General features: G+C 40.2%; 1 protein-coding gene and 1 long non-coding RNA gene across 3 annotated transcripts; both read right to left on the bottom strand.

Annotated features, from left to right (window-relative positions):
• Window positions 1-4111: 4111 nt before the first annotated feature.
• On the bottom strand, window positions 4112-6901 carry LOC112950174. 2 transcript variants are annotated; one of them, XR_003249971.1, is made up of 3 exons: window positions 6833-6901; window positions 4976-5242; window positions 4112-4179 (listed from the first exon to the last, which is right to left on the bottom strand). It is a non-coding gene; the product is annotated as an uncharacterized LOC112950174 (long non-coding RNA). The 2 variants fall into 2 exon arrangements; XR_003249972.1 differs by lacking the exon at window positions 6833-6901 and adding an exon at window positions 6584-6641.
• Window positions 6902-43573: 36672 nt separating this feature from the next.
• On the bottom strand, window positions 43574-204197 carry INPP4B (inositol polyphosphate-4-phosphatase type II B). Its single transcript, XM_026042591.1, has 25 exons — window positions 204133-204197; window positions 195522-195746; window positions 193772-193816; window positions 178045-178163; window positions 175808-175924; window positions 144100-144150; window positions 141008-141087; window positions 134358-134469; window positions 133930-134040; window positions 132142-132214; window positions 126943-127090; window positions 116607-116737; window positions 110040-110144; window positions 106170-106278; window positions 100524-100701; window positions 96428-96640; window positions 90588-90729; window positions 81894-82066; window positions 80780-80903; window positions 79747-79864; window positions 75225-75365; window positions 73174-73271; window positions 69265-69377; window positions 65273-65427; window positions 43574-44057 (listed from the first exon to the last, which is right to left on the bottom strand). Exons 2-25 carry the CDS (start codon window positions 195610-195612, stop codon window positions 43883-43885), a joined length of 2922 nt encoding a protein of 973 aa, XP_025898376.1. The 5' UTR covers window positions 195613-195746; window positions 204133-204197; the 3' UTR covers window positions 43574-43882.
• Between the last annotated feature and the right edge of the window lie 5283 nt (window positions 204198-209480).

Genomic DNA, 209480 nt, shown 5'->3' with positions numbered 1-209480 from the left:
GCCCGGATTAATATTTAGTTAGAGGAATGTCATATTTTACATGTAAGAATAGATAGATTATTTAYTTAATAGCCTAGTGCACATTTTGGATTCAGTCAAAATCCCTTGACTCTTGCTGGTAGTTAACAATAATACAGGCAATTAAAACTGAACAGCACAGAGAAAAAAGTGGACTGTACATTAAAACACAGAGTAAAAATCAGCAACTGAGCTGATTCTGAGCTATGATTTCATGCTGATTCTCAGCTGAGACTGAGCTATGATTTCATGCTTCCAATCAGCCATTAATACTTCTTCATACCTGACAAGGGAACATTTCCCCTTGACATATATTTATCTAGCTAGGCACCAGGAAGTATTTTGGACATCACACCTAAAACCTCTATTTATTTATTTATTTTTAAAACTTTCCCTTTGATCAAGGCTAGCTTGAAAATTTCAGAGCATATTTCTTCTAAGTATTACTTTTCACTTATACCCCAGTAAACAATTATCTATTGTTTAGCATTAGAACTTATCTTTTAGCAGAGAAGAATTTGGAAGAGCATTTCAAGTACAGTGCATATTAAAAATATGATGCTTTGACAAAGCTTTTTGCCACTTAAACTACTGGATTACCTTATTGCAGAGGAGACTCAAAGCTACTTAGCCATGTAAGCAAAATTAAGTGTTACTAAAGGAGAGCTTTCTTCCCTTACTTACCTTCACGCCTCCTAGCCCTCGCATAACTTTCAATAACCCCTACTTCTCTGATCTTTCTAAATACTTTTCTGTTTCAAAACTTAATGTTTGAAAATATTTTAAAATAAAGTTTCAAAATATTTTATGATTGGCTGCTGAAGCACATCCGGGGACATGGATCCTAAATTCCTTTTAGGGTAACATCAGATTTCTTTAATCATGTTATTAAGATGAATATTACTGCAGCATAGTTAGATGACTAGGAAAAGTCAGCTCCAGGATAATGTGTGGGTTTAACATTTTAGTTTCTAATCCTCTTAGATCTTGTCTCTCACCTGCTCAGATATGACTTGTGCTCTCCTGTCACCTGAACAGTTCTACCCCACACCATGACATTCTCCAGTATATTCACATACAGCTTAAGGAGAGATAGAAAAAGATCTCATCAATTGTGAAGCAGGAATTAATTGTGCATCCACCTGGGAAGTCCTGCAAATTTTCCATGTTCAGCACTGAACATAATACTTCACTGAGGGAGAAAAAGGACACTGAGGAATAAGAAATCTTTCTTTTTGTGTAGGAATGAAAGAGACATAATTAACAATAATGCCTATACAGTGATTTGAGTATTTAAAATATTATATCCTTTATGTATTTATAAGACTGATTTAAAAAAAAAAAGATTATATGTATAAGGTCAAATATTGGGAATGTGGTTTGAAGTCAAATCTTAGAACACCAAAGTCTGAATGTCTTTAAAAACATGGTACGAGTCTTATCAACTTACCAGCCACATTTCATCTCAGATTCCTACAAGTTTCCTCACCAGAAGGCCATCAAAAGTACTTAAATAGTTRAATGTTCTCATATTTAATAATGATTAGGGATCACTAATTATTATTGCTGCACTTTCCACTCTTATCACACAAACACATTCAAGAGTTTAGCATTCACAGTTCATAGTCATCATATACCTATTTTTCTTAGAAGGCTTATTTCAAGTATATCTGCATTCAACACCACCTTCTAAGCTTTAGTATCAGTAGAACTCATGGTTCCTTGTCTGGTCTGTTTAATGCCTACAGCTCACTTTACTCCCCTAAGTCACACAAATGTTAGACATTTTTCTTCTCTACTGTAAGACTGCACTGCCTATCACAGAGTCACATCAAGTATAAACGGTAAATGGCCTTTCAAAGGTCTTAAATTTSAATTTTATCAAGGAACTTCCTAACAGAAGTAAGGATGGTGGTCTCACAGCTGCCAGTTCTCATACTATGGCTAAAATTGTGATGATTCTGGCTACTGGTGATGTTAATTTTTAATTGCGGCAAAAATGACTGAAAGATGAAGGAAACAGAATGAAACCATAATTATGTCAATTATTTTATATAGGTATAGCACTGTGAAGAAGGAAATCCAATAACAGAGGTACATTACGCTGTTTTTTTTTCTTTTTCTCTCTCCTGTTATCTTTAGTATTATAAGCAGCATTTCCAGTACAAAATTATTCTTTGAAGTGTAAATGCAGAAGGATCAGCTGTTTTGTATATTAGGTTTTGTCCCTTGTGGGAGAAAAAAACAACAAGAACTTTAGCTGTAGTCAAACTGCAATCTAACTAGAAAACTGCAATCTAACTAGAGAGACTTCAAGATCACAGTTATTCCCATTGAAATCYTTTTGTCTATTTCAATTTGAAGTGTTTTCCTCATAAGCAGAAAAGAGACAGTGATGTGAGCAGCTGGGATTGAGCTTATGCCTTTAAGGCTATGCCATTGCCATGGACATTACAGAATATGGCAACCATCTTACAAATTTGAAACACTGATTTCCCTCAGTTTCTCATTCAGCATCTGTAACAACATCATTACAAACTTATTCTCTGATGGGTTTTCTCTTGATGAAGATATCCTCCCATCCTGTTATGCTTCTTCACACTTAAACCAAATAGAGATCACATCAATTCAAGTTACTTTAAAACCCAAAGAAAGTAGTAACTTTCAGACAGAGCTTTAAAAATAGAATTTCATGACCTTCTATTAAATCTATTTCTTTTACAGATGTCTCAGATACTTTTCTGCAGATATCTCTGACCATCTGGGCTAAATGCCAGTCATCCTGAGTCTTCCTTGAGGATTAAAGTTCTTTCTAACTTGGAACTAATGCAGCTTTTTTTCAGCTGCACACAGCTTGGTCATCATTTAAGGGTAACAGTTACAAATACCCACCTCAAYGTATGGGAATATACATTTAGTCAAGGGTTATATAAACAACAAAATTTTGCAATTTGTGTGATTCTCTCTCAGCCTCAATTGCCTTTTCCATTTTATAATATCTTTAACTTATGATGACATGAAGATAGGAAATTCCAAACAGTAATGAAACTGTGACTAGGCTGCATTGCTTTACTGTTCATGTAGCCTCAACTGAATTCTTGATAAGATCGCAACTGCACAGTCAGGCTTAGCCTCTGCTGTCACGTCAAACACAGCTGYGGCAAATCAAAATCAAAATATAATCTTATTCTTTTTGCAAGAGCAATGTATGGGAAAAGGAGATGATTCAAGTTAAAATTTATCAGCAAGAATGGCAGGAAGAAAGTCAAATAGTCAAAATCAAAAAATCAAATTAGCTAAACATGCTCTAAACATGCTCTATGTAGCAAGTGACTGAGCCATTATGGAATCCCCTTAAAAAAAAAAAAAAAAAAAAAAAGAGAGAGAGAGAAAAAAAGATCCCACACAACCCTTTCCTCCCGGCAGTCATGTTTTAAAGGGGAAAAAAAAAAATCTAAATTTACATGCAGGGAAAAAACCCATAACTTGCTCTTCCCTAAATGTTTAATGTATTAAAGGATATAAAACATTCTAATGAAAAAATATTGCAAAGAATATTTATTATAATACATTCGTGCACCATTTATTCCTACATAGGCAGGGAGCAATTTTTGGTGTTACCTGTTTGCTTTAGCAGAAATGTTACTTTTTCTTTCAGTAACAACTGCAATCACTCCATAAAAGTGCTTTTTCCCATACACTTGAAAGATTATAGTCCTTAAATGAGCACTCTTTCATAACCCAGCAAAAACAGATATCATTATAAAGAAATTAATTTTCATCTAATGTTACAGCTAGGGTTTTTGTTAGTAGTCTATAAAGGATGTCTATAATCTATGTTAATAAGATGTGTATGTCTGAGTGTGTATATAAAAGGTTTATRTAATAGTATTTATGTATACATAACACACATATATGCACAGARAAAAACAGCAATACTTCTTAGTCAGCGCAATATTTTCAATCACTGGACATTAAGCCTGAAAAAATCCCTTCTAAAAGTATGAAAACACAGAGCATAGTTTAAAATATGTGAAAACATCTGTACATGGGCACCACATCAAGAAGACATTAAAAAAAAAACAGAGAAATTAAGACTCCATTTACTCCGAGTCCTGTATTTCTCTAATCTCTCAAAGTCCTGAGGACATGAGGACATATCTGAGGAAAAAAAAATAGAATTACRAAGTTAATAAACTGCTCTAGTAAGGAATAGTTAGCTATTCAGTACTGTTGCTAGAAAGCTTATTTCAAAGCTGAATCAATATCAAAGACCTATACTTAGATCTCCTAAACCTGCTCAATCTCAACAAAATATTTCAAGCAAACAAAAAGATTTCTAATAATTGATGTACATTCAGAACCTTTAAAATTAACTCTGCCTAGAGGGTCTTATCAGACCAGGACTTTCACAAGTGTACCACAGCAACTCCAGCTTTTGGAGTTGATTCCAAAAAATCAAGAATAAACTTCCTGTTTATTCTTCTGGACTTTCTCTACTTCCAGTTACTGCTTACCACTAACTTCCAGCATCCATCATCCCTAAAATCACCCTCCTGCATAAACTTCTTTGGAACCCACAGTCAAAAGTAACTACAGAGCCTACATCCATGTTAAGTCTGAATTTAGCTTGGTAGCTTCTTTTAAACAACAAACTTGGCTTGTCTTGGTCCTACCCCAAAAGGAGAACTGCAAACAGAAGCAAAGAGAACTGATGCAGAAAGGACCTAACTCTGAAAGTGAGAAAATTTATTTTGGAGGTCTATGGATATTTTTACTCAGTAGGATAGTTCACGGCCCTTTAATGCTGTGCCCTGTGCTCTAAGTTTTTTAAGAGAAGAACATTCCTTTGAATAAAGTTGAAGAATCAGCATGGTGCCCTTTTAGACATTTTGCTATCAAATGTTATGGAGGAACTAAAAAAAAAAAAAAAAAAAGATAAAGACAAAGAAGTTACCTTTGGCCAATCAAAATCTAGAGCCACATAAGTAGACATTAGGCATAAGCATAGCCCTTTAAATAACTCCAACTTCCACTGAGACAGCAGCTAAAGAATCCAGCTGTAGCAGAAGGCATATATTGAGAAGATGGGTTTAGGCCAGTCCTCCAAATGCTTAGGATCTCACAGTGCTGGGACGAGGCACACAAAGCCTCTGCATCCAGCTGTGCATGCATCACAGCTGTTTCCTTTTCTCTTCTGTGCTGGGATTCAGAGCAGAAGCTACTGCAAGTATTCGTAAGAGAAACAGGAAATAGATCATGTAAGTCAATTATGGTTTACAGCATTAAAACCATGCAATGTAGTCAGCACAGACAAATAAGAGTGTGTAAAGGCATATCTGCATTCCTTGGTCTCTCTTAGTATTTTTGATATAAAGAGCAAGAACAAACTGAAGGTTCAACAGACAAGTTTCAACTCGAAAATGTTCTAAGGCTGCTATTTTTAAAGCTTTAGAACTGGTTCAGCCAAAGCAGTAAAACAAAACTATTATTTTATTTGAAAATACATATAATGATGATATTTTGTGGGAATTACTTTTTAAAAAACATTTTCAATTTATTACATTACGCAAGTGGACTTCATAAAATGTAAAYGCATTTGAAATCATTTAATTGAAAACTTTAAAATATAAATATGCCAGGACTATATATCACTGGAATTTACCAAATTAACTGTTTTGAGTATTTTTCATCAAATTCCATTTTAAAACCAATTTTGGTTTCTCAAATCTTTAATGTGACCAGGTCTGCTCCAAAGAACACTMAGATCAGTTACTCTAATTCAATCTATTTCAGTAAGGCTTTTAAAACATCTCATATACTGTACAATTATTAGAATAGTTCAGTTGTTCATATAAAAACACTGGAAATTTCTTGCTTTGAAACGGGAGGAAGGAATTATTTTCCAGGCAGCTGAAAGGAGAGCTTTATTTCAGTCTTCCCTGGCTGAACAGAAGTCCTTACTTTGTTCCCTATACATTGTACACTTTGTAAGTAGAGTCTTTGAAGGTATTATTATAAATTCCTTGGCTCATTCTGATATTTATTTAATCATAACTGAGCTTTTAGCATTGCATTTGTATGCTATGGAGGCAACTCCACATTTTTATACCAACGACTGGCACTTATTCAGCAGTTTCATGGTCTTCTAATTCCCTGCCCTCCTACTTCTAGAATAAATTTGACTCACACTGATGCCCTGTGAAGAAAGATATCAATACATGAACAGAAAGAAGCTAAATTACCTGAACTGATAGCTTCTCTTATGGGAATGATATTCACCTGCCTGAAAACGCTATCAAAGTATATATAGTCTGCAAATCTGCAAAAACTAAGTTAATTCTACCTTTTTTAATTGAAATGAAACAAGTAGTAAGAAGAAGCATCTTGTTCCTAAGAATCTGACATAGATTATTACACGCATAGGCAAATAAGTAGATTTGCTATAGATAATTTAGTATTTATTATACCGCAAAAGCGTCTCTGAACTTTTGTCAAATGCCACTGGAAACAGAGCAGATATATGGTATTTGCCAAGGTCTCAGCATACTAGGGGTCTATATACCTGCAAGACAGAGATCTTGATCTTAAATTCACTCACAGGATGCCTGCTAAGATGGAAGCGTCACATCTACACTGGCAACGTCAGGGACTGGTAAGCCCGGCCCTACTTAGAGTGAGGTAGCAAGTCTGAGTAGCAAGACAGGAACTCACAGCTGAAGGTTAAACTACCCTCCCACTATTACAGACAATAACGTCTTMGCTCCTTTCAAGAAAAAATTACACAGGTCAGCTGGAGATTAATGACACTAACCTTTTGTACTTTCCTCTGACATGAAGGCCTTCTGACAACAGATCTCTTTCAGGAAGCAATGCCTAGTTGTGGATAAGTAGGACAGTTTCCTAAACGTCTGCCAGCTGTAACTACCCAGCCAGGTGCATCACATGCACAGTGAAACTGCAGGCGGGGTGGGGAGGTATCAGGAGAGGCAGGGAGGGCAGGGAATAACAAGTCTCTGCAAGCAACCACACGTAGGCCCTCATTATCTTGCAGTTGAGCACTGGCAAGTTCTTGCTAGATAGGTCAGATCACATTCAGTACTGTACTGATGCAAGAGAGTTTCAGGCTCAGATATACAGGTAAATGTCACCTTGTGAACTACAGTACTGCTCTCTCTTCCCCTTCTCCATAGATGTATGTTGCCTTAGGTGTTTTTTTCAGGAGTGAYGCCGTTTCATAAGTGTACTCTAAGGAAGCATATGCTGTTGAGTTTGTATTCAGAGAAAGTGGTTTATAAGGACTACATTAAATCACCTCCACATAGGTAATCCTTTAAATCTTGGTGACAGGTATGTAAATCACACTTTTTTCCAATTCTCTAACAGAGAGGAGCAAGAAAGCTTCCAACAAGTTAATTCCTTACTTATCCCCACAGCAAGAGCACTGTCTTCAGGCAAGTAGTTAATATTCATTTAAACATCCTACTCCTATAATATCCACAGGAATGTCTGGTCTCCCCAAGTGAAAAGAAAGCAGAATGCCTGGTCTAATGGACTGTTTCATTTTTCTTCTCTCCAATTTGCTCCCAGAAGCTGTTTGCTTTAACACTCCCCCTGGATGATGCACTACTGCATTCCAAGTTAATGTTCTCAGATCAACAGTGAATCCTTTGACATTTCTTCATCCATAAGCAGTAGAGCATATCACATCAGAGAGGATATTGTACAACAAACTAGCAAACTAGGTCATAAAATAACCTTCTAAATATATTCCCTGTTTTTACTGATGGCTATGCTGATCCCACCTTTCAAGGGTATTGTCATTGCAGAATAGATTTATTTGGAGGTCTTTGAAGGAAATGACACAGAAGTCCCCACAGACCACAGAGGCCTTAAAATCATCAAAGTGATCTGAATTATATGAAGGTCAAACTTACTTCTCTGCAACTACCAGGAGAGAGCAGGAGCGAGACCTTATGGAGTCTCAAACACTCTATCCCACCTGCACTGATCTTTCATGCATMTAAGAATCTGAATCCCTCTTTCAACTGTATCTAAAAAAAAAAAATTGGTATTATCTCATAAAGAAAAAAGTAGTTACACTTATTTATATTCTCTAATGATGTAGTCCAATGTCTGCCTAAAAAGTTCATTTTTCTGTTGCCTAGCTGAGAAACAGTCTAAATTACCTATAATTCTTTGTTATTTTCCTACAAAGACATACTGTTTATGGATTTTTTTTTTCTTCCTTGTTCAACAGAGTTCTTGCTAATAGCAAAGAAGCTGTTCCCTCTGGTGAGAGCTTCAGAGAAATACTGACAGTAGCAGAGACAAGGTCATAAGTTCATGCATTGATTTTATTTTTAAGGAGTGTTTCTCATAGAGTAGTCTAAAAATTAATATATCTCACATATAATAGCTGAGTGAAATAAAGTATATTTGCTGAATAATACCAATTTCTCTTCATTTCTGTTTTACACATAGATGTAAGGCTCTCTGACATGGTTTACTGAACACAAAACCATCGCTTCGAGCTGAATTTTCCTAATACATTTTAGAAAAATGTCATTTAATGTTGAACGTCGAAGTTGCCTTATTTAAAAAAAAAAAAAAAAAAGGCTATTGCTATTGTCATGAGAGCATAGAGGGTCTTTCGAAAGGAAGGCTGACAAAGGCACTGTGTTATAATCTTTATTTTTACCATTTTAGTGAAGGTCTTGAAATTCTTAAACTTCCCTCTCCAGTTCCTCCTCCCAGAATTACTCCTTCCTGTGAGTTTCAGAATCCTACTGTGTTTTATCTTCTGATTTATCCAATTATCCACAAAAATCTGTGTCACAGCATTTTGCTTCAAAAAGATACGCATATTTTCAGAGTTTAATTAGTAACAGAATCAGGATAACAAGTGAACAGATCTCAGCAAGATAGATATTGTACTAGAACTGCCTTTCAGAAATCWGATCTAATGCTTTCAAAGTTATCTTTTTCTTTACTTTTTTGAGAAGTAAAAATCATTATACCCTGAGGACAWGAAAACTCTGACTGTAGAGTTTCACTAGTTCAGCCTTGCTCAAAGTTATTCTTTAAGAGAGCTCAGATCTTACCTAGACTGATCAGATCATTTCCTAGCATCACCAAACAGGTATTTTAAGTGTTAACCAGGGATTTTTTTTTTTAATTTAACAATAAATTCAAAAATCTCCAATGTGAAATCATAACAAAAGGAATAATTATTGTTTTGTTCATATTGTTTTTCTCTTCTCTCCCTAGAGAGATATACTTCTTGGCAGGAGTTCTACGTGCTTTAACATTCCCTTCCAAGTGCAATAATGGCTTCATTACTGTGAGCTGTGGCTATTAGAGGAAACTGAAAGGTCTTGCACTAGCCAGGTTTTTGGCCTAGCCACTCAGCTGCTTAGAGCCCTCTCAATAATGTGATGAACACAGGCAACTAGCATCAGATACTTTGTCTCCAAAAACTCCCTTGGGCAGCTGGGAATACAAAGGATATTTCAAAATCACTTATCCCCAGCTAGTTTTCTTCCGCCCAGAGTTACTTCATACCTCTCCACATGTACCCCAACCCAGTTCGCATTAAATGTAATTGGTGCCCCATAACTAAATATTGAAACAATCTGCTTTCTGCTGCCAGCGACCCCCAAACCTAATGAAGCTTCTAAAAACAGATGTGCACTCTTGAAGAGCTTTGAAGCAAAAACGGCTGCCTAAATTCCTCGCAAGGGGAAGTCACTGAGAACACATCTGCTAGGTCATCCTAGAGGAAAGTATTTCCATGTTTCCCTTGAAAATGCAGAAGGTAAGCAGAAGCCTATCCAAAAACTGTTACCTGCCCCTTTCTTGTCAAGTGGATCTTGAATTGTGGGTCAGAATTCGTCAAAGGAATTGTGGGGCCATCAGTGGAGAGTGAAATAAGGAGGAACCTGTGGCATGGTATCTGAAGCAAATTCTTCAAGATGCAGGATCTAGAGAAGTAATCTACCAGCAACTTAAAACTGCCAAGTGAAGGCACTATCAGGTAAAAGGCAAACCCCCAACCCCAGGTCTTACTATGGCCCATAATTCAAGTTATCCTGGAGGCCCCACAGGGAGTACTGCAGGATTGCTTTCTTACCAGATGGCTATGGTTTCTAATAAAGAAGTTAATAAGCTTTTAGATATTGGTAGTCTTAATCATATGAAAGGGATATTGGCTCTGTGACATTTTCTTATTACAAAAAAATCTCAGTAGGAATGACCTACAGAGATTTATATCGGAACTGGCAGTGTTAGACTTTCACAAAACACCAGGCTTTATTCTGTTACTCTCTTTATTTACAAATTAAGCAGTCAGTAATAGGGGTTGCTACATGTAATCTGACAAATCTACTCCCATTATRCAAACCTGGTGGCAGCTGATTCTAAGAAAACTGCATGTCCAGGACACGGCTAGAAACCTACAACCAGGTTTATGTCATTTGTGGAAAGTCTCTTCTCCTTAGGATGGTCTCAACTTTTATTTCAATACTCTCTCATTTAAAATTCTAAGTGAACTAGTCATTGTCACCTTTCTGACATAAATGGTCCATGGAGCCAGTAAAACATTACATGGTGACCTACATAGCAAACCTACAGAGCCAGCAGAAGGGCACAGCTGAATGCTTTGAGATGCCTCTGTCAGTTTCTGTAAAGGACTTCTTGGTATTATTACTTCACATGGAATTAGTATTTTGTAGAGGCAAAGGTGCACACATCATGCAGATTTGTGAACCACCTTTATGGTAATATATTATTTAGCTTTGCTTACCATAGCTGAAAATGCTTAGTTGGTGACATGATGGCACCTACACAGGGGGAAAGAAAAAAAAAAAAAAAACAAAAAAAAAACCACACCCACAGAGTAAGACCTCCTTCAGACATCCCTTTTCAGAATCAGGTTCACTTGATCATTGGAAAGAGCAAGCCTTTTTTGACAGTTACAAAAAAGCTAAAACAAATCTTCAGTGAACCTTTTCTTACCACTTTTTTGACAAGGACACAACTTGAAAAGAATGCCAGTACAAGCTATTCTCTTCCAATGAAATTGTGTGTGTGACACTCCTTTTCCGGTTGTCAGCTTTTCATGTGTCAGAGGCAGTACTATATATAGGAAAAAAAGAGCTGCACATTTGCAGAGAATGTGGGCAGCCTTCTTCGCTTCAGTGCTCCTAAAGATGGATAACCCTTTTCAGAAGCTTCATCAGATTTGGGGAAAAWCCCAAAATACATAGCAGGCCTTTAACAAGACTTTGGTACTGAAATATTCCTTTTTGCTGAACTTCCAATGTACGAAAGTCTGGCCCGAAACTGAAAAAAAAAAACCTGAAAACACACACTGCACTGAATGCTGCAACCCATACTAGACTGGAAAAGGAAAATGTTTTCGTTCCTTTTCTTCTATGAACTGTCAAACTTCTCTATTAAACCTGCTTAGTCAATTCTCRTTTTACTCTGAGGAGCTGTCAACAGAACTTTTTGTACACTGGTCTGTCATATATACTCATGGAAATCTTTGATGAAATCAAGCAGTGAGTTTACTTTCATGTACTACCCTAGGTAAATGCAGATAGATTTTTTTTTATCACCTGCATGGAATCCTTTCTAAAATCAGTAGGATGGCGGAGAAACACACAGAGGTAGTTACAGACATTCAACAGCAAAATGGACTCCCACAGTTACATAGCAAAGAAAAGATGAAAATACATTTTTTCCCATGAAAATTCTTCCACCTTGAATCTTTATAATAATCAGTAACGCAAAATACATATTTTAATGATATTTTTCATTTCAATTCATAATCAGAAATTATATCTGCAATGATGTGATCATTAAAATTTTGACCTTGTCAAAAAAGTAGTAAGAAAAAAGGGATTTTTTTCCTCTTACAATAATAGTTTTTGTAGCCCATAGGGTACATTGATTGTTTTTCTGAGAACATACACCCTTGTTTAGTAAAATATTTCATTGCACTGATGCTGAAGACAATGTTCAAATGAATGGACAGTATTTTTTTTGCCAGTGAACCAAGGCTGAACTACATATTACTCCTACAAGGATCCAGAGAGAAGAACTGGAGTAACAAGTCAGGTGACCATTTTCTAGGACACGTTCACTGACATTTTTTCATCCATATTCTTTTGTAAAGGTACATTTACCTATTTTCTAAAGAGTGTTCTGTATCTACTCAGCTTACTTGGTGAAAACAGACCTTTTTGTCATGCCTTTTGTCAGACTATTAATCCATGACAAACGAATGAATTAATTTCATCCAAGCAAATACACAGGAAAATTCACGCAGAAATACTATAGATTTTTACTGTAGAATTTAATGGAAATTGCCACTACAGTCAGGGAAAAAAATAAATWAAAAAAAAAAGAATAAAATTAATGTTTTTGGTTTTAAATAAAATAGGCATAGGGAAAAATTGGACTGAAACATTAGTGAAACACAATCAGTGAATGGAACAAAGACTTTATATGAATCTTCTCTTGTACATTAAAGACTTAACTTCTCAACTGATTAGTTCACATTTTAAGACCAAAAGCAGCATCGAGTACAGCTACCATATTTCTTTTGTCTCCTCAGCTGCAGTCATGGTACTAAATTATGCTTTTAGCTACTACTAGGTGATCTGCCGTGATAAATCCAAACATCCAAACCTCCCTAGAATATAGCATATGCTTTTACTAAGTGCTCTAAACTTTGAAATATGATGAATTGCTATATTAAAAAGAAATTCCAGTAAATCCGGGCCTCCATTTTCATTTGGAAAACCTTATTTCACTTGTTTATTGTTCTTTATGATCATAAATTGGACACTGCTTTTACAATAGGCTTTGTTAACTACCTGAGAAAATTCCATTGTATGGCCAATGCTAAAGTGACAGAGTTAACATCCTAAGAGAACTTGTCTCAAAACAATAAAAGCCAGATGATATGGAATACCACATCATGCAAATTCACCTTCATATCCAAGTGAATTACACAGTTTAGACATGACCTGCACGAAAGTATAATATTTCAGTTACAGCACAGGTGTCAGTCCTTAAAAAAGGAGAGGGCTCTGTTGTGGGTAAGGGACAGGAAAGACAAGGTTGTGCCACTGTCTAGCAGAAGTAGGAATCTGACTGAGACAAAGCAGGTAATCCCAAAAAAGTTACAACATAAAAAGCCAAAAAGCAAATGAGCGAGTCCATGGTCCTTAAGTTTTCCATGTTTGAGTATCTCTTGGTTGGATGCTTTGGTGTCTGTTGGAATGTGTTGTCATAGTTAAATGTTTCAGTGGTGAACTCAACTTTTGTCACTGCCTTCCCTCAAACTTGCAGAAATGCAGTATCTTTCACATTGGTACTCATGTTGTTTCAATAAAAATAGCCAACAGCTTCTGAGCTTACTGCAGACCATGCATCCTGCAAACCAGACATGACTACACAAACTTTGTTTTCTTAGTAAAATAAGTTAAAACGTTTCCATAGGTTCCTAGCATTTTGACCTGTGAAAAAAACCTTAGCTCAGGCAATCAAGATCACTATGCTCATATGAGCAAGGCGCTTTGAGTTGCCTTCTGTACAATCTCACAGTTTGCTTACCAGACTCTGTCTTCTTTCTTCAACTCTGGGTCATCTCTGATGTTTCAGAAAGAAAGTAAGAACAGAAAACAAACATGACAGAAGCCAAATGAAGCATGTGAGGAAAAATGATTGCTTCATKGACCTGAGCAAAGCCCACCGACCATTACCATTAACTGTAATCATTATTTCAATGAGGAGTCACAAGAGTTTCAGCCATATTCAGAACATGGAAGAGAATGAGTACAGCTGCTCAGATCCTCCACAGATGCCAAAGTGAGAATCACCATCTTACTATCTTACCTTTCCAAAATCAGTAACAAACTTGTTTAAAGGATTGTAATAGCTGGGATTTCATTACTCCCAACCCTTGGATACTGTTAAGACTCCCGTTGAGATCAAAAAGCCAATCCTTGTGACTTTCCTTGCCTTACTGAAATGTATCTCCAATTTTAAGCATCTCCACATSTGATAAAAGCTTATTCAGCCTTATTGACAAATCTTTTAATAAAGTACATTGAATTCTATGAGGTTCAGATTGATTTCTGCCTAACCTATATAGTCACTTGCTTAAGGTCTCCTATTCTTTTCAATCAYTTATTATATGAACACCAGAACAAAACATCGTATTTTAATGGCCAAGTGTTTGCTGAACATCCAGGCAATGTTCTTCCTCTGCTTCTGCTTAACAGTTTTTTACGCATTCATTCCATGATCACAAAAAGAAATCTCACTGATCTGGCTTCATACAAATACATCTTGTAAAACCAAAATTAAATTATCCAACTTCAGATCAAACTAAGGGTTTCTGCACAGCTTTTTGCGTAGTTTAATAATGACGGCTTATAAGCTGATTCAAGTCACTCATTTAACATGTTTTTGTCCAGACAAGTCAATCCCAAGTCTAGGCCTTCAGAACAATACAGGCCACAACAAGCAAAGAAATAACAAACCGAAGAAAGATTCAAACCTGTGTGAAATATGCCTTCCAGCCTCAATCTACTCCTTATCGYCAGCTGCCAAACCAACAAACCTGGCTTTAACTTATGGAACGTCATCATCTTTATTGTATTTAGCAGAGTCCAAGTCCCACTGCACTGTTGAATAGGAACTTTATTATGTTATCTGTGATACTGAAATAGGTCTGTTTCCAGSATGTGTGCACCAAGACATGGTATTAAACTGAAATGAAATGAATGGAAAAGATGTTAGATATTTGGGCAGGCATTTTGTGGTAGAACAGGGAAAAAATAACTATAGATTATTCTTTATAAAASCTATGTTGATAAAAATTTTCTAGCTTGCATTCCTTTTGTTTGGAATCTAGACTACTTACACACCATTCATCACGTTAGTATCTGAAAGACTCACCAGCTCAAAAGCTTTAATCTGAAAAACCACCCCCTGAATAACAGTGGCATCATGCTAAAGGGAACCCTGGCACAGCAGGGCTGCCTGACTTGCATGAGCTTACTGAGAAGAATTTGAACCTGAATCTCCTCAAGGGCTAACAAAACAAGGTGAGCCGTGATGACAGGACACAGTAGCAGAAGGACAGAAGAAAGTCATGGCACACTCTGCAGAACAGCGCTCCACTTGCATAAGCTGAGAATTTGTACACCCAAGCTAATACAGCCCTGCTGCAAACCTTTTAAAGCTTCGGAAGAAGGATGTGGAAATAAGTCTTCTAAGTCTTCCCTTCCAATTTAGTAAGAAAAAACACTAAATAGCTTAATTGTCTGTGCTGAGAAACCTTTTATCATAACTTTTCACAAATTACTTACCTTCCGAAAATGCATTGCTCATTTCGTTATTTATCATATGCAATTGAAGCAAATTCAGTTTTATGCCCAAATATTTGTTGTAAATATTTTGTGACATTTGAAGTTGACAGTATATTAATAAATGACAAATGCTATGGTGTAAAAATGAATAGTTATGATGACGGGTATTCAGAACTTTCATAAAAACTTTCTTAACTGACGCCTTATAATTCAGAGGACATAAAATATCTTTTGCTTCAATTTCCTCCTTGCAAACAAACGTTTGAGCCAGGTTAATAGTCAGCATAACTGCCATGGTTTGTCAAACAGATGCTAATGGCTTCAAGGGCACAGGAATATCTTTTTCTCAGTCGCTTCTGTAAGTGAGTCTGTTGGTCTCCCTAATAAGCTTTAATATTTTTTTTGTCTTAAAAGTATCTCTGCCGAAACAAGAAAAGTTTCACTCAAAAGAAGTGTCTTTTCAGGGCATCATGGGCATGTTCCTTTATAGGARAAGGGTACAGCAGAAGTCTTCCAAATGGTGGCTATTCTTTGGCTGACCTGCCTTATTTCTATGACTATGCTTTTGTCTCCTGTTTGCTCATTGCTTTCCTGTTCCTAATCTCTCTGTAGCTATTTCTGCACCATGATTTTGGATTTTATTCATTTTCTAATACCCATATTTGATATCAAATTGTTCCACTTGTCATCTTTTGAAGAATTCTCACCTCTGCCTACAGTCCTCCATCTGTTTCATTTTATGCACCTCCTTCCAGGCCAGAGAGTAATACTATCAGTGCACTAGTGCTAGAGTTTCACTTGGATATTAAATACAACTTTTAATCATACAGTAATTGTGTCAGTTTGAGGTGCATGTCTTTTTAATCTCAGCCTTGGCTGAACCATCRACACTTATCAAGGCTCCTGAATGCACCCATGAATATTACTTGTTCTATTACTTCATGGCTGCTGCATTTCAATATTCTATGTATGTATTTTCTTTTTTTCCGAGGTGCAACCACTTCATCTTCTTAGAAGAAGTAATGGTATGTACAATAATCCAACTACATGGATTTACATCGAAATTGAATCCAATTTTCTAAGAAGTATCACAATCGATTAAATGTGCCTTCCAGTTACACTCTGGGATTCTCCAACTTTGATAACCGTTAAGAGGAAGCTAGAAGAAAATGAGAATAAGCTGGGTTCCTAACTCATAGGCTTCACGCACTGGGAAGGTGAAGATGTGGTACAGTTTAGAGCTAGGTCCTTTGTTTTAGGAAGTGAGACTGTCTGTATGTCTGATAACTGGAAGAAACAATAGTTTTGCTGTTGGCCCTGAAAATATTATCTATGCAATCTGAGTTGCTTTGGGGAGAGGCAGAGAGAGAGAAATTTGCAACTCCTGGAGAATAACTTGTCATAAAACTCAAAGTTTCTGTGTAACTTGCAAAGATTCTGTGTAACTACTTGTGTAATTATCCTCAGCAGTAACACTTTCCACACAGTTGGTATAAATGTTACCTTTAACTGGCCATCCTGTACTCTCTCTTGAACTCTACCTTTCTTTTATTGCCCTTTATGCTCTTTTTTCCAAAGGTGTTATAAGTCACTATATTCCAATATTAATGTCCCACACTTGCACTGAAAGACTTGTCAGGTCAGATATAGATCATTTGACTCTGATTTCCTCACAGTAGTAGTGAGTTTTGAGAACCAGAATTTAAAACAAATGAGTGGGCTGGAATGTAAAGCTTTGATAACRTTTATCTAAATTGATTTTAACAATTCTTTTAACAATCATGTTCTTATCTTGTTTATAACTTGTCCTCTGCCTCATTTTTTTTTCTGATATTGGAGCAGTATTAAGAGCTGTTTTGTGCACAGGATACTCTCATCTAGTTGGAGTTATTTCCTTTAGCATTACAGACAAATTTTGCTCTGTCAAAATAGAAATGACTTTTTACTACTAAAAGAGCTGCTATTAATCAATTATATTGCTATATAGACATGCTTGTATACACACTAACTTTTTTGCATATTTTCATGTCTTCAGTTCTTTGCCATCTCCTCTAGTTTGTKGAGCATCATCTTCCAAAACATTTGTTGCTCCATCTCCCTCATTTCTGCTCAGCTTTATTCACTGTTTGTAATTTGTGTTGGAGTTTTGAGTTGAGTTTTGAGCACTGAGTTTCTCTAGAGTATTCTTTGTCCACTACTTCTGTGCTTTCTTCCCATTTATGCCTTCCAATGGCTTCCTCCGCTATGTTTTGTGTTGGACTATTTTAATAACGATTTATGTATTGAGGGCTGTTGAGTTAGGCTTTTACTAGCTAGTCCTCCAAACAGCTCTCCGATGCTGGCAGCTGAACRGATTTATCCTCTTTGCTGCACTGGGTGAAGGAGAGAGGGAGCTCCCTTTAGCGCACGTGTTGCACTAAAGCTGGAAGGGGATGAGAGCAAACCACCTGAACTGCTGAAAGTAGAACCAGAAGGAGAACCTAGATTCTCCTGGCTACCAGGCAAGTACTTGCTCTGCCAAGCCACACTGCCGTGCCAGCTTTGCTGGATTACATTGCTCAGGCTGAACGGTCCTGGTAGGTTGTGTACATAGAAGCAACCAGGGACCCATTACCTCATCTTCCAGCACAGTGCTCCCTACCAGCTCGAGTGCACATTAGCCAGTTCCCAGGAGGAACATAGAGAGGGGTCTCCTAAAATGCTATCCTCCAAAACTGGAAGAAGACCAGAAGACCAATGAAAGAAGAAACCTCAAAAATTTATCTGAACAGATTGATAGAGGAATGTTCTTAGTCATTTTGAATTCTAGCCTGGGAGATATAAATGAAATGCATGCTGTCAGTACAATCATTTTTAATCAGAATCATGGAATGTATTTTATACCATATTCTTTAATTCAATTCCACAGCCTATGCTTTGTTTCTTGATAAAGTGAAATGAAAAATTAAGTTGTCCTTTTTTAAAAAAATCAAAATATTAAAATCTTTGTTTAATTAAAAAATAAACATATTAAAAAAAAATGACAGCAAAGAATCAGTCTCCGGTTGTTCACTGCTTCCAGATAAAGCCGCTTCCCCCCCCAAAAAAAAGAGAAAAAAAAGCCTGAACATCAGTTTCAATCAACCAGATTCAACCAAACAGATCTTTTACTCATGGCTGCCTGTGTTTTTGCTGCAGAATGGTAAAACAGCTCATTTCTGAGCCTGGCCATCTTGAGTAACTTCAGCAGTCATCTTTGTGCCAGGTTACATTCTAGGGCAGACTTCCGAGGTCAAGAACTACAGTCAATTTATAAAATGCAGCTACTAATGGACAGTTCAAACACTGAGAAAGATAATCCCATGTTAAACAACTTGATAAGTTATTTGGGAAAAATGGCAACAAAACATAAGATYGGGAAGAAAAAAAAGCTCTTTCAACAGAGCAAGCCCTGTACAGGGAATTTAGAGATTCCCTTCACAACATCCTATCACACCAGTCGCAGTAGATGAGGGTGTGATAAATAAAATAAAATAAAGGCATAAAGTTAAAAAAAAATGCTGCAAGCCCGAGGACTCCTCCCTGCAATGAAAAAGGCTGTCTTTTCTTTCAGCAATCAATTGATCTGGTAGATGAGCCCTGGAAATAATCCGTTAATCTGCCAAATTTGAGRACACATTAATTCAAAATGCAGTTTCAGACTTTATGCAATTTCTGGTAAGCACATTMATGCTTTTGATAGCTCCCTGGAAGAAAGACTCTGTCTAGCATACATAGAGCTCATCCTCAGCGGGACAGTAAGGGAGCCACATTCTAAAAATCACAGATTAGAAAATGTTAATATTGGATTTCAGACTACTAAAAAGATATTCTTACAAAATACTAGCATTTTTGAAGATGATTCAGTTTGCAGTATCAGGATGGAATTTCCTGTTTTGCATTTTACCCACAGAAGTATATTCCATTCCAATCAACAAACAGTATAATTGTTGAGGATTTGCTATGCAGAAAATCTACTACAGGCACAAATGCTACACGTTTGTCAAGAAGTATCTCCAGGGATTAATCTGCTCTGAATTCTGTGGGAAATTCTACAGTAATGGTAATGTGAAAGATTCCTCTTCTTTCCGCAGGTGTTATTGGAACAAACCACACTCAGGCGTACAGGAAAAGGCAAACCATTCACCTAAAGAGCATTGCATCCTTTCTCAYCTTTCTCACCATAAATCCACGACAGAGTTATTTTATACCTACTTCAAAACCTGTGTACCCAGGGGTAGTTCCAGTGTGTCTGAAAGGCAAGCACGCCTGACAGAAAGGAGTTTCAGGACAAGGAGCCAGCTGCACCCTGACATACGTCAGAACCCTTATAAAGCTCTTGGGTATGCCAGATCCATGCATTAATAACCTGCAGTGGACAAGCTCTCACACCTGCTTCTCAGAGTTTCATCCTACTTCCCTCTCACTCCCTCCACAGAATGAGAGGGAGAACACAGATAGAGATGACAGAACTTTCATCAAGTCAAGAGAAGGAAAATACAAATAATAGTGCTTACTGTAATGTTGCTTCTCATCCTAATGGCACAACAAAGCTTTTCTACAAACAAAGTAGCAATCATAAAACAGACAAGGTGCTCAGCAGAGGCTGTCAACAAAACCAGTTTGCCTCAGGGAATGGTAATCCCAGAAAGTCAAAAAGGGTAGAATATGGCCATACTTAACCAAAACCAGAATGTCTCCAGATACTTCTTTCAGAGAAAACACTTGTTTGTAAGACCAGTCCTGGCTTAAGGTATATTTTACAAAGAAAAAAAAAAAAATCCTGTTTTCTATCCTTGCATCTTAAAGCTCTGTTTTCAGTTAGGGTACCATGAGTAGAGATCATGCTGGCTGTTTCACAGATGGGCTTTCAAGATGGGCATGTAGAGCTTCAGGAAGAGTGACCCTCAACTGAGGCTTGTAACAAGGCAGACCAGTTCTGTTTCAAACAGAGCATTCTAGCACTGAAATTTCTGAGGTGCACAGCAGGTTTTCAGAAGTATGCTTCCCATTTAACTCACAAGAAAGATATTTTCAAGTCCTGACAAGAAGACAGAATACACAGAATATTGCTCTTACAAACCCAAAGTTTGGTAAAGAAAGCCACTGTTTACAGCAGTCTGCTGCTGGTCCCAATCTGTCCAAGCAGATGGAACAAATCATCCCTGGAATCTCCATTTGCTCAAGAAGCTTTTCAGAAAGTATTTTAAAATATTATGATAGCAAGATGGGGAAAAAGAGTAAAATGTTTTGCATCATGGAGCAGCTTCCAYGAAAGCTTCAGAAATAAGGAAAAAATGCCAATCATCTCAATGGAAGTTTGGGCCGATCCAATGCATATCTGAAAGCACCTGATTGACCTTTTGCAGCATTAAAAGCCTTGCTCTCTTCCCTTGTCTTCTCTTAGAAAATGTTTTGTCCATSAAGGCAGAATTGTATTCAAGGGTCTCAGTATTTCCCAATATCAGACCTCAAGGAAACAGCTGCCAATTTACACTGGTTAAGGATAAGTGGTCTATGTATTCACTCACTGCTCTGTCTCTCACACAGTATGACTTACAACTGATTCTTTGGAAAAGTCACTTATTCCAGTTATTTCCTCAACATGAAGGAAAATAAGGAAAATGTAAGGAAAATCTTCATCTCTATTTTCAAGTGTTATGACATTATTCACACTGAGAAAAAGCAATCCTGACTTTATATTCTCCATGGAAGGGCAGTGTTGCTCAAGTGTAGGCCAGCTCTCACACCACTTACAGGGTTGAAATTTGCTGACACTCTCAAACCTGCAAGCCCTTTTACGTGCTCTTAAAAGAGACCTCAAACTGCACTCAGGCACCAGAGCGTTACTGCCCAGCACTGCAATCTGACTAAGCATAYTATTTCAAGAAAATTAATGTAGTATTAATGTTAACATTGTCCTTATTCCTTAGATAATCTTTCTTTTCCATATGCTCCGTTTCTGTTTTTTGATTAGTCCAATTCTTTACTATTCTTACAGATAGCTCTATTACTTATATTAAGTATTTATCTTGAAGGTGTAGAGACCATCAGGATGACCAGATAAGTGAATAACAGCACTCCATCTACTACTGGGACAAATATGAAAATTTATTTTATTTTAGAACATAAGCCAGGCTGATACTAGCTCTTGTTGTCTTTTCTAGACTGTGCAACATACATAAACACCAGAAAAACTATTWAACACAGGGTTAAATTCCTAACTAGAATTCTCTCAAAACCTGGGAGTGAGTGCAAGTTACATGTGACATGACAACCATGGATTTATTGGCAGAGGAGTCTTTTTCACCACCTCGCATTGCTAGGTAAAGTACAAGCCAGGTTATATGACATGACCAAGTAGCCTGAGATGATGAAGTAGTTAAGGGTATAACTCAGGTTCAGAAGACATTGACTGATCCATTTCATGAGATTTACAGTCCACTCTTCTCTTCTTGTTAAAATTCAGGACTTGTCGCGGGGGGAAAAAAACTCCCTAACCATAAAATTCAAAGGAAAAGAAAACAAGCAAACAAAACAACAGCAAAAAAGAAACCCCACACTTGCATTCACATACTGAAAAGATGACCAAAAGTTTGCAGATTGAGCACAGAGCATATTTGTTAATAAACAATCCATGTATGAACTGTAAATCCCTATACAGGCTCTGGACAGTGCTACAAGACAAAYTGTAGAAGCCTCCTGCTATGTGAGATTTCTACTTTCAATATCCTTAACTTTTAAACAAATACACCAATCTTGGTCCAGGAGTGAACACAAACATTTTTTCATGAATGCTGAGAATTTAGGGAATCAGAATTTGACACAGAACTACTAAATAGAATAAAAATCATGCAAAATTGCACAAAATCATTATGCCTGATCTTAAAAAAAAAGAACAAAAAAACGCTGCCTTAAATTTAGGACGAAAGTCATGTTAGCAGAAACAAGCTTAACTGTCCACAAACTGAACCTGTTCTATGCTCTTTGATGAAAACAATTTCGAACCATTGGCTCCAAATTGGTTCACTTCAAGGTCAGAAAAGTCATCACAGCACTTGGATGAAAGGAAGACTGAATTCTGTTTTATCAGTACTTGTGTCACATCACTTCTAAAAGAAATGTTCACTTCAGCCTACTCTGACACTTAATTTTGAAAAAAGAAGAAAACAAGGTAAGCAATCTTGCTTTTATACCAAGTCCCTCCAGTTCTGTTGCTTCTGGAAGTTATTACATCTGGKCAAGCTCTTGAATCCATTCTGCAAACATTTAAAAGAGAAGTGGAGAAGCCTGTAATATCAAAAAAATTCCTATTAGACTATTGCCATTTCTTCAGCAATTTTCATTTCTGTAACTAAACTGAACTAAACTGAAAATATGTAGACAGGGCGATGGGTCTTTATATGACTCAGCATCAAGTGCCTACTTATGAAAACTAACGCCTTCAAAACTTGGATCTAAGGAAGTATCTTTTAGTCAAACTAAGTATTTTAGAAACAAACACAGTTCCCTTAAGAATTACACTATTTCTTTCTATGGCTAAACAACAACATATACTGGATAGCACAAAAACTTATCCCAAGATGGGATACTTGGACCAGTAGGTCCAAGTATACACACACACACGTACATGGCCTTGCAATTCAGCTCGCTTTACTGTAATACTTAAAAGCTTCCTGGTACAAAGGATCTCTCTTCATTATACACGTTTAAATCACCAAGCAAAAAACCAATCTTCATTTCTGAACAGAGTCACAGAGAGTTATCACTATACAAATAAAAGCAGTAGCAAAATCCTTGGGGGAGAATGGTGACATTCTGGTGTTCATTTGATGATTTAGTTATATTTGCATACCATTGGCACATACAAAGATCAGAACGCAAAAGAAAGTTCAACTGGAAACTGATACAACATGGCCACAAATTGAAGGATTTTCTTTAAAAAAATCATTTTATAGTCACCTTATCTGGATTTAACAGAAACTTACATCAGTAGCTGACTGTCACCTAGCCAGTGTAACATCCACACAGTCCTACAGATTTTATGCACAGCGCATGTAAGCAGAACTTCTACACCCACAGGCTTACATTTTTGACTGTGACTGAATGACTACATCATATTGCAAATCAAAACTTTAGGCTAGAGAAAATAAAAGATCAAATTCCATATGAGATATTAAGAGCCAGGTTTTATAAATAAGAAAAGACTTATAAAAAATGCTGCCCAAGAGGAAAACAGCAGCTAAAGAGACTCTAAGAAACGAAGTGCAGTTAAAGGACTCAAAGATTTAACTGCTGRCATTACAAAATGTCGAAACTCAGCAGCTTCACTGCATAAAGACAGTAGCTTCTAAAGGGAGTAACTATCTCCACTGACAGGTGACTTCCCAAGGAAAACATTAACATCTCAGAAGGACAGCTCCTTATTCCAGTCCCCTTCCTTTCCGTCCACCTCCTTGCTCTCAGCTAAGGAATTAGAATGCGGCTAAATCATCAGTGGGAAGTTGGGGGACCAAAAAGGTCAAGTGCATGCTAACAGCAAACTCTAAGCTTGCTTTTTTGACCTTGGAGAATATTTGTATAAAATATTTGGGAAAGGAAGTTMCAATTGATTGTTACAATAATGCTAGCACTGCAATAGAAGTATACAACGTAATACACTCTCTATCTAAAAGGTTGTTTGGTTACAGTTCTCCACCAATTCTTTTCTAATGACATCCATCTCATATAGACCATGAAAATTCCTGACTGTCAAAGACAGCCACATCAGATATCTTTCAAGTTACTGTTTGTTTTTCACTAAAATTAATGTTTATAACAGCTTGTTCTACAGTTCTGCTTCTAATGGTCAAATCTCTACATCCTTACCTATAAGGTAACTCATTACAAACAATGATATACATTCAAGAGAATCCACACAACCTTTTACAAAGCCATAATGACAGCTCATGTTGAACAGTGCAATCTGTGCACTTCTGGGAAGCCTTGTTCAGGAAATTYACTGTTTGAAAATGAAGGCAATACTTGAAGGAAAAGAAAAGTATTGGTTATACGATTTTATCTAAATCAAGAATCTTTTTTGTTCCACCCACRAGCACCTCACACTGACCGTAACAACTGAAGCACTGGGCTTAGTTCCATTCATAACTCACTTCTCCTCTAACCACCCGGGAGGCCCCTCTTCTGCCCTTTCCATCCAACTTAGTTTTTCCTCCAATCTGTTCAGGTCCCAGAAATGGTTTGCTGCTTTGCGTCATGCTAGGAGGTTTGTGCATWAACTCCTTATTGTAGGCTAGCTAGCAGTGCTACTTTTTTCCCCTCCTAGAACCTCAGCAGTCCTCTGTGCTCAGAACAAATTAAACATCACTCAGGAAAGAAGCAGGGAATAGATGGGCTCTATAAGATGCATTTCTCTATGATTCCATGTGCTGTCTTCTAATGATCAAAAAAGGAAATTTATTCAAGGACAATTTACAACTACTTTGGAGAAATTAAAATAGGTCCAAACTGTAAAACTCAAATCCATCATTTACCTACTGTAAGAGCTAAAGTGGACAAAGATTCAGAAATCTGAACTCACTCAGCTATCCTTAATATAGTACTGTCATAGAGTATGAAGTTGTACAAATGTTCATATCAGCTCAATGGAAGTCTCGAAACTTGCAGGTAATAAATATATTCTTATGGCTTAGAACCAAGCAGACAGAAAATCAAACAGCCTCCTGTGGCCAAAGATCTAAACAACGAATTAACTGTACTAATTAGCTTTAACTTACAAGTGCAAATCAGGTTATTAAAAATAAACTTTACTACATCACATCTCTCAACATATGCCTTTCTTAATTCAAATATAGATGAATGGATACAGCAAACTTCATCTATATCCATTCACTGGGTTAATTAAAACTTAGGCATTCATCTGCAGTACCAGAAGAATTTCTTTCTACAAAAGCTGCTGCCAATACAGACCTAAAAAAAAAAAAAAAAAAAAAAATTCACCTTCAGGTTAAAAGATTCTTTACACTAGGATTTCCAAAACAGAAGCAAATGAGTGAAAGACTGCCATACCCTCTGTACCATCTTCCTTTATGTGAAAATTACTGTCCTTAGGCTCTTAACAGTTTACTTTCAGGACGTTGAAATAGTATGATTTTTACCCTGAAAACYATTTTACCTTGAATCTGCTCAGCTATACACTGCAGAGATTCAGTTGCTTCACACCCCATTAGGATAGCCCTGTCGCAGAGAGCCTCGTACACMGGGTGGACAGCAGGAGGCAGCGTCCCCATCACAGCCCCTCCACGTTTACTGACAACTGTCTTTCCTAGCAACATCATCAGAAAACACAACCACCACCACCAAAAAACACAACAACCACCACCACTTAGCCTTTTGGARGATATAAATCATTATCTTGCCAGGATGTTGCAGCTTGTCCTTGCAGAGACTCCAGTGCTTTGTTCCTATTTCTGCACCACGGGCTTTTGCCTGCAGAAATTCTTGCGCTAGTTTATCATCAGCCTCTTGTTTGGAAAAGTCAGCAGCAGCTGGTGCAAAACGCACAACTAAATTTGCATCTAATTTTTAAGAAAATTTTGTTGGCAAAGGCTTTAAATATACCTTCAGTTATGTTGTTTTATCTCTCATTGGTCCAGGAATATTTTTAAGAGACTACAAATTATTAATTCCRTAATGTGTTGCATAATCTCTCCCTAGGAGGTCTGACTGTCAGTAAAAATACTACGCAGACCTCCTTTACTTGAAAATCCATAAATTAAAATATTCAGTAAAAAAAAAAAAAAGTACAATTATCTTCCCTAACTTTCACAGAGGCTCTCTGGTAAAACCTGATCCAAAAGAAATAGGAATTATAATACTGCTGCTTATTTCCCTAAGCACATAAAATAATCTTTTGGATGCATGAAAATACAATCTACATTCTGATTTTTTTTTCAATAATGCTTTCTCCATAGCAATTTGGACAAACATAATGTTATGCACTCACGTCAGGGAGATCCAAGGCAGTGCCAAAAAAAACACTTGACGCTTCTGGAAAGAGAGGCATAACACTGAAGACGAACCAAAATCTCCAGAAAACGTYTGCTAATATGTTGGGGTTCTCAGCTGCCTCCAGTCTGAGCAGCCTAACAGACAATATAGCAAAGCTCACATCTACAACTGGACTAGAGGCCTGATCTGTCCTTGCTGTTTTTCTGCCATCACAATGCAAAGAAGTGTTCAAAATGCATATGAAGACTGAAAATTTCTATAAGGTGCACCCAGCATGACAGTAAAAAGCTGGTATCTATGAGCTGAAGTTTCCCAACCTTAGTTATTCCACTGGACTACAAAACAGAGTCAAGAATAAGGAGATCTCTGTTCTGAGAGATCTACAAAGTGAATACTGGTTTATTCATAAAGCTGAGATTATTAAGCAATAATTCATTTTATACTGCAGTCACTACTTTGCCTATAAAACCAGTTGATAAATTTTACATACCCATGAATTTAGAAAAAGAGTGCAAAATATGCTTCTTTCCAATCTTATCCTTCAAAGTAAAGTTATTGTGGGGGRAAGGGGGGGGAAGCACCATCACTAAGTACAAATGAAGAATATACTTTAACTATCTCACTGTTCTAGATTTCTAAAGATGTATTAGCTGTCAGTGCAATAGCCAGGTCTAAATCTTACAAGGCTGATACTTTGACTACAGAATGTAAATGTTTTACTCATTTTGGATATTCCATACTAGTTTGAGACCTGACTGTAAGTAGTAAGAAAGACAAAAAAAGAGGAGGNAAGATGTTCTAGCTTCCTTTGAATTTTTAGCACCCATTTTAAACCTTAAACTCAACTTTCAGGCATTTTTGGATGTTCAAATACAGCCAAGTGCTCAGCAGATCTTTCTCAAGGTCAGTAACCCCCAAAATTTCAGTATCATTAAGTATTTTGTTATCGATAAGATATGGAGCTCAAGGGTTCAGTATCATTTCAGACATTTGGTCAGGAAAACAGGACTTAACAGAGAAAAACTGAAAAAACACTGAAGCATACAAAACAAGATAGAAATACCTTAAAAAAAAACCCCTTACATTTCCACTATTTTTTTTCAAAATATAAAAATCTGAGCTACAATAGAAATCAARCACAATATTAATCTGTCATTAATAATTGTTCCCACTGTGTGACACAGCACTAGGAAACAGCTTCTGTTTTTAAATAACACCACATATTTTTTCCTAGACTTGAGAGCTCAAATACCCTTTAAAACACACATACATTTCTCAAAACATTTGCTTGCCAGACAAACTCTCCTGAACTTTAATGAGAACCTCAGATGCAGTTTTACTGCCTTTATGAACACTTTAAGCAGAGGAGAAATGCCAGGAGAGGTAAAAGTAATTAGGTCCTTCGCGTGAAATTAGCTGCTAGACCGAAGGCCTAGAACAATGGGGAAAATAAAAGTTTTAGAGAAAATGCATTGTTTCTCACAACCACTGATCTAGGCTATAAACTCCGCAGCATCAGATGATAAAAAACTTCTGCCTAATAGGAAAAAACCCTACAATGATGATACCTGTTAATGGCACATACATCCTTGTATGCAGCAAAAATAATAGCTCACTCTGCAGAGGAACARTCAATATCAAACTGCACTGTATGTCAATTATCTGTTTTACCTGTTTTTAGAARTTGAAACACTCTTTTTTGCTGGTTGTTTTCCTCAGAAAAGAGTTAATATCTAGGAAAAAYATGTTGAGAGCTTAGGCAGGCCTGSGTTTTATGCAATGTAGTAGCTACATTTCACAGCTCAGGCATCTGCTTTCTAATTTTTCTCACTCCACTATGGCCAACAGAAAATGCCTAATTGTCTATAACTCATCTCTGCACTGCTAAGCAAAACAYTTATCAATCCATTATTAAACAAGAATCAATTTTACTTTGTTTTTAAGGGCAGAACTGAGACCTCTTCTGAGAAAAACAGAAAGGATTTTTAAAGGATGCTAGAAAAGCAGAGATAAGGATAAGCTTGCTAGGACACGCTGCAACTCAGTTACACAGCTATTGTCCAGGAAATAATGTTRTACTACTAGACAAAATAGGATGCTGCACAACTGCATGAATTTATAGCTGCGTAGTTTTAAGCACAGGTGGTGAGCAAAAGCAAGGTTGTACATGTGCCGTGTATCTTGYAGAAGTACCATTATAGAGTCCTCTTGCACAATTCAGTGGATAGACTGCTAGTATCTACTTCCTCTCCCCTGAGGAATCTACATTTTCCACTTGAAAATACCTCTAGCTCTGGTTTCTGTGTTTGATTTGGATTCCTAGACCTCTGCAACTRAGGTAGCTCTATCCTTGATCCAAGATCCTGTAGAGCACTGCTGATGCTATACTTGGCATATATTTATTTTGCTAATATTTAGCATTAAAYGGCTGGTGGCATAATGGGACTAATGGACAGTGACTGTACTAAACAGCGTCTCCAGGCCCAAACCATTGGAACAATCCTGTCATTCTCAGCTTCACCCTAGTGACACAGTGTCACTAGTGACACAGACAAGTGCCCCTATAGCCCAGATGACTACGTAGCCATCTCAGAATCTTGGGCTGCAAGTTGTGTCACATACCACTTGATCGCAGCTAACTAGAAAAGATTATCAAATGCTTATATTTTTTTCCTGCATCATCAAATTACTCAGCTAGTACCACCAAGGAGGACTAAAAGTCCTAAGTATAAAACATGTACACTAGAGATAGACATCTTTGTCTACATATAGACAAGACTGCTTTAGGTTCAGCCAAAGTTTACAACTATTTCGAGACACAACAATAGGGTGAAGTTGTTCTGGCAAATACACTGCTGCACTGGAAGTCCCTTTTTATCAGATAGCCTGATAATTATCTGAAACACAAAAATCTCATATTGTGTTGAGACTATACCAGACTTGTACAGCAGAAGTTGCCTAACTGCAGCCAATCCTTTGCTCTTGAGCAATCATGACTCACACCTGTAAACAGCAAGAACCAAGAGCCAGCGTAAACTACTTTCAATGCCTTGATTTATCCCATATCAGAAACCAGCCTCAGGCTATGTTCAAGTTTCAATTCACTTTAAGATGACAAAAATTAAGTCTTTGTGTATTTGTTTTAGACTCCACATATGCCAAACTGTTAGAACTTCACACAATGACTTTGCAGACAGTGTACGCGGAAGGCACTGCTACACAAAAGCAAGCAAATACAAAAACAGCAGTGACCARACAAGCACTTCATTTAGGTTTTACATTTGATACACCACATGCGTATTCACTCAAGATGTGTGTCTGGAAAACATTAAGAAACAGTACAACAGCACTCAAAAGTCAGGTATTTTGCCAGGCCCTGGTAACACTGTAACTGAGCTCGGGTAAAACAGAGAACTGAGGGCACTGTCACCTGAAATTTGGTTCCTGATGAAGCAGGTCAGGCAAGTGACAGTAAGGTAATGCTATCCCCAACTTCTCTCACTGGACTGCAAGGCACACTGCTCTACTGCAGAACTTTAAAGAGTTATAAACAACAGCAAAAGCACAACAGTTTGATCCAGRAAGCTGTGTGTAATGGGACTGGGTTTGCCTAGATGTATAAAAACTAAGATTTAAAAAACAGAAAAAAAAAACCCAAACTTTTTACTCCGGCAAAACACTCTCACAAACTCCAGAAATATCAGAAACTTGAACAACTGAGAAGCATGCAGTTAAATAATTTTTAACTCTTCAAAATAACATCCTTTACATCCTTTGACATTTTACAAACAACCTTATTACTATACTGCATTATTAAATATTTACCAAGACAAATATTTAAACCCTTACAAGGCGCACCATATCCAAGGGAACAAGTTTTCCATATCTCCTTCCTGATGTGGCCCTTTAGGGTAAGCAAGAGCTCCTTGTCCTTAGCAGAAGGAGCCACCTTGATGAAGCCTAGCAAACAACCTGCACATACTTAACAAAAACACACACACACACAAACACAAACAAACAAAAAAACCCCACCAAGTTTCTCAGTTTTAGTTTTTTCCATRCAGTGTTGCTATCACTATGCTGCAAGAGCAGCTTTTGCAAGCCCCCCTGACTTCCCACACGCTTGAAACACCTCAACTTTCACGGGCAATACCTGCCATTCTCCCACCTTCCAGAAAGTTCTATGCTCTCTCCACAGCCCCGCCCCCTTCTCCCCACCTCCGCCGGACCCCGCCTTCCAGAAGGTTCTGCCCACCCCAACATGTGTTGGCTCTGCTTCCTGGGAGCTTCTGGAAAGTTCTGTGCCCGCTCCTAGGTGCCATGCTCTTCCCAAATGGGAGCCAGGAAGCAAAGGGAACAGGTATGTTCTCCTGCTACCCATTCTTGAAAAAAACACTGTCTCCAGCTGTAAGTTTTTTCCTTTTACCTCTCTGGCATCCCAAAATCACCAGTTTGATTACTAATGCACCACAGAGGGACAGCAGTTCACCAAATGTCAGCGCCCTTGGCTTTGCCTAGGCACTCATCCCAGCAAGATGTCAGCCACTTGGTGCTGCAGCTTTGGCAGGCGAGAGATCTTTCCCTCGCTTTCCCTCTGCTTTCCCTTTCCCTCTGCAGCCTCAATGCAATTCCRGTGCTGAATTTGATGTCCTCAGTACTGCTTAGTACGGCGGGGATTAAACTGCTTTCATTACAGTGATTAAATTTGAAATATATCTGGAAGGGTGAAGAARCCAGAAAGCCTTTCAGCATTTAATCCTGAGGTGTTTAATATTCCCATGAGGTGTCAGTTTTGTTTGGGATGACTCAGAAAAAAAAAAAAAAAGTTTAAATAGCTGTTCTAATTCTGAGCAGTTAAATGTTTGAAAGATAGAGGTCATTAAAGGCAGGTTTTTCTGAAGTGCTGAATATTCACAGGCTCACTGAGAGGTAGCAACCTCCAAAGAGCAAGTTGTTCCTGGTTTAAAGCTAAAGGGAGCCCTGCTGAAAAGAGTACAGGCCAGAGGAGAAACGGCGGCCGTATATTTTGATTGCCATTGGTTTTCATGGCAGTGCAGATGTGAAAAATGTCAACAAATCTCGTCAGCACTGCTGTAAATACTCCATAATTTCAGTGCGAGTCTAGACAACTTCTGAAACTGCCTCAAGACTTTGAGTAGGTCCTTGAGAAATGCTGTATATGCTATCCTCACTGCTGCTTTATTTGAGAGTTTCACAGACTGGATATTTAAGTTAATTTGGCAGTTGGTTGGCTGTCTTGAAATGGCACACTCGCATTGCTGATCACTGCAGGTCAGAGGTGTGGGACTCCTAGGTGTCTGTCATACATCTTCTGTTGCCCATGCACCTACCAGAGGCAAGGGTTTTTTTTAAGTCTTTAGGTTGCATTACAGCTTGGCACATACTTCACTGTTGGTTTAGCACCCTGAGAAAGAGTAACAATTCCTCCATCAAACTGAAAAGTGCATTATGGTATTTACATTTTGAAACTTCCTTTGACCAAGTAATAAGTAAGCAGATAAGCAATTTGACCAACAGCCAGCTTTCAATATTGCTCTCTTGTTTGCAAGTAGATTAAAGACTTAAGTCATAAATTATGTACTTCTTTAAGGTCACACCAGAGTGAATGTTGCTGCTGGTTAAACACAAGATGTTTTCCTGATTATTAAGAAGGATTTTTGATTCTTAATTTTTGCAGACTGGTAAGATAATGTTGAAGTAAGAACTTTTTATCCAGCCAACATTTTTTTTTTCTTTATTTTCTTAAAATAATGTTTTGTCATGCTTTTCTCTATTCTAACAATTTGTGGAAATACCTGTCCTAACCACTTTGAGGTTTCTGCTTGCACTAAAATGAGCGGGTTTTTTTTCACAGCAAAACAACACTGTTAGTGCTAATTAAATAGTGAATGAGTTTTTACAGGTGTGTACAATAAAACATGGAAGAAGAAAAAAGAGAAGATTCATCTTAAATCAGGTCATTTTTAAATTCAGTAGTCTTAACACAGTACCTAACTAATAAGACATATAAATATATGGTTTTCTTTTGGGAAACATTGATGTGTGGAATTCATAACAATTCATTTACTTGATGAAAGGAAATAATGTATACTACATCACAGTCTCAGGACCATGATGGTAATGGATTAGCTCTTGTGTCATGTGCTAAATCTCAGTTAGCAACTCAGTAAACTGTCATCTGTAGCAACTCCACTGCTGAAGTAGGCATCTCAGTCTCAGCATGTATCATTGCAATGATGGCAGTTGTTTTAAAGGAGGGCTCAGTGAGAAAAATGCGTGATATTTCTGTATTCCCACTGGTGCACAATATACATTATACTTGCATATTATACATATATATACATAGTTGCAAAGAGAAATATATATTACTATTATCTACATCGATCAGCTTTTTCTTTTGCCCTTTTATATCCTTTTTGAGATAGTGATAGCGAATGAAAATTAAAAGCCAATAAAAATTGTATCAAAGTGCTAGAAGACTTTAACATACCACCCTGCATTCCTAGGTGGATCACTTCAGCAAAACAAAATCATGTAAATATGAACCTCCAGCTACTTAAGAGCAGATGTTAGAGACAGCTGTCTACCTTGTGTGCTGAAATAGCATTTAAATTGACTTAACTGCTATTCATCTTCATTTTGGTGTTTCAATAAAACATTGCATTAATAGCAGATATTGTGACACATTTTTCTGTCATATGAAGTCTTGTACTGAGTAGTGCTCTGAAGTAATATGATTGAGAAAATTGTTGAAGTTTTGATTCTCTGAAAAGAATGCATATGATAGTTGTCTTCTCTACAAAATATTGTGAAATCTCATTTTAAAAACAACATCTTTTACACCTAAGAGAAGCAGATGTTCTATTTAAGATAGCCTTTATCTGAAAAGGCTAATCTGTCATATTGTCCCTACTGCACAATAAAGGCAGATGTTCATTGGTATCACTGATGAACCTGGTTCACACAGCCTACATTTTTTCTCAAATTCTTTATCCTTAGAATTTCCTATTTATGAAAAAGCTGACAGTGCAGGATATCCTGCAGATGACTTTGATCCTATCTTTGTAAACATCATCTAGTAGCATGACTTGTACATAATATTGTCCATGATATTTAGTAAATCCCAAATTTATTATATTTTTAAACAGTAGTCTGGTGAGCACGTCTGTGCTGCTCAACTGCGAAACCTGTGCAATGCTTCTTCCAGCTCAGTTTCCCATTCAGGGATCCATATTGGTGCACAAACAAGAAACAAAACCAGAAAGACAGATTAGCGGAGTTTCTAATGGAGGAGAACCGGGTATAAAATCTTAGGGATGTAAACGTTGCTGATGGGGCCCTGGTTTTGAAGGCTGCCTAATTCAGATTCACAGGCTCACTGGAGTATCTATTCAAAGGTAGCATTTCTGTGTCTAATCMCATTTTGTAATGCCGTGTTTGAAATTGTGAACTCTTATCTGCTTGATATATCATTAATAAGTTTTCATTCACCAATTGACTTGGTCTACAAAGGCAATAATTTCTCTCTCAAATAGAGAAATCTAAACTATTACAAACAGGTCAAATAACTTAGTAAGACTTAARTTTGTTTTTTTCTTGAATTTCTGCCCTAAGTATGAAATCTTCATCCAGATGTCCTTAAATTATTACCAGAAGCTGGGAGAGCCCTGTTAGAAGGCTCACTAGGTAAAGAAGCCCTGCTCTTAAACTGTTCCCTACATACTCTTTGTCACTGTTGGAGCAAGGATTAGGGAAAAGGAATCTTTGGTCTATTTTTTTTTTTCCATTTACTCTGTTTTTATGTATTGCATAAGAGGCCGTAAGTGAAGATCTAGGATAGCCAAGAGGACCTAGGACAAAACAAAAGGCCAACATATTTAGCAGGTCCTAGGTTTCTGACAGGAAGATAATATATAATCCTTGGAGCATTTACCATAACTGAAAATACTTTACCTGCAATTACTGGATGCAGGCACAGCAAGAATGCACTCTTTCTCCCAGCCTTACCTCTCTGAACAAGTCATGCAGAGCCATTAGGGTGTTTTGAGCAAAAAGTCTTCAGTGMAATTGCTGAGCCTCTTTGACAGCAGTAGCTCCACAGTTCTACGCAATCCATCTGCCTTTGGGAGCATCCAGATTTCTAATGACCATATGTGCYAATTTCAGCATCTTAAATGTGGGTTTCATTAATGCAGCGGGTATCCTGGAGTGTGTATATGGCAACATAGATCTCTTCATGGGTCCTACACATAAACCTAGTAGTCTTCTAACTAAAAGTAATCAACTAAAACATAATCACAGCATGATCATTAATTGAAAAAAAAAATTTGTCTCACATTACACAAATTTAAACGACATAGAAACTCTAGCCCTAGAGGTGTGTGTTATTTATAGAAGATGCTCTATAGCAACTCTAGACTAGTAGTCAGCTGGAAAAAGAATCTTGAATTGGGAAATAACATGCTTCAGGGCACTAATCATAATAAACCATACTTTTGAATTAGCATCATTGTAATTCTAAGACAAATCCATTGACTTGGGAGCAGAGGCTTCCCTTCAGAACTTGTCATTTCATAGCAGTCTCCCTCTCTGCAAAAGCTTAACAGCCATGGTAACAGTTGCACTTAGAGCATGGCAGTTGGTGAGTTAAGCTCACTGTTGCCTTTGCAAATGTCAGTGTCAGGTATATATTTTGCTTCATGGTTTTGAACGGAGTAATGTGACATTTTTGTTAACTCTACAGTTTCCCTTTCTGCAATCAGCTGTTTGTGTGTGTGCATATCCAGACAATTACTAGCTTGACAGACAGTTCAGTGCTTTATTACTGCTTGCAACTGTAGTATTTTCTTTTTAATGATGTYCAAATAAATTAACTGTTAAAAATAAACTGCATGGAAGCACAGTGGGAAGTGGAATTTAGCAGGCTGAGGATCAAAAGGAATTAAGTGCCAGAGCTCTGGCCTGTGTGCTTGTAAAAATTGATTTGACTTAATAGGTTTAATGCAGAAGGGAATTGCATTGTGCGCACTACTTTCTTGTTGATTTTTAAAAAGTGCGGAGCACGTCTTCCCTGCTGCTGTCCATTAACTATGTCCATGAATACATAAATATAAATTGGGTGCTTCACTTTTTTTTTTTTTAACCAGCCCTTACCAACCTTAACAAACTAGTTGGATTCACACACACAAGAAACACTGCTAAGAGCTGCTACTTTCTACTTCTCTGAAATTATGAGTTTTTCCTTTACTGAGATGAAAAAAATAAAAGCCTTGAGATTTATTTCTTTATTTTCACAACCACCCTTTGTTTCAGCAAAGTGGGGAGATGGTATATCGTAAACCAATCAGGTTAGCCATTGAAAAGACTGCTTAGTATTACATGTGTTTTACAATGTATCTTTTCATTTTTTTCCACCCCATGTGATGACAACTTGATTTGCATCAAATGTTTCTTTAAAAGAGTTTAAAATATTTAATCTATTTAAAGAACTGCTCTATGTTTATATTAGGTCTCGCAGTCACCCTCTAAAAGTTCTGTTAGTCATTTCATGTGAAATCAGARATACAATGCTTACAAGCAACTGAAAAAAGACTGCCACGATCTATTCTGTGCTTACTTCTTAGCTTCTCAATTAAGCAGAGTCTTGGTCACTTGCCTTTGTGAGATGGTACGAAGTGGTATAATCATCTCTGTGCAAAACCATTGTTTTTTTCCTGAGAGCATAAGTGCATGATGCCTGCTTAGCTACTCTTTAAACTCAAGTTCTGGTGCCACTTTGTTTGGAACTTTATTTAGAACCCTACTGCTTTATTAGAAGCAACAGTATTTATTATTATTATTTATCGTTAACATAATGAGTTAGGACAATACTTGGCTTGCATAGAAATGTATATGGTGTGTGTATTTTAGTAAAGCAAGCAGAGCATAGTCATTGGTAATTAGTCCCTAGAACTTCATTATTCTTATTCCTATCACCAGTGTTGCCATAGGCCTGCTGAAGACAGAGATACACGCAAGACTCGGCAGGCCACCTGTGGCAGTATGCAATAGAGCTCCCACACCTGTGAATAGTGTCATACAAGACAGTCGTACAAGACATTTACCTTTTGTGTATGTAATTTCTCAGTACCAACAACAAATGCCCCATTGCAGACCAATGCGGATGATATTTCAGAAACATCAGATTGTCCTTCTGCCTTAAAATACTCCAAAATGACTTTGGACAGAGAAGTGGTGAAGGCGGATAAATTCTGTGGTACCATTTCTTTACTGTTGCAATTTTTACMTTTTCTAGCCTTTAAAATTCTCTCATTAGAAAAGTATTTCCTAATCTACATACAAGATAAAATCTGTAAACATACAAGATGAGACAAAGTATATTGAAAGATTGTCACTTTTGTTAGTAAGAGAACACCTAGACTGAATGCTAGCAGATGTTTTATAACTTATTACCATAACAACTATAAAGTTCCCAGTGCTTTGTAAAGGTAATCAAGAACCACACAGGTAATTAACATCTCACTGAATTTATCAGTGTAAAGCAACCAAAAGTGTAAGCACATGAAGTAAATCATGCAACAAGCTTCTAATCACAGTATTAACAATACAGAAGGTGAGCCACATTTTATTGTGTTATGTAGCCAGAACAAGCTTTCATCTACTTTTCAACTTCTACTTTTTTCATCTACTTTTCTACTTTCTACTTTTTTCCGTAGCCGCAGAGAACTCACCTTTTATGGTGAAGATGCATAATATAATAAATCTGTGTATCTTCAAAAAAATACCCAAAAGAACACACCCAACTGAAGCCACCTGTGTTTATTTTCCAGGGTCTGGATTCCAGGAAGAAACATTGATAAAATGATGATAAAACRGTAATAAAATACCAGCTAAAACATGCCACTTTACATTTTTAAGAGGCTTAATTCTGAAAGATGTTGATCCCACTTCTGTTACACTGGAGTAATTTTCTATAGGTCAGTAAATTATGTGAAAGGATTTCCTTATGAGTACGTGAATATTTTCATTTTAGGTAGTGTACAATCTGTCTGATTCTGAGATAAAAACTGTAGTAATACTAGAAACAATAGAAACGTTTAATCTCTAGTCATTGCACACCTTTTACTTTTTTTAAACACTTTTGCATCAGAGTCTTTCTTAAATGTTTACTCTCTGAATTGCAATCATAAAAGCTTTCACTGACTCGTTTAGGAGTGAATACATTCTTAGTATTGTGCAGAATCTGCCCACTGAACGTAGGCACTGTCATGAGAATGAAAAATGAGCAACACACACAAAACATCAGAAACATAAAAAATAAACATCATGTTTATTTAAATAAAAATATACACACAGTGTACAATGGACATGGCTTAGAAAGCAATGAAACAAAATAATAAATCCTGCAATACAAAGAAAGTTGAGTTGCTTACTTGTGCTTCAGTTCTCTGAATTAAACACACTGTGGACTGAAGTACTGTTCATTTTAGTAGTACAGATAGCCCCCATGTACTCTAGAGAGCAAGACAGGACCTTTACAGTGGAACAGCTATACCAAATGAAAACAAATACCAAAGTAACCTAGGGTTTTAGAAATTTTGAAGTCAGACTCTTCATAAACAAAACAGAAGAGTCAACAACTTTTGAAATAATTTGCATGCCAGATAGACTATTACCAGCAGTTAGATGCTCAAGTTTGAGCAGCATAGTCCAAAGCCCATAGATTCAGAGCACTCTATTATACCTTTCTACCATAATTCATTCTCCCCATCAGCACACAAATGCTCATGCCTTGTATTTTTAAGCCCTTGGGCATATGGATATGTTGGTTCACTAGTATCTTGTTTTATTCATTACATAGTATTCAATCTTATGTGTATTTGTGCAATTTTTAATTCTTGGATCATCAGAAATAAGCTAATTTGCTTCTTTATTACTTAGTAGATGATATATAGAGAAAAGGAAAATAGAGGTTTGAGTGCTGCAGAGAATAAGCTTAACCCTCTTGCATCACAACAGAATCATTGTTATGTGTTACGTGATTGAAGTAAAAGCTATTTGTATTTTAGAGACTGAAATCTTTTTTTTTTTTGTTAGAACAAAACAGATAATACTTTTTCTGAAAAATGCCTTCTACAAGGCAGATGTCTGTTTCAAAGTACAATTCATGACTTCAGAGCTCTTAGAATGTAAACATCTGCTTTTAAGTTGCAAATAATCAATAAATGCTAAMAACTCACGTTGCGGTATTGCCTGTACAGTACACTTCCTCTTTACAATAAGAGACCATAAATACAGAGATTGAATGATTTCAAGTCTACAATATGGCCAGCTGACACAATGTAYAAGATTGTTAACTAGTTACATCCATGAACTCCCACAAATAATTTTGCTGCATAGATTTTAATACAGTTTATGACAGCTGATGATACTTTGTGTGTTTGCTGTTTTTGTTTTGATCAGCTGACTATAGAATTTCCTGTAATATCTTTTAAAACTAGAAATACAATTTAGTATTTTCTGAAAATCAAAACAGGAGGTTTTGTACACTAGGCTTCAAAATAATATGTTGTAGTTCTTTGCACTTAAATTTCTAATGATGATTTAGAACGCGGTTACATTTCCATTCACTTAAAATAACAATTTTCATAAAAATCAATTGTTTCAGACACAGAAGTTCCCTTTTTTTTTAATACTTCCTTACTTAACTTACGTAGTACTTAAAGTTTGGACAGCGCAAAAATTAACAGTGCAAAGGATTCATTAAGGTTTACTTATTATTTTGTTGGCTTCAGCTATATTTCAGTATCACTTAATCTTTATAGCACATACATTGCTAGGATTTCATCAAAATGCACAGCTTTGCATTGACAAAATCAGATAACATAATTAAAAGTTTGTTTCCTAATTGCTCCATTAAAAAAATTGTAAACATTAATAAGAATTGCCCTCAAAAAAAAGATTTCAGAAGAGCTATTTGCTTACTAATGCAAGACCTATGCTATGCATTATAACACTATTGCAGTAATTTTTGAGAAGACATTGCATTTACTTTTCTCCCTTTTCTAAATATGCAAAGCCCATTTTCTGTTTAGATGCTTACCTCTAGTCTGTTAAAAAAAAAAAAAAAAAGCTCATACAATGCACTGTATAAATACTCAAATCTAGAAGCCCTTCAATTATTCTCAAAGCAGATCTAGATTGCCTTATTTATATAAAAATATTTGTTGAGTAAGGATGACAGGATGTAGTTTTAAATGCCAGATACACATATTTAAAGTTAAATCTCTAGTCCTTGAATATTGTCCTTTCTTTAGGATAGAATATTTCATAGCTTTCCAAAGAAACTTAGGAAAGCAGATGAGTATTTTCCATGAATCTGCCACTAAATTGTTTCCTGTGATATTTCCTGTAACCCTTTGCAAACAAGCAGTATAGCCTGCTCGTAAAAATATGAATCCTCTRATATTCACAGTGTACTACGATGCGCAACATCTCAAGGATAATTTACCTCCTCTGTTAAATATTCAGGCAATACAGAGGGCTTAAATGTGACTTCAAGGCAGTAYATGATGTTCAGAGCAAAAATTTGACATCAGAATTCAGCCTTGTTTTAAACATAACCCAGCCTATTCTTGTGTAATGGCCCAAGCCAAAAAAAAGTCTCACTACAGCACACTGATGTGGTATTTTTCTTATTAGTAACAGATTTATTTCTCAAGGACACACTGGGAGTGGGTGTTAAGAATAAAAAATTAATATTTTTTTTTTTTTTTGCACTGAAGTGCAAAATGCTTGGCTATTGAATACTTCTTAAATATAAAGGTAACATGATTGTCTCAACAGGGGTATAGATCCCATGTGTGATTTAAATATCTAGAAAATATCTTGAAAGGGAGGTTTCCTGATAAGYCTATAGACTGCTTTAAACTTGACAAAATGCCCATGGGGTCTGAGGTGAGGTACTTACCAGAGAATACTATCCCAGAAATTTTGGAAATAGTTTTAAATTTCTGTAGAAAGGCTGTCATTCTCTGTGATGCACCTATAAGGTTATTTCAGAGTTGCACAAGGAATTTACCACTAGTTGTTAGGTTTGGTGTTTTTTTTTTTCCTCTCTTTCTCACATAATGAACTTGTCAGAGTAGCAAGGGCCAAAGCAGCAATCAGATTAACAGAATTTAACATTACTTTTTTAGGAAGACATATGCTTTAGAAACCCACAGATAAGGTTCTGTACAAGTCAGTTGCTTAATGGTTAAATAGTCAAATACAAACACAAATCCATGAATATATTCACTCATCCTCCCACTAAGTAGTGCCTGCTTCTACTGGTATATGACAGGAAAAATCAAGGCATTATATTCTCATCTGCCTGATCCTGTCTACAACACAAGAGGCACTGACTCTTCTGACATCGACTGCGAAGTAATACATTATAGAAGGAGGAAAAAGTCAGGCATTAAACAACTTTCTAGTGGAGGCATATAACACAAACAAACAATAAATGCACCAAAATGCTATTCAAGTAATAAATTTTACTTTGAATTCACTATGTCCATATATCAGATAGGTGAATTACAGGCTTCACTGAGGTCAATGAATGTTGGAATGAGGATTTCTTCCAGGTATTTTACTAGTTGGTCAAAAGCCTGATCTTGCAAATATGCAAGGTGATTTTTATTGTTTGCATTCCAGATCATTTTCATGTAGTCACCCAAACATAATTTGCAGGATTAGGCTCTTAAATATTTTATTGGTTTATCAACAGATTTATATGTAGTATGTTAATCAAAAAGAACATATTAATTCATCATGAAAGATTTCTGTGGCTTCTATAAGAGCTTGTCATTCTTGGCAAATACTTGTTCCTACAGATGCTTAGATTTCCAGTGCAGTTTCATTTGGGTAGAATTCTCATTCTTCTGTATATTTTTTTTCCCCCTCAAAATGAAAGCATTTATTACATAAAGGTCAAATGAATACTTTTTTATTTACTTATAATTTGAGGGAAGTTGAGGCAGTAGAATGAAATTATTAGATACAAATGAAAAACACAAATGGTCTCTGAAAGATAAATTCAGGACTAACATAAACTGGCAGAAGCCAGTTAATTAATCTAAAAGTAAACTGAAGTTGATGGCTGTCTTTTGTCCTGGAGTATCTATATGCAATTTGTCATAAATCAGCTGCAGTAGCTAATTAGACTGAATATAGCATGCTACCCTAATTACAATGCTCAGGTTTTATAAAAATACATTCTTATAGCTTAAATGTATATATTAAGTCCCGTATATAGCAACGTGGTTTTACTGACTGCTTGTAAAAAGTTAGTTTTCAGAGTTAACACTAAACATGATCATAAGAGGTCAGATTTGTGTCACTTTACCTGAACAATTCACTTCCCTGATTTCAGTATGATTTATGTGCAAGTGAAGGAGGATGTTACTTGGATATGGTTCAGAAAACAAGAATGATACATCCAAATGAACTGCAAGGAATCAGTATGAAATTACATGCTGCAGTTATTAAAAATATATCGTGTAGATACTGTGCTTACCTAAAGCAGCAAAATATAATTATCAAATTTATATTTAACCCAGGGATTAAGATTAGCTCTTTTATAAACAGTTCTACAGAGCATTTGACCATCAGTGAACAAAACCCAGGCTTTACATGTTGATTCCTGAAAACATCATTTGCAGTAAAAAGAGAACCTTTAAATATCCAGTTTTGGTTCAGAGTCAAAATGCTGCCTAAACTGCTAACATAATTCCTACAGCAGTCCACATTTCCCTTTTTGATCTGCTATCAGACTACTTAAAAAGTATTTTCAGCTGGCTAACACATCACACTGAGTTTCAGCCTTGTACAGAAAAGCTGAAACTATTTTGAGAACACTCAGTCCACTACTTTTTCATGATGTTTTATTTCATAATGACTAKCTGCACTTATTCTAAAATGATAAAACCTGATAAGGATAACATCTTGACTGTTACACATTGCCAATTTATAATTGATAAACAAAACATTTTTTAAAATATTGACTAATTAGCATAGAATGTATGCTCCTGATAACATTTTTGTTAAACTTAGGTGTCAGCTTTTCCATATGTCCCTTCTGGAGGTCTGTAGTACTTTGGGAAAGCCATCAGCTGTATCATGTTGAATGCATACTTTCTGCATTTGACATTCTTCAGAACATTCTCTATGCGGCATCCTTCTCTAGTGAAAGGGGGAAAAAGTACAACTTCATGAAACACAGAATAAATAAATATGTTTTATTTGTTCATTGCAGAGTTTCAGCAACAGTTGAAGTAAAAATAACAAAGATTCAACTCTACATTTTTTGTTTTCCACAAGTGATGATACATCTTACAAAATTAAATCCAAGGCCAGGCCCAATACAGTTATTGCCCTCAGAAACAGATGATACGATTTTTTTCATAATATATTTGCCCTTAAGCTTTAAAGTTTAGTAAAAAAATTATTGATACATTTCATTTTGATTCCAGAAATATATTTGCCTTCTAAATATTCTCATATTTTTCAAATTACTTTACTATATATATGAGAGTATCTGTTGCCCTAAAAATGAGATTTTTAGGAATAAGGCATTTTATTAAGTCTGGCCCTATAGATTTGTGAAGGAAAGTTTCATCTCTGTTTCATTTCCTGTATGTTCAGCTTTGCAATGAAAAAAGAGAAATGGCTTTTCAAATAGCCCAATCCAACACTCTGCTTTTATAAAGGAAAGATGCTTGTTCACATACAGTACAAAAGTCACAAGTGCCAAAGTGGTGCATCAAGACAAACAGGACTTCATTAAAAAGAATATAAAAGTGTCTTGAAAGCAAAAGCAACTAAAGCAACAACTACAAACAGGTTAATTTAATTACAAAACAGAACTTATTCTATTCCATTTAGTTACTTGACAGAAAAGGGTTAGTTGTAACAAAGTAATAACCTATTTGTCAAATCAAAAAAAAAAAAAAATCCCATCAGCTAATAGTAACAATGAAAATAACACAAAGAAAGTAAGTCTCACAAACCACCGCCCTATAATATTTGGCTGGGGGATAGTTTGTACTGTGCAAATTCATTTTTATTTTAGATTGTTACTCTCGGGGGGAAAAAAAGGGTTCAAGCATTCAGGATTCTACATCATCTTGTATACAGTGACAGCATTTTAAGTGGGCTTTCTTTGAGCTAATTACAGTGGGAAAGCTTTACCAGGAACAGAAAGAGCAAATCAATTTCAGTCAATGCATAGTAATAGAGTTCAGAAAAATGATGAAAGCATTGTACATTTCAGACATTTCTATCTTAAAGGTGAATCCTTGGGGTCTGAAAATGTAGAAATATTACAGCATAATTCCTTTTTCTAGAGTTTGTTGCTGTTTGTAGAAAAGGAACACAAGTGCAGTTTATTGATATTTGGCTAATAGCAAAGCAAGACTTAAAATAAGCCACACAACCAGCAAGTGTGAGCTGACAAGCAGCAAGGCGACAGGATAGAAGTGACGAGAAGTTGGCTTGTTATCAGTTAGACAGCCTGTTTCGGGATCATCCGATTCATTCAGTGCTCCCTGGGTTTGTCTGCTGTTAAACATGGGAAGTTAGGAACAAACAGAACAGCATTTAAACAGCAAAGAAAGCCAACATGTAGGTATTCTGACAACAAAGCAAGCAAATATAGCCATTCTGGTACCAAGGACTTAGCCTAAGTAGCTTCATATGTTTAATCTCTATTACAGTTTACATGGGAAGAACTAGAGATTAATGCTTTTAAAATCCTGCTAAGTATCTTGAAGTGTAACAACTTTACATGACAAAGTACAAGTTATGAGATGAGCTATACTGCCACTGAAGCAAACATGCACACCAACCAGAAATGAAATAAGGACATAAACTAATAGTTAAGGAAACAAAAAGGATCACAAATATGGCACAATATGAAACTGGCAAAAACTGTGTCTCCATGGTTAGTGTTCACGGGTTTTTCAGTCCTGCTTCCCTATTTGTTAAGAAATAGATAGGCAAAAGTAGAAAGGGCATATGCTCTTTGGAGAAGAATTGCAACTATTTTACAATAATTTTAAAATGTTGGCAAGTTGACCTAAAAATTACTTATTTGAAACTTTATTAGTGCTGGTGACTCAACTTTGAAGTCAGTAGTAATTCTTCCTATTTAAAGGCTCACATCTTCATTACCAAAAGAAAATGACCTTGCACCTTGCTCAGTTGACTCAGGAGCTAATCTGCTTACAGAGGAGTTCCACTGCATCACTAAGTTGTGCTGCCAGTGTACCACAGCAGCCCGAATAGCTTCAAATCCCTTTCTGTCATAGCCCTAAAAGCTTCTATACAACGAGGATTATGCATAATTCAGCTCTACCTTTTTCTATCCCTATAGAGTTATTTATATGTATTTGCTCAGGATTCCTGTTTATAGAGCTCCTTTGGGCAGCAACAACTTAATTTTATGCTTTTATATTAGCTACAAATACTCTGGGATTCAAAGCTAACTTCATTTTGTGGTGTGGATTTAAGAATATTCAGATATATCAGATTACAACGTGGTGCTGTATCAGATASAGCCATCTTGAGTATATAGTCTGTCAAGAAAGAAAATACTGGAAGATCAGAAAGAGTGCAAGATGGTAAAGGTAACATTGCACAGCCCTAGGTAAAATGAGAACAGTACAGCTGTAGTATCACCCTGTTGAAGACAGCTGCAGTCAACTTGATCTTACAGACAGTCTGCCTTTGTCTTGAATGTTTAAAAGGCAATATTGAGTCTCTTGAGCTGGAATATCAAGAGAGGTGGAATCCTGTGAAAAGAGTTGATGAAAACCATTCCTCACACAATTTTCCGTCTTAAAAACAAAAAAGCCTTTCAAATTAGATTCATCAGTTCTTGTTTGCTTTGAACAATCAATAAAAAAYAAAGATGATCCTCCATGCTATTTTCAATACTGCAACAAAAATGAAAAAYCCTAATAATTGAGTGGCATCTAATCCACTGCAATTAATGGTTTCAGTGTGCCTGCTGCTCTTGGTCTGTGCTTTTCCATTGTACACAGAACTCAAACACATAGGTCAAAATCCTCTCAGAAACAGTTGAGAAACAGAATTGACTCTTGCTATGCTAATTTTATCAACATTGTGACTTATACTGAAATACATAACTGTTACATATCAGACCACTAGTTAACACCCATGTCTACTCAGAAGCTTCTTGCTTTTCTGCTCACAACACTGTCATTTGTGATCAGTTGTGAAGATTCATTCCCTTTCTATTAATTTCATTATATATTTCCACGTACTTTTGAAAGTATGCAGCTTACAGTTCTTTTACAGTTCAGGAAGTTTGCACAGCTTTTGGAGACGCAATATTGCACCATACATACTGTACATATACAGTACAGCTTACTTCATTATGAAAAGCTTTTATGCAGTCTGTAACATGTTTTCATGCAATTCATTCTAAGCAGGCCGAGTTACATGCTTGCATGTTATCCCTACAGGAACATAACCCTTCTGCTTCTGTAGGCTGCCCTGCTYGGTATGTTTTGCTCCATATCTCATCATCTGTTATTTTTATCAGCTATGTTTCTACAAGTCCCATTAGCATCACTGCAATTTATGCATTTAGATGCATATTACATTTAGGTGTAGTGATGGGAATACAGATAAAAGCCATTTGTTCTGTTACTCTTACCTAGAAAAGCCTACAGTACATTTGTTATTTGATATACTGAAAAGAATGATCAACGTCTTTTGACATAAAAAGAACTGTCTTCTGCCAGGATAACCACTGTCAGCAACTGATGCATGGAGGTTTCTGTCGCACAGATCAGCTGCATCATTCTGCACATGATTCAATGAGACATCTCTAAAATGGAGCCAGAGAATCCAACTTCATTATTTAACTACTTCAAAACAAGATTGAGTGGAATACTGGAATGTGCTTTTAATTTAAGAATAATATTTCATCATGGTCAGATGCTTAGCTTAAGCTTGCAAGCAAATACATTCCACTGCACTGCAGTAACAGAGCCTTCTAACAAACTTCATATTCTCATAGTATAGCTAATTGAAGTGAAGACCTAAATTGAGCTGTCTGTAACATGGCAGTTTGGAAGATAATTCCCCTTTGCTCATATCAAACCTGGTGGAAGTTTAACTGCATCAAACAGCACGCATCCAGTTGGTGATATGTCAACTGGATTTCTTTGGCTTCCAATCTGGTACTCCACACAGTCAGAACTAAGTGGTATCTGATCCTGTTATGGTGTGAAGGTACAGAGCTTTTGATGTTAACTCAGTCACAAGCCATCTCTCTCAGAGCAAAGAGGGAAAGAGGAAGGCTCTCCAAAATCCAGTACACATGTTTTTAAGAGAAAAAGGTGAAAGCTTGTAGATCTGTAACATTTGGGTTCATTAATACYTCTCTAACATGTATTATTATTTTTTATTAATTTTGTTTGAGGCTTAYAGCATAGCACAGACATCATGTCAGCCAAGGGTGCTGTAAGTTTAACGATTATATCATCATTCTAGTCTGCCGCCTTCTAACTCATTCAGTGTTTTATCATCTTGAAGTCCTACTGGGAAAATACTGCATGCCTATCAAATGAGACAAAGCAAAACAGCAGGTATTTTCTGTTGTCTTGTAATTCGGATGATGAATTGTTTAAAACTCCATCTCAAGAGTGTAATGAAGTCAATCATACGTGTGAGGGCATGCACTGGCTTTTGATTGCCAGTCACACTGCTCAACCCTCCTGCGCCCAGATTTTGAAAGACACATTTTAATGCCTCAGTATTGCAAGTAGAACGGATAGGCAATTTTTAATCAATACAAGAATTTCAAGGGCTAACAGTGGCTTCACTGTGAATTCATGTCCTGGAGATTTCTGGAGATAGTCTCCCACCTCCCCTCTCTATGCTGCACCATAGTGGTTGGAATAATAGAACTGGATTGTTGTACTTGACAGTTTCAGCTGACAGAGGGAAACTCAATTTGTTTCAATGTTGCCCTATATTAAAGACAAACACCAAGGTTTTGTCTGTTTATTTTTTGAGTTAAATCTAAAATTTTTAGATAAACCAGATCTTTTTCCATTTTTCAGGTCTATCTGAATCTGCCCCTAAACTGTTGGCACACCCAAGAACAAATTATCCATGTAACCTTTAATATACCATAAGGTAAGTGAAACAGCTCTTTCATCTCTTAAATATTATATACAATACATGCAAAGCATACTATTTTATAATATAAAACTCCATCTGTAAATCCTAGTGCTACAGAAATCATTGCTGACTTCAGAAGAATATGTCTGTGCCCAATACATTTTCCTTTCATAAGGTTGTGTTGCTGATGTTACTGCTTAGTGAGTCACACCTCTTCCAATATATTTCTCTCATGCCGAGTTTTACCAAGGGTGTAATTACACATTTAATTGTATAGCACACAAACCACCAATATAGTCCCTCACTTTCATATGTCTAATTGAATCTTAAACACTTTTGGTTGACCATGAGAAGCCTTCACAAACCATCTCCATGCTACTAACAAATTTTTCAGCACAAAAGGAGTGGCAAAGCTGATCTAATTGGTGAAAAAGGCATCCTGTACAACTTAAGAGCCAAACATGAAAAAAATTCTTAAAATCTGACATGAATTTTAAATGTTCAAATCTCAGACCATGGAAAGGATGACAGAATTAAGGAGAGAACTGCTACTGTAAACAAAGGATCATTCAGAAACAGCTGCATTTATAGTTAGGGTCCTTTCAAGTGAGGAGGGTTTTAAAAAGCAATAAATACAAATCTTAATGTTTTAACTTACAGTGCATACCTGCGTCTGCAATTCAAGCTGTCCAAAAGGCAAATTCTGACTGCTTTTGATTAAGGTCTCTAAACCGCATAAACTCTTCATATGATTAACCAAATRAGTGAGTTCTCATTTAAATCATAGCAAAGATCTGAAAACTACTTTTCCACTTAAATAAATCCAATTCATTAATTGCTTTCCACTAACATACTGATACCTTCTCTCTGTATATATAGGCTCAYGAACAGTTTGAAAACTGATCTGTTCTGATGAGCCTTCCTGTTAGCACTAGTACTAGGCACAGCATGTGGGAGTACTTATAGAAAAGAAGTTGCTGCACATGTAGCTTTCTCAATCAGAAAAATGCAACCTGACAAGGTCAGTCACAGGTAAGTCACAGGTATTTTTTAAAAATTTTATAACCAGTGAGGTCTAAGATGTATATTCCTGGTGGTGTTTGTTCCTCTAGTAGTGTTTGTGTACTGGGTTATCATGATAGCTGAAGAACATCATGTTCTAACATGGATGAGTTTCCTTTAATCACTTTTGAGAAAGGCAGTAAAACTTCTTTCTATGTATATCGTATTTGGCTTGAATAATTGTGAGCCAGAGTCCAGGTGGTTAAATAATAACAGTTCAGGTGGTCAAAAATCTGAAGYCCAGCCAAATAGCACACAGGTTGCTAATTAGAAACACTTCATCTCCACAGCGCCTGTTACAGTGACAGGCCTTGAGGAATTCTGCTTCCTTTTTAATTTTTAATAAATGCTAATGACTTTCAATTATTATGTAACATATCTCACATTAACCTTACTRGGAAGGATACTGCCCTTTGGGGTCCTGTAAGATGTACGAGCACTCACAGTCATTTATGGCACCCATTCACAGAGAACTGTGCAAAATCACAGCCACATACAGCCACTCTAACCTAAGCAGGTAGCTGCTCTCCTTTTATTTTGGTTAATACTGTACTTCTCTGGCTGTCACGCAGCATTTGCAGACTTCAAGCAGCTAAACAATTTCCCTCTTTAACATGAATGTATTGCACTGGTCAGAACCCAGCAAAGACCAAGGCTTTTAAACTGTGGAGATTATCCTCTGTCAGGAGCAAAGCTGTGTGCAGACAGGTGTGCAATGCCCCCCACCCTCCTTTAGGAAAAAAAGGAAAAAAAAGCCACTCTCACCATTTTACTCTCAATTAGCCTTCACTAAAAGCTAAGCCAGAGGTCTGTAGCATCTAAGCAGAGCCCAGCGAACAGATGCAGAGGATGCTGGAATCATGCTTGTCTCATTTTATTAGTATTTAATCCTGAGGTAGTTAAAAATAAACTCCATAATGTACTATTAATGTGCTGCTACTGACAGCTTAAATACAATCAATAAAACACCAAAGCCGCAATTAAATAGCTAAAGTAATGTTTAAAAAAGATCACTGCCTAGCTACAGGCTTCCCTTGTTATCTCATTAATAATATACAGGGCTTGGAGTTGCCTTGTGCACTGCTTTGTACAACTCAATAATATCATTCACAGTCTCATACAACATAGTTAATGCAAACAATTAGCAGAACTGGCCTAAATTGTTTTTGTTTACTTTTGTTATTTGCATGCATGTTTAGAGATAGCAGATAGGCGACTCAAAGCTGAAGGCATGTGAGTGCAGGGCCGCAATTGTGCTTGTCCAGCAGGCACATTTATCGATGCAGACAAACTATTCTGGTGCATGAAATAGTGACACTTTCCCACAGTACAGCACAGTAATGAAAAGCCTGCAGAATGCTGTAAAAATATTTTTAAAGTGCTAATCCATCCTAAGGTGGAATTACAGCCAATATAAATTTCAGGGGAGAAGTGGAAGGGGGGAAAAAAAAGTTGGCCAGTAATGTTGTTCTGTAATCATACTGAGCTCAAAACAAAGAAAGAAGTGACAGGCAATCTGAGAACAAGGAGAAAATTCCATTTATCAAACAATTTTAGAAACTTTCCAATTCCATTCACACTTAGTCCATTCACTCAAATGATTAGCTGCATATTTCTACAGTACCTGGCTGCTTACTAATACTAGCTACAAATGAATTTTCAGAACTAAACGCATCAAATCACAGAAGTAGAAAAATCAGAATATCATTTATTACACATGTACGTATTCATTATCTACACTTAGAATGGCTAAGTATCTGCAGAATTCACAGCGTTCCCAAAGTTACTTAGGCTAGAGTAACAGTCTCTGAAAGAACTGTCAAATGTTAAAGCAACCAGTACGTATRAAGAGCATTTTAAGATAATGGGACTTTAAATACACTGATGACTACTGCTCTCTCTACACAAAGAAGCAGATTAACAAAATCAGACTGCTACCTCAAGATACCAAAACATCTACTTAGGCACTTTATCACAGCTAAGTAGAGAAACATGCCAGAATACTTGAGTAGCTGTAGATTAAATTGCAATTTAATAATGCACTTTCTACTAGTTGTCCTTACTCTTCAGAGTTTCTCTAGCTCTGCAACGAGAAATATATTGCTGCCYGGTGCTATATTTATATTTAGAACACAGCATTTTTGTGTGCTGATGACAGCAAAATCTCCCTCACTCCAAACTTTGCCATCCTTTTACTCAATTTTGGGACTCAATTTTGAAAGTTCTTTSCAACCACTATAACTTCTATGATTCTATAATCTTACAATTAGTTTACCATTAGTTGTTCAGTAGGACAACTTAAAAAAGACAAAAAACAAAAAAAAACTTCCAAAATCTGCTCCAAATCCTTCAAAAATTGACACATGATTTATTCCCCAACCCAACCAAGCATTAAAGATCTTTAGGTGCTAAATTTAGCAGCATCAGCTTCCCAGTTGTCTGCAGAATGTCTACAGAGGGATTCAGAGTTTCTARATTAGGCAACTGCCACCCTCTAATACGCCCATGGGGAGCATAAACATTTAACTTAGATATTCAAATGATAAATGCTTAAGTTCTGTGATGGATGCAGCTTGATTATAAGTGTTTTCACTGAGCTCAAGCAGAGGCTTTGGGATAAGATTTTTCCAGTGGTTAATTGTTTTTTCACCTAATACAGTGGTTAATAATCTCCATCCCAAAGCACAGTGCTGCCACAGTGTCACCTGCTAAATGCATAACATGGCCAGTCCTCTCAGCTTACCTGTTACTGTCTCTGTACACACATACACACACAGACTTCCTCCTTCGCAGAGTACAAAAAAGAGCACAAAGATACCAGCTCTGTGCAGACTGCTGGAAGCCATCCAACAGTGATAGCTATAAACCCTTAGAGGGTTTTGATATAACCTGTAGTTCCCCTTCAGTAACACTCATGCATTCAAAACCACATAAATCACCCAAATCATTCTAATAGAAAACTTTGTGAGGGATGTAAACCAAATACATTCTAAATCAGGAAAGTTAGTTAAGATTTTAATCATTAAATTTAAACTTCACACCCTTCTCCTGTAAGGTAAGGTAGGATCACCTCTTGCAACAACATGGACTGTACTGACTTCATTTGCTAAGGTAGGAAACCTATAGTAAAAAATGAAATAAAACTAAACGTTTTATTGCTGCTCTGGGCTATAAGGCCAGAGCAGGCCAAATCTTTAGCCAAAAAAGTGCAGATACAGTGACATACTGATGAGAAAGTACCTTTCTGTTTTCAAGCATCCTTAACTCCCCAGACTTTAGCAGTTCAAAGCTCYTGAAGTAACAGTGCAGTTCACAAGTTGTGTTGCACCAAATTCCATATACATGAGATCACTGTTTGTATTAAATACCTTTAACAAATATAAAAWCATATATTTCAATTGATCCTCTTGGGCTTACTACATCAGTTGAGCTCTGTGATCTACCAGCCTGAACCACACTTGTCTCCTGTCTTTTCCAGCACCATAAATACTGTTGAACAGGGCATTCAGACTCACATGACCAAAGACTGTTTCAAAAAAAAAAAAAAAAAAAAAATTAGAATTAAAGAAAAAGAAGAGATGTATGAGCAAGCAGTTGTCCTTTTCGGGCTGTGTTACAATATGGCACAGAACATTAAGCTTTGCAGCAAGATTAAACGTGTTTTATTAGGCTTTTGGCAGCCCATACATAATGGACTGTGTAGCAATTTTTAAGTTTTTACTTTTGCCATAAAAGGTCATTTGACTTTCTCTTCTTTGTAATATGTATTTTATTTAATAAACTCTACTAAAAAAATACTAAAAACACCACTCCATTCAAGGATTACTATTCAGAGAAGGTTCATTGGGTTCTGTTAGTTTTAGCATCAGCTTTAAATTGCAGACAGCTTCAAAAGTAGCTATGGAGGTAATATACTGCTTCATTTACAAAGGAAATTGGATGCTTAATGCAGTTGGTAATGCCATAGCAGCAAAGTAGTAGTAGTATTCGCATAAAACAATCCACCATAATAGCAAGTGCCAATCCCTTCTGAAAAAAAGATCCTGTGACTTCTGCCAGCTCTGTGTGGGCTCATTACTCCATCTGGATATATATTACCCTGGAGCTCAGCAAAGTCCATGTTACAGAAAGCCACAGTAGGGAAGGTTAGTTAGCTCATCTGTGCCTACAAAGCCAAATGCATGGAAAGAAAACATTTCAACAGTCCAAAGCACGGACTGTTTTTGGAGAACAGACTGGCCAGAAAGGATTGATCATGTCCTCAGAGACCTGTGTTCCCTTCTGCATTTGCTACAGCTGCTGGGAAGAGACAACAGAACACGACCCTCTGAAAACCAGTACTTATCAGCGGTTACTTCAACTTCTCTTTGGAGGAGAGAGGGGCTGTTAACCCCACTGTACTGATTGGATTGTGCTACTGGTACAGTAAAGCACAATTGTGAAAGTTTGGCTTGTCAAGTGGATTTTAAATGGTTTGATCACTCTGTTTTGTTGTATAGGATCAGTGTCTTGGACTTCGTTTTCTAAAGTTACCACAGTTTGTTAGTCACGCAGATGATAATTTTCTTGTGGATGCATATTTTTGTAGGTCTGATTCAGTTTAAAATACAAAACTGAATTCTCAGCAATCTTCCCATATTCACTTCAACAACATGCAAAGCAGAAAGTTTCAGTTTTTAATCTGCTCAAGATGGGACCACTCGAAACAGCACCATGCCTGGAAAATACCCATACTGTATCTGAGCACATTAGATAAGCATGCAGGAAATAATCAAAAATGAGTTCAGGTTCATTACAGCCTCATTTCAAGTTTCCTCTGGGAATTAAGCCTAAACTGAGACTGAAATTAGTTTTGTTATCCCTATTATGCCGCACAGAGGAAAATTCTTTCTGACATAAGGGAGAATGATTGCCTTTGGGACAGAAAATGGAATTTGAGATGCCTCTGTCACAAAATAACCTCAAAAAAGCAGCTAAGACTAAGATGACATTCCAGACCACTGTGCTGCGCATTTGTTCCATATCTTCTTACCCATGAAAACCTTCTATCTAAAAGTGAGAAAAACCCTCTTGATTTGGAAAGTGTTAGAACTCTGAAGTTCCAGTATCCTCCCTGAAACACCAAGACCTGCATCACAACATTCAGAGAGTGTCTGCATTTTCCAGCACTTCTGCCTTAGTAGAATCTTGATCTACAAGTATTTTTACCTGAAGATTGTAAAGCTACAGGGAAACACAGACATGAAGGTCAAATTTTTAATGAGGCATTAATTGCTGARCATGCAAAGCAGTCAAATTGCAGCAATACAAATACATGCCTTGTTGAAATGCTTTTATGTAAATTGTTTTTGAAAATTCATTAGGTCACATATTAAATCAACAAGTGACAAAAAATATTGTATTTTCATACTTTTTTGCATTATGCATGAGTATGTTATTCAGTGGTCCCATCATATAGACCACCATACTTAGGAAGCTAAAGTTTGTTTTACAGAATATTGCCTCATTAATACACTAGCAAAAAGGTGATTTCACCTTTCACTAACCAGAAAAATAAGCTTCCAAGTTTTAGTCTACCAGAGGTAGAAATTACAGCCAGACAGGTAATAGTCTTGCTCATGAAAAAAATACTATTTCTACAGAGCAACATAAGCATGAACCCTAACTAAGAATGCTTCATGAAGCAATATATTTTTTCCTTCATAAAGAGCAAAAAAGGCAACATGCTGCAATGAATATTCAAGAGACAGTATCCTATGCAATGAAGCAAGGGCATAACTGGAGAAAAAATAGTCTAACAAAAATAAATATTCAYCTATTAGCACCTCTTGGGCTACTTCTGTTGCACAGTGAGGAGGAAAATTACAGTAGCAGTCTTACACATACTGGCTCACTTTCAGGGATGAATTCAAATAGCATCTTCATGTTGCAAACTATGTTAGCTTGTGCAACAGAAACGTCAAATTACATTTAAAGCAACTGCCTAACAATTTGCCAAGAATGCCAGTGTAGGAAAAAAAAGATCTTACAGAGAAAGAGGGCACAGGGAGCAACTTCTCCCCTGGGCAGCAACACAGTAGTAATGCAAGATCAGATTTTCTGCTGAGGGAGGACTATGGGAGCGCTCGTCTAGTGCACACACCAGTGCCCGGGAGGTGAGAGAGGCCAGCACCCAGCTCTCCCTAGATTAGCACGAGCTAAAGTACCATAAAGGGAGTGGTGAAAACAGTAAGCAATGTATAGAGTAGCAAAGGTCAGTAAGGGAACAAACCTCAAACGTTTCTACTGCATATCTGAGGACAGCGACATGACTTCACAGCTCTGTGACTGTGAGCCAGCTGACAAGAGGAGGCTTCAATTTAAGAAGTATAATTAGAGCTCTGAGTGGTCATAAGATGTCTTGATATCTTATCAMCTTTCTTCAGGTGAAATGTAAGAAATCACTGCATTTTCTCTATCTCAGTCTTCGCCTGTCAGATATAAAATATGGAGTCGCAAGTGTCTTTTGTGTGTCGCAAACACACAAAAGGGTGTTTGTATATCTGTTCAATTCTTAGCTGTTGGCCAGGGCATCCTACTTCTTCTGTATTTGACTGTGAAAGATGTTTAGCACATACACAGCTCAGCCTGTTAGGATTTGCCACATGAATGGGAAAGTGGAGAATAGGATACAAGTTAATTTTTTTAATTTCTTTTGGGAGGCAAACTCGAATTTATAGAACATTTAAGAGAAAAAGGAGATCTCTGAATCTAGCTGAAAAAAAGCAGCTATATACAAACCAGATTGCGAGAGCATAGTTTAAGTGCCTACTGATGACAACAGAAAAGTGGAAACAGTAACTACAGTGAGCATGTCATAAAGACATTCAGGAAACTCCRTAATATTCTAAACTGTGATAAACAATATTACCAAAAGAGGCTCTTAATTCCAAAATCAGTTAACGTGTCCTTTGGAACAAGATGTTATCTTAATTGTTTGTCCTTTCAGGTTGTGATGCTATTCTCTCATCATTTCAAAATTAACTAATAATGTTTTTGACAGGATCCCAGTTAGCCTTTTTTTTTTCTTCTTCAAGCTTTCCCTAGGCATTCAGTGTAACTGTTTCATTTAATGAAATAGACCTAGGAAAATAAACATGACTGTTGTTCAGCAAAACTGAACTAAAACAGTACTAACAGGGTTGATTGTTATTTCCTGGCTGTAGAACTAATAAAAGCTCACAGCAACCTGCTTGGACCATCCCATCTTCTCTCACTACACAAGGAAATTTGCTGGAACTTCATCAGCAAACCACTCAGTTGTCAATTTCTTTGCATTCTGTTCATACTTCACCATCAAGAGTCATGAAGGAGTTGCAGAGATTTCAATTTAAAACACTTCAGAGCATTTTTTTTTTTGCTCCAAAAAATGAAACAAAACTCTGTTTTGACAGGAATGATACATTTTCATCAAACATGCTGGTTCTGACAAGAAATAAATCAGACTAAAGGATCTATCTTATAAATAAATGCATGACCAGATTGCTCCTTAGTCCATTTTTAAAGGATCAAAACAAGTTCCTCTTATCTGACAATGCTKAGTGTTGCCTGAGGAGAATCTGTGGCCGAATTTTTTTTCCTTGCAAGGTTTAGCTCACCGACCTGCTAATAACAGCAGTCAGGCAAGGCCTTGTGCTCATGCTTGGTGTGAGGGGAGGAATGGCATATCTGTATCCCAGTGATCTTTGGGCACATTGACCAAGGTCAGCTATATCCGAGTGAGGAATAAGATTATCGGAGATTATTGTGTTCTCACAGGTTTTAGCAAACAGGCAGCCAAGTTGACGAAAGACGCTGTAAAAGGAGAAGCCTGCAGGCTGAGCTTGAAGTTATATATCAAAAAACCTACATGATGAATGAGCAGGGCAGGAACAGATGGTGCCTCCTCTATTAAACTCAGAGGCAGGCTCCTATACCCAAAATACTTTCTCTCAACAGACACTACAGGGAGTAGCAGTTTCCTTCTCAGTTTCTGGTCTCCCTGCCCAGTGGGACTCCAAGCCCAACAGTTCTCATCTGCCTGGGATCCAAGGACCCCACAGAGGTAGGAAACTATCCTGGCACCTTATAGGGCATTGGAGGTGCCTCCACCTACAGATCAAAACTGCTGTAAGATGAAAACAAGTGGCAACATCCTGGCTGGGGAAAAAGGATGAAATTGCAGAAACTTGGCCCAGCACAAAGCACAGACTTAGGCGCTGCAGCTGCACACCCACATCCAGTGATTTGGGCATCAGGTATATTGAGAGTCCTAATTCTGCTGCACATTCACTAAATCCCAGGACTGCAGAAACCATTTCAGCTATTACACAGTAGGAGTCAACCGCAGAGCAATTYGGCTGCGAGTTTTGGGAAGACATCATGTTTCCTTTGCATTTAACTTCCGTAGAAACACATACTTCCTACTCCGCAGATTATAATCAATGCTCAGCATATTAAGAAYGCAAGTTCCTAGAACAAGTTTGCCAAACAATCTGCCGAGTTCATCTCYGAGTGCCCCAGAGCACAGCACAGGAATACAACAGTGCTGGCTCTCTCTGCCTATAGTTCCAGCCACCTGGAGACRACATCATGGAAGCAGAACTCTACAATAACGAAATGTCCAAATAGGAACTCCCACTTTTACCCATCTGTGAAGCATGGTAAAATCATACAGTAAAAGTCTTYATGAGGAGGACAAATTTAAGAAACCGCTGCTAAAACTCTCCATGAATACACTGGGCAATGCTGCTGCTAAGGGAGTTTTCAGAAAACATCATATCAGGGTGATACTGCAAAATATAGGAACAGGGGAACAGCAGGTGTGAAGAGGAAACATAGCTGCAGACTAAAGGAAAATTAAATAAATGCAGGAAGGCTGAAGATGGAAAAAAATGAAACAAGGATTCTGAATGAAGTGACTAAAGGAGCCTAAAAACAAAAAGGGCAAGAGCAAGAGCAAAAAAGGACCTAAACATTTCCCTAGGAACTTTTTTGACCACTCACTAGAGCAACAGCCTGAGACTACCTCATYTTCTGGAAATATACAGCATCATTTGTTACAAATCAGCCTTTCCRGAATAATGACTAGTCTTTACTCTTTTCTGTATTGCTTTTCTGTGTTACGTACTTCTCCACAGCTTATACGTGGCTGGGACTGCAGGGAGGAAGTTACTAGCTATACCTCCCCATGTTACATTATTCTGAGAATATTACAGTTTTGGAGACAGGTAAGTGCATGCAGAGATTGAAACCATGATCATTTTAGCCAGATACTGTATGCTATCACTACCTACTTCTCATTTTGGGCTCCTTTCTTATCTGAATTTTATGCTTGGCAGTGCTGCTTTCCACAGGAGCTTTAACTGTACATGGCCAAAGCCAAGGTAATTCAGCTGTGGCTCACAAAGTTTTAACAGATAATACATATTCATGCAGGACTTTTCCTACACACTTTCTCAGAGAAATCTTAATAGAAGTGAAATAGAATAGAAAGAATCTAGTATCACTCATTCTAGCAAGTAAAATGAATCTAATTGTGTATTGCATGCAAGCCTGAGTCTTTTGTGGAAGTTCTGCATACAGAGTTAAAGTACAATATATGAAAAAGTCAATTAATGAAGTTAATTAACTACAGATAATGAGTAGGATCTTAAAAATAAACATGAAAGTATTTCAAACTAATATGACTGGTCATATTTGCTAATCACAGCAGATCAAGTTCAGAAAAACTATTGTCTATTTTTTTTAAATGAAAATAGCAATAGAAACATCTTGTATAAAAGAGCTTTTTTAGAAGTGCAAATAATGTCAGTGCTTTCCTTTTCCAGTCAATCAAGATGCAATATTTAAATGCACTGTTGTACTAACAAATGATGCACCTTGTAAGATCCAAACACAGATTGTAGTAATAAATGAGAGCAAATTCCTTGGGTAAGTTATTGGGATTTTTTGTTTGTTTTTACACTCAAAGTGAATGATCAGTGTTCACCTGGTATTATCTACCTTTTCCACAGTCCATACTGAATAATTAAAACATTTGGGAAGAAAGAAGACATAGTTCCATTCCGCACATCCTCATTTGGGTCACAAATGGCAGTTTCACAGTCTAGCAGCAAGAACAGATAATAAATGGGCGAGGTAGCACATCATTTACCATGTCAATACATCAATAGCTCAATGAGAGAGGAGGAAAAATAAAAATCACAGCCGAACAACCAGGCTTGAGATGATAGGGTGTTTTATTTTTCCTCCTCCTTGCGACAGACCATCCATTATGGCCCAACATTTTTCAAAGGAAAAGGAACATTTTTTTCTCTCTAACATAATGTGAATCTTTTACAGGTCAGTAGTTAAAAGTCTACCTTCAGTTTGCCAGTCTTTCTGAAGTACAGCCACACAATCCCTCCACAGTCAAAGGAGCGGGAGTATTTCAGAACTCTGCTGTCAAAATTCAAAGATGAAATGCACCATGCATGGTACTGCCTTCCTTTCATGGCCTGACAGGGAATTTTAACACTCATTTTAGGAATACCAGTGGACTACATGCTGAATAGCCAAGTGCTTCAGTGAGATGGCCTACATCACATCTTCACATATTCCTTGTATAGAGGAGCAAAGGTTTGTGATGCCCTCCCTGCCCYYYTTTTTTTTTTTTTTTYCCTCCCTCTCCAACGCTCCCCCCTACCACTGTTGAACCCAAGAGTACTGCTGGAGGCAGCACGTGAAGGACGGGGCAGCACTTTCCWTTTAGCATCTATAGCTGTATATTCTGAGCGATTAAAACACAAACCTAYAACATCATTTAAATCAAAAATAATGCGTAACTACCACCCCAAAACAAGACAGCAGTTCCTAGCACCATAGTAGCACCTCACCATTGAAGAGCAGAATTTTATATTATTCACCAAGCCAGTAAATGTATGGGAGAGAACTATTGCCAAAGGCTGCTCCCAAAAGAATCTCAAAGCAATTCTTCCTACCGAAGACTTGGGAAAATTCAGCACTTGGCTGGACTCAGTCTAAGAGAAACAGGCTGCAGGTCCAGAGGCCAGGCAGGACTTCTCCCTGCTACTGCTGTCCTTGCCAGATGACAACAGCTGCAGTGCCGAGCAGAAATGAGGCCAGGAAGCCGTCCCAGTGCCATTACCGAAGCCCAGGCGCGGGCTCGACAGGAGGAAAAAGAGGGGCGAAAGCAGCCGCACGCAGCACAGAGCAGCGAGCGGCAGCCACAGGGAACAGGGCAGTAGCTGGGGAAAACAAAGAAGCCCCGTGAGCAGGCTCCCAAGCTTAGCCTTGGGACAGGGAATAAAGCCTGAAATGAGGGCTGCAAAGAAGTTACATGGAAGAAATGGAACTTCTGTAACAGAACAATTTCCTGCAAAATTTCCTGCAAAATCTGACCCTTACCTATGAAGCAGACAAAACGCAGGACACTGCTAGTTTCACTTCCTCAATCTGCCCATGCAGAAGTCTGAACCCCACACATGGGTCTGAACCCCTGAGTGTTACAAGTGTTTGGGTTTGAGGGTTTTCTGAAGTCTTTAAAGAAAACTGCTTTAAAAACATAAAGATTGAATTTGTGAAATTCAGCACTTGCATTATAAAACATTAGAATTAACATAGTCCGTTTGGGATACCATTTTGTCTGTAATGGCTGTCTGCAGCTCTCTTCCTGGTTCTAGAAGGATGCTCAGAAATAATTCTTTATTCTAAAAGAAGTCCAACAAGGAGTTGAATGCACTGATTCTTATTATGCTTCATTACCATCACCCCTAATTTTCTCTTCTTCTGTCAGATGTGTGTGTACTTGCTGTTAAAATTAACAGCAGTATGGTTTTGAAAACAAAATTAATGGTGGTCTGATTACACCAAAYTGGACCTTGCTGTTACTTCCAATAAAGCTCCTTTCAATAAGTTAGGAAACATAGACCTATTTGCCTGAAATTTGTGCCTCAAAATAAAAATGTTACATTTCTAAAGAAACATACAAGTGGGGAAATATGTCCCTTTCAGGTGGTGTTTACCCTGAGCTCAGGCCCTGGTGGAATAAAAGACAGGGTGTATGTCAGCTTTGAGGAGCACATGGGTGCGACTCCTGCGTGATGGGCTGTGCAGGCAGCATCTGTGCGCGCAGGGTGAGACCTGGCAGGGGACACGAAGGAAACGACAGATCTGCACGTGGAGCTCTGCCTCTCTTCCTGTCACTTCRCTCCCGCTTCCTCGTCCATGTAGCCATTGTGACAGTAGGTTGTTTGCTACAGGACCCCTCATCAACMCAATCCAGGGTCTCCCTACACCAGGACCTATGAATTCTGTCCAAATCACCTGGAAGGCCATGATTAAGAAGAGCTTTTAATAGCTGTCCTGCCTTCTGAATGCAAACATTTTTGAATGAATTTATTGTGCTGGTAGATCCTTAAGAAACTATGCCCTCAAACGGCTCTTGAAAAACAAGCCATTTGCTTCATAATCAGGCATCAAAAGCCTGCACCACCTTGTTGCACTTGTTTAGCACTTGTACTTCAGTCATCTTTTGGAAATATCCTTTACCAGTGCTTCAGATGAAAACATCATGTTTGCACTGAATCCAACTTAATACTCACTGCCTGAAACACGCCTGACAGGTACTGCGTCCTGCTAAGAGTGACCACTGGGCAGAAAGCCCAGAGGMGTCACTGTATTCACTGGATTTCCTTTATTTGTTCTTTTACTCTTCTACTTTCTGTTTACTTTTACTTTACTTTTACTTACTGTTTCTTTTACTTTGCATCACAAACAAATGATTCTCAGGTCTCTCTAAGGCCCCCAAAATGGGTCTTAACTTTGAAAAGCAGTTAGTGAAAAACTAAAGTTTAAACAAGGCCCAATCCTCCTTAGGCAGGGGCCAAATCTAAGGAAACTACATAGAATTAGAGAGAGAGAGAGAGAGAGAGATACTGCAGTAAATTCAGATAAAACACTTGTGTCTTAGCTGTCTCCCAGCAAAGACGCAATACAGCATATACTGGATGACAAGAAATAGTCACCCCTTCGCGAAAGAGGAGAACAAGAAGGTTGCATCATTTGAACACAGCAGCAACATTAGAAATACAATTTTAGTGATGCAAATTGCAAGCACGTTACAGAAGGAACAAAATTGACCCCCCTCATTCTGCATGACCCAAGCCACTAAGATCAATGGAAGTCACAGACAAGAAATATGTAGAATTATTTATGGAATGAACACTCCAGGTTGTACATGCATATCCAACTCTGTTAAGGCACTATAACATCTAGTATCATACCCAGACTGTATTTTACATACTAGTAAGCAATAAAGCTTGAATTCCTGTCTTTTATCATATTTTTCATAAGAAATGCAAAAAATGGAAGGACCTCTTGCAAAGCCAATTTTCAGTTGCTATTGTTTTCAGTATGAAGGGTGGAGACTTCTGAAGACACAATAAACATCACAGTTTAATCAGTACCAGGAATTGACTACCAGGGAGCTCTGCTTGTGAACTAATCCATTATATAAAAGCTACTAGGAGCATTGCCCAAAACAACACCCTGCAATGCACACACGAGCCAAACAAAAACTGAAACATGTGAAAGGGCCGCTGGCACGCTCGCGATTTCAAGGCCTTTGGGGACACGGGCAAAGTTGGCCAGCAGCAGCACACGACAGTCCAGCATCGGCACSAAGCCTCTGCTGGCGGCAAGAAAGCCCAGAGCCATTAGTGTGAGCCTCCCTCGTACAGCGGCTGCCCAGGCTGTGTCTGGGCACTGGCACGGGAAAAGAAAGGAGCTTTAAGGCTGCACAGGCACCCTTTAGTTTGCACTTCTGAAAACCATGGCATTTCTAATAAGGCKGCTTTTGAACCTCCATTTACTTTTCCAGCTCATTTTGTTTCACAGCACTTTCCATCTCCTACTGGTAACTCTTGAAAGAAGCCTTTCTGAGATCAATTTGGCCTGTTAGAATTCTGTATGCTAAAACAGAATTTCTTGTCTGCTCTTTCTGTTGAAAGGCTTGAAAGTGATTTGTGGCAATCATCATAAAGGCATTTCATTGACAGTTTAACAAAGCGATCTAGAGAAGATTCATCGGGGAAAATGTTCCAGCTGTAAATTGAAAGGTGATCAGAGTTTTTCCTCTCCTTGCTCTTGAAACAAAATATTTTTTTAAGAGGCAAAAACCATTCCAAAAGCTTCTAGCAGTAGTGAAAAGCTTAGAAATGCACAGCCTAACATTTTAAATAACACTCTTCAACAGTAATCAAACACGAGAAAAGGATAAGTGGGCAAGCACCAAGACCAGAAACAAACAACTCTATTGCCCTTTTCCAGACAAACCTCAAAAACATAGCTGCCAAACCCTCCTCAATTGGAAGAGATTATTTAAAAGGTCACTATTATCACTTCATGTGAAAAATGAGAATTTTTTTTTCCTCTTTTCTCTCTGCTTTATATCCCTGGCTCTTCTCAGTTTGCTCTTTCAAATTGCTTTTCCCTGCAATTCACCTTCATCTGCTCCCAAGAAGACACCCAGGTTAGAGTATCTCTGCTGTGTCAGTCAGCGAGGTCAATGTTGACCAAGCCTGACAACACCTCTTAAAAACATTCTTCTGCAAGTTCAAGTCAATTAAACTCACTAACCAATTGTCACTATCTGTACTACAGTTAAGCACTACATATCCCCATTTGATATATTTATTCTTAAGTTGAGAATTCATCACGGCATGAGAAGTAAGTTGGCGGCCATCCTTTAAGCCTCCAGAGTTGTGTACACTGCAACACAGGCATTAACATCAACAAAAGATTTATTACCCTGATGATGCATTTTGGATGTTAGAGCCACCGCATGCAGGGTCCTTGCTTTAAATCYCAGGAAGTTTTAAACACTTAAATCAAAATAATATGCTTTCACTTAAGATTGCAGCTACTTCAGTTGAAATCTACTTCAAATATATTTACAGGATAAAGGTTTTCTCTATTCTCAACCTGAGCAAAACCATAAAGTTGATACTTTTGCAATGCTGCTTCAACCTTAGATGCCTGTCTGCTCATTTATTTYGTGTTTTCCAGATTTGCTGGTCTTCTCTCTTCTTTTGTGACTCCAATTTAGTGTTACCCACAAATATGACTGTTAATTGTTTCAGCTTTCAGATCAATTATGTTATAAAATAGTACTGAAAGTCCCTTACATTTTAGTTCTCAGTTTTTTTTTTAAATCATGTTTGTGAAACTTCAAATTTGGTGTTATATATGTTAAAGACATTACTATCTAGAAGTTGCAGCTGGTAACTACTGCAAGTTGCAAGCTSTCATTTATTGGAGACATAAAAGAAAAAAACACTTGAAATGCCAACAGAAATGGGAATTAACACAGAAAATTCAGACATCTCTTGTTAATGATAAAACATGTAGATATGAAGGACTGCACACAAGTCACTCGCTCACTGCAGAGACTAAGGGATTTATGTGAGCTAATGATATATACAAAACGATACCATCTCAGTTTAACACATCACACTGTGCTATCAAGTTTCAAAGCAACTAATGCTTCTAGCCCATCACACTCCTCTGTTCGATTTTCTTCGTAATTTTTTTCTTTACAAAGGAAACAGACTCTACACGTGTGGTATCTACCGAGACATTAAACACGTAATCCGAGAATATTAAAATGTTAAAAGTCAAGAAGAAAGATTATACTTATTGACTTAAAGACTGACTGCCCCCCTTTTTTTGGTCAGTCTTTCTGTGACTTGTTACAYATTATTTAAATGATTCAGAAACATTTTTTAAAATACCAAACATACAGTGCAGTACTCATGAAAGCCAATAACAATCTGTTTAGAGAAGACTGTACCTGGTTTCATTTTATGAACAAAAATTGTTTGCTCAGTTTTTTTTTCATTCACSAAAGATTCAGCTAATGAAAAATCCTTACATCTTTTGTTTACACATTCCTTATTATGTCAGTCTCAGTTTCCAGAGTCGTAATTTAGAATGAAATGTAAGTGAAGTTTTCAAAGTGAAGATTTTATCCAATATTAGCGCAATCATCATCGCTCCAAACCTGCTTGGGTTTTTCTTTATGTTATTTTTAATAGGATGAGCTAATGAGAATTGTCAACTATAACAAATGGCTATACTGCTTTTGCAATATTTATTTATAAAAATATTTTCATGAGCAGCTAGTCCATTCAGCTTTTTCTAGCATTTTTTTTTTTTAACATAACACAGGAATGTGCAAACTTTAGGAAGACCTAGAAAAACGTTAGAATAACTGCTGTTTACTATGATCAAATTCTACAGTGATATTTTTTATGCAGTTTCACATATAAATTTCAGCAGCTATGATGCATTAATATGCATTAATGATAAAATGTGCAGCTCTAGTGCCCTTGCACACAGTTGCACATCACTAGCTGACACGCTGCTGTGGCCAGTTCTCTGCTTAGTCAAGACCATTGCACATTTGCAACCTGCTACAGGCCCTGTGCCTGTGTTCAAAAGGCCAGGCAGGAAGCATCACCTCCAAGGGCACGTACCTTCTCATGCAATCCAGCGCCCGAATGAAGAAGTCCTTGTGAAGCTGATGCTCGTCCCTCAGGATGGAGCACTGCTCGAGCGTTACCGACATGGACGTCCTGTCTTTGGCACTTTTACAGCACGTGAAACGGATCCCATTCAGCTTGCGGCAAATCTGTAACACAGGCAGAGGTCAGGAGATGGCTCTGTTCATGTCAGATCTTCTCTGTGCCCTGGTAGACTCAGAGTCCCACAGTTTTACAATTAACAGAGGAAGTATACAGAAATGTCTATGTTTCTGAAGGAAATGCTATTAAAACACAAGAAATGAGACTGGAATGATTAAGCTGCCAACATGCGAGTCTGCAGTTAAATCAGTTACCATCCCTGCCRTGCAGGTTTTGTATTTTAAGGATTAGACCCATGCCAGCCTGAAATTAATAGCAGAAGATCTATATTCTCTTTCATCCAATTTGCACATCTTAAAAGCAGAACTTAAGAGTTTTTATTAGCAAGACCAATCTGATGTGCACATGTTTTATACTTGGACTTCAGATGAACAGGTTTTGTACAAGGTTGAGGGACCACGTGGAACAGGCAGGACGCAGAAGAGGTTTGCCACCGACAGCCCCATTCTGTGCACCACAGAAGGGACCACGTGATTTTTTCCTGTTAGAACAAGAAATGGACAGGGGACCAAATTCGAGTAAATGTGCTATTCTTCGTCCTAAGCACGTTACGCAAGTCATTGGAACGTMTGCTCTTCCTATTGCTTACCAGTCTCCTAAACATGAAAAAGTTATTTGTGCTTGCCTGGAATTTAAAGTGAAAAGTTCAGTATTTTTTCCCTCACTTTGAGGAACATCTTTTCCAATGAAATCTTAACTGTCTGAACACCTAGTAAGTGTCCAAAAATTAAGGAAGATGTTGAGAAGTCTTAACTCCACAGAGATGCAGTTCCCTCCTGAGATGTGGATTCAGGCATATCTATGTATTCGCTTAACATGCATTCCTTACTTTCAACACCAAAACCATTGCATGAGCCAACAAAAATGGTGCTTAACGTGAATAGATGCCAGGGAATTGCTACTTTTCGCTGAACATTTTGACAAAATTATGGGGGAATCAGTAATTTTCTTGGATGGTTTGCGGCCTCAGTTTGGGTAGGGAGTGACGGAATCCCGGACCTCGGCTGGGGACGCAGCACTGCAGTGCTGGCTGGTAAGAATCAGCTTGGAACTGCACAGCACGCCGGGCACAAGCAGCAAATGGCCATGTCCACATGCTGGCGAGCTTGTTTTGCATTAAATTCAGAACAAATGGCTCAATCATTTCTAAGTGGATTAAATGGACTACAATCTGCTAAATTAAATAAACACGTTAAAAATCCTTAGCTTCTGATGTAAGGAGAAATCTAGGTCAGCGTAGTAAGACTGGCTCAGATAAATCAGTCAATAAGCTGCAGCAGTTAAAGTAAATAATTAAAAYGGGCAAACACAATGATCAGGTGGTCAAGAAATCTAATAAGGGACAATGCCAAATCTGTGGTGATATCAGAACACACAGCTGATGATAATTCTCCAGATTGAATTTTATCCTCAATTTGCTCACTTCATCCCCCAAATGCACTGAAGATATAGGGRGAAAAGAGGACAAGAACTATAACCAGAAGCTTAGAAAGTGTCTTATAGGAGAAGAGATTTAAATGACTAGGATCGTGGTTAACTTCACAGAGGGATGACAGACACATAAGACAACAAAGAATAAAACAGGGACAAAAATCAGTACTCTGATCATTTTTCTTCATATGAAACATTACATCAAGGGACCAGCTTAGCAAAGAAAATACGTGAAGCTCATGAAATTAAATATTTTTTCTATACTACATAGTATAGAGATCCACAGATATCACATATGTAGCACTCTAAAAAAAYAATTCAGGATTTTAGTAGGAATCTAAAAGGAATCACTGTTATTGATAATGAGGGTATCTAACTGCCTTAGATAACAGAAGAGAGATGCTCYGTTGGGCTTTTCAGCCTATTATCTCAGTCCTGTTATATTTAGACTAAGAAGTGTTTATGATACTACCTTGCAACAGATGACTTATAAATGCAGATGTACTGTGCATTCTCACAGTCCCACTCATCATGGGTTCACACAGGTGTGCACAGTGCCTGCACATGCACATCCATCATATGATATGTGCAGCCATACACGCATACTGCAGTAACCCAGTGATATCCTGGGAATTGTGCCTTTCCAATATCTAAAAGTAACATGGCAGTATGCATCTCAAAGGGTCCAGAAATACTCCTTTCAGAATTTCAGCTTGAAGAAAAGAGAAATAAGGAAAACCCAATACAGTAAAGGAAATGCTTGAAATAGTTACATGTCAAGAGAACAGTTTTTACCCATGAAGTTATTTTCAGAAAAGCTGAATGGATGGYAAATAGCAACTCGCTATGCCCAAAGATTAAGTAAGTTCTGTCATATTCTTTACGGTTTATTTTACAATATCCTACATTGATTTATCTTTTCTTTGAAAAAGAATGTTTCATAGTAATTGTAGAACTGSTACTGCGGAAGAAAGCTTTTATTTTTACCCACAACAGATGTATATTACAATAGTATGTGATAAAACTTTTTTAAGTGCAAACTGGTATTAATAATATATAACATGTAATTGTTACACTGTTATTAATGCAAAGACTTTTCTTTGTCATGTGGCAATTATTTTCCTGTCCTCAGCGCCAATGGTAAGCTATACAAACCTTTACTAATTCTGTGTCCATTATTTATTCCCCTGGAAGATGAATATTCTCCAGAACAAAAGGTCTTCCATTTCAATTTCTTTAGCTACCCAGGGCCCAAACGTCTGCTTATCTAAATAGGCTTACTTCCCAAGAGGCAACAAAGGCAGTTTTCTAAAACTAACGCAATTACCTTGCTGAATTTCACATTCCTGAAAAGCTAGAACTCTTTTTAACATCTGTATATTTTATATATTTGTGCAGTGACACAGAACTGGGAAATAAAAAGGAATCATGTGAATAGAGCCAAGTAAATGCTACACATTAATAAAGTTTTTCTATTTATGCCTCTCTGGGTCTGACTTTCTGCCAATTTCATATCTGGCTGATTGTGTTGCACCAACTGCCTTCRGAGTGGCTGTCACAGTGACACTGGCTAGAGAAGAGTGTAATGGGCAGTGTGCTAAGCGATCATGATTTACTGATGATTTTAGACACTTRCATACAAAGATAAGTGCTTTAAGTGCAAAGATAAGTGCTACATAGAATTATAAGTGTCAGATGTGACAACATTAAACAAAATCCCAAACAAGCGATCATTTCTTACATCATACCGTGGGGCTTTACAGACCCTAAATAAAAGAGGGAAGTWGTTCCGAGTAGCTCAGGTTTGTATCAGCACAGAGGGGGTTTCGAGTCAAAGGGGCGCGCAGCGGCTGCGCCGCACGGGGCCCGGGCACAGGGGGAGCGCAGGCGCGCAGCGCGGCCCTGCCACCCGCAGCCCTGCGGCCCGCCTGCCTTGCTGGCTGCTCACAACTGTGGCAACGCCGGGGCAGCTGCCGGGGGGACCAGACGCCTGCCAACAGCCCCTTCCTACGCAAATGCTTCCTGGTAATTCTGCGCGTCCCAAAGCACTTCACCAGACTTTGCCTCAAATAATAATTCTTTCAGGTTGGTGAGGTGCTGCGTGCTGAACTCAGGTGAATAAAGGTGAGAAAAAAAAAAAATCTCTTAACGCCATTCAGCTCTGACSAGTTATGAAAAAAACTACTATTTATAATTTAAAGGTAGGAGGAGGAAACTATTCCTGAGTAGGATAAACAGGTCATCAGAATGGCAGGGTTAGAAGGCTGTTTCAGATATCTATGTACTTCTGGCATCAAGCTTTGCAAGTACAACCTTAAAAATATATTGTTCTTACAAAATTGAAAGGCATGTGAAAATTAACTGATCATGTGGTAGTAGTTAAGGGAACTTACCATCGCAGCCAGCCACATGATTTCTACATTCTTTCTCTTTTTGGCCTGGATATTTTGATGGAGGTTTTCTAGTAATCCCTTTAAGTCATTTTGTTCTTGAAAATGTGGTAGGCCTGAAAGGAAGAAAACACTTGATAAGGTTGCAAAGGCTAAAACATTTCCTTGTTAACAAGYTCCTTTATCATTTAGGAATGATAGAATAGAAAGTACTGGCTTTTAAGGATTAAGCACATTTTCTGTCCGACCATAGGACCGCTTCCCCCCAAAGGCTCCCCAAGGAAAATACTAGGTGTCATTTAAATGGTAAGCAAAAATCAAATTTTTGTTCCAACTCTGTTCATCAACACTTAAAATTATGAGTAGAGAAATACCTGATTGTATAGAGAGTTATTTTGAGGGGATGATATTTTATTTTGAAGTCAAAATATTTTGCTTTGTTTTCAAAAGCAAAATTTGAGAGGCTATTGCTCAGTCTGAAATGAATTGGGGCCTTAATTTCAAATTATAAAATAATTTCAGGTTTACTCAAAAGATGTAGCGTAACCTACTTGGCTCTGAGTTTGGCAGATAAGCTGAAGCTTTCATATATATGTATATATATACATACAAGGACAATTCAGGCAATTTAACTGTTTCTTCTGTTTTGTGTATACAGAGGGTTCTGTTTTAGTATTATCTCTATTGTCATTAATACTGAAAATCAGTAAAAACAGCCAAAATCAAAAATTTCTCAGAGTGCCCGATTTTTTTCCTCAGTGAGAAAAATACATTGTCAAAACCACATTTTATCAAAAAAAGTTTTAAAAGTATATGATCCAAGAGTTGTGTTCAGCTAAGAGCAAAGACTAAACTATTGCAATGTCAGTAAAAACATTCTCTTAAACTAATCATGGCTAGAATGATACTTTATATAGAGAGATAAACTGTCATTTGTGTATTTAATAARTGCTCTAATTTTCCCTAACCATAATTCATAGTGAGAAGTAATTCAAAAATACACRAAAAGAACTGTACTAAAAATGTCTAAGTTGCTTCAGCCATATGGTTATACAGCCCACAAACTACAAAAAAGTTACTTAAAAAATAGCTGTGTAAAAACTTTAATGAAGATTTTTATTTCCATAGTATAATTCCTGATTATGTAACACACAAAAACATAGTGTAACCTATAAGGCTATTATACTCAATCCTGTCTCTGTTTCTTGAGAGCACAGTGCAAAATAAGTACACTAAAAAGCTGCTTCCAAATTATGAGAACATGTCACCAGGCAAATATTTTACTGCTTCAAAGTAGCTTTTCTTATGTTCTCAGGAGAACAAAAATCAATCATTCTGGAGAAAGATCATTTCAGCTCAGGTAAAGCAAGGTTCTCTTAATATGCAAGAGAAAAACACATGCCAAAAAAGCTGCATCTTGACTAGCTGTGACTGCTTAAATTGCTTATATCACAAAGCAGTATTAAATTGTCAGATCACTCTCCACAGATTATTTTAAAAGGAAGACGCCTGGCAGCACAGACCAGACTCGCAGGCTGACTCACTGACTGCTCCAGAGCACCGAAGCTGTACCTGTTCACAGGCTTTGGAAACGCATCTCAAGTGCCACATCACTTTCCAACACAGACACTGCTGCTGTCGTTTGGCAAGGCCAAAATCATCTGCATTAATCTGCTGCTAATCACTTAAGCCACGTTCCAAGCAATTCTTTATAGTTACATATATATCACTAAAGTCCTATGTTCTTGTATTTGGTGCCTAACAGAACTACATTTTGTCAGAATTTTGGTAGGACTTTCTCAAAACACRTTATTTGTTGTTTTCAGAGTCAACAGAGAGCTAAAGAGACTGGGAAGAAAGTGACTGAAAGAATTCTATATTCATCTAAACTCAGGTGGAAAGCCAATGTCTGCCATACGCAGGTATGTGCAATTAAAGAGGTTTAATAACTAGAGGAACACAAAGGAGGCTACAGCATAACAGAGGCTGGAGATRAGAGGCCAGGGAGAGGCTGCTGTTAGTGTTGTGCTGTCTCTGGGSGAGCGGGAGCCTGGGTTTTTGCATCACCAACGGAAGCAGAGGCGAGCGAGGCAGCCCACRGCAGGCACGGGCAGCCACTCAGCCAGCGGGGCTGAGAGTCCTCACAAACCCTACCTGGCTTTACAAGCACAACTGCTGACCAAACACTTCAAACTGGGTCAGTCACTTGGTAGCAGAGATTTGGCACACAGGAGACTGTGGGGGAGAAGTGCAATAAAGCCATGAGGGAGCCATCGACACCGGGCAGCTCGTGCTTGGCTGGCTCAAAGCACAGGGCTKCTGCCAGCTTGGCAGCACGGGGGGACACGGAGGTGTCCCTTCCAAAGGATTTCTGCAAGGAGCAGGGCAAGGAGTCCAAGTTCTCCCCTTGCCAAACACCGTGGAAGATTTTCACTTTACTCCAACTTCATATGTGAAACTCACTGCGGGAAGGCTAGGAGGGCGCTGGTTTAAAATGCCACGAAAGTGACTATAACAGCATGGAGCAATCAGGCWGTATAAGAGAGGCAGAAGGTGCTTTGGGTTCTGTAAAAATTGACACCAAAACCAGGAGCTTCATTCTCCGAGCATGAAAAAAATGCAAGGCAGCATTCATAACCAAGGAGAGACTGTGCAGCTCCCTCAGCAGCCTTCTGGGGAAGGCAGTAAAAGGTGAGTTTGTGTTAATGGAAAGGAACAAATACTATCTGCATGAGTATTTTTTATTTTACAAAATGTGCCTATGAGATAGCAGATCTACCTTAGACCTAATCCCAGATGAGGTTACTTTTCCAGGATGAATCCTTGGCAGGATTCCCCTAAATTAATTAACAACTTATGGTAAGTGTTTTTCTGTAGAAATATCTAAGGATATGTATTAAGGATGTGGGTAGATGGATGGGCACACTGCCCACCCTTTAGAAATAGGGCACTCACTCCTGTTCATGCCATTAACAAATAAAATTCATCATGATAGAAATGCAAAGCATATACAAATAATGCAGCAATACGTTAGATAGTGATGAGTGCACGCAAGGAATAATTTTTGCCYATAGCAAGCATTTTAATGGGTAAGAAAGAAGTTTTAATGCTTAAARTGCAGTTGACAGAACACCTTAGAAAGATCTGCTTTATATCAGATCTTAACGAAGAGTTTTCACCATGAGGTGTYATACATGCGCCTAAGTCCTGCAGCATGAGCCAACTTTTACATTGAGAGAGTTACTCAAAAGGAAGGGRTAGAGACTGAAGCCCAAGCTATTTAAAACTAAGCTGTACACTTGGGAATATAATTCAGACCATAAAATTGCTTTAACAGGATTAGATGAAGCAAAGGGTGTTTTTAGTGTTTGCTTTAAAGCACAAAAGAAATCATGAACAGTATGTTTATGATACCAAACTTCTCTAAAACTTGCATATAGGGACTCGTCTCCTGAAAGTGTGCTATTAATAATAGTGACATGATGCTAGAGCTCACTGCTGGTATCTGTATCTACAGATTTCTCAGCAGTTTACCATACCTTAATGCATGCTAAAAAATAAGAGTGGAGGGAATGTCTGAAGCTTCTGCAAAATCCTATGGAKTATTTCTGTACAAACACCGGGAGCAGGGACTGTCTTCTAGTAGAGACTTGAATTATTAAAATGCATACTGCATTAATAATTTAAAAGAGCTATTTGGTTGCTCATTAGTGCATTTCCTTCTCACTGGCCCTTCTGCTATGGCCATGGGACTGCAACCCCTACCCACTTCATGCAGACACAAACTGCTTGTTTTTTAGACTTAGGCCTCCATCCCATGAAAGACACGCATCAGTAGCATGCTGATATTAATTTATTAACGACCTTTTGTCTACTGAACATTTCAAAAAGCACTACTTATTTCATACTCACAATCAGGAGGCATTTTTTCTGTAAACAGCTTGTAATATTCTTTCAGAAGTTCGAAGTTTTCCTGGTTAATGTTTTCCTGCAAAGTGGTATCTCCAAACCTAAAAAGGAACAGAAAAGTGAGAAAAAAACAAAACTAAAACACCAAGTCAAATAACGCCTCAGAATACTTTCTTTGCACAAATAAAGTACTGTTTTGAATCTAAGAGATTTTATCAGAATGYAGTTACAAATCTCATGTGCACTTTGGAGCTAATATTTGGGAATAAAATAATCACCCATAGATATTTCTTCCAAAAAACATATGGACAAAGTCATATCTTTGCAGACAACCATTCAGTAAAGCACAAATCCTTGTTTAGCACTTGTAAAGGGAAAACTTGCCAGCCAACTATTGTGTGCTGCAGGAGTGCTCTGGTCCGAGAACATGTGCTGCAAATAGTCRCACTGATTACTTCCCCAGGCCCTTTTGACCAGGTACTGCTCCTGAACTGTTAAATTTTCCTCACTTGCCTGTATCTGAAACTGACAAGAAAACTGATGAGAAACTGATGAGAAAACCCGCCTGGATGCCACCCTGTGCCACATGCTCTGGGTGTCCCTGCTTGAGCTGGAAGGTTGGACTAGATGATCTCTAGAGGTCCCTTCCAGCCTTGATGATTCTGTGATTCTSTAATTGTTTTCTCTGGTATTGAACAGAGAATGAAGGAGCACAGAAAGAGACATGGACAGGTAAGAAATTCAAGTAGACCAAGAGGGAGACAAATCCAACGATACTAAATGTGCTGCTACAGCACATAGAAGGGGATCAAGTTCTAAGATTGCCCAGAAAGTGAAGAAGACTTGGCTACTCTATTGCTGCCCTGCTACATGAAGGTATTTATTTTAAATCACCTTTTAGCCACAGTTTCCTGAAAACAGAGATGTTTGGATCTTAAAGGAATATTCTAGCAATTTATCACAAGATGATGTTTTATTGCCACATTCATTCTCCAAGAAAAGATACCTTTTTGATGAAATTATATGCAGTGTTTCCAATGTCGAAAACAAGTGCAAAGCCTTAACCTTCAGATGCCAAATGGCAACTGTGAAAAGTCTCCCATGAACATCTACAAAGCTACGAGATGGCATCTGTTAGAACTTCTTAAAAGCTGTCTTACCCAGCAAGTCAAGCCCCTCTTGTGCTTACGTTACTGCCTACCACTCAGACTGAAGTTTTTTTCAGTGTCTCCCTGTATTGCTCGCCTACATTTTGATTCATTTTGGCTTTGAAAATGTACAGAATGCAATCTGAAGTTATGCACTGTGCCTCTGAGGGGCTCGTGCTAGAACCAGTAACCAATAGCTGCCTTTTTGCAGATGTCAGCCTTGCAATCTTAGCATTGCACAAACTAGAATTAACACAACCCACTAACACCATCCCTTTGGGAGAGAAAATTAAAAGCCTAATGAATCTCTGGCTGAAATTTGGTTAATTACCTCAAGTAATCTTTCCAGAGGAGTTCTATTTACACCTTGGAATTTTAACACCATCCTTCAAGTTTCTAGGAATACATTACATACGTATTCCATATAATTAACTATCCCTCCTCAATCCTATAAGATTAAACAAAGAAAAATGTTCTCTTTACAGTTTGAGACTTTTCTAGCAACTTCAGATGTGCCTCTGGCAGATAATAAATAATAAATTTTGAATTTTAAAACTTGTGTTTCAAAGGGTCAAAATTCTGCACAGTAATAAACTTCTACATCTGTGAACTAGAGATCCATTTCATAGCTGCATCCAAGGAAAAGTTGGTCTGAACTGTTAAAATGAAGATGTGATATATGAGGGACTTTATTTGATTTCTGTTACTTTTCATTATTTCATTACTTCATAGCTTGTGCATCCTTTAATTCATTTTAAATACGTATCAAGTGAACCCGAGATAATAGTGAATCGAGTGAACCTGAATAATAATAAAAGGCTTGCTTTGTAATCTRGTGAGAAATATTCTGTGCTAGCCCAGCATCCTCAACTAGAAATTGGCGTTTTTCTGAAGGTGTCATCTTACCTCTCTGCAAGTGTTTGCTGCTCGTTGATTCCAACATTGAAGAGCACTGGATACATGCGAAGCAGCTTCCCCTCTTTGATCTCTTGTGGCAGCAACTCAAACATCTTTGCTGGAAGCTGGACCTCTATAACATAATGTTCACTAGGATAGGGAAAAAAAGTGGGAATATTGATTCCTTTGCTTAAAATTGTAACTTCCCTGGGCCACAGCAAATGTTTAGGCTTATAAATCAATTCCCCTGCTCCCTTCTATTGTGCTAAATTGTAAAATGTGAAGATTCAGCTTGTTTATTTAAGAGCATAACAAATTTATATGGAAATAGGCAGGTATATATAATTATACTCTCTAGCTTGCTACCAACTTCTGTGCAAAAGTGAAAATAGAAATAAAAGTTAAAAGTCTTCTGCTTCTTTACCACTCTCTACCAAAATGTCAGAGAACACCTCACAGCTCTTAACATGCATTTTCTTTGAGCTATAAAAGCTGCTTCCTTTCAAGAAGCCACAAAGTGATCCTTCATAATGGCCCATACTCAGCAAAACCTCTGCTTCAAATCCGGAACAAAATTCTAATTTTCTTCAATGTCTGGATTTTCTCTGCACAATTAAAAAGCATCACCAATGCCAAAATGGATTCCAGAAAGATAATAATTAAAGGCGCTGGTTCATTATACAGACTCGAGCTCTATTTTGAAAGAGATTTGATACAACCGTTYGGGTTTTGTGTTCGTGGTCAGACGTTATGAAACACGCTTCACTTGGGCTGTCAGTCCAAATTTTGTTTATSACCTTTGCTGTGAAACCCTCCGGTTTCACCTGCCTTTGAGGAGCAATGCCTGACCCTACGCGACAGAAACAACAGCATGCTATTAACTTTGTCCTTCCATTATTAGAGTCTAATAGAGGAAGAGATTAAGCGCCGACCTGTTTGCCCTCAGGATCCAGCATTTTGATCATTTGAAGAGGGCTCCATGCTAAAGGAGACTGACGCCTGCAGAGCCCGCTTACGGATGACCAACAAGAGCAGCACCTATTACAGCAGCACGGGGAGAAGGACCCGTCTCCCCCACACAGACACCAAGCCTGGGTTTTCACACAAGCTGTCAACATGCGTTAAGATWGAAAGGAAGATGTGAAGTCAAAACAGCAAAACGTAGTTATCTCTGTTTAAAGAATACAGTTTGCATCAATTGAAAAGATCTCTCACTGTTCCTCCAACGCTTACTTGTTCACCAAAGAATTAAAATACAAGCTGCAGTACCGACATGCAGACTGTAGGGGACAAAAGGCAGAAATCCTTGCAGAAGGACTGCCCTGGCTTCGACACCCAGGACCAGCTGGGTTGTCCTGCATCCCTGCCTGGGAGCAGCTGTTTGGAGAAACAGCTTGAATTTAGGAGAGCTACTGGCAGCATCTGGACCTCTGTCCTGCCCACAGATCCGAGAACCCAAAAGCTGGTCCAGCACCATCCATGTGGGTTGGAAGTGCAATTACAGTCATCTAGCGCAATGGCTTATTTCTTGGTGGGGTTTAAACCAGCAAGTAATCTTATAGCAAGTACAAGACACTCCCTGCTGAGGTATGTGCCTTAATTATGAAGGAARGGGAAGGCAGTGCATCTCAGAAAAGGGATTATAAAAAATGGGAAAAAAAAAAAAAAAAGGACAAAGCTCCGCTCCCTGCATAAGTCTCTCAGGTGAGCATTTTAATTCATCCATGTGAAGGAAAGAGCAATGACAATAGTAAAAGCATCCTTAAAAGTGAACCTGGCTTAGTGACATCCCTTCTCAGCCCACACGTCACTCTCCTGGCTGCTGTCATGTGCTGCCCGAGTGCATGTGACAGAGAGCTTCCAGGGGTTCAGAAGAAGCCTTGGCTTTGTCCARTTTAAAGACCGTGTGCCACTGAACCAAAAATGTGACTAAACCAAGACATTGCTACATTTCAGCCCCCAAATCACTACAAATCTTTTCAACATGTGGAAAAGCACTGAGAAATGCTGACCTTCGGGCATAAGTGAACTGCAGTACCATTTTAAGAGCTTCCCTTTGCACATTCCACATWTTGCACATGGATTTTCAAGTCTCAGGGATACTCTGTTGAGAGCTACCATCCCTCCATCATCCTAACTTTAAAAATGTATGACCAAATGCACAATGAAAACATCGCATTTCCAAACAYTTGGGGGAAGAAAAAAACACTATTGTGAGGGAGAACTACTGAGAGCGCTGAGTGGTAATAGTGAAGTCAGGCAAAAAAATCCAAATACCAAGACCTGTAGAAATAATTAAACACTAGTTCACCCAAGCTTTAGAAGTCCTARAATTCTACGTAATTCTTGTCACATACAGTTGCTACATGCTACATGTGCAACTTATGGCATAACCATGCCAGGTGGTTTTGGCATGACACAGGTGATAAGGCTGCTACCTTTTCCAGTGAGAAGATGACTTGGCATAAAATCATCAGCTTCTTTTTAGCTTTTAACAATAGCTGAAGAAGAGAAAATAGTGAAAACCCTGATGTACTCAAGAGGGTAATAATAAAWCCCTGTTTATTTCAGGACTCATTAAATTCAGGTATTGCATATTTAAACACATCACTAACCATGACTGCTTAAGCACACTGCTGGCTCTGACTTCCCTTATGCTCTAGTGTTTGCTCCCTCCAGGCAGGAGAAGCCCAGAGGGTCCCTCACCGCTGCGTCGGGACGCGGCACCTCACAGCGGCTGCAAGCGCTCACGTCRCCGTGGCCAGCACAGCACCAGGCCTCGAGGGAAGCTCCGTGCCTCACCYGTGAGCTGCTTGTCCTGCCTTGGTTCTTCTTAGTGACTCCTTTCTGAATCCCTTCAGTGTGACTCTACACGGCTTGCCCGAGCACACTCTTGGTTCCAAACATATTAAAGCTGTGCAGTGCCTCAAAGTTCAAGTACGCAAACGTGTTAGCAGCTTTCAYGTGTCAAGGCAACTTGAACGCTGGAGCTAACCTGCATTCTGCCTGCGTGCCAGAGGCCAGGCAGCCCAGCACGCTACTGCTCCCCACTAGACCCTTCTCATACACTTCTTTAGACAGTAAGGACTTGGGCTTGAGCACTTCCCTGGAAAGCAAGTTACAAGTGAATGCTCTGACTCTGCAAAATAGCAACTGGCAGATTAATTTTCTGTCTTGACCTTCTGCAATATTTCTCACTTTGCTCTATAAAAATCACTTCCCAAAACAACAAATAAAATGATCTGAAAACTGATTTTTTTCAAAACTCAAAATTCACAAATAGCCAGCTGCTCCACTACCTTCTCCTTTTATGATTCATTTCCAAAGCTCTCTGACAGGAGCCGTCTCGTCGCAGCCGTAGCAGTAATGAGCCTCCACAAGAGCCTTACAGATTTCTTTTGCCGCTGCTACCATTTCAGTGCTCAGTGAAGACCTGTCGTACGTCCAGTACAGCAGTCACAGGCAGCAACTCTCCTCCCTGAAGACTGACTGCTCCATCAATCTGTAATGCCTGAGGCAGCTTAAAGCTCGAGTCTCTCTGAAAAGCAGGACCTCCCGGTGTGACAGTTCAGCTCCCACCACCGTGGCGGCGAGCCAGCAACTGTGGCTGCAGGATGTTTCAAGGATTTTGACCAGTGTGATTTACAAAGGATGCATTTCTGCCTTTTTTTTCTTCCCCTCTATACACTGTAATTATTCCTAATTATTCCCCAATGTGTTACCTATCATCTGCTAGCCTCCCTGCTATTCATTGCAATCTCTTCTCAGAAGGCACATAGGATGAAAGTGAATCATCCAGAATCATTAAATAAATTAGTGGTGAATGCTCCCTTCAGAGAAAACATATATTTTCTAAAAGTTGCTGCTTTTAGTCAAATTCAGTTTATAGTCATTTTAAGAATAATGATACTATTAGGGATGTGATCTCTGCAACACTAAGAACATTCAGAAGTTCAGACTAGAACAATAACAAAGTCAAACAACGCAGTCGCCATATACGAGTCTTACAACCACAGCTAATGAAGTATTTCAGTTATGTCCTGATCTTCACCATTGCTCATGTGAAATGCACAATATCAGTCACTCTGTGCCAAGATTTCAAGTACTACATTTCCTACGTGCCCCTCAGCAGATGAGTTGGCTTCATTGCCATAATTTTTGGCATCCTAATTTTTTCAGTTCCCATCTTTAGACAATAAAGGCCCTACTCTTGCAAATGCTCTGCCATTTGTCACACTGAAATATTAGTCCTGGACACCTCAAAACCAAAGTACCTTTAGTTGGAGGACACTTGTATAAACTCAGCCTTGCTTCTTTGTGATTCAGTGTCTGGATATGCAGGACGCAACGAAACTCAGCACACAAATAGGAAACTTCTACAATTAGTTTGTATTAACAACTGCAATCTTTAGATCCCTCACATCAGGAAGGTAGCAGGGAGTCCATGGGACTATTACGAGTTCCCTCAGTCTTAACTTACATTCCCTAGATCTCCATGTACTCCAAGCTCTAGGAAACAGAAAATTCTTACCGTCTTCCCGTGATAATAGGCAAAAAATCTTCTGATTTAGCTTCAATGATTTTAAACATTACTTTCTGCAAATCTGAAATTCCCACAGCCATGTCTTCCAGCATACCTGCCTCTTCACCTGCACAGAAAGATCAGAGGTTAACGGTGACTGATCAGTCACCAAACAGGTTACAGTATGGCAATACAGGGATTATATTTGCCAATCTATGCATCTAAAATCACATCCCTAAATCCACCCTGAAGGAGCCTACATGAAAACAGAATGATTTTCAGAACTGTTGACAGTTCTCTGTGGCCCAAGTGATAGCTATGAGAGCTAAGCACTCCTGAAAATGAGCCTGCTACATATAGGCATAAAGAGAACTTTTCAGAAAAAAATATTGTCCATTCCAAAAGTGTTTTTAAAAGACTGTCCTGTTAGAGAACAGAGGTTTTCAGAACAACAGCAACCTCAAAATCTGACAGCTGCCTCAGAGCAAGCATGTGCTAAATCCTGCTCCTTTGGTCAAATTCTCCATCTGGGGAAAGGATTTCAGCACACCTAGTTGAAAGTCTTTYGAAGTATACTGCAATTGCTGTCTCCCAATGTCCTTTCAAATAGCTATCAGACGATGGCATCTGTAACAAGTTGGGAATTAAATAGTTTTCAGGCTGGCTTCACATCACCAACACTGACAGGTGGTTTCCAGAAGTGATGGGACTAAGGTTTACAGTCAGTAACTCTTTAAACCTGCTATTTGCATTACCTTTATAAACCTGATGTGCTTAATGACCACACAAGCATAGGCTTTTTAAATTAAGAATAAAAGCTCCCCTAGCTGTACTGATGAAACTAGTGCTGTGTATGGAAGGCAGAGCAGTTCAGTACACTCTGGAACAGTCAGCATTCTGAAAGAAGTCAAAAAAAATCAAACACGAATAATTTTGGATGCAGAATTCACATGCAGCACAATACCAACTGAAGTGGAATACAAGTTAAAAGAACCTACCTAGTTTGCATGTATAAGGATCTTTGTTCAAGAGCAATACTTACTATATGTACTGAGGAGTCCTTCATACTGCACAAGCAATCCAACGGTATGAAGCTGCTGCAAAAAGCCTTGATCATGTAAACCTGTGTGCAGCTTGATTATAAAGCCACAGACCAATCCAGCAAGCTTTAATGACAGTGAGAAAAAAAGTGTGAAATTAACAGATGAGCTAAAATTGAAATGAGGCTTCCCATCAATGTGCAAACATAAGAACATTCAGGTATTTGAGAAAACAAGAGATATTCAATGAYTATATCCTTCACCTCCTATTAAAATGTTACTGATTCATTTTGTGGTATAAAAGCCAGCCAAATATTTCCCTATTTTGTATCAGAGAAATTTCATTTGTTTCTTAGGGTTATATGTGATTTGCACGGGCATAAGTGAGATCAGATTCTCTCCAGGCAAGCCAGTAAGCAGCACGGCTGTGACTTCTGAGGGATTTAAAAGCAGTTAAGGCACCTAATGCAACTGGAACTGCTTGGTAGCTCTACCTTAAGTTATGTGGGAAAACCAGTGAAGCTTATAGGAGAAATGAGAGCAATCATTTAGAAACTATCTATCTGGAAAACACAATCTACAGAGAAAGATGGAAAGAACTTAAGTTATTTACCAAGTGAAGACAAGTCTGAGATGAGACGTGATAACAGACTTCAAAGACAAAATATTGCTGCAAACTAAAAGGGAATAATCTTTTCTTCACTTCCAAGGCAAGCAGGAGAAAAACAAAGTATCTGGCTCAAACGACAGCTAGAAATACTCTTGTTGGACTTCAGAGAAAAAGCATCCTGAGGAGGAGGAGAGTTGGAATATACTGGAATAGAGGACCTGGGAAGACTAAAAATAGCTGTTCAGGCCCTTCTTTATGCAGAGGGAAAGGATTAGGTAACCTCTTCTGGTCCCTTCCAGACTTTCTATGACTCACTGATTCACTTAGAATTTTCATCTACTATTCATTTCTCTTTCCCAGGATAAAATATTTATGTGGATACATGACAAAGTTGTTTAAAATTGATCCCCCAGCCCCACAAATACTGTCACAAACTCCATTTTAGCAACACCAGTAATGTTGAAGCACCCCCACAGTGGGGAACTAAGCGGCACGAGACAACCTACCGCTTGGCTAAAGACGATGTCTCTCCTTAGGGTCAGCATCAGACACTGGGGCAGACCGCACGCCAGTTCCTGGAGCAGGACGAACGTCATGGACTGCTTCGCCCTGGTCACCACCTCTGCCATGCAGTCCTTGAGCGTAAGCACAAGGGGGTAGAGTTGTTCATACCAGTCACCTGGAACGAGACGCAGCAGGGGCTGCAGGGCTGCACGGAAACCCTCGCCAGGCCGGCGAGGGGCTGCAGGCCCACGCGGAGCCRCCAGCGCCGCGACCCCGCGGCACCACCCAGGGCTTGCTCGCAGGAAGGGTTAGAGCTTTGCACCAAGACTGGGCATAAACCCTTGGCCTAAACCCCAAAATATGCCAAACCGGTGACTTCCTAAGGCCAGCCTAGTAACTCTGTGCAACTCACACCCAAGTATGGTTCACAAAGCACAGAGGGAGACACGCGAAAAACAAATTAGCACAAGATGAACGCAGTGGAGAGGGGGATCTCCTGTTCTTTCCAGGACCAACATCCTTACTACCCAAACAAATAAAGAGCGGGCAGGAGCAGGGCAAGAGCCCATATTGAAGAGCAACTGGGTGCTGGAAGGCAAARCAAAAGATCGAGCAGCCATCTGGGAAGAATATTATCTGCTTAATGTACAGGCTGGACAGATAGGAACCTTCAGGTCACACTTCCATTCTTTTTTAGCTTCTCACTATCTTCTCTTTAAATATTTAGAGATATTGAACTCATTTTTTTGAGTTATTCTGAGCAGACAGACATAATTTTGTAATATGTTTTGCTCTGCTGTTAATGTGGATGTTAAGTAATATCAAAAATGGATTAGTGCAATACTTGAAACATGAGATTCCTTAAGATATTAAAAATTAAATGAAAAGATAACTAGAAATGAACAAAAGCTTCTTTCAGCATTTAATAAACAGACCTTCATTCACACTGCAGATGGTTTTGCCCATCCCTGTAAGTAAAACAATAAAAAAAGCTCCCAAATAAAGTCATAATTTACAATTATAGTTTAGCATATTTTTATAGTTTAAAATAAACACGATCAGAAGAATCTTAATTCAATGTAAGGAGTAAAACCGATTTAATACTGTCCATTACTAATGCAGGTTTCTTTGGCTATACTATGGAAAATGCAGAAAYGAATAAATTGCACCCACCCAAGCAGACTAGAGACACCTTTTAAAGCTAGGAGAAGCTGTAACAAATAAGGCAAATAAAGGAGGACATAGGGGCAAGGTCAGAGCAGTCAGAGCAATTTGAGTTGCTTTGCATACACTTGGTGGTCAGACACAATGTTTTTTAACATAGTAAAACATATTGAAGAAATGCCAGCYGGAGAAATGCTCCCTGGAAAACTGCAAGTATGAAAAAATATAGGGTTATCAGGAATAAAACAGACAAGCTGTCCCCAGTTCCATTCTAAAGCAAAGTGAGGTAATTTTATATATGACACTATTCAAAAAAAGGGAGGGTGTGCAGAAGAAAACTACCAAGATTTACAATTTGATCTTGTTAAACTTATCAAAAAGACTGAACAGCAGCTTGTTTTCTCTTCTTCATGAGGAACAAGTAGCAAGTATTGAGGTGATCTTTATTTCTAGCAAACAGAAACGCATCAAGAACCAAAGGCTGTAAAAGGTGATACCAGACATGAACATTCAGAAATAAGGCAGATACTTCTGGTGATGAGAAATTGAAGTACTGAGGGAAGTGGCAGATTCTCCATCTCTTAATATCTTTGAAACAGAGCACTGTTTTGGAAGATGCTCTAGAGCAAAATGCAAACAAAACTTGTTCACCTGGAATTTTGCCATGTATGACGGATAAATTAAGCCCCCATTTCCAGTCTTAAATTATACTAATTTAAGAAGTCAATCAATAAGTGCCAAGGAAAGTAACTACATCAGAATGAGATTAAAAGATATCATGTATACTAAACCAGCAGAGATGGCTTATGTGGCTGAAATGGAGTTTGCTGTCCATATTCTCTTTTTGAACTTGAGAAAGCCTTCAAAATGACCATAATCAGTCACTTCAAAGCAGACATGAAAGTTCAGCCAACAGACATTTGTTCCATTTTCATGACAAAGCAGATTTGGACACAGACACAACTGTGGATCTTGCAAGGAAGCAATGAGGGCAAGAGAGAAAAACATGAATTTCCATAACTAGCTGCCCCTCTGACCCCACATTTACTGCTTCAGGGCTAGAGACTGTTACAGACTACCATTTTTCATAAAAAAAGCAGGTCACAGGCCAGCCACAATTCACAGCACACACATTTTTCTTCTACTGAATTGCTGCTTAGCCAGTCACTCCTCATCTTGTATTTCTTCTGCTTTGAACACCCCTCTTTGCCCTTACTCAGTGTCGCCCTGCGATGCCACTGTATCAAGATCAGTGCTCATCCTGCTCTCACAGGGCCTAAAGCTTCCCCCAGCTTTGGAGCGTTGGCAGATTTTTATAAGGCTCGTCTGTACCTTGTCATCCAAGACATTAATGAAAATATTCAATAATGCCAGACTCAGAACAACATAAGTGGATTTGATTTCATACAGATTCCAGATTGACAGTAAATCACTGATAACTACTTTCCATTATAGTTTTCCCCAATTATTTTGCATACACATTGTGCTAGTTTCAAAACGATTTTCTTGTAAAAATTTTGTCTAAAMCTGTATTTGGAATATCTTATTGTACCAAAGTAAAAATGGAGCATATTTGATAATATTACTAACATTAGTAATTTTTGTCAGTGATAGCTGGGCATAAAGGATTAAATTTTTTTTTTTGAAATTCTCAAGGCTTTTTTCCCATTAACAGACAGTCATGATAAATTTATGAAGGTAAATGAATATTTAATAACYCAAAGAATACAATGCCACGACATTACTCTGTAGAAATCTTTACTTACATAGATATTTTGCTTTATAGAAAGACCATTATAATTCTAGTTATTTAGGCTTAGAATACCAGTTTTCCAAAAATACACTTTCTAATACACTTTACCTTAATGACTAAAACTTAATTTTTTTTTGTATGCTATTATAGAATGGCATTGTACTTGCTAACAGGAAGCAAGATAAAAATATACCCAAATGTAATTAAATTATCCATAACAGCCATCTGACTCTTTCTGCATGATGAAAATTCTTGCTCACAGCTCACAAGGAAGCTCAATTCCCAGAAGGTGGAGCTAGTTAGCAAGTCTAAAGGACAGACTACTCTGTTTTCACTCTTCCCCATTATAAAATTAGAATAGGCTGTACTGCTTTGAAAACAGAGCATCTATGAATGGAATAGTATATGGAAAGTGTAAGTCTATCCTGGTAGGCCTCGATAAGCTTGGAATATAAACAAAATTTGTAAAGAGATGATTTTAAAAAGTATTTTAAAAACCTGGTCCAAATTAATGTTCAGATTTTTTCTGCTACATCTTGTCACAAATCTGCTGGCAGGTGAAGATGCTGCTTGGCTGTGGAGAGGTGCAGGGTGTCCCACAGTTCCCACAGTTGCTCCTTCACGAGGAAACGGGCAGTTGGCTGAGACCCGGCTGTCGCTACAAGGCTAGTCAGGCACGCAGGGGTCTGCGACTTGCACCGCCTTACTGAGCGGCGAGAACTTGGTAGAGCGACTGACGCAAGGCAAAGGTACAAACTATAAATTTTGCATCTTGCACGCTCAAGAGCTCACATAAATGCTGGCCCTTTGGATYTCAAAATTTCTTTTGACTTAACTGCAAGTTACACATCTCTAAGTGAAGTACAGAAACAACTGAAGAGCTAACTGAATGAGTAACTGTTTCAGAGGGCACTAGGAGCAAGGAGATAAGCTACACGGAGACTACAGGTTGCTTGAGAGATAAGGGCAGGCTGTCCTGTTTGGAATACTTGGCTTCCAAAAATACCTAATACCTAATGATRAAGCAGGACAAGTCAGAAATCATGCAAGGCAGCCTTCAAAAAGGAAACTAAAACAAAAAYAGCCAAGCCAGACATTAAAATTGAGGATGGAGGGGAAAAAATTCAGAAGAAATGCTACCACTACGCAAGTAGCAAAGGATTAAAAGGAAAGAACATGTTCAGCACAAGCACAGGACAGATCCTGCTCCCAATTTTAACAATAACCTGTGAAAATTATGGTAGGATTTGCTCTCCGAGTGCTGGAAAATATTCTGTTAACCCACATGCCTGTACAAGCAAATGATCTGCTTAGCATCCAGTTAGCAATTTCTGAATGATAATATCCAAGCTGCAGTAAGCCAAACGGCAAGTTAAATTTGAAGTTTGGCACAAAAACAAGCTCCTGTGCTTTTCAAAATCAGGTGCATTGAGCTGTTTATTAAAACATGCTGGTAAACAAGCAGAAAATCTTAAGGTTTTGCAGTAGCACTCCTCTCCTTTTATCCTGTCAAGAAAGAAGAGGAGGAGCTAATTCTAYCACTGCTTCCTATCTAAAAATCACTACAAGTCTTTAAGGTAAAAGCAAGACTGTAAGATACCTCGAAGTGTAACTGATATGAAGACAAAAGCTAAAAGCAGCGTTAGAGGCAGAAGCAGGCACAGCCTCTTGCACTCCCAGCTGCAGAGGCCTCTGCAGGTGCACGCAGCTAAAACARCAGCAGCTACCGCGGACTTCAAGAACAACCCATTTCCTGCAGCAAATGCCCACCTCCCTAGCACAGGAACATGCAAGTAACCCAGGAGAGGCCTGAGGCCAAGCACACCGGGAAGCTGATGGCCCCTCATCAGAAGCAGCGTTAGGCAAACACCGATGTGCTAAAGGAGTAGGCAGGCTGAGAGACCAAGCGATCCCGGCAAGCAGAGCAGCTCCCGCGTGGCCGGCCCGAGCAACAGGAGGCCGCTGCCCCGCGCGCCCCGAGCTGCACGGCATCGCCCATCTGCAAGAACCCTCGCTTCAAGACACATCTCTAAGCTCAAATGTGGCTTGACCTCGCACCACAGAGCGGTCAGCTTCCTTTTCCCTCATTTTCCCAGCTAGGTCTCAGTTTCAGTCTGGGGTGAGAGCTAAGCTCTTCCTGAAGGGATGAGATTTAATCCTAACCGAAGAGAGCCACCAACCTGAACAGGCCTTCCTGGCATTTCTGCAGGTAATACAATAACGATTTACCTCAATTGCACAGCTTTGGTGTCCTGGGGAATGATCTTTAAGATCTACTATTCGATATTGATCACCTTAGACTACAAATGTGATCACACCAGTCAAGGGTGAAAACTGAAACCACTGCATAACATGTACACACAAGTGTCTCAGCAACTTGGATTACAATGGAAACAGAAGGTGATGGCAACAGCAGACATGAAGGTAAGGCCCTTATGTCTAAGGCGTAAATTCCATATATTCAAAACAAAGGAGTAGYGGAAAACCTTACTGTAAAAGTGCTGTGAAACTAGATCTGCTGGTAACTGAATATTTCAAGAAAAATCTGGTGATTAAGTGCTCTTMCCTTTCCGTTCACACTGGCTGTCTTTAAGGTGCCATCAATAGCTGAATCACTTTGAAAAAGACAGAGGTGCCAAGTCTTGTATTCTGGGCTACCTATAGCCCATTAAAATGACCCTACCAGAATGGAAGGGATGGGGGTTGAACAGCTCTCCTTTAAAATCCATTTACTCTTCCTGATTTATCCTGCAGAGGAATCATAATCCTGCAGCTGATGAAACATAACACGTTACCTTGGTGACTGATAACTCAAATTGAGCCCTAAGCATACACTCAAAGGTCAGACTGCATGAAAAGTTAGGCTAAGGAGGATATAATTCACATTGAAAGGGAAGTACAATAGAAAATGTGTTGCAGATATTTCAGATTTCAAAGTGAGCGTGCTGGAAAGGATGGGGATGGGGGGAAGAMGGGAAAAAATAATCACAAAATGTCAATCCTAAGACTGCAAAATATAAACCTATCCTAGCAAGTTCAGACCATGTATTAAAAGAACATCTCCATTTGTAGGAATATGCTATTATTCAAAAAATAATTGCCTTTTTCTATTATCTGAATGTGTGATGCATTTTTTATCATCTATTCTGTTATATGCTGCASAGTAATTACATCAATCAAGTTCACTAACTTGAGCTAACACTATTTTTCCCCTAGTTTAAAGCCTGCCCTTCAGTGATTTGCTCACATCCCTGGGTATATCCCATTTCTCTTTCAAACGGCAGCACAGTTTTTCTTGGGACCAACTCCAGGGCTGAGGCAGTTCCAGATCCAGTGCTCTCTCTGCAGCCGTACGCTTTCAGTATTACTCCCCTAGGTTGCATATTAACCATGGTGTGAGTGCAAGCACAACACACAGCAAGCTTTTCCTTCCCACGATGGTTGTGAACTGTGTGTACCTGACCTGTGAATTTGCATGCACAAAACACTATCATCGTAGCTCAAATCTATGGGTGTGACCATGTTGTTATCCTCTGGGCTGCCATGGGCAACTCCCAAGYCGCGTGCAGTCACCCTAAGGACACACTGGCTTCCACAGAAAGCAGAGGAGGAGAAGGGGAAGGAGCTCCGCGAAGCCGCTCGGTTCCCACCTGCAAGCCGAGTGCGCGGCACAGCTCCGCACAAGCGCCCGCGCTGCTCCCCCGAAGGGCACTTCTGCTCCTTCTAAAGGATTAGGGGAAGATCCTGCAATTATGGGCACATTTAGGAGAAAAATTTATCCCCGTGCCATAACACCTAGATGTGTTYTGTGTCCCTGGCCTGTCAACTCCAGAAAATAAACTTGCAGCTGAACAAAACAGGTCTCCTGCAATTTCTCACCATTACAATCACCATCATCACTTAGTGAGTGTTATTTTTCAGTCTATTTGATGGCCACTTACTGCAGTTCTTAAAAGGAAGTAACTTGAAGTGCCTTTCATTTTGTGCGCCTGAAGTTCTGATCAATATTTCAGCGGCCTGYGTAAAGTGTGAGCCTGAACCAAACCTAAGAGCACCCTTCTCTCTTTTTTACAACCGCAAGAACAATGTACAACACAAACGGACCACTGCTGGTTAAATATATCTCATGGCTTATACCGAAACACACAGTAAATGTACAGGGGCTTGAAGAGACTTAAGGAAAATCAGGAATCTCTATGCTTGAGGCTTTCGTGCTGTTCATCTTTTCCATCTCTTGCTTTTATGGACAGAGAGCACTCAAAGTGAAGCAAAGTACAACCCTAAATCACAGCTTCTTTCCTGTCCCAAGCTGGATAAACAATATTCAGTGTCCAGTCTTGTTCTGCAACTAAAAGGATGCTCAGCACCTGGGATACAGGCTATACATGTGGACACACGCTGTGGTAACACAGAGAAGAGGTTCAGGTGCAAGCGTAGCACCYTCCCTGCAAAACACTCTCCATCCTCATCGTCATCTGTCATCTGATAACAGAGCAGCATCTAGGGGGAGAGAGGAGAGTTGGGCACAAGAATAAAAGCAGCCTCATTCTTGCAATCAGAGCTGGAATGCTTGCGCTCACTTTTTAAGGACTGCTGCCAAGTTAACAAGTATTTTTACCTYACTGTTGAGAATTCTGTACCTTATCTAAGGAAGGTAGAAAGCAGAGAACCCTTGTAGAAAGCCCAACCGTGCTCATGCTTGGAACCTGCCAGCCATCACCAGGAAATACAGATGAGAATCTCCCTAGCAAAAGGGACACTTTCCTGGTACATGGAAACTTGCAGAAGCAAACAGAAAAACAATATGCTGTCTCTAGACTATTTGTTAAAAAAAATTTAAAACCCTCCAACACATCCAGATGGGAAAACAGGAATTCCAGGATCTCAACACAAACCTCTCATATTGCTCACTAACTACATTAAAAAAAAAAAAAGAAGTTTGCACCCAAAGTCTGGTCTGATGCATTTGCCACTACTGCACAAATAAGATTTCTATATATTTGGAATAAAAGTTAATAACTACAAATAGGTTGTAACAGCTTAAAAGCCTTAGAGTRAAATCAAGTCATAAAAATGTGGGGAAAGAAAAAACTGCAAAGAAAAAAAATAACAGAAATCAGAAAAAAATGGATTGTATTTTCATTGTTGGCTGAAGAGTAACACAGGGTTTGGCTCTGCTGTTCTCTCATGTGGAGTAGAACACAGGATGCCAAGGTGCTGTCTCATTTGTTGCAATGCACACAAGCAAGTTTTCCCYTCAGATGGAAGAGGCAGATCTTGACTCATCTGTACTGGGTGAGGACCACAAGGAACATCCTCCTAGGGAGGGTCACAGGACTGACATATCAACTTCTGCATTCACAGAACCACCACTTTAAGCAGGTTGGAAAACAAAGTTCAGGAAGCCTTTTCAAAAARCAAGAGCATTTACAGGACACTCAAATGGAACACCTACCTTTCCTTAAAGTTCCAAAGGGTTAACATTCCAAATCCCCCCCCGCCCTGAAAAAAAGAGTATATTCAAGTATAACCTAAAATAGACTCCCTCAGCCTTCAAAAGAAAGCACCTTACTTCCACAGAGTTTTCATGTAGCACAGAAGATTCAGCACTGCAAACAGTTCAAGTGCACAATGGCAATGCAATCCGATAAACAGCCTTCCAGCACGCAAGGCTGGGACTGTGCAGAGCCTCGCTACCAGCGCTCCTATCAAAGAGACCGGTGATTTTGCCCAATGGATTTTTCCCATTTACTCTAGGCAGTGAAAAGTGGGTGCTTACCGCCTTCGTGCGGCATCTGGCGATCTGCTGGCGAAGGGGCATTTTCACCTGCTTTGCTGCTGCTGCTGTCTTTTTCAAGCAGTCTGTCCACCATGGCAATGACGCAGTTTAAACTCTTGCCCACGTTGGCCCACACCCTGTCCTGAAAAGAGCATGAGTATCACTACACATTACTGAAGCAGCGTGGAAAAAACATCAACTTCTTCAAACACTTAACTTGGTGAAAAAGAAGTACAGATTACAGAAATACTAGCAASCAGCATCTTACCATTTTCCTCATTAGAGGGTGTACCAGCAGTTTAAGACTTTATCAGAGGCGCTTTTTTTCCCTACAGTGTTAAATGATAGAACTGTTTTTTGTTCCTTTGCTTTGGTTGGCTTTGCTTGCTTGTTTTTAAAGACACTGGAGGGTGCATATGCCTCAGTCTGTACACGAAGACACATGCAAAACTTTTTAGATCCAACCGCCAAGAACTAAAGAGTTAGACTATGTGAAAAAACACAGCTAGAGTAAAGGCTTTCAAAGCCTTGCTAAATCAAACCCTGTGTGCAATTGGTTTGCCATTGTGCTTAGCAGCCTTTTTTTTTTTTGACAATTTAATATACCCTCTATTTTTGCCACGTGACTTCTGTTCTACAGCTCTCATAGGAGCCACAGGCAGGACACTTCACTGGGTGTGTTACTAATATGGCAATTACAGAAACAGAGAAGCCAAGTTGAACAAGCAGAGAATAAACGAGAATGTGCGGGTGAGAGAAGCCAGGATGGAATCGAGAGGCAGGAAGGCTCTTTCAGATGCCATATGCTGCAGAAAGGAAACCTCCTACACTTACTCATGTGGGTGTATGTGTGTTGGGGGGGGGGAAATCAAGTAGCACAAAAAAGACACATCCAGTTTTAAGTCTGATAAAGCCTGGGAAAAGCACATGTGCTTTGCAACTGAATCACTCGAAAACAAGTGGAGATCAACCCAAGTTTGCTTGCAGGAGGAAGAGTGGCAAAAAGAATAGGATGTCACTGCTTTGCTTTCTACTTTCTGGCCCAGCAGCTAGAAGCATTGTGTACGTGTCGGGCTCCTCCAAGTGCACAAATGGAGTTTCAAGAGACAACACGAGAGAGGTCAAGGAGAAGAACCCAAAGCCTCAAGTCAGGCCACGCTGCCATACGAACGGTGACACCCGGGAGCCGCTCGACGGCAAAGGGAGAGCCACGATGGAGGCAGCTCCTGTGCCAAGGGAGCCACCGGCACGGGGCGCGCACAGTGAGCAGGGCGCCCCAACCAGCCCCACGCCGGGCTTCTCCTCGTCCATTCCCATAGGGGGGCCTGAAGAACAYGTGGACACTTTGGAGAGTGGGAGAATGTAAGAACTGGGGCCAGACGCCACCCGAGGCCCTCCCTAGGGCACTCCTGTGCTTTGAGCACACCGGTTTCAGAAATTGCTCCGGCTTTTCCCCTGCAGATGAGCATTTATCTTCACGACTTGTTAAGCAAGCTACACTGCCCACGAGAGAGCAAGGTACCCACTTCGCACCCCTTGTACAACAGCAGCAACTACCAAGCAAAGCTACATATATTTCACAATTATTTTTTTCTAAGACAGTCTCTATAGCATTAGATGCCCAATGCAAGAAGCGAAAATATCTACACCCATACACACAACCAGCCTACTGGATACCTGACTAGCTGGGATTCACATCCACAGACAAAACTTCAAACAAAGGTAGAGAAACTTCAGGATTTTAACCCCTTAGGTACCTCAAGCTTTTCTGAAAGACACAAGATCAACTAAATGATTTCAGGCATCCACAAGCACTAGTTTTAAAGAAGGATTCTATGGAGAGCAAGGGAAAAAAATGGCACCAAATAGTTACAAGATTTACCAAAGCAGCAGGGAACATGAGCCTTCCCAGCCACTGGAGCTGCTGAGGGCTATGTATAGCAAGGTGCTGGATGTATTTGCAGCAACAAAACTTCCCCTTCCTCTCTCCGCGTTGGGATTGTGCCGTCCCAGCCAACACCATCAGGTTCCTAATGAGCACCTGGTGCCACCACATAGACGATGCAAATGCTCCCTGTTTACATAGGTGAGCTCGCCCATCTCCCCTAAAACCAGCTGTTAGCTGAGCAGCAAGGTGATGCCTGCAGATTCACCTAACCCTTCCCCAAGGGCTTTGGGGTAAGATGCATGCACGTCTGTAGGGAGGAGAGCTCCCTGTCCCTAACACACACCTGGCTGTTTCACACACAGCCAAGTGGCACACAGGGAGCACAGGTCTGTCCTTGGGCTCTCCMCCGCTCCATGCGGGAGGATCTAGGATTAGATGCTGTTACAAGTGGTCACAAAACATAAATGTGTCTAGCATTCATGCTGACCTTAGCCTGCCCAGACTGGAGGTATCCATGCTTTTAAAAAGGACCCACAGAGTACTGCAGTTTGGAAACCAACTAAAACACAGTTTTCAAATGAATTAAAATGAAGTGGCTCCATATTCTCCAAGAGAAGAAATCCATCTATTTTGTATCCTTTCTCCTTAGTATTCCCTAATGTTTTCCTCTAGCCTAGCACATCTTCCACCCACATTTCACCCTCTCAAGCAATCTATTTTCAATTCTCCTAAGAGCTACTTCACAAGTGAGCATTGCACAGCATGCATCAGGGTAAAAGCAGAAAGTATTCCCAGTGTCTCTCAAGTAAACTTTCTTATGAGCCCTCTGTGCGAAGAACACAAGTTTTGTTTCTTGATGGACTGAAGTTTGGAGTCCCTAGATTCCTAAGCAAGATGTTTCTCCTGGGTGCTGGTTTTCCCCACCAGTTGCTGTGGGGCTAATGGGAAGGAAGCTACAGCTGTAGCCTGAGTAAACAAGAGGAACAAGGTCTCTAACTGCCTCTCCTTCCTGTTTCTTCAAGCTCAAAAGCCAAATGCATGACAGCAAGAGAGGAACCCTGCAACCCAGGGCTTGTCCCCCACTCTGGGACAGGTCAACAGCAGGTTGGCCTCTTCCAGGTTTCAAAAGCCACTCCGGACTGTGGGGTCTCCTGACACGTATGGCAACAGATCTGCATCCCCCTGTCCCCCATGGTGACAGTTACAAATGCTGGAGACAAACTTCTCCTGATGCTTCTGCTGCAGCACTGCCAAGTGCACGCCCATACTCAGGGCAGCTTTCATGGAAACTTGGGCTTTGGCATCACAGAAAGCCAGGCACTTCCCTAAAGGCATCGACCTGGAAAATAGTTCCCTCTCATCCAGCCAGTCAAGGAATGCAATTCGTGCCCATCTGCTCTGGAAACACCTTTAAAAGGCCATTTCACAGGGAGCGGGCAGGAGAGGAAGCAAGTCYCCTGTCATCACAGCCTCCCAACGCACAGGCCCAGCAGAGCCCAGGCCCCCATATCCTGCATTTCCAGGACAGGCATCTCCCACCTTGACACAGGGCAGCACCGTCGCCTGCGCTACTCGTGCAACCTGTTCGTTGGTCGGGGTTTCTGTGTGTTGCAACTGTGTTACAACTGGTCACAACAGCTRAATTCCATTGGATACAAAAGCAGCAAATAGGAAACAACTTTTTTTTCCTTCCATCACAGGTGTTCAACAACATGCACTCAAGAAAATTCAACATATTGTTTTGCAAACATTTGTACTTAACTCACTGGAAATGCAGTTCTATCATAACTCTTTTAATGCTTTCATTCAACTCCAGCCCCATTAAGCAGTGAGTCAGCAACATGGAGCAGACCTGGGTCCGAGGTGCCCCCTTCCCTTGCATCGTGCACGCCAAGGCTCCACTCCCCYCCTGCGGGGAGGCTCCAGGACAGCAGAGGCAGCCGGCAGGAGCAGAGAGCATCTATSCAGAGGCCATCTGTAACTCTCAGGTTAAATATTTCTCCTGAAACAGTAATGCTTTAGTACTGCCTACATACAGTGCTCCCAACTACACAATATCAAGAGCTCAATTCCTGCTGCTGTAAGCTATGCAGGGATGGAAAATTCTACTTGGTACCAAAGTGGGGAGGTGCAGCAGGGCAGCATTGCTGAGCACAGTAAGGGGCCAAACGCAGACCACGGGCCCCTCAACGGAAGAGCAGCTCTTTCCTCGTGGTCCTAAGGCAGCGCAGGTACTGGATACAGCTGGGGCCTCCTTGAGCTTTGTTGGACATCGCTGGTTTAGCTTTCAAGCAAMACTGAAACTGAAATCCCAGTTACAAAGTGCATCTCTAGTCCTTGAGAAGAGTGGGAAAAAAAGCACAGCCAGCTTCCCAAGGCAAGAAATGGGGAGAATGCCCGTACACTGCATACACAACACTGCAAAGCTCCCTTTTAGGGCAAAATTTCAAAAAAATATTTCAAAATTTAGAAAAGAGGAGATGCTGCATTTTTTTTCAACTTGACTAGCACTTTCTCAGTCTTCCTGTTATGCTAATGAAAATTCCTTCATTAAAACTAAGGTTGTGTTTTATTTCCACTGATAAACAGGAAAATAATGGAAGCTTAGTATTTAAAATTAGGGGGAAAAGATCAACTAAGATGTACAGATCTATACTGTCCGAAGTGTGACAGTGACTAGCTCTGCTTTTAAAGGCAGAAAATCCTAGTTGGGCTTTAGTTTAAGCAGACAGGTAAGCCTACTAAGTGGACAAAAAGAACCTCAGATACACTTCAGTCGTGTTTACGTGCTTTAGTAGAGAAGGGGGCAAACATCTACCACACCTTCAGAGTCCAGCTTATAAATAGTCCATAATGAAACACAGCAAAGGCAGCTTCTTTGCAAAGGCAAGAAGAGTAAATTAAAGCTTGCCCAGAAATACTCATTTTTTCTAGAGCTGTAAGGTTTCATCCCTATATTAAATCTTTTCTTGTATTTATTTCACTAAAGGTTTCTACAGCTGGAAACAAATTAACATTTTGGCCTTGATTTCAAGTAAAGAACTACTATTCTAGCCCCTGAGGATGTAGGGAAAACATGAAAAAGTGAATTCAAGACTACAGCCAGAAGGCAAATAAAATTACTTATTGCTTAAATCTCATGACTTCTTAATGCGCAGGATCGGAGATAATTGTCTTTTCTCTATATGAAATAGATTCCTCTTCCCTTATTTGGGGTATAGATAAAAATTACAGTTCAGGTGTAATATATAGTAGCTCAAAGTGATTAATTATTTATAACAGATGAATATGCTGGCATCCTTTACATTTATGAGAACACATGATGAACTGGGTGTCTGAACCTGAGCTGAATAAAAATACCTCAAGAGTTCAGGATGTATGCAACAAGGAAGCAGATCTATCACAAGCATCCACTAAAATAATTAAGTCACAAAACTCTCAGCCACATAACTAATAAAAATCTTGGACAGATATGCTAAGAACATAAAATCTGAAAAAGATGAGGTTTCTTGCACAGTTTCAGATATAGTRCTGCTTAAGAACAGAGTGTAATGGAAAACAGCTTTACTGGAGACAATTCATATTTATGATCAATCTTCTCCAAGAAACAGAAGAATTGTTTTGTCATTTCATCCCATGTCTCTCCAATCTCCTTTAAAATAACTATTGAAACAAACTCAAGAAAAAAAGGAAAAAAGGTTATTTTCCTGTCTGGACATGATGTTCATCATCCTCATCACTATATGCACAACCATGTGGTCACACTTGAGAAAATTTTCAGCTTTGTTTTAAAAGATATTTATTTTTGAAATGTCAGTAGTTTCAATTTGATGGAGGTATCTGAAAATGTCATTTCAAGTTTTCACCTTCTTTCCCCTCCTAACAAAACGTGGCCAGACACTAGAGCCCGTAGCCGTTCTCGCGAGGCTGTCGGCGGTGCCGGGCGACTTACCCACTCCTCCTCGTCGTACTCGGAGTGGTGGGGTATGGAGTCCTGTCGCCGCAGCGGGGCCGGGCGCTCCTGCCGCTGCGAGTCCCCCCGCTCCTCGGCGCCGTCAGGGGCTGCCAGGGGCTTCTTGAGGACGCAGCCGGGCCGCGCCGTGTAGAGGGCTAGCAGGGCGCTCCGCACCAGCTGGTCCTTGAAGGCGTGCACGAATAGCTCTGTCTGGAAGGGCGAAACAGCGGGAGGCRTCAGCCGGAGAGAGACGCTGGGCAAGACAGAAACGAGAGCCCCCAGTGGTACCTGGAGCAGCCCGGATGAGCCTTCCGGGGCAGGCTGCGCAACGGACAGCAAAGCAAACCACTCTACAGCAAGGCTTTGGGGGATACCATCACATCCCACAGTCCCCTTACCCTAAGGATTGGGATCAAAGCACTGAACTGTTACAAACATCACCTCTTTACACCTCTCTTATTCCTTCTTTACGAAAATAGTCCTCTATAAGGACCAGGTTTAAGAGCACCTAGCTCAAGGAATTTAACAGGAATTTAACTCAAGGAATTTAACAGGTATCAGATGAAGCGTGCTTAATTATAAGTTTTTTTTTTTTAAATACTGAATACATGATATTTGGTATTAAGTTGCACTCAGCACAGTTGAGTACAAAGTGTTTGCAAGAGCAGCATTTTCAGGGACGAAGGATAGTAACTGTAGGTATCCACCTAGGTAACAAAGACAGGTGACAACATCTGACTTCCAGCTTGCTTTCTTTAAAGAATCATTTCAAGTAGTTTTTCCAGGCTTTCTGAAGACCTTATTTAATCAGCAGTCGATCATTTTCTGAGTTTTTCTTGCTGGCTGTGACAGCTGGAGGTTCGCTTTTCTCGGTATTGAAAAACCTCCAGACKATTCCCATTGCCTCACCCTCCCCAGATAAAAAAAAAACAGTGAACCCCCGTGCTTTCTGCATCTGTTTTTTCACACCTCCAGACAGTATCTCCAGATCACAGCGTAAACTGTTCCACTATTAATTTTCAAAGTCATTATCAGGCCACAATCAAGTTTTAATATCAAATGCAATATCTTGTAAGCAGATAACCCTGATAAAGAACAGCATAACACTAGTCCCACGGAATCTCCTTCAAAAGGCTTCTGCAACCTCCAAAATAAGCAGGCATTAACTATTAGTAGAGAAGACCACAGTCCCCCTTTTCAATAGTGTATTGTATAGCACAAAATYGTTTTCTCTGGTGCTTGGAATTTGGGCAGACTCCTGCTTCCCTCAAGATGGGCCCTTTCCCAAAGCACCACTGCCCCACATGGGCCTGCCGTGGGTTGCCCCTCACTGGCAGCACCGGGTGCCACACGACTCCGGGGCTGTGGAATGGCCTTGCCGGTCYCTGCCCGCCTTGGGACTCCGACTAAGCTGCCTAGGGGCTCTTCATCTTTATTAGGCACCCACGCAGCAAAGCGTGTGGATAAGGCCAGAGCCCCCAGCCTGAACAGGCGCGCAAACCCAACCAGCAAATGCTGGAGAGGAAGGCTGCCCAGACCCACTTCCTTCACACCTTCCAGGTTTCACATGCAAAACCACTAGCAGAGCAGCAGAAAAATCAGCTTCTACCTGCCTGCAAAGCTTGCTGCCAGCCTCTGCGCTCCTTCCTTCTGTTCCTGTCCCAGCCTTTTTGCTAGGACTCTGCTCAYAGACCTCTCACCTCCTCCTGCACTTGCTTTCTGTCCTGCCTCCACCCCAAACCAGTTACTGWCCATACTGACCTAAATATTCCATGGCTTCCTCAGAGCTTCCCTGTCTGGGCCCTTCAGCACCGAGCCCAGGCAGTCCCAAGCAGCCCAAGAGGACGACTTCAGGTTCCTGCACTCAGTGCACATACTTTACAGAGAAAAACCTACCTCTTTTTTCATACTTAGATGAAAGTGTTTCTGTAATTAAATTGTATGTGAGGATTCTGTTGGTTTAACAAACTACATCAAGTACATTCTATTGCTGCTAAATACAGCTAAATTTGCAGAGCATCACCATTTAAAAAACTGTATTGACATCAGAAAAAAATATACAAAGAAATGCCAACTTTGCAAATTCTTTCAGATACTTGACTACGGAATATTTCTGCAAATAAAGATAGGCCTAGCTTGGAAATGAATTTACCAAGACTTCTGCAAGCTGCAAACACTGATACACTTGTCAACAGCTAAAGGCTTCTTTAATCAATTAACAGAAACCAATGAGAAAAGTCTTAAGAAAACACTACAGCAAATTGCACATCATACATGGAGAAGCAAAACCATGCTGAACATGATAAAATAAGCAGCAGAATTATTCCATTTAATTTCCATTTTCAATGCAGCCTGTCCTTCCATTTCTAACAAAGTATTTGTCTTAACTGTAATTGACATCTTGTACAGCTCAGATAGGGTTACTAATACCTAACATTTTTAATAAGAACTGCTCTACACAACAGGCTCAACCTCACCTTAAAATAAAAAGTCTAGACCTTATGCTTTTGTGACCAGCTAGAGAAATCTCATCACCAGGGACATCATTATATCCTAATTCTTCAAATAGCCATTTGCTTTTTAAATGCACATCAAGTGAAACTGATTAGATTTCTCTTTTCCTCAAAGTSTGGGAGAGCAGAGGCATCTGAAGCACACCAGGAATGCAGGTGGCATCACGCAGCTTTACCCYGAGGACATTCCAACTGCCTAAACCCGGCCCAGATCTCCTGCGCTGATGTGCCACCCGGGCTGCAGGCAGAGCTGGCCGGGGGATTCTTGAAGCCCCACGGAGCCCTGCAGAGAGCAGGGCGCACGCGCTCGCGGGGCCTCCTGCGCAGCCGCCGGGCACCGCACGTGCCAGGGGCTCCATGGGGGCAGCCGTGGCCCCTGCCCGGGGCTCCACAGGGCTCCGCAGGCAGCAGCTCCGCTCCCGGGCGGAGCGGCTGACACCACCGGCTCCTCTGCTAGAGGCCCCGAGCAGCCGCCACGCGTGGCTCTTGCTTCTCCTGTGCACGATTCTTCTTTGCCCAAACACTTTTGACAGAGCAGCTTTGCTTTCTACATGGCTGGCTAAAAGGGGCTTTCTCCAGCACTGCAAGGAAAAAAAATGAACTATAGTTTCCCCCAAATCAACCACAACTCCTTCCTTTTGTTTCCGAATAACTTTTTCTCCCCCACGCAGCGCTGACRGGCCCAGCGGCCCCACTGCTCCGGGCGCTCCTACGGGTGTCGCRCCCTGGCCGTGTGCGTCCCTGCTGGCCCCCAGCACGGCTGACGGGCAGCGCAGCGGGTGGCCGCTTCCCCACAGCCGGGGAGGCGCTGAGGTGATGGCTCACAGYGCTACCGACTCAGCCCGACTGAGACCTCACTGCAGAAAATACCGCGTGGGAAGTGCTGGGAAGGCCTTTGCAAGCTCTCGGGTCACAGCTATAAGTGCTTAATATTTTCTTAGGATAACGTACTCTTCAGTGTCCTGCATCAGCTTTAATCCTCAATATWATTCTCTCAGACAGGTGGRAAATTATATATTCCTTAATTTAGARCTAAGAAAACTAAGACAAGAAGTCCCTACAGCTACAGAAGAAAATAATATATGAAGGATTAAAATTTGAGATTTCCCAGCTCCAACTTTCTAGTTCTCCCCTACAGATTAGGTTGCCATTTCTCATCATTCTACTATTCTAAACCTCACACACAAGTCAGGCTTGAGTCATCTAAGCAGTAGCATGAATTATCACAGAAAGTAAAATAGCAGCTTGTCACCCTACAGATTTTATAATAAACTAATTCTAGTAAAYCTCACTATACAGTTATTAGAGGATAACATATGCACATGAAAGAAAATTTTTCTTTCAAATAAAAACAAACCCTGGACTTATAAACTTCATTACCTTTCATATGGAAAGCCTCAAGAAAAGCCTAAAGAAATAATTGCCTTTTTTTTTTTTGTTTCTAATGGCAACATTTGGAAGCTTATTTTCAACAGCATACTTAGTGCTTCCTGATGCTACAAAGTCAATTTATGCAGAAAGAGAGAGCGGTTAGGGATTTGGCTGTTCCATTTTCCRTTGCAGGAAGATCTGCATCTTACTTTTTCTGAAAGCATCTTTAAGGAGCTCTTCAAGCTGTCTGGAGAACGCTGGCTTGCAGAATTAAGCAGCAGGTCTGCATGGCTTGATATGAGAGGCTGTAGATGATTGATGTTGCTGAGAACTTCTTTTGCCTTGGCAGTGTTTTCAGGTGAATAATAAATACACTGGTACCCGGTACTGTAATAACAGAGAAATGGTTGTATAGTGTCAACATGGTTTCTGCTATTAATAACAATGCTTACATATAAAAATTATGCCACTGATACTGCCAGATGACAGGATACACAAACTTCACTGATGTAACTTCTTCCTCTTCGGTKGAAGACAAGTCCTTGCTTGAACATCAGACAACAGCTGCCTGCCCTGCAAAATTGTATTTGTGTGACTGCCTCTCCTTTTGAAAACTCATCCCTTATTTCTGTTCCAACACTTAYTAGTTAAGCAACACCTTTTATTTCCTTCCTGAGAAATCCCCCTTTCAAGCAGAGGGCCTGCTTCCTGATCCTTGGCTGCAACCTGCATCTTCCCACACGTCTCTCTCGCACACTGCCCTTCCCTCGGCCCTGCCTCACGCCCTCAGGGAAACTCACCCCARTCTTTTGCAGTTCTAGACCGTGAACTCTAACGCTAACACAGAGGAAAGAAACTGGATGACATCCTCAACTTAGGKGCTAGCCATTCTACAGCTTTGCACTCAGTCTGGCTTGGCAGCACAGAGACTGTATGTGATTTCAACTCGGCTTCACTTTACTGATCGATCACTCAATGGAAAGCTCAAGGAACAGGGGAAAAAGAAACTAATAAACTTCTGGTTTAAAAAAGGCCAGATGTCAGGCAATTCCAACAGGGTGTACATAAAACGCTGAGCCAGCTGCACCTTGCAATTACTTGTATTTTTTAATTATGTAAGCAACCCACTCCTGGAACAGGACCAGCGACACAGCGGCCTCTAAACTCCCTAGTTGCTTCTGTAGCTCCTGTAGATGGGGCAGGGACAACATCTGAGCAATGCCCTCTATTAACTGTAGAAGGAAAGACTCTAAACAGTCTGGATGCTGCATGGCCCCAAGCGATCGCTCCTAATCCTCCTGTGCCCCGAGCTCCAGGCATCCCTGCTGGAGCAGGGGGGTTGGACTAGATGATCTCTAGAGATCCCTTCCGACCTTAATGATTCTGTAATTCCTCTTGCAGACTTCTCTCTCCCTCCATCAAGCAGCTTTTGCAGGCCAGGCAAGCGCTCTGCTCTGCCAAGCTTGCCGTGCGTGCAGCCCTCCCGGGATTCCCCTCAGCTCTCAACTCCCACGTCCTGTCACCTATCGCACAGCTCCAAGCTCACATAAATACTGCAGCAGGAAAGCTACAGACAGTGCTATAAAAGAGATGGAGAGAGATGCTAACCCTGTGGGGAACACTACTCTTAATTCTATTGTAGCTTTTAAATACAGAATATTAGGAAGATAGAATGAATCTTTTTTCCAGAATGTGCTTTTAAAAAAACAAAAACAAACAGTTGTCCTAATATAAGCTTCAAAAAGGGAATTACAGTTTAGAGCCACCTCTTATGCTAGGGTAAAGGCAATGTGGGAAGGTCCCACGTGTGAAATCAGCAGCACTCTGAAATCTACCCTTGATATGTAAAATCTGGCATTAGGAGTTACGTCTCTTTTGATAGAGTCTCTAATGACATCTGCATTACAGGGTCAAGTCTCACATGTTTCTCTGAGCGTTACCATCTCGGCACCGGACCATCCTTGCCTACGTACCCGCTGCTTTCAGCGGCCATTCCACTTCCTGTGATATTCAGCTTTAGTGGTGGACATGCAATTTGAAAAAAGATTATATTGATTACAGCTGCAATTTAAACTCCAAATTAACCAAGTTTTTGTATGAGAACAAGTACTGCAATATGCTCAGTATCTAATTTTTAATGACACTCAGTAACTCCACTCCTGCAGTTCATTAAGTCATTTGTGCAACTGAGTTAAATTGTCACCATCTGGGACTGGGTTAAAAATCTCTCAACAGTGAACATTTGACCACAGCAGTAACTGGGGAGGTTAAAACGCAGAATGCAGCTGAGGTGCCCACAGCAAGAACAGCTCCCCACCAACAACCCTGTCCTCATGTGAATTACTGAAGCTACCAGTCRAGGGAGGTGTAATTTAAGCATCACATATAGAACGACTGAAGTGAAGAGTTATGATAAAAACTGATTACAACAAACACAGACAATTCACTGCATCAGGAAATAAAGCTGAACTCTGCGACCAGTGCTGACACTGTAAAAATAGGCCCAAGGGAGCTAGACGGAAAAAAAMCACCGGATTTTTATATCCCCTTGAAATGTGAATAACTGACTTTTAAGGAAAGGAATAATACTATCAGTCCTATCTGGTCTATCTCCGTTCATGAAGTTGGGGCCTCCCTGAACCCCACTCGAGAGGCTTCTTGCTCTGCAAGGGACAGTCCCATCTGGGGGCTCCCCCAGACCCCTTCCTTGTCCRGCCTCAGCCCTTCTCCTTCACCCCTGCCCAAGGAAACACAACAGACGAGTCTGTCCAGAGGGTCCCAGGCCCCCAAAAAACACCACGAGATTTTTGTACATCAAATGAATAGTAAGAAAATCGCTCCAGTTTCTCTGTATAACTTCTAACAACCTTAATACAATGATTTTAGCATTAGTGCAAAGACATTCATCTGTGATGTCTCATCTCCCACATACACACACACTTACCTGTGCACACAACAAAAGCAAGGAAAGGGACTCAAAAACAAGGTCTTCCTGAAAAAGAAGACCTTGCCTGAAAAAGGCCTACACACAACTGGCTGCTATTTCCTTTTAAGAACACACACTACTATTAAACATAAATCACTACTATTTCAATATTTTTGGACTTTTCAATGAAACAGTACCTTTTCCAGTTTTAGAGAATGGAAATGGATCCAAGTTGACAAAAGATGGTAACAGAAACCCCAAAGATCTCAGCTTTAATATGAAATCTCTAGCAATGAGCACATTAGTAAAGGAGCACCTCTTGTCTTAAAGAAAGAAAAGGTCTTTTTAGACAATTCAACCCCTGAACAAATAATTACAAAAATTACAATAAAAAAATCTATTGACCACTTTTTCAGCTTTCAGTTTGTGCTAATTTAAAGTAGGAGTATTTCTAAAGAGTCTGTTCAAAAGCAATGCACAAAACCACAGTGATTCACAGAACCTAATGCAGTTCCTAGCATGCCTCCATTTTTCCTGACGTTCACACAAGGACATTAAACATCCTGTCCTCCAAAGCTTGTATGTTTTGGCTAAAGGTCAAATCATCAAATTAGTTTTTAGATGCGAGAAAGAGTCCTTGGTGTATCTTGAAAGGGATTTCTGAACATTTATAGTAGTGAGGCATGAGTACAACTCGCAGGATGTCTGACAGCAATGCTCCCACACAGCTGAGCTCCAAAAACAGTAATTGGTTGGGCTAGACTGACGAAAACATAAGTTCTTCCAGCTGCTGAAAGGAGACGTAATCCATACAAGCGAGCAGAAGATCTAACCTGAATAACTGATTTACTTTGTCATTGAATGTATTTTGTCTTTGCTTGTGAATGGGTTATAAAACAATGGGCTTGTCTTAAGTCCTCTATTTAACTAAAATCCTTACTCAAGATGCTATTTCAAAAATGTTTGTCATAAATTAAATATATATATGGCTTGCTTGGTGGTAACAAATGAAAAGAGCTGCAAAAGTGTTGCATTTTTATTCTATTACTGCACCTTCTTTCCTCTGCACAAAAATATATTCTATGCAACTGCAAACGTTTGACTTGTCTTCAAGCTGATACATGTATCTTATGCATGCTTCTGTTTGATAAACTTTCCTCAAAAYAGACATTTCACTGGGTTTGGTAACAGCACACAATTCTATTCTTGAAAATGGGGCATCACCAGCTTAACCTTTCCTCCTACATGCTAATTCCTCAAGTAGAGGTTTGAGCACAGTAAGGACATCCATTTGAAGCCAGGTGTATTTGCTGATACACTAACACTGTGAATATTTCAATAAATTGTTTTAATACTGAGCCTGAGGCTCAAAGGCACACAAGACATTCTGTCACATGCACTGATAATGATGCCTTGCAAGCTAACAGGRCCTTCCCAGATTGGCTTGAAAAATGATCTTTTTCTACATCTTTAGGGTTTMAGATCAGTTGCCTAGAGAAAACAGATGCAAAATCTGCATTTTTTTTCCCTCCCCCTGTTCACTTTRTATTCTGACTGATACCTCAAGGTGTCACTTCTTCCTTCATCCCAAGCCTCAGAAAAGCTGCTCCCATTGTAAAACAGAAAATTTAAATTGTAAAAGCTGCCACTGGAAWCACTAAGTGGCCTCAGAGCATCCTTATGCAGTTAAACAAACAGCTGCACACAAAATGAAGTTGTCATTGCCACAGCRAAAAAAATTCTCTGTGGTAAGAATGAAAACGGTCCTTTCCATTACTTATTTAAAGTGCTCCTGAATATTCAAGCGAGWGAGTTGCTCTTCAGAGGCTGCTTTATGCCTTCCATGGGCAGGACCCGCATGGGCCCAAAGASGACCAAGCTGCACGCTGGGTCTCCTCCACGCTGACCCCTAGGGCAGATGGGAAGAGGAGCCTTGGGGGTTCCTTCCTCTTTACTTTGGGACAATTCGGAGACTTAATGATCATTTTTTCTGGAATTATAAACTACTGTGATTTCCTTTTGTTTCCATAGCTAAGTAGTATGAGCAAATAATGCCTTTCCACTGACAGTTTGCATTTTCTTAAATCATTAACGCCATTGAGAGGTTAATGCCAACTTCTGCTCAACTTTTAAATGAACACTAGATTTTTAATAACGTCCCATTTKATTAACATATTCTGCCTGTGAAGCTTTAAGCATTTAACCTAACAGAACTAATTTTCTTCTGGCAGACATAAGGAACTCATACACAGGGCACGTGTACGCTCCAAAAGCTTTGCCACCGACTGCACGAGTGTGCACAACTCGTCCAAGTGCTGCACAGTCACAGCTCCCAGAGAGGTCAGTGACAGCTTTGGCTGCTGAAGACTTCTGAACAGCCAAAGCAATACATGCATACAGACCTCAAATGCTTAGCTAACAAAAWATACAAATAATACTGCAGGATAAGCTTAGCAGTTAACATAGAGTACTTAAATACAGTGCTGAACTGAAACCTTAGTGAAGACCTTGATCTTAGGCTTCTTATTTTGACTTTCTGAAGAATAAGAAAAATATTATTTTCTTTCTGCTTCACAATGCTGTCAGAAATGAAGATGCTACCTCAAGCTATTGTTTATTGAAAAATTGTCTGCAGATACTTCCTACTTAGCACAAATATTGCAGAAAAGGTGTCATTTTGAACAGCATCTTTTCAAGCACAGGTATTCCTCAGGCTCTCTAGAATATAGGAGGAAGGCGTATCACAATTTTGTTTGCACTCAAACTAACACTTGCCATTAAACAGCATAATACAAATTTGCATTCTAGCAAAAGATAAACTATTTTATGAATTAATTCTTATCTGATCGTGCTAGATATTTTAGTCTAATGCACAGAAGCGAGTCTGCAGTTTCCTTATRTATCCTTAGCTCCTTCCGCAGATACGTACTTTCGCCTTTCTGCCTCAAATTTGGTGAGCAGCTTCCGGAGGCCGCCGTTCTTAAATCCCTGGCAGTGCGCGGCCGGCGCTCCCACGGTGACGACGTCGTACACGGCATCTGCAAGGGGAACACACAGACCCGGCATCTGCAAGGGGGAACACACAGGTGCTGAGATGCGTGGCCACTGACGCACAGCCCTGCACGGCAAACAGGGCAGCAAGGGCATCTTTCACAGCAATAACTGAGCAGCTGCCTCTGGAGGGGGCAAGGAGCCGATCCATCTCACRCGCAGAGCCGCCTGGGCACCTTACACCTGCCTGATTTATTGCTGCCTGCAAATCACACGCCGCTGTGCAGAACAAGCTTCTAGCTCTGTGGTTTACCAAGTTGCCAAGTAAATTGGCCCTTTGTGTATTTCACTTTATTACCTCCTCTTCTATTATTTAATATGCAGTCACACTGCAGAGCACAGGCATGCATTTTAGGGTCAAAACGGACCATTATGATGGCGTGATCTGGCTGGGGGAATAGTACAGACTGCCGGCTTGCAGCCTGGGATTCCTGCAGCTAGTGCATGACTTCTGCCTGAGCAAAGGCATCTCTGTCTCCCTTTCTGAGAAGCAGGACAGAGYGCAAAGACAGGCACAAAGGACCACATATGAGTGCGTAGGCAAAATCTAACCTTGGTTTAAAGGCTTCAGACAACAGTGAATTCACTGCAGCCCCACAGAAGCTGCTCTGAAGATAAAATCAGCCTACTAGTAAAGGTCTACATGTCATTCCTAGTTTAAATTTTAGTTCTCACTTTCAGATCTAAATATCCTTTTAGTGCTAAATTGAAGGCTGCTATTCGCTGAGATTCATTTACCTGGGCTGTCTGCACAGAAAGCGGATTCACAGCGCTCGGATTCAGCCGAAACGTTAACACAACGGGAAGCCAACTGGGCACAGCCCTCAGCTGCTGGGACCACAGGGCTGCTGTTACTCTGCGTGTGACATTTGTGACATGACTGATGAACTTCCCCACAGATATAAGCTTACAGAGCTGGAGATGAAACACCTTTTCAGAAGGAGCCTTTCATTTGGGGCTTGTGATTGATTTTCAGTGCAGAGGCAAAGACTTAATTACACCCAAACCTCAATCGTTATTCCCTCAAAATCTTGGTATTCACATTTGTACTAAGCAGCACCTGTGTTACATCCAGGCTCACTGGAAGCACAAAAACAGGGGTCAAATTGAGGCATTTTTAAAATGCGTTTCTAAAGGAAACCATTAGAGAAGCCTTTTTTGTGCACTACTTTACTCATCAAGGAAGCTTTCCATGCAAATTAAAATCTAATCTTCTCCTAAAATAGAACTTTTCTTGCATTCTGATGATAAATATCCCTAGAAGCAAGAGCACTGTACAAATGATTCAGTTAATGAACTGTGCTTTACTTCTGGGGCTGAATTTCAGACAATATTTGCTCAAATTGACTTGAACTCTAATGCATTTGTGGCTCTTCTATTCCTGCCGAAGAGAAGCRACACACGTGGCTTAGCCTCAGGTGAGCTTCAGGGGTCCTAAATTGCCCCTTCTACTGGCTCTTTAGGGACATTTACCCCCTAATCCACAGTCTCAGGCAATTAGAGCTCCACCATTACCTGATAACAAGCTTTTAGCAGCAATGGCTTGAAACCAAAGTAAGAGGAAACCATCAGGCCAACCAGGTGAATTCTGGATTCCACCCAAGCTTTTCCCTTAACAGAAGGTTTTAAAATGACCAGCCTTAAATAATTAATCCAGAATTTGTAGACAGAATATACACAGATCAGAACCTAAGGAAATTAGGCTTCAAATAAATCATCATTTCATAATTATTGTGGCTTGGAAAAAACACACCCATCTCCTGGTGATACGTGTGGAGCATTAACAGCGGCTACCTACTCGGCACCAAGTTACCCCGGGCTCCTAACTGCTGCCAGCCCCGGCTCATCCCTCCTGCCACAGAGCTCTGCAACACGGTGGCACCACAGGGGCACAAGTTCAATAAACCTTGTCTTCATCCAACCAATTTCAAGAGTTGAGGGATCCCCGTCTCAAGCAGGGCTCTATCTTGGCTTCAAACCAACAAACTTTGGCATTTAAAATAGTGTTATCAGCCTCCTGCTGACGCGCAGCAGCAAAGACACTCGCTGCCTTGCAGGGCAACAGGAGCCAGCAGTGAGTCTCCAGGTAACTCATTTTATTTCTAACACGCACTCATTTCAAACTATGTTCTCTTTCCCCATTTCTTTGCCAAGAATAGCCTTAAAAGGTAATATCTAAGCAAGGATATAACAAAACTATGGCAACAGTTAAATCTCAGTTCTGTAGTATGATGAACAGCGGAGGGGATGTGATATCTACCAAATGGATCGAGCTGCAACTCTCACACAGCCAATCAATACTTCTCTCAAAGCAGTGTCTGCTACAAGTTTAAGCACACRGGCACTTTCTATTCCATTTTCAGGACCCAATACCAACCTGACTCAAAGTTCCACACAAATAAACCTCTTACTCAACACATTGAACAAAAAAGCATATATCCAGGGGAGCACATCCTGAGGAATTAACACCTCGCTCACGTCCCAGGGCTCACCGTGCCCAACAGCACACGGGGCAAGGGCGGCTCTAGGGCTCGGCAGCTCCGCTCACCACAAGCTGAGTGCCGGGGTGCCTCCAGCCCAGCGCCCCCACGTCCCTGCTGCCTCCTCCCAAAGTAGATACATGTAGGCAGGAATTCCATGATTTCAATATAAATTCTTTGTTATTGCTTTGCAATCTTGAGTGTAACTAAAACAGTTATCTACTTGTCATGTCAGTGGAGCAAAGGAACATTATCTAAAGAAAAATGGCAGTTTTAAAATCTAAAACAAAGTTCTAAATTTAGAAGATAATTCCGACAATTATTGGTATTTCATTTGAATTAGTCATATCTCACAAAGAAACAGTCTTTGGAAAAGAAATTTCATTAAGAATAAAATGTGGGTAGTGTAAAAGTTGTTCTGGATGTTGGAATTGGTGCCATGTTTCCTTCTTTTTCATTTACCATAATAAACATGTAATGTACCACACTGCCAGAGCTGCTTTCAGGAGAAGGCAAAAAGTTAAGGTTGGGACCACTTGTAGACATTATAGACCTAAAAGGACTTTCTCCAAACTGAAGGAAAATGGGCAAATGCCAAATTGATACCCAAAGCAAAGACAAGAAATAGTTAAATAGAGACTTCCTAGGGACTTCAAACAAAATGAGAAATAGAACACACTGAGCCAGTAGGGTAGCATAAGGTTTTAAATAATTAAAATGCTTGATTTTTTTAGAATAAAATACACAAAAATATAGCGATACAGGAAGTCTCCTATATCAAGTCATACCACATGAATGCTACACAAGCTAACAAGCTACACATTTGGCCAAATGAATCTCAGAATTATCCTTATGCGTAAGTGCATTTCTTACCAAAAAACACTTGCCCGCTCAATGTTCTTTCCAAGAACTTGGAAGTTCTTGGTCCTACTTGCACACAGATTTATCAAAAYAGCAGTTGACCACCACTACTACTACTTTCACTGCTTTTGCCTGAACCATCTTCACAGTCCCTCTAAACAGTTAAATTTGCTAACAGCTTTCTGTTATGTGTAAACTGACCAACATCTGCCCYTCTGCCAACATGCATTTTTGGTTCTACTTTGGTTATCTGAAAGCATGTCCGTCTAACCTCCATTCTTGAAAACAGATATACAGATGAAGATACAACTTAAAAGGGGCCAAAAAGGAACCCAGTCTTCAAATTCCAAGTTCCATGGCATTTCAGCTGGCACTCTGACACACTTAGGAAACAGAAGATACCCTACCTTTCAAGCGAGGACTATGCACGTGCATTCGTTGCAGGTGAAGATTTATTGGAATAAATTCTAATGTTTTTTCTCCTTTGCTACAGCTTGATTTGAAAGAAGAACCTGAAAAAAAGAGAAGTTTAAAGAGTCATCTTAAGCATGCAGCAGATATTTTGTCTTTGTTTTTATACCAGGACAATATTTGCATATTAGCAGCCTTTAATTTATTTTTAATGGGTAACTGTATATTAGAAAAAGAATGGTTCACTAACCGAGTCSCAGCATGCACCCATATTGCAAGCAACAAAACAGCTTTTAATTCATAGAACAACCTAATATTTTAGGTGATAGATATTTTTCCTGATGTCTGAAATTGATCTGCAATATAATGGAAATGATGCTACAGTTAATATATTATATTTATGCTGTGCTAAAAACACAAGGCACAGAGCTATGACAGTACCTTTTCTTGTCACCAAATAACATGTCTTGTTCTTTGAAGTCAAAATATTACATTGACTAGGCTTTGTATTCTTCCCAGAAAGCTTAAAGAATCATGAGAATCATGAACTAAAAAGTCAGTATCAGAAACAGCACAGAGCTCTAGGTTGCATTTTTCAAATTTATCACCAAAAAGCAAAAACTGAGATTAGGAGTAGGGATTGCTACTGGGATATACAGGAAGGTAACATAAGCCTGGCAGTACAAACCCATAGTTTACCTGAAGATATTTAATAGGACACATACAGGAAATCAAAAGGCTTACATTTGGAAAGAAAGGTTTCCTCATTAAGAAAGCCCAACATCTACTAATACTAGTTTTTCAGCACTTGATTATTTCACTGAATGCTAAACGTCTGGCCTAAAATTTCTCTGATTCAGCTAGGACTTTTCTCCTCCACAAAAAAAAAACAAAAAAAAAAACTTTGAACGGATTAAATCCAAGGAAAGTAAGCGTTTCCTACATTAAAAAAACAATTCTAGCGACCATTGCTTTGGTCTCCAGATTCAGCACCACCACGGTCCGGAGCCCGGTGCTTGTGCTGCGACTCCCCAGGAAACGTGGCTGTTCAGCGGCTGTAGATACTCAACTCGTTCAGGGAAGATCTGCTCGAAGCCCCTCACTGCAGCGGCCGCAACCCCAGCAGGACGCGCTTGGGCCTCCCACGGCAGAGCACCTTGCCAGGGAGCACCGAGGGGCCCCCAGTCCWGGGCTACACAAGCACCAGGAAACGTCTGCTCAAAAGGCACAGAAAGAGGTGCCTTACTTTAAGTGGTGGGCCTAAGGAGAATGCTTATTTTAGTAGCTTGGAGTCATAATAATTTTAACCAAGACTAAGTGTTAAAGTTGCATAAAAATAATTGGTAGTATCAATTCAGATTCAGATTTGACRAGAAATCTGGGGGTGGAGACTGAAACTGGGCATCACCTGTGACAAAGAGCAGCAGCRAGAAGCACAAGAGGAGCTAAAGACAAAAATGGGAGCAGGCAACAGGCCTAAAACTACATCAGCAAGGAACCAGAAACAGCACAGGTGAGGAGACTGCATCTTTGAGGAGGAGAACAAGAGGAGGCAAATCATTTTGGGGAACTTATCTGATCAAAGATCAAAGCTTGAGAAGCAATTACCAGGTCTGGAGCAAAGAAAAACTGCCAGAGAGTAGGATGAGAACAGATCGAAAGGGATGGGCCAAAATCAAGAGGACAAGAGCAGAGCCTGTGCTCACTAGAGTGAGTGCCTGCCCCAGAGCCAGAGCAGCCCCAGCGCAGCATCTCCAAGCTGCCTGACCCCTCTGCTCAGGGCAGCCCCATGCAGTGAGAGGCCCTCCCTCCAGCACCACGTGGGATGAGCGCCACTGCTGCTCTTGGYCACTCAACTCAGGTATGAGATCCGCACAGCATGAGAGATTTCAATAGTCAGTTTGCCAATATTAGCTTGCTTTTTAAAAAAAAAACACAATTAAGTTGTGTTAAGACCAAGTAAAAAAAAAAACCTGTTACGACAGTTATTGTTGTTGCAAGACTAGACTCTTTGAAGTTAGGAAACATCAGAATGTCAACAAGCTTATGTAACCTTAACTTGGCCTTCACTGGAGTAGGAGCCACAAAAAAGACTTTAACGCCACAGCACATGCCAGCTTCTTCCACCTCCTTCCACATGCAGGATCTGTGGCGCTCACTTGGGAAGCAGCAGTTCAATACCAAGTTTCTAATTTTTACTTTGATACTTAGACTCAGCTGTATTGGTTAGACCTTCTAAAACAACAGGAWTAGTCATTTCCTCAAGCCTGTCTGTCGTACTCATCACTATAGTCTCCAAGGGTTTTACAAATACTTACAAAATAATTTTAACTCTGAAAAAAAATGCTATAATTTCACCCATTTTAATAGCAGGAAATAACTAAAGGTTGGAGCACTTGAACACATGAATACAAGATGTGGGGGATCTGATTCTGCAGATTCTGCCTTAATAGAAGGTGCTTTGTATTTTGGAAGCAGAGCTCCCCTGGACTTGAGTTACATCCATCCCTTTACTGCAGAAGCCTGTCACACTTTGCAGGCTTCCAAAAAAGAAAAATCCACAATGACSCCAAAATCCACTCCTCAGAAATCTGACCTGCCTCATGTCACACAGGGACTTTGGGGCAGAGACATGAATAGCAACAATATTGAATTGTCTTAGCCTTGCCTGTCATCTCCTTCTGGAGCTGCAGAAATAATAGAATTTTGGGTACAATGACCGAACTGGAAAACAAAAGAAAAAACTCAACACACCACAAATCAGGAAAAGACCATTTCAGGTCAGACTGAAAGAAAAAAGTTCTATAATTCTACTCCCTCCCAAACTCACCAAGTATTATAGATTAACTTGAAATGATTTGCTTTGTTCTTCTCTAACCCTTTCAGAATTTTGTTATATTGCTTTTTTGAAACAAAAATATTTAATATTTTAAAAATTGCTTTCTATTTTAGGAGATAGACGTGTTCACCAAAACAACATGAACATAAATTGGTCCTAACTTCTCTAACCGTCCATGTTTAGCGACTACACTGCCAAACCAAAACCGCTGCCTAATGCAGTCTCCTGACCCGCTCACTGCAGGCTTTCTGTTTTCAGAATACAGAGGGCCACGCTAGCAGCAGCCGCCTCCATTCAATTCCACTCCCTGTCCACTTGAGGGTGAGGTTGGCACTCCTAAAAATGACAATTCATGATCCTAAGAGGGGAATGGGGGAATACTTTGGCAAATCCTTTTCACATATGGTATCTGAAATTGCCTGTCAGGGGAAAAAAGTCTTCCCTGGTGCTAAGGAAAGGTGTGATATTTGTATCTAAAGGACTCGCATGGATCCAGTCTCTCAGGACAGTATTGCGGGTGCTGAGCTACCAGTGGAAAAGCCACTTTTTCCAAGACAAGCTGATGTTCAGCTACAGGCAAGGCGATCACACTAGTGTTATTCCTGCTCTTAAGGTACCAAGGAGGGAGAAGAGCAGCCGCCAATGTGTCAGTGCTTCTCCCTGCCCTTGGCTGGACAGCAGCGAGAAGAGCCAAGCCAGGGCCAGAGGTGAGCGCTCCATGGCTTTCCATAGGGAATGCAGCCAGCTSGCTCTGCCTCACAGCTGAGCCTCCRCAGGACAGCAAAGCTACTTTGGAAACCTGCACCTGGGACCAGCCACAGAAGCCTGATCCTGCTGAGGACAGCCACCTTGCCAGGTGCTTGCCCGAGTGCTGCCCAGCACAGGCCAGCCCTGCCAGGGCAGCTTCCCCAGCAGGAGCCAGCCCAGGGGCCGGGGCAGTCGTGCTCCTGGGCACAGCACTTCCCAGCTCCACTGCAGGAGGCTGGGAACAGCCTCATCCAAAGCTCAGGCAAGATGCTGACTAAGGTAGCTCCAGAAGGCTGCAACAGAGGCCCACGTCAAGCAAAACTTCTCGTGTGAATTTGTGACTTCAGGAAAGTAAAGCCTGCGTGGAAATGGAAACACCTGGAAAGACTGGATCGAAGTTGTATCCACACGTCCAGTTTTATCATTTGCTGTGTTGTATCTGAATTTGCATTCTCACATGTTYTCTCAATACTGCTTTTGTGCAAATACAGTAATGTCTATGTTGGCCTTGCTTTCATTACTAAATTTAATTAAGTTATAGGTATATCTTTTAGAGATATACCATTCCCCTTTTCTCATCTGATTAACTTTTGCTAAGACAATATTGTAATACATTTTAGAATATGAAGTGCACTTGATCTGTGGGGAAAAAGGATTTCAGCAAAATGAGATTTTCAGCCTTACAGACAGTAGAAGCAATGCTCTGGACAATAATGAAGGTTTTTTTTTTTTTTAAACTCTAAAATCTCTTTGCATCTGGATCAGACACCTGTAACTCTCTCCTGCTCTTTACCATTCCCTCTCTCCTACTCCTCTTTTGCYACCTTCCCCCCTTTTTAGCTAAATACTAAATATCTCCATTTCTAGCTTTTGCAGTCCTCTATGCAGTCCCTTCAAAAAGGAGTAGTGACAAATCTCTGAATATCATACACACAGAAAATAGTTTTCCAGCAGCATATTGTCTGTACCTGAGTGTAGGCCTCTTAGTTCACTTGTTACACTTTTTTTTTTTATCTTTAGTATCGTTATTATGTTGGTGGTCGGGAAGGGGCTCGTGGTTTTGAAGACACAGGGGAAGATTGCTCTTCTACCATGTGCTGCTTCTGTTCTCCTTCAGTGACTAGAGTCACCTCAAAGCACATTTAAGTCAGTTAAAAATCACCAACTCTCTTCAGATTCACTRGGCACATTACAGACTTTTCAGGATTTAAATTTACTTTTTTTTTTTAAAGTCTCAAAAGGTCATTTCAATAGTTTCCTGCAGAYGGCAACTACTGCACTGATTCCTTCATAACCTTTTTATTGCTTTGAACATAGTGCTTTATGGAAAGCTTACAAAAGGTAATTAGTAAAGTATTAAAAACTCCATAAATTAGTTAAAACACAGAAATACAGATGCATATTGTTGAAGAGAAGGATTTGCCTCAAATACCAAATTCAGCAAAAACACTGAAATAAAAAACAAGACACCCCATTCTGTAATAAATATATATATATTCTGCTGTGCATTTCAGTTGCATATTAAGCTAAAAACTCATTGCTCCATTTCTCACAATGTATCCAAGTCTTTTTTATAGACTTGTATGTAGAAAGCTAGAAACAGTTACGAAAATATGTTTCCCCTAGATACATGAACAGAATTGCAAAACTGATGTCTTACTATAAGTTCTACTTYCAATTTTGCAATTTTTCCTACCTTTAAGATATGCCTTTTTCAGAAACACTCCAGGCTACAAACTTAGGAATATGTAACAAAACTCAAAGCTTGTTTTACCTCTCACAGGCACAAAATTGTAGGAGCAAGGCCCTAGTGGAAACATCAAATGGTAAGGAAGCAAATATGAAATGAAAGAGTGTAAGCACTAATGTGAAAACACATGCTGGGGTGGGAAGTGTGAAGATCAGCAGCAGAAATCCAACACTAGCAACAAGCAGCAGCAAGGGCTTCTCTGCTGTGAGGGTGACAGAGCCCCGGAACAGGCTGCCCAGGGAGGCTGTGGAGTCTTCTTCTCTGGAGATCTTCCAAACCCACCTGGATGGTGCCCTGTGTCCTGGTGTCCCTGCTGGAGCAGGGGGGTTGGACTAGATGGTCTCTAAAGGTCCCTTCCCACCTCAGCCATTCTGTGATTCTGTAACAAGGCTCTGTAGTCAGAACAACTGTGCCCGTTTCTTCCATGCATGAAACCATGTTATAAACAAAAAGACTTGTTGTCAGTTCCCTGGGTGATGTGTGCGCCATCAAAAGAGAAGAAATTCAAAGGAACAAATGCTTTGTTCTGAAGGGGTCTCTTGCCTTTTTTTTTTTTTTTTTAAATGAGTGGGAGTTCCTACCAGAGGAAGTGACCAGATGCCTTTTCTGCACATTTGTCACCACTGCTGTCATCTTTAACTGGCATGCGGACATGATGATGCATTTCAGCCCCTGACCACCAGCCCTGTCACATCTTCACACAGGAAGCACCTGGGACACCTTGGGCACAGGCTCTGGGCAGGACAAGCCCGTGGGGCACAGAGACCTGCTCCTGCATCACAGCAGACAGCCTGACCCATGGGGACACTTGGCTTTTGTGGCCCGCTGGGAACAGCAATGACTACGCTAAGAATATGCGAATCCTAGCTGCATGTTGCTGCTATACAATATGCTGCTACGTGCAGCTTGAATTAATTTCAAGGAAAGTTGGCAGAAACTAATTGGTTTCAGTTGGCAGCCAGCATCCAGCACTTGCAGAGTGCTCTAGTTGAGAGAAGGTGCAAACAGAACAGGCACATCCRCTTGCCCAGTTTTTTTGCCTGCTGTATAAGCACTAACTGCAAAAACCTGCTGAGAAGCATGAAAAAAATTAAAGAAAACCTGCAAATATCAACCAAAATAYTTTTTTCCCCCCRTGTTTTACTTCTGCTGAATATTCAAGTATCAAGTGGCAATAAACCTAGTTAATTCTTAACCTGTGCAGGAGAGAGGCAGCTACTTTCATACCTGTATGCTTTCCGAGCTCTGCAAGAGTATCCTGGTACAAGCTCATCATCTGATCACAGTGAGCAATAACATTTTTACGCATATTGTCCCAGTGAGGAGCAAGCTCTCCCAGCTCCTTAAGTTCCTGATTCCTGTATCAAAAGGCAAAAAGAGATGGCAATAATCCAAAAACTTTAACAAGTATAAAAACCATTTATTTACTGAAATAAATAACTTGGGTCTGCTTTCATGGCTCCTGGGCAATTCCCTGATTTCCGCTGTTTTCAGCCACACAATGAAGAATAAGGCAGGACACACAGTACTTTTGTGCTCAGAACTTGTACAAACGCAACAGGCTGCAAACTTAAATAGCGTTTTTTCCCTGAAGGTGGGCTGGGCTCCTCCAAAGCTCCAGAGTTGTTTTAGCAGCAAGAAAGGTTTCTTCTTTGGCGAAGAAACATTAAATGCTACTGTAAATGATAAAAGTTCACCTTTTTTTGTGATTTTGGTACTCTTCGCATGAATTCATTGCATAGAAACCAATTATAGCTCCATTTCTACAAATGTCCATCTAGCCAACATACAAGCAACCCTCTTTCTTTACCSCAGAAAGCATTCCTTAATGCCCACTCTCCAGCCTTGCAGCTGCGTTCATCAGGTCAAACCAGCAATGTTATGGAAACCAAACAGGACACTGAAAGCCCGAAAGGAAATCCTTTAGTAAATCACCCGTTTTCCTGTACGTTCTTTTGAGAGGTGACCTGAATGAAATTGGGATCACTTTAATTTCCTACACAAACAAGCCCAGTTGCAGTGTGCGGGGCAGCCCGCTTGCTTTCCCCACTTCCCACTTAAGTTCATCCCACGGCTGTTGTTTTATCCTGAGGGSTTCTGCTTTAATGAAAATGAAAGACCTCAAGTCTTGAACTGTTTGGAGTTGGGCAGAAGAAATCTTGTGCTACATGATCCCATTCAATCCCAAAGTATCAAGAAAATTAGTTAAAAAAAGGAAAAGAAAAATCCATCCAAGAACACAAGACAGAAATACAGCAAAACCTACAGAAGCAGTTCTGAGCACTAGTCACCAATTCTTAAAATTATTTCTTAAACACAGTCCCACACGGATGCTTTTCCCATCACTACTGGCTTTGTGTTAAGGAGCATTACAGCAAGTCACACAGGCGCAAAGCTGCCACAGCCACCATCTGACGTCACTCGCAGCAGGACTCAAGCTTTTTGTTTTATGTTTTAAAAAGTATCAAAATGGGAAGAAAGGTACCCATGCAAGACCTCACCGAGGATTTCGTAACAATGTGTGATTGTTTTTTCCCTGTTTTACTCACATGAAAGATGAGTAGATCAATTCCATTCTCCTCCATCCATACGAAGTCAGACAAACTCAGGCAACCAAACTCAACATCCTTCCTGCTACTTTCAAAAATGTGTCATCCCACTGCACCAAAATCTCYGAGTTTCTCCCTAAGAAAAGCTCAAAACATTTGACCTGGTATTTATTTGAAGTGAAGGTATCTTAGCTCTTAATATGCATTGAGTAGCTTAGTTTAATACTTTTGGGGATCAGTGCTCAGACTTGACTGAGCACCATAATGTTCCTCCTCCTTGATAGCAACCTATTGTTCTGCCGAGAAAAGAAATCACACAGGGAGGGCTGGATACCAACACAACGCAGGGAATGTTCCATCCCCTGGGAGATCCCTTCCCTTGCCTTTACTCCGAGGGCCCAGGTGACCATTTCCACCCCAAACACCCATTTCAGCCCCATCCCCTCCTGCAGTTCTCAGCTGGGGCCTTCAACTCTGTCCCCACCACTGCTGGGGCTGCCGGGCCTGCGCTCAAGGCGAGCGACAACAGGAGGGGCACAACCTCAGCCCGCACCCGAGCCCGGGACCCGGCTCGCGCTCTGCCGGGCGCTCAACTCCACAACGACACCGATGGGAAGGGCAAGTTCAAACTGCTCTGGATCCATTCTAACATGTTCTCCAAGAATGTCAAATCCTGCTCTCATCATTGTGAATGAGGCCTGTATTGACTGCATCTCAGAAACGCATCACTCAAGTGAAAAATACAGCCTCAGGTGTCTTATAATACCTCACTCCTAATCTGTAAGGTTTTATTAAAGTCATCTTGCAGCTTTACAGCAGTCTGGAACATGAGTAGCATGGRCATTTTAAGTATTTGTTTTGTACATTTATTTTCAATGAAAAAGAAAAGGTATACTCACAAGTATGAAACACAAGCATTATATGAATTAGATATTTCTCAAAAACAGCATTTTTCTTCAAATGCAATAATTCATTGAAGACACAGTTTTAATACTTCTGTGTCATGTGAATTCTTTTTGTCAGTGCTGCTGCTCAATCACTACAGYTTTTCCGAGTTACTGCTCAAAAGACGACTATCATTCTTACAACTAAGCCCCATCAACAATAGTACTACGCATCACCACCACCACTGGTCTGCACACCCTCAGAGCAAACAGACTGAAGAAACATCATATTTTTCCATATTAGAAGTCTACAGCTAATAGTAATATCCCGAATACCACCACAATCAATCTTAAAATTGCCCTTTGTTTCAATAATACCCTAAGTACTTTGCACTGGAGCTTAGTTCATCGCACAACTTTTGCGATGAAAGCGCACRGCAAATAGTGACCACAAGCAACAACGGTGTCACAAGCCACACGACACAAAGTATTAAAATGAGGAAATTAACATTCATTACATGCATTGGTTCCCCACAAGGGCAGTTTTTGGGGAAGACTGACCTTTTCAGTGCAGCTAGGAAATTCTGCACAACTTGTCAACACCGCGGCCAGCTCAGTGCAGAGCAAGCTCAGGGCTGCTCTAACAGAGCTATTTATCTTGCTCTTCCCCCACTGCAAATCCCCTCTCAGAGCCTTGTCTGGGTAATTGGACACATCAGGATGACAGATCTTCTGCTCTGCATCAACTTCCACCCCTCCTACGGTATCAACTCCGAGCTTTATCTAAATCTTKCTATTTAGCTCCACAAACCACCTTCGAGGTGGTCTTTTTGGAAAAGATGCTATGGAAACTCTCAAGCAACCTTCCCTCATCTCCTACCTCCATCAATACATCAGTATTTTCCTCTGTGGCCTTGACGTCCGTAATCTTGAGCCACTTCCACCTAATCAGAAAGCTGATGTAAGCAGCCTGTCTCAGTCCTCCTTTGCATTGAACACAAACCAATTACTTCTATTTACATTTTTCTCTGGCACTTTTACCCTTCCACATCAGTTTTTAGCTGAATTAGGATTCCAGCTTTATCTGGAGCTTATGATTTTCTATTAYGGCTGAAAGAAGCTTCTTGTTAAACATGTACTAAAGACCTACTTTTTTTCTGCCTTTCTTCCAAGCCTCCCTTCTGCTATCCTGGTAGAAACAGTCAGTGCTGGCCGCCACCGTGCTGAAAGCCCTACACGTATCGCTGATGGAAAGCGGAGCCCAAGGACTGCAGGACTGGGCACATCTCTAGGACCGCAAAAAAAATGAAGTTGTCTCTAGTACAGCAGTCAGAGAGCTAACAAAGCTACAGGCATTTCTGGTTACAAGCAAGYTTCCAGTGAGTTTGGGCACTCAAGGCCCAAATTAAGATTCTGCCTTTTGATTTATTCACTCATGGGATTTTTTTGTTTGTTTTTCACAGTGCTGGCCTATGGTTATAATAAATGAGTTAGGGTACCAGAGGCACACAGAATTTCCTTTATTATTCATGTTAACAGTCTCTACAGAAACTATATATTAGGCACACTAATGACCACAGCAATAAGGGGGAAAAAAGTCTCCTTCTGAACTATTGTTACATCTTCATGCCCTRTGGGATGAGAGGTCTAAAGCAAAGACATTCAGTGCTGACAAACCCCAAATAATGATTTCTGGAAACAATAYTTTGACTAGTCATATGCAACCTGTTCTAAATGAACTGAAGAAAACAGCCTAAGGCCAAAATCAGGGGCTCACGGAATTGCTGAGCAATCCCTGCCCTCGGTCTTCTGCAGCCCAGGTGCCCCTGTGGAGAATGCAGYGAAGACCACGGTCAGTGACAAAGGGAAAATAAAGCAGAAAGCAGCAGCGAGATACTGCAACGAACAAGATCAGGAGGAGACGGTGTTCCCTTGGAGAAGGGTTTTGGCTCTCCTGCCTCCGAAAAAAGGAGCAATAGGAATAGCAGATTGCTTTGCTAAGGACACAGCACAAATCTTCACAAGTTGACAGATGTAGCTGAAAAGACCAGAGTAATTTTTAATAAGAAATAAGAGGAAATACGATAAAAGCACATAAAACAAAAATGCTATGTGCAGATAAAATAGTAACTTTGACATTCTCAGTTTCAAAATTCAGGGATGGGATTTCTAAGGAAGCAAATATGACTAATTCGAGGCTAAAAAAGGTTTTTTCCCTTCACCACCAAGCATAATGAGCTTGGGAAATGCACTTTCCAAATGCATCAGAAGCAAAGTGCTTAGCAGGATTCAAGACAAGATCAGACATTTGTGCAGATTATATTTTCAAATGTTTTATAATATAAAAGCCAAAAAGTTGTAAATATTTAACAAACAAAAGCTTTGGAGGAAATAAAAAACATAAGCTTTGGGGTATGAGCCAATCACTCACACACAGGAAGCTCAGAGCTGTAACTGCGCTTTATATATTTTAGAAATAAGTAGCCTAGGAATTATTTCTGTCAACAAATTCTGCTTTAAAGGGTACACATTTATTGATAAACATTTGTTTCGAGTCTGGAGAAAATATCAAAATTACCATCATTTTCCTTTACAGACAGAAAGTCCTGGTCCTACAATTTAAAGGCAAGAAGCATCAAAACAATATATAACATTCTCTCCCGAAGTAACAAGCCGAGCCTTTTTACTATGGTCTTTCTGAAACAGACAAGTAATTGCAGATGGGTTTAATCCCTTCTGGGGGAACTAACACAGAAACAAATAAAAGGACATTTGTCTTTCATTCCTAATGATTTTCATGTAGAACCTCTTGAAGAGGGAAACTACTTTTCTCCTCTTACAAAAATCTCAATAAAGGTTTCAGGTTCTGATAAACTCTACTTGCCAGGTAATCAAGAAATAAAAAGTAGGTCATGTCCAACAATTGTATTCCTTATCTATCTGCTAATCCAAGAGGAAAAAACCCCAACCCTCCTCTCATTCATATAAAAGAAAAAAGCATATAAAAAAGAAAAAAGAACATGAAGAATATTTTAAAACCTGTTTTCTCCACATGTTTATGGAGAGCACGCTGAGATTTGCAGAGCCTTAAGAAATTTTTTATATTCTTCCTCAGAACTGGAGTACCTTTTTGCATTTCTACCATGTGCTCTATTACCCCAAAATGCCAACAATGAACTAATTCAAACACACTGCTTCCTTCCTGCCTTAAACCTCTTTCTTCCTCTGATATTTTATTACCTGTTTATCTTAGTAAGGCTCTGATCTTCAGACAGCATAATTTAATGTTAAGTCTGTGATTCTCATTTAACAGATAATCCTCCTGAATTGCATAATATCAAAAAGGCTCAAAATTCAGTAATACTAAGAACGGCTTCTGTGGAAGTTAGATTTTAGTCCTGAAATATTTTTGAGTAGGGAATTGTTTTAGATTTATGGTTTGTGTTTTCCTGTTTCATTAAAAATTACTGGAGTCAGCTTGGGTCATATTAAGGAAATGCTTTTGCTTATATTATATGCTAGAGCTGAACTAATATTTTATTCTCGTGATTTATATTAATGACTCCATTTCTCTCTATGTTTGGATTCATACCCGTGGCAAGATTAACCATATTATTAAACGCATGATTACTCAAGCATCTACAGTTTTGTGGGCTTTCTTTTCATTTCTTTTCCCTCAATTTATTAATCACAATTCAAAATGAGCAAGGATAATCTTTATGAAGCAATTAAATTGTATAAAGATTTCTTTTTTTAAATTGCAACCCTTCAATACCTCAAATTATCATCTCTATAATCTCACTGACATGAGACAACAAAATCATATGCAATTTGGCACCATCAGAACCACAGGTAAGTACAGGTAAAGCTAATTAACTACGTAAAAATTCAAAAGTCTCTAGTGAGGAAGGAATTTGTCRTGTTAATTAAGTAGTTAACAAGGCTACTTCCTGCTTTGGTTTTGTGCTGTTATTCAGTCACCTGAGAGGCTCTTCCAGAGCCACCAGGCAGGTAATTCACCCACGAGGGACATCTCACAGACCTTGGCATGCTGCACACGAGGAGAACTTTGGAAACAGCAGCAGCCAGCCTGACAAGCACTGCTGATCAACAGACAATAGTTTCTTAAAAGCTGAGTGGATTTTACAGAAAATAGCAAAAAAAAAAAGCTAAGACCCATGTCAAATATTAAAAAATATACTCTCAAAGGTTTTAGTTGGGGTTTTAGTACCTAAATCTCTTCCAAGAATTAAGTGATGGGAAATTATCTTTGCTATCCTTGGAAAGTCACCCCAATCCAAGCCAAGAATTTATGTCTTGAAGCACCTACCAAATAAGTTTTCAACTTTCAGCACACAGCAAACAGGTAAACGTGAGTTCAGCACACAAACAGGAGACAAACTCGAGAGCTGGGATGCACAGAAGGAGGCAAGGCAGAGTCTGCACCAGGGGCTTCAGGCACAGCTCTGAGAGGAACAGCTCTGACTGCGTGTGGAAAGCCCCTGTCCTCTACGGACAAAGTAACACACATCTGATTCTCTTCTGTAAGAGAGCTGTACACATACACACACACGGCCAGAAGGCAGATATTCCCTGTTACTTGCTCTACACTAATTAATTCAAAAGAAACCTGTGTTAAGCAATTTACTCTTGATACCAAATTATATGCATACACATACATACAGAATATATACAAATGGAAAACTTTTCATTATTCTTTTCCCATGTGTGGTGTGCATGTATATATATGCACCCGCACACACACATATATATATTTAAACATATAACCTGTTCAGTACCCTCATCCTTCCAGAGGAAAATACCATTCATGTTCCATTACTGCTGTACTTAACTAGATGGAATTTAGAATTCCTTCTCCTAAGAAGCATTTTTCACCGATTATGGATTTAAGAGACCTTAAAAAGCTCTTCTCTTTACCTGAGCTATTTACTCGCTCAGTCTAAGGGCAGTCAGTAGCTAGTTAATATTTTACAGCTCTCAACACTGCTGAACAACAAAGGTAATGCCATCTAGAGCTAACTGTTACTCCACTTTAATGTACTACAACTTTAAACAAACAATAGCAAAATTATGCACAGCAAATTTTGCCTCTATGTCAGAGAGAAAGAGCCCTTAGGCTTTCACAGAGATCACATTTTGCAAAAATTAACAATGAAATAAAGAATACTGAGAATTATATAGTGCTCCTATACTTCCCTTTAATATTTAAAATTACTAGTTTTCATACTCTTCATTTTTGAAGGAATGTTAAATGTGGAGAAATAAACAGGAGAGTCTAAAATTGGCCTAAAAAAGTACGTTCAAACAGCTTAAACCATTCTGATGCATTCCTTCAGCATTCCCCTTTCACTCTACCACTCCCATGGCTTCRGCACAACCCGTTTGCAAGGCAGTTGCTCAAAATATAAATCATTTAAAACATATTATGCCAAGTTCAAGAAAATCAATGCCTATTCCCAGCACATAGCATTTCTGCCGGGGTCTCCATTTCTCTGTGACAGCTGTGTATTAAAACATTACAGAAAAACCCACACCTCTTAAACAGTCTCAATTTATTCCCATTCTGAGTTGCTACAAGAAAGAATTATGAAGAGACACGGGCTCTGCCATCCTGACTGCACTGACCACGGCCTTTGCRTGAGAAAAGGAGACCGGAGTTGGGACTGGACAGCCAGGCCTGACACAGGAGGAGAACTGCACTCTGGAAACAGGCTTCWATGGAAGTTGAGCATTTATTTTTGWTATTTACGGATTGTGACCACAAATGCCATGGGCCTAATTTGGCCATCAGCAGGTGGAACTTCCCTTTAGCCAAAGCTGAGCTTGATCYCAAGGGATCACATAGCATTTTAGCAATACCTTGAGACAGATCCCTACAGCAGCTTCCCCTAAAGCATCCAATTCCCTTGCACAACTCACCCAGGGCAATACAAGTTGCATCTACAACTACAAAGTTAGATTATATGGTCTCACAAAATGTCTGAACAATTTCTTGCAAATAACTTGCCTTTATTTTTATAAACATCAGGTTTGAAAAACTACTTGCCTAGTCTTGCACTGTGGAGAAAAAAGATTCCAGACAAATTCTGACTTCAGATATACCAGAAACAGGGGGAAAGGGGTCCTGTGGAAAACTTTGAGAGAAAAATTGAAATAATTTCTTAGTAAAACAGCAGCAAAGCAGACTACAGCCCTTCCCAGAACATTAGGACAACAGTACAGCTCCAATGAAAATGTTTTCCGTGCAGGTTTGAAGGACCAAGTTATATAGATCTTCATATTAAGGTATAGCTTGAAAGATATTCCATATTGAAAAACACAAAGTTAAATATCCTCTGAGGTTGCATATTTCAGAGGATCAAGATAGAAAACACAAGTATTTGGTTAACGATGAATGCTGTTTCGTCAACAGGTAACCAATCTTTAGAGCTATGAGAAAAATGATTTAATACACCATTTAAAGCACAATATTCAAGTAACTAGTAACTAGTGTTACATATGGATATTTTTTATAGTTAATTGCTTCAGAAGTAACTATACTGAAGCCACAACAGGAAAAGAATTGAACATGATGAGGATGATAAAGAATGGCCTCAGAGATAAAAATAATCATGCTTTTATACTAATAGAGGGGAAAAAACTCAACAGAATCACATTTCAAGAAACAACAGCATCCAAATGGCATTAGATAAGTTTTTCTAAGAGTGTAAAACATAATAGGCCAACATTCTTCAAGTGTCATTTTACTATTTCAGAACTGCAAGGAGTCTGCAAGAGCACACCTCTGCACAGTTGTTTTACAGAATAAGGTGTTGAACACTGAAGACAARACCTACAGGCCCCATTATAGTTTTGGAGATAGTAATGCACAAGAAATAACGGTGGTTAGAGCAATTTCCTAATATTTCAAAGAGCACCTGCCCAGGGGACGAATAAAAATTAAGGAAGTGGATGAACTGTGCAGCCAACAATCTATTTTTATTGCTTACTGAAAACTTACACATTAGTGTTCTAAAACAAGTTAAGGCCATAAAAGCCTAAATGCCATATTAAATGAAAAAAGCATTATACCAGTTCACATATGATTTTTATAACCCATCATCACCACACGTAAGTACATATCAGTCCACTGACTTTATTAAAAAGCAAGATTCTGGTCCCCTAACATGCTGTTCTATTGGCATAAAAAGATCATATAGAAGTGGTAGATGGGATGAATAAAAAAGGGCCCTATTGAGAACCAGCAGCCACAGGCAACTCCTCTGAGGGGCTGCTCAAGAGGGCAAGGGCACAGGATGACTTTGGGATGCAGCATTAGCTCACAGTGCTCCTGAGGAGACCAGATGCCTGCCCATGTGAGGCAAGGCTCATGGCACCCCACGCTTTTAAGGCAGCCCTTCAAGGGCTGCTGCAATTTTTGCCTTTTGTGCCCTAGTTGCACCAGAAGTCACAGGCTTCATTGAAGGGCAGGCTCCCAATTTACTTCCCTCATCAGGAATGTGGAAAGCCAAAAGGTTTAACCCCACTACTGCTTCCTACCCTCCCTTTCCCCAGCTCTGTACTGTGATGTCCTCAGATGTCCTACCTGACTGCAAGGACATGAGCAAAACATTGGAAAACRCATTATTGGGGTATCCTTTTCTTAGATCAACTAATCCGAGTGAACAAAAGCAAAGTGACTTATATTCTTGCTGCACTTTTACAACCTACAACCATGTAATTCCTTACTGCTTGCACAATGTTTACCTGTGCTAGCAGCACTGTGAGGCGCAACATCAAACACAAYACAGTGTAGACCCTTGTCACGTGTTGTTTGTTTATAAAATGTTARCTTTTCACAATATTTATATTATTAATCAAATGTTGATTCTTACATAATTAAAGTAATAACTTGATTTKGAAAAATTCTTTCCTGAGAATTCATGAGGTCGCTGATGTCTCAAATTCTGAGCAATCAATTCTGCTGTTGAATTAYAGCTGTGAATACTCATTAACCAAAATGACCACTGTGAGGGTTTTTGTATTTTATAGTAAAAACTTAACATTTTTAATTCACTACATACAGGATTCCAATTAAGAACAGCATTTACCATTGGTCCTTTTGCTTACCTTCTCATGTCCTCCTTTATGTGCAGACTGATGAGTTCTCTGGGGACATGGAAAGACAGCGCTGACTCTGCCATTTGCTCTCGGATCTGCATCCACTTGTTGTCCGAAGTAGGGAATCTGTATAACTTGCAGATTGGGTTTTTTAACACTGCAGAGAAGAAAAACGACATCATTGCTTAAGTGGTTATACACCTCTGAAAAATGTAAGACATTTTTATCCAAATGCCTCTTTCTCCCATTTCCAAGATTAATTTTAAAAATATTTGAGTTCTATAGAAACACTAAATTCTATTCAGTTCAAATTTTATTTATGAGAACATATTGAGGGCTAAATATTGCTAATGCAGTAGGTAACTCGCGTTTAACCAGCACAGTAGGCATCATGTGAACTCAGCAGCCCAGTGCAGTGAGAATGAAAACTTAAACTTCAGATAAAGTTAGGAAGAAATAAATACACACAACAAACAGTGAACTTGCACACAGTCAACATCACATTTTACCATGTACTAGAATCTCTCACACACTACTGAAAAACGTCAGGAACCAAGTGAAGCTTGTCATGTAGCCCACGTAGCTTAGATCTATCCAACATCCCCACGACCAGGGCACATAGCATAAATAGATTAAAGAAACTGGTACCACTGTCACGGTCAAGAGATTGCTGCTTCAGAGAAACAAATGCAAGAGCCTCGTAAGCGTGTTACATACTCAATTGCCAGATCACTATTTTAGTTTGACCTACAAAAAACAAGAGGCTAAATGTCTTGGAATATTATGCTGAAACACACAATGTTTTTCACCCCAAAGCTCTCACGTGTTGGCTTTTCATGAAATGTTTGTAAGGATGCTCTCTAACGAAGCTGGGGTTCCCATTCTCTCCTTTTCCTCAGAGCCTTCCTGCTCTGCTCTTCCCTGTTTTCCTGGAAGACACCCACGATGGAGCAAGCTTCCAAGGCCAAGCAAGGCAGTCCCCAGCTACCCAAGACCCACCCCCGGCCTTGCCCACCTAACCCAGTGGGTTTGGGGATACGAGACAAGAGCACCGAGTCACAAATAGATGTAATAAAACAGCTGCTAGCAATACATGAAGAAATGAATGCTGTAAATATTGGTGTTTAAGTAATCACTGATGCCTTTTTTAAATTCCCTTATTTTTACTGAGGCCTATTTAATCATTCATTTTTATGAACAACCTGAAGTCTTCCCAGAGTCACCTTGCTTGATTTTGGTAATTTTCGTTGCAAAGAAAACTGACTCGCTTATGAGGTATATCTAACACATGATTATTAACTGTCACATAATAAACAGAAATTGCTGCTATTCGTATTAGCACCTCGAATATCAATGTTCAAGCATCACTRCATGCATTTTACAGCTTGAAAGCCTTCACACCACAGCCTTGACTAGCATTCACTAAAAATCAAAAGGGCATTCAACCAGTTGCACTCAAAAACTCACATTACTCTGAGAACTGAATGGAAGCCAGTGAGCTGCCTGGCATAGCTGGATACTAGAGCTACACGATCTCTTCTTCCTGTTTCCCCTTCCATTACAACCATCAATAAAAATACCACCCAAATGCAAAAGTAGTGCGACATGAGAGCAAGGAATGACTAGGACTCGCTCTGAAAATTTGGATAGACATCTGTGGCTTTTAATATTATTAATACTATTAGCTACTCTTTCGTTTGTGGAAGGTACTACCTCGATCCAGAGATTTCACACTGGGACTATCTTCAATGAGTGATTTTATGAACAAATGTCCAAAAGGCCAGTTCTGTGAGTTCACAAAGGAAATTTAACTTACAAACTAAGAGAGAAGGAGGAAAAAAGGCCTGGTATTATATTTCCAGAAGGAACCCAAGTAATTCCTGTTAGCAACATTACTGAAGTTTAATATTGTTATTGAGAACTTCACAGTATTTCAGATTTTTCTTACACACACAACTACTGAAATCACGATCTCAAAAGTCTCAAATGTATTTTTCTTCCTAATTACAACAAGAACTTGAAGTTGTTTAAAAAAGACAGAGACCCAGGAGGTATGTAAAACCAACCAAGTGGTAAGAATGGCAAGATTTAGCTTTTATAAAAGGCAATTATTAAAAATGAGTGAAAGTTTCAGAAAAGTAACCCTTCCTGTATTTGGACAGTGAAACCATGAGAGGTGTTGAAGAAAAGCAATTCCAGGTCAACTGCTGTCGCTAAAATGCAAAAGATTTATTTTAAAAGTCTTTCTCTATATAGTGAATCCCTGAAGCTAATACTATATATTAAATTACCCACATTTTGGGGCATCCTTGTTTTTAAATTTTAAGACCCTTGTGCTTTTATTCCATGCAATATTCTTCACACTGCTTCTCCTGCAAGCAGGATAAAAAAAGATTGAATACTCTGTTTTCATTTTTATTCCCTATCCAGCCAAGATCAAAGCATACTGCTGTCATATACTAATTTACTAATAGCATTTCTAACTTCCTTTGTCACATGCAAATATTATGCATATCATCTTAGAAAGGATAACTTCAAATTTCTTCATTCTTGCTTAGTTGCAGTTAGTCTTGCCCTCTTTTTCACTGTAGGGGCAATAACTTTTCCTGAAAAGGGGCAAATTTTCCAGTACTATAAAGAACTGCATTTTGAGACACAAATTCAAATCTCTTGAGGTATAAATGGAATAGTGATAAGCCCTTATGAAATATGATACTCATTGCCACACAATAAGTGCCTCACAACTCACTTGAGGGCTGCAAATTCCTTATATTAAAATTCAAATTTTAAAGGAATGCCAATGTGCCTTGATGCCTACAGGCTTTAAGATCCACATGGGGGATTTTTCAGTCTCCTGGTTTTGAAGATCTGATAAACYAGATGAGATAGAGTGAACCAAAAAATCTTTTACTGCAGTATACACACATACTATGCACGTATGTATATACTGCCCTCTAGATTGCTCTGCACCCAACAGGGAAAGTAAGTGCAAACAAGGTATATTAAGGTAAAATGGTAATACCAACTTTTACTGCATTATTTATATTGTCCTTCCTTTCCCTTAAGTTCTTGTTTTTGATGGCTTCTAATTTTGCCACACTGATACATGGCTGGATCAGAATAAGGATATTTGCAAAGTTTCAGTCAAACAGCCCAACCTCTCTGAGAACAAGGCTAGAAATTTGATACTGGAATTAAGAATACAAGTTTGCAATAGAAGTTCCAGGCTTTATAAATTTGATTTCTGTCAATAAACCTTGTAGAGATCCGTATTTGTCATGCCCATGACAATCTAACCACATCCAACAGTGACATAAGGCTTGAAAAAAAAGTCTCAGTATGTAAATATTCGACAKAGATTGGCTTGAATTTACCTTGTAATTCAAAGGCTTCCCCCCCCCGAAAATGCATTACTCCTGCTATTCCCAATTTCTGCCACTGGCTGGACTATGTATGGGCCTCTCCTAGGAAGTGGCTGAACACATTCCTGAAAAGCAGTGTTGAACAAGGGCGCTGGCACCTGTATTAGAGCCAGTCTCCAGGCAACATGGAGATGCTTAATCCAAAGGAAGACCAGTCAAGATATGCTGGGKAAAAGCTTCACTGGGTAAGGAGGCTGGGAGCATAGGAGGAGAGCTAAAAACCTGTGAGGAAAAGGGACTGTGAATTCAGGGCAATCAGGGCAAAGAGTAGGACTGAAAATCTGATGCCTGGAAGTAGAGCCAGGTTTCAGGAGGGAAATGGAAACAAAGCAGGTGAGAGGAAGTCACAAGCACAGGAAGCAGATCCAAGAATAAATACTTATTAGAACAAACTTCCTTGAAGTGTCTGGGACCAAAAAGAATCTTTCCAATATCCTGTGTGCTGTCCTTTTCTCACATACATCTGCAATTCTGCCCACCAGTGGGTTTTTTGTTTTTTCCTTTTTTCCTCTAAAACTTTCCCATGTGTGATTTCTTAAATCACAGCAATGCTGGTCAGACTAGGGTTCTTTATCTTCGGTATTTGTATATGAGAAAAATAAACACAGATCTGTCGAGTACAGTCTACATATATTATTGAATCACAAGATGAATCATTCAAGCACTCTGGACAAAGTAACCTCAACTTTATTATGCTGCCATTCTACTTCAGAAGTTCCAACAGACTAGGTTATCTTAAAACTAAGTTTCAAAACATTTCTCCAACCATATAAGAAACAAAGGCCCAGTGGAAGTAAAAATTCTCTGAATAGAAATGTTGTTAAGACCTACTTCTCTTGATTCCATAAAGAAACAGACTTAAAGAACAGCTGCACTCAGACCAAAGCATTCAACTAGCTCCTTCTCTTGTCTCTAACCACGGCCATAAATAGGTACCTAGAAAAGATAACAACAGGACAAACCTCCAAGACACTCTCTTGCCTCCAGCTATTTTCAGTTCAGGGATTTCCTGAGTGACAGGCAGTTCCTGTGCATTTAGTACTTCTCCATGAATATTTTTTTCCACAAACATATCTAGTCTCCCACTGAATCAATGGAAAAAAATGGTAGCTTTACACAAGAAAGTGTTTCCTGCTTCCCACCCCGTCTCTTTCAGAAGTTACTTCGACTTTAGTAGCTTTTCTCCTGCAGTGTATGCAGCACATGCACGGAATTCCTCACAGCACTGCGGYTTCAGATGACCCATATAACTTATTTGTGACTGCAGAGTAATGGAGATTCATAAACTTAGCCTAATAAAACTTTTATGATGCAGTATACCAGCATGTAATTTTCCTCAGTAAAAAGAAATAGATCTAGTTCAAAACTGTACACTCAAGCCCACACTTTTAGGATTGACCTAGAATTGTGAACGCCTTGCCAACTGTTTCCTACATTCTAAGGCACAGAGCTTTCAGATCAAATTCCCACAGCACCAACTTGGAAAGAGATGAATTCTCTAGTATCGAACGGCAAATAATGCACAATTACACTGAGAGAAGGCCATATAGTAACACAAATTTAGGAGGTTAATTCCATGTCCACTAAAGTCACKGTCCATCTTTGAAGCCATTAAATAGGTAAGATCTAGGAGGGGAAGAACTGAGCTGCACTTCAGAAACCACAATTCAAAAACATTTCTGAAAATAAAGAAAGCATACAAAGCGCAATAAAATATTAAACTTAAAAGGCTCTTTAAGGGCTGCACAATTTTTTGAGTGTTACAGCTGTCCAACAGAACACCTACCTGCATTTAGCAAAGGCAAGTTGTCTTTACCACTCATGCCTTCAGGGGCTGTACATTCACGAACCAATGCACACTACAAAAGAAATGCAAAAAAACTTTCACACGTTCATGTATTAAAAAAAGTTCAAAGCTGCTTATATATGACAGGCCGAAAAACATAACTGATAATTAAACATAGGATTGGAAAGTTATCATTTATATTTTTCTGTTTAGATTTCTGTTGCAATATACTGTAACAATCAGAATTACTGGGGGGAGGAGACAAAGCATGACCATCTATTCCATAACATATGACATGCTCTGTGCTTTCAGAGGGATTTCTTTGAACAAGGCAGGCTTTAGAGACAATGTCAGAAAACAGTCTTTTAGTTTTTAAACAGCATCAAGGTAGAGACCACAAAAATTCTTTAAAATTGATTTGTAGTTTGTGATTAAGATGATTTGTTATACAAATGAATCTGAAGATTTCTGTGATGAGATTAGTGTTTTTTCCATCATRAGCTGTATGAAAATGTTATAGGAAAAATGTCATCTGGTTTACATCAAYGCATTAAGACAGACACTCTTTTAAAAATCCTTCCAGAGGAAACAAAAACTCTAAGAGCAACAACAAAATCCCAAGACTCCCACAACAGACAGTGTCTCTCAGTGATGGGAACCACGTTCCTGGGGCTCCCGCAATTTCTTGACATTCAGCTGCAGAGTGTGAAGCAACAAGAGATGTGACATTCTCTCTAGCAAACATCTCAGATTAAGTTTAACCATCAGCTTACTCCTCTGAGTAATTGCCTGTGCGTGGTTTGTTTAAAGATGTAGCAAACCTAATTCAGAACTTACTTCTTTGGAGTAATTCAATAGCACCACATTCTCACAATTGCTTCTTGGGACTGTAGCCAGAAATTACATCCTTGCTACCAATGTACAAATTAAGACTCTTAAAAGACCACGATGCAAGTTATTCATAAAAACTGAGAACTCCTATAAAGACCACAGAAGATACAGCTATCACACAGATGCCGTATTTGTTGTTTTTAACTCCTTTTTGACAATTATTAGTATCCCCAAGATGTCATTAACAACATGACTCAACTGCGCTGGAGACAGTTCATCAATTACACCTTAGATAACTGTGCAAGAGATGCAACTGTCGCATCTTAAACCACAGTTGGTCTCACTCACATAGTAAGTGGAAGAAAAGTAGAATATAAAACAAGTCTAGATTAACAGTTCACATTCTACATCCTGTGGTATTTTTACAGTATAAAACGAGGAGGAATTCAGCCTTCATGAAATGCTTTGGAAATGGCCCATTTCTGTCTGTAAGAACATGGCAAGAGATGGAAACATCAGGAGGAGACAAYTCCTGATCTACAGGTAGATCGATCTCCATTACATCAGGGATCCAGATCAAGAGCTTTTTGATTAACTGTAAACCATTAGCCCTCGATTACTGATTTGAGGCTGTCACTTGTAATCCCTGTCCCAGTCCATCTGTTCCACCCATCCTTCAATCTCCCTCATCCCTCCCAAATCGCTTCTGCCCCATGCCACTGCCCACTCCAGTCTCTACCGCTTCTGCCTGCAGTGGCTTCCCAAGCATCTTGCTCCTTCCAACCCCTTCCTTGCCCCTCACCCCACACCAGAAGCACCCAGCTCCACATCTCTGCACAACTCCGCAGCTCAGAGCTGCCCTACTCTCACACTCTGCTGCCACCCCCAGTTATTCCCCCTGCCGCTGTGTGTCCCCATGAAATGCTGCTGAACCTGCCCTTTTGCAAGGGGATTCACCTCTTCTTTGGCTCGCCTGTCTGTCTCTCTGTCCAGGTTTTCAGTATTGTGGGCACAGGTTGCACTTAAAAATCCACGTGGACGGGRCTTCAAGGGCAGAAAACAGAAGAACTGTCCAAGGGAAAAAAGAAATCAGATTTATGGTGTCTCTGTGGACAGTATGTTGATCAGGAGTGATTAAGGAGGATCAGTTGAAGTTAAAATGAGCTCTTTTGTTCTAAGAAAGAGAAGGGAGTAGGAACTGAGAATAGAGTATTGCTTTGTACATTTTCATGCAAGTGTATTTTTAGAGAGAAGAGTGCACATGGTGTTTTATTCCAGAAATGTTTGAATAATAAGCACTTAAACCCCAGAGTGGTATTAGTAACACATCCGACACAGACGATCATTATAATTTGCTTTGTGCAACGAACTGACTGAAGTCCTACCTTTTGATCCTGTGCATCTGTTGTGACATGGTCTGCTTCCCCATCYTCTATCTCCCCCATCTTCACAAGATTGACTTCAATGGTACCAACTGTCTTTCCACCATCAGAAGTCCTGAGGGGGAGTATAGGGAGAGGGGGTAGAAAAGAGACCAGGGAAAAAATTTCACTCATCATCAGTATCTCATTGCTTCAATAAAAACATTCTCAGTAAATATTCATTCCTCTATTCATTCCATACAGCTGCAGTCAGGTGCATTAAGCTCATTACTTACCACCATAAARCAAATGCTAACAGTATAGAACATAGTATTTTCTCCAAATTGCTTATGACAGGGAAAGTGTTCATCATAAACCTGAGGATGGACAGGTGCTATATGCAGCGAAAGGCTCCATGATTACAGCCAAGGTTTCCTCCCAAACGTTCCCCTGCGTGTGGGGAGCCCAAGCTGCCAGGCTGGGGCCAAGCGCCCCCGTTGCGCCCGGCAGCCTCGCCGCGCTCAACGTCCGGATGCGGCCGCGCTCCGCGCATTCACAGAYGGCTGCTACGCCAGCACCTCTGCCCAACAGCCAGCACCTGTCCCACTTCTGGTATCTGGGAGAGGAGAGGGAATCCAAGTGACTTGCTTCAACTTCTCTACCAACAGCCTGCTTCAACTGGGCAAAAACCAAATTCTTCYGACTTCCATCTCCCAGCAAAGGCTACCACCCTTCGGCACACTGCCCTTTTGCAGAAACAAGGTTTTAAAGTCCCCAGAAGATACTGAAGGCTTCTTCAGCTTTCACTGGTAACAGAACACTATTCAAAACACGGAGGTTAGAAGTATGGTGCATCTCCTGGTTTAGAAAAAGTTGATAAGACCACTTGATAGTTACAAGTATAAAAGGAGTCACAGACCTGAAGTCAGCAAAAGKATGTGAATTAAGCTTAACAGAACTACAAAAGCACAAAAGAAAGGGAAAATAAAACAGAACTTTGGGGGAAATTAGATAAAACTTCAGACGCAAGAAGGAAAATGTGACGTTAACCAATAAAATCCTCCCTTCCCTAGCAGCTACATTTTCCTAAGGCCAGAGAGACCTGCAAGCCTAAGGACAACCCACACAAAACAGACCTGATTAAACTTTCAAATTACATCATGGCAAATTAGAAGTCTAAACGAAGGYTGAGAAAAATCAAACTCAATTTGCAAATGAACTGATAAAACCTAGTGAAGAACGTTGCTTGAGTAACAAAATAAAAATGGAAATGCTGGTTCATGCTTGCAGGGCCCTCTTCTCCCTCCCTTTTGGGGCCTCCATCAAGCTGAACACCAGGGCTGTTGCACTGGGTTACCCACCCTCTTCCATTTCTCTTTCATCTTCCCACACGRAAATGCTAAAGCACAGTAAAAAAAGCAAAAACAAAGCTCCTTTTTGAATGGTACAAGGCCACAAATCAACAAAGAACRCTATAAATGCCCAGGGAGACACCATCATTAGCTGTTACAGACACTGTGAATTTAAAGTACCACTGGTGCGCAATGAGTCTTCCAACAGCAAACACTCCACACGTTAATAACTTTCAAACACTGTGAGGAGATTCAAATTTTGCCTGAAAGAAAATTAAGGCCAGGAAAGACAGAAACACTGCAATGGAAGGAATAAATGCATCTATACAGGATGGGAATTTGTATGTTTTTCCTTCACACTAACACAAATGACTCACAGACTCAAAGGCATCTCATGCTGTTTGCCTGCACAGATAGCAGGACCACCTCACATAGGTGAGCCTTTCACACAGAAGATGAGGAAAGCAGCTCACTGGCTTTAGGATATTTCATAACGTGGAAGGTCACCACTAGTTTGCTTGCTGCACTTCAGTAGAGCTGAAAAGTGCATTCTGTGCAGGCAAGCTGCAGCCAAGACTGTCCCTGCCCCAAATTACTCATAGGCAGGAGACAAGCTGCTCTATGCAGACCACGGGTGCTCAGTCTTGCACAAACAAGGATGACACCTTGAAAAACCTGCAAGGGAAATTTTCTGACACAGGCAGGAAGGAAGAGAACACAACAGTAAGAATAAACAAGAAAAGAATGCGTCAGTGTGAAGAAGCCTACACACAGCTCGGAAGCCCTAGTCAGCTTTTGGAGTGGGAAAAACGCTGAGCTTTCTTTTYTTTCCCCCCCTTTTCTCTAAAAAGTATTTGACTGCAGCATTTGTGCCTCTTCACCTACCAGCAGTTTTACTGCACACCTGCCAAAGGAAAGAGTCAGCAATTAAATTTTAACCGTGGTCAAGAGAGGTCAAAGCAGAGGGACAAGGAGCACAGGTTCCTCCCCAGCTGGCCCTGGATGACCCGTGCTGGGACACGAGCAGCAGGAAGGAGATGTGGCACCGGGACAGCGATGCCCCCAAGAGCTTTAGCCCCCATGGCCCCGAGGCGGCACCGGCTCCGCTCGCTTCACCTGCCTCCCCACATGGYCCTGGGGCCACCCCGGTCCCGCTCCTGCGGTGACTCTCCTGATGGAAAGGGTGCACACCTGGGGTTTAAACCAACACTTGTGTCCATGGCAGCAGCAGCAGCACGTCATGCGACTCCGAGCCAAACCCAGAGACAGCTTTAATATTACGCATGCAGGTTTGCTTACCACCCAAGGCTAGGCCTCGAAGGCCAGCAGGTTAGTGACATCCCTCACACCCTCCCCAGCTGCAGGAATACACATCTGCCTGGGAAAAGGAGGAGCAGGAGCTTCCTTGGACAGTGAACAAAGACACAGGTGAGCAGATTGAGAAGCACAGCCTATTGCCTTTGCCAYGCTTCTCACCAGGTCCACTGCTGCACACTGGTGAACACCTACATTCAGGCCTGTTGCCACGGCCATACCTTTCATCCAAAAAGAGCTCAAGAACACAGAAAGCCCATAGCTATGTTAGGTACAGAAGAAAGCGAATGACTGCCCAAAAAGCAAAATGKCTTTTCTGCAGTTTCAGGCTAGCAAGTAGTCCCTTTCTCCCGCACATAATACACAAGTGCAATTAGCACACACTAGCACATATTTATCATCATTGAATCATTTCATCCACAAATTCAATATTCTGAAAAACCTCAGCGCATTTTATTCTAACTAAATTACTATACTTGTACARCAATGTCGTCTTTGGTTTATTCTGTGAAATTACAGCACAGCCTCTCTCTAATGGCACTGCCTCCAAACAAATCCACCCGTAAATAACAGTTAGTTAGATTCCAAGGTAAACAGAGCTTTACAGTATTCAACTCATTCACATTCTCATGGCTTCAATATCATGTTTTGCAYGGTGTCAAGACAAGCTTCTCCACAGCTCTCCTGCAGATCTTCCTGCCTGATAAAGCCAAGCTGTTCAAGCGCTTCCTGGGCGCAATGACACAGCATCAAGTGGCAAAGGAACAAGTTCAGGATGCAAAACAGATAAAGCGAGTCACATGCCGACTCCAATGAATTTTAATATTCAATATTTTCTTGCAATTGTTTGTTAAGGAAACGGGCAGAAGAGAGGCTTCAGGCAGAAGAGAGTTCCAAACTGACGCAGCCTACTAAACTCTCGCACAATCTACTCGGGAGTATCCAAGACAGACAGATCTTCATTTTACAGGCACCACAAGAGAGCATTATCATCTTCTGCCTTTGCTGCTTCTTGCTTGCAGCTTACTGGAAATGACACCAAAACCACCTGAGCTAAAAGGAGCTTCCTGGAAACACAGCAAACGACCATCACCAGGGAACGGCTAATGGAAGTACTAACTGCACAAAAGGCCATAGATCCCAACCAAACAAAAATTATTAGGCTGTGGAAATATATTCAAAAAACCCTCTATACTGAGCTTTGAATTTAAGTCAACTAGCAAAGATTTGTCTTAATTACCAAAGTGGCAATCAGTGTTGCTGTCATTCACAAAGGAAAGGAGATGCATGATTCACATCTTTTTATTGGATACACYGTAACACATAGTCAATATTAAGTAACATTCTGCTGTTGAATATGGCTTTTGTTTTATTCAACAGCACATCTTATCCCATTCACCATTAGAGCSCTATGAGAAAGCTGGAAACAAGGGGCACTGCATCACCATTGCAGAAGGAAAGCCCCAGTCTGCAGGAGGTGTTTCTCTTCTCGTAGCTCGTGCACTGGAAATTGCAAAGCCAGGTCTCTAGATCTCTAGGACTGAGCTGCTCTGCCAACATCAGTTCCCTGCACCGCCCTCACCAAAATGGTTCTGCAAACTGTCCCGCTCTGGCTCCCATGATTAGATTCAGACACTTGCATCTATGGCAAACATTCAGCTGGTCATGAGTTCAAGGTACCTTTAGAAAAAGAGGATCACAACACAGGAACGCAGCGAAATCCTCTGGAACAGCTGGTCTTACCTTGGGCACCGACCCACTGCTCGGGTCCACTATGGGGGGAGAGGGCAGGAGCAGAGCACTCTCCTGCAGCAGGATGGAATTGGGGGGGTCTACACCAGCCTTCCAGAACAATCCCCCACAGAATAACTCAGAACACAAGAACATCTCTTTAAATCTCTTTAGGGTAATTTGCAACTACTGCCGTTTGTCTCAAAGACATCAAAACACAGTAAACACATAGAGTGAAAAATGAACAAGATGCTCTAATTAGACCTATATTTGCAGACCACACCACAGAGTTAATCCTCCAATCTCTGTTTCAGATCTAACAGCTTAAAATCACAGGCACATACTGAACAACATCCGTGCAAAGTATTATCATCAAGAATTAGATAGAATAGTCTGCTCTGGCAATGCCCTTGCTATATCCTCCTAAAAAGTACTATTAAAATAGGCAACTGGAGGAAAACAAGTTAAGAGGATCCATCTGTTTTGATTAAACTGYCTCTGAAGGGTGAATAATTTCTTCTGCATTTGATGAACAGACAAAATCAGAAAACAAATCCTCCTTTTAAAAGGTCAGGATTTTTTTTTTTTTTCCACAAACAAGAGGACAGACCAAGCCACTGAAGATTATCATTTAATGTGGTCACAAATTARTTTGGATTGGTTTAATACCTGCCCTCTAGTATTAGCTACACAAACAGAACACATAGTACAAAAAGATTAACGAAAAGTAAATCTGTAAAAGCTCAGGTTTCAACACAGACTAACCTGACAAGCTGTCACTCAYTGCTTACCAGTTTTGGTTTATAAATTAGATGAGTAAGATAAAGTCTTGAGTCATTTCTAAACTTCCCAAATCCTGCCATTCTGTCATATTATTATGACATGTGTCAGAGATCCTTTCAGATCAATGTTTCAATGCGCTAGTCACAGAGGCAGGCCAAGTTCCTGCCACAAAGAACTTGAGAGGATTTGAAATTCTCTAAGAAGAGAATTTCTCTTACCACCACTGAGCTGCTACTTGGTTATCTAACCAAACATTCCCATAGAGAATTGTCAGTTTCCATTTTTCCCATTCCTGCTTTCTTAGAAAACAAAATTATTTACTAGTTATTTTATGTGGTTGGATTAAATAAAAATAAAAATCAAGGCATTTTGTTGCACTGTAAACCACACACATCAGGCCATTCCAGTTCCTGCTACAGTAAAGCCAAAATACTTCTAAAACTCTCTAAAGGATGCAGAAACACCATGACTTTGGGGAGGTGCTCTGTGAGGTTTGTATGTGCCCCGCAGTAATCCTAAACAAACACCCATTGTGCTCGCACAAATCCGCTCTAGGAAATACATGTACCACAGCCCATCRCCTTAATTCTGAAAGTCTAAGCCTAAGAGGTTTCTCTTTACCATCAGAAGATTTTGATTCTTATCTTGATTCATCTTAAGCCACGCAAGTCAGCATCAGAAGTGGAAACTGATCTCTGCCTCATCGTGCTGCTTGAACAAACACCTACTCAGCTCTCCCCTGGGTCTGAAATGCTGGGCCTGACCCTCCTGCTGCTCTGTACTTGTGTCATTGTGCAGAACTGCAGAACTGTACTGCAGAACTGAAACGCCACACGTTTCAGCTTGTTTGCACCTAACTGAGGTTGGCTAGGAGATTTAAGAGACTTCACATGAGAGAAGCCTTCACTCATCCTGCCCACCGTCTTTAATAGTGCCTAGAAGCCAAACTAGCCAACTAGACAGTATTAGCATTTAAATTCTTTCAACTACACATTTCAAGAAATGGAAATGTTCTTTTTAAAGGAAACTTCAGAAAATCTTCTCTACTTCAAGTTACATGCAATTCTTCCATGTGGTATCATATGAAAGAACTAGTAACTTTTCCTAATACGATACAAGGCAAGCTCACACTTAAATAGCTGGTACTTCACTTCATCTTTTTGCATCAGAGAAGCWAAAACACTTGAGGGGCATCAATACATTTCAAGCAATTTACAGATTCACAGAATATTTAAGGTTGGAAGGGACCTCTASAGATCATCTAGTCCAACCTTCCTGCTCAAGCAGGCACACCTASAGCATGTGGCACAGGGTGGCATCCAGGCGGGTTTTGAAGACCTCCAGAGAAGGAGACTCCACAACCTCCCTGGGCAGCCTGTTCCACTGCTCTGTCACCCTMACAGTAAATTTGGAGCTTCAGACACAGTGAAACAGCAACCACCAAGTGTCCTAAGTTACTAATTTGAAACAGTTTACCTACATGAAAAGACTTACCTCAAGGTAAGGGTCAACTGTTGCTCCTTTGACTTTACCAAGTCCCCTACTCTAAAAGTTGCACATCCCAGGAAGCTTCTCTATGAAACAAAGYGGAAAGAAAAGTGTTAGCTTTTGACAWTWWTTTTTTTTTTTTTTCAGTCTCAYGTGCAGGAGCTTTCTTAGGTAGCTAGTAAAATATTACATCGCAATATTCTACTTTGACACATTACYCTACAGAAAGTTTTTGTGGCTGTGACATGACTATTAATAATTTGTTAAACTTAGATTTTATGAACAGGAATMTTTCTCATTAAGAACAAACAGCCTGACAAACAGGCTGCAAAAGGTGCAGCTGCAGGAAATTTTCATTTAGCATAAGCATTTGCATCTTGGGTCATCTTCTTTACTAATGATTTCTGTATTACAGGAAAAGTTAAACTCTCAGTGCTTTAACAATGCTACTTATGCTATRTTTATTCCTCAAGCCCTTGGGCACTACTAGTTTTGTATTCCTAATATGAATATACTTGAAGAAGCTTTTTTTCAATGTTGAGTTCAGTATAAGTTAATAAAACATTATATTCTTCTAGATTACAGCACTGCTTAAAAGCACGGTTCCTTTTTCTCTGCTGTAAGGTGAAACCCACTCACAGCAATACAAATATTGAGAAATATGCAAATCCAACTAAAATTGCTAAGGCTAAGTTAACCTACAACAATATATCTTTTCTTTATAGCAAAAGCAGCTTTGTGCATCATCAAGAAAAGACTGCAAAGAGGAAAAAACACGTTCATCTTTTGCTTTAGATCACTTTCAACACAAGTCTCCATACTCCTACTGCATATCGCTGAAATCTCACTTGTTAACAATATTCTTAGCCTGGAAACGGTGGCAAAGAAGAAAGTCTGCAGTCATCACCAACACATATTTCAATGTATGGCTTTCTGTGAGTCAATTATAAGCTGAAAAGATATATTTTAAGAAACACAAAAATGAGTGTCTATTATACTAATTTCCCTGTGCTGTAGGAATGCTAATCAAAACCAAGCTCAATGATAAATTCTGTATGTTGCTGGATGCCTTGAGATAAAGAGCATAGAGTTTTTCCACTCTGAATCTCCGTAGAGGCCACAGGGGAAAGGGGAACAGGGAAGAGCTGTGATAGCTTTTTAACCTAACAAACAAATGGTTCAAAACACAATCCAGGTTAGAGACTACTGTTAGTCAGAGGCCATGGTTAGCTTTTGCTGCAGTAATGACATACAGGCCATTACCAGAACACCCAGCAGGTCTCAGGTTGTTGTACAGTCTTGCTAGAGGCAACAGGTAGATAGTCCATCCTCCTCTACACCAGCCAGCAGTTCTACCACCAGCCAGAGAAGCAGTTCCTCACACTACGACTGCAAGCAACAATAGCACCATCCTTTCACAGAGCAGCTTTGGTCACTGTACCCACTACTCACCTCTGAGCATTAGATCTAGTTCTCCAGTGTCACAAAATTAAAGTTATATAGTTTCATGGGTTTAAAGAAAAAAAGATTGTCTACTTCATATTCTTTAGCTTATTTGGAATAAAGTTAGTCTGCCTAACAATAGAAGAACTAGAAATTATCTGCCAAATTGTACAAAATGGTGCATAACCTCAAAACCAAAATGAAAGAGTTAAACTACGTTAGAGGGATGTAAATTGAAATAATGCTGGAGATTAGTTTTTCTGAACACATTCAGACACAAGTACTCTACCCTGGGGCTGGAACTGGCAGCCGGCAAACCAATTTAACTTGGCACATGAGACCTGGAGGTCTGAAAATTAGATTTCAACAGAACTGCTGCCATAGAGTGCTCATTACAGAGCAGCTTTTCTCTAATTTTGATAGTGGAGTACTTACTRTTATAAATCTGAAGGTATGATAGTCCTGAWTTTTTTTTTTTTTTKGGGGGGGGATGAATAATCTTACTTAGCCAAAGAAAAAGATTATTCAATAGCTAGATAAAAAGTCTGAAATACATCAATTTTGCTAAGATTTAACTTACTGCCAAGCTATAGATTTTTCAAACACTATTGCTGAAGTGCTAGAAATTATGCCAGGGAAGTCCTAGCAGTGCTGGAAAGTCAACTCTTTAGAGGAAAAAAATTAAGTTCAATTATTTTTAATGTTTGCAGTCATTGGGTCTGCTGTCCACCCAGGACAGCTGGTTTTTCATTCAGCCACGATCAGGCCACTGCKCCTTTAGACTGATTAAAACAATTCCAGGGATAACTGATCAAATTGCTATCTGGGACTATCACCAGCTTACCTAAGCTTGGTTATATAGCACTGTGTAACRTGCAATAATAAAAATAAATTTAAAAAGAGCACCATTCAGTGCTCATTCTCCCTTCCAAGTTTTGAGCTCTTTTCCTTCCCCCCTTGCTCCTTCAAAAAGAACCTCTATCTGCAAACTCCAAAAACACCAGCTCCAGTTCAGAAGTCTAAAGTATTTTCCCTACCTATTCACCTCTGACTCCACAGCCCATCAAGCTGTTGAAACTTAAGAGACTTCAAAATTCAGCAGACCAAGTGAAGCCTGGAAGCTTCAACACAGTCCCTAGCAGGACCAACCTTCCTCACCTCTACAAGACATCCATGTCATCTGAGAGAGGCTACCCTTCCCAGAAGCAATTCCCCTATTCCTATACATCCCAACTCTAATACTTACATAGGAAAAAAATGGGTCCTTCATATATCACCAGTATAACTTCATGAGAACCTGGCCAGAACTGCACATGAACCCCTGCGAGCGGAAGGCCACGCTCACTGTGTCAGYGAGACCCCAATCCCCGCTCCGTGCATGACAGTGGCAGCAAGTCTCCCTGGCTGTGCTTGCCTCGGGATAGTTTTAGTTGAAAAGAAAGGATTTTCAAGAAATAAGTTCATGGGATGTTATCCATCACTGAAACTACTGCTCCTGCCATGATTCTTAATTCATTTAAACCAGCTTCAGCTATTAACAAACAAGCCTGTCAGCTCCCAACTGTTCAGCAGTTGGGYAAATTGCCATTTCTTTGWTGGGTATCTGCCTCTGCTGAGGAGGTGAAAAAAATCCATTAATGAAATAAATGGCTTACCCCAACATCTGCTCTCTGCTCCTTGTGATCGGGCAGGACACTGGTGCGGACCTGAGAGAAGTAAAAAGGCAAGGAAACATTACTCTGTACCTCTTGATTTCAATAGAAGTACTTTTTCCCCCTGATACTTTGCACAATGCACAACTGCTTTTAAAATGGTAACACATAACTTAATGAAAATCTGTTAATAATTTAAATTCAACATCTTCTGGCTGCTGTGGAGAAGAAATAGAGTTTTTCACTATTACTTCATTTCATCCTGAACTTTTCCAATTCCCCCTGAGGAGCAAGGCTGAGCGCAGGTATTTAGTTTTTAAAAACCGCATTTCTAGGCTCTACCATGCTTACCAGACTTTCTGCTCTGGTGTTGTTCTCTGGAATCAACATTGTCAATAAAGTAATTATCTTAGCAAATAGACATCTTAAGGGAATTATGCTTAAAATTACCTATATGCATCTCTTCTGTCAAATTGTGTTCAAAAGACATCTTTAGTTAAGCTGGATTTAGTTACATACATATATGCTTTATTCATGATCACTATAGAAATACACAACTAAATGCTTGGCCATTCAGCTTACTCCCATGTAAATTTTTAGCATAAAACCAAACATTTAAAAGTAAGGATACCTCCACCTGAAAGACCAACAGCTGTTAGAGGGAGTCCTCCAACAAACTATACAGAGATCACCCAGAACCCCCGGCATTTCTGCTCAGGCAGTTCTCCCCTCTGCCTTTTCCATAGTAAGAACAATTCACCCCCCCAAAAAGCCTGAAGACAGTAAAGAAATGCCATAATTAATTTAATGAGAGTTTGTATACTTCAGCAATCTGTGGGAAACCTTTAGATGCTATTTTACTTCACATTTTTTCCCCCACTACTGTACTAATAGCAATTCCAAATGCATTTGGCTTTTTCCAGAATACGAGCACCGAATTCTCAAAAGAAAACACATAATTTAAAAATTCTATGTATTATTACAACTGAGCTATTGCTGTAAATAGTTTAATTCACAGCTGGAAAGGCCTTGCTCATGTTTCCTTTTTGGTGATACTTGTTTTACCTTTCTGGGGAACCGGGAAATGAAGGGGGAATAACTTGACAGAGCATMTGTGCGCACGTGCCCGCAGCCACGTGCACCAAACACAGAGCCATCGTTGTGGTGCTCAGCAGAGCTGCAGTCTTGTCCCTCTTACACCGCGTGCTGGGGAACCCAAGCCATGTATTTCAGCTGCCAGAACCCTGCAATTATCGAGCGTCCTCACGATGTGCACACACASGCTCACACGTGCACCACTCCAAAGAGAGCTTACAGGCAAAACCAAACCAAATGGCTCCAGGCTCAAACCACACCGTAAAAATAAACACTTTTTTCCTTTAAAAAAAAAAAAAAAATTTTGAAGAGATCTTCTCCCGATTAAAAAAGCAGCTGTACTGTTTTGAATCCTTGTCCTAAACCATCATTTCCTTAATGCCCCCAACAGTATCCTAACTACAAAATCTAAATGCAAACAAAAACAAGTAAATTTTCATCTCAAACATCTATTACCAGTCTTAAATTTTCCACTTTTTTTATTTACTCAATTTTCATCAATAAGATGTAAACCTTTGAATCATGAATTCATTCAAGACTGGGGTGACACTAAACTTCCCTGAAAACAAACAAACAAATATACAATCCAAAAGCACATATCTCAAAATATCCAAATCTGATCCAAAAGATACATGAAGAGACCAAAAAGAGGCAGCAAGTAGTATAGTTTGAAAGCCAGGCCACATGCCAAGTATTTGCAGCGAGTATTCATTACCATGAGTTAGCAGTGCTGAAATAGTAGGACTATTTCATATATATTACTGTCTGTAGCTGCAGAGCCCTGCAGAGCCAGGCAGCAACTGTATTTCTTCATAATCATTTGGCTCCAGAAGCTGGAGCCTCCCATATATGTGCTCCAAGAAACTGCTCACACTGGGACTTTGCTTCTGCAGCAATATTGACCAGCTTTTATAGTACAGCTCCCATGCCAATACAGTTCACAAATTTATTTTTAAAAGATATTGATGAGACACARCACATTTAGCAACTATTTCCCTTCATCAAATAGATGAGCAAATTGCTAGATGTTCAATTGACAAGACATAGTCAGGAAAGGAAAAAACTCCTAGTCTTTATCAGATACCTGTTTATGTGATGGAGGACATGACGCTATGAATCATTTCCCCAACTTTTTGTATAATTATTCCTAAGAGCCTACTTAAACTAAAAAAACTAAATGCTTCTCAGTAGGCCTATCTACAGATCCAACATAACTACAGCGCCAGAGGACTAACCAATATTAACACTGGATCAAGTTGAAAACAAGGGAAAGTCAGTGTTATCGACCAGGCTGCAAAGCCATGGTACACCTTCCTTACAATTTGTATTTCCAACTAATTGTCTGGTCCCATATTAAAATTTCAGAAGTTTATTTACTTGAGAGGACTGGGTAAAAGGCCAGGAGTTGGATATAGTTGGATACAGTAAAAGGCATACAGTTGGATACTTTTTACAGATAGCAACTAATGGATTAGATCACAGCTCTCTTGCTAAAGCCATTCAAGTCCTCGTCTCTTCAGAGACATCAGAAACTGCTCTCATTCCTACCTTTTCTGCTGAGAATCTCTGTGCCTCTGTGTAGGCTGTGCCCTTATATTCTTTCTAGCCATCTAGTACCTCATCTGCTGCATGTGGCATAGGATAAGCATTAGGAGAGAGCCCCGAGCAAAGGCTGAGGTCAGCAGGATTTAACCGCTTACACAGGTGCACATTGAAGGGCACAGACAACAAAGAAAAAGCAGAAGTCCAGCTATTTGGTCACAAATTCATTCTTCTTTACCACTAGGTTGCAAGATCACACCCGCCCTCACAGAAGTCGTACACATACCTGGGATGCTGGGATATGCTAAGTAACAGGAAGATCGACATAGTGYGAGAGCTTTACAACAAGCTACCAACAATCAGACCCTCTGAAGAACTTGCTAGACATCCCAGAGCTTAAGATCTTGTCGGGTGCCCGTGCTCCTGTAGCGGGGCCAGGCGCTCCTGCCGAAGGAGGCTCCCAGCTCAGGGCTCCCGCTGCTGGCACCAGCAGCCTCCCGAGCACCACGGACACCTCACTGCTCCAGATGCACAGCACCAAAAGAGRAGATCCTTCCTACCATGGAGCTGGCTTCCCCAGCAAAGCTCCACTGTCACATATACAACTTGTTCCCCATGTGCCCTCAAATTGAAACACAGAAAAATGAAAATCTTGCACTTGCACTTCTAACAACATCACTCTATCCAAGTTTGTTCATTTCCACAGTTGTTTAAGTAATAAATCGTTAATGCTTGAAGATAAAGGCCCCAAGTTGATTAATCTCTTGTAGGTAATGTAAATATAAAAAAAATCTTTCAAATCTAGTCATATAAATCTAAATAATCTTAATGTTTGCAGTGTATGCAATGAAAAACTGAAAGAAACTAGTTATTAATGCAATGCACAGCAGTAGCACTAGGTTAAGCTATTTGAGACAATATTTTTTCACTGAAATACAAAGATTTGTCAACTATAAGAATATGCGAGAGATTACAAGTGACAGAAAAATGGTTTCCATGTGTTAGAGGTAATTAACATTCAAGCTTAGCATCATTAAAAGCAGACATTACTGAACAGAATTTGCTCTTCCCTGAGAGCCRGGGTACACATACCCTGCTGATAGCAGCTGCTGTCGCTTTAGCGCTTTTAAGGAAAAGAGCCATATCATTTTGCAAGGGCTAAGTGAGGGCAGCAGCAAGGCAGCCCTGCAAAGGGCTCCCCTCTCGCAGGACAAAACCCTCCTCCTCCCGCCTCGGTCCATGAGCGGCTGTCGGCAGCAGAGGAGCCTCCCACAGTGGCTTGCGGGCCTTCGGCCTGCTTTACTTGCAGTGTCACTAGGCCTTTTCCACAATGGTTCTGGGGAAGCAGCCCACGCAAAACTCTTCCATTTACCACACATGGAGAAGAACCTGCAAATCCCACAAGAACACTTACAGTGCCAGCTCTTCTCCACTCGCTTTTGCGGCRAAATGAAACATTGGAAGGCAAATTCCAGCTGCTGTCAGCAAACCGGTGATGRAGCAAACTTCTTTGGCTACTCATTTATATGGACCAGCCAACAGGGAATCAGTTACCTGCTCAAATCCAACCACCTCGGGCTTGTTATTACAACTTCACCCTCAGAATAGCACAGAGACAGAATCCACAACACACAAAACAGCAGCACTTGGTCACTGCTGGAGACACCTAGACATAGTGAGGAATTGCATCCTAAGGAATGCTGGAGAATGATGCAGAAAAGACACGGAAAAGCTCATATCAGCTTTTTCTGCCTAGCCTTAAACATTGCCACAGTCATGTTTTGCTAAAGCAATCTCATGGTCTGTTTATCTCAATATTTGCCTCCTTGAAGCTGTGGGCTCTATCCCAAGGGCTCTGAAGTTTGACTTTCAGCAAAACACACCCTCTGCCCTAGAATGAAAGGGCTCAGCATTGCTAACAGGGCCCAAGGCAGCTGGACAGCAAACACCTCATTTCCATATACAGCATCAGGAAACCTGTGCCAAGAAACCATTCCAGAGAAGCCAAGGGCAGAACCTGTGCTCTAGCCACTGCGGGTGGAGATGCTCATACACAGGTCTGAGGGACAGCCAAAGAGTTCAAACAGTGCCCGGAGCCTCACTTGGGTATACGAGTCGCAGCATAAATTAAGGTACAAACTGCAGGACCACTCAGGAGAGCTCGATGAGATACTACTATTAAAATACACTCCTGCATCACAACTTGACTAAAAAAACTCACTGGCTCTGGATACAAAACAAAGCTGAAATGTCCTACTTTTTCTTTACTGAAAGTTGAACCTGGTTTTACATATACTAAAAATCTAGATGCCATAGTTAGCATCTGTTTATTTTTCAAAAAATGTGTTCTTCAGAAAACTTATTAAAACCAAAACATTTGCACTGAGGTACAAATTACCTCCAAGATGCAAAGCTGATATCCATATTTTTCAAAGGTTTTCCCAATACTTCCAGCCCTTGAGGACTGCAGCTTTCACTCGAGCCCTCTGCCACTTCCCACAGCACTGCCTACCAGGAGCTTATGTCCCACCTCCAAAGAAAACTTTTTACATACAAAGTTGAAGGAACYGGCCATCAAGCCCCTGAGAGGGTAGAAGCAACAAAGTCACATTAGACTTCCCAGAAAGGAAAGAGCAAGAGCCTCTGTGGAAGTTCAAGATGAATAACATCACTTACGCAAGTGTGGCATGGATGTGGCAGAAGATGTAGCAGTAGCATAGGACTGTATGACCCACCAGATGATTAATTTCAATGATCTAATATGGTTTTATTAGGTCATGCCCTAACAAAACCACTTTCACACATTTTTGGACATTGCCTTAAGAGCTTTTGAAATTCTCTGCTTCTGGCAGCAAGGCCCTTTCTGATAATCTTCCTGAAATAGCTCAGCATCATTTTCTAATTTGCATTCTAACAATTTTCATGGAGATTTCACATTCATTTTCTCCTTTAGCCAACTACTTTTCCTCATTCAGGCCTCCTGATGCATCCATACTAAAGCAACCACATTCCTCGCTCACGCTGTATTTTATTTGGCTAATAAGCCGAGCTTTTCCCAAGAAACTCACATAGCCAGGAGGCTCTTCCTCGCCCAGCTCAGCCCACCTGTCCAAGGGCCAACTCATTTCTTGAACACAATTGCTCCAATTGTAACAGTTTTCCAGGGAAGGCCTAGCTTGACTTGCCTGGAAATCCTATTCACCTCTCGCCCTGCTGWATTTTGCCTGTTGCCCAGTCACACTTCAATCAACCTGTATCCTTCTTGATCATCTCAATTGTTTCCAATAGAGAAAGTCTTGGCTCATTCAAAACATTTACATGGGGCCCCATACATTAGGAGGAAGTTCTTCAAAAAAGTCTCCATTTTCTATTACTCCTGGCTCTGCGTTCCTCAGTCCAGCATCAACTGACATTTCCCCGCCGTCATCCCTCCTTAGGGGATCAGGAGGCTTCTTCACAAATCTAATATAGCTCTAATAAGTAAGAGTTAAAACTTTGGCATGGAACTCCTTCACTAAATATACTTCACTGGAAGGCAAAAGTATGGATTAGACAGATGAGARGGAGTAGATAATTTGATTTCAGGCTTCCTATGAGCTCCTGGCTTTCTTTTTAAAGAAGCTATACATTAATAAAACTTGCATTTATCAAACTTACAGGCATTTCCTGTATAAGAAAGGCATTTCCAACCTGAACAATTACAGCATTGTCAGGCAAGAAACCGTGTGCCCAGGGTCCTCATACATTACATTTACATTTTTAATAGTCCATATGGGGTTTAGRGGAACAAGGAGTTCTCACAGAAACCTCAGGATGTTCCTGAAAACCCAAAGATTACAGATACAAAAATCAAGAGAAACATGAACACACACAAAAAAACCCCACTTTGCATCAGTGCAGATACCACTGATGACTTTCTTCAATAAACTTTTTCTCCTAAAAGAGAGAAAGAAATATTTTTTCTTACTGTTCAATACAAATTGTAAGACACAAGTTCTTTAAACAATGTTTAAACAATGTTTCATTCTTTTTTCAATTAAATTGTACTCAGAATCACTTCCATTAAAAATGCATGATTTTGATTTCAAAAAATGTGTTACAGAAAGGCAGTTTTTCCTTATCCTTCCTTACTGTGCTTAATTTCCACATGAAGATAAAATCTCTTCCCCTGCTCCCACTAAATTTTCTACCTTTTTTCAAGTATAGCTGCAACAGCCTCTTCTATAAGCTTAAACTCCTGCCGAGCTCTTCGTTGAAAGCGAATAGGCGATAAGGACTTTCCTTCCAGACCTGTAAGGAAGGTCGGCAGTGACAGCCAGGTCTGACTGTGCTAAGTAATTAAATTCTAATTCTTGGAATCACAAAGTGTGAATAAAGATGCTAGCTGAATATTTTCAAGTACTTACTTGGATGCCCCTTCCAGCATTTATAAACTGACCATGTAAAAAGTCTGAGGCTTAGAGTGAGCATATATATATCAATGTTTCTCCTACTTAGAAAACATTCTCCTGCCCACTCCCCTTACCCTCCCAAGAAAAACACACAAAAACTTACTCTGGCACTGAAAAGAAGAAAATTTTCCAGGATTGTTGTGGTCCCCTTCTACCAGCAAATAACTGGTTTCCATAAAACATTAGCAATAGAATTCTTTGCTTCATGTTTAAGCTTGAATTTTGACCATACTGACATTTAAAACACCTCAACTACAGATTTTTTTCTTGCCTTTCTCCTATAACTTATTTGGAATTTCAGCAAGGCAACATTTGCTGGGAAGACGGGACCTGTTACTAGACAGGCTGCCACGGCCTTGGCCGCCCAGCGCAGACCCCAGCCTGCTGACGGGCTCTGGCCATCGCGCTTGTATCTCACAGGGTACCCTGGACGCACATCAGGGCTGGCAGYGCTCTGAGAAGCTCCCTATTTCAATGCCACGAAAGAGACACTGCAGTTTTAATGGAAACACTGCCTGTAAGTAAATGTAATATCAGTCAACAGGTTATGAAGTACATTGTATTAGGAAGGTGTATGAGGCTCAGTTTAATATGGGTCCAGACCTACATGGACGCACTCATAGGTCATGCCTGTATTTTAAATCATTATGAGTTCTCAGATCAAAATAAATACTAGAAAATACTTTGACAGGGTGCATGCAGCAAGAGCAGAGGAGAAAAAGAGCACACATTTTGACAGAAATGCTTTTGTGTCACACAGATTAGATGACAGGGATTATTTCCATCTAAATAAATCAAAGGAACAGATACATCCTTGCCACAGATGATGGAAATTTGCATAGTTTTTAAAGGCTGCCTACAGATACATCATCTTGAGAAGGAAGGATTTTGCAAACAAGCTGAAAGCTYTACCTCATGAAAAGCACACAAGAAGAGCCCTACGTTTTCATAAGTAGGGCCCAGGCAGTCAGGTAAGTTCATTTAAGCAACTGTACAGCAACACCACCAGTTACACACAGGCACAGACAGTYTGAAAAGCGTAGCAATGGAGGCTTCAGTGTCATTCATCCTCCTTCTCTTCCAAGGACAGCGCAGCCTGCAGTTTTTCCTCACCTCCACAATAAGACAGAAGAGATACCTTTTCCCCAGCCTAGGGAATAATTATTTATGAAAGAAAAGTCTTACCATGCAATACAAGTTATACAAACAGTAGTTATACACATTAAAATATGGTCATCTGTTCTGGTTGAGGACAGGCTGTAGTGTACAGCACTGAACAGCATATTATTCTATATGCTGCCAGCACGGTGGTAGTTCTAGGAAATTAATGCTCAGAGGTTTCTTCTTCCACAACTCATACCTAAAAGTGAGAGACAAGATRTACACAACAGAGCATCTTATACGTATACCTAATAAACAAACTATTCCTAGAGCTTCTTCCCACTCATTCCATAAATTCTGCAAAATGATTGCAGGGCCTCCGCAGCCACCGGGGCTCAGGCTCCTTGGAGCTGGAGCCCTTACAAACCACTCGGAGCAACAYGAAAGGCACACAGCCTCAGCTAACACACTTCGGGAAGCAACTTAACACGCAAATTGATTTAGCACAGTTATAAGGCCTCATAGGCCTAGTTCTCCAACAGAATCCATACAATCTGAAGCATTAAGAGGTATATCCATGTGAAGAGCACAATTTAATCCAAATGCATCCTACACAAGAAAAAAAGTCAAAAAAATAAACTTAAACATCCCTATATATCACACCCCATCCCTTCACYTCCCAACCACGCCACGTTTACAGCTTTGGCTTCTCACACTGCAATTCTCCAGCCTGGATGCTCGTCTAGAGCAGTAACAGCAGTATCCATGCACAGCGTGGCTGGTATGCTAGATTTCCAGCTTCCCAGCTTGTTCGCCACCAGGAATTTGACACTGGTATCTAGTGAAGTTTATTTCACATATTATGAGCTTCTCTAATGTACAGAACAATAGTAAAATATATTATCCATTTTCCTGTGTWGGCATAAGAAGGAACACATGTAAAGAAATTGCACTTTTAAGGTACTGAAATTACCTTCTTTTGCAGTTCGGTTTGAAACCACAGCTTTTGGATGCCCTCTGAAAAGACCCACAGCTGCTGGTGGCTACGCACATGGCTGCATCAAGATGACTTCYTGCTACATCAGCTTATGTGTATGCACCATCCAAGTGATGGAGCATCTCAGTCCTTTTAATTTCAGTTTGTACTTAAAGATACTAGTGATGCACAATTAACCTTTAAATTGACTTCTCCAAGACAGTGTCAAGCAGCACCAGTTGGAAGTGCCAGCATCACCATTAGCATCACTATTTCTGTGCCACAGCTCCCCTCTTAATCCTGCAGTAGCCCAAGCTAGACTGAAGAGCCTTTTATAATCACACACTTCAGCCTACAAGTGCCTACACTCAAGAGACCTCCTGCCAGTACTACAGCTCCCACTACAGCCAAATAAAATCAACTCCAGGGGAAAAAAAAAAAAAAAGATTTAGAAAAGTCTGACAGCCTTTTTTTTTTTTTCCCCTCTGCTAAAAACAGCTCTTTGAAATAACAGAGAATAATTCATGTTTTTAACCTTTTGGTATTCTACTGTGTTACAGAAGCTAAAATATCTCAAGAGCATAGCTGTTATTCAGCTATTATTCTTGTTTTATTTCATCTAAGAAATAAAGACAGCGCCGTTTCACTAAGCTGTTCTTTCAAAATAWAAAACCCACCGACTGACCATCATTTCATCTTGTGAGGCTTTCTCAGCCAAGATAAGCAGCGCTACCTGACAGACATCAATTAAGAGAAGCATCTCAGCGAGCACAGGCTGGGCATCTTGCCAGCAGGGTCTCTGTGCAGTAGAGCAATAACTGAAGACATTTCCAGTTAAACAATTTAGTGCTACAAAAAGCAATTCCCCCCCGCCCCCTTTTCCTCTTTTTTCTGCCCTAACTTTCTTGCTTCCTCCATTGACAACAAGAGGCTCCAACACGCCCTTTACAGAACTGCACCCTGGCAAGCCACAAAATTACTCCTCCTGTGTGCAGGGCAGAGCTCTAGGTGGCCCTGGGACCCCAAAGCAGATATGCTGGTTCTTGGGACACTAGGAGTCAGCACAGCTACACTGAACTCAGGCTCAGGAAAGGGCTCTGCTCCTCCCTGCCTTTTTTGTTTTCTTTTTAATTTTTTTTTTTTTTTTTTTAAGAAACCCGAAGTTGAACTGTTTTGACATATGGCAGCCATTGTACAGGCACAGAGCTCATGCTATAAAAGACTCCCCTTTGTTTTTCTAAACTTTACACATATGTAGCCTTTCACTATTAAAGCTGTTATGAATCGTGTCTGTAGAGCTTCCAAACCAAAGTAATGCAAATTCAGAAGTACATTTTTTCTCAGCTTCCTTTTAGTAGTAACCACAGCATATGACCAAGCACATGCCAGAATCTTATATGCCAGCATTTAGGACATGTTTGCATACAAATCTTTTTGTACAAATATCTAATTGCTGCAACTAACCGATACACTCAATTTTCCTGGAACACACACAGACCAGCACGTTCATGATTGTTCTGTAGTCCTGACTTTCCTGCTTTTTACTTGAAGAGAATGAGTCTTGCTCTCTGCATGCACCACAAACATTTTCCCACAAACGTCTTTGTGTTCCTGCAAATCACAGGAATTCCTGCRCAGTGCGTTTGGAGAGACCGACATCCACACTGCAGGTTGGGGGAAAAAAATCTTCTCTAGACGCTCGTATATTAAAGCAAGTGATAACAGCATAAGAGAGTCAAAACAGGCTGCAGTAAATAATTCAAAGTAAAGTCCCCGTTGGGAAACTGGCCACCAGGTAGGAAAACAAAATATTTCAGCAGAGATTACACACCAACACTAAAACTGGAAGGTAGCTATTATATATAGCTTTTTCAAGCCATACTTATCTTTTCTTCATTTATCAAATAGCAATACATTACTTACTGCAACCAAGGATTACTGAGTCCAGAAGCCACAGCAAGGCTCCCAACAGAAGCTCTCCAGGACATTCCCATCCACTGCTGGCAAAGAGCCCTGGACTGAAGATCAGTACAAGACAATTTCTGCATGTGCTACCTTTATTGTTATGAGTACAAAAGACAAACACTGTGCAAGTCCTGGAGCGATTTCAGTTCAACTGTTTTTAGGTTCTAACTCTTCCYCTGTCCCGGTCACTACTGCACACGTGGGAGCGCTGGAGGAAACCCTAGYGCGCTCTGCATCCACCAGGACACTCCTAGCAGAGCGTGAGGAGTTACTGGGCAGGGGGAATTCAGCAGAGTGTCCCTCTGAGGCCGAGGCTTTTACAGGGTGCTCATTTCCACACCCAAGGCAACAGGGAGTCTTTCAGGCACACAGAYGGTGGTGGGAAGGCTGCCCGGCTCAACACAGGCACGTCATCTCACAGGGATCCAGACTCAAGTCTGACACTTGACTCAAGTCTGCCACTAGTGGCATCCTGACCCAGGAAGGACCAGCAAGGTTTAATCTTCATCTAGAAGACAGACTAACATCCGAAAGGCTCTCAGCACCATTTAAAAAGCAGAGCTGAACTTCAGTCACGAGCAAAGGACTCAAGCTGCATTTTTTGAAATGTCACAGGCATGATGAAACAACATTTACGAACCACCAAACAAGACATTTGTGCWTTAAAGACTCCAAACTATCCTAAGCTTCTCAGCATTGTGCTATTTAAATTGCTAATGACTTAATGCCAAAAACTTATTAGATAACAGAACTTGCAATTCAGTACTGTTAGAAAATGAGAGGTCATGCAAGATGGAAAACAACTGACAATTTCTTGCAGCAGCTTTTGCTGGTTAAAGGGAAAATTAAAGTGTRTGATTTCCCATGCCATTTCTCTGTAAAATGCTTGGGTCTTCTCTACCACCCCACTGTTTTCCTGAGGTCAAAGCTCCCCTGTAACTAACTACTATAAAGTGGCCTTTTGCATCTTTAGATCAAGCATCAGGCTTCGTTATCTCACACTCAGATCCTAACATGTACACAGCTGCATTTAATCTCATGCCCTGGGAGCAATTCCATCAAAATCAAAGGCTCTGAAGAACAGAAATAAAATATTTGTGACTTGCCTCTGATAACACAATAACCCTGTGGCAAAATCAAGAACATAGGTTCATGCCTCCCACTCCGCATACCACAGGATTACTCGCTTCCTTCCTCTGTTCACAGTTGGGGGCATCCCCCTAACAAACATATTTATGGATTCCAACTGCTGTACTATTTAAATACCTCTTCAAAGCCCAAAACCTAATTGAAACCATCCCAAAAAACATGTCTCAGCCCTGCAAACCAGTTGGGCAGAACTGCGCTCCAAGCCAGGCTACCCGCTGCCTTCTGCTGGGCTTCACCCGTCCTGCCCCTCATCCGACACCGCACAGAGCTCCGGAGGCTCGTGGACCTCAGAGCAACTTTTTGTTCTGAAAAAGAGCTTGGACAAGAGAGACGGGATATGAAATTATTCAAAAAGCTACAGTTGCTTAACAACCTCCCCTCTGGTAATCTCAGATCCTGTTAGTGCACCAAAACATTAGTTACTGTAATTTAGCTTTCTAAAATGCCAGATTTAAAGGACTTTTTTATGGAATAGTTTCAAGTTAGATTCAACAGAAGTAGCCATTAAACACATCCCTTTTCAGACTGTTCATTCAGGTTGTGCACTAAAAATGTTTGAGAGGAAATGTTATTATATTCTAAAAGTTCTGAGTTTCAAGGCCAGGTCCAGTGCCTACTGATGTCAGTGTAAATCACTTCCCAGTGATATGCACAGAATTACAGAACAGTTGAGGTGAGAAGGGACCTCTGGAGAACATCTAGTCCAGCCTCTCTGCACAAGCAGGGTCACCTGGAGCATGTTGCACAGGATCACGTCCAGATGGGCTTTGTTCATCTCCAGGGATATCCAGGGACTTCGCCACCTCTCTGAGCAATCTGCACCAGTGCTGACACCCTCACCAAGTTCTTTTCTCATATTCGGGTCCTGTCCTTCAGCTAGTGCCCGTTGCCTTTCATTCTACTGCTGGGYACCACTAAAAAGAGCCTGGCCCCATCTTCTTTATGCCCTCTYTTCAGATAGTTCTACATATTGGCAAGATCCCCCTTCAGTCTTCTCCAGRCTGAACTGTCCCAACTTCCCCAAGCCTTTCCTCATACAAAAGATGCTCCAGTCCCTTTATGGTCTTAGCAGCCATACAAGGGCTTCCTCATATTTAAGGAGGTCCTTGGACTCTTAATAGCCCTTGGACACAGGGCTACCATCATCATCGAAACAAACTCTACAACCCTMGTTACTCTCATGTTTGGCCACTCCACATTTGTCTGTGGTGATACCTGCTCTAATAACACCAAATTACAGGCATAAGATTTRCCCCAGCAATGCCTAAGCTGAAAGAGGGAATATTCTCCAAAGCCAGGAAACAAAGATCAAACTGAGACATGAAATCGCTCTAGTAACTTCAGCATTTCTAGACCATAACAAAGGGAATGAAATTACAGTATCGTTTTACTCAACTGTGACATATTTACTCAGAGGATCTGTTCTACCAAGATCTGTCACATGAAAATGGATTCAGCTAGATGCTGAATGGCAGCAGTTTAGTCAGCAAAGAACAGTCTAAACAAAAATTACACTCAGAGACAGTGTGTCAAGCAGTCCCAAGGGAAAAGTGATGTTTAACAGGTATGTCACAAACACGCATATGCAGAGCAGGGTTTTGCAATACAGATATTGCTTGAGAGAACTAAAGGCACAGTGYTGCTCCTAGCTACACCCATGTGAATTACAAGTAAACTCAGGTCAGTAAAGCTACATCGGGGCTTCACATGGATAAAACAGAACATAATACAAGGAATATTTTCTTTTTCTTTGCCTCCGTTATCTCATGTAAATTCATTTCACATCTTAAATTGTTTAAGAGATGAAAAACTGGCAGATACTTTATCTAATACTACTGTCCAGCCTACTGAAACTCTAAAAACTGAAAAAGGCTATGGAAATTAAATGTTATTGCAATATCCTATACATCTGCTACAGAYTAAACGTAAAATGCCAAGCCATGCCAGAAATCAATATCCGCAATTGCTGATCTGTGTTTTTAACCTGAACTTGAGAACTTTGTTACTTCTTGAAATTCGGGTAACATTTCTGACATTAAAAGAAACACCACGCTCTTACAATGCACGCAAGGGAGGACAGACATAATCTGAGGATCTAAGATGAAAACTGTAGAGTACACTGTCTTTGTTTAAAGACAGTTTCACCTTTAAACAAAACCTTAACTATTCATTTTCTTCTTTAAATCTTCGAGCTGTGAAAGAAACCTTTGTCCTCAAGGATTTTAAAACTGTGAGGGAGAAATATTTCATACTAGAAAGTTATCTAAAAGTTGAACCCATTGTTTTGTTCTACAGAAAAAAATAGTTGTAGAACAATGGCAAATTATCTAACAAACTATGACTATAAAAATGTATTTTTCTGTAGATACTAAGGTATTTCCTAAGCTTACTAGGAAGTCAGCTATTAGGTATAAAATGTTTATGAGAAAGTATTTTGGGTTTCCATAATCCAACACAATAGCTTCAGCAGTCACTGGACACTGTTAAGACTATTTAAAGGAGGATGGAGAAGACCTCAAAAGGAGGACAGAATCCTTTCTGTAAGCATCACAAACTAAGGACATCTTTCACTACTTTTTGCTTCAACTTATATATTTGGTTAAAGAAATTAGATGATRGCTAACTTGCAAATTACACCTCTGTTGTATTCCTGTTTTGATGGACCAAGAATTATCTAAATATACAGCTGGAACTGCTGTACCTTTGGGGAAAAGGTTTTTTTTTCCTCCCTTCACAAAACATTCTGAAGCTTTACATCATAAAATTGCAGAGCATTTACAGTACCCTATACAACAGCAGTCAGAACCTCAACCTCTAGCTGAGAAAATACCCTTTATTTAGTACTGGCTTCTTACYGCATGACTGAAACCAGCTTTTTTAATACCTGCAGTTTTTCTCCTTGTATAGTACTGATGCACATTTACCTGGGTGCTTACAGGCATTAAAAATAATAGTAGACAAAACAGGGTGTAAGAGCAGAAAGAGAGCCATCCAGCTGACACAGCTGAACACAGGCATTCAGAATACATAGGAAAACAACCAGGAGTCAGGCTGAGCTGAACACTGAACTTGTAAAGGTAACTGGCAAATGGTTCATTAACTTTATCTCTCAAATTAAAAACAAAAACCAAAGGATGCACTCTACAATGTGATCAGACACATTAAAATGCAAAACTATATGAATACTTTGTCACAGATGACAACACAGGTGACAGTGCAGAGGATACCACATGACAGTAGAGGATGGAAAGCCAAAGGAAAACTGCCTRGCGAGCCAAACTCTAGTAATTGTATATTTTCCATACAAATGGGGGTAAAGACAGAGCCCAGGCCATGGCCAAACAGCTGATCCCCAAAGAGCAGATCATATTACTATTTATTATTTCATAAAGGCAATGGCATGATATGAGTCAAAAACAAGATATTAAGTGTAAGCTAAAGAAAAGCTCAAGTGCCCCAAAGCAGATCTAGYATTTGCAGCTATATCATCTGGAAGAACATACATGTTAGTTCTTTCTATGGATTCACCTTATTTAATATACTCTTCTTAATCCATAGTATTTCAACCACTCTGACAACTTCCCAGATTAGAAAGTTTTAAGTAATAAGTTTTTAAGGAAGACTATGTGAAGCTCAGTAATTGTGGGAAGCATCCACCAAACAATGTTGGCCAAACTCTTATTAAAGGAAATACATGTGTTTTATAAGCAGAGCTCAGGCCAGACTGATCTTTAATTTATTCTTTATTAAGAGAACTGATTTCCCAGCTCTTATCTTTTGGAGTTCAGGAAAGCATTTCATATAGGGTCACTTCAGAAATTATTAGTCACTWGAAAAGAAACTGCAGAGGTTAACAGGCTGGTTAATCAGGACACGGTGAGATTGAAACAGTAGAGTTCCTTGAGACTCAGTCTCAAAATGTTATTTCAGATTTTCACTCACAGCTACATCAAAAACTGTAGGAGTTATGAAAATACAGAAATCAGAATCTGCACAGAACAAAACTGGAATGTGATACAGAAAAGTTGCACATAGAGGATTTGAGTGGGAGAAAATATTAAACACAATCAATATTTTCCAGTTCTGTATGCGAGGCACATTAGTTCAGAATTAGAATTAGTTAAGCATACTACTAATAAACAGGCTGACCAAGACGTGAACAACTTTGAAAAAAGCAAATATACTTTCCAAACACACCAAGGTGTTTCTGCTTCACCAGCAATGTTACATATACCTGCCATTTATATTCAACAAACAGGATTAGAATGTTAATAAGAATAGAAAATCTCTTTTAGGTAAGAACACTAAAAKAGTTCAAACTTAATTAGCATCCAAAAACAAAAGCTCACAGGAGGTTTGATTACTCCAAATGAATGCAACTGTGCATTAACACCCAAGGAAGGAGAAGAGCTGCTAAGGCCCTACTCCCCAGGCTTTTAACCCAGGTCTGTTGAGACAAACAGAAAAGGGCAATGGCCTTTCCAATTTTCTATTCTCACTGATTTGAGAAAAGATATTCTCAGCAGAGTCAGCTCAAATAGCTAAAAATCTCTACCTGGACATCGCACCATGCCAGAGTCATTCAAAGACTGATCAACCTGTGAATCACCATAACTGAGAAATCCACCCATTTTTAACTTAACCCCTCTCAGGGAGGCTGCATTTTTGAATGTATACTGAMAAGTAGTAGGTTCCCCTTGGAGTTTTATTCCTCTCAAATTTTTTGGCTCTGCTTGCCTGCAGCAGTGCTCGCACTGGCACCGAGGGCCATAACAGCTATTTGGGACCAGGGCAGAGACCCACTCCACAGTCGGCATCCTTCCTAGCCGTGCGGCCTAGGAAGACCTAGYTCAATGGGACACCTGGTAACAACATCAGTCAAACTCAAATCATAGCTTGGTTCTGAGGCCCAAGGATGGCTTTGCATATTCTCTAACTTGCAAAAATTAGAGTATTGCTGGGCTATTTATATATACACCCATGTGAACTAGAAGGTTAATATTCTATTCCCTCCAGTTTCCCTCATTTCCCCTGTCAGGCCTACTCTCTAGAATTACTTAAAAAAAATACAGGCTCAGCTACTTGAAAGTGACTACTTATTTTTCAAATTCAAATAAATTATCTGCTAGGAGCTAGATGAACACTGCCACAATTAACAAATTTATGCATCAAAATCCTCTTGTACCAAGAGGGTTTAGTCCTAAACTTCTAAATACTTGCCTGAAACTACTTTTTAAGCTCATTTTCATTTATAAAGTTCAACTCCGTCAGTGTTCACTTTAAGAAATGTGTTCCCATTGATTAAATAAACATTTAATTTCCTTTAACCAGTAGCCTTACACAAGAAAAAAATCAGATGCCTAAGATCACATCCTTCATAGAGAGACTACTGGAACTCATGAGCACTGCAGGAAATCAACAGTATGCCCAAAGGCTCCTGAAAAAAAAAAAACAAAAAAAAAAACACACATACCATCATCACCCCGATGAATACATGACCCCCATCCGCATGCAGAAGAGCTGCCATCCCTTGTCCCAGAAAAGCAGGTTAGGAGAGGGACTGTGGAGCTGCCTGATGGGCCACGATTGTTCTCCAAACTGCAGGTCAGGTTTCCCCCCTTCAAATTTAAGGAACACACTGCTTTCGTGTTGCCAATTTATAATCTTTATCTCCAACATATACGAAACAACAACAAAAAGAACACAAGTACGTCTAATTCCTTAAAAGCACCCTAGGCAATCTAATAGCAAATATATCCTCCTTTCCTCCCCACCCCCAGTCCAATGTATAAACCACAAATTCCTCTACTGCAACTATGACATGCGAACAGCAACAGGCCACTGAGAACACGATTCTGTTCTCTATCCATTAGGGCAATATCACTGTCATATCAGGAAATTGGCTTTTTTTTTTTTTTTTTTTGCACTGATAAGGGTATGTCTGATAAAACATAAAACCTTGTAGAGTGACACGAAACAGAACCTGTCACAAACTACATCCAACCAATTCCACAGATGAGCAAAAATTAGATGAGAGAAGCCTCTCCATCTTCTCAGCTGCCAYCTGAAGCAAAACTCAATAAAACCCATGCTAAAGAGTTCTCTAGTTCTCTTTTATTCCAGGTAACATGTTTTCTGCTTTAAAAGATGACCTAACAAGGTAACACCAGGAAACAAAGGTTTCCACAAACTATAAACCACCAAAAGGTGAAAAGAAAATGTTATTTTTAAAATACTCTTCAGAAAACTATACATTTGCCCACAGATCAAATGCTGACTGCTACCCTTTTGTAAAGGTTTTATTTATTCTTTTTTTTTTTTTTTTTTTTTGTCAAGTCTCTAGAGTTGCTTCCAAACCCACACTGGGCTGGTTGCTTCTGCACTGCCTCTGCTAGTCTTCCTGGACCCTCCACCACTAGCAGATACTGGGGCTTTTCAAACAGGAATGTCTAAAATGATCATTAGAGAATTTAACCATTTCCATAAAGGTCAGATTAAGCATCCCACTCTTCCTTCCCTCATCCTCCCCCTCTTTTTTCCCCCTCAAACAAATTTCTGCTCATTTCCAAATGAGGTCAAGCTGCTGATTAGGCATGCAGCTATTTCTGAAAGTGCTATATTCAAATATTATTTCTGGAGGTATCATTACATGAATTTTCATAAACATTCACAGTACGGRAACTTTTCATTAAAAGGCAATTTTATGAGTTAAATTGTACAGAGGGTTCAATTCATACCCTCCAAAAATACCAACTTCTCTAGGAGGGAAGTACAACTTGTACCAATGTACAGTAAACATGCCATTTTCCCTAGGCAGAGCTATTGTGATGAACACYGCATGTATTTAAGTCTGCCAAAAGAACTTGGTTCTGGAGAACATGATTGTTCCTTCTGGAGCTGTCTGGTTTCACACGTCCATGCTCGCCAGGAGAATTCCCTCCCAAAACAGAAGTCTTCTCTCAGTTATGGCCATATTCTTTATGTGACCACCTGCCTGTCAAAAGCCCTCCTGGTAGCTCCAGACAGGTATTTTTCAGATCTTATCTTCGAGTACTGTAGAGCATGGCAATCTGTTAGTCAAGCAGTGGAAGGCGTGCGTTTCAGTGACCATCACCACAAGGACCCCACAGATGCCTGTCACCTCCCAGGCCAGGCACAGACCCTGGAGAAAGGGACTGGTAACAGACATGGTGAATTTACCTCAGCAGGGGCCTTACCAAGTCTCCCAGCAGTGAACAGCTCACACATCCTCTGTCTTGCCCTCAAAAACCCTAGTGAGAGATCGTCATTGCTTACAAACAACCAAACAAGCTTGAAAATAAAAAGACACTAACCAAAATTGAAAATAAATATAAAAGATACTGATAAAGATAGCTATGTTCCAGTCTTTTCTTTTAAAAACCCTGAGGAAACTGTACTTTCAAAAGCTTCCCTCCCCAGCCACCCCCCGCAATGTACTGCAGAATTGTAAATATATGTACGCAAGTCCCTTCTAGGCACGGAAACTGCTCTATTATATATTTATGATACTATTCAGAATTTTAATACAACTTGTTTTCACTTTCTTTAACATTTTATTATTTACTGCACAAACAATAGACAGGAAAAAAGTGAGGAAAAATATTCACGCTCAGAAACACATATTGTCCTTTTAGATCACAGAAGARGCAAACTGCCTTTCCACACTGCTTATCAAATAAACCACATAAATGCAATCCTCCCCACGAATTAAAAGCTAGGGGAAGGAGGAGATAAAAAAAGGCCCTTAAAGTTTATGCTAAAAGGGATGCAAGACCTTGTATGAACACCTACAGCTTCCAAGACACTGGCCTTCTCCCTTGGAAAGGCCGTGGCTGCTCAGGCACTGACCCACATTGCAGGTGACAAGCATCAGCCCCTCCCCACCTCAGACTCCCAGGACCAGGCCCAAGATATATCATCCACAAAGACTTAAGGCTCACCCTGGAAGCTAGAACTGACAAGCAGCAAAGTATCACCAGGCCAAAGAGCTTACAAGAATATGGTCGATCTCCCTCTACCCCCTGCATGTGCAAAAAAATACATCACCACCAAAAGAAAATTTTTGCAAGACACATGAAACACACTGAGTGAATAATCTTAGTTGTTTTTAACCAATCCTTGAAGGCTTTCTTCAATATCATCTCTTTAAAACAGGTGTTATTTCATGGAAGACATGAAAAATAGCTTATCTTAAAAAAAAGAACAGAAACAAATGTCTAAAGGAAGATAACACATTCTTGGGGAAGTTCTGGAGATATTTTAAGTAAATGGTCTTATAACATTAGCACGGACTAATTCAGGAGAAAGTGTTGATCTAAAAACAACTGTTGATAACACATTTTATTATTTCAGTAGCAATTAAAATATTTTCCCTTGCAAGCATCCTAAGCAACTTAAATATTTCACTAAAGAATGACATRACTTTAATAAAATACTGTAGGCAGTTTCTCATAGTCTTAAAGGACTAATTCTGCATAAGCCATGAGTTAAGTGCATAATTACATGTGATTTAACTCCAAATAAAACTACCCAAAATTGCCACTTTGATGTAGATAGGCAAATTACAATTCAGCTWTCTCTGAATATGCTGATTTTTAAATGACATTAGAAAAACATAATTGCATAATTGTATTATACTTAATATCACTTGCTATTTTCAAAAAGCTAAGAACATACGATACTTCACCTAGAACTYTGGTAACTACCAACGGACTAAGTTCTACATTTTAGAGAAGCTTAAACCCATCTTGTTTTTCCTTTCCCACATCCTTTCAGGCATAACACAGCATAAAAAAGATATTTATAAACATATTACAGTCAGTGTTACTTTATTTCCCACAGTCACATGTTAATACAACTACTTAACCTACAAGCTGGAGGATAAGACACAGAAGACTGGAATATGCAGGTGCATGACGCGATTATATAGATCACAGATCAGTGAAATACTTGCAGGGAAATAGCTCACCTCCTTCGTTTCACCCGAGTTTACCTCATAGTTTCTTACTCTTTGCCCTCCTTGGCCGTGTTTCACCAAGTTGTGTGCTGGTCACGGGTGCCCGCAGTCACAGCCGCGGCACTCGCTCCGTCGCTCGCACGCCGCCTCACACATTCCCGCTCGGAGGAGCTGCGACCCGCAGCCACCTCAGACCCGGCCCCGGTGCAAGGGGCTACACGCTACCTGCAGCTGCAGAGCAGGAGCTTTCAGAGCTCAGCGGGCCTGCCTGGGGACAGGGATGTTGTTGAACCTGGCCAATTTGGGCACACTCATCCTAGTCTCTCTATATACGCTGACAGGAACGGATTCAAATGTCCCCAGACTGTGATGGATGTTAGCTGGACATGTCTCCTCTAACAGGATTCCACAGCCAGATGCAAGTGGAGAAGCACTAACGCATGTTCCTGCAAAGTACATCCACTCCAGGCTGCCTTAGAAGCTTATTTTCCAAACAGCATTTTAGTACTCCTTGTTCACCTTCTTGTACATTTTTGTCTTGGTGGGCAAGTGACATAGAGTCCCCACAAGCTCTAAAAGCACACACACTCATACATTTTATTTTTATTGTTTATATTCAATCATAATTTGCTATATGTTTCAAAATCATCTTGAAATATGTATTTACTTTACAATACATATTGTATAAATTTTGTCCTGAAAACCCAAGCTCTTTTCTCTGAGATGAACAAAATGTTCACATATTGAGAACTTTTCTGATCACTAGACCCATATTAAACCAGCAGCCTTTGCTATCCAAGTCACCTATGGCATCTGATTCAGACACAGAAACCTCAGCTGTGCAAAGTGCCAGGCAGCCAGGACACAAAACACTTCATCCTAAACAGAGTCTACAACACCAAGAGCTCAGGAAGGCAGAACCCATAACCTGCCTTTTAAWCAAAAATGTGCAGGCTGACTTGCATTGCCTCATTAAACCACTATAAATCAGTAACAAGCTAAACAATCAAAGAATGTATCGCCCCTCTGGTTAGTAACAAATACTTCAAACACCTCCATGATTACAACCTAATCAAAACAAACATCTAAACTATCCAGTTCAGTAAGTTTCACTAGGATGGTACCACCAATCTAAGTACAGTACACACAAATCTGGTGACAGCCAAGAAAGTGAAAAAAAGGGTGGCTGAAAAAAGGCCAAAGAAACTCTCTACCCTCGACTTAATCCGCTGTGTTCAGAGAAAAACAGCTCCATGTTCATCCTGTGCAAACGATGAGATTACTTTGACAATATTTCACAGGAGACAATCCAGAACATTTCCTCACGTTGCTTTAGCTAGGTATTCAGATCACTACCTCTAACACTAGAAGTATTAGCTATTTTATACAGATAGTACAAGTTTATGTTTTTCCCATAAAGATGACATTATTCATATTCCMCAATATTTCAGGGGGCATGTCCAGGATTTTTAGCAATGGATGATAACAAGATGGGTAACTATGGGCAGAGCTGAACCTAAGAACCTTTGTGTCAGATAGAGGAGGAAACAACATGAACCCTCTCAGGGATGCAAATTAGGCTGCACACCTAATAGCTGGAGCCAAATGCAAAATTGGAAACAAAAAAATCAAACAAAAGAAAAAACAAAAGTGAGCAAGAAAAAAAGAACAGCTTGCTCATTCACAGTATATGATGATCCTTCACTTATTACCATCCACCCAATTGTTTTAACAGACAGATTACATTTTGGGGGATGGGAAAGTCTTTAGGTTAGATACTACAGAAGCCAGTTTCCTGTTCTATGGAGTTAAAACAAGGTGGAAAGAACACACTTTTTTTTGTCTTTACACGGCCCTGCTCTTCCAATCTTCACAGTCATGCAAAAGCCTAGAGAGCAGTGCTAAGCCCCTGGTCCTCTGGACAAGAAGCCTGCTCTTGGGACTGGRAATTTGCTAGGAAAGAAATAAGACACAGCAACCCATAGCTGTATGACAAGCACGTCCTGAACTGCAATCAGCTCTAAATCAACAATCATTTTTGTACYAGGACAGGATTGCTAACTAATAAGGCTAAGTTTGTCTCAGTAGATCATGAGACCCRAGACTTGCACAACATTGCCCGCACACCCACCTTGGAGATGCCTTTGAAAGCAGAGCCTATGTGCCTCTGCTTTCTTCTGCACTGTCACAGCAGCCCTTCCTTCTGTCACACCCAAGCCTAAAAACATCCGGGCAAAGGAAATTATTCACAAACTTCCTTGTCACAGAGGTGAAGTTATTTCAAAACAGGGTAAGCAATAATTGGGCAGTAACTGTCCAGAGCTTCAACACTCAAAGGTAATTTTCTGAGCGAAAGCCTTRCAATTACTTCTTTTTGAAGAGCTGCCAAGTTATGCCCAGGAACAGAGGCGCCGAGAGTCTCTAGCTGTAACAAATCATGAATCTCCATGCTAGATTTCACCACAGCAGCCGTGTGTCAAACTCCAAGCCTCCCAAGCAACACAAGGACGCAGCGATTGCCACCTACTACAGGAAATAACTTACCCTATACAACACAGTTCTGCTGTCTGGGAAGCAGATGATCAAGCCTCAAATAAACTCACCAGAGATGTSATTTTCCCTCTCCCTGTATTTTTGGAGCTGCAGTTCAAGATGAAATGGGTCCATACTTAGAGCATACAGCTGCTCATGATGCAGCCTCATTACAATCAAACAAATTAGCTCTCACCTCTCAACACAGATTGGAGCTGAGGGGAAGGCTGCACTATTGGCCACTTCGGACACTCCCAGCCAGACTTCTAAAGAGCAAAGTTGGAAAATGAAGAGTGAGCAGCTGAGTTCCAATCACATCCCAGATGTTGGAGGAGGCAGTACAGACAAATTTGTTCCACAGTAACACTTGTAAAATCTTGTGCTAACAAMCCCCCCGTAGATAGTGCATTATCTTGTTCTCTTGCTTCCAGTGCATTCTGCTTTGGTATTGCCTCACCAGCAGTAGGGAAAAAAAGCTCATGCTTACAACGTGAGCCGAGACCAGAGCAATGTAGGCAACTGTATGTAACAGTGAGGCATACAACGCTAGATGAGCTCTGCCTCCATCAGATGTGCCAGCACGCATCAAGACAGATCAATAYTATACACACATTCTGAGCAAATTGCCTCTTTGGCACAATAATACATTCCCCAGCACAGGTGCCATCCTTGCTGAGTAGGGCAGCGAGCTGCTGGGCACACTCCAGACAAACTGCGCGTCTCCCATCACAGCCCCCGGCGCCTTTCCCAGCGCATGCAAGCGAGCCACTGAGTTTCACTTACAGGTGGCACAGGCCTCAGCTGACAGTCAAAACCATCAGCACAGCCCTTCCTGATACACCTGGTTTTGCTCTCAACTAAACTGATAACTACATCAACTACCACAGTCACATTTTAAACCTCCCTTGAAAGCTAAGGACATCCTYTACAAACCAAATTAATACAAAGTCTTTTTTTTTTTTTTAAATATCTCATTTGGAGTAGGGAAGCTTTCTAAAGTGTTTCTGATAATTATGACTTGCATCTTTTTCACTTCACATTAGCAATACTGCATATATGACCAAAAAAGTAAAGTCAGATTGCAAGAATCAACATCACCAGCTATATAGTTATATAAAAGAAATCCTTCAGCTAGGCTTACTTTAAGAATACTATGACAGGGGTGAAAAGAAATCAGGAAAAACACAAGGAAACAAAACATTCTCAATACACCAGCAAGCTGAAGAAAGCATCAGAAAGATTAAATATAGCTATACTTTGCAAAAACTAATGTATCCATCTCATTTCATTCTTTCTGAAAGGCTTAATAAAATCCCAGAGGCAGGAACCACGGATTTGTGAGGGTATTTCAGTTTGTTTTTGTTTTGCTTCCCTGTGATATAACTAGAATAAAACAATACTATATTTCTGATTTTTCTGTCTGTTCTCTCTTCCTGGTGCCCTGGAAGATTTCCAAAATAATTTCCAAAACAATTGCTTTTGACACACTGCATATTCTCACCATTTGCCCCACATGTTAGAGCTTCACGGCGACCAACTGGCCTTGACCATGACCCCAACTCCACATGGGGCCGATGGGTCCAGAGGCCTCTCCGCTGGAAGGGCTGTCCCACCAGCCAACAACAGCACTGTGTGCACTGGCACCTTTAATAACTATTAAAGCATTATTTTAATAGCAGCTGAGGCCCAGTCTCAAATAGGTTTGGGTGCTGTATTGCTGGCTACGTGCATACTGCACCGTACCTGAGCTACCTACTCTCTGCCCAACAACTTGTCCATTTTCTTTCTGTCAGGCTACTTCTCATTCATTTTACCTGGGCCACCTCACAAGCCTTCCAGCCTGCCTTTTCAAGTAAGCTCTAGAAGCTTTAAGARTTTTATTAGTTTAGGAAGTAAGCTAGCATCACTTCTAGCCTGCCCACAACTTTAATAATGCATTTGAGGGGTAGCATGACTGGAAAACAGCACTTGGGAAGCAAAATCTTGCCCACGGCTAGGTAATATGTTAGTGCCTTTACCTGGCTATTTTTGGAAGCTTTTCTTTCAGGCAGATGTTACCCCAAGGAAAACAGTCAGCGTGTGCCAGTGACTCCATAGCAGTGATCCACGCTCTCGCCAGGAATAAATTCAAGGTAATGGAAGTCAGCTCATATCCCAGTAATAGAAACTCTCTCCTAAAGCACAAAGTGCCACACCAGTCACCAAAGAGCAGCTGCTGCCCAGCAATATGTGGTAGCTGCTCTGCATGCTGAAACCTCGACTYCAGTTGCGGATACTTTATCAGATTTATGCAGGGCAGACTTGTAGTTTCCTTCTCCCCCTTCCTCAGATGCTGGGTGAGATACCCACTACTAGGGAATCCAACACATTAATTTTTCTTTTCACTACAGCCTATGTGTGTCCTTTCTTCTCCCCTCTCCAGGCTTTATGAGTCTTGCTACAAACTGCGCATGATTTATTGAAAACCTGCAGGTTAGGAAGTGGAAGGATTTGTTTCCCCTTCTGTTCACTGTGGGTTGTGTGATCACAAGAAAACAAAACATGGAAACCAAAAGCTCACATGCTTCTGGCACGAACAAATTCAAGCATGACAAATTCCAGCCCCACAGGAATTTCCTTTATATATAGTGTACTGCACAGTGATTGCACAGGGAGGCTTTGCTTACTGTACAATTTCATGTGCATTGGCATTCTTAGACAATTACCCCAGTTGTCATTTTTGTTCATCAATATTTAGAACACGATATAATACAGAACATTTATTGACTCAGAGCACTTTACCATCTTCTACCAAAAAATCACCGTGAGGCAAGAAAATGAGGCCTCGTATTATATCCAACACATGATTCTTTCTTGAAGAAAGCTTTACTGGATTAGCACAAAATTTCATATGCTAAACATATGCATCAAGTGTGTTCATAACTCTAAAGAACTATAAATATTTGAGACATTCAGGACAAGAAGAAAATCTGCTCTAATAGACTGAATTTGCTCTGGTTTTGAATTCCCAGGCTACATGCATCAAAACTGGAAAAGACAAAGCTGTTTCCTGACTGTTTTCAATGACCTGCTTTCACAGTTCTCAAGAGCAAACTTACTGCTCTTCCCAATTCCTTTAACTTTCATCCTTTCAACTCTTTTCACATCTAGATAGATTTAATTACATACAAATGTTTATGTTGCTGTAGGAGTAGATTTTAAATATACTGTACCTTCTATTTCACTCCAATGTTTTTGCTAAGTGTCTTGTTTAAAGGCAGCTGTTTGAGAAAAGTAAAATAGTAGCTTAAACAGCAGTTTGACTTTTCAACATGAAAAATGAAGATCATAAATATCATGAAGATCATAAATATCAAAGAGAAAAAGAGACACTATTTAAGAAAACCATTAAGTTACACCATCTCCCTCCTCTGCTCAGTCGGAGGAAAACACTCCAGCCTTCTGGAACAGGCAAAAACGGCACCCAAGCCCAGAAGCTGCACGRAGCTGTAAAGGTAAAAATCACCATCACTACATTATGAAAGTCCTTAGATGGCTAAAATAAAACCTACAAGTAAAGTTTACTGGTTACTATTCTTTTCCCTCATTTTAAAATAATTTCTAGGGCATCCCCTAGAAAGGCATCCCCTACTTTTACAATATAATTTTACAGCAGTTTTCCAAACAGTTGGGTCTTAGAGAACACTTTTGCCTGATGTGGGGCAGCAGTTAAATTTGATTGACAGAGCTGGTATTCAAGAAAAAGAAGAATTACAGAAGAAAGCAGATCACAAGTTTCTCTGAACACACACGGATAAGGAAGAGTTCCCCCCCCCCCCCCCCCAGCTAGGAAGAGACATAAGTTAAAAAATGAGGAAAGCAGCAGGATGCTTTGAGAGATGAATTTTGGCAAAGCCAAATCCCCCATCGCATTTTCAAGGTGCCAACAGCAGTCAGTCTACACAAGGAGTGTTAAGTTAAACATACCTGTAACATTCCTGCTCTTGACATTTATCCCCGATTCCCCTATAGATTCACTAAAATAGGACAAACGTTTTTAATACAATCAGCCACTTCAAAGGAAGACTTTACTTCAATCTAAAGCCAAATGAAACTTAGTAGCTTGGATTTCCCTTTATGCGTTCAGTTTTTTCCTTCATATCTCTAATATCAACATCTGGAAARAAGTATTCCATTGAAGAATTGGCTCTTCAAAGATGTGCTTTATCTGCCATAAAATTAAAGGGGAAACCTTTAAGTCCTTCACAAATAATTYGGGCAAAAAAATGTTTTCCTTTAAATAACGGACAAACTCAATAGCACTTCAAACTCCAAAAGGAAACATCAATGTCCTAGAAAGTCTTGCTGTGGCCAGCCCTGCCAAAGAGCACGGGGCAGCTCGTGAGGCTCTGTGGGAGCAACCAGCACCATCCCTGCAGCATGGCCTTCAAGAGGGACTTCCCAAAACTCCTCTCTCAGGAGAGGGGCTCTCCTTGTCCTCCCACCCCAATGTGGGTGGGTTTTAATGCGGACACCTGCAATGCCAAGAAACTGAGTGGCACCGAATATAGACCAATCTTTGGGGCATTTTTCCTCATCAGGTCTGTGTTTAATAGACTATTCAAAGCCAAAGAGTTAAAAAAAATAAAATCCTGTGAAGCCTAAATATTCTAGACCCATCAGTTTATATCACACATCTCCATATCCAGAGCTCCATTCCCATCAACATTGTGCTTAAAATGGTTTAACAAGTTGATCTGATTTTGTTCTCAGTTATTAAGAGCAGGAAACTGGCAATAGGCAAGGCCAGAGCAGAGAGCAGGCTGCGCATGTCCCAGCTGCCYGGCACGCGGCCGCTTCTCCCTGCTCTCGGAGCAGTTGTTTGGATACCCAACGCCATGCGGGAATGCCAGCAGGCACACCCAAAGGAGATCATATTTACCTGATGTTTAAGCCAGTAAATCACTCGTAAAGTCCATAATCCTGGAGTACGTATCTCCTTTGGAAGCTCACTCCCAAGCTTCCAGGTTCCCATCTCTTCCTAGGAGGAGGATGCCCAGGGGCTCCGCAGAGCCGGTCCCCAGCAGCTAGCAGGGAGGCTCCTTTCTCCCGCTGCCAACAGGGCTGCGCACGCAGGGAAACAACGGGTCACACCACAGTGTGACCACAGGGCTTGCACTGAGACCTCACCAGGTTGCACAGAACCAAGTCCCACCGTGCCATATCACATCTTCAAACCCATTTCACAGCTAGGAAAGTCAGTAGTTACATGCTGTGTTTAATTGCAATGAGCATACAACATGAACTTCTAATTCTGATTTTTTTTTTTGGACAACAATTTCAGGAACAGGTGCAATCTAAGCATTAAGACAAAATTCAACTATTKCACCTTAATCTTAAAGACTCAAGTCAGTGTGACATAAACTGGCTTATGGTAATATGTGAGGAAAACTTTTGAGAGGTAGCAAGACACATCTCAGAACATGCCATTACCTACTGTCCTACTGCATGCACAGCTTTGYTACATTTAAATAGTATTCTGCTAACACATGGTATTAACTTTCTTACTTCAGCTATATCCAAGTGAAGTAAAAATGGCATGGTCTTTAATAAAGCATCTATTTGCATGAGAATTTGCAATAACTAAAACAGTCATCTTAATCCAGGCAAACTAGCCAGAGCCACAAACATCGGGCTTTGCTATATTTTAAAAAGTCTCTTTTACAGAAAACTTGATACAGTCAGTATATAATTATGACCAGGATAAGCCAGATATGCATAAAAGTGAAATAAGTGCAGCTAGAAACTTCAGTGTTTCAAGCACAGTGAAAGTGATACCAGCTGCACAGTACTTAAATGCAATTAAACTGCACTTCTAACAGAAATGTGAGGTAAATGGCAGGTAAGAGCGAACACTCTGCTGTCTCATACAGGAATACAGGCAGCACACGGTTATTTTGAAGTCTGTTTCCAAGTGGCAACACCGACAGCCCATCCCCAGCACCCAAACCACTGTGATGGTCCCTCCTCTCCAGGGAGCAGCCCCTGACCGCAGGGCAGCGACTCCTCTGAACAGGCTGAGCAGCATCCGGGGCACTGTGGTGCAAGTCTCCAGGGTGTCAGTTTAGGGCCTAGCTCTCCTGTACGGGTAGCAGCAGGTTTAAGCAACAGGCAAATGCACCACCCTGTGATTTATCCCCCCTACTCTGACCCTTTCCCCACCTTTTTTACAATTCTCTAATTTGGGGCACCAGAAGCCTCCTCAGAGCTTAATTAATGCATGGAATTCACCTCCTTTGGTCTCATTTTAATTACAAGAGAAATAAGAACAGAGTAACTAAGCATAGTTACCTAGTGCATTGTGAATTGCAGCACAAAATGGGATTTCAGTTTTTTCCAACCAGCACCACAAGCCCTGGCAACGGCACAGCCCCAGCGTGGTGGGAAAYGACGCGCCACAGCTTCTTGCCTAATTTGGGCTGAGTTTCTGGCAGTCCGGCCCCAAGTTCTGGCCACCAGGAATGCCATGGAAGCCACGTGCAGGGCGGGCTCAGCCCCCCTCACTCGAGCTGCGGACAGATGCGGCCGGTCTGCAGCCTAACCTCAAACCTACGTAACAGGCTCAGGCTGAAAACTGCTCTGTGTTAACTATGTGCGCATACCTATATCCACACACACATACATTATATATAAAAACATAGGTACACATATAAGTACCTGCATATACATACACCTTTTGTGTGTGTTCATGGGCACAAATCTTGGGCTCTGTCATTATCTCTCATTTCACTAGATTACTCACTTTTCTAATATTAAAAAGAAAGAAAATTTCTTGGTATATAAAATGAAAAAAATCAGATTCTACATCTCAGCCATTCCACTAAATCCATTATACACCCAGTGGGAGCCAAAGGTCCAATGAGTTTGCTCAGAAAGGTCCAAAATTGGAGCAAGCCAACATCAACTATTCATCACCTTGSGGAGGGAGGGAGGAAGATGAGAAGCCCTTCTGAACACCTCAACAGCCTCAAGTTCTAAGTCATRCAATTAATTTCCTTCTTATGGATAATGAACTCAGTCACGACATCACATCATATGGCCCTTGGATCATATTGAGGACTAGTTACAGATATAGAGCAAAACAGTTAAATACAGTAATTATAGATGGCTGAGAAAAACATGTAAGCTGGACTCCTGCTGCCACAGAAAAAAATGCAGCTGTCCCACAAGTCCTGGCCTATCTTCCAACTCTGTAAGACTTCAACCTCTTGCAGCACATACAGCAGCACTCAAGGCCTCTGTTTAGACACCGAAATCACACACCAAAAGCCCCACTGACCTCCATATATCATCTCATGAGTAACTTCCTCAGTAAAAGAAGCTGGCAGTGCAACCCCCAACATATAATAGTGGAACACAAAATTCTTTGCCCTTAATAGTCACACAGAAGATCTTTGACTCTTGCATACCAAAAATAGCAGTAGTCATAGGAGAGGTACAAGTACCACCATGCAAGAGATTAGGACAAAATACSACCATCACCCTCAAGCATCACGTTACAGGTTTTATCTTCATCATGACTTTGGCATAAGTCAAGTATGATCAGTAACACATTTCTAAAAAGTAATTCACAATATTATCTCAATCTATTCCATATGATGTCTACCACAAAGGAAAACGACCAGACACACAATAGTAACCTTCTATTTGCCAAAAGCATTGGTGCCAAATCATGCAAAACAATAGCATATAGGTAATTTTAAGTACACTGACTTTTTCCCCTATTTTAAATAAAATAACMAAGTACATTAAGTCCAAAAGAAAATCCAAGTTACATAACTTTGTCCTCCTAATTGGCAAACCTGCTACAGAAAGCTAGAGACCACCACCGAGAAGCTTAATCCTCAATAAACCTCTACGTAAAASGTGAGACAAATCACTTACCGTGTCTTGAGATTTATCTTTGACATCGTAGACGGCTAGTTTGATTTTCGTCTCCTCACAGATGGGGTATTCGGGTGGGAAGGTCACACCAGTCAGGAAGAGCGGGTCCCTCGTTCCCTGTGCCACACGAGCACACATTCAGTAAGGCAGCCACCGGGCACCACGCGCTTACGGAGGCACCAACACAACCAAGGGGCTTTTAAACTAGCCTAGCTTTCTACAGCAGACACACACACACACACACACACACACACACACACACACACACACAGTTAACACAGCCAGAAACAAAACTGAGCAGCTCTAAAACTTCAACTCATCAAACACTCCAGCAAGATGCCAGCTAGCTCAGCCAGCAGGTAACGGTATCTGGAAGAGTGCTCTGTAAAAACCACTGCACTTCAATCCCAAGACATGTCCTAAGGGTACAGGAAGCTTACTTTTTTTTTAAATGAACTAAAGATACAGTTTATGCAAAAAAGATGCAAGACCTCAATTAAATCACAATAAAAATCCCTTCAGAATTATCATGGTGTGCACATAAAAATATAATTTGGCATATATACACATATCAAGGTGTGTAGGCATGTATTTTTATACATACACATGCTCATATACGTGCAGTTACATATCATTACATTGGAGCACCTTTCTTAAAATTAACTCAACATTTCAGTAAATATATATTTACTTAATAAAGTAAATGAAACCAAACCTATGCCATTATTTAATAGTTTCCATCAGCTATGTTTTCAGCTCCAGTTACGATCCAAGCAGAATAGGCTGGCTAATAACACAGTTCATGGTAGACAGGTCAAGCTACACAAACTCCTTTAATTACATTTAGGGAGTGACTGACTGACTGGGGATTATGATTCCACTCCAAGCAATAATACGTTGGTGCAGTATGAGAACATCCTTAGCTGTGTCAACTAACAGYCATCTTTATAGTAGTGTATATGTCAAAGGTATTTAGATATATAGAAGCAACAATATTCTAGAAGAAATATTTTATATTATACATACATATTCCAGATATAAAAATATCTAAACTATTTAAAATATTCCTAAAATMTCCTAATTTTTAATTATGCCCCAAAAGTTGGCAAAGACTACTGAGCCAGCATCCTTAGCTCTTCTGTTAAATACAGACTTTCATGTGATGATTATCCTTTTCACCTGATGAAAATTCCTTTTGTCTGTTCCCTCTCTCCCCAAAAAGGTAGACTGAGGAAGCAAAGAGCTTGAGCACAAAAAAAATCAGGGAATTGATTCACATATAGGACATGACATTAGAAAAATCCATTTATTTCTGTTTGAATTTCTATACTACATTGTTCTAGACAGTCTGAAATGAAACACCCTTATCAGATATAAGCTATTTGAATTAAGCAGTTTCAGGATGGTTGATGGCTGAAACCATGACAGTTTAATTAGCAGTCAGCTGAAACTAAGATCACACAAAGCTCATGAAATATTCTTCTTGTGCTTAACAGTTAAAACAAGTCCTAGATAAAGTAAATTGGGGTATTTGCAGTAAGACTCCTCTGTTGTTAATTAATCCCTGCATTAAGTTGAACAAGTCACGTCTATCTTGTCTGCTCAGATTAAATATTTTTCTCTGTAAATAAAGCTTGTCCCATTCCTGACATGGATGCCTACCTGAGAAASCAAGGACTAGCAATGCAGCTGCAAAAAAACTTTTGCTACAGAACATAACATAAGTTAGAAAATTCTATATGTCACAATTATTTCAAACACATGCGTTTTCTAATTTAAAAGGCTCACTAACATTTTTCAGGTTGCAAAAATTCCATCCTTCTAATGGAAAAAAAACAGAACCAAAGTGGAAAGAATAGCTCAAAAAGCAACTATACTTTTCTAGAATTTACAATGCTTTGCAAAAATCTCTACACTATTTACAAAGCCTTGTTCTTCCATGCAAACTACAGTTCTGTTTCACTGTAAGCCCATGTCTAAGGGACTATTCTCGACGTTTCTCAGTTGCAAAAAAATAGCTCTTTCATGAAGGGGCATGTTCAAATCTAACTGTTTATGCTGGTTAAACGCCAAGAACTACAGGACTCTCCCAGGTATGCTTTGCTAGCAGCCAGCGTGTGCCTGCCTTACTAAAGGCTATGCGCTAACTCACTTGATTTTTTTTTTATCCATTTTCCAGAGGGGGAAAAAAGGAGCAATTCACTACTTGACATGTTAATTGAAAAAGAGACACTCACCTCCACGATTTCAGTGCTYGAATACCTCGTCAGAACGTGCTCGGCGGGATGCACCACTGAGACTTGTACAAACGTATTCAGCTTCCGATCACGCGTAGCAGCCACTAGATCCTTGCATGCTGGAGAAAGAACAGAAGAAAAAAATACAATGCTTAAAAGAAAACTTTGGGAAAAACACTCTGCTGCAGGCACAGGACAAAGCAAGCGCCACCGCAGCTCCAGCCAAAGCCTCTGGAGACGAGCCGACTCAACAGAGGAAGTTCCTTGGAAGTAACTGACAGAAATAGGAAGTCACATGCTGCACAACTGCACTGAGATTTCGTTTCCACTCAACAGATCTGCAGCTTCTGCAAAGCTCCCTGCCAGCAGCCAGGGACTGCCATGGGCAAATGCGCACACCCCAGCCCACGCTGCCCACGTGGGTAACCCRGAATCAGCTTGCATTTAGTCCACCACAGCATCTCTTGGCAGCCTAACCTGGTCACCTCTACACAGCACCAGGCTGTTTTTGAAGACCATCTAAGTCAGCTGAAAGCCGTCACTGAYCATCCTGGTTTGTATATTCTTATATATTCATATAAACCACTCTGCAGAAAGGACCTGGACAAATGAGACACATGCTGGCTCACTGAAAGGCTGGGTGGCTTTTGCTTTCTAGGGACACGCTGCAGTGAACACTCCAATGGGGTCTACCCAGAGCTTTCCGCAGAGCACCCATCACAGCAMGATTTCTGTAGGGGAGAAGTGAAGCCTGTGGCTTTGGGGAGGCTCGCAGCCCAGAACAAGCAGAGCCCAGAGTGCTTAGGAGCCCCTGCCAAGTGGGGGCTCCTCAGGTGCCACTGAGCTTTCCCATTTTAAAGGTGAGCCAGGTGGCCCTGCCAAGAGGAAATCTCCTCTTGGAGATCTCCTGCCYGGGAAATCTCCAGCACACACAAAAGTGCAACTCAGTTTTGTTGACACTTCCCTTCTTTGGACTCCCACATGCTGCTTGGGGTCTTCACAAAAGCACAACTGGCTGAAGCTTTGCTGCTGCTCCCCCAGAGCAGCCACRAGAAAACAAGCAAACTATTAAATTTAACCTTCAAGGATTCTTTTTGTGCTTAAGCCTAGGCTGCCATGAAGGCAGTCTGAAACTGATGGGACCAGAAATCAGTGCTAAAAGTGGGATAAGAACAACAGCCTGTGCAGACTGAGGTCCTATGAACAGCTGACATGACAGCACCCAACCAGAATACCAAGTTAACAACAACTCCTGGTTTCCAAAGCTCACCACATCATTGAAATTAAGTATCAGAACTATTTGATACAACCTTCATACAAAAGCAATAGCTTTTCCACCTTCTGTTCTGCAATTCTGTTTTTAGGGTATCTCACTGGCACACTAGAAGATGCACTTCCAGAGAGAGGCTAAGAGCTGCTGGTCTTCATCATTACAAGCTGCAACTGACAGAAATGCTTCAGGTTTTCCCCCCTGCCCCCAAATGAGGCTAACCACAGACAACTATATGGACTAGTACTAGAGAGGAGAAAAGACCAGGGGAGAAAAAAAACAAGAGAGACAGAAGCTTAGGGGAAAAAAACCTACAACTTTGTGCAGAATCAGACAGCTGAACTTTTCCCGAAAGTATTGTCACATGATGAACAGGAAAAAAATCACTGAACTAACAGTTTGATTTCATTGCAAGAGTTCAAATACATCRGCCAGATAGGACCAACCAAGAATCCAGATTTTTATCCCATTGATAAAACATTTGAGAGGAAGACACTGTTAGGTGACTACTACCTTGGAAATTCTTGAGCTTAGAAAAATATTCATGTCTGCAATGGCAGGGAAAGTCAGTCATTAGAGCATCCTCCAGCCAAAAAGAAGCCCAGCAATATGATCTCAAATTTCACCCAGTAGAATTGACATGAAAATATTTCACACACATCTCACCAATGAGGAATAGCTGCACAAAATGTTTCTTGGAGCTTCCAGTGTAGAACAAGAAATGAGATAAGATGAAACATTCGTCTAGTTTAATTCAAGCTATTTGTCACTTGAYTGTGACTGCCAGCTACTGCTTTTCACAGCTACCCAGGTTTCAGTAAGAGGCTGTTCAATAACATTGTCACCAAGAGGGGACAGAGGGTTTGGAGTGACACAGAATTTGGGCTCCAGTGCAATACTTGCCTTAAACACACATTGACCAATATGTTTAACAAAGCGTAAGGATTTCTTTATTATTAACATTTGTAAGAGGAAATAATAGAAGTTTGGTAYATCCTGTCCCTGAATGGAAAGTTCCACAGCCCAACAGCACATTACTGCTGTTTGAATTATTGTACCAGGAATATCTCTCTGAAAGCCTTATGTCTTGATAAAGGAACTCCCAGCTTGCTTCGCAAGGAAATATTGCAGAGCTGTCAAAGTGGGGCACAAGCTATAGATGTATACAAACATCTAACAGATGTATAAATACATCTGTTTAGCACTGAGATTGGTTATTCAAAAAAAAATGCAAGGCAARTGAAATGCATGTTTCCTGTCTGCCTTCTTAATTCAAAGTGTAACACAGTAGAAGCAGGTAAAATAAGATCAATACATTTTCCCTCAAAACTATTCCCAAACAGACCACATACTCAGGTTACATGACTTGTTCAATATTTCATTGTGCTCAAAATAATCCTGCAAAAACTCATCAACAAAATCCAGGGGACTGCAGTGACAGCTTGTACTTGCATGCTAGAGGCRCATGAATCTCCTCATTGTGACCGTTGACTCAGGGTGAAAAGCTTGAGTCATCCATTCCCCTAGTGATCCCATCGTATACTGAGTCTATCATGTACCGAGAGTGTTTAGGGAAGAATTGCATCAAGAGTGCCTTTTTTTAATAGAAAAAATCGTCTAAGTCTGCCATATGTTAGGCACAAGAAAGAAATCAAAGTATTCACTACATGTAGGACCAAAAAGAGCTAAAAGGAAGCTCTGATCTAGACAATATTTACAAATATATATTAACAAATAAGGCATAATACTGTGGTCTATGCATAAAACTGCTTTAGCATTTAAATTACCTTCAACCAAAAACAGCTATCCTTCAACATTATTTTCAAAAGAATAAAAGCAGAAAGGGAATATTTTAATAGTTTTTTTATTTCCATGACTGTTGCTGTTCCACTCAATACAACAATAATATTCTTACACAAATCACACATTATACAAATCCTAGTCGTGCACTTACAACTAACATGCACGTCCCACAGCCACTACTTCACACACAATTTCCCTGAAAATGCACGAGGCAGATCTTGGACTCTTAACTCCAAGGCACTTGGACTCTTAAGTCCTTGTGCTTCTCTTTAGGCTGCACTGAAAGACAGATTGTTCTTGTCTGGCTTCACACACACGTAGGAGCAACAGAAGCAAAATTCCTTACYGTTTGTTCACAACTGGCTTGTGCTGCAAACACGGTAGAGATTTGCGTCATGTTTTGGTGACCACGCAATGGGATCAGGGAGGACGCATCCAAAACAAGAGCAGTAAGGACGAATAGAGCRCACACACACAAAGTCAACGACCACTTAATCAGTAGAAAAAAAGTCTGGAAATTTATGCTCTCCCTTTGCTGAAACTACAACAGTTTTGAATAGGTGTTCAACGCTGCTACAAGCACGAAGTCCAGCAGATTCAGAACAAATTCATATGGCTAAGAAGCAGAGGAAATGCAGCATCTCCCAAGACCAAGACAGACCCAGGTCTAGAACAAACTACGTGGGCACGAGGACCAAAATGCATCCAGCTCACGGGGTAGTGGAAACGGGAAGCCAAGGACTAGAATGAAAACTGGGAAATGGCATTGACAGTGCAATGCTCATTTGTTTTGGTTAGATGAGAAATTGCAGCGTGTTTGCTAAGGTCTCAGAGTCAACAAATTCTCAAGATAGGTATTAAACTACATGATCATCTGTGAGGTAGCTTTTTTCTAGCCAGTAACAGAAACCACGTACTTTCCCTGGATTTCATTCCTTTGCCTTTTCCAAACCAAAGCAGATCCCAGGTGACCAGCATGGGCGGGAATTAACCCTCATGCTTATGTTCTTTCCAAGATACACCATTCTGCCTGGTTTCAGAACAGATCAGTATGTGAACATCATAGGGCACAAAGAATGCTACCAAAGTGTGTACCACGCACACACAGGAACATACAATGACRTTTTTAGTTATTTTGTTAGCATTGCAGCAGCACTGTCTTCCCAAAGCAACTCAGCTCATAAATCTTAACATATGGTCTGTCCAGATAGGCTCTTGAGAAACTGTGATTGCTCTTCTTCCTTAACAGGCAGGACAACATATTAAAAATAACACTACTCCCTTCAGACCTGTGCTGTATGCACAGCACTCGACACCACACATTTTTCTTTCCTCCATCTTATGGAAAGGGTAAAAAAAAAGGAAAAAAGCAAGCACTGCCACTGCTTCTGCATCCAGCAAACAGAGAGGCCTAGTCAAGCTTGCTAAAAAGCCCACCTTCACTCAGGTTTCAAAGAAGTTAACCTTGAACCACAATAAGGATTTGGAATAATCCAGCTCCAGGACACACARGGAAACGTGGACTGAGGAGTGTAAAGACAACTGCAACAGCAAAGTTCTCTCTGCAAGGCAGAACTGCCGGAAAGCAGCTGAGGCCAAYGCTTGGGAACTGCTATTGCTTAATGGCAGCTTAGCACCAAACTGTCCATTAGCATCACTAATGAACTAGCTCACYAGCACCCCATCATAAGTACTATTAACCAGTTCGCCCACTTGTGGGCTAGCAAAATTATTTCCATCTGCCACACTGTGGGACTAGGAACACCTACAGAGCAGGGAGAACTCGCAGGTCACTCCCACAGCAGCTTGCAGGGAGATGACTCCTAGTCCAACACTAGCTGGGAAAGGACACAGTCGCAAGCAGAAAGGCACCCTGATACAGCCGTGAAACAAGCAGGTGTGAGAAGAAATGCTTGTTACCAGCAACAGCTACCCCTAGATGCCCAGACCCAGGTGAACTCCACCATGAGAACAATCTCTAATGAGAAGATTGCATTTGGGCCATGCATCCAACCATGTGAAATGATATTTTTTTTAATCAAAGAAAAGGCCAAGAGCACAGTTCCCGCTTGTATGAAGACAAACATGTTTATTYTCTGAAACATACAGCTCATTGCTGAAATAACTTAGTTATAATCTCAATGAAACATAACACTATCTTTCTGGGATACTTGCAATTAATAGGGAGAAGGATTTTTTTTAAACCAATAATCCAATGAGAAATTACTGCCAGAGAAGCTGTATTGGCCCAAGTCTAATGAAAGAGCTATGTATGCCAACTCCAGAAATACAGGTTTGGAAGCAGCAGAAATAAAGAACATACATTAACTATTCTCACCGTAAGTATTAAGCAAGTATGTGATCCARGAAGAGAACCAATCATTATCCACTTAAGCTGCGACTAAAAGACTACAAGTGTTTTAGGTATCACCGAAACAGGCAACGAGGGCTGCTGGGAGTGTTGCTTATAAAGAGTGGGCCCAAGTGGGGTGCTCATGCCCAAGAGCYGAGATGCCAGCTGCACTTACAGTCCCATTTGCACATGGAATGGCAAATCTGGTTCAAATCACCACTGTCAATACCAGCACTGTTCTATTCCAGAACAAGTTCTGCCCACCCTGAATTTTGTAGAACTAATGAACTTCAATTTGTTGCATCTTTTGTGAAAGCCTCAAGCTGCACTACAGCATCACGTACAGGGCTTCTGCAGGGGACTCTCCTATGGTCTCAAGGAAGGTAAAACAAACACCAAGGCTCAGAGCCAACCTCTAACCCCTGCACCGCAGCTTCCGCCTGCGGTAAGAGCCGTTTCCTGAGYGCGGTTTCCAGCTGCTCTGAACCCCAGAGCAGGGCTGTGTCACGCACAGKGCCTTGCTCTTCAACCAGCACCAGTTCACACAGCTGAAGCAGGAGAGATGCAAGGGGCTCAGTAAGTGACTGGCACTTTACACACACTTCTCACAGCCATCATATTCCAGTGCTGAGTACACACCATTACTTGTGCTGGACACTCATTTTGGGCTATTTACATTTGGATAATTGCATTCATCAGTTACTAACTTGTCAGATAATCTGCTCCAGCAAGTGCATTGCAGAAGATGATGCTCCTCCAGCTTTACCTACCAGTTGCACACAGCTACTTCCAGCGCCTCACTGTTCTGAACCTGAGCTACACTGTGGCAACAAGGCCACAGAAACAGATTTTTAGCTTTCCTCAGAATAGCTAGTTCTTATGGTTACAAAACCATATACTGCTCTTGTTCAAGATTTTAAATTCCTTTAACTTTTGAAATTACATTTGGAAATGTATGCCTCTACTTCTTTTATACTGACAAACATAACACTACCTGAAAAATAATCCCTTCAGAGAAGATTTCATTTACTTAGAGAGCTGTGTATGCTGCAATAGAAGACAGCTATTTTAAAAAGACAATTTCTCTCACATGTTGGCAGTCTAGTGACACCAAAACATAGCTTCTGCTATTGCTTTAGGTTGCTGTTACTTTCATTATCCTCTTTACCTTCTGTCCTGAACTATCCCTCTCATGGTACCCTTTATTAATGGCATTTATGCTCTGCCCTGGAGGTGACTTCATTTCTCTTGAAAGTGAAACAAGGAAAGGAGAGAAAAACAAGAAATGCTTAAAGGCTTGTGAAAACTTGCTATACGTTATTACACTACAAAACATATCTATACCAAAACACATTTTGACAGTGCTATTCCAAGGCTGTAATTTATTTTGGTATTGTTCTATTTCACACTATTACAGAAGGGCTTAAATCTCCAGGAAAGAAAGATAAATACCATTTTTTCTCTTCACCTTTTTCAATATTTTCATATTAAGTATCTGCYGGAGTAAAAATCTATGCTTAATGCAATTTCAGAGGTTTCCCTGAAAATGGAGTGGTTACAAGTATCAACACCAAGAGTTTAAGAGTACACAGACCTCCCTTTTTCAACTACCTCAATTGAAATACACAGTAAGCTCACAGCAAACATCTAGGAGTTGACAACTTACTCTGCATTTCACTTACAAAATATATACTGCCACTTCTTCGCACAGCTTTGCGGAAGCATACAATTAAAAAAAATTATCACCAGCACCACCAGAAGCTGAACAGGARCAAGCATGCCAGGTCCTGCACGCACAGCCCTTTGCCAGTCTCCCTCACTTGTTTTCATTACAGCAGCACGCACAGCACACCGTGACACACGTATTTGTGCACCAGTCCCCCAGGCCTCAGGTGCAGCACAGTGGTTTTGCTCGTCAGAGGGCAACGCTACTTTAGAAGACCGTGGAGATGAACTTTCTGCACAAGGCTCTGAGAAACGCAGCCGCCCTGCCAAGCGGGAGGCTGCAGCCCCAAGCGTGGGAGGCCAGAGCTGCACAAGGAGGCCGTGGAGCCCATGAGATACTGCTAGTGAATGCTGCTCTTCATTCACATATGCCCAAGGGAAAAAAACAATCCTTCAGAAGCATTATACAACAAAAGCAATCACAAAGACGGTGACAAGACAACAAGATGTACAGGAAGGTACAATATTAGTAGCTCACAAATGAGAGTATTGACAACAGCTAGTTACTACTYGAGAGTACATAACTGAACATCCTTCAAGTGTCATTTGGCTGAGAAGATTTGTGTTCCTTTCTTTTCATGTGCTACAAGGATGCAGCCTCCAGTGGAGAGCCAACAAATCAACTTGGTTTTGATCTATTTTATAGCTTCCCAAAAAAGGCATCCAAAAGAATGCAGAACTAATTGAACACTAATTGATCTGTCCTTAATGAACAGTGCTCAAAATGGACAGAGCACRACCTGTAAAACATAGGCAGGTTATTACTGAGCTGTGCTATTGCATATGTTGTCATGATGCTACATGCAGAATCTCACTGCACAGCAGCCTGATAGGCAAGCAAAAAAGATGAGTTCTCTGAAAAGTCCTCTACAGAAAACAGAATAAAGCAGTAGTCCCTTGAATCATGTCAGGGCTCCTCCTTTACAGAGTAGGTGTTCTTTGTCATGCCTAAACACAAAGGCAACTAAAAAGTACTTCAAAGTCAAAGTAAACAAGAGGAAGCCACTTTTAATCAAATGAGAAAGTAGATTTCTGCAATTCAGAACAATCACTTTAGTCCTTCAATAATTGCACTTTCTAGCCAGGAAATGCATGATAAATGCCAAGTAATCTGCATGCAGGCCATAGTTAAAAGAGAAAGATATCCCCAATGAGTAAGACTTGTCTGAAGAGGTGTCAATTATGGATTAATAGCTCAATTAGAGATCCAAGCCAGAGACAATGCTTTACTCCTCAGGGGAGTTAGAAATAGCTGCTCTGATAAATAATTTGAGATAATAGCAAAGGAGTTTTATAACACAGCAAAGTAACTCCTTTACAAGGAGGTTAAACACAAATAAAATCCATCTCTTTCCATATAAGTGATATAAAATCAAGAAATAATAAAAGCCCACAAGGGTCAAGGGTTGTGTCAAAGGACAAGTTTCACAGAATTCATTTCTTGCAAGTGTTTTGGATTCACTCAGGGAAGAGGAAAAAGAAACACACACCCCACTTCACTCCTAAGCTTCTCCCCAAGAGTCCTTCACAATCATTAGAAGCCYGTAGGTACATACAGAGCCTTAAAAGACTAAGGCACACCAGCAAATGCGGGGCGACACCCCACCGTGAATGCCCTTTGATAGTAGTTCTAAATAACCTGCTTCGAGAAGCAWACACATAGAAATCTCTAGATTCTTCAAAAATCAACACTATATTCTCCTTAAAAGATGCTAGCCCATATTTATTACTTTAAGTTATCTCACAAATCTACAGAGATCAGTAGTCAGTATTTTAAAATAAATCTAAAAGGGCTTCGACACAAATTGCCTTACATATTTCCAGCAGGAACTCCTTTAAGGTAGGAAATCTGCTATTTACACAGGTTGCAACACAACGTTTGAAACTAAGTTTTTTGACCATACATAAAAAAAATAAACACATACCTTTCCCAAAGAAATAATTTAAAATTGCCTCATTCACACACACACACAGTAAGACAGAATTAGCTAAGGGTTAAAAATAGTTCTTAATTTATTTCTTCAGAGAGCTCCTGGTGATTTCAGGTTTAAATGGAGAATGAAGTAGATATTGCTGCTCTTCATCTCAACGGGAGTACGCTGCCTACATACTGCAGGTACATTACTACATGGCTCTTGTATTTTATTTTTTATTATTTTTGTTAACAAAGTACTTCAATTATAATCTTTACCACCAAAACACCTCACCTTGCTATATATGGAGAATTCTGTTCCTTCCAGAGTGCTAAAGCAAATTCTTCTTAATTTATCAGAATATCCAACTAGAATATCTCATGAGTGCGATCATGTCCATCATGGAAAAAAACTGCTTACCTTAAATACAACAGGAGAGAATTTCAGGTTCAACTTGTCAGCTTTAACTTATGGGCATTCAAACATGGTCCACAAGACACACAAACATTTTGCTCCTCRCTCCCTCTTACTTGCTATCAAGAACTTCAATTTACTGGCCACCCAGTAAATGCTTCAGAGCCACCTGGATTTCGTGGCTGCTCTGGTGTCTGTGAAGACACCAGCTCTTCTGGGGCCTGCAGGGAAACCTCATTTTCAAGGCAAATTTCACCACATTTCAAAACTTTCAAAAGAAACTGCATCTCTAATTAATGCATTTGTAAGAGGAAGATGACTTCAGCCTTCCTCTAATTAGATGTTTTTCTTCACATGACTCCTATACTATTGGAACAAAATATAACATAAAGGCACAAACATACACAAAACAGACATGTCAATACCAATTTATCATCCCAGGCCAAGACCAGYAACAACTTATCGATGGCTTGCTGAGCTCTCCCCTAGCCCTGATTTGCTCTATCAAAGAAATAAGGCAATTCAACTGCTATCATGCCATGAGAAGCACATTCGATGCACCATAAAGCATTACAGTKCCCTAAAACTCCTTATATTCAGATGGATAGTAACAATTTTAACAGTCCAATTGCAACATAATTAGGATGATTACTTTCAAATACTCAAGTATTTCTAGGCAATACATGCCTTTCTACCACAATATGTGGCAGATAACTACAAGAGTCACCTCMAAACCAGGCAGAACAGCTAAGTCTAAGAAAAACCCTAGAAATCCCTACTAGCCTGTTGCATGGCAAATCCTTCACATTATGAACATTGTTCTTTGCTTCCTAACAGGTTCTGCCCCTGTCTTGAAAAGGCCATGTGCTCCTCACATCTGCCTAGGAACACTCCCMGGACTATAAAGGGGCCTGAACAGTAGCAGAAAAAAATTGACAGGTTTCAGCCCCTGAAACAAAAATCTATACACTGAAAGTACTTGTAAACCTTCCCAACAAAACCAGCACCTCTCCGTAAGAGGTGAAAAGAAAGGAAATCAGTCACATCCTGAACAGTCAAAATGGCAACTGCCTGGGAGGCAGGGCAAGCTTAGAAGATAACAACCATGCCAAAACTCTCATCCAAATCCCTGTTGGAGGTAAGGAAGTTCTAGTTTAAGAACAAAGAAATAATTCATCCTGATTTGGCTTGCTGCTATCTGCATAAAAGTCTTCAGGAGAAATGACTCTCAGTAAGGATCTTAATGGTCCTCCCCATTCAAAGCAGCTTCCTGGATCCAAAAGAGCAATCAACAACATGTATCTGTCTTGTACAACTCACTCATCAGGTATCAACTATATGATCATCAGGTCATGCAAACAGCTCTACTCACCAACACAGAGGAATCAGGGAGGAAGGAGAGCTTAAAGACAGACTCACCCAAAAAGATGTTGTCTACCCAAACTCCCCACACAGCTGCTAGGTCAGGCCAGGTCACCCACCCAACCACACCGACATCTCCCCCCATCACCCTCCTCCACCACCCCAGCACTCTGGGCTAAAAATCTGACATGCCACAGACGCACAAAAAAGTCACCGTGCATGAGATCTGAGATCCACACTGAAGATATACATGGGTGATACAAAGAGAGTTACTTGAGAGTGAACTTCAGAAACTGAACCAGAGCAAGCACGTAGATTGGCAAGACAAGCAGCATAAAGTATGCGCAGTAGGAGGTGTATGAGTCAAAGCTTGGGAAAAGTAGGAAGCAGCGGGGGGGAAAGAAGAGTAGCATGTGCCTAAAATAACTTCTCTTTGGCTTAAAGAAACAATCTTTAATCCTACATATCTATGAACTAAGAAAAAATCCTGGAAACAAGTTTTCAATTACAAAGTATTTTAAAAGTCGGTGTCACGTTCACTAAGACACCTAACATACTTCAGAAACCAAGCATAAAGCTTCTAAAAATAAAGGACAAATTTAGACACTTTTTTGCTTAATACTTAAGCAAAATACTTAAGGAAATTAATAAGATATAGCCTGATTTTGACAATCACCTCAAATGCCTACCTGTGTCTATAAATTCTTAAGTAATTCAAACTTTTCCTAGAGTAATTTTCAATAAGCCTTACCAAGTTACCATCAAGGTTCCTAAGTGCTTTAAACATGTTAATTCAGAAACTACAAGTAGCTCAGACAGTGAGCATCCTTGTAATCTAAGATAGATTAACCCATACTAAGATCCATACTGATAGGCAGTTGGAGCAGCTCCACCCTTTCTTACAGTTTTCAGCATAGACCTAACCCTTCTCCTTGGAAGTTTTGGACATGAAGATTTTTGAAAGAGTGAATCAACATATATGAATTGTGAGAAAAAATGTGAAGGCACCACACTATCATCTCCAGTACCAAGATGAAAGGGCTTTTTACTGAGGAGCATACCAATCTTTCTTTAAAACTCTGAAAAAGTAACATCTCATCCTTCTATTCCTTTTTCCCTGGCCATTAAATGTAGCAATTAGGCATCTTGAAAAATCTGGGTTTTTCCTCCAAGAATTCAAGCCTACTACTATCTACGGCATCATTCCAGAATGGTTTGATAAARCTGTCTCAGAAGAGTTAAATCCCATAAAACCCCTTCAACTGCTAAACAAGCTTTTCAAACAGCTCCTTTAAATGGATTAGCCCCAACTATGCCAAATTTATCACTAATCATCCATTTATATCAAAACCCTAGTGAGTCACTGTGTAAAGTCCTTATTCTATCAGATTAATTTCCCTTACAGTTGATTTATACTTATCATGATTACCAGACTGTAATCTAGTTTTCCCTCATACTTCTAAAAATTATGTATAGAAGCAAAAACTTCCAGAGAAGGCACTTGAACCTCTTGAAGAGCAAGAAAATTGCCTGAAAAAATATGTACCTGAGTTCAGTACTCTTGATATGCCAATTTCTTTTTATTGTGGCTTCTTAAACTATATATTATTGATATTAGCGTATGTGCTATTTCTCTGCTCAAAAGAGTTGAAGCAGCCCACTCCAGAGCAAATAAACATCCCTCCATTCAATAAAAACCTGCCCTGGTGAGTAACTGTTCCACAACACTGTATAATATTGATTTTTAATCTCTATAACCTATGCATAGTTTGAATTTACTGTTTAAATAGCTGCTTAAGTGTCTATCATTAAGTAGCAATGGATGCTGACACATTGAATGTGCTTATCTGACTACTACTCTCAAGAATTACTTCTTGACACACTAAGTAAATACATAGTTAACTAAAGAATAATGTTATCCTAACCAAAATGTGTTGTCAAAGAGAAAATATATAAATATGTATGCATACATATATGYACACACATACAAATCAACTTCTGATSTGAACACAACAGTAATATTTTAACACCAGCACCATTTTGGATTCAAATACTTCAGTTAAACTCYTTAAACATACAAGTAACAGGCAAAACTGAACCTGAGCAGTTTCCAAAGTTTCATTACTGAGGACCTCTGAGTCCTTGCACATACAGCAATAAGCTTGCAAGAGATTACAAGCTAAGGATTGAGAGTACGCTCCTCTCTGGCTCTAGCACAATTCAAGACAACTCCTAATGTCAAATTAGGAAAGGACGGTTTAAAACCTCAGTATTGTCCACAGATGCAGATTGAAAGTCTGGCCCAGTTCTTCAGTGCTCAAAAACGTGGAAGACTAGATATGTGGTAGAACTATAGACATGCATAAGTTGTAGAGAGGCTTTTGTTTTTAGATATATACATTTTCATATTTTTAGAGAGAATACGAATCTTAGAATACGAATCTAATCTTAGATAAAAATTTGAGTAATGAATATGCAGGTAAGTAAATCAACATGACACAACAGACTTAGAAGGAAGGGGAAAAAAATGAAGAGCTAAGAAAGGCAGCAAGCAGAGGGTACACACTGGCTCCATCCAACGAATTTGCAAGCAACTAGAAGGGTATTGGGATGCCCTTGCACATTTTGCAAGGGTGAGAACAAATATGCTTGTAACATAGCYTGCTGTCAGTCTTGCATAGCTGCTAAGATTTTAAAGGGAAAGTCAATATTTTTTTATTTATTTTTATTTCTGTAGCAGTGGCTTTATACCTACCCTAGAGCATCAAAATGGTATGAAATAACCAATTCATACTGAAGAACCTGGCAAGATTCAGATAGCTTTGGCCACATCACTAAGGGAAGCAAATCCTCTTCTCTGGCAGGGTGGGCAGTATATAAAATTCAGAAAGCTGCTTTCTTCTGAAGATGTGCCCAATGATAGAGGATCAGAGCCTTCAGAGAGATTCAAACTCTGAAAAACTTTATTGTAAAGTTCACCTCTACACATAATGTAATTTCCTTTAACAACAATGTTGAAATAGAGCAAAATTCACATTTCACTAATCAGTTACACTGAAATAAATCTAGTCAGCTCTGGGACTGAGGCTAGGCAACCAAAAATAGGACTTCCAAAAAGAACCATCTTAGTGGAAGAGCTGACCCTGTGCATTTCAAAGTCATGGGAAAGATTTATATCAGCTTCAGGGTTTGTCACATCAGTTACTTAGGTCCAGGATCTGTTTATTCTCCTTTTGCTCTGTTCCTGCCCTCCACTCATCACCCTGCAGAGGCATCTGCTACTACTGCGCTGCCTCCCAGTGTTTCCTACAAGAGCACGTGGGAAGGAAGAGAATGACCCAAAAAGCCAAGCAATGAAATGAAGTTTGAAAAGTAAAAATGTAACAAGAGTTACAGTCTCCTGAAACAGTCGTGTGTCCAAACAGCCTTCACAAATACAAAAAGAGAATGACTGAGTTTAAAGAAAACTGACTCTAAAATAAGGGACATGAATAAAAATTAAGTACACTCTAGAAAACACTGGATGTGTTGTGGTATAAAGCTGTAATTCATCACAAATGTTTCTTAGTTTCACAGTTATCTGAACTGTGAAAAACGTTAACTTTAAGGTGAAAGAAAACTTGGATTTCTCTGTGGAGGTCATTACTGTTACTTTTCTTTAAAAAAAATAAAGCACATTACCATTCCGTATCCATATCACTCTGAAAAGTAGCTAACTTGTTGCAGAGTAAAATTAACATTTCAAAATGTAGTTATCAACTTCAAACATGAGATGAGCATCTAGGTATTCTAAGCAAGTCTAATAAATTAGGCAGTACCCAAATAATCCTGAAAACCTGTATTCTGCTATACTTACCGATGAATTCTATTTATGAGATTTATTTATTGTCCCATTGAACACTAATGACAAAAGAGCTGGGAAGTATGGTTACATGRTAACAGCTATGAAGTAATTTTATATAGTTAAAAACATGTATATATTAAGTGATATAAGCAATGTTTACTTGCATACATAAATTCATACTTTTAAAATTCTATTTCTAGTTACACATACCATATAAATAATATCATATTAACAAAATTATAGGCATACACCATGTTTCTAGATCTAGAAGCAAATGAATGCTTCATAGAGCTATGTCTGTGTGGAAGGCACGTAGAACAGACCYGCAGAGTGTACTCCCTTTCTCTTATTTCAACTACAAATGCTGCTTATGTCACAACTTACACTTCTTATTCCTCTAAATTAGGAATTCATGTCAGCATTTGGCTGTATTAGCTAAAACAGCATTTGGTTGAATTAGCTTAAACTTCCTTAGAAACTCTTTACATATACGTTACCAACATTTAGGCTGACTGTTTCAGGAAAAGCAAACGAGTGAGCCTGTCCTTGCTTACCCACAGTAAGCAGAAAGCAGTCAAGCTCCCTTACRAGACACAGGGCTTGTGCAAGCACCGCTCGTTAGGGCTTATGGGTTAAGCAATGGCATATACTCAGCCACTTATTTTTAGTTATTGACTTACTGTGAAAATTAACACTGTTCATGCTGTTTCAATATCAACATTGGACCAAGCTGCTTAYAGATGTAAATCAAGGCATCAGGAAGCACGCTTAGTCTGCCAAGGGGCAGCCCAGCACTCTTGGGCACACGAGGTGCACGGCAAAGCAGCGCAGCATTATAGACCTCAGATGAWGTTTGGCAAGTTCAACCAGTCAAGATTCTATAGGCAGTACTTCAAGGACACCACACATGTGGTCTCCCACCAACAGGCACCCATTTCCTTTTTAATTTCATTTTAACATGTATTACATTATGTCACATAACATCATAGACAAACACTTCATTTCATTACAATTCCAAAGAAAAAACAAAATTTTTATCTTACCAAGACTGAACTCCAGCTTTGGTTCATTTGCAATTTTCTGAATACCTTTTAACAGTAAGGAAAAAGGTAATTAGAAATAATTTCATTTCAATATCTAGCTTTTTAATATGCAGTAAAATTAACCTGCCTAATTCATACATTGATAACTACCTGTCATTTCTGGTGAAGTATCATTTTACATTAAAAGCTCAGTGAAAGAAAGCTTTTTATGAAATGCTAACTTGAAAAGAAACCAAGTTTCTTGGAGAAGAAAAAATTAATATGACTAACTACTTGCTGCTGAGAAAAAAAATCAAGAAAAAAGTTATGGATGTGTACTGCAAGATTTTCAGTCAGAACAGTCCCCTTCATATTTGTCAGCTGTTAACTCTAACAGCTAGTTCAGATGTGCCATCATATTAGAAAGGAAACAAGTATGCTTTCTGAAAATACATAAATGGGGTTAATATATTAAAATATATTTATCCCTGGTATTACTCTTCATATAAATCCAACCACAGAAAAAAAATCAGMAAAAGCAAATAGGAAAGAAAATTCCTTTTGTCAGAGTTTTTAGAAAAACATGCAAACTGCTAACTCTTTCCACTTCAGAATTATACTCTTAACAGTAACTGTTTTGCTACAAAGGGCATTATTCTGTTACAGAGTACAGAAGCAAAACAGAACTGTAAAGCTGGCCACGAAGAGAAATTCGGGAAGGGCAAACAGAGTTGTTCTACCTCCCCAGGAGGCCATAGGATAACCATAATATGGATGAACTTTTTACAAACAAAATTGTCTTGTGTTGACATTATGTGTTGCCTCCAGGGAACATTACCACCAGCTATCTGCCAATATTAAAGCAATTAGTCAGTTAGGAAGGCCTGAGATGGTAGGCAAACTGGAAAGTTAGTTACAAATTCAAGAAATAGTTTTTAGCTTTCATGTTTCATGAAAGCATCTTGCAGAATAGGTGGTTTCACATTGTTCTTATTACTATAGCTAATAATTCACATCTGAACTGAAAAACAACATCTTCRAAAAGCCTTGGTCAGTTGAAGATAATTAATAAGGTTTTCTCTTTTTCAACAGAGTTACTGCCATTTCTCTGACTACAAATTTCTCAAGAGTTGTCTCTCGCCACTAACAGCATCAGTATATTGGTCTGTAACATGTTCATGGCTTTCATGAGGATGCTGGATACAGACTTGCTGAACTAAGTGAAGTGCAGCACGCAGCAGCAGAGCACAGCTCGGACTGCAGCGCGCCAAGCGTGACTCAACATACAGTTCCGTGCTCTCAGGTTCCCAAGAGGCTTTTATATCAAAAAGAACAAAGCTGTGATACCAGCTTCAGTGTCAGTAAGGCTTCTTTTATAGAGTTATCAAAGTTACTGGACTATATTTCATGCAGTATCCCTTACGTTCATCTAAGTCACAAAAGAAGAGAAAGATATTTGGAACTGAACAATTTCTAAACTTCATAAAACTAAAAATAACAATTGAGGGGAAAAAACAAGACCAATGTTGTCATCATACACCTCTTTCCCCGAAGAGGGTTATTTGCATATGTCTAAATATATCAAGGAATGATATTTAAAGACAATTTTTTTAAATTAGTTTGCTTCCTCAAATACAGCACCTTGTCAATCACCAATTTAAACAACAGCACAGAGTCTGTTCGTGATGTGGCAGGTGACGTRACCTGTGCAGCTTGCTGCACATTCTGGAGCTCTCTTAACAGACTGCGTAACAGGAAGGTGCAAACTTACTTGTGAACTGGGGCTCTCCTAGACTGTCCRCCTGAGATGAAGGGACAAACTGGCGCGCTTCCTCTGATGCTCTCTCCTCTTTGATTTCCATGATTAGCCTCCGGAGCTGCTGAATTTTATTCCGCAAACCTTCTGAGTTTGCCTCTCCGAGGGCCACAGCCCAAGATTCGCAGTCCGGCTTGGATGAGGCTTCTAGGTACAGATCAGGTTCTCCGCTCTGRAACTCTGCACTCAGGAAACAGTAACACACTTTCAGCAACTTGCACACTGAGAGGAGATTCATAACAAGACAGATGTTGCTTACAGCTTAAAAATAACACATTTGTTTCCCCACTCACAGCACCAGGCACCTTGTTTACCTCTCAAGTCAACACCCTGCTCTTCCCTGCTAGGTGCACTGAGCCTATGCTACACAGCCGCCCTCAGAGGAATAAATACATTGCTAAACTAGGGGCAGAATTGCACCAACTGTGCAGTTTAGCAGGTTGCTAGCAGAGCTGCTAACTTACCCAACAGTGCAGTTTAGCAGGGGCAGCAGGTGGGCTTCTCATCAAGACAGCAGGATGCACCAAAATGAACATGGCCACCACCACTCCTGTCAGCCCAGCCCTGCCCTTTATGCCTCTTGTTTCTTGTTTTATGCCTTTCAGACACAGCTCTGCAGCCTACAGAGATCTAGCACAACAGAATTCCTCCGTGCTCACCCTGCAGTTTGTACTCAGGAGCTTCAAACCCCATTACTCACCATGACTCTCCCTGYTTTGCCTAACAAAAGCCTAGTTGTTCTTAGAAAACTTCATCATTAAGCAAATCGAAACAAAACAATAACATGTAGAGGCTTCCAGGGAAATGCAAGTAGTAGAAAGGGTCAAGCATTTGATTAAAATTAGCACTGAGGGGGAAACCCAACTTCAAAGTCTTAAAATTCTGCAGTATGGACTGCTCCAGAGTTGCTAATTCACTGTGACTTTCATTGAGATAGTCACAATGAAGAACCAACAGGGAAAGAAAACAATGATTTTTTGAAAGTTGCTGACTTAGAAACATCAAAATCTCTAAGCATCTGTATTTTATTAATAAGGCAGGCAATATTTAGTTGGATGTCAGAATCATTTTGACCCTAAGAAAAAACTGTAGATGGTATTGCTAGATAAGACATAGCAGTTAAATGCTCTCATATGTTAACTTTAAGTAGTCAATCCTTTCTCAAAACCATGTGAATTAAAACTCAATTTCCTGGCTTAAGCATCTAACTTTGGGCACTTAGCCACATATATTATTCTAAACTGGCTTGCCCTTCATAAATGGAGCATCTGCCTCTTGCAATTAACAGTGCTTTTACTGTTATGGGGGACAAAAGAGCCAAACCTCAAGTCCGGAAGCCTCCTAAAACTGCACTGGCCCTGAGCCCAGCAGAGGTGGGACTGAGTTTTCCTTCTGGGGTGGATCTAAGGAAGCCCAGGCACAGCTGCAGTGGCTGATGGCAACTCTGACTGAGATCTCCCAGAGCAGCTGGATGCTCCAGGTGGGCAGGGAGCAAGGCTTCTCACTTCACAGGGAACTCCAGTGCTAATAAGGATTCCAGCTCCTGCCTCTGAGTCAGTTTGGAAAAAATAAGGTATTAGCTTCACATGACAAGAATATTCCCAAACTGAGGGAGCTGTAGATATTAGCCAGATCCTTACCTATACATAAAACAGATACTTACCTTGTGGGACTAAAGCTGAATAAATGGCCTGTATTGTTTGTGACAGATTAATTCATAGCCCTAGAAATTTCAGCTGCAAGTTTCCATGTGATCTACAATTGCAGCTGAGCCATGGGGGCAGTAAACTTCAAAAAGGCCCATGATTAAAAGACTAGATAACTTTTTATGCTTCAGTAAGAGCTGCACACTTGTCTACTCCCTTCTGCCACAAACTGATTTAAATTTATTTACTTTTAGTACTACCCACATGAAAAAACAAGAGAAAAGCTTGCCATCAGCCAATATGAAGCATCAGAACTATCAAAAATGAGTTAAGYATATATACACACAAAACCCCATATAAAATTAACTGCCTACAGAAGTACATAGAATTTTAATTTGATAGCTAAGATGCCTTTGCTAAGGAAACACTGRGATAAAAATCAACATTTTACAACCAAAACCCAAATATATCAAAATATTCTTTTCTTTTATATTAAATGTAATTTGAACATCTGAAATAGTCTACCACTAGCTAGATTTTTTTAAAAAAAGGTCTGCTCTAGGAAGAAACCAGTGTTTTGCAACTGAAATCCTAGTGTTTATATTTACATCTCTTAGYTGTGGAAATCAGGCAGACAGAAACGCACAGGGAAATGCAGTGGGARTGGGCACAATTCAGTGTATTCTAGTCTAACACGTGCCAGCATTGAGATCTGGAAATTCACTAAATGATCATTTCAAAACACCACAGTMAACTACACAGTGAGACCTCTGGATTACTCAAATGACTTGAAAATTCCTAAAAGCATCTGAAATATCTAGGAAAATCACCACTGCAAATGGAAAAAGGTTGTATTCTGCACTGAACAGGTGTTTAAGTTACACATTTCATTTTCTATTTCCAAACATAAAGCCAAGAAGAAAGTCAACCCAACTAAACACAATGTTTCTCTCTCAGAGCTTGTTGTTTTTCTTGGACAAGACAAAAGAACTCCCCTCCAAAAAAAATATTTAACTTACTAACACTAAGGTTAAAGCAAAGTGTTATGGAATTTATATTTTTCTTCTAGTGGATCTATGAAATGTCAGTCTAGCTACAGGAGTCAAARCTTGCACTAGCTTCCAAAATCTTTCATAAAACAATAAAAAATAGAAACAGAGCAGATCTGGAGATACAAGGATATGATATCACCTAAGGGAACGTAGTAGCATTTACCCCACAAGTCAATTAACACATAGTTACCCCAAATCACTCAGCTCTTTCCAAGACATCCATCCAGTTCCTGGAGCTGAACATGAGTGCTTAAAAGCAAGAGTGTTGCTACTACACCACGTACACCACCACTAAACTCATCTGACAACATGTGAAGACTCATGTACTCCCCACATCTGCATTCCCRGGATTGCATTTCCCACGAGTCACATACCAGTCTGTAATGGCAATAACCAGATATCCGCATGCCTCTTACCCTCTCCGCTCCATTAGACTGAATCAAGTTGTCCAGCTGAAATAAACTACCAGCCTCAGGGAAAGGAGGCAAAAAAAGGTAAAGGAGGAGTGAGACAAAAAATTCCTACTTCTAGGGCACAGAGCGGTCCCTGAAGGATCCTTTGCTAAGAAAGAGAGAGGAAAGTCAACAACGAAGCACCACGAGCAAGGCGTCCGGGAATACCTTCCACGTTTCCTCCGTGGCAGGTAGGCACAGGGCTCTGGACTCCAGGGACATGCATCCACTCAGCAGCTCTGCTCCACATCTCTCTTCAGGGACAGTTTTGCAGCTCAAACACCCAGCTCCCTCATGTCCCATTCCACCACCCTGTCTCAGCTCTGCCTACRAAGCTCGCAGGAGCAGAGAGGTCTCCCCACACCACCAGCTGCCCTGCAGCTTCCCCTGCGCTGCTCGCCCGCCTCGCTGCTTTTCCACATCTCCAAACAGGACTCCATGAAGCAGGCCCTGGAGAGTGGCCATGCCTGCTGCTGCTAATACCTTGCCCCTTCTATGGGACTAGAATTCATCGGACCCGCCAGGATTTTGCTCAACAAATTTCTACCTCAAGTTTGACCTCCAGCTTCCTCCCACAGAAGCTAATGTACAACCCCACAGTCCCGTAGGGCTTCTGCTCCCATCAGGAGCTCGCAGCACCCGGGCTCAGAGACAGTGGCTGTCAGACACAGCAACAGCACCATGTGGAGACACCCCAAAGGCACCACGCAGCCATCTCCCCTCTAACCAAAGCTCTCTGGGGCACATAAGCATCTTGTGCTGTTAGCCCTACCACCCTCCAGAACTGCGCTTTTTCCAAGGCTCACGCAATAACAGTTATTTTTCTACCCCAATTTAACCATACCAGCTCTTTCTTCTCTATACCTAATGACATTAATAACCAAGAGAAAAACACTAAGAATTTGAACAAGAATTAAGATATTCTTAAAAATGCACCTGATTAAAAGTTTAAGAATATCTTAGACTCTTGTCTCTAGGCAGGGTGCAGGAGGGGTAACATGATTTTGTTTAAGATCTTTCCCTGTGGCATTAACTTTAACCTTTTCCTAACAAGGCTTTACTGCTTTATTTTTACTGGCCATGTCTAAGCGATAGGAAGGCTGACAGGCTGTGGCAAGCATTTGCTTTGCTTTCATTAATAAGAGCTATAAGAATAAAATCATGCTGTACACATGTAAGAGACAGAAAATCTTTGACAAGATTTAAACACACACACACAAAGCATATGGTCAATGTCATTTGACATAACAAGCACTTGTTCCTGGCGAATCGTTTTTCCTCCCATGTCAATACGTGGGGCGAGTTGACAGCAGCTAAAGGTTCCCTCTCCCTTTTCACATTTACTAGCAAACAGTAACTCCGAGCTGCTACCTCAGCAGTGGAAAATGCCTGGGAATATCAATGAAGCCCTGTCACTCAAAACATAAAGCACCATCACAGCTAACCACCATATGCTGTAACAAAAGCGAAATGAAGGCTYTGATACGTAAATTATATCCGCAGGATATTTCTAATACAGACATCAGAGGCTTTTAATTCACAAAGMTGACTGAATTCTATACGCTGATGCATTTCATGTTCAAATTAGTAGTGATGAAATCATCCCATGGTTACTGATGATGCTGTGCTAATCTTCCTTTGAAAGTTCAGTTTCCAATGAAAGACATAGAATTTAATTAAAATTTTATCTTCAGTGTGTGTGTGTATATATACACCCACTTTCCAATACTAGAACTAACTTAAATGGAGATGATAAAGGCAATTTAAGCAAGTCCCTACAGAAACTCAGAGTTGGAGGTGTCTGAARTGAATAGTGCATGCAACATAACTTGGTTTCTCCAGGTTCATTACTGCAGCCTCGTAACACTTTAATACCAGCAGCCTTTCACACATACCAGGTACCTTCTCCCTTTTCATTAAAGGCCACACCTAAGCCTTAACACAGGGAGGTCACACAAATACCTAAAATCTACAAGAGCTCAACAATAAAAAAATACAGCCAATTTGCACAYTTCTACGAAAGGAACCACTTGCTTTCTCAGGCATGTTCCTAAGGGCAGGCCTCTTGCCCTATAACACAGTCTACCTGGTTAACCTGCCTAGGCCCTTGCACCTCAAGCTTGAGCATCTTCCAGTGTTCCTTCCCTTCTCCCCACGACTCACCATCCCTACCTGCACGTACCTGAACTCTTGCTTCCCTAATTCTCACTAACAGATCACACTCAGTAATACAGTCTCACCACATCTTCTCATCTCCAAGCTCAAAACCTGAAACCTGCAGAGATTTACAGCTGAAGAGAACTGTCCCTGAATGCAGACTCTCAGATCTGATAGGATTTCATTGCCCAAGCCCTGGGTCCGTTCCCAATCTGGGCTGCACATGCAGTGTCACATGGAGCTGAGGAGACCCATGGAGTTGGTTCTCCACTTTCATCCTTGTGACATCTGTATCAGACTTGGCACAACACAGAGGTCGACTTTAGGCTGCTCTTGGGAGTTTCAAAGACCTAAAGAGCCATGCTCTAGTTACCTTGCGCCAGAGAATGGTAATAGCGACAAAGAAATAACAACATCAGCACCCGTTTCAGTTCCTGGTTGCCTAAGCCTTCACAACATGTTCTTCACATGGCATTATATCTTCTGTTCARAAACAGACACATCTGATAGGGGCACAACACACACAGAAACACCTGGGGGGAAAAAGTCAACAATGAAGTAACCACCTCTGAGAGGACTTCCAAGATTGAGAGAATTCTCTAAGCATCTCTAAGARCCTATGAGACCTCTGTGCTCGCTTGAGCTGGGGTGCCTGTCCTTGTGCTACAAGCTGCAAGTTCGGCTGCTGTCAACACTGGTTCTTCAGGAGCAAAAGGTGAGCAGAGGATGTCACACTGCTCAGACACCTCAATACGCTGTGGCAGTTTCCAGGTGCAACATCTTTACAGGCAAACCCATCAAAACACTCTTCTCATTTCTGGTTTTGGAAAACGAATCCTATCCATAAGAACTGTCATATTCAATCAGATCCATCTCAGCATCTGAGCTGTGCTATTAACTGCAAGATTATACAAGTAACCAGGCACGTACAGAACGTTATTTCTCCTACTATATCTTTTCACTTTCCTCAAATGGACAGCTCCCAAACCTTGTGTTGGGCTGCTGTGGTTGACAGTCACCTACAGAGCTGGCCTCGGACTGCATGACTTCTTTTGCACTCTGCTTATGATTTTAGCCTCTACAGTATCGTGAGTCACGATATAATTAGATGCTGCATAACAGATAATTAGAAAACCAGTGGATCAGAAAGCCCTGTCCTGTCTCCATCCTTTAAAGCACGTGACAAACATTTTGGGGCTTTTTTGACTCCCAACAGCAATTCTGGATACATTCCAAGTACAAGATGRCCATTTTTTCATGATGCAAGTCTCCAGTCAGATCTCTCCTCAATTTTCAGTTTACTTTCTTTGCCTTTTGTCCTCTCAACTTGGCTCTTYCTGCAGTACATGAAGTATTACTTCACTTCTTTGGGTATTTTATCCTCAGTCTGCACAGCGCATCACCTTCACTCCTCTTCAAGTTTTGTTCTTATCCTTCACAGCAGTCTGGCTTTCTTTCTCCTCTCCTGCCCAACAAATCTCCTGCCAACCTCTTGTCCTTGCTCTCCTGAAAAGGAAACTTGCCAAGTTTGAGATTCATTTCTCATCTTCTTGTCCGTCTCTTGCACTATCTTCYGCTGCACTCCTTTGGTCACCCTCCAGGTGTTCTCCATCATCTTGTCAGGTCCACATATCTCCAGTTCTCCACTGTTTGCTCCTTTTGCCTATGATTTGTTTTTAACTGTTCCTCAGAAGACCACTGTTACTTCCAGTTATGCTACAGATGTGCAAATGCTCTTTTGGGATGCTTGTCTCTTCAGTAACAGTTCCTATTTCTAACCATGCATGTCTATTTTTCTCCCAGAAATATTCATAGCCTTTGTCATCTACTGTGCCAGCTTTTAGACTTGAAATCTGCCAATCTCCCTGCCACAAACGCTCCCCTGTCTGCAGGCTGCAAATCTAACAGAGACTCCGGCCAGCTCTTACAGCTGAAGGCCTGGAACRGTAGCAAGCTTTCAAGCATTATACAAGAGGACCAGGAGGAGACAACTGCTGCAACTGTATTATAACCAGCACCTCAAAGCCAATAATCACAATTACTGAATTAGAATCAATTCAAGACAATTCAGGAGTCAACAGTAATTGCTAGCTATTTTACCGTGAGGTGAAGTGATACTGCCAAATCAGAGAAGTTTTTGATGCAATGCCTCAATCCCACTCCTGAAAATGCAAGACTTGAACAGCATAAAACTCAGGAAGAGATAAAACCCACAGCAAATAACTTCCCAATAACTGCCTTCTCAAATGCAACACTGAGAATTACTTCGGTAGGTGATGGCAACAAGTCAACATAACTAAAGATGTATTGTGTAAGGTACATTAGTGTAAAGTACATTAGTATAAACAAATTAATGTAAAAACAATATAATTGATATTCTTCTTGAAATGGAAAGGGGATYATGGTACTTAGAGAAAAGGTAAGAACTGCTAATAACTGACCATCAACCTCCAAAGAGCACATGTGGGTTCTCCCCTCACAGTTCGCATTACTAACTCCCAGGAAAAAACTCAAAAGAGCTCCCAGTTACAGTATACAATTTAGACATGACCAAACTTAGATGTCTTCAAAGAATCAAGACGAAAATACACATTTCCTGTGTGCTTCTTCATATATATACATACATATATTGCAAACCAAGAAAACCAAGATACTCTGAATATTTATGAATGCATCTCCATCCATCATCAGATAGGTGTCTTAGTGCATGCTCTGAAACGATTAACACTGTTGGCATACTGTTGGCACACTGGAGAAAAGCTTCAAAGTGTTAGGCAAGCTGATTTTAGAGAAATATCAAGTGATAAGGGCTAACTAAAAGTTGCAAGTTGATCACATGACTACAAAACTTGGCCACGGTATCAAAGTCATGAACAATTTCTGATAAAACAACAGCTAGTTGAGCTGTTCCTGCAGATCAAAGTAGGTTTTGACATTCTCTGCAAATAAGTCTTCCCACTGAAACAACGGTTCCAATTGCTATGAAAAAAAACAATATTTCTTCTAACGTTAACCATCTGCGAACAGAAAGCTGATAGGAGGCTAAGACACAAGAACAAAAATATCGCCTTTGGTGCTTGCTTTTCTGCTATCAACGCAAAGATGAGTGGGATTTAGATGAAGGCATTTTTACACGCAACAGTTCAGTCCAAGTGTTTAATAAATTGTTTAACAAACTTTCCAAGTGGGGCATTTTGCTGCTTCTGTTCAACAGGAATAGAAAACACACGCTGAACATGGCAAGTTGTGCCTTACTTACTGAGGACTAGTGAAACATCTGCTTTCCTCCTCAACTCCACAACGCAGCACCGCTCCAGAATTACCACTTCAGYAGCCTCCCCAGTCTGCAAGAGATAAACAGGACAAAACATCAGGATTGGAGTCCAGCTGGGAAGTCCAGCTGTTAGCACCCTCCCAGCCAGCACAGCCAACCGACAGAGCAGCACTAAAACAGAGGAGACACCAGGCAGATGGATACCAGCATTCCTTTATTSCTTAATTACTGATCTGTACAATCCTGTCCTGGCACAGTGAATATGGGAAACTAAGAAAAAAGGGAGAACTCAGCAAGATTTTTTTGTTCTTAAAGCATTCAAAGTTTAAACACCAGCTTGATTCCTATACAATTCAGATAAGCCCACCTTCATCCAATTATATTTATTGTAGATGTTGAATTCTACTCAGGGAGTAGGAAGTTTTACAGTGAACAAATCAAATACTCTAAAACACATGAACTTCCAACAGACATCTCTGTTTTCATTTAAAAGGAATTCTTCACCATTACTTGAAAGTGAACCTTGTCTCTGGCTATGCAGTTCAAGTAACATTAAGTGGCACGGACAGCTTGCAGAGTGCAATGTGATACAAGTTACCCATAACCCTTCTCTTGGGAATGCTCTGCARACAGGATGTAGTCTCTTCTTTCAGCTTTAAGTATGTGACTCATTATTCAGAGGAGCAAATCTATCAATCATTCCCTCACAAGCCATCTCTCGTTTTCTCGATACTTTTAGCACCCATTTTTATCCCTAATAYGTGGCAGTAACTAGGTATAAGCACTATATCCCTAAACCCTTCCTCCCTTGGAGCCAAGCTACACGTACAGAGCCCATTTGTCATTGCAGGGTGATTCTAGAAGGCCTAATATAGTATTTTCCTTTCATGTTTCTTCCTTAGGTACTACTTTATTTCTAAAACCTTAAGCCTTCATTCCAAATACTAAACTCTTAATGAATGACTGATTTTGCTTTGGACATTTCCATCTAACAGCTGCTTCACACTCCCACAACTAGCCTGCTTCCACTCTGTTTATGCAGCATTTACATGGCCAGTTACATGGTCTGCCAGAACTGGGCACACATCTTTTTATAAGTTTCTAGCTAGTCTTTAAACAGAACACCCGATCCTGCACTTTCTCACAGAGGACCTTTCATTTATCTAATGCCATCTAATGGCCATGGCCTTTCCACAGCAAAGCGGCTAAGAAAAAAATTGATCAAGTTCTAATTTTCAGTGTACCCATTGTTAACTAGAGAGCAAACACTGTCCTAGAAAATCCTCATTTKAAGATGCAGGTAACACAGGCAGGTTCAAGACAGACAATCTTTCAGACAAGACAAGAGGAAGAGAAGGTTATTTCAGATGTTCACAAAGGTCTGACAACCAAGCCATGAGTGCAGGAAACTTAAATGTGAAAGACTTCTTTGAGGAAGTTGAGTTTGTCTTTTTCCTTTCTTTTTTGCTTCACAAAGGAAACCCAAGGTTTTGATGAACAAAAGGAATCCATGTGCAACACTRTGCACTATTAGAGCAAATACCCTTGAAAACACATTACAAAAGCAATATATGGCCACYTGCAATGAAGTATTAGCCCTCAAAAGGAGCCAAAAACTAAGCAAAGGGGATGAAAGAACAGTTGTAGCACCTCATTACATGAGAGCATCATACTGCTGACTTAGGTTTAATTAATTAATGCCTGCCCAAAACAAAGCAAGTGAGGTGTCTAGAGCTCTGGGCTTTGCTCTCAACAAGGCTATTTACAGCCACAAACCTTGTAACCAAGTGGCTTATAAAATACAGTTTATGGATCAGCTTCTGCCTTGAGTCAATTGCACCGGAAATGCACAGGTTTACAGTGACCACAGAAGATGGGAAGCCCTGGAAAGGAGGCYTCTAACTTGCAAGCCAGGCTCACCTCTCCAGTGCTACAGAGGCAAGTCAATGAGGGGCGAGCACACAGGGGCAGCTTATGCTGACACTATTGCAGTGATAGAGATTTTACAGCTTGAAGAATCTCATAGCGAATAAGGCAGCCAAGTGCAACGGAGCTGGAGGTTTGTAAACCATGCTAAACAGGAGCCTTTAGATACGGTTTCTTCAGAGATGCAGTTTAATTCAAAMCTCATTATAAAAGAGGAAAGCCATCTCAGGCAAATAGAAAACTTATTACAGTCAAGATAAGCTTATTTCAGAGAGATGCTAAGTGCTATTAAGATTTTAGTAGACGTAACAAATAGATTTAATAGATTTGCTTAAAATTATTTCTTTGCTGTAATGACTTCCTGTGTGAGAACACAGCAGGATCTGACATTTTTGAGAAAAATAGAGTAGGAAAAGGTTGACTTTAACACTACCTTAAGGCTCTTATGTTGCCACCTTGAGCATGCACRCAAATAGCTAAGCACCCAACAAAATAATTTTCAGAAACTCACCATCCAAGAAAGGAGTTGTCGGGTAACACAGAAATCAATGCTAGCAAGATTGTTTTAGCCTTTAAGCTTTGAGGGCACTTCTTGCTTGTGGCTGGAGATCAGCACCGCTTTCTGTTCAGAGCTTCTCTGTCACAGGCTTTCTCTTAGGGTATATAATTCAGCTGCAAAGTTCATGCCCTTGCAACCAAAGCCATCCCCTGCACTGTTTTCCTCTCCTGCTCACCCTGCCTTGCTCTGCAGATCCTTCTGTCTTATACAGCAAATATGTTGCCATCCCTTCTTACCCTTCTTTTTCTTCTCTTTCCAGCCAATACACCAGCACATCATTCTGACTTAGTGAATGAAAAATTCAGTAATACAAGATATCTTAATATAATTGCCAAGTTATATGTAGAATTTTAAAACTAATGTCTTCCATTATAATACATCCTTTCGGGAAAAGAAAATATGTATATAAACAAAGCAAACTCAAACTCGAGCACCACTTACACTACCATGTACCAGTAAGGCACACAGGACCCCTCTTAATGGGAGTCTCAAGTCTCCCAATTTGGCAAAGCAGAAGCTCAAGAACTTGGCTTCAGTGAGGGGGGGGTACTTCATATGCACCTTCCACCCAACACATCACAGGCTAACATGCCCTTAATGCACCAAAGTTATACCAGCCAAGAGAGACTTTAATCCAGGCATGCGCTTTGCTATGACTAACTACTTATGTAGATGCACAGAGCTGTACAGAACTTGCAATGTAAAGAAGCTTAATGGTATTAAACTGACAGCCATCACTCAGGTATCTAATTCTAGATACACTAGCAATCTAAATACACATCACACGACAGCCACTTAGGCAAATTTTCTGATCAAGTATTTTTGCAGTTCACAAGTGGATAAAGAGTCTGCGCTGAGTTGGTAGCTGAGTTATTGTAGACTCYAGTGGAGGGGAAAATGAGGGAGGGAGGAGCAGCTCAAAGACTTGACCAAAGAAAGCACTGCCAGGAGCTTCTACTACAGTCAGTAAAAATGCAGTGACTTTCACATTCTTACAGATCTGCTTTTGCATACCATGGCCATGGAGACTCCCGCCACCTGCAGAAGCCCCAGTGCCCTGGGGAGCCTTGAGGGCCTCTGTGCCCTGGGGCTGCTCCCTTTCCCCAGCAAGGGCCCCACAGCGGGCAGGCAGGGCAGCACAGCCACCCCGGGCCAGCCCACTGCAGCCCAGCGCGAGGCCCGCGTGTCGCACACGAGGGAACCWTCCTCTCAGCAGCCGTCGGGAGGGCGCAGGAGTGAAGCGCGCCATGCAGCTCGCCTCACGCTGGACGAGCGCATTGGGCCGGCAGGAGCACAGCACTAGTGTGGGCRAGCACTCAAGTCACACTGTGGAGCGTGCCAAAGTGAGCTCGCAACCCCGCTTGCTATTTCAGTGTCAGTGCAGATAAGCTTAATCACCCTGTGGTTCAAACGGGCACAGGAATTCAACAGGCAGCGAGATTTATTGGGGTATTCCCATTCACAAGGAGAAAGACTTTTAAGAGCAAATCTTAAGGCAGCTCAGGTACAACCTCATTTCTGCCCATTACTCAAGAACAAAACTTGCCACTCTCATTCCACCACAACCAGCACCCATCTCACACAAGGAAACCTCCTGCAGAGCTCAAAGCACCCMCTTCAGCACTGGTGAGCAGCGCTCAGCCTAACCCCCACCCACAATGCCCAGTTCCTGGCTGCCCTCCCTGGGAAAGACGCTCACAGAGGAGCTGCCGGCCGCGCTCCTGCCAGGCATCCCAGCCACAGCAGGCAGCAGCAGCAGCCCCAGCTGCTATCGCTGTCGCCCTCACAAGGCATCTGTGAGGAGAGCAGCTTGGGCATCCCTTGCCAAAACTGCGCTCTCCACTGTGACCGGCCCAGCACRCGGTGCCCCCAGACATCCACCTCACACTGGTGACGGAGCCCCACAGCGCCTCGCACCTGCGGTCACGTGGGAGAGCCCTGCTCGCTTAGACCCTCACTAAACCAATCTTGCAGAACAGTTAAGTGCTTCTAATAGACTATTACCTTTAACAAATGCAAATAGTTAACAAAGACACTTTCTTTTCATTTTTGAAATACATTAGCAGTAATAATAGCAAAGTACAAACACATTCTCTTCACTTACACTCCATATTCCTTCATTTTTAGTCTGCACAAGCATAATTAAAAAGGAAAATTAAACAGCTTCTACATTTTTGTACTCAGTTGGAAACAATCTCAAATCACCCCTCCTACCTCAAAGGTAATTATATACAGTTTAGATACAAATTAAGTTTTTCCAAATTTATCTTGGTGCATGCAACACGTACCATGGGTGATACAGCTTTAAAGTGTTTTCTTCCTTTGGTTTTCTGCTTTTTAGTTGTCTTTTAAGCAACAAAATTAAGTCCAACCTGACTCCCACCCTACTATCTCTCATTTCAAAACCAGCCTAAAATAAGAATTCAATACTAACTGTATTACAGAATAAGGTGTTGGCAGCCCAAGGGCAGCTCCTGGCAGTGTGAGCAGCCACAGGCCTGAGGGGGGCTCCAGAGCAGGCAGTGCTGCCGCAAGGACTGCGCCGCGGCAGCGAGGCCCTTGCTCTCCGCAGCTGCCCTCTCAGGGCACTGCAAGTCTCCCAGTACCTGGCGCTCTCCTTAAGCTTCCAGCTCCTGAAGCCACAGTACCACAARTATTTATTTTCAATATCAGTCCTCRTGCAGGGAAGAAAGGGGATGAATTGTGAGCATAGAGTCATCAAGTATCCAAAATATATCATTCCTTTTGAAAAAATGGAAACATACACGCATAACATGAGTTGGACTCATACATACATATGAGCTGGACTCATACATAAGTCCAGCTGGAGGCCTGTACTTAGTGGTGT

The sequence above is a fragment of the Nothoprocta perdicaria genome, unplaced genomic scaffold, assembly GCF_003342845.1.
Source record: "Nothoprocta perdicaria isolate Ctin4 unplaced genomic scaffold, notPer1 scaffold_31, whole genome shotgun sequence".
Taxonomy (NCBI): Eukaryota; Metazoa; Chordata; class Aves; order Tinamiformes; family Tinamidae; genus Nothoprocta; species Nothoprocta perdicaria.
The sequence above is the reverse complement of the archived record's forward strand: the minus strand, read 5'-3'. Positions and strand labels throughout refer to the sequence as shown.